This window comes from Taudactylus pleione, unplaced genomic scaffold (genome assembly GCF_031769625.1).
Source record: "Taudactylus pleione unplaced genomic scaffold, aTauple2 ptg000380l, whole genome shotgun sequence".
NCBI lineage: Eukaryota > Metazoa > Chordata > Amphibia > Anura > Myobatrachidae > Taudactylus > Taudactylus pleione.
This window is the reverse complement of record NW_028284781.1, coordinates 6,157,194-6,445,551: the sequence shown is the minus strand read 5'-3', so window position 1 is coordinate 6,445,551 and position 288,358 is coordinate 6,157,194. Positions and strand designations below refer to the sequence as shown.

General features: G+C 44.1%; 1 protein-coding gene, 1 long non-coding RNA gene and 2 pseudogenes across 3 annotated transcripts; 1 reads left to right on the top strand and 3 right to left on the bottom strand.

Annotated features, from left to right (window-relative positions):
* Positions 1–54,133: 54,133 nt before the first annotated feature.
* Positions 54,134–78,198, bottom strand: LOC148507909 (uncharacterized). The gene is made up of 4 exons (XR_015869658.1): positions 78,113–78,198; positions 56,495–56,554; positions 55,887–55,986; positions 54,134–54,347 (listed from the first exon to the last, which is right to left on the bottom strand). It is a non-coding gene; the product is annotated as an uncharacterized LOC148507909 (long non-coding RNA).
* A 7,322-nt stretch (positions 78,199–85,520) lies between these two features.
* Positions 85,521–268,805, top strand: CHN2 (chimerin 2). Of its 2 annotated transcripts, XM_088445461.1 has the most exons (8): positions 85,521–85,752; positions 191,248–191,325; positions 226,349–226,433; positions 242,751–242,924; positions 254,404–254,481; positions 262,957–263,094; positions 266,209–266,314; positions 267,991–268,805. In XM_088445461.1, exons 1-8 carry the CDS (start codon positions 85,615–85,617, stop codon positions 268,160–268,162), a joined length of 969 nt encoding a protein of 322 aa, XP_088301587.1. In that variant the 5' UTR covers positions 85,521–85,614; the 3' UTR covers positions 268,163–268,805. The 2 variants fall into 2 exon arrangements, with proteins under 2 accessions (XP_088301587.1, XP_088301586.1); XM_088445460.1 differs by lacking the exon at positions 85,521–85,752 and having other exon boundaries at positions 191,008–191,325.
* LOC148507908 (protein kinase C delta type-like) lies at positions 216,187–217,733 on the bottom strand (annotated as a pseudogene).
* On the bottom strand, positions 227,419–227,536 carry LOC148507907 (5S ribosomal RNA; annotated as a pseudogene).
* Positions 268,806–288,358: the final 19,553 nt, after the last annotated feature.

The window sequence follows — 288,358 nt, the reverse complement described above, 5'->3', positions numbered from 1 at the left end:
CAGAACAGAGATTTACAAGGAGTGGCCGCAATGTTATTATTTTATTTGATTTTTTTATGCGTTCTGGTTTTCCATGTGGGGATAGCAATGTTTATCTTGTAAAAATGTTTGTATTTCTAGAAGCAATTCCCATACGAAAACCATAATTTGGATAATCTGCTCTCTTCCCAGCACAGTCAAGTAATGGATTGATTCTTTTGTGTTCTAGATGCAGAGGAATACCAGCCTCCAGTTTGGAAATCATACTGTGAGTATTATCAGTATTTTCTATATTATCCCTTCTTTGTCTAGACACTTTGTACATCTAAGCAACAGTTAGAACAAATCAATCATTAGCGCTTTCAAATTAATATTTGCATTACAGGAAAGAAATGTTAGTATGAATTATTCCACAGTAATTCCATAGTGCTCTTAGCTAATTGTGTCACTACATAACCTTACATTTGCTATTTAACTGTATTAGCATGGCAGTAAAATTAAAAGTTTGTTCAAAGACTATGAAATATAATTAAGTGAATATCTAAACCAGAGACTAAATAATTACATTTTATTATCTATAAATTGCACATCTCTTCTGAGCTGAATGAGAGCAAATATATTCTAATTAAGCTTTTATCATGTGATTCTGAATATTCCCTAGACAATTAAAAATGCGTATTTGTATCTGAAATCTGAAAGTATGAAACCCATGGAACTACTGTATGTATTTACGTAACGTGGGATAAACCTATTGCCCATCATCATGCTCAACTTTTGGAAATAAAATTCATGTTTAAAATGGAAATAATTTTTTAAAAGAATAAATTAATTTCCCTTTGTTAAAATAAATATTTCATGCCTTTTCACTGTCAGAAATTATAAAAGAAATAGCTGTTTTCCATTCAGGAACTGGGTGAATCAAGCAAGTGTGTCTCTAAGGGCACCAGTGTCTCCTGATTTGGGTGTAAGGGCTCTGTGTGCCCTCTTAGAATGGACTGAAATGTAGCAAAATATATACTGTACTGTGTGTATATATATATATATATATATATACGCACAGCTCGCACAACCCCAGTTACTGCCCTGTGTGTGTATATGTATATATATATATATATACACACACACACACACACACACACACACGCACACACAGGGCCGTAACTGGGGTTGTGCGAGCTGTGCGGTCATATTGAGTGCAGAGCCCTATGGATAGCACCTCAGCTCACCCACGGCCCCTCACCTGTCTAGCAGTGCCGTCTGAGGTGTCGAGGATGCTTCAGGGGTGTACTCCACTGCCCATAAAGCCCCCCAGAGAATCCAGAGGATGCTCCAGGCATTGCTGTGATTACCGGCGATTGTGGCCCTGCCCCCTCTGTGTGAGGTCATGCAAGATTATAAATATATATATATAGATAGAGATATATATATATATATGATAAAGATACAGCAGTTCTCATTGATTTTAATTTTGTTACTCATCTGACAACACAGCTAACAAAATTCATTTTTCAGTGATACACCACTTATACATAAAACTTTAAATTACAGCTACTTTCTTAAATTACAGTTAAAACTTAGTTCACCTGTAAGGTTTCTTTCGTCAAGCACTACCGCTTGGCAGTGCTAATTGAGTATCTAATTCGCTGCGAGTAGCAACGGTGGATACTAAGCCCATAGGCAAACGCAGTGGGGGGTTTCCGTCTGCCTGGAAACCCCCCTCCCCAGCCCACACCATGACCACAATAGAAATAGTAATGTAATATAATTTTACTAGTGCTGCATTTTCTTCCCAGTATCATAAATCAAATAATTAGCACAACCTGTGCAACTTTTAACATGTATCAGTCAGTAATAAATACAACTGTGCACCAACTAGGAGATCTGGAAAACATTCACTGTTAGGGATGTGCTGCTATAGAGCCCAATATGTACATATATGTCCAGGGCAGTGCTAGGTTATTCTGCTGCTCCCCAGACTCCCGGACTTGCTCTAATACTCTGGAATGGTGCCGACATATAAAATAAAAACAGCCAGCTCAGGCAGGATGGCATTACTGCCGCATCTAATAGCTTACTGTGATCGCTAGTCCTCTATATGCTGGAATTATGACACACAATATACTTTGTATGACGCATATTAAAGCTGGTTAAGTGCTAAATGTACCCTCTTCATGGACTGGTCATGCTCACTCTAAAATCAAGCTTTTGGAAACCCCCCTCTAGAAATCCTGCGTTTGCCACTGAAGCCACCAGAGCAATTCAACATTACACGGGGGCGGGGATAGGACAGCTGATCCGAAAATCCGCGTTCCCTATCACCGCTACTTCCGTAGCAGTGAAACTAAACACTGTCGAGATGTCAATGTCTGATGGAGGGAGCCGAACAGAGATGGAGGGATCCGAATGAGAAGGAGCAGGGCATCGAGAATGGATGTCATCTATAGATTTCATGCAGTCATATCAGTTTGATGAATTGGGAAATAAGGACGTCCCCATTCTAGCGTATGTTCCGCTTCAGTGATATCAGTAAAATCTCCTGTGTTACCTGTTTAATGAATGGGGCCAACACTTAAGTTTTACAAAAGTAGGTGAAAATTATTATATTCACCTACTTTTAAGATTAATGAGTAGGCCCCATAATCCCAATGGTACATATTTATCATATTTCAAGTGTTTTCACCTTTAACTATAAAAATCTTGTGAAACATCCAGTTTGGTATCACCAATAATTCAGCAGTAATATCTTTATTTTCGTGATTTCACAATTTAGTCTATTTGGAAAAACAGTGGCATTATATATAATAATCAATATTTAAAGAATGAATATGGTGCATAAAAACATTTTTTAGTAATCTAATTTAGCAATTCTGCGTTATTCACACTTCATTATTCTTTTCATTATATACACATTCAATCAAGCCCTCATACACACACTTTCCAGTAATATACCATTATTGGAGCGATCACAATTAACGTCATATTGATGAACTTAGGTTTATGCCTTTTAGAAAACTTTTTCTGTACCATGTATCACATGTCTGCACCTTCTCCAATCAGCCTCGTAACTGCTTGTTCTGTTCTTATGTATGATTTGCCTTACAAAAGAAGAATGACGATTAATCATTTTTTCTACAGCATTAAGCTGAAATACAGAAAATGAGAATGTACAGCAATACATTTTACTTTGTACAGCAATATATTTAATAATAATAATAATAATAATAATAATTTCTTTTTTAAACTGTACACTGTATTTGGAATAAGGTGTTGCAAAAAATAGAGTAATTTGGAACAAATTAATTTGGTCAAACTCACAAACTAAGTTGTACTGCCTGAGGCATGTAATACATAGTACTAAAAAGCACGACCACATATTGCATATATTATATTATTGTTGTACAAAGTAGAGATAATAGGATGTTATTTCTTCAAGTGGTAGCTGTAAGTGACTGCCCACAAGAGGGAGCCATTGTGAGGACGGGGAGTACAATGTGTGATGTAGATACGGAAAGCTGCAAATAGTAATCACTCATAAACATCTTTAAAAAACAAAAACATGAGGAACTACTGGCAATAAGAACACATATATGATATGATAGTACTCTGACCAGGGACTTTATTATTTAAGGAAGGAATTTTGTCTTACTGTATATTAAGGTAAATTGGGCTATGTCTGATTGATGATTTTTGACGTTTGGATCAACTTTTTTATTTTTATTTTTTTTATTTTGAGAATTAAGCTGTGCACTCATACCTGCAGACTCTGTACTCCTCTTCGAAGGGAATGCACAAGTGGATAAATCTGGAGCAAGAGGAGTATACTTGTAAATCATGTCATCGCAGCCTGGTCCCCAGTAACAAAATGCCACAATGATGAGGTTCATCATAAATCGCACCATCAAGCCAAATTTCTGGGAATCTGGAAGGCGGGTCTACTGCCTACTGATATTGTCTTTAGAACACTGTGGCTTTCCAGATGGGATAAAGGGCTCTGAAGAGTAAAGCTACGTACACACAACTGACAGATATCAGAAATGATCCACAATCTATTTATTTTTCTGAGAGATGAAACAATCCTAAAACCACTAATCAATTATAATTCCTGTCTGAACAATAAATGTCTGTAAAGATCATGGTGGTGACGTTTTTAAATAAACTATGTCGGGCAGATGTCTGAACGCACTACTTTTGCGACAAATGAGCTGATCCTACTGCTCTCTACACGATAATGGTCCCTGGGCTCTGTGTAATAATCAGACTGGGCATCTGAGAATCTGCTATGATATGGAAGGGAGGCTTAGTGGACAGTATTGTTGCCCCAGCTACAGAAGTTTTGCCACACCCGATTTGTAAGGGGTTGAGTAAGTTTTCTTAAAACTGCAGTGCCACCTAAAAGTTACGTTTTACTGAGCTTATTAGACAACATTATATATAATATATAGGCCCAAATGTAATAGGGTGAGAGTTTGGAAAATGTGAGAGTTTAGCAGTAAACTGTCACACTTTTTAAACTCGGCCAATGTGATAGAGCCCAAGAACATGCAAACTCACATGTTTTAGACTAAAAAAACTCACGATTTAAACTCTCGTTCAGATGTTTTCAAGTTTGAAGATAAAACTCGACCAATGTGAGAGTTTACTGCTAAACGCTCACATTTTCTAAACTCTCACCCTATTACATTTGGCCCATAATCTGTATTAAAACAAATTTAAGGGAAGAAAGTTTATTTTCTCTTTCAGCAATTTTTCTTTTAGCTACTTTAATGGTTGCTTCAAAATCTTCCAATGCTGACCTATGTGATGTCTTATTCAACAACATCACATAGGTTTATACAATGACTTGAGCCAGGCAGTGAGCGTTTTGAAAACAGTGGTTCAAGTGGGAAAAACGATGTGGCGCTGGTGAGCTACGGTTGCAACTGTATAATTAACAAGTACATTTGCTTTTTCGAAATCAGTAGTAAGAATTCGAATAGTAACACATTCATATTTTTGTTCCCCAAGTATAAAAATTTTTTGTAAATGCATCTGATTTGGCAATATCAACTGAGGACGTTTTTATCAAAACCGCCTTGATGTTTGATAAATAGGCATATATGAGCCCATATGCAGAGCTGTAAACATGTTCCAATGTGTAGACCTGGTTTATTACCAGTTGTGAGAACAGGGCCGAAACTTGGATTTTCGTCGCCCAGGGCAAGGCAGTAATTTGGTGCCCCTCCCCCCCCTGCCCCCAGCAGCCTGTGTCTCTCCCCCCTATGTCTCTGCAGCAGCAACCTGTGTTTGTGTACCCTTCCCCTAACACCACTTACCTGGATCTTCTCCTCGCTCCTCCTTAAGGTAGCCGCGGCCGCAGGCTCCTCAAACTGGTCTTCAGCGCATGTGACGTCATCTTCCTCAGCCAGCCCCCTGGTCAAACAGCCCTGGAGCTGGCCCTGTGGCGCCCACTCAAGTCCAGGACCTGGGACACAGGCCCCCTTGCCCCCACCCCCAGTTGCAGCCCTGGGGAGAATCAGCGTGCACTTGCTCCTACCCTTTACTTGCTGGAAAAGGTAAGCCTTCAAACAGGCGTATGTATATACATCCAACTCTGCAGGACCTGCAGTTGCATTAACACGACTTCCCTACGTAAAAGCTATTTTCTACTTCAGGGTCCATAGGGTATCCACAGGATACCTTGGGGTATAGGTGTGATGTCAGTCGCTGGGCACCATAGAGTTAAGCTTTTCAGCCTCCCAGGATGCACTAGGGTCCCCCTCCTATACCCCGCCCCCGAGCCAAGGCACCTCAGTTTAGTTTGGTGCCCGGCCGGCGTCGGGTGCACCTGTCGGAGTGGGGGCTAGAAGAGCCCCTGAAGCTTTCTTCAGTGCAGCTGTGGCTGCACATCTGGATGTACAGCATGGACAGTCAGTCCTGACGTCCATGCTGTCTTCCCTACACCCCCGCCGGTACCAGAACGCCGGTACCGATCCGGGGATGCTGGTGAGCATCTGGGGTCACAGCTAGCGGTGACCCCAGATGTTCCGGACCATGGCCGGATCCAAGGGGGACAAAGGTAAGCAGCGGGGTCCCGCGGTGGGTCCCCGCTGGTCACATGGTCCTAAGTCCCCAGGCAGGGGGCTCCCTGGGGACTGGCTGCAGCGTGGAGCCAGGCGACCAACCTGCGCTTTCCACTACCCCCTGGGACAGCGGACCGCAGCAGAGCGGTAGCGCTGCGGCGTCCCAGGGGTTAAATGCATGCCAGGGGAGCGCGCCTTCCCTGTCTCACAGCCGGCGCCTCCCCCGCTGCACACAGTCCTCTCTGCATGCTGCCGACTGGTCCTGTGGCAGCGCTCCTCCCCCAGGCCAGCCTCCTCTCTGCTCCTCGGCGGCCATCTTCTCCAGAACGCATGGTGAACGCTGCTGGAAGCGCTGGACGGAAGCATCGTGGTCTGGGTCCCCCCGCATACCTCTCCTCCGCTGTGGCTCAGGTCTGTGTATGCAGCGCTGTGTCCTACCAGGCCCTGTGTCTGTGTAGTTGAGTGATCAGCGCTGTTAGTGCAGGAATTGTTATTTCTCTGCATTGTATGTGACTGTGCTAGCACTGCCTGTAACTTTTCTTTTCTAAACTGTCAGCTTTATTACTGTCCCTGTTCTTTCTGCTAAAGCCCTTGCGGTGCGGTGCTGCAGGGTGGTCTCTCGCCTATTTAATACTTAATTGGTGAGAGAGGTCACATACGTGGTGCCATCATGTCTGAAAGTGATTTTCCCCTCCGGCTACAGTGTACCACGTGCAAAGTACCGTTAGCGGAGGGGGAGGGTAGCGCGGAGGGCCTTTGCCGGCAGTGTTTGTCCATGGCGCAGCCTATTACGGTTACAGCACCGGTACAGGAGCCGCCCTGGGCTTGTTTCGCTCAGGCGTTAACAGCTTTAGTGGGCCAGTTAGCTCCGCAGCCCGCGTTTACTCCGATGGGTTTGTCCCAGCAGTCTGTGGTGTCGTCACCCATGCAGGGGTTCCCACGACAATTGGTGGTACCCCACAGTCTCCCTATTTCCCCGCTCCCGGGTTCTCAGGAGCCAGCGTGGGTTAACTCCCTGACGAGTTCTGTACAGCACTTGTCGGATGTGTTGCAAGGGGAGTCTGTGATGCGGCCTCATAAAAGGCCGGTGGCGTCTCTGTCCGCTCCTTATGAGGATGACGAAGGGACGTCTGATGATGGGGAGATTCTGGATCCTTACGATCAGGAACCTCTCCATACTAAGGACGCTGATGCTCAGTCCAAAGTATATATTCCTGGACTTATTCGGGCGGTCCGCACAGCCTTGGTGATTGAGGACGAAGTTCCCCCAGCGGCTAAATCTAAGTATGCCTTTTTCAAAGATGTGAAGGGCGATGCCACAGTCTTTCCTCTTTCGGGTCAGTTGGTGGACCATTTAGAGGAGGCGTGGAAACAACCTGGCAAAAGATACCAGCCGCAGAGACGCCTGGCGGTGGCTTATCCGTTCGCGGATAATTATTTTGCTAAGTGGGAATCCCCTCCACAGGTGGATTCTCACGTGACCCGTCTTGTCCGTAGTGCCACATTGCCGATGCCATCCATGTCCTCCCTTAAGGATGCTACGGACCGCAAGGTAGAAATCTGCCTGAAGTCCGCTTATTCCCTTGCAGGGGGGGCAGCACGGCCGGCTATGGCCATTTGCTGGGTTGCCAGAGCGATGGAGCGCTGGGCGGATTCATTAGAGGCTTCTTTTGAATCCGACTGTCCGGCCGAACAGGCGGAGTTGATTGGCAATCTCCGTGATTCGGCCACCTACATCAACGAGGCGGCTCTAGACATTAGTACTCTGGTGTCTAGAATTTCTTCAGCAGCGGTAGCTGCTCGTCGCACCTTGTGGCTGCGATCCTGGAAGGCGGACGCAGATTCCAAGAAAGGTCTGGAAGCGTTGCCGTTTACCGGAGAAGTTCTCTTCGGTCCGGATCTGGATAAGATTGTGGCCACGCTGGCGGCAGCCAATTCTGCTTGTCTCCCGTCGGCCGCTGCTCCTTCTGGTTCTGGACCATCGTCCTTTCGGTCATCTAGGGCCCAGGGCAGGCCCAAACCACAGTCGTTTCCTCGACAGGCTGGCCCTAAGAAATCGGTCAAGCCCCGGAAGCAGGCATGGAGTACCAGACGTCCGGCCCCCAAGCCAGATGACAAGCCTGCGGCCTGACGGTCCGGGCCTCCCTTTGGGGGATCCCAGGGTGGGAGGCCACCTGCTACAGTTCGCCCAGTGTTGGTCGACCACTGCGACAGACACTTGGGTTCTGGAGGTGGTTTCCCACGGATACGCCCTCTCCTTCCGGCACAGACCCCCGGCTCGATTTTTCACCACGGGTCTACCATCAGACCGGAACAAGGCTACGGAGCTGCGGAAGGTATTGCACACTATGCTCCAGGCTGCGGGTCCCGAAGTTTCGGATGGAGACCCTACGGTCCATCATTCTAGCGCTGGAACCTGGGGACTACATGGTGTCATTGGACATACAGGACGCTTACCTGCATGTCCCTATTCTTTTGCGCCATCAACAGTTCCTCAGGTTTGCAATCCGCAGCGACCACTTCCAGTTTCGGGCATTACCTTTTGGCCTGGCAACAGCACCACGTGTTTTCACCAAGGTGATGGCGGTCATGGCGGCTTCTCTGCGGCTGCAGGGAGTCCGCATGTTGCCGTATTTGGACGACCTGTTATTGGTGGCAGGATCTCCAGAGCTCCTGTTACGCCACTTGGACCTGACCATTGCACTGCTGCAACGGCACGGCTGGCTAATCAACTGGCAGAAGTCCACTCTAATCCCGTCTCGGAGGATTCTGCATCTTGGAGCCTTATTGGACTCGGGACAGCAAAGGATCTTCGTGACGGAGGACAAGATCTCTGCTTTACAGTCAAGGGTGCGCAGTTGTCTGCACAGCCGCCGGGTGTCCTTACACTCGGCGATGAGGTTACTGGGCTCCATGGTGTCGGTGTTCGACATGGTGGAATACGCCCAGTTTCACTCCAGACCTCTCCAGCACCTGATCCTGTCCAAGTGGAACAGGCTGCCTCAGTCTCTGAAGTCCCGGACGATTGTGCTCACCCCGGAGGTTCGCCTGTCCCTTGCGTGGTGGTTACAGACGACCCACCTCAACAAGGGACGTCCGTTCTGGGTTCCAAATTGGGTCCTGTTGACAACGGACGCCAGTCTTCGGGGCTGGGGAGCAGTTTCGGGTCCACACTTGTTCCAGGGCAGGTGGACGCCGACAGAAGCGGAGCTTCCAATAAATATCTCTGAACTCCGTGCGGTCTTCAATGCTCTCCAGCAGGCACAACGGTTTCTCCAGGGTCGCCCGGTGCAGGTCCAGTCGGACAACGCTACCACCGTGGCCTACATAAACAGGCAAGGAGGAACTCGCAGTCGGGCGGCTCTCGTAGAGGTCTCTCGGATCCTGGTTTGGGCGGAGCGCAATCTTCCGGCCATATCAGCGGTCTTCATCCCGGGAGTGCTAAATTGGGAGGTGGACTTTCTAAGTCGCCAGGACGTTCATCCGGGGGAATGGTCCCTGCACCCGGACGTTTTTCAACTACTGGTGGACAGGTGGGGTCTTCCAGAAATCGACCTCATGGCGTCCCGGCACAACAACAAGTTGCCGGTGTACGGGTCTCGCACAAGAGACGAAGGGGCGTCTCTGGTGGATGCTCTGTCCGTCCGGTGGACATTCCGGTTCGCATACCTGTTCCCTCCGGTCTCCCTTCTTCCACGGGTTATCCGGAAATTCAAACAGGAAGGAGGGACGCTCCTGTTGATAGCTCCTGCGTGGCCCAGACGGCACTGGTTCTCAGACCTTCAGGGTCTGTCCGTGGACAGTCCTCTGCGGTTGCCGCTACGACCGGACCTTCTGTCTCAGGGTCCTTGCCTTCACCCGGACCTGACTCGGCTGTCTTTGACGGCGTGGCTGTTGAGACGGCCATGCTGAGGTCCCGGGGGTTTTCCAGCTCTGTGGTGCGTACCATGTTACGAGCTCGGAAACCGTCTTCCGCGAGGATATACCATCGCGTGTGGCATACGTTCTTCCAGTGGTGTCGACCGAGAGGTTATGCACCGCGGGAGTTTAGTCTGTCTCGGATTCTCGCCTTCCTGCAAGCGGGACTAGATCATGGGCTTCGCCTTGCTTCTTTGAAGGTACAGGTTTCGGCCCTATCTGTCTGGTTTCACCGTAGGATTGCTACAATCCCGGATGTGCGCACCTTTATGCAGGGTGTTCTCCGCATTCAGCCGCCCCTTGTTCCACCTGTGGCGCCTTGGGATTTGGCTGTGGTCCTGAGGGCTCTCCAAGGACCGCCGTTTGAACCACTGGGCTCAGTGGATCTTAAATGGCTAACAGCTAAGACTGTTTTCCTTCTGGCCATTGCTTCGGCCAGACGTGTTTCTGAGTTAGGGGCTCTTTCTTGTAGACCCCCTTTCTTGGTTTTTCATGGGAACAGGGCAGTGCTCTGCACTCGGCCCGAATTTCTTCCCAAAGTTGTTTCCCAGTTTCATGTTAACGAGGAAATAGTTGTTCCGGCCTTTAACTCACCGGGTCTTTCCGTGGGTGAGGCCTCTTTGGATGTTGTGCGGGCCTTAAGGACTTATGTTGACCGCACTTCTTCGTTTAGGAAGTCGGACGCTTTGTTTGTCCTCTATGGCTTCCGTAAAAAGGGTTGGCCTGCTTCAAAGCAAACTTTGGCAGCCTGGATCCGTATGGCTATTTCTGAAGCTTATCTTCATGAAGGCCTACCGGTCCCTCCTTCTCGACGTGGTGCCTCGGCAGTTCAGATCTGCAAGGCTGCTACGTGGTCCTCTGTCCATACCTTCGTGAGGTATTACAGGTTTGACACCTTCGCCTCTCAGGATGCTTCCTTCGGGCGGCGGATTCTCCTTTCTGCACAGGAGCGTCCCCACCCTTAAAGGATACTGCTTTGGGACATCCCCAAGGTATCCTGTGGATACCCTATGGACCCTGAAGTAGAAAATATGAGATATGGTAAGAACTTACCCTTGTTATCTCTATTTCTACGAAGTCCATAGGGTTCCACAGGACTCCCGCCCTGTCGCACCTGTGCTGCAGATGGGCTTTGCTCTGGTCACCGGTTTTCCGTCTCCCTCTGGTGAGAATGTGATTCTTGTATGTGTCCAGATCTTTTTTCTCTCTCTTCCTTCTCCTCCTCCGGCCTATGGCTTGATAACTAACTGAGGTGCCTTGGCTCGGGGGCGGGGTATAGGAGGGGGACCCTAGTGCATCCTGGGAGGCTGAAAAGCTTAACTCTATGGTGCCCAGCGACTGACGTCACACCTATACCCCAAGGTATCCTGTGGAACCCTATGGACTTCGTAGAAATAGAGATAACAAGGGTAAGTTCTTACCATATCTCATATTATTGCATCTGAGTTATGCCTCTTTGGTAGTCAGTGTGGATGCAATTGAAATGCGTACAACTCGCATTATTTTAAATGCATTCGGTTCCAAAGCATGTGCAGTGTGAAAACGCACAAGAAACATTCCACAAACATCTCATTTCATAGATTATGTGCTTTTTATCTGGAATGCTAAGAAGAATCCCTCAAACAATTCCTTTCTTACATAAACTACAATGATAACAACCTAATTTTTACATCCAAATGCAGTAAGACTATAGTGGAATTTCTAGATTTGAATGTTTTTATTGAAGGTGGCCACATCCACACCAACACTTTTCACAAATCCGTAGATGTCAACAGCTTTATTCTAGCCTCAAGCGGACACCACCATACTGGTTACAAAATATACCTCTAGGACAATTCAAAAGGTTAAGGCGCAACTGCTCAAAAATCAGTGATTGTTATAAACAAGGTGACATCCTACAAACAAAATTGATATAAAAAAAATACAATAGCGAAATAGTTACAAATACCAAAGAATCTGTCAGACAACAGGAAAGAACACCTCTACTTCAATAGAAACAAAAAAAAACAAGCATAGACACCGATACTAATTTCAGTTTCATCACATAATACAGTCAACAAGCCAATCATATCAAACGCACCATCAACAAACACTGGCACATCTTGCTTCAAGACGAAACCTTATCTGATATTCTTCCACCCAAACCGAGAGTGATTTTCCGGAAAGCTCCAGATATAAGATGAAATTAGAACTATATCCTGCCAAACACCACAGTCCAAGCCACTGCAAGACACACCAAAAGTTGAATTTTATCACTGTGGAACATAAAAAGCTTGTAAGATTACGGGACAAAGGAACACCAGACCACTACTATCAATCATTTCTCAAAGCAACAGCAAGAAGTTCACAATTAAGAATAGAATTACATGCCACACTAAGGGTGTGGTATATACACTAGAATGTCCCTGCCCTAGATTATATGTGGGCAGAACAATCAGACCACGAAAGATATGTATATCAGAGCATATACGGAACATAGAAAAGGACACAGAAGATCACCCATTGTCAGCACATTATAGGAATCATCATAACTGTAACCCCAAATTACTAACATTTTATAGATTAAAAGAAATCAGACAGAGATGGAGAGGGGGTGACTACATACACCTCATCAATAAAAAGGAGCTGAGATGCATGGTTGAACTAGAAACCTTAGCCCCTAAAGGCCTCAACTTGGATGATAAAATACAATCTATTGTGTGTAAATAATAAATAGTGTAGCAATACCATCCAGCTCAAAATTCAACATTACCCAGATCTGAGACAGGCAGGTGTATTCATACAGATATAGAATACCCTGTTAATCCCTCTCTATAAGAAAATAAGTACAAAGCCTCACAAATTATATAAAAATTATACAATATGTGTCTTCATGTGATTTATGATATATGAAGTTAGAATGTGCCAAATGAAACTGCATTATCCATTTGACATTGCAAAAATGACGGATTAACCCCTTCTACGATGGACAAAATGTAACACTGGTACACTGCAACAAATCTCCAACAAAATGGCCTCTGACTCCCACCCGAGCTTGCAATAGGATGATTGACAGAGACTTTAACCAATTAAGTAAGGCCCAATAAGCATAAGACCCAATCAAAGAGGACATGGATACTTAACAAAGGATTTAAACAGCCATTTGACAGGACAAACAAGCACATGCCCCCTGAGGAAGATTGTGAGGTTGAAATGTGTCGGGAACACACTGCACTATACCCAGACCCTAACCAGCAGTAAGAGCGCAAAGCTTCAATTCCCCCAGCCGTGTCACTAAAGCGCGCACCAGCCCGAAGTGAGGGAAGACAGCGGCAATTCCAGCGGAGGCGAGTGTGGCAGTAACACAGTTGCAGGAGAGGAAGGAGTCCCAACCAGGGCAACGCCACACTGACCACAGTCTCCAAGCAGCGGTTGATGCCCAGCGGATCTCCATAATAAAGTGCGCAGATTGCTGCATCCGCTGTAAGGAAGACTGAACTCTTTACTCCAAACTCCAGCCACATCTACCGCCTACACAGGACTGGTTCCACATAGAAGGTACAGATCGGCAACATAAGACTGCTCCATGTCCTCATTTGACTGTGACTGGGGGGTCAGAGGAATGGAACGGAACAACGCTATCCACTACAGATCCATATTGCCACTGTCAGGGTTCAGCCTAGGATCGGCCGTTGCTCACCACTGCGCCGGCTTCCTCTGACTTCTCTTGCAGTCAGACGTCAGGTACGGCGGCGGGTGACGCGCTGAGGATTCTACCTTAGGCGCTGGTGGACTTACATGGGCGGCCCTGTGTCTTGGGTATTGTGGTTCCCGTCATGGGCGCCGCCATGACAGTCCTCACGTGTCAGTACCTCCAAAGCAATGGTAGTATGGTTTGGTCAGCTGACGCTGTCCTCCTATCAACTGCTACCCATGGGTATATAACCGGCCCCAGTACACCAGGAAGTTGCCTGAACAACGTTTGTCATTCTCAGTGTATGCTAGTTTGGTACTCGTTCCAGATTCCCCCGAGATTACCACTGTGTCTTCTCCAGTGCGTTTGACCATCTCTGCCAGAGTGCTAACCTGTGCTACCTCCAGTGCAACAGTGCGTCATTTCATCTCAGCCTGTGTGCCACTCTGTATTACCATCTCTGCCAGTGAGCCAACTCTGCGCTACCTTTAGCACAACAGTGCGTCATAACACCTCAGCCTGTGTACAACTTAGTGTCTCCTTCCGGAGCAACAGTGCGTCATACCACCTCTGTCTGTGTTCTATACCAAGGAGTCCTCCTTCAGCGCAATTGTGGCTCTACACACCTCTACCAGTGGGTACCTTAAGTACCCATTCCTTGTGAAACTATGCCTCCTGAAAGGCATATTCCTCGTGCCACCGTCTGTGTGATTCTCTATTCCCGCGGGGTTTGGATACCAGATCAAAGGACTGCGACCTGCCTGCTGGGTGCAGCTAAATACCCATATCCAGATTGGTAGGGATCACTGGTGAATACCTCCCAGCAGGTTAGACTCCGCACCATTGATAAGGTCTCATTATAGTCCAACCCCATTCAGGCCTCTAGCCTCCGATTTCTTCCCCAACCTCGGACCTCTGCTTTCAATCCCTCAGTGGCAATCGTGACAGCCACTTGGCACGGACATTGCTCTTTTATTGAGATACTTAGAGACTAATTTATACTTGGTACGAACAATATTCATGTATAGATCGCTTAGATTTCATTTGATTCCTACTGATGTGTGTCATTGTTAGATGTGTTCAACTGTGTCCTAAAAAGGAAAACCTATCAGCCAATATTTGATTAGCCAGACACAGCTATAGTTATATAAGAGATATTCCTTTCTTACATTTCCCACTCACCTACAATACATATAGGGGTGAGCGCAGTAACCCTATAAATTATTCTTGTACCTATGAGAAGCAACAGGCACTTCTTAACTACCTGCGGCACACCCCGCCCCAATATCTCTGGTGCGCAAGGATCTTACAAAGTTTATTTATCCAATTCCAAAAACAGGACTGTGCTCAACTCTTCATCAGCCCCTCATGCTTTTATCCTAATGCTGAGAGACAGCTGTCTGACTCAGGGGAGGGACCTGGAGGGGGCCTGTCTGCTATATTTCCAATGGACAAGTCCTTTAAAATAACTCCCAACACCAGATGCCTGACTTTGGCCAGCCACTGTATTCTGGCCAAGCACTCTCAGGCACCATATTGGAAGAACGAACTACATCATTTATTTACCAGATACTAAATTGAGAATCACAACTAGCTACATCACATACCCTGATGTCCTCCTGAAAAGAGTTAGCTTACCTCTTTGTTACCATGGAGATGAGACAGTAATGCTTTATCTTTCTTTTGTCCTTGAGTGTTAACGCTTTCACAGTGAATCCTGTCTTTTAGAACAGCAGATCGCTGCTGGGAATAACTTATATCTCAAACTTCACTGGAGAACATACAGACAATAAAGAGAAATGTTAAGCTGCACAATTCACCAAATGACTTCTTCTCATTATATTATTTGCTACGTGGTTGATTATGACTTCCATCTTTGTCATTTAAAGTGCCATGTTTTGTGTTTAAACCAGAGAAAGAAAAAACATTTAAATGTGCATTATTGCTATAACAGCAGAGGACATTTGCAGTTATATAGAGTCATTGTGCACTGAGCGTTTGTTTGTCATAGACTTTATAGGTTCTTCAATATTATGTTGCTCAAAAGAAGGATTTCAGTTTCTCGGGCTAAGTTTTTCACCCCCCCCCCAAAAAAAACCAGCTAAATTTTCATCCAAAAAAACGGCAAACAGGTGAAAAATGGGAAAAAAAAAACTGGAGAACAGTTTTCTCCATCCCAGATCAGAAGAAGAAAAATGCAAAATCCTTATTTTTTGGCTAAAAATGTGGGGATTTCTTTCAGAACCCTTTGGACACCCCCTACCCCCAATGATAAATTACCCCAACATTTTTTTGTAAGTTGCGTACTTTGGCGGAAAACGGCCACGCAATTTTTGGGTGAAAAAAATAAATAAATCGTTGAAAATGATAGAAAGCTATTTTTTTTCCAGGAAATTACTGTCCCACGTAAATTGTGGGTACGTTAAAATGGGAGCAAATATATTTTCGTGTCGTAAAAACGTAATTTTAAAAACATGTGCTGCGATCGTGTGCGATGTGTAAAACATTTGACGCAACCATTCTGCCCCCCAAAAAATCAGACCCAATACGTTAAAACCATTTTCACTTTTTTTTTTCCCAAAAAAAAAGTTTGCTTGCTCGTTTTTCGCCAAAGTACGCAACTTACAATTTTTTTTACTGAATTTATCATCTGGCTGCCGTGAGGTAGGGCTTGCCACAAGGATAATGATAACAAAGTCTCTCAGGATTGGGACCTGTCCAATGGAGGTACTAGTAAGCATATCCCCCTCATCCCACAATGTAGATAACACCCCTGCAATGTGGGTATTTTGGAAGTTAGCTTGGTTGAGATGTTAAACATTGAGATCCCATTTATCTGCATAATGCAACATTATCCCAACAACTGTGCTAACCGACACTTTCTGTATGTTTCGGTGGCACCAGTAGCCTGGGGACCCTAGTGAACGCAGGTGACAACAGCTCAGTTAGTTGACATACTGTAGTTCACATTAAAGCAGTACCTAATAAAACCCACATAGCAACATTTAAGAACAGTTGCAATGATATAAAGTAAAAACATTTATTAACGTCAGCAGTGCCTTATAATATACTGATGAGAGGGCATGACCTTTATTTACAGTTAGCAGACGATAAAGCCATTAGGTTTAAATTTTACTTTTAGTTAGCTTGGCATCATCTTCCTTCTTAAATCGGGGCAGAGTACTATTGTTCTGTTATCATGCAAATGGAATTGACCAGGCCGGGTGATGTCCATGGTGGAATTTCAATTTCATCCTGCCAGGATAGCATATCATATACATAACCTCTGCCCTTTTCTTCGGGATATAATAAAATTATAAGCTTGTTCACTGGAAAGTGGCTTAGGCATTTATTTATTGAAGAGCGTGACAATAAATTCAAATAGCCCAGATGGGGTGATAAAGTCTGACTTCTACTAAGTCTCTCTAGTAAGTGATATTTGCCAATAACTTTTAGCTAGTTTCTGTGTGTGAAACCTTAGGAGTTTTCTTCTACGGGGGAACACACTGAAAGAGGTATAGCTGCGATACTCCGTAAGGTGGTAGCCACGGAATACCCAGAGGAGTTTAACACAGCAGGCACAATTGGCAAAGGTACAGCTGAGAGCACAAAGTGTGGCATTTTGGTTGCATCCCACAAGCTACACTAATGCGTTGGCACTGCTTGTACAGTGCGTAGCATGCAATAGGGTATACAGAGAGGTTGGCACTGTTTGGACAGTGCATAGTGAGTAACTAGATAAACATATGTTCTGGTACTGTGGGAACAGCACATAGTGTGCAATGGGAGGCATGGATATGTTGCCACTGTGAGAACAAGGCATAACCTGCAATGAGATACATGGAGTATATTGCAATAACCCTGGAGCTCAAAACAAACAGCAAGTGTATCAGACTACACATTTCCACACAGATAATAAATGCAAACAGGTGGATTCGACACAACCAAATACCCTGGCGCGAAGTCTAAAGCTGGGTACACACTATGTCACCCGACCTGGCGGATTGGGCCGACATATCGTCCACATTGGCCAGTGTGTACCCACTATGCATGACCATGTGCTTCTGCCGGGTTGTTCATCACATCGACAGATCAAGCCTATATGCATCTCAATCTGTCAATTTGATGAACGACCCCATGCTTGTGGAGATGGCTGCTGAACGACACATCATGCAGTCGTTCACCAGGTCATGCGGTGTCAAACGACTGCACAATATGTCATTCATCGCATCGTGCATCGGCTGGGTAGACACCGTCTAGTGTGTACTCGACATAAGACCTCCACCGAACTTCACCAGGATTAACCACAAAAGGATATGGACTTTACTTCGTAAGGCCTCTAGCGCTTCCTATATAAAGACCTATACCGGTTCTATGTCAATCAACAACACAATTCAAGTAATTAATAATAGTATATTTAATAATGATATATATAGTATATATAATAGTATGCAATATAAAGTGCAAAAGAATCAGATAAAAAAGACTAATGCCGGTATACATAGACATACATAAAAACGACAGTGCTGGTTATCACTTACAATCTAGACATTTTAATGGGATTTACTGCTGTGTTGATAACTTTATTATTAGCTCTTTAGCATTGTAAATGTGGCATCTTTTGTTAAAGAGAGTAGTATAATTTAATTTGGACAAATATAGGTTTCTATTTATTATAGGGTGAAAACTCTTATTTCTAAAAACGGGTGTTTCACCCTATTCATTAAGGGGTCACTGCTAGTGATAGCAGTGTTGTCAGGGCAGTAATGCTGGGTACACACTGATAGATATATCGGCAGTTCCATTATCTATATATCGGCGGGTGTGTACATCCAATATGTATGTGAATTACGTAGTTCACAGAAATATCAGATCTTGCCTGCAAGCATAGCTGATGCCGATGTATCTCTGAAATATTTATCGGTCATCGGCTGGTGTCTACGGGCGACCTGCAATCACCCATACACTTGCTGTAGGGACCCAGCGGTGATTGACATGTCAACTGGGTGGGCAATTTCAGCGCTGACAGCCAAGACACACATCGGCAGAACGATTGGTACGTGTGTATGCACTTACCAATCGTCAAATAGGTCGACTGATTGGCAAAACGGACGACTCTTAAGGTGCCTACACACTAGACGACTCACAAACTATGCAACGTCATCAACGATTTCTCTTGCACCCCCGGAAAAACAATATTGTACATAAAACTGTGCAATCTGACGAACAACCTAACGATTTATCGTGCGTCGTTAACGATTTCCAAATCGTTAGATTGTTCACGATATATTGTTTGCTTAGAAAAACACCTGACGATTATCTTAAAGATTTCAGCAAAATTTAAATGATGGGCTGGACTAACAGAGGGTATATCAAGCGGCCCCCACTGCTCTGTGACTAGTGAAGCTTGGTGTATACCTGCTGAACGCTGTACATTGCTATTGTGCTTTTCTTTGTTTTGCCTGGCTTAACAAAGTGCTTCTATCCTGCATACTATCCTGCATCCTTATCGGTATAGAGTTCTGCTAGCCTATGCTGGGGCTAAGGTTGTAGCTGAGAAGAAGAGGGCCCAGCAAAGGAGGAGATCATGCTGGACGAAGGAGTGGCTGCTGCAGAGGGATACTCGCTCTCACATGTCGCTTCTTATGGAGATTAGGGAGAAAAATCCGGATGACTACCGCAACTTCCATGGATGACGCCACATTCCAGGAGTTGCTGCGTCTGGTGACTCTCTGCGTGACTCTCTGCATTGAGAGGCAGAATACCAAGATGCAGAGGGCCATCCCTGCTGAGGAGAGGCTGGTGGCTACCCTGAGGTTCCTGGTTTGAGTCCCTTATCTCCCCTCAAGCTTTGGGCATCATCATCCCTGAGACCTGCAAAGCTATTGTGAATGTGCTGTAGTATCAGTATTGCAAGGTAAGAAAACACACCACACTTATTTCTTGACAAAGAAAAAAGTTTTTTATTAAATTGTTTTTTTTAAGGTGTAAAAACACCTTAAAACACTATAAATTTTGCTGCCAACATGGCTGCATTTTTTTCATATATGAAATGTAAAATACTTTACAATATAAAGGCAAATACAATAGTAAAACTAAATTATCAACAAGTTTTATCAGTCCCAATAACTATGCTGCTCTATGAAATATGGTGGTTCAGGCACTGATTTGAATAGGTCAGTAAACACATTGCGTAAATGCAAATTGTGGTTCCGGACCGATCAATCTGCCCTTACATCGTGTGTTTATTGATAGAGTTCAATTTGCGACAGAAGCACCATATATCAGAGTAGCTATTGGGAGTGATAAAACTTGTTGATAATTGGGGTACAAAAATAAAACATTTTTTTTTACAAATGATAAAATTCTGGAGTCTCCTCCTCTGCCTCTAGAAAGGCACTATATATTGCCTCTGATGAGGTGCAAGGGTAGGTGGGTGGGGGAGTAGGGTGTGATTGTGTGGGAGCCATCACTGAAGTTGGATGGGCAGGTGCGTAGGACTGAGGGTCCACGATGTATGTTTCGGGAGTGAGGCGTTGCTTTTTCCCCACAGATCACAAGGTCGTTCCTAAGCGTCTCAAGTTCTATTTGTACATCAGGCTCTATCAGTGTGATGCTACTGATATGCGTGCCCAGGTGGTCAAAGTGGTCAGGGGGTCTCTTCAAAATTTCCACTGCCTTTTGCGGCTGTCTCTTGTCCTTGCTACGCTGTCTTATGGGGGGTGGTGGGCAAGGTGGCAGTGAGGATTCCCCCTCACTTTCACCTATCAGGCTGTGGTCTGGAGTTTCTGCCAACTCAATGGCCTGGGGAAGGTCATGTTTTAACCAATATTTTAATCCTTTCTAGTTGCCTACAACCATGGAGGAGTGAAAAACCATCTGCGGGGGAGCCATCAATGGGAAACATATCCGTATAACCCCACCTGCAAACACCGGATCTTACTACTATAAGAGGACAGTGAGTACAATGTGTGATGTAGATACGGAAAGCTCATAGCGGTGTTGAATGCCAATTATGAATTAATCTTTGTTGATGTTGGCAAGAATGGCTGTGCTTCAGATAGTGGGTCCTTCAAACATACAGCATTCTACGAGAGGCTCACCTTCAAGACCCTTAACTTGCCAACTGTGGAGGAAACAAGCACGGCCTAAATTAATGTTTGTGGCTGATGAGGCGTTCTCACTACACGAGCACATCATGAAGCCATATGCCCAAAGGGGCCTGACCAAGGAGAAGCAGCTATACAATTACAGGCTTTCAAGGGCAGGCTGTATTGTGGAGAACATCTCTGGAATCCCCAGCAACCACTTCCGGATCTTCTAAACTGCCATCAACCTGCTCGTGGACAAGATTGATTGGGTCGCCTTGGTGTGCCATGTCCTGCACAACTTTCTTCGGCGCAAAACCACCCAGCAAAGGACATCAGGCACAGCTATGCCAGAAGACCCAGACCAGCCAGAGGAGATACTTCTATTGTCGCCTGTGGCAGCACCTGGACTTCAATACACTGGGACTGCAAGGGCAAAACAGGTCATGAAGAAATACCTGGCCTATTTTTATGGAGTTGGGGCAGTGCCATGGCTGGAGGATTGTCTCAGATAAAGTGGAGTGGACAATTGGGGACTTTCTGACATGTATTTTCTCAAACACATTTAGCATGGTATGTATGCACTGTGTCTCTACTTACCAAAACTGCCTCAGACGCTTCACCGACATCTTCGGCCTTTTCTGCTGCCTCACGCTCTGCCATTAGCACAGGGATTGGCACTGTGGGTCCTGCTCCAGTACAAATGACAGGAGATGATAGTATCACAATGTTGGGTGGTACACGTCCTCTGCCCCCGCTCCAGACTTCTTTGAAGCTTTACTCTTATGTGTTCTTTGACAAACACTGTGTGGAGGTTTTGTATTTTTTTGCGGACCCAATCCACTGATGCTGCGCTGTGGAATTGCTTGCTGAACTCTGCCAATTCCTCCAGCGCCAATGACTTCTGCTTGTTGGAGTAGCCATGACTTTTGACTCTCCACAAGAATTCCTTCTCACGATATAACTCCAGAAAGCCAGTCACTAACTCACGGTCCTTGTCCAAAGCCCTATCTATGAGAGAAGACTAAAAAAAACTTTATTTAAAAAGGGGCATTTAACATAAAAAAAACACATTTATCTCAAAATAAACAGACTACAAATTGTTATCTGACTACCCCCAGTAATGGGGATGGCCAGTTTTTTTGGTCACATGTTGTGGCCCCCAATCAATGTTGGCCTTAATACTTAATTTTTATTAAATGTTACTTTTTTATGCAGTTTTTATATGATTTTAATTTTGTTGAAGTTTATTTTTTTATTTCATTTTTTTTAAAATTTGGAAATAATAATGTTTTAATGTTGAGTTAATAGTTACAGTATTTCTAATGTTGTTATATGTTTTAAATTTTTTGTTCTTAATAAAGTTTAAATTGGTTTACTAGTGTCTAAATTATTAATATGTATAGAATTGCCTTTTAATATTTAGGTAAAATAAAATATTAATTAGTGCCAAAACAAGATTCATTCACAGAAAGGTCATTGTTTTTGTTTTTGTTTTTAAATCACAATAAAAAAGTTAATTTTTTTTAAATAAAATAGTGACTTGTGTAAATGAAATACACATATGGGGGTCAGTAGCGTATACTACACATTTGGGGGTCAGTAGCCTATAATATGCAATTGGAGGTCAGTGGAATATACACATCAGTGTTCAGTGGAATATACACATTGGTGGGCAAACATTTGGGGTTCAGTGGAATATACACATTGGTGTTCAGTGGTATATACACATGGGTGGGCAAACATTGGGGGTCAGTGGAATATACACATTGGTGTTCAAGGGAATATACACATTGGTGGTCAGTGGAATATACACATTGGTGGCCAGCTGGGTGTCAGCAGCACTGTGTACACACATACCCAATAAACAGAAGAATCAGGGCCTGAGATGCCGGTGATCGGGTGCTCCTTGTCCTGCTGCTCACTGTCACTGTCACCATGCTGCACAAATTGGAGATGGGGAGTGTCCAGGGGAATGCCAGTTAAGTGATGCCGCATCGTTTGGGTTGGACAATATATAGTTCGATTGATCGGAAGCGCCAAAACACGATCTGCGCCAAATCGTTAACGAAATTGCCAGATCTTACTGCATGTAGAGAAGATGTGAGTATATGACCAACGATAGGCGGGACCACGTATCGTTCGTGGACACTACACGATTTGTGCTCAAATGCGTGGGAATCGGCCAAATCGTGCAAAAAAATTGTCTAGTGTGTAGGCACCTTAAGACCTAGTGTGTACCCAGGTTAAGATTAGCTTAGTGGTAATTGCATGTTACGCCAGAAAGAGGAGGTATTATACTGTGTACAGTAGACATTTTTCAAGGACAAATCTGTAAGACCTGGAAAGATCAAAAATGAATCCTGCATTGTCACTCTGCTGTCTTATTACACTGTTGTACCATAACTTTTTTATTCTCTTATATTAATTGTTACATGTTACCCGCAGTGTACCAGTTGCAACAGGAAGCACCACGGCCCAGAAGAATCGTATGCCCACAGGAGGTTAGTTTTTTATTTCCTTGACTGATGTCTGTAACACAATAATTAAGTTAAATAGACTAAGGAATAGGACCTAGAAATGTTTGGAGGTCACTTTTTTCATCATCTCATGTATTTATTTTGGCCTGTTAGAATTGCACAAAGTGAGACCCTTTATAGTCAGAAAAGTGTATTTAAAATTATTATCATAGAGAGTTACATTTAGTTTTGCTGTTTTCATTTCTAGAAAGACGTAATTGCACATTGTAGTAATAAAAGAGTTTATAATGTTAGTCTAGAATATCAGTATTTTACCTGTCGGTAAAATACATTGCCCCGTTTTCTTTTTTTGTTTGTTAACAATCTGCATCAGCATCAAATATAATGATGTATGCTTTAGTGCAGTATTTGCAATTAAAGGCAAATGTACAATAACCCAAAAAGGAAGAAAATATTTTGATTGATTAGGGAAGTGGTTCCCAAACTTTTTCGAACCACTGGATTATGGGAAAGATGGAGGAAACATAAGGGGGTGGTGGAAAGAGGTTATGGCAAATTTGGATATTATAGACAGTGGATGTCTTAATCAATATTTGGGGCCAAATGTAATGGAGTGAGAGTTTAGAACATGTGAGAGGTTAGCAGTAAATTCTCACACTTTTTAAACTCGGCCAATGTAATAGAGACCGGGAACAGGCAAACTCGCATGTTTTTAGACTAAAAAAACTCACGATTTAAACTCGCATCCAAATGTTTTCCCATTTTGAAGATACAACTAACTTATTGCTAAACTCTCACATTTTCTAAACTTTCACCCTATTACATTGGCCCGTGGTCTTGAGTTAAAAGAGTGGAGGTGGTACATTTTTAAACAGAGTCCATTCGGAGAATTATATACCCAATATTTCTTTAATGCTTATGGAGGTCATGGATAGTAAAGGGGGGTATCCACTTAGCAATTTAATGAAGCGATTGCACGATAACGACGTCGTTATCGAGGTGTCTGTGCTGTGAGAGCAGGAAGGTTCTGTGATGTGAGGGGAGAAGGCTGGGGAGAGGGATTTGTGCTGTGAGGGCAGGGGGGGTCTGTGCTGTGAGGGGAGAAGGCTGGGGAGAGGGGTACTGTGAGATAGAAAGTGAAGGAGGCAGTATGTGGTCCTGTGAGGTGGGCAATGAAGGGACCAGGCCTCCTTCAAGTTCTGAACAGAGGTTAGGGTGACTGATAAGGGAGCCTGGGCTTCACTGTATCTACAACAACCTGAACCTGTGTGCATACACACATATATTTATCAAAGGGACTCCATGGGTGGTAATAAAAAATCATGTACATTGTAAATACATAACCGACGTTTCAAGGCCGCGGTGGACCCTTCAATCAGGGGCATGAATCAGGAAAGAAAATATAGTGCTATAGATTGATCGAGGGAAGGGGGGCCCTAAACCGGTATCTTGCCTAGGACCCCATTACGTCTAAATCTGACTCTGTCACAGCCACAGATTGACAGGCTGTGATGTATGGGAGGTGCAGCAGGGATGTGTCTGGGTAGCGTTCCCAAAACAGACTCATCATAAATCTCCCAATATTTTGATCTTCCTGAGGCAACTGAGTGTCAGTGTCTGTGGATGCAGATATTCTGGCCTCGCAAGCTACCAGGACCCGGTCAGGCTGCGGTAGTCTTCAGCTACAGCAGCCTGACTAAAGGGGCAAGCAAGTTGCGATGGTGATTCAAGGCTGTTTCCTACAGACGCCCCCTGCTTAATTTGCATTTTAGATGGGCAGAATTGCACAGCCATTAGTGTGCGGCTCTGCAATTCTGTCCATCTCTGAATCAGGCCCTCAGTAATAGTCATTTATCCTGGAGGAAAAATGTCCCAAGGGGAGATGTGAGATGTTAATGTGTATTAGGATCACTGTACAACACAGAAATACTTTTAATTTGTTTCCTTTATAAAAATTGTTATGCTTTACTAATTTTAAGAAAAATGAATACAGTATGACTTCAAAATGTTTTTATTAGCTCTAGTTTTGAGCTACATTACTTGCACTATATGTACATCAGTAATGTAGTTGTAGTGAAAAGCAATTTTAAAATAACCTGATATTTTCTTGATACAACATAAATGACAGCTGTTTCAATTCCATCAATTGCAAATAAGAACAGAAAACTAAACAACATACAGCAACCGAGAGTACCATATATATGTATATATATATATATATATATATATATATATATATATATATATATATATATAGGCAGCACAGTGAGTGGCACTCTGGCGGACTTGGCAATAATACAACACCACACACAGGTCCAGTGGTCAACGTTCGGATTTTACTCCGTCTTCAGGACAATGTAAGAGCAAGTGAAATATGCAATACATGTATAAATACTAAAGTGAACACTCACCATAGCGAATCCCGCACGATCGGCGCCGCCGCCGGGCCCAGTTCTCCAACACTTCAGGATCCTCGTCACATCCGGGACACCTGATTGTAGTCCGTCTGCCGAAAACCGTAAGTGGAGTCATGGTAACCCTGCACCGCAGCGTCATATCGTTGCTATGGAAACACATACAAATAGACAGTGAAAAGACAAAGATCTCATTGGTACTAAGACATCCTCTAATGGTTAAATCAGCGGACATTGATAATAGAGCCAGCATAAGATAAAACACAGCGCCAAAGGCGACTATACAGACAACTAATTGGATCCCAAAGGGGGAAAACGAATCAGTGGATACGCAGGCTCATACAGGTAATCTGAAAATAGAACTCACAAAGACCTATATACACAAATATAAAGAGAATCTATGTATGAAATATAGCAATCTGAGGATTATATCAAAAAAACATACTAAACGACAATTGTTCATTCAAACCCCTTGGTCTGACCGTATCCAATCGCCAAATCCATTGTGTTTCAAGTTGCAATAGTTTTATCCCCCGGTCACCACCTCTGCAGTTTTCTTGAACTTGATCTATAATAATATATCTCAAAGATGCAAGACTGTGTTTGGCAGCTGCAAAATGTTTTGCGACAGGTTGGTCTATATCTTTATTATTCAAAGCTGCTCGAATAGCGGAACGGTGCTGTCCCATCCGCTCTTTGAAAGATCTAATAGTCTTCCCAATGTAGTATAAGCCGCATGGGCACTTAATGAGATACACTATAAAGGTACTTGTACATGTAGGCGGATAGTGTATAGAGTATTTGCGGCCCGAATGCGGGTGAGAGAAGTGCTTAGATTGGATCATAAAACTGCAAGTGGTGCAGCCTAAGCACTTATAACACCCTCCGGGCTTCGTCCGAGTATTGGAGGATCTCCGTTTTGAGATGTCAGTGCGTACTAGCCAGTCTCTGATGTTTCTTCCTCAGGTATAGCAAGACATGATGTTCATATGCTTTAGCTGTTTCAAATCCTTATCATGTTGAATGATAGGCCATAGTTGTTTAGTCGTATCCATGATGGTATTATCACCTGTATTGAACTTATGTGTACATCGGTAACATCGGAGAACATCGGTCCCTCATGCACACTTAGGGGGTCATTTAGACCCGGTCGTTAGCGCCGATGCGCTCGGACCGGGTCGATGGCCCCCCACAGAGCATGCGCACGATGGCGCCATCGCCGTCGTGCACATGCGTGAGACCCGCTACGACCGACAGCGCCGGTCGTAGCGGGTCTCGATCCAAAGGGGGCGAGCTGTTGATGTTGATTGACAGCTCGCCCCGTTTGGAAGGCGGGCCGGGGGTGGCAGCCCAAACGGGGGCGTTCCCATGGGAATGCCTACCGTTTGGGGGCGGCCCCACTGACATCACTAGTGATGTCAGTGGAGAGCTTCCGGCTCAGACAGAGCCAGAACCTCTCCGGGGCTTACGACAAGGGAGACCCTAGGGTCTTGAAAATTCAAGACGTCCTCCCCTCATTCAGACCGACCGCACGCTCTGTGCGACCGGCTCTGAATGAGGTCCTTACAGCAGCTCTGACCTGTCTCAGAATTTGCAAGTCTCGTAGCACGCAGTGAGTACTCAAGTTGCATAGGCAATCACAGTGGCTAATGTATGCACACCCATGCAACAGCATTCCAATGGACAGGCACGCCTGCATTTCTGCAACCACTCCCCCGTCACCACCCCCAAATGCTCACGGCCTGTTACTCACTCTGCGATGAATTCCACAGTGTGTCCGTGATCGCAGTGCGCTGCATACGCATGCTTAGTACACAACAATCGGTCGATCTGCATAAGCTGTTGCAATTGCGATCCATGCTGAATCAGGCTTTATATAGTTTGTTCGGGAGTTAAATAGAAATCGGGGCGACCATCGCATCATTGCACATCAGCTAATATGCACAACCAAGGTCATTTTTTCCCTCTGTCACAGTATCATTGTTTCACAATCAAATTATGACATTGCTCATCAATCATATCCTTTTTTGTTTATAAGTGAACCACAGGTAGGTGGTAGTAAATCAGATCTCACATACTATTTCAGGGCTAGTGTCTAACTTTCTACAGTTACAGTGACGTTCTATCATTACAGTGACTATCTGCCATCACAGTGACTTTCTATCTTTACAGTGACTATCTGCCATCACAGTGACGTTCTATCATTACAGTGACTATCTGCCATCACAGTGACGTTCTATCATTACAGTGACTATCTGCCATCACAGTGACGTTCTATCATTACAGTGACTTTCTACCATTCAGGGGAGTATCTATAATGGGTGCTTTCTGCCGTGACTTTCTGCCATTATAGTGACTTTCTGCCATTATCATGACTTTCTGCCATTCAGGGGCGTATCTATAATGGGTGCAGGGTGTACTGTACACACTGGCCTCTGGGTCCAGGAGGGCCCACACTACACACATATAGGGCCAAATGTAATAGGGTGAGAGTTTAGAAAATGTGAGAGTTTAGCAGTAAACTCTCACATTGGTTGAGTTTTATCTTCAAAATGGGAAAACATCTGATTGAGATTTTAAATCGTGAGAGTTTTTTAAGTCTAAAAAAACATGCAAGTTCGCTCTGTTACTTTGTTTTTGGACTCTATTACATTGGTAAAGTTTAAAAAGTGTCAGAAACTCTCACTTTTCTAAACTCTCACCCTATTACATTTGGCCCATAGTCTTTATATTTACCTATCCGTTGAATCCAGCAAAAATCACTGGGAAAATAATGGCGGCCATTTTCCCAGTGACTCGTGCATGCACAGTACTGCTGTCCCCGACCCACGCGTGAGTAGTAGATTCTGGCACTAAGCCAGAATCGACTGCACCGCGGCACTGCTCGTGAGAGGGTGGGGCCCGCACTGATCTGCATACGGGCAGTGACGATCTGCCATTACAGTGTATTTCTGCCATTATAGTGACTTTCTGCCATAATAGTGACTTTCTGCCATTTTAGTGTATTTCTATCATTACTGTGACTTTCTGCCATTACTGTGACTTTCTGCCATTATAGTGTATTTCTATCATTAGTTACTTTCTGCCATTACAGTGACGTTCTGCCATTATAGTGATTATCTGTCTTTAAAGTGACTTTCTGCTGTCATTATAGTTACTATCTACCATTACAGCCATTACAGTGATGTCACGCTTGTATTTATTTGTGGAACCAGGGTCGGGTAGATGTCTGTTTGAGAAGTGGGAGGCATGTAAGAAAAGCTGGCAGGCCTGAGGAGACCACTTGTGAATAGATGCTTCCTTGACCGGGAATCGAACCCGGGTCTCGGCAGAGAGATGCCGGATTGTACCCACTAGACGTCGGTGTTGATGATGGTATGATGTATGTAGCAGAGAAGAGTGTAGCAGTAGATTAACCAGGCTGAACTGGGTTGCTACTTGATAATAGTAAAAGCACTCTTCTTACTTGGTTCTGTAGTCCAGGACACTTGAGTGGCAAATCTTGGCAGAAGGATTTACCAGGCTTGGACTGGGTTTTCTCTGTAGTCTGGGAGCACTCTAATGGTAACAAGACCGGACACCGGGCCTGATTCAGACCCGCTCGCAAGCGGGTCGATGTTGCCCAAGTGCGCATGCGCACGACGGAGGCGGCTCCGTCGTGCGCATGCGCGAGACCCGAATAACGACGGCCAAGCCGTCGTTATGGGTCTCGCACCAAAGGGGGCGTGCTGTCAATGGGGATTGACAGCACGCCCCCTTTGGTGGGCGTGCCGGGGCTGCCCAGACGGAGGCGTTCCCATGGGAACGCCTACCGTCTGGGGCCGGCCCCACTGACATCACTAGTGATGTCAGTGGGAGTGCTTTTGGCTCTGAAATAGCCAAAAGCACTCCTGGGCTTGCGGCAGCGAGATCCTAACGTTAGGGTCTCGTCGCAAGCCCGATGGTCGCGATGGTCTTGACCATCGCGACCATCATTTTGGCCGCTCGCTATAGCTGTGGGTGGTCACCCACAGCTATGCGAGCGACCAGGAGGCCGCTCCAAAAAGTAGGAGGGACGGCCCTGATTCAGAGTGAGCGCTCTGTCAGAGCGTCCAGCTCTGAATCAGGGCCACAGACCGAACACTGGAATGGATGGTAGCTGTAGAATAATCAGGAACGGAAACAGGGAAGGACTGATATTACCTGAGTAGACAGGTGTATGCTTTGCACAGGTGTAGAACGAATACAGTTAACAGGAGCAGGCTGGAATTACCTGTACAACTTGAGATGCTGATTACACATGAGTAGAATGGCAAAGAAAATTAGTGCAGCATAAACAAACAGAACTGCACCAGCAGGATAACATTTGAATGTAAGCAGAGCACAGTTGAGCTTCATTCAGTTGGGACTGAAGTAGACATAGTACTAGCGAAGACTGAGAGCCAGAAGCTGAAATATATACCCCAGTGTTAGCCAGGATTGGATGAGCAGCGTCAAATGTACCTGGCTGACTCGGGCTGGCTAGTGATTGGCCGGATCGATCAGGTCAGTAGTACTCCAGGGCTGGCTGGATGTGAGTTGCGGCCTAGCAGGCCGGAAACAATGAAGCCTGGGTTGACAGTGGACGCACGAACTGAGCTCAGGGAGCGAGCCTGCTGGCTACAGGAGCAGTAAGTGACCCAGCGGCAGGGGTAACAAGCCCAGGTTGTGACAAGTCACTTTCTACCATTAGAGTGACTTGCTGTCATTTTAGTAACTTTCTGCCATTACAGTGACTTTTTGTCATTACAGTGACTATCTCCCATTACAGTGTCTTTCTGCCATTACAGTAACTATCTCCCATTACAGTGTCTTTCTGCCATTACAGTGACTATCTACCATTACAGTGTCTTTCTGCCATTACAGTGACTATCTACCATTACAGCAGGCTTGCCGACATTCTGGCAGCGGGGGACGTGGCCACAGAATCGTGTCATTTTTGCCCCGCCCTCGCTACACAATGCCGAGATTTTCAGCGCGAAATGCATCATCGACCACCCCACCCCCCGCTGCAAGGGTTTATCTGGGATTTGCGGGGGGGTGAGGGAGTCCGGAGGGTTCCGGGGTGTCGGCAGCCGTAGGGTTTACCTACTTTTCCGGGGGGCCGGGAGTGCCACTCAGCCAGATCTGGAGAGTAGGTAAGTGTGCGTTACAGTGACTTGTTGTCATTACAGTGACTTTATACCATTACACTGACTTTCTACCTTTACAGTGGCTTTCTACCTATACAGTGACTTGCTGTCATTACACTGACTCTCTGCCATTACAGTGACGATCTGCCATTACAGTGACTTTTTGACATTACAGTGACTTTCTGCCATTACAGCGACTATCTGCCTGTTATGATCCGTGGCAGCAGATCATTTTGATGGCAGGTCCCGGCCGTATTAGGCGACTGGGATACTGCATCATGCTTGATTCCAGTTCCGTCTCTTGCAGGTAGCTGAACTCTGTCTGTGTCTGTGTGCAGCTTCCTGCTGCATTTCTGCCTGTCAGTTTGTGTGCAGAGATCAGTTGCATACTATCCTGTGATTAATGAGGCTCTCTGCAGGGATTGCGCTGATTGGTTCCTGCTCCTGATAAATTTCAGCCAGCCTTACATTTCCTGCCGGTGATATTGTCTGACTTCCAGAGTGTGGGCCAAATGTAATAGGGTGAGAGTTTAGAAAATGTGAGAGTTTAGCAGGAATCTCTCACATTGGTTGAGTTTTATCTTCAAAATGGGAAAACATCTGAATGAGATTTTAAATCGTGAGAGTTCTTTAAGTCTAAAAAAACATGCAAGTTCGCTCTGTTACTTTGTTTTTGGACTCTATTGCATTGGCAAAGTTTAAAAAGTGTCAGAAACTCTCACTTTTCTAAACTCTCACCCTATTACATTTGGCCCTATGTGTTTGTCCCTGTGCTTAGAAGCATGAGTTTTATCCGGTCTCACCTTGCACTGCGTTCTGTTCCTGAACCTGTCCTGATTCAGAAGTCATCCTGGTTTATCCTTCTGTTGTTTCACCTGCTCACGTCCTTTCTATTGGTATCACCCTGAGCAGCGACTAATGCAGCCGCGGCCTATATCTCCGCAGCCCGTGGCATTTCCACAGCCTTGTCTAAGTCATGTCTGTGAACAGTTGCTTCAAGCCAGTTGTGTCATCCACCTCGCTGCCTCAAGCTTGTGTTCTGCAGCCCGCGAAATCTCCACATGACAGCCTAAGTTTAGACTTGTCAGTCTGTGTTCATCCACTACATGCCAGCAGTGTTCTCCACATCGCTGCCTCCAGCCTGTGTTTAAAGCCACACCTGTAATCTTCTTTCAGCCGTACCTCAGTTGGTAGCTTGTCGCACCTTAGCCCTTAAGGCTGCACCTTGTTGTTCCGCGCACCTTGGCCCTCAAGGCCGCTCCGTGTTGTTCCTGTCTCACCTTGGTTCTCAAGGCTGCACCGTGTTGTTCCTGTCGCACCTCAGCCCCCAAGGCTGCACCGTTTTCTTTCAGTTGCACCTCGGCTCACAAAGCTGCATCTCGTCCCTCATGGCCACACCGTGTTGTTCCTGTTGCACCTCGGCCCTCAAGGCCGCACCGGGTTGTTCCTGTTGCACCTCGGCCCTCAAGGCCGCACTGGGTTGTTCTTGCCACACCGGAAATCTTGTCTTTCTAGTCCTTGTCCATAAACCCTGCATTACAACTGTCCAGGTCACTCCTGCTGCACTGCTTGTACTGGTTGTCTACCCGTTTCACGGCTGGCAACCCAGCTGCACCATAGTCCCTAAATCCCTGAGATCATCACCATCTGCCGCTGCTAGTGTACCTTGTCCATTACTTCTGTACAAGTAACCATCCGCCTGAAGTCTCACTGCAGCTAGTTCTAGTAGTAGAAGTATTGCCACTTATCAGTTCTTCCTTGATTCTTGTAAGCAGTCCTGCGGTCTCTCGTCGGTTGTGTAAGCCTCTACTGCTGGAGGCTGAAATCCAGGCAGCAACCTGAGTACCGGTGTGAGTATAAATCACTAAGGGAACAACGGGTGGCTGTTACTGGTGGAAGATCCTCTCGTTGGCTCTAGGAGGTCTTAAACACATTACAGTGCCATTATAGAGACTTTCTACCTTTTCAGTGACTTTCTGCTGCCATTACAGTGACTATCTACCATTACAGCAGCTTTCTGCCATTACAGTGACTATCTACCATTACAGCAACTTTCTGCCATTACAGTGACTATTTGTCATTACAGTGACTTTCTATCATTACAGTGATTTTCTAACATTACAATAATTATCTACCATTACAGTGACTATCTGCCATTACTGTGAATTTCTACCATTACAGTGACTGTCTGTGATTACAGTGACTTTCTGCCATTACTGTGACTTTCTACCATTACAGTGACTTTCTACCATTACAGTGACTGTCTGTGATTACAGTGACTTTCTGCCATTACAGTGACTTACTACCATTATAGTGACTATCTGCCATTATAGTGACTTTCTACCATTAAAGTGACTTATTACCATTACAGTGACTATCTGCCATTAGTGTGACTTTCTGCCATTACAGTGACTATCTGCAATTACAGTGACTTATTACCATTGCAGTGACTCTCTGCCATTACTGTGACTTTCTGTCATTACAGTGACTTATTACCATTACTGTGACTTTCTGCCATTACAGTGACTTATTACCATTACAGTGACTATCTACCATTACTGTGACTTTCTGCAATTACTGTGACTTTCTGCCATTACTGTGACTTTCTGCCATTACAATAGAGGAATTCTTCTAGGCTTGGAGAAATAGTAAATTGAGGTGGAGGAGTGGTGCATCCTATTCCCAGCTTTTCAAGGACTAAAGCACCTTCTTCTGTATATTTGGCAACAAAGAGAGGTCTAGACTGAATGTTTGATTCCTGAAAAGGAAGCACCATTTGAAATTTTACCCTTGTCTTCATGACCTGGTTACTTCTACAGGAGCTTTTCTTTTTTTGAATAGTGACATGGGCTAATTTGTTAAATAATTTAAGCTCTTTGTTTTAATATTTAAATGAGAGCGAGGATCATGAATATCAACATTTGTCAAGAGAACCAATTTTGATCATCCCTACCTGCTGATTGTGCACTGTGGAGCCGGTGACAGTTATTATTATTATTATTATTATTATTATCCTTTATCTATATGGTGCCACAAGTGTTCCGCAGCACCTTACATAGTACATAAAACTAGTAAGTGAACAAGAAACAAGTAACTTACAGTACATTACAGTGCAGGACAAGGACATGACTTATATACATTGCTGCAACAGCGATTAAAGCACTCACAATAAGCAGCAGGCAGTTGGCAGTCAATTGTTAGCTGCCCTTATGGAGAGCAAGGAGTAGAAGAAACTGTAAAGAGAAGCACATGAGGGACGAGGTCCCTACTCGTGAGAGCTTACATTCTAAAGGGGAGGGGCAGATAGACAGGTGTGACACAGAAGGGGAAGATAGGGAGGATGGAGCATGAAGTGGGTTAGGATGAGAGCTGGAAGGCCTTGTTGAAGTAGTGGGTCTTGAAATCCCGTTTGAAGATTTGTAGCGAGGTGGAGAGTCTGATAGGGAGAGGGAGAGCATTCCAAAGGTAGGGAGCAGCACGGGCAAAGTCTTGGATGCGGGAGTGGGAGGAAGTAATCAGTTTGTAATAGAGGCAGCATGAATTTGTTGTGCGAAGTGGGCGGGCAGGAGTGTGAAGGGAGAGAAGGTCAAAATATATGTGGGAGAGGATTTGGTGAGGGTTTTGTAGGCGAGTGTAAGAACCTTGAATTGGCATCTGAAGGGGAAAGAGAGCCAGTGTAGGGCTTGAAGGAGAGGGGAAGCAGATGTAGAACATCTGGAGAGGAAGATGAATCGAGCAGCAGCATTGAGAACCGACTGTAGTGGAGAGAGGTGAGAGACTGGGAGGCCAGCTAGGAGAAGGTTACAGTAGTCCAATCTGGAGATGACCAGCGAGTGGATGAGGGTTTTAGTGGCGTCCTGGGTGAGGAAGTGTCTAGTCCTGGAGATATTTTTTAGGTGAAAATGGCAGGACTGCGAGAGGTGCTGAATGTGTGGTTTAAAGGAGAGGGAGAAGTCTAGGATAACTCCAAGACAGCGCACTTTGGGGCTAGAGGAGATAGTTGTGCCATCAATAGATAATGAAATTGTGGGAAGTGAGGTAGTGGAAGAGCATGGGGAGATGATCAGCTCAGTTTTAGATGTGTTAAGTTTAAGAAAGCGCTGGGACATCCATGAAGAGACAGCAGAGAGACAGCTGGAGATACGGGTGAGGAGTGAGGGGGAGAGCTCAGTGGTGGAAAGGTAAATTTGAGTATCATGAACATAGAGATGATATTGGAGGTCAAAGGAGTTTATGAGTTCACCTAAAGAGGACTTATAAAGGGAGAAAAGGAGAAGTCAAAGAACAGAGCCTTGGGGAATTCCTACTGTTAGTGGAAGTGGGGGGGAAGAGGAGTCATGAGAGGAGACAGAGAAGGAACGATCAGAGAGGTAGGAGGACAGCCAGGAGAGGACAGTGCCACGTAAACCAAGAGAATGAAGGATTTGCAGGAGGAGCGGGTGATCTACAGTATCAAATGCAGCAGAGAGGGCAAGGAGAATGAGCAGAGAGTAGTGGCCCTTGGATTTGGCAGCATGGAGGTCATTGCTAACTTTCGTGAGGGCAGATTCAGTGGAGTGGATAGAATGGAAGACAGATTGAAATGAGTCAAGGAGGGAGTGGGAGGAAAGAAAGGTGGTAAGACGGTTGTAAACAATACGCTCAAGGAGTTTGGAAGCAAAAGGGAGAATAGAGATGGGTCGGTAGTTGGAGAGTATGTTAGGATCAAGGGTAGGTTTTTTAAGAATGGGGGAGACAAGGGTATGTTTGAATGCAGAAGGGACAGTGCCTGATGATAGGGAGAGATTAAGGAGGTGAGCAAGATGGGAACAGGCAGAAGGAGACAGGAAGGGATTGGGTCAAGAGGGGAGGTGGAAAGAGGGGAGGACCGGATGAGGGCCATGACTTCCTCTCCAGAAACAGGGGAGAAGGATGTCAGAGTTGGAGAGGCAGAAGGGGAGGAGTGGTCAGGGAAAGGAGGGGCAGGAGTGCTGAGGGTCTGATGGGATATGATGTCCTTACGTAAGGAGTAAAATTTAGATGTAAAGTAGGTAGCAAAGTCAAGGGCAGAGAGCGAGGAGGGGAGGCGAGGAGGGGAAGGACAGAGGAGGGAGTTGAAAGTGGCAAATAGACGCTGGGAGTTTGAGGACTGGGAGGAGATGAGTTTCTTGAAATATGTTTGTTTGGAGAGGGACAGGGCAGCACTGTAGGATGAGAGAATAAATTTTAAATGGAGGAAGTCAGCCTTAGAGCGTGATTTCCTCCACTGACGCTCGGCAATTCTTGAACACTTTTCAGGTATCTGGTGCATTTGGAATTTGTAGTGTGGATCTGCGAGGGTGAGTAGTTATTGCCGGAGTCAAGAGCAAAAGTAAGGGAGCATTTGTACAGGGAAGTGGCTTGTTCAGGACAGGAGAGAGAAAGGATAGGGGAGAGAAGAGAGACCAGCAGGGAGTAAAAAGCAACAGAGTCAGTAGCCTCAATGTTACGCTTAGTAATGGTAGCCTTAGGAGGTAAAGGGGGGGAAGGAGAGAGGGATAGGTTAAAGGAAAGAAGGTGATGGTCAGAGAGGGGGAATGGGGACTTGGAGTAATCAGAAATATCACAACGGTGAGTAAAGACAAGGTCAAGTGAGTGCCCACTCACATGGGAGGGTGATGAGGTCCATTGGGTGAGACCAAATGAAGAGGTGAGGGTAAGGAGTTTAGCGGCAGAGGATTCTGTGGGAATGTCAATAGGAATATTAAAATCACCTAGGATAATGGAGGGAAGATCTGAGGAGAGAAAGTGAGGGAGCCAGGAAGCAAAGTTGTCAAGGAAATTGGAGGGAGAGCCAGGGGTACGGTAAATGACAGCTACTCTGATGTTTACTGGTTGGAAGAGGCGTATAGCATGAACCTCAAATGTGGGGAATGTAAGGGATGGTTCAGAGAGTATTAGCTGGTAGGAATAACTGGTGGATAAGAGGACTCCAACACCACCCCATGGCGACCCCCAGGCCGGGGGGTGTGGGAGAAGGTGAGGCCCCCAGAGGATAGAGCAGCAGGAGAAGTGGTGTCAGAGGGTGAGATCCAGGTTTCAGTAATGGCAAGGAGATTCAGGGAGTTGGAGATGAAAAGGTCATGGGTGGGGACCAGTTTATTACAGACTGACCTGGCATTCCAGAGGGCACAGGATAGAAACATAGCGTTTGTGGGGGAGATGTGAATAAGATTATCCGGGTTGCTGTAACGTGGAGGTAAGATTAATTTGGGGGACCAATATGAATAGAATTTAGTGATGGTGCGGGCACCTGAGCTAGAAAGGGAACCTGTAGGAGGTGGGCAGGGAGGGAGATGTGGATGGCAGTGGGGTGAAGTGACTAGGAGAGGAGTGTAGGAGGAGGGTTTGGTGGTGGGGTACAACAGGAAGAAAGTGGTGTAATGGGAGAGAAGGGAAGAATAGGCAGGCAGAGGAGGGGAGGAGGAGGTGGAAGAGATAAGGGGGAAAGGATAAAGGTAGAAGCAGGGGGCAGAACAGAGGATTAGGTAGAGACTGAGTGAAGGAGGGAGTAGAAGAAAACCTTGTCATGGTGTTTATAAGTAAACAAGAGGAATGAAATTTAGAAATGTAAATGAAATATGAATGCAAGAGATTTTTAGAAATGCAAGTGAACTAAGTGTTGGTAAATATGTATGCAGATTAATGGTTGCACCCACCCCCACTTTGAGCGCCATAGTTTTGCTACTATTGCAAATTGTGAACTGACATTTCCTCAAAGTTAGTCTGACATACTGTATATGCCACCCTTCATGTAACATGTTTATCAATTATTGGAGATGGTCAGGTGGGGACCCTTGGTACACTTGACATGGAATAACCCTATAGAGAATTTCCATTTGCTGCATAATACTTTGGCTGTAAGGAGTTATTGACTATCTACAAACTATGGCCCTCATTCAGAGCCGTACGCTCTGAGCAGAGCGCACGCTCTGAATGAGGGCCGGCCTCCATGAAAATGGAGCGTCCTCCTGGACGCTCGTATAGCTGTGGGTCACCACCCACAGGCTATACGAGCGTGCATTTTGATGGCCGCGATGGTCGTGACCATCGCGACCATCGAAACTGCGAGCCGGAGCCTGCGGTTGAGGATTTCAACCGCAAGCTCCGGAGTGATTTTGGCTCTATCAGAGCCAAAATCACTCCCACTGACATCACTAGTGATGTCAGTGGGCCGGCTTCTGACGGGAGGCGTTCCCGTGGGAACGCCCCCGTCAGGGTGGCACGCCCCCGGCACGCCTACCAAAGAGGGAGTGCTGTCAATCAACATCGACAGCACGCCCCCTTTGATCAGACACAACGAGCGAAGGACTTTCCTTCGCTCGTCGCGTCTGGCGCATGCGCACGACGGAGCTCCCTCCGTCGTGCGCATGCTCAGTCCAGAACATCGACCCACTTGCGAGCGGACAGCCACTCGCGAGTGGGTCTGAATCAGGCCCTATATTTTATATATAAAACTAAAGAGATTATTGTAACCTCATCATTTCTCTGGTACAGTGAGCATATGTATAACCTATTAATGTCATATGCTTGGTTAAGAGAACTGATATTTTGTTCTTTTATTTTTTTACTCCCCTTACTGCAGGGCTGGCCAAGACGTCGATCACGATCTACCGGATTGCGACCGACTTGCTAGAGGAACTGGGAATGCTGGTCTTTGAAGCGATCACAGACTAAAGAAGCCTCTGAAAGCTTCAGAGGCCAGCGTTCCCAGTTATGCAGTGTGCGGGTGACGTCACTCGCGATATGAGGAGCCTGCGCACCTGCTGGGTCTAGGGCCTGATTCAGCAAGGAACGCACGCTAGCAGACACACGCACCTGTCTGCTGCGAGAATATGCTAATCAATGCATACACATGGAGACCGCAGCACAAGATGTAGTTGCCCAGCCCCATATTAAGCCGCCCATCTCCCTTTACTCACAGCCTGATCAGTACGCAAGGTAGTGTAAACATCGGTAACATCGGACTCATACGCACAATAGTGGTTGACCTGACCTACCACAGGATTTTGGCCGTTTCCTGTGAACAGCTATTGTATGGCTGCATATGCCGCCGCACTTCCATAATTATGCACGCCCCTATAACGGCGTTATAATGCCTGCGTTCGCCTGACCAACCCCCCATCACCACCCACAAACGGCACTTCCTGTCAATCAAAATCAGAAGGCTCTACATACACACTGCGTGTAGTCTGCGTACTATAACCCGATCGCACTGGCTAGTTCACGCACGCGCAGTGCGATGCACGCGCAGAGCAAAAACATCGGCCAAGTGCGTGCGTTCTCTCTTTTGCATTTCTTGCTGAATCAGGCCCCTAGTTAGATCCAGCATCTATGGGAGTGAAAGCGGGAGCGCTGACGGCGTGGAGTGGTGCCTAGCGGAAAGAGAGGTAAGTACTGCACAGGGGATTGGGTCCCTTTCTACACTGGGAGGGAGCACCAGTACTGGGGGAACAGCATAAAGGGCATTACTGGGGAGACAGCATTAGGGGTATTCCTGGGGGCACGGTATAAGGGGCACAACAGGGGGCACTGCATAAGGGACACTACTACAGGGGGAACTGCATAATGAGCACAACTACAGGGGGAAATGAATTGCATAAGGGGCTCTACTACAAAGAGAACTGCATAATGGGCACAACTACAGGGGGCGTTGCATAAGGGGTACAACTACAGGGGGGCATTACATAATGGGCACAACTACAGGGGACATTGCATAAGGAGCTCTACTATAGGGAGAACTGCATAATGGCCACAACTACAGGGGGCATTGCATAAGGGGCACTACTACAGTGGTCAGTGTATAAGGGTTTATACTTTGGGCATTGTGTATAAGGGTCACTACTGTGTGTCTTAATGTGAATAAGGGACACTGCTATGTGGTGTAATGTGAATAAGATTGTGCTGCTGTGTAGTGTAACTTGAATTGGGGATACTATGTGTGATTTCGGCAGGACAGATACCACGCCCCTTGCTGCAAGGTCACACCCCCTTTTTGCATACCACGTCCCCTTTTTCTGGCTTGGTAGATCACGAAAGGTTTTTAGTTTTAAAAGTAGATCACCGAGTCCAAAAGTCTGGCCACCCCTGCCTTACAATATATACTATATTTCCAACAAGTTCCAAGCTTCACTTCACTTTCACTGAGCTATGTGTAGAAATACCAATATACTGTACATTGACAAATATACTAATCTGCATATAGAAATATGTTATTTACACATTATGGAGCATATTCAGTTAAGTACCAGGTCCCCCTGTGCACTTTTCTAGGTATTATGGCACAGGAAGCATTGCTTGTTTTAGCTCATACTTCTATGACTTGCCCAAATGCAAGTTATAGGCAGTCAAATGGAATTATAAACTGCATTTTACAGTACATTCAGTGAAGACTCATTGGATACATATGCCGTATATTTCTCTGTATGTTGTAGCCATCAGTTCAGTTTATGCAAATCGTTATCTTTACCTATAAACATGTAGAAGCTGATTACATTGATTTGGGAATGTACGTTGAGGCAATCTAGACTCATTCCTAGTCACAGTTCCAGCTGGTGTATAATTTTGAGGGTTAATGAATCAATCACTTTCACCAAGACTTTGAAAACCAGTTGGAAACAGCTGACGACCTTTTTGTAGCACTTTGATGAGTTCCTCTTTTATATCCTAAGGAACTGTATTTGCATTTCATAATTATAAAGTATTTTGTGGATTACACATCAAAGATGTAGAATTTCAGGCAACTTTTCATTTACTAGAAAAGTGCTTTGAGGTTGTCTAAATCCAGAACTTATTGAAAACAAAGTTGTCTTCTCCATTTTGAATATAGATAAACTGGGAAAACCATAGGCAATTATACAATGTGTTACATTGCTGTTTCCAAGCAATTTTTCTGTGAAGCTCTCCATAAGGGTCAATCTGTTGTTTCTGATATTTATTCAAAGCCTTGTCTAATATTGTTCTATATTTCCAAAGGAACAATAAATGCATTGCTTAGAAACACATTTCATGTTTGGAGGGATGCATAAAATACAGTATATCAGGATCCATCTCACTACCCACCCCCTCTTCTGGGGCATTGAACATGAAATCTTTCGCTGGCGGAATTACTTTATCTCCTGGATAGGTTGTATACATGCAATAAAAGTTAATGTCCTTCCTAAATTACTGTACCTATTCCAAACTCTTCCTGTTGCTGTCCCTTCCCAGGTTCTCACTTGTCTTCAATCCTTCTATTGTATACTATGTGATTGGACACCCCCTTTTTTAGCTGGTTTGGCATGGGTCCACTAGTCGTAATGCATGGCCACATTACCTCTGAGAAGTGTAGAGATGGACTATATAACTCTGTGCTCCCTACATTGTGGCAGTTCTATGGAAACAACAAATGCTTTTATCAGGACGTCAATGGTACCATGACAGGGCGACGCTGGACTGGTAGACAGAGAATTCAGTAACCCAGATGGACTGGCCAGGTCAGAGTCTACATCTTAACCCCATTGAGAACCTCTGGGGCTAATTGGAGCAATGGGTGGGTTCTAGGCCGAATCGACCTTCTAAGTAAAAAGGTTTTGAATCCAAAGCACTTCTAAGGGAGCAATCAGATCCTAAAATTAGTAACAGCAGATCTAATTAAACCTCCTGTGAAGGTTTAGAGTTAGCAAGACAAATATAATAGAAATGATCTGCGCTGTAAATCAAGTGGAAATTACCATAACAATTGTTTTAAACAAGACTAAATAATATAGACATGATAGATTTGATCAAATGGTATTTACAGTAATAAAATATTCTTATATATATATATATATATATATATATATATAAATAAAACAGGTTAAAATATGACACTAACAATTCTAAAACAAATATTCAAACTGAGGATCCTCATGTACACTGTAGCAATAATAACCAAACACAATGTGGTATAATGTTGAAAAATATAATAGCAGTTGACCTATAAAAAGATGGTCACTAAGGCAATGTGCAGCAACCGCTGCAAAAAAGTAAAATTACAAGGAATAAAAACAGGGCAATCCTGAAAACATGTATTGTGTTCAGTTTAGGACCTTATGAACATATTGAATGTGTCCTTTGGGCTCCCATAATCAGCTGATTGGTATAAAAAAGGTGGCTAGACAATCCAACATGTGTATTCAAGCATATATATATTGTCCCGTCCTGGGTTGAATAACCTGGTGTATGGGTACACTTCTTATTGACAACCGCAATGTAAAGCTCACAAGCCGTTCAGCGGAATCGGCGAATGCTGTATGTTTACTCACACTTTTGTAGCTTGGAATGGTAGGACCCTCCGTCCGAGCGTCCTCGGAAAACTGCGGGGAGCGGTCCTCCTGCGTTTGGCTGCGTATTGATCCCGGCCGGGTAATTGCAGAGTCCTTAAGGCGTTTCGTCACGCCCACGTGACTTTTTCAAAACATATGACTCTACAGTGTCTGAGGAGCCTATTTAAGCTCTAGCCAGGTTCATGCCACAGATGGAGTTAATGAATTGATCATGTTCAATAAGAAAGCCTTTTTCAGCCACAATCTTTTATATTTAAAATACTTCCACTAAGTTGTAAAAAAAAGGGGGGCATTGCTGAGAGAATATAAACTCAAAATGAGGTCATAAGTCAAGAAAAAAATAACTAATTACTGATATAAATGAACAATCTATATAAATTCGAAAATCTGTCCTTCTGTCATTCTGTCCTTCTGTCTTTCTATACAAATCCACAGTTTACATGCCAAGATTGTGAAATTTTACATACGAGCGTATTAAAACACGGCGGAGGCAACTAAAAAAATATTGAAATCATTACTGTTCATTTTTAATTAATTAAAAACCACAATTTTTGCATAGCATTCGCCCTCTACAGGTCAGGTACGGAATTAGAAAAGAATTTAGCTTATCTAATATTTTTTCTTTTCTATCTCTACTATCTACTATGAAAAAGCAAAAATTTTTCCTTCTGTCTTTCTATACAAATCCACATTTTACAAGCCACAGTTTAAAAGCCAAGATCTCTCATGGTTCTACACCTAAAACACCAAAGAAGAATAAAAGCATTTTCCTGTTTGGTTTATTGTTAGATGCAGATTTCAACAACATTTTTCTTGGGCCATCTGCAAGGTCAATAATTTGATTTTATAAAATGCATTTTGCTACGTACTAAGGAATTATGGAATTGTATTCTGTAGCATATAATCTAAGTTTCTGAACTTCATTTACTATGGCTCTCGAGTGGAGTTTACAGTACCTTTTAAATGCTGTATGAATTTATAACCACTATTGATTAGGGATGAGCGGGTTCGGTTTTCAGAGAACCGAACCCACCAGAATTTCGGGGATCCGGGGCGATCCGTGCCAAGCTCGGATCTCCCTGCCTGCCCCGGATCCCTCACCCGATGCAAAACCTCGCGACCCTGCTGTCGGATCGCCAGGTTTTGTATTGAGCGGGCTTAATGCTGATTGGCTGAGAGAGCCATCTGTCACGGCTCTCAGCCAATCAGCGTTAAGGCCATTTAATATGCACACACGAAGCAAAAGAAGTTGGCGCCTGCCATCCCCCACTGCCTGACACTGCCGGCGCCCCCCCGCTGCCGACACCGCCGGCACCCCCACTGGCAGCATCCCCCGCTGCTGACACCACTGCAGCCGACAGTGCCAGCACCCCTGCACTGCTGCTCCACGTACTGAGGACACCGTCAGTGACCCCCACACTGCCGACACTGCCGGCACTCCCACACTGAGGACACCACCAGCACCCCTGCACTGCCGACACTGTCAGCACACATGCACTGAGGACACCGCTGGCACCCCCACTCTGCTGACACCACCGGCACCCTGCATTGAGAACATCCCTGCACTGCCAACACAGTCAGCAAACCTGCACTGAGGACACCACTGGCACTCTCACACTGCCGACATTGCCAGTATCCTTCACTGAGCACACTGCCAGCACCGCAGCACTGCCATTCCACATACTGAGGAAACCGTCAGCAACCCCTGCATTGCCGACACAGCCAGCACACCTGCATTAAAGACACCGCTGGCACCCCCGCACTGCCGACATCGCTGGTTCCCTTCACTGAGGACACTGCCAGCACCACAGCACTGCCATTCCATGTACTGAGGACACCGCCAACAACCCCCGCACTGCCGACACTGCTGTCACAGTAAGTGCACTATTGGTGTATCCACACTGTATAATACACTGTATCTGTGTTGGAACTTGGAAGCTGAACTGCCACATCTTAGTGCCGCCGACTGTGTCGCTTAGCTTAGTCAGCCAGCTAGCTGGATGCAACCTTTTGGCCTTAACTAGATGAAAAAAATAATATTGTGAGGTGGTCAAAATTTATTGGAAATGACTGGAAATAAATGTTATTGAGGTTAATAATACTATAGTAACAAAAACAGGTCCATTTTATGTGATTTTAGCTGTTTTTATGATATTTTAAGAAAAAATACAGATCCAAAACCGAAAAACAAAACACCAAGGAAAAAAATCCAAAACCAGATTCAGATCGAAAACCAGGGGAGATCCAGATCCAAAACCAAAACACGAGGGTCGGCGCACATCTCTACTATTGATATTAAGCCAGGCTTATTATGAGTCTGAATATGGTAAAAATTGCAATCTGCATCCATGAGGAGAGATCCATCTGATTTAGAATCAGTCCCATAAAGATGGCAACTATACTGGAATGCAAAAACGCAGCTTTGCAGCACAAATTTTAATTTATACTTGCTCATGCATGAGCTTACACAACTAGATGGTGTCAACAGTGGCGACCAAACCTTTTTGTCTACCTCCTTGGTTGCTGGACTGCACTATGGAACACACAGAGGCTACTTCCGGCTCATTCCTTTGTCAGCCCCTGAAGGGTAAAACCGATTGGATGAATTTTATACACCGTGGAGACCCTGAATGCCGGAAACAGCTGCACAAGGAACTGGAAGTAGTTGCTGTGCATTTCATAGTGCGATCCAGCAACCAGGAAGAACACAGTCATCCTGGTATCAGAGCAACAGAAGCTCTTGGCCTTGTTTAAACTGTACATCCGACAAATTTTTAATGCGTCTATCTCTGAAGTTTGCTTTACACGGTTACAGGTCCTACGTCCTTCGAAGACCTTAGGACTGTGGATGGGGAAGTTTGTCACACTTTTCGTGAGGCCTGTCTAAGGAGAGGTTTGTTGGAGGATGATGTTTAAACAAACATTCTTAAAATCCCGGGCAACGCCGGGTACTCCAGCTAGTATTTAAATAAAGACAACTTCAAATCTCCCTTAATTAGCCCTTACTACCAAGGGCAGAATTCTGGAGAGAACAGTTCTATGACAAGAGGAGCTACAGTTATAAGAAAAAAGATTTAGGTAAATGCAACCTGCGCCCCACAGACCGCTGCTTAGTCCACTCTCAGGAGCACCACACCTCCAAATCAAGTACAATAAACAATACAGTGATCCAAAGAAGCGCAATCTCCTGGTAATGTACAGCAGATTATGCCTTAGATACAGGAACACCTCAAATTTTCTGGAGTCTTTCTTCTGAGACTCACCTCGTAATAATAAAATGCATTCACATAAAGGTATCTTTCTTTCACCGACATATGGTACGGAGATCTTTTTTCTCTCACATACCCCACTTGAAACCCCTTGAAGAGAACACTCACTTGGGATCATGTATAAACGTTCCCGTAAAGGTTTCTTTGTTAGTAGGGTGAATTTCCTTGCTCAGGTATATTTCTTATGAGACTGGTCAAAAAGTGCAATCCATCAGCAGGCAGCAAAAACAGTAGATTTAATGGCAAAAGATAAAAATACAGCAAACAGCTTAAATACAAACATCCATAAAAAATTTGACATTACCAAGGGATTGCGCTTCTTTGGATCACTCTTATTGTTTATTGTACAAGAGGAGCTACTGTGACTCGGGGTGGACAGGCTTTTGGTGACATCCTTAGTGAGAGTTGTCAGTTTCTGGCAATGTTTCAAAGGAGGAAGTGAAAAGACAGAAAAGGGAATGGTTGTGTGGAGTGAAACTGGGGGTGGAGTACAAGGTGAAATGGATGCAGCAGGCTCGGATTATAGGAGATTGTGTGATGTTATCAAACATGTGGAGACAAGAGTCTACAATTGGTAGTGACATTAGGAAGGGTGAAGATAAGCTCCACTTTGGACTTGTTGATCTTTAGGTAGCATTGGGATATTCAGGTGGAGATGGCATAGAGGCAGTTGGAGACCCAGGATAACACAGAAGGACAGAGATCAGAAGATGAGAGATTTGTGTGTTGTCTGCATAGAGATGTAATGGATGCCAAGGATATTAAAGCAGGTTGTTCCCTGTATTGAAGCAGCACAGATGTCAAGAAGGATGAATAGGGAGTTGTGACTTTTGACTTGGCTCTAAGTAAAGCAATGGTCACTTTAGTAAGAACAGCCTTGGTGGATGAACTTTGTGTGAGTAGGTGGGTGTAAGTGAATTTGAGTGTAGGGCTATTGACCTGTCACAAGGAGATTTCATGACGGATGTTGTAGGTTTTGGCTTTTAAGCAGGTGAGGAAGTAATGACCAATGAATACAATAGATGGTAGCAGAGGTCCAGGATTTGGAGGACTGGTGGATATTAGGCATCTAAATATGTTTATTTGGAAAGCGAAATAGGGGAGGAGGTATCAGAGGGAGATATTAGGGTGCAAACTGTCCCTGCCAATTCATGGTTAAAGCAGTGGCGTCCTCCCCGTGGTGACTCCCGGTGGGGGAGGTTGTAGTGAACACGGCTTAGCCGTGCACCGGCAAAATGGGGCGTGGCATCATGACAGGGGCATGGCCTCATGGGTAGGGTCATGGCTTTGCACCCCGAGTTTCTGTTTTAGTCACTCCAAGGGGCCTGGAGGTTCGGACCAGTCTGTGTACAGTGCCTGCTCCCTCACTGTGTCAGGAGCACTTAATACTACAGTGCAGAACCCGGCTCCTGTCACTGAGGAGTTGGCACTTTGGTGTCACCCCTTGGTGGATGACACCCGAGTGTGTCCTGCACCCCCCTTGTGATGCCACTGGGTTAAAGCAAAATAACTGGATTTTTCAGATAGGCTTATAAAGTTTATTGTAACATTAAACTAAACTGAAATTTAAAATAAAGTGCCATAAAGGTAATACCCTCTTATCTCTCCAATGTTTCATAACTATTAAATAAGTTTAGTTCATGTTAGAGGTACATTTAAATAAGCCTGAACCCACTCCCCTTTTGCCCCCACACCTTCTGCCCCCACACAGGGAGATGTGTCAGCATCTTCTATTCACAGGACTGTAGTGCTGCACTGTGACTTAATAGCCTATTGCCATACTCCTAGTGCATTTTAAGCAGTATAGGGGCATCCTGGTAACACTTAAGGCACTTGTCCAGTCTTTTAGTTACCTAGGCCCTGGCATCCTCCGAAACTGCTTAGGTTTGTCTAGTGGTTGCGCAAGCCCTGACAATTACAGATATAAAAAAATAGACATGGGTACTCCAGTTGCAGGTGTATCAAGAGTGCATGAAAGAAAGATACTGATGATTATGAAGATTAAACCTGTCTAGAAGAATACATAGTAGGAAACAGATTTCATGTAGTAAGAAAAAAAGTGGAAATTTTTGATTGGCCTTTTGATAATTTGGTTAAAAAATGGTCAGTTGCTAAATGGCAATTTCTGTCCAGGCCTTTTAAATTCTGTCACAATATTTAAAGGATTGTCATGGAAAGGGAGATTGGGATCCTGGAGAGTGTTCTTGATTTGGCCAACTGTTGTGAAGGGGTTTTTCTTCACCAGGGAAATAATACTTCTGTCATCCACCACAGTTGTTTTCCGTGGTCTTCCGGGTCTTTTGGTGTTGCTGAGCTCTCCGGTGCGTTCTTTCTTTTTAAGAATGTTCCAAACAGTTGATTTGGCCACACCTAATGTTTTTGCTATCTCTCTGATGGGTTTGTTTTGATTTTTCAGCCTAATGATTGGTTGCTTCACTGATAGTGACAGCTCTTTGGATCTCATATTTAGAATCGACAGCAACTGATTCCAAATGCAAATGTCACACCTAGAATCAACTCCAGATCTTTTACCTGCTTAATTGATAATGAAATAACGAGGGAATAGCCCACACCTGTCCATGAAATAGCTTTTGAGCTGATAGTCCCATTACTTTTGGCTCCTTAAAAAGTGGTAGGCACATATAGAAACCGTTGTAATTCCTACACCGTTCACCTGATTTGGATGTAATTACCCTCAAATTAAATCTGAAAGTCTGCAGTTAAAGCACATCTTGTTTGTTTCATTTCAAAGCCATTGTGTTGGTGAATAGAGGCCAAAATATGAAAATTCTATCAATGTCCCAATATTTATGCACCTGACTGTATATAATAGAAAATGAAGAAATCATCTTTCCTAGCCATCTAGTACTATGTAACTCTTATGATGCAAAAAAGATTACTGGAGTTACAAATTATCACGTAGTAACCTTATTGTAGCTAAAACTGCTCATACAAACATTAAACACAATCTATAACCTGGAGTGGGGAAGGGGTGGGAGAGAGTAAGTTGGGCAGTAATCAGGGACAAGAGGGATGGGATCGTAATGGTGGGACAACAAGATCCCAGGATCCAGTTCTGATGACAGGAAAATGATGGACAAAACCATCTTTGGGGTCCTGGACGCTGTCTCCATTGTGTGCAAATACTATACCATCTACCTCCGATTCCAAAGTCTGTCTGTCTTATAGTATTATATATTTAACCAAATCTTACCTTCCACCCATCTACTTCATGTCGCACAAAGGTCCCCTATCTTTATGCAGTAGATAATATTATGTCTTCCAGGATTGGATACGCAATTCAGGCGCTTATAATGCAGGTGGTCAGAATCCTGGCAGCATAATCCCAACAGTGGAAATCCCGACGCATGCAGGTAAATATTCTAACTCTTCCCCTAATGCTAACCCACCTTTCCCGCTGCCTTACCATAACACTCCCCTCCCGCAGCCTAATCCTAACCACCCCCTGTATCGCAGCCTATCCCTAACACTCCCCTCCCACAGCCTAATCCTAACCACCCCCCCATCCCGCAGCCTATCCCTAACCCTCCCCTCCCACAGCCTAACCCTCTCCCTAGTGGCTAATCCCAACTCTTAACCCTAACGCTAATACATTCGGGATCGCAGCTGTTGGGAATTTGGAGCCAGGATTCTGACTGCCTCTTTGTGTGCGCCAGGATGCCGACTACAACCCATCTTCCATACTCATTAAGTATTCAAGTCTGGTAAACCAATTTTTCAAGGTTGAGGGAGAGTAGGATCTCCAGGTGCTGGCAATTACTGCCCTTGCTAAGTTGTTAAAGTGTTTTGGGAGAGACTGTTTGTAAGGGGTGTGTGGAATGCTGGTCAGATTCAAATGCCAAAAGCCTTAATTATAAGGCACTACTTCCCTATGATCTCTCTGGTTGTGGAAATCACCCCTTTCCAAAATGGTATTCTTGGTAGAGATGTGCGCCGACCCCCGTGTTTTGGTTTTGGATCTGGCTCTCCCCTGGTTTTAGATCTGTATCTGGTTTTGGATCTTTTTCCTTGGTTTTTTGTTTTTAGTTTTGGATCTGTATTTTTTCCAAAAAATGATTTAAACAGCTAAAACCACATAATTTGGGCATATTTTTGTTCCTACAGTATTATTAACCTTAATAACAATAATTTTCAGGCATTTCTAGGCATTTTTAACCATCTCACAGCTCACAATATTGATTTCACTATTTTTCACCAATACAGGCCAAAGGCTGCAGCAGGCTGGCTGGCTAAAGTAAGCAACAGAGCAGCGGCACAAACGCACGGCAGTTTAAAAAAGATAGGACATCTATGAAACATTGCAGACAGGATGGCAGTTTAATAAACTATAATAATGTCAGTCGGCAATGTCCCAAATTGTGCAAAATGTAAAGAAAAGAGGTGCAAGATGGAATTGTCCCTCCCACCCACTCTTATGTGGGATATTAAAAAGGACATGCACAGTTTAATAAACCAAGCACTTTAGTGAATAGGACTGACACTTTCTTGGCTGAACTCCTTGGTTTGTTTGGGCCCCCACAAGAGGGAAAGGACTACATTCAATTTGCGGTGTAGATTGCAAGTGCTGGTCCAATCTGCTAGTACAGTAGCTGATACTGGACTGCTTGTTATTAATTTGCAAATTATTATAATTTAGTTAAACAATTTGCATGAATTCACTGCAAATGACGTAACAGGGAGGAGGTGCCTAGATGGTTAACGTCCCTTCCTCTGCTAACTTTGGCTTTACAAATGGAACAGATGCCTTCGCAACTGTTGTCAGAATTAAGATTAAAATAATTCCACACCCAAGAAGTGGCTTTTCTGGCTTTCTTTTTATCATGAGCAAAAACTGCTGCCACTGGTGACTGATTTACGCAAACCACATCCTCATCATCAACATCCACATCATCGTCAAATAGGACACAAATTTCCCCCTCATCCTCCTTTTGCTCTTCCTCCACACTATCATTCTAATTTTTTATTATTTCATCATCTAATACTAGCACAGCCGTCATGGCGTCAGTGATCCGCTGTGAAACTGGGTGACAGCTGTTATACTTACTTCCTCTATAAAAGGACTGTTTAATAGTCAATTGTTTTTTTAAATTACTAGTAGTAGTCTTCCTGGTCCCTTTCTGGGATGAAGATCCGCCCCCAGCAGCAGCAACAGGCGTAGCACTCAAGGATCCTTCTAAGGAATCATGGATAGGAGAGGAGTCAGTCATGCTTACTAAATTGGATACAGGACTACTTCTGATCACGAATGAGGATGTTGATGATGATGCAGGTGTTGGTGGTGGAGATTGCAGGCGCTTGGATCCAGATAGAAGGGAGCAGCTTGGTGACACTGGACTGATTGTTGTTCGTTTTTTTTGTCCCCACAGTTTTAGAATTTTAAATACCCTTTCCAATTTGATGAATGCGCTGCATGTGACATACTGTAACAGGGAGGAGGTTCCAGGATGGTTAAGGTCCTTACCTCTACTCACTGTTACTTGGCAATGGTTACAAATGGCTTGACAAAGGTCCGGATTTGGGTGGAAATAATTCCACACAATGGAAGTGGATTTTTTGGTCCTTTGCCCAGTCATGGCAACAGTGGGATTTTTCCCACCATGGGCAACAACTGTTGCCTGATTTACAGTTTTTTTACAAACATCCTCAGCATCAACATCATCATCAACATCCTCATCATCCTTGTTGTTATCGCCAGCTACATGAATATCTCGATTTCTAAGTCAGCATGTTGACTTGTGCTGCTCATCCCCACATTTGCAGAGTCCACACAAATGGTGGAAGGAGGATCCAAAAGGTCAGTCTCACACATGGCAACCGCGGACACACTTGGACTCTCCTCGCGGATATGTGATTTTTCGGAGCACACAGTTGGTTCCAGTGTCTCACTCGTCTTAACAATTTTAATTTTTTTGGTACCTCTCCTACAAGCAGAGGGGCTTAAAACATCACTAGAACCACCAGTCATAAATAATAAAGGCCAAGGCCGTATCCTTTCCTTGCCACTTCATGTAGTGAATGGTATATTGCCAATATTTTGTTTCTCTAAAGCTGATTTCTTTAGCCTGACTTTTTGGCCTGCTTAAGCTCTGGTACATCGTCCTTCATAGATGACGTTGACAGCCTTGCATCGTCATTATGACTGCTGCAGGCAGCTACAAGACTGTTATGTGGATCCTGCTTTCCAGTCATGTGACTGTCCTCCATACGCACTGCGGTCTTACAGCAGTGTCACCAAGCAATTATAACACAGCTAAGTTTGGGCTAACGCACACAACCACACACAGAAAAAATTGTTTTTTGTTTTTTTTCACACTGGGGGTGAAGAGCGCCCCTGAAAGAGGCAGCAGCCCCTTGACAGACAGCAGCACAGTACCCCTGCACTCATACATTGATGACAGGTGTGGCTTACACGCACAGAATTTTTTTTTTTTCCACACTGGGGGTGAAGATCACCCCTTATGGACAGGGCACCCCCTGGACAACACAGCAGAACAGCCAGCCCCTATGGACAACAGCTATCCAGCCCCTATGGACAGGACAACAGCCAGCCCCAAGATATGGACAACAGACAGCCAGTCCCTACAACATGGATGGACAGGACAACTTCAGTCACAACAACAGCCAGCCAGCCCCTACAACAGCCAGCCCCTATGGACATTAAGCAATACAACTGTAGCCAGCCCCTACGGACATTAAGCAACATAACTGTAGCCAGCCCCTATGCACAGCAGCACAGCACAGCTCCCAGCTCCCTCCCTCTTCACTCTCCACAGCCGGAATGAAAAATGGCGGTGATCTCGGGACCTTCAAAACCCACGAGAACCCGACAGGGATGATGACGTTTTGCCTCGTTTTCAGATCCGAGTCAGGTGGGAAAACCCTAGCCGACTCGGATCCTCTAAGTTCGGGTGGGTTCGGTTCTCAGGGAACTGATCCCGCTCATCCCTACTGAGAACTTAGACACATTCTGTCTTGACATACTGTATAACTGTTCTCTCATTACTAAGTCCATGTCTCTTTTTTAAAATTTGTTTTATTCTGTTTTTTAGTTTTTTTCCCCCTTGCCTGTCTGGCACTGCAGAACTTGATTTCTGATGATGATGCTTAGAATATATTGTAATGTTATGACAGCAGTGATTAGAGGCAAACTACGTAGGACCAGTGGCGTCCCTTCCTCTCTTTTCACCCATTGCGGGGAGCTTGTACTGCGCCATGTGGTGGGAAATAAGGGGACGTGGCCACATGGGTCGGGGCCTGGAGTGTGGGGGCATGACCTCGCAGCCTAAACCTCCGTTTTTTGTCACACCGGGGGAGCCGGAGGTGCAGGCTGCGCCCCGGGGACCAGCTTGTGTGAAGTGGCGGCTCCCTTACTGTTCTAGGAGACGAACACTTCACACACTGTCACTGAGGGGGAGCCAGCACTTTGGTGTCACCCCTTGGCTGGTGACACCCGGCTGCGGCCCGCACTCCCCTTGTGACGCCAGTGCGTGGGACGATAATAATTTGAAAGCTGTCATACTTTTGTGGATGGTTAACAAGAGAAATCATATAATATCAGTATGCCTCCAATAATAGTGGATATATTCCAAATATTCCGTCACAGGTGAGAGACCTATAAGCTTTAAATTCTAGAATGTGATGGAGCAGGAGTAGGACCCATTCCTTTTTGGATCGAAAATAATTAAAATCCCATGATCAGTAATAGAGTCCTAGAACCACTAGACACACCTGGTTAATGGAGACAGGGATAGGAGCCAGTCTCTAGTTTCTTCTCTGGCCAGATATGGGCCTCATGCATACCTTTTTGTTTTTTGTTAAAGAGCCAGATTATTGTCCAATGTTAACGCATACAATGAAACATCAGTACAGGTGGTATCACAAGATCTCTTCTCCAGTGATAAAACTCGCTGTGTATGTTAAATAGTGCTCCAGCCAATCACCTCCCAACTGTCATTTTTCAAACAGATGACAGTTGGGAGCTGATTGGCTCATACGCAACAAGTTTTATCACTAGTTGTGAATGATAAAACTCTTTGATACAGATCTGCCCAGCTACTTCGCCATGTGTGGCGCGAGACGGACTCCCGAGATTGTTGATGCGCATTCGCTTCTCCATAGGACCTAATGGGGATGCACTCCAGCGTTCTGGGATGTGCCATAGTGTACCGTGGTGCGACCTACGGGCACGTTTGTGCCGCGATCGGCCACAATGAGCTTGGGCACATCTGTAAATGAGGTTCTTAGACTGGAAACTCGCTGATTCCTACAAGTCACAGGCTATTATATTTACCCCTCGTGTTTCCACTAGTCTATGACTGTTATTTCTCATGTAGGTTGTATTCTATGGAGAGCCACAAAATTAATATAATTAAACTAGGAACTCCTAATGATTTTTCCCTTGCCTCTCTAGGATGGACAGATCCCAGTGGATTTGTTAGGTTGAGCCTGATGAATAGCACCTTCATGTATAAATGTGTCTCTGCTTAGGGAAATAGTAGCTGAGATACAAGGCTCGGCATGTACCCCTTTGTCCATCTTCCCCCCATCTCATAGTGTTTCTATGCAGTGAGAGGCACACGGTCAGCATGAGGCTGCACAAATACACTCAGCATGTGTTATACACAAATGATTGGTGTTTATTCTATCATAGTATATAGGGAATAATGGTGTTTTAAAATTAAAAAATAACATAAAAAGGATGAATTATAAACAATAAATGATGCCCAATTTGCAGAGTTGTTGCAAATTACCCCCCCAGTGGCCGTTGTTTTTTATCTCCTCATTTTTTTTAAGGAATTTGGGCCTTTTTAATTTCATTGCTTTCTTGGGCATTTTTGGCACAAGTTTTTTCACGTTCATTTTTTTTAACTGATTCTTCACGATCCTGGGCACTTTTGGCTTCTTCATCACTTTCCTCTGACTCCTGCTCTTCTGCGTCCGCTCCTCGGTACCGGCTCTGTGATGTTCATGCACTATTGACCATGAAAGAAATTGTGAGATAATGTAAGTGCGGAACAGCAAAACCATGGGATATTCCAGACTTAGATATAGAAACTCTGATAAAACAGGTCTGTTTTCATCATGTGTACTATAAGGCACTGCTCCAATATCTATTAATATAAAATTGCTAAATGTTTTCTCCGTGTTACTGATTTGGATTCTACTTGGAGTTGGACACAAGTCCATGTGCAGCAGCGTGTATGAGTATGCTGTCTTACAACGTGCATGTGCAGAAATATGTAACTGTATTAGATTGGGATATAAATTACACTTGTGGTCCCTTATGCCTGCAGGGGTGGGCAGGCTTAACCTCAGTACAGTAAGGTGTGCACATGTAATTGTAATACTCACCCTGGTGGTGCTAGGAGGTACTGCATGCTGTATGAGCTATCTTTCCTGACAGCTCTGTAAAAATTTAGATACAGTAATAAAGAATTGAAAAACAATTCCTCCACCACTTAGGGGCCTATTCATCATCACATGTTTTTCACAAAAGCATGTGAAAATTAAAATTTTCACATACTTTTGTAAAAAATAACTGTCAGGGCCATTCATCAAGTTCCGAAAAAGCATTTTTTTCGGAACTTGATGATGTTACTGCACACCACTCTGAGACGGCGTTCGGCCCCCGATAACCTTCACAGGCTGCTGTTTACACAGCACCCTGTAAAGATTTACAAGGCAGCCACACAGCACAGTGATCTAATCAGATCGCTACCTGCTGTGTCTGCACTGCAGGGCACTAGAGACATTTGGCCTGGCTCACCGAAAGAAAACAGGTGAGCCGGGCCAAGTAGATGCGGTGGCACGAAGGAGGCGGGTCAGACACCTGCAGGGGGGGGCAGAATATACACCCGCAGGGGAGGGGGGAGGGGCAGTGAAGTGTGCAGCCTGACTTCAAGCTGCGCAGCTTGAAGACATGCAGTGAAAAGTTTCTCGCTTACGAAAAACTGCTTCGTAGAAATAGCAGTTTTAATCAGAAGTGATAGTTTAGGACAGGAGGCATGATGAATGCCCCATACACACACCCCACAGTGGGAGGATCTAATGAGGCGATTCGCGATTAATTGCGTCATTGTGGTAAGAGACCTATAAGCCACAGAGGGGGCTGCCAGAATGTCGGCAAGCATGATCCATAGGTATCTATGCAAACACGTGTATCTGGCAAATATAGGAATAATATGTCACCCAGAAGCAGTCACAAGCTGTTACTTATCCATCTCCTGACCAGAGTGATAACATAAATCTTAGTCTAGCAGATGTGTCCTCCTGTACTAGACACAATTAAAGTGCAATTCATTGGGTATCAGTGAGGCACATCATAGCCAATATTCACAAGGCAACAGTTCCTGTTGAATTACTAGGCTGCATCCTTATGAATATTGGTTAAATCCGCAAAATGGTTTCCTGCATCGTGTGTATGGAGCAAGTGCACTTCAAGAACAGTAGATATTTGAGGTTTGAGCGCCTATAAAATGTAATATAATGTGTAGAGAATGTTTGTAACTTACCAGGCATGAATGAAAAGACACGCTCCCACCAGTATTGCAATGCACAGCATGCCTGTGCCAGCCATCACCACCTTAGCCACGATGCCCTGCCCTAGTATAACTGTTCAGGAAAGAAAGAAAGATAAGAGAAGCACATAGAGAGATTGTGATTTGTGCGAGGTGCCTACGTATGCTGTGATACTGCAGCTGATATCTGGCAAATGGGCTAGTACCGTAACATGTGGCACCTGCAAATAGCTGAGTTTGCCCGATAATGAGCCTATCAGGAAGATGGACACTGGGCACATAACTGCTGTCGGCCTATCACATGTGGTTATTTATGACCAGGCTAAGAATGAAGGAATCTTGTATAATTCCGAAACTGAATAATAATCCTGTCACAGCACCGTTTAAGAGACAGTGACCTGTACAGGCCTATGCGTGCCACCTGCAGAGAGGTTCTGTTTGCCTGAGGTGGCTTCTCTTACACACACTTCCATCCATATAGGAATTATGTACACTTTAGAGGGCTAATAATGTCATTTCCAGCCCACAAGGTAAATAACATTAATTTACACTTTTACATCAAAAGAATTGGGGCAGGGCATAAAATAAAATAATTACTGTACTTGAATCCCAATTAAAGCTCCTCTTCTCTATCAGATGGTACTTGTGAGCTTCTGACGATCCTTTAAAATAAAAAGAAATACATACATAAATATATATAAATCTGGGCACGTGTCTTTATTAAGAAAATATGGCCCACTATGGGGCATGCTTATGAAAATTTGCTGCCAGCCCCCCAACATTAAGACTCCTTATTGCCGCATTTAGCAGCAATAATGCAGTTATATAAGGCACAACGATCCATATGGCTACATACATTTCCAAATGAAATTACTCATGGCCACTTATATGGAACCACCTCTGAGTGACAAACAATACATGGACGAGCTCTGACAGTATCTCAGCGTACAGATGTGTCCTCTAGCATCATGTGAGATGTTTATATAGATGGTGTCTCATGGTCAGGTAATGGTTGTGGATGAGTTTTCCTGTGTCCCAGACACAGGGGCATATTAAGAGACGATAGGGGCTCGTGTGCATTCCCTGTCCGGAGACCCCTCCTCTCTCCCTGACTGGTGCTAGCGAGCTGAGCGCAGCAGTAGACTTTTGGCACTGTAGGCGATTTCCCTACTGCGCAAGCGCAAAACATCGGGAAAATGGCCAATTCTACAGCCGACACAGGTCTTCAGAGAAATAAGTATTAAAAATATGGGTGCAGGGTGTGGGGTGTGCAGTGCACACCCTGCACCCATTATAGAGACACCCCTGCCCAGGCAATATATTGTGTAAATTCAGCATACGATAACATGGAAATTGCTGTATAGGTGGATTATTACAGTATTGGCTATTATGGTGATGACCAGGGCCGGACTTGCAATACTCAGCCGCCTCAGGCATACTGGCACAGGGCAGTAGTAGTAACATAATGCTTAGTTGGGCTCATCTCAGTTGTTTTGTATATACGTTAGCAGCCTTGTGCAGCTGCAGTGGAACTGAATGCCCATATATGGTCATTGGTGTATTTCCTGAACCTCTGTATTGTGTTCATGATTTCTGTAACGTGCCTTGTGTCCCTCTGCAAAACAGCGCTATATAAATAAAATGATTATTATTGTTATTATTATTATTATCAGCGGTGGAATTTACCCATGGGCTGTAGGGATGCAGCCTCCTCAGCCAAATCCACCACTGCTGTGACCTCACAATGGCAGCGCTCCCTGCTAATCACATGCTGTACAGGCCGCCGTCCCCCTGCTATTACACCAGCCCTACCCAGCTTCTAGGGACTGCAGCCAAATACACCACTGCTGTGACCTCACAATGGCAGCGCTCCCTGCTAATCATATGCTGTACAGGCCGCCGTCCCCCTGCTATTACACCAGCCCTACCCGGCTTCTAGGGACTGCAGCCAAATACACAACTGCAGTGACATCACAATGGCAGCGCTCCCTGCTAATCACATGCTGTACAGGCCGTTGTCCCCCTGCTATTACACCAGCCCTACCCGGCTTCTAGGGACTGCAGCCAAATCCACCACTGCTGTGACATCACAATGGCAGCGCTCCCTGCTAATCACATGCTGTACAGGCCGCCGTCCCCCTGATATTACACCAGCCCTACCCGGCTTCTAGGGACTGCTGCCAAATACACCACTGCTGTGACCTCACAATGGCAGCGCTTCCTGCTAGTCACATGCTGTACAGGCCGTTGTCCCCCTGCTATTACACCAGCCCTACCCGGCTTCTAGGGACTGCAGCCAAATACACCACTGCTGTGACCTCGCAATGGCAGCGCTCCCTGCTAATCATATGCTGTACAGGCCGCCGTCCCCCTGCTATTACACCAGCCCTACCCGGCTTCTAGGGACTGCAGCCAAATACACAACTGCAGTGACATCACAATGGCAGCGCTCCCTGCTAATCACATGCTGTACAGGCCGTTGTCCCCCTGCTATTACACCAGCCCTGCCCGGCTTCTAGGGACTGCAGCCAAATCCACCACTGCTGTGACATCACAATGGCAGCGCTCCCTGCTAATCACATGCTGTACAGGCCGTTGTCCCCCTGCTATTACACCAGCCCTACCCGGCTTCTAGGGACTGCAGCCAAATCCACCACTGCTGTGACATCACAATGGCAGCGCTCCCTGCTAATCACATGCTGTACAGGCCGCCGTCCCCCTGATATTACACCAGCCCTACCCGGCTTCTAGGGACTGCTGCCAAATACACCACTGCTGTGACCTCACAATGGCAGCGCTTCCTGCTAGTCACATGCTGTACAGGCCGTTGTCCCCCTGCTATTACACCAGCCCTACCCGGCTTCTAGGGACTGCAGCCAAATACACCACTGCTGTGACCTCGCAATGGCAGCGCTCCCTGCTAATCATATGCTGTACAGGCCGCCGTCCCCCTGCTATTACACCAGCCCTACCCGGCTTCTAGGGACTGCAGCCAAATACACAACTGCAGTGACATCACAATGGCAGCGCTCCCTGCTAATCACATGCTGTACAGGCCGTTGTCCCCCTGCTATTACACCAGCCCTGCCCGGCTTCTAGGGACTGCAGCCAAATCCACCACTGCTGTGACATCACAATGGCAGCGCTCCCTGCTAATCACATGCTGTACAGGCCATTGTCCCCTGCTATTACACCAGCCCTACCCGGCTTCTAGGGACTGCAGCCAAATACACAACTGCTGTGACTTCACAATGGCAGCACTCCCTGCTAATCACATGCTGTACAGGCCGCCGTCCCCCTGCTATTACACCAGCCCTACCCGGCTTCTAGGGACTGCAGCCAAATCCACCACTGCTGTGACCTCACAATGGCAGCGCTCCCTGCTAGTCACATGCTGTACAGGCCGTTGTCCCACGCTATTACACCAGCCCTACCCGGCTTCTAGGGACTGCAGCCAAATCCACCACTGCTGTGACCTCACAATGGCAGCGCTCCCTGCTAATCACATGCTGTACAGGCCGTTGTCCCCCTGCTATTACACCAGCCCTACCCGGCTTCTAGGGACTGCAGCCAAATACACCACTGCTGTGACCTCGCAATGGCAGCGCTCCCTGCTAATCATATGCTGTACAGGCCGCCGTCCCCCTGCTATTACACCAGCCCTACCCGGCTTCTAGGGACTGCAGCCAAATACACAACTGCAGTGACATCACAATGGCAGCGCTCCCTGCTAATCACATGCTGTACAGGCCGTTGTCCCCCTGCTATTACACCAGCCCTGCCCGGCTTCTAGGGACTGCAGCCAAATCCACCACTGCTGTGACATCACAATGGCAGCGCTCCCTGCTAATCACATGCTGTACAGGCCATTGTCCCCTGCTATTACACCAGCCCTACCCGGCTTCTAGGGACTGCAGCCAAATACACAACTGCTGTGACTTCACAATGGCAGCACTCCCTGCTAATCACATGCTGTACAGGCCGCCGTCCCCCTGCTATTACACCAGCCCTACCCGGCTTCTAGGGACTGCAGCCAAATCCACCACTGCTGTGACCTCACAATGGCAGCGCTCCCTGCTAGTCACATGCTGTACAGGCCGTTGTCCCACGCTATTACACCAGCCCTACCCGGCTTCTAGGGACTGCAGCCAAATCCACCACTGCTGTGACCTCACAATGGCAGCGCTCCCTGCTAATCACATGCTGTACAGGCCGTTGTCCCACGCTATTACACCAGCCCTACCCGGCTTCTAGGGACTGCAGCCAATGCAGTCGCTTGAAGTCAACTTGTTGAGCTGTGCGCATACGCAGGATTGTGATCCCGCGCATGCGCATAATTACAGACCACCGCGGCAAATATTGGTAAGACACAGCCGATTATTATTTATTTGGATATTGTTAATAAAACATACAAAATAAATAAATTGAAGTTTTAAAAAATCGCAGCCATGCACCCACATAAACAAATATCATATATAATAATATATATCGTAAGTAACTGCTATATGTTGTATTCGTATTTTTCTCTATTTTAATAATTAAACATGATCTCAATGCTGCTACATTGAAAAAAATCCTACGACAGGAATAAAGCATTGTTGATGGTTTTACCCTGGCAGTGACATAATGGGATGGTGTTCTCAGAACAGGAATCGCATCGGTACTTGTATCACAGCGACATGCAATGTGGGTGGGTCAGTGTTCATTTTTGACTAATAGTAATTGTCGACTACATTTTTTTCTGGGACAAAATCGTAACAATAACAAAATATAAACATTTTAATAATGAAAATTGCAACAAAAATCTGTCTTCAATTTTTAATAAGTGACTAAGAGCCGGATTCAGTTTGAGCGGACCCGCAATACTTTTCCACCTCCCGGACTTTTCGCATACTTCGGCTGTTTTGCAGGCGGAAAAGTGTCGCTCGCGTGCCTGCGTATCATCGTATTCAATTTGAAAGTAGGCGAAAATGGGACCTGGTGAAACGTAAACAAGCGGAAAGTCATGTCAGATTTGGGGAAATCGGCCTGACACCCCCCAAAAGCTGCTAAATAGTGTTTTTGTATAAGTGGTGAAGAATAGAATTCAGGAGGTTTTTTTTACAGAAAATAACTTATCCCAGCAAATTTGGGGTACTTGAAAATGGGGATCAGCATATGTTAAAGTTGTTAAAGTTAAGTTTAAAAATTCGTGAAAAATCCACCTGCCGCAAGCACCTGCAATGAAAAAAACACCTGAGGAATACTTGGGGTCCCCCCTGTAGTCTAGTTCGCTAGTTTTTAACTTTGTACCCCAACTTTTTTTTTTTTCACCCCCAGTGATTTTTTGGGGTGTTCTTAAGTGTTTTTTTTTTTATTTTTTAACGCAGTTTACCTTTGGGGACTGTCTGAAGGCTGCACAGGGGTTCCCGCAATGTTGCACCCCAAAACCCCAATTCTGCATTTTTTTCTGCCTGCTTTTCATAGTCGAAAGTTTTTCGCCTATTACATTGCATTGACTTTCCACCTAGGCGGAAAGTCTTTCAAATTGAATACGGCGATACTTTGCCACCTGCCGAAATTACATCATTGGCGAAACTTTTTCGCCGATCTCGGCTTTTCGCTACAAATTGAATACGGGCCATAGACGAAAACTAATTTTGAAATACTTGTCAAAATTAACACTGGCTCTAAGAAACTTAGGGCATTAATCTGTAACTGAGCCTAGATTACTAAACACATACTGTAGTTACAGGCAGGGGCGCCGAGAGGGGGGGGGAGCAGGTACAGATTACTGGGGCCCGGGCTTCCTGAGGGGCCCGGCGGGGGCCCAGGTCCGGCGCCGCTCCCCCTCCCTCCCAGCAGCCCAGCACACAGCGTGTGTTGAGCTGCAGTGGAGACTGCTCGTGGCTGCCGAGCAGCAGCCACAGCAGTCTCCTATGCCTGTGGGGGGGAGCGATCACACTGATCGCGCCCCCCGTGGCTTCGAGCAGGGCTGAGGGGGCCCAGAGCGCCCCCTCCCCATCTTTTTTTCCGGGAAGGGGGCGTGGCCACGCCTCCCGCGATTAGGCCACGCCCCCTATTACCCGGGCCCGCCGCGGCTCTCAGCGGGCCTGGTTACAGGTATGTTGACTTCAAGTTCTCAAGCGAATTTTAGAGAAAAGTTCTTTAGTAAAATCTATTACAGTATCATTAAACTCATTTTAGACTAAACACTGACTAAAATTAGACTAGAATGAAAACTGAGGTCCACTAAATAAATCTGGACTAAAACAAAGCAAAAAGAGAGACCAAAATGTGCCTTTAAACCAACTACAATTTTAAATAAGTGACTCTAAGACTAAAACTAACTTTAAAATTCTTGTCAAAAATAACACTGGGGTAGGTAAACGCTTTGATAAATAGGGTTGTTTTCATTGGCAATAGGGCTCTCCTATGATAAATAAGCCCGTTAACCTATATGAATTAGTTTAGCAATCCTTATTAATAGAAAATCATCCAAATAATTCTCCATTACTTTCTGCTCTATATATAGGACGGCCTTCGGTCTCCGCGGTGATCAACATCACCAAAATTATAAACTTCATCAGCATACTCATCATTAATCCACTCTGTGACTCCTCCTCCCCAGATAACCACGCCTTCTTTTCCCGTTATCAGAGGCACACCACACAGCAGCAGCAATTTATTACCTCCTCCTAGTGTCTGTGATGTTATAATGACACCTATGACCTGCTGCAGGTGGCCAGCTAGCTGGGATTAGGCCCAATAGGTTTAAATGGTGTTTTAAATTGCTGACAAAACTGAAAATATATTTCACATCCATTGACTAAATTTTGTTTAGTACAAACAACACATGGTTTCATTTATTTTTTATTAAGGCTTTGTAAAAAAAATTTATCGAGATCTATCTTATTTATTCTAGATGACATCTCATCAAAGGGACAAGAGATAGGTTGTGTCTCCCACATCCAGATATTCCAAAATACGGAATATTCTGAAATACAGAATTTTTTTAACATGACTGAGATAGTGACACCTTTGCTTTCTGACGGTTCAGTGTACACAAACTTTGTTTAAGTAACAAAATGATTAATAATATTGTATATAATTATCTTCAGGCTGTGTGTGTAAGGTGTAAATGAACCATAAATGTTATTTCGTGTATGTACACAAACTTTGTTTGATGCACAAAATTTGTTAAAATATTGTATAAAATTAACATCAGGCTGTGTATATAAGGTGTATATAACACATAAATGCATTCTGTGTTTAGTTTTGTGTCCCATCCAAAAGATAACTCATTATGGTATGCAAATATTCCAAAATACGGAATTATACAATATCCATAATACTTCTGGTCCCAAGCATTTTGCATATGAGAAACTCAACCTGTATAGGCTACTTTAACATAATGACGGAATGTATTAATACAGAATTATCTATAAATAAATATAGCAGCACATGTTTGGGAAATCATTTGATATCCTCTAATAATTTATTTACCAAATCCAGTGACAAAAATGTTTTCCTTAGGACAGATACATTAGTTTTGCCCCTACACAGTTAATAAATTGTATGAATCACTTACATCAATAACTGATACTTAAAGGACAATTAATGCTCCTTAATAAATTACATCAGAAGGTTATTCTTGGATGTTCCTGCCATATATCCAACATGAGTTGGGAAACCCTGTGTAGATTCTAGCCAAAATACTTGGACAATTAGAAATATATATATATATATATATATATATATATATATATATATATAGTGTATATACAGTATAAACTTCATAGATTGTTCCAGCACAACCACCTAACAAAAGTTACCTGAACCCGGTGCCCTCACAAGGGTTACTCACGCTTATGCAAATATGTCCAAATGTAGTGCGTCACTCAGGATTAATAATAGCTCGCAACAGCACGATATTAATGTTTCAGTACTATTTATTTCAATACTTTCTTCAGTAGAAGACAGTACTGAAATAAATAGTACTGAAACGTTAATATCATGCTGTTGTGAGCTATTATTCCTGAGTGTCGCACTACATTTGGAGGGATATATATATATATATATATATATATATATATACATACACACACACATGCATACATGGAAACCCCACCCTACTAATTCTGAGTTTGCGGTTGGAGGAGTTAAGCTATAACTAAGACTATCATAAGAACGGCTGAGAACAGCAACCAAAGCGCCCCGTTACAACATAGTAATGCCTCTTCAGCTGCAAGTGGTGTTTTGCCTGAGTTGCGCATGTTCTGAATAACCCGTAGTTGCGTACGCTCAGCTTCGGAACATGTGTAGCGTGAAAACACGCAAGATGCGTCTACATAACTCACTTGTTTTCAATTCTGCAGCGGCCCCTAAAATTTGCTCTCATTGAGCATACATAATATAGAACTGGTTTTATATACAATATACAGCCCATACACTACTGTTTCTGTTCTTGTGTGCTTTGTTTCATTCATTGACTTCCATTATTAAATTTAAATGTTGTTTCTTATTTTTATTTTTTTTAATTGCAGGTGGAGAATAGACCAAAGCATTATGGAAGAGAGTAAGTAAGCAACAAAGACTGTTTATTTTTTTTCATAATAAGAATCTGTATTTATGATTTGGGTGTTTACAGTTTTTGCCTACATTTATTATGCAGCTGTTCTAGGACCTATATTTAAATGCACAGAACTGTATATATTGTTACCCCAATTTCTGCAGAACTACACGTCTCTTATTCTAGTACAAAGTGTACAAAATATTTGTGTAAAAGTCTCTCCCCCGTCCACACAGCAGCCCTGTCTCAACCTTTCATGGAAACTTTGAGTGATGTTTCCTTTATTTTTGTGTTGTTCCCCTCAATGTGTTTTATTATTTAGAGTACTACAATATAACATTAGTTCAAGTGCTCTTTGTAACATAACATTTTCTTTCGATAATACTGCACAAATCTCACTGCCAGCTGTCTGTTATTATACCTGCCTCACTAAACTTTCATAGAAACATTTAATATTTTTCCCAAAATGCTCAGTCCTTCATGTGATGATATCAGAATGTTATACAAGATAGTTTTGTCATTTATTTATTTTAGTAACTTCATTTGAGATTTCTGTCTGGTTAAAAGATACACACATCAAAACACATTACAGTGTTAAGGGGGTGGGGGCATTGGAAGAATGAATCACAAGTGTCTACACTTATTTTGTTCAACAACAACGCTATATATGTACAGTACTACCATTATAACATCTTTTACACTGGCATTATCAATTTTAAGACGTGAAGAAAAGGAAAGAAAAGCATACTTATCTCTTTGGGTGGTATCCAATTAGCCCCGAACATTGTTCTGGCGCTAATGAATCCCTGCAATTGGCGAAAAACAGGGATTATACCCATTTTTCGCCAATATTTTTCTCACCCTATCCTATTATTTCGAACGAAATAAGCCCCGAAGTGCCACCCGACACCGACACTTATCGTGGATAATTTTCAGGTCCTGATGTGTCCCGAAAAAGAATCCACTGTAAGTGGTGTTTTTTCACCCCAAAAAAGGCGAACACACATAGGTCTGTGAGCTTATCGCCGACCCTATGTGTTTTCGTGAGATATATCCTATTATTTAGTTCAAAATTATAGGATAGGGTGAAAAAAAAGCATCAGTGAAAAACGGATAATCTGCGAAAAATCCCTGTTTTTTGCTGATCGTAGGGATCCATTAGCGCCCGAACAATGTTCAGGGCTAATTGGATACCACTCCCATGGTTTGTCTGTTATTACCCAGTCTTGTTTTATTAGTGTTCTGTTACCGTTTTGTTCCAAATTATAAAGTGCAACTGAATATGCTGGTACTATATAAGTAACTATAAATAAATAAATACTGATTCAGACTCTTCGGGCGTTATCACTCTGTTTTATAATTAGTAACAATTATATTAAGTTTGAATCCCTTATTCATTTAATGAGATGCTATTATTTCTAAATAAAACAAGCAACCCAAAATATTACAATTGTTAAAGGTGAGATGTGTGAAATATAAAGTAGTGGAAAAATAAAATCTATATTAAAAAATAATCTCCCTCTCCTGAAAAATTTACATAGGAAAATTCCGTTGCAAATGTTGTTATAACGTGAAATCATATGGTGCTGAGGTCAGCATTCATCAGGGGATCTCTTTATAATAAGATATATCATCCATATATACAGTGCATGAGGAAAAAAGGAGTTTTCTCTGGGGACGATTCAGCTATACGCAAGCAGCTGCTGGAACATCAAGTGATATTTCTTACCTGTAATATAACACATAGGTGTCATCATGCGAGGCTCCTACTAGCCCTTGCACTGAATTGTATCTGCCTTTAATACTCTTACTGGTGACTAAATATAATAAAGATTGCTGAATGATCTCTGGCGCTGCTTATCACAGGGATAGAAAACCGCCATGACTTGGGTTTTCAGTTCTACTTCTTAAAAAAATCTAATTAGAAATATCTAAAAATAGATGTAAAAGATGTATGTATAATACATTTGGTTGGTGGCCTTTAGAATAGAAAAAAAATATTTTATTTGAATAGAGAGATAAACCTCTTACATTTTGCAGAAGGATCTTACTATGTTTTGTATCGGACATCTTCTATAGCCAAACTTTGTGCAATTGCACTCAAAATGTCGCAGAGAAAACAGTCATCGTTGATTGAAAAGACTACATCCACATCAATAATGTGTCCCTGCTGCAGTCTTTCTGGATTGACAAAGAAGTCCTAGTAGAACCGAAGTACTTGATGCGCGTTTCACCACAGGTGTACTGCACACTTCACCAGAAAACTAAAAGTGATGAGTTAGTTGTGCTGGAAACTTTACACGTATGGGCTGATTCTAAGCTGGGAGCAAATAACTGTGGACCTTGGTAAAGCCATGTTGCACTGCTGGTGGAGCAGATTTTAAATGTGCAGAGAATTATATTTGGGAGGGGGGTGTCCAAACTTAAATTACAGTGTAGAATAAAACTGTCCAAAATGTGTTGGTACATGCAAAAGCAGCCAGTATTTATCCTGCATGAAATAAAATAAAATAAATGTATTTGCACCCCTTGCATTGCAACATGGTTTGTTCCAGATACAAAGCTACTTACTATTTTTTATTTGCTTCCAACTCAGAGTAAGCCCCATAGTGTTAAAATGTCATTGACTGATTGTGGCATGGTTGTTCAGTCAAAGATCATTTTTATTTCCATAGTATTAAATACCATACTTAATATTTCCATAGAATTCAAACGTGCATTGTAAAAAAAATATAAAAAAATAGCATATTCAATATTGCCAAATAGTTCATACATATATTGTTTTTGGTGAGTAGAATTATTTTCGTGTTTGGGCATAATGAAACTAAGAGGTTTTTAATGAAGATAATAACTTAGAACTTACAGCCTTTCTTTAAGAATTTGAAAATTTGGTTCTGAACTAAAATGAACTAACCCAGAGTTTAATAATATTGCATATATTTAACATTTTTCTATTGCCAGGTGTTATGGAGAATAAATATAAACATATTTACACTAGACACTTAAGAGATTACGCCCCCTTTTTTAGATTTATTTTATTATGCATAATTAAGTAGTGGGCACATTTAAGCTAAATTATTTGGTTGCATTTAAAATAATATTTTGTAATACAGTATTTGATGAAAAGTTTGAATGCACAGTTTCAGACACACAATTTAAAATATAGACTTGGGTTACACTTTACTACTCTAACAAATGAAGGGTAGGTGCTATGGAGTAAGTGAGTAAGGGGCCAGTAGACTTGAATCGGACGGATCTCTGTGCGAGGACACTAACAGTGGGTTTTTGCATGCACAGCAGCGCAGTTGCGAATTTAGGTATTTTTGTGTATCTCTGTCCTGTTCTGAGTTGCCCGTAAGTTGCCTGGATTGGTCTTTCTGTGAAATTGGGCGTTTCGGGGTGGGAACTGGCTGATTATAATGCCTTGACTTGGAGTGTCATGGGTGTGTATAAAAAGCTCTGTGCCATTCTGTCTTACGTACGTACATATGTGCGGTGAAGGGACATTATTCTCTATAATCATTCTAAGCATCAATTGTCCTAATGAATAGTGGGATGACCTGAGTGTAGTTTATTAGCTGAGAAACTATTCTTTATATATTGGGTAGTATAAAACATTTTCCATACTAAGGACCAGAGGCTTCAATCAAACATATTATCATAAACCTGCTGATTTACCATCTGCAAACTGTATTCTAATATTCCCCCTCACATTTTAAGAGCTCCAAAACTAAAAGTATAGACTCTCAGCATATCAGAAAACCTTAGGCTGGGTACGCATTAGAACAACGCGCAATTGACACGATGGTCATTTCTGATTTCCCTTCATCCCAGAACAGACGATATATAGCATACACACTAAGCCTGTGGTTCCCAAACTTTTTTGCATCACGGCGCCCTAGAGTATCAGCATTTTTCCACGGGACCCCTGGGCCAAAAGTTTCTTATTGAGAAAGCCATTAGCACTGGTTTTGCCTATCACACTTACTAAAAATTATTTTATTTGGTACTTGACAACCAACCCCAGGGACCCCTGCAAGTGCCCTGCGGCACCGGTGCCACGGAACCCAGTTTGTGAACCACTGCACTATGCAATCCTCCGAACGATGGCACGATATATCATGTTGGGGGATTGTATCCAATTAATCTTTTCTCCTGTACACACTATGCAATCATCATGTAGGTCACTGGCGGCTCAGGTGATGTCTTCAGAGGAAAGATTGGACACCACATCGTTCATGACATATTCCCATCTGACATGCAGCACATCAAATTAGAAGATGGGATGGACAACGCGTACACATTAGATTATATGGACCATACTGTATGTCATTCCAATTCGCCTCAAAATGACAAATCTTCCAATATATCATCTAATGTGTACCCCACCTAAGTCTTTATGCAACCTTTGCAAGTGAAAAATGTCAGCCCACCTTTCTTTTTTTCTAATACCACAAGAGGGCCTCATTGAGCTAAAATCCTAATATTAGGAGCATATTTACAAAAACGGTGGATTTACAAAACGCTCAATTTTTACAGAATTTGCCAGATTTAAAAGGGCAATATCACTTAATGCAAAAGAAACCTTATTTGTTGCTTTTTTAAATATGACAGGCAAAATCTGTAAAAATCAAGAGTTTTGTAAATCCACTGCTTAGTAAATAGACCCCTAAGCCTCAATCTGATTAGTTTGCGGTTCACCAATATTGATCAAACTACACAAAGAGCTATAGATATTTAGAAGAGAGACTGTGTTTTTTTTATAAATTTAAGGGCAGTTCATGTTTTATTATTGATGTATTAAAAGTTGTTAATTACATTTTAACTATCTGACTCATTTTGATAACATGTGCAACTATATCTCCTTTAGAGCTGTCTTTTTCTTTTGTGGTTAAATATTGTGTAAATCATACAGAGCTTTAATTGAGACAGCTGCTTTGATACCTTGTTTATAGCACCACTAGGTTCAATTTGTGTTGTTTTTCGTTTTTAAGTAGGTGTTACAACAATGTAATTGTCACTGCACAATATTACACCTTCAGTCAGCGTACAAGCTTATAAATATTTGAAGCTTACCCTATCTCACATTCAAAAATTTGTATATTTTTTGATGGATTCTTTAATGTGAATTGATAGCATGATCCCATTATTTTTAAAAGATATAGGGGTCTATTCATTATGTTAATTATCAGGGGTCTGAACGAACCCTGATAATTAACATTGCTTCTCGCTGCGAGCGCCGGAGCAATTCATCATTGCTCCGGTGCGGAAACAGCTGATCCAAAAATCAGCTGTCTCCACCGAACTTTTCATTGCTTCTTTCAGAGCAGTGAATCTACAGGTCACACAAGAGCCCCGGCAGAAGGAGCCGGACAGGGGCGGCAGGGCCGGTCCTAGCCAATTTGGTGCCCTAGGCAAGATTTTGTCTGGTGCCCCCTAGCAGATAATCCCACCACTAATCTTAAAATGGGTACTCACCTGACAGATATATCTGCAGATCGACTGATCTTCAGATTATGGTTGTTCATACACTCTGAACAAACATCATCTGCGGTCCTGCTGACCGGGGGTCACACAGCAACCCCCTCCCTGCCAGCCTCTGCAGCAAGTGTAAGGGTGGTCGGCTGATCGCCCATACTCACAGTACGATGAGCAGATATATCTGCCAACGGCTGTGCTGCACAGCCGGTGCGATATGTCTGTGAATGACATTGTTCACGGACATATTGTGTGTACGGGATATGTTCGGCATGTTGGCAGTCGGGATACCGATACTTACAATGCTGGCTCCGGAATCCTGACGCCGGCATCCAAACCGCTAGGATACCAAAAAGATATATATATATATATATATATATATATTGTTACAGTGTGTATATTAAAATATCACCATATAATGTAGAATATATTAAAATCAATTTATAATATTAATTGCTTATCCCAGTGCCCAGAGAACTGGTTATTCCAGTCCACACCAGCATACAGATATACACACACACACACACATATAATATGCGCACAATGTATATACACACAACACACACACATATATGTGTGAAATATACACATATAAATATACAGTCAGGTGCATAAATATTGGGACATTGACAGAATTTTCATATTTTGGCCTCTATTCACCACCACAATGGCTTTGAAATGAAACAAACAAGATGTGCTTTAACTGCAGACTTTCAGATTTAATTTGAGGGTAATTACATCCAAATCAGGTGAACAGTGTAGGAATTACAACGGTTTCTATATGTGCCTCCCACTTTTTAAGGGCCCAAAAGTAATGGGACAAACTAAACAATCCTAAATCTAACTTTCACTTTTTAATACTTTGTTGCAAATCCTTTGCAGGCAATTACAGCCTGAAGTCTGGAACGCATAGACATCACCAGACGCTGGGTTTCATCCCTGGTGATACTCTGCCAGGCCCCTACTGCAAATGTCTTCAGTTCCTGCTTGTTCTTGGGGCATTTTCCCTTCAGTTTTGTCTTCATCAAGTGAAATGCATGCTCAATCAGATTCAGGTCAGGGGATTGACTTGGCCATTGCATAACATTCCACTTTTTAGCCTTAAAAAACTCTTTGGTTTGTTTTTGCAGTATGCTTCGGGTCATTGTCCATCTGCACTGTGAAGCGCCGTCCAATGAGTTCTGAAGCATTTGACTGAATATGAGCATATAATATTGCCCGAAACACTTCAGAATTCATTCTGCTGTTTTTGTCAGCAGTCACATCATTAGGAACCAGTTCCATTGGCAGCCATACATGCCCACGCCATGACACTACCACCACCATGCTTCACTGATGAGGTGGTATGTTTTGGATCATGAGCAGTTCCTTTCCTTCTCCATACTCTTCTCTTCCCATTACTCTGGTACAAGTTGATCTTTGTCTCATCTGTCCATAGGATGTTGTTCCAGAACTGTAATGGCTTTTTTAGATGTTATTTGGCAAACTCTAATCTGGTCTTCCTGTTTTTGTGGCTCACCAATGGTTTACATCTTGTGGTGAACCCTCTATATTCACTCTTGTGAAGTCTTATCTTGTTTGTTGACTTTGACACATATACACCTACCTCCTGGAGAGTGTTCTTGATTTGGCCAACTGTTGTGAAGGGGTTTTTCTTCACCAGGGAAATAATTCTTCTGTCATCCACCACAGTTGTTTTCCGTGGTCTTCCGGGTCTTTTGGTGTTGCTGAGCTCTCCGGTACGTTCTTTCTTTTTAAGAATGTTCCAAACAGTTGATTTGGCCACACCTAATGTTTTCGCTATCTCTCTGATGGGTTTGTTTTTTGATTTTTCAGCCTAATGATGGCTTGCTTCACTGATAGTGACAGCTCTTTGGATCTCATATTGAGAGTCGACAGCAACTGATTCCAAGTGCAAATGTCACACCTAGAATCAACTCCAGACCTTTTACCTGCTTAATTGATAATGAAATAACGAGGTAATAGCCCACACCTGTCCATGAAATAGCTTTTGAGTTGATAGTCCCATTACTTTTGGCCCCTTAAAAAGTGGGAGGCACATATAGAAACCGTTGTAATTCCTACATCGTTCACCTGATTTGGATGTAATTACCCTCAAATTAAATCTGAAAGTCTGCAGTTAAAGCACATCTTGTTTGTTTCATTTCAAATCCATTGTGGTGGTGAATAGAGGCCAAAATATGAAAATTCTGTCACCGTTCCAATATTTATGCACCTGACTGTATATATATTTATATACACATACATATATATATATATATATATGTATATATATATACATATATACACACACCCATATATATTGTAAAGATATAGGAAAGTGCACAAATGAGCATAGTATAAAAAGCACTTTACTATAATAAAAAAGCACACATGCATCCAAATTAGCAGCAATAAGTACATTTAATCAGCACCAACGTCCGCGTCTCCAGAACACACAGCTTTCGCACTTTCCGTAGCCGTGATCTATAAAAAGATGTCATAGTGGATGGCTTCATTCAACCCTCTGGGCCAAATGGTATCGAGTTTGTATATCCACATAGCTTCTTTATGTAAAAGTAGTTTAGCTCTATCGCCTCCCCTTTGTAGCGGTGGTATTCTATCTATAACCATACATCGCAAGGAGGAAAGTTGATGTTTACATTGAGCAAAATGTCCGGCAACTGGTTTATCTGATTCCCCTGAACTTAGGGTCTCATTCAGACCCGCTCACGAGCGCTGTACGCCCGCAAGCAGGTCGATGGTGCCCAAGTGTGCATGCGCACGACGGAGGGAGCTCCGCCGTGCGCATGCGCGAGACCCGGCGAGCGGCGGGGAAGCCGTCGCTCCAGGTCTCGCACCAAAGGGGGCGTGCTGTCGATGGAGAGTGACAGCACGCCCCCTTTGGTGGGCATGTCAGGGGCGTGGCTGCTCAGACGTAGGGGTTCCCATGGGAACACCTACCGTCTGGGTTCGGCCCCACTGACATCACTAGGAGTGATTTTGGCTCTGATAGAGCCAAAATCACTCCAGGGCTTGCGACCACGAGACCCTACCGCAAGGGCCTCGTCGCAAGCTACGATGGGTGGTAACCCACAGCTATGCGAGCGTCCAAGAGGCCGCACTAATAAAAAAAAAAACGCCCTGATTCAGAGCGGGCGCTCGTTCAGAGCGTCCGGCTCTGAATCAGGCCCTTAATGCTAACCTAATAGTAGAACGATGGTTTGCAGAGACCCCCTGGCCGACCTATTATTTCGGCCAGGGGGTCTCTGTTCCAACCGGTTGTACGATATTTGGACACATTCCTGCAGCCATGTGTGAAACACATACAAAGTTTTATCAAGGACACTGGGGATTTTGTTAAAGATCTTAGTTCCCTGGTGATAGATACTGATGCTCATCTACTTGTAACCATGGATGTGTCTTCACTGTACACTGTGATACCTCATGTTGAAGGTATACAATCGGTTAAGAAAGCTCTGAAATTATACCATCATGGCCTACCTCCGATTGATTTTTTGCTTGAATTGCTTGAGTTAACACTCACATGTAACCATTTTAGATTTGGTGATCGATGCTACCTCCAAACCTCTGGTACTGCGATGGGGAGTAACATCGCTCCTGCATATGTGAACATGTATATGTTATGAATGAGTATGAGAAGCGATATATCTACCCGAGGTTTGGGGGTACCATTGAGTACTATAAGCGCTACATCGATGATGTATTCATCGTGTGGTGGGGTGATGTAGTTTCTGCTCAGGAGATGCTTACATTTTTGAATAATTTAGAGACACCTATTCGTTTCACTATGCTGTATGATAAATGCCAGATTAACTATTTGGACGTGACTGTGTTCGCCACCAACTCGGGTTATGGGTACCGACTGTTTAGAAAAACCACTGGAATACACTTTTAGACTACAATAGTTATCACCCAAGGCCTCTTAAAGAAAGTTTGCCAATATCTCAATTTATTAGAGTTATGAGGAACAACTCAAATCCAGAAACAATGGAAGTGCAGTTATGTGAAATGCAAAAGAGATTTTTGGATAGAGGCTACCATCCTAATATTATTGATAGATGTCTTTCACAAGCTCACAACCTCTATAAAGATGGTAATCCACGTAAGAACACCAATGATGAGAAAAAATTTGTATTTCTGACAACTTTTGTTACTGGAAGTCATGCCACCAGGAAGCGATCCAGAAGAACTGGGAACTGGTTAAGACTGATCCATTTCTGAATAAAGTTTTACTGAAAAAAACCCTTATTGCATACAGGAGGGGTCCGAACTTGATGGATATGCTGATGCGCCCTAATATGCCGATGGTGAATACTAAGGAAAGTTGGTTAACCACCACTAGAACTGGGTGTTTTCGTTGTTTAAATTGTATTACGTGCAGGAGTATGAATGTTGGTACATACTTTGCACATCCACACAACGGACAAAAAATCATGATCAAACATCGATTGTCATGTACATCGGATTTCGTGGTGTATATATTGATATGCCCATGTTCCTTGGTCTACGTCGGTAAGACCATTTGCTCATTTCGAGAGCGATTTGCAAACCATCGCTCTATTATTAGGTTGGCATTAAGTTCAGGGGAATCAGATAAACCAGTTGCCCAACATTTTGCTCAATATAAACATCAACTTTCCTCCTTGCGATGTATGGTTATAGATAGAATACTACCGCTACAAAGGGGAGGCGATAGAGCTAAACTACTTTTACATAAAGAAGCTATGTGGATATACAAACTCGATACCATTTGGCCCAGAGGGTTGAATGAAGCCATCCAGTATAACAACTTTTTATAAGGGGTGCACTCTGAAAACCATCTTGTGATATACTATATGCCTCGAATATTTTTATATACCCTTAGATATTATGAGGGTTGGATTAACTGAACTCCAATTGTTTTAGGTATTATATGGAAGACCTGGAACTATTGTGGCTATTTTCGTGTTTTTTTGGATTTTTCTGTTTGGATTTTTTGTTTGTTTTTTGATTTTTTCAGTGGTCTCTGGACAGTTGGTGCCTAAAATAAATAATACTGATAGTGGGTGCGGATATACTGTATGTATGTATACATGATTTTGTATATATGCGCCCGCACTGGTTTGTATTTTATGTAATTTTCTGATATGATTATTTTTTATAAGGGAATATATGTGATTGACAGCTATACATACCCCGTATTTTATAATGAGTATTGTAAGACCTGCATGTCCCGGTTTTGAGAATGACTTTGTGACATGATTGGATTAAAATTGTTTTATTACTATGTTAGGTTGCTAGGCTACATAATGTTAACATTTAAGTCCGGCTGCTAAGGGGGCTGGCCCTTTGGTAATAGTGGTCACTAGGTTACGGGACGCCTTGTGTGCGATATGATGGTTGGTTAAGATGTCACGTGTCTTTGGTCACAGGGAGTGACGCAAGCCCTGTGCGCAAAGCATGTGTGCTATGGGGGACGCCATGGTGATGTACTCCGTGGATATGCAGGTCATGAATACATAGATGTTTGTTTGTTTAATGTTAAATGTGTCTATGCCTGGTTTTGTATGTTTTTTTCATACTGCTTAGGAGGAGGGTGTATGGGTATTTAATGGTGTTGTATGCAGTTGATTATTGCACCTTGACAAAGGTCCCAAGAGGACCGAAACGCCGGATTAATGTTCTATGGAATAAAGTTGTCATTTGATTGAAGTCTGGTGAGTGCACCCCTACAAATATTTTATATATATATACATACAGATATATACACATATTAATATACAGTAATATATATATATGTGTATATATATATATATATATACACATATACTGTACATATATATATATATATATATATATATATATATATAACTGCATCCCTCTCTGCCTAGTGAGAGCCCAGGCCCCTCCCCCATCCTAGTCTGAGCTAATTTACTGTAAGACTCTCTCTCGTTTGGTGGTCTCTCGTCAGCCTGGCTGGTGTAGGAGTTGCTGGGACCGTCCTGCCTTCTGGGCTGTGCTGCAGTGCCCCTGGTGACTGGTCCGATGGTCGTTTGGCGGTGGGTGGTAAATACGGACGCGGAGCCGTGAGGCTCCGCAAAGGATCATGGGAGGAGTGGCCGTAGCTGGGCATGCGCAGCATACCCTCCTGCGGCCGCGGACATCTTCCTCGTCCCCTGTAAGACAGAATGAGTGACCTGTCTGTGCTTCACCTGCGGCCGCGGCCATCTTCATCATCCCTTGTAGCCAGAATGAGCTTCTGTGCGGAAGCTCATTCTGACCTGTCTGCTTGAGCTCCGATCGCGGTAGCGGTGGGGGAGAGCGGCAGAGCCGTGGGATGCCCCTAGGCATTCCAGATGCCCTAGGCATTTGCTTAGAATGCCTATGCCTAGGGCCGGCTCTGAGGGGCGGAGGGATTTGAAAGGATCCCTCTTTGCAACGCGGGACTCCTTTTGATAGGGAAGGAGCAGGTTGCAAGCCCGGAGCAGGAGCACTCGCCTTCTGAAGATGAGAATGCTCCCGCACTCAAGCTCCGTAAGTATGGTATTTTTTGGAGCTTGATGAATTCTGTCACCATACTAGTGTATGGGGACAGCAGGCCAATTCCGCCAGAGGATATCTATGATATCTCCTGCTACACCTTCTTGATGAATGGCCCGATAGCTTAATTTTTACAACTGCATGTTCAAGTGATGATGAATAGGCCCCTTAATAATAAATGATTAGATTTTAATATTATTTTTCCTATAAATGAGATATAGTTATACAGTCTAAGCTTACAATTATTAATGGCATTAAAAACGCAGTCTCCTCTTGCCCAAAGTGCTGCCTAGCTTGGTTACTAGTAAAAGCATTTCTCTGTCTATGGCAATAGAATCCATTGGTTACAGTGACCCCATGCTCACTAAACATGCGCTAAGGGAGGGTAGCATCTTCTGAATGCTGCCTGCTCTTCTTACTTGTGTCCTCCATAAGCCACTGACTACCACTTGATGTCAACCACAATTGCATTTTACATTTGGAGTTGTATTTGCTAATGCTAGAGGGTTACCAGCTTTAACCACCAACGGCTCTGTTATCAATCTTTTATTTACTAAACTAACGTGAAAAAGGGCGTTGTCACACACGTTTCACATTATTTTAGTTTCAGAGAAATGTATTAAAGGGAAATTGTAGTAGTTTTCGTGAAAAACGACTCTAAGCTTTTTAATTCTCATTTCTTTAGCAAGCAGATCGCATTTCCCAAACTTGTAATGGGAAATGCGATCTGCTTTACATTTGCTAAGGGGCATTTGTAAAAAAAACAACCGGTGGGAGCCCTGCTATAACATCGCCATTCAGAGATAGCGTTAAGTAGGGTTCCCCAGCTCCTGCTCCGCTCTGACAGGCAGAGCGGATTCGGGAGCTGGCCCCCTGTGATCAGCTTTGTGGTCTAATTAGAACACAAGTTGATCATTGCAAAAAAAGAATAGTTAAAAAAAAAAAAAAAAAACACTTACCTGCAGCCGGGGGTCTGCCGATCGGTGAGCTCTTTCCTCCGGTCAGCTGGTTGCCAGGTCTACTACACTCTGACCCCGGTCAGCTGTGTTGTTAACCGTCATCTCTCATCTCAGTTTACAGGACAGCTGACCGTGGTGGCAAACCAGGAGCGGGGATCAGTCTCAGGGGTGGTTGGGAGGGCGTCCCAGGGGGGGCATTCCGGTAGCGCTATCCGGCCTTGGCGCATGAGTAGAAGCACTCTCACTGTATTTTTTGCAAAATACAGTGAGAATTGTGCGATGATGACAGTTTTCTCACAAGCTCTGTCCCTGCTTGAGAACGTTGTTACATTCTCGTGATAATTCCTAGACTCACTATGCTAATTTAGGTGAACTTATCACACTACAATCTGCATTTGAAATGTAGTAAATAGGGGCCCAATTGTCATTCCTAAATAGAATTGAATATAAACCTTATTCACTTATCACCTGTCTCTGGTTCTCTCAGTCATACACTGACATAAAGTTCATTATGTTCTGTTTCCTATCCTATGTAAACTCAATAAGAGAACTATTTATTACTGGTAGTTTATTCGTCAAACGTAGTAATTATACAGTCATTTATGTCACCTTGGCACCTAGCACACTGCTATTGTGCTACCTCCATAAAGATAGAAAACAGGAAGACAGCTAAAGAGGAAACGTTTTACCTTGTGTTCCCCATTCACTGCTCGGAAAGAAAAAATAGCTGAATGTTTGTTCCATATGTGCAAAACATCTCCCTGCTTTGTTCTCATTACTTCTCAGTATAGATGTATTAGAGCATTGCACTTCCTGGCCCATTCATGTAGAAGAATTGCAGTGGGTTGTACCACAATAGCAAAATGGTACAACCCCTGGGACATACTTGCCGACCTTTTGGCTGTGAGAATTCCAATTGCTCCGTTAACCACCTTGTTTATGTGCGATCAACATATAGTAGACTGTGAATAAGCTACTTTTGGCTATTTAGCTGTTGAACAACAAATTCCAGCATACTCCGCCAACATGGGGGTAAATTAATCAAACAATCCCAACTTCAGAGTCACAACAGCCATAGAACCTAAGCAGTTGTATCTTTTATAGAAAGATTCAAATGCACTATGGGCCTTTTTCAGAGTTGTAAGCTATTACTGCTGCAGCTGCGATTTTTTCAGCTGAGGATGTGTGACAACATGCTAATGCAAAAGCCGACCAGAGCCATCACAGATATACTCAACTGCGTACGCATATGCAGCATCGGACGCAAATCCTGCAAACATCGACTCCTTGAGTGAGTCTATAGTCACTCAGAATGGCCGACGTAACTGAGACGCCGGAGCCATGTTTCATGCGGATTTGTTCGCAGATGCAGGATGTGACACGCCCCTGAAATGGTCAAGACACACCTGCGTTTTTGTCCGACACTCCCTGTTGCCTCCCCCAAATGCTCCCTGCTTGTCAATCACACTGTGAATATAGACTCGCAGCGTGCGACTACGGTAGCGTAACTTGACGCATGCGCTGTGCAACTCAGATTCATGTGCAGTGGCACAAAATGGCTCATCATGCGAAAAAATCGGCATTGCGTACGACTTTAAATTAGGCCCCAGGTACGCTGATACCTGTATTGTGATTAGTTCATACGCATGTTCGCATTGCAGCAATTGCAGAAGGTGCAAGTTCTGAATGTAGCTATGCAATATATGTAATTCCTATGTCTCAAATGTCTAACCTGGTGATCCTAGTGACTTCAGATAGACATTTTCAGCATTCAGCACTTTGCCCTGTATTTCATACACAGTTGATGTTATTGGTGTTTGATTAGTGTCATTACATGTGTCATTCCTCAGGTTTCATGGCATCATTTCTCGGGAACAGGCAGATGCATTGCTGTGCTCTGCAGAAGGATCGTACATCATTAGGGAAAGTCAGAGACAACCTGGCTGCTACACACTGGCCTTAAGGTATTTGGTGCATGGCAGCTAACTGTAATTTATATTGTTACTAGGGGTGTGCACCGGCCACTTTTCGTGTTTTGTGTTTTGGTTTTGGATCTGGATCTTTCTTCGTGTTTTGGATCTGGATTGGTTTTGCCAAAACCACCCTTCCGTGTTTTGGGTTCTGGGTTTTGTGTTTTGGATCTGTATTTTTTTGAAAAAAAGCATAAAAACAGCTAAAATCACAGAATTTGTAGGTTTTTCTGCTCCTATGCTATTATTAACCTCAATAACCTTAATTTCCACTCATTTCCAGTCTATTCTGAATACCTCACACCTCACAATAGTGTTTTTATGTCCAAAAGGTTGCACCGAGGTAGCTGGATGACTATGCTAAGCGACACGAGTGGGCGGCACAAACACGTGACCCATCTAGGCGTGAAACTGCAGTGGCAGACAGGATGGCATTGAAAAACTAGGCCCCAAACTGTACATAATGCAAAGAAAAAAAAGAGGTGCAAGATGGAATTGTCCTTGGGCCCTCCCACCCACCCTTATGTTGTATAAACAGGACATGCACACTTTAACAAACCAATCATTTCAGCGCCAGGGTCTGCCACACAACTGTGGCTGAAATGATTGGTTCGTTTGGGCCCCCACAAAACAAGCTGGCAATTAATCTGTCCCTGCACAAACTGGCTCTACGGAGGCAAGAAGTCGTCCTCATCCTCCTCATCCACAGATTCCTCACCCTCTTCAGTGTTATGTACATCCTCATCCTCACAGAGTATTAATTCGTCCCTGCTGGAACCACAGGTCCCTCTGTACGTTCTGGAGGCTGGTCTCCCTGGAAGAGTTGATCATTCATTTTATGAACATCATCTTCTCCACATTTTGTGGAAGCAACCTCCTACGCCTTTCGCTAACAAGGTTCCCGGCTGCACTAAACACTCTTTCGGAGTACACACTGGAGGGGGGGCAACTCAGGTAAAGTAGAGCCAGTTTGTACAGGGACCTCCAAATTGCTTCTTTTTCCTGCCAGTACAGGTACGGACTGTCTGACATGCCTACTTGGATGCTGTCACCGATGTAATCCTTTAACAGACAGACGCACGCTTGTCCCTGCTGCTTTGAGGATTCAAGTGCGGCTACAGCCCACACAATTCACAAAGACAGAAAAAAAAAAAAGAATATTTTTATTGTTTGTGGAGCACACTTTGAGGGTTACACCACCCTCTAACAGACAGACGCACGCTTGTCGCTGCTGCTTTGAGGATGCAAGTGCGGCTACAGCCCACACAATTCACAAAGACAGAAAAAAGAAGAATATTTTTATTCTTTGTGTAGCACACTTTGAGGGTGTCACCACCCTTTAACAGACAGACGCACGCTTGTCGCTGCTGCTTTAAGGATGCAGGTGCGGCTACAGCCCACACATTTCACAAAGACCGAAAAAAAAAGAACAATATTTTAATTGTTTGTGTAGCACACTTTGAGGGTGTCACCACCCTTTAACAGACAGACGCACGCTTGTCGCTGCTGCTTTAAGGATGCAGGTGCGGCTACAGCCCACACAATTCACAAAGACAGAAAAAAGAAGAATATTTTTATTGTTTGTGTAGCACACTTTGAGGGTGTCACCACCCTTTAACAGACAGACGCACGCTTGTCGCTGCTGCTTTGAGGATGCAAGTGCGGCTACATCGCACACAAGTCACAAACACATTAAAAAAATAGTTTTTTATTTTTTGGAGCACTTCGTGAGTTACACCACCCTTTAACAGACAGACGCACGCTTGTCGCTGCTGCTTTAAGGATGCAGGTGCGGCTACAGCCCACACAATTCACAAAGACAGAAAAAAGAAGAAGAATATTTTTATTGTTTGTGTAGCACACTTTGAGGGTGTCACCACCCTTTAACAGACAGACGCACGCTTGTCGCTGCTGCTTTGAGGATGCAAGTGTGGCTACATCGCACACAAGTCACAAACACATTAAAAAAAAATTTTTGATTTTTTTGGAGCACTTTGAGAGTTACACCACCCTTTAACAGACAGACGCACGCTTGTCGCTGCTGCTTTGAGGATGCAAGTGCGGCTACAGCCCACACAATTCACAAAGACAGAAAAAAAAGAACAATATTTTAATTGTTTGTGTAGCACACTTTGAGGGTGTCACCACCCTTTAACAGACAGACGCACGCTTGTCGCTGCTGCTTTAAGGATGCAGGTGCGGCTACAGCCCACACATTTCACAAAGACAGAAAAAAAAAGAACAATATTTTAATTGTTTGTGTAGCACACTTTGAGGGTGTCACCACCCTTTAACAGACAGACGCACGCTTGTCGCTGCTGCTTTGAGGATGCAGGTGGAATCTAGACGGGATTTGGAACCGAGGACACACTACCTCCATCAATTGTCTAAATCCCACTGCACTAATGTCGGATACCGGACGCACGTCTAACACCAACATAGCAGTCAAGGCCTCAGTTATACGTTTTGCTTCAGGATGACTGCTGTCGTACTTCATCCTCATCGCTAGGGACTGTTGGAGGGTCAATTGTTTAGTAAAAGTAGTGATGTTCCTACTTCCTCTCTGGGATGATGAACAACTCCCAGCAGCAGCAACAGCACTAGTAGGAAGTGGTTCTTGATCTTTCCCTATTTTATTTTTATCAGAGAAAGTTTGGTCCTCCATTTATGTTATATTGATATATATACGTGCGGCTAAAGCGCACACAAACACAGAAAATATTTTTTTATTTTTGCTGGTGAGTAGTGCACTTTGTGGGTTACACCACCCTTTAAGAAATGAGCCAGCCGGCTCTTTACTTATGGGACACAGGCGCACGCTTGGCGCTGCTCCTTTGTTGATGCACGTGCAGCCACAGTGCACACAAGTCACAAACACAGAAAATATATATTTTTTTGGTTTGGAGTGTACTTTGGGGGTTACAGAACCCTTTAACGGTCAAGCCAGCCGGCCCTTTACTTATGACACAGGCGCACGCTTGGCACTACTTTGTTGATGCACGTGCGGCTACTGCGCACACAATTCACAAACACAGAAAATAATTTTTTTTTTGGTTTGGACTGGAGTGTACTTTCGGGGGTTACAGCACCCTTTAACGGTCAAGCCAGCCGGCCCTTTACTTATGACACAGGCGCACACTTGGCACTACTTTGTTGATGCACGTGCGGCTACTGCGCACACAATTCACAAACACAGAAAATAATTTTTTTTTTGGTTTGGACTGGAGTGTACTTTCGGGGGTTACAGCACCCTTAACGGTCAAGCCAGCCGGCCCTTTACTTATGACACAGGCGCACGCTTGGCACTACTTTGTTGATGCACGTGCGGCTACTGCGCACACAATTCACAAACACAGAAAATAATTTTTTTTTTGGTTTGGACTGGAGTGTACTTTCGGGGGTTACAGCACCCTTAACGGTCAAGCCAGCCGGCCCTTTACTTATGACACAGGCGCACGCTTGGCACTACTTTGTTGATGCACGTGCGGCTACTGCGCACACAATTCACAAACACAGAAAATAATTTTTTTTTGGTTTGGACTGGAGTGTACTTTCGGGGGTTACAGCACCCTTAACGGTCAAGCCAGCCGGCCCTTTACTTATGACACAGGCGCACGCTTGGCACTACTTTGTTGATGCACGTGCGGCTACTGCGCACACAATTCACAAACACAGAAAATAATTTTTTTTTTGGTTTGGACTGGAGTGTACTTTCGGGGGTTACAGCACCCTTAACGGTCAAGCCAGCCGGCCCTTTACTTATGACACAGGCGCACGCTTGGCACTACTTTGTTGATGCACGTGCGGCTACTGCGCACACAATTCACAAACACAGAAAATATATTATATTTTTAGCACTTGGGGGGAGCACCCCTGATGGACAGAGCACCCCCTGGACAACACTACAGCACCTCTTTAGGACTGGGACACTGCACAGGACTTTGGAGTGGACACAGCCCCTATGGAGAACTGACTGCACAACACAGTCCAGCCAGCCCCTATGGACTTTGAAGTAGTGGACACAGCCCCTATTAACAACAGCAGCACAGCACAACACAGCCAGCCCCTATGGACTTTGAAGTAGTGGACAACAGCAGCACTACACTACACTACACAGCCCTAACTCCCACCCTCCCTCTTCACTGTCCACAGCCGAGTGAGAAAATGGCGCCGACGTGGGTACCTTATATAGGTTCCAAAACCCGCGAGACTCGGAAGGCGGGAAGATGACGTTTTGCCTCGATTTCAGAATCCGAGTCAGGCGGGAAAAGTCGAGCCTGACTCGGATCGGACTCGGATCGGGGGGGCTCGGGGGGGTTCGGATTTCAGAAATCCGAACCCGCTCACCCCTAATTGTTACTATCGGATTGAGTATAAACATGGTCCTGTAGTCTGTAAAGTAGCTGAATATCATGTAGGTCTAGTGTTTGCGGATTTTACAGAAGCACAATACAGAATGCCATTACCTGGGCTGACGTCTAAGGGCAATGTCAAAGGGACATTTTAGACCACAGCTGTTTTCTGACTAGGAAATACAGGACTGTGAGTGCGGAAACATTATGGTGTAACAGTGGTCCTTATTCACTTTCATGGTATGCTGACTGATACTGCTTTTATACCTACATTCCGGGTCAGACCCGGAGCTTGGAACAGGGTTCCAAACCAGATCAGACCCGGAATTTACCCGGTCAGGATATTCCAGGAGTCGGCGCCGTTCACACCGGAGACGGGTCTGCAGTGATCCGGCTTTTCCGGCGTTGAAGTGGATGCTTGGAGATGATGTCATCTCCAAGCGCCACTGAGGCCGGCCAATCGGCAGGCATGCAGCACGATCCAGGTCATCATGACCCAGATCGCGCTGGTTACACTGCAGAGTTTCATGGGTCATTCCCGTGTAAAACCCTGCAAGTTACATCAGTTGGATTGCCGGGTCACTCCACCTGGGAATTCAACCCTGTCCCCTTTTACACCAAGGAGCTACCCGGGTTAACCCTGCAATAACCCGGGTTTTAGCTCTGGTGTAAAAGGGGTATGAGTGTATCCTCACTTTAAAACGCCAAAATTCATGGTCTGGAAATTGCAGTGTTCTACAATGTTCACCTGATATTAATCTGCATTTCTTTTTCATTTTAACATAATAGTCATAATGTAGCCTAGGTTCAATCAGCTGATATGATGGGAGCACAGCATTGTATCCTATTGTGCATGACTTGGACAATGTTGGAAGTGTTGGGGTACTGATCTGGGCATGTGTATTGTGTGGGCCAGCATTATACAGGGAAAAGTAATTTCTCTGGGCCTAATTCAGAGATGTACAAAAACCCAATGTTTACGCACAATCGCCGATTTTTTTAGATCTGCGCGTGCACAGAAGCCGCATTGATTGAAATGCTGCTGATGTTTGGGGGCGGCGAAAGGAAACGTTACGGAATGTTGGCCCCCTTTTTCTGGGTGTGCCGAAGTTGTGATTTTGCCGGACATCCCGAGTAACCTGAGAGTTACACAGATGTCCGATGGTCACATCCTGAGAGTCCGATGTCCGATGGTCACATCCTGAGAGTCCGATGGTCACATCCTGAGAGTCCGATGTCCGATGGTCATGCAGATGATCCAATGCTTCCTCTGCGGGTTTTGCATATTTTAGCGCTGCCACTTGGTACAAAGATACAGCAGCAGTGCTAAGTGCATCCATCTCTGAATCAGGCCCTCTGTGAGTGTGTCTGGTGTATAATGTATTGTACATAGGATATTTCCATACATTGTCATTTTCTCCAATAAAAAATAACCAAACATTTAACATCTGTTCCTAATTACTAGATATTCATATAGATCAGAACCTGGCCAACCTGTGGCTCTCCAACTGTTGTGAAACTACAAGTCCCAGCGTGCCCTGCCATAGTTTTAGCATTCCCTAATAGCGAAACTGTGGCAGGGCATGCTGGGACTTGTAGTTTCACAACAGCTGGGGAGCCACAGTTTGGCCAGGCCTGATATACAGTAGTTACTAACTTGCATTGTATATTGTGTATCAGAATCATGTACAGTTTTCCTGACATTTCTGCCGTCTGTCCAGGTTTGGTCACCAAACGTTGAACTACAGACTTTTCTATGATGGGAAGCACTTTGTGGGGGAGAAGAGATTTGAGTCAATACATGACTTGGTAACTGATGGCCTTATAACCTTGTACATAGAGACTAAAGCTGCGGAGTACATTGCAAAAATGACAACCAACCCCATTTATGAACATGTTGGATACACATCCTTACTAAAAGAGAAAGTTAACAGGAGGCTGAGCAGAACAAAGAGCGAATCAAAGAAAGCTCAGGTGCCTACTGAGGGAAATACCTCTGTGGAAAAGGTGAGCAGTGACATTTTTGTTTTCAGTAATGAGAAGTAACTGCAGGGGAATTCCTAGCTGTAAGTAGTTGTAGCCGGCATCCTTTGGGCCTGATTCTGAGTGACACACAAAAGCGAATGCAGCAGCATGTATTAGTGGTTGGTGTGTTTATGCAAAGTGCATACAATCGCCTTCCCTTGTGTACATCTGTGCGCCCGAATGTGCAAGGACTGAGACACCCACTTTTAGTTTCTATGCACGCTGCAATACCGATTGGTGTGTCCTGATACACCCCCATTGGTCGCACCATCGGAAATTGCACCAGCCCTGTGGCAGGAGCAGTTTCTCCGTCTGACCACAACCTCCTATGCCTGCGGCTGTGTGTCTGGGAACTCAGCTACTTGCATTGACACGCCAGTGACACTCCCATACCACGCCCACTGAAAAGCCCATTGGTGCATGCACTAGTAGCCAACTCCCAGTCACCGCCCAGGAACGCCCATCACTTTTCTGCCACCTCTCTGATACAGTGTGTCCTGGTCGCAGCAGCACCATCTATGTGCGTACGCTTTGTGTGATGCATGCATCAGAGGTTTTTGTGCATGTGCAGCTGCAAATAATCACTCAACTACATGAACCCTCGGCATTGCGAGTGACTCAGAATCAGGTCCTGTGTCATGAGGAGTATAGATAGGCAGGCAGTGATGCTTGTAGTTACTGAGAAGATGTTTGGGGTTCATTGTTTTTTTTTTTTTTTTATTAATTTTATTCATTCAAAGAGCCTAGTAAATGTTTTGTAACTCAGATAGTTCAAAAATAAGTGAATGAAAATATAAACACACACAAAACTTCCAATAAGAACTTGGTTTGTTTCACATCAGTTTCAATGTCCAAGAGTTCAGATGCATTAATGTTTGTCACAGTGTAATGGAGCTCTTTGGGACCTAGGAGGAGATGTACAGTATCAAACCTCGTAAAGAGAAAAAGGTAGTGAAGTTGCCCATAGCAACCAATCAAAATATAACTGTGATTTTATAAACTGTGCCAGACAAATGATAGGTAGAAGCTGATTGGGTGCTTCAGCTGTGAGCTAGGCTTTCTGTCACTCAGGGAAAAGACTAATCTCGGCGCCCCGCCCCAGTAGATAGAAGTCACCCTCAAAATATATGACTTTTATATGATGCAGACAGTATTAGTGACCGCCATATAATGCAGACAACATTAATGACCGCCATATAGTACAGACAGCATTTGTGACCTCCATATAATACTTGTTATGCTGGGCATACACAGCCAGATAAAATGTCTGTCAGACCGACAGACATTTTATGTGGCAGCCTGCCAGCCGCAGATGTCGCCGGCATACACTGTGAGAGAAATCTCACAGTGTATCAGCCCGACATCCGCGCTCCGCCCCCGGGGGAAGAGCATTACCCTGTTCCTTCCGTAGGAAGGAACACAGGAAATGTCTGTCTGTCGGCCGCGCTGGGCATACACTGCCCGATGCGGCCGACAGTTTACCGGGTAAATATCGCATCGGACGGGCATGCTGGACAATCCTGCATGCCCGACCGAGCAATACTTAATCCTCGGTCACCCGCACACACGCTACAATTATCGGGGCGATCCGCCGATATTAGGCGGATCGCCCCAATAATTGTAGCCTGTATGGCCAGCATTAGGCACAGGCCGGTCGGCCATCAGCTCATCCCCAATGCTCTCCAATCTTATCCCCCGTCTCTCCAGCCTCATAACACTCTGCATCTCTCAGCCTTATCCCACACTGTGGACCTCATTCAGAGTCGGTCGTTGCGGCCGCACGGTCATACGCCACCGATGTTCGCTGAACTGCGCATGCGTAAAAGTTCGCAATGCATGTGCGCAAACTTGCTGCTACGATCAGAAATTTCTCTCTCCTTTTACACAGCCAGGTCGGTAGTTTGAGTGACAGATTGAGGCGTTTGTGGGTGGTAACAGGGGAAGGTGCTTGAAAACGGAGGAGTGGAGATCCGAACGCAGGCGTGCCTAATTATGCGAACAGCGTTTTATGGGAGTGCGTAATTAACAAAGTAGCGTCATGGCACATGTGACATGGGAGGTTTTTACACTGACATGATCGTAGAGCTTAAGAGAGGGTATGGTCAACCTTAAGCTCTACGACCAGTTCCGATGGTTCCCGATGGTCTCGATTAATCCTTATATGCCCGGAAATGACGTGTAATGCGTATGAGAAGGGGGCGTATTTTTTGTCTTCCGGCCGCTTCCTCCCCTTGGTCGGCCAGCTACCGATCCGAACTTAGGGACACAACTTGCGAGGGAATCATTTGCATATCCGGCCCCTTTTCCCGTACGACCGTGCGGCCGCAACGACCAACTCTGAATGAGGTCCTGTGTGTCACAGCCAGTCTACCTGAACTTTGGCTTGGCTTTAATTCCCTGACCTTTGCTTATAGCCCACCTTGGATTACCCTGACCATTATCCTGTGTTTTGATTTGGTACTTTATCTGTCTGACCTTTTCCAAACCGGATTCCCTGACATTCCTTATTGGCATCTGTCTTACATGCCGGGCATGCAGGGAACTTGGGCAAGGGTTCTACAACCTGTGTGTCATTGGCAGCGAAGTCCATACTCCCTTGCAGCTGTCTTGGTTGAACTGAGCACCAATCGTATTTAACAGTGTAGAATCCTCACTTTCCTACTGTTAGAAAGTCTGATGTACAGATATGACTGATAAGCATAGAAAGAAATGCTAAATACAGAGAAATCTATTTGGTAAGAATTGCAGGAAAGCATATACAAGCCAGAACAGTAAATATATCTGAAAGTAGACCATATGTACATACTTTCATAAACTCTTCTCTGGGAGAAGCCAGACATTAGGTGACAACTGACGGGGACAGGGACAAATTATAGACTATTACTTATTAGCAGACTGCATAAAATGAGTGTAGAAATACAGACATTCTGTAAATCCATAAGCAGAGCATGCCCAGACAATTGCTGCATGTTCTTCAACTCAAATCAAGTAACCGTTATCTTTATTACAAGTGCCAGCAACCTTTTGTATGTTCTCCCTCAGTGCTTGGAGTGTTGATGTGATTTAGTTATACTTGACTTAAGGAAGTAACACGGGTCATGGATTTCACAGGCAATTTGAGTTCATGTTTCTCCGACCTTCTTTGGCAAACAAATTAGCGAGTACTTCAGTCACGGGAGATCTTCACCTCCCTTTGGGCAGGTTTATGTCACTGTGTCACTGAGGTAATATAATGAGTAAAAGCACATGAGATGATAATGTAAAGACGGTTAGGCCTGCAGGATGAGTTGTTGTAAAATATATCTACTGTAGGAATTCATGCATTAGATAGTACTGCATGAACGTCTGACTCCAGTAGCCGGGTCCCATTTCTGCTAAAGTTACCAGGCGATATAGATACTTATAAAGTAAATAGGGTTATGAACTATCTGGGCCTCCATATTAATATTGTAATAAGCCACCTATAAACTATAGCACTTCACAGACCGTATATATATATTACAACATAAAATCCATGGAACAGTCCTAAGTTTAAAGTGCTGAGAGATGCATTGCCTAGTGGAATGGAGCTGCAGTAAGGCAAAATTGATGATTGGTCGGACAGATTAAGCGGGAGATGTAGCAAGCCTTGGAGAGAGACTAACCAATCAGCTTCTATGTGTCATTTTACAAACTGTGCTAGAAAAATGACATAAGCTGATTAGTTGGTACTTTATCTCAATAATGGGAGAAGCTGTATAGCTCCCAAAGTGAAGTTGGTAGAATGTATTGGCCCTTCTCCACAGGGATTCTGCACCATTTATCAATCAGACCATTACTACTCACACATTACCAGTGTAAAGGTGCCTGCACACATTAAGCTCAGGAGTGTCATGTTTGGAGTTCAGGACACTATATAGCGACTCCAGGCATAAAAGCCTATGCTGCATGCACATCCTGGTGATTTCCTCTTTGCTAGTCATTTGTGCAGTCATCTGTCTTACTATAGGTATGTGGCCAACTCATGGGCCAAGTTGTTGCACTTATGTTTCCATCGAGTCTCTGACCTACTATTAGAATCTGCTATTATACGATAGCAGCTCTTCTCTGTCTCTTGCACTAAACTCCAGCAGCTGGTCACAGTCTAGTGCAGAAAATAAAACTGACCTTTATCAGGCAACCATAGAGGGGGAGGAGAGTTCAAGGTGATCCTATATATAGATAACACACCTGAGCTCTAATTAGGACCAGCGCTAGGAGACAAGCAAAGACAAAATCCCAAGACCCCAAGTCAAAAGAGGGTCCTCAAGCTTTTTTTTTTTTTTTTTGCTATAAGGAAACACTGTTATCAGCAGCTCTTGTTGCTGGGTGATCCTTTTCACCACTGATATTACTCCCACCCAACAGCGGAACAATTGTCATACAGTTCCAATGCTGGCTGGTAGTAGCTCAGGTTCCTGTTCTACAATGAATTCTGATTGGTTGTGAGTGGGACCCAGCATATTTGTAACCTGTCATAATGTGAGTACCTCGGCAGCTTGCCTAGCAAGCCTTTTACTGAACCAGAGCTGAACCAGGAAGCTGCTGTGCAGGCTAATAGTCAGCTTTGGCATACCTCCCAAATCTCCCAAGATTACAGGAAGCTGTCCCATGTTCCCGCAATCAGGATTTAGATACCGAATTTCGGTAAATTGGGAGGAATTTGCATTAAAGCACCATAAAAATTGTGTTTTTATGTGCAAAAGCAGGGACGTGGCCATAGCCACTATGACACGTTCACACCCCTAGTATGTTGTAGCCCTCCTCCCATCCCAAATTACCATTGGCTGATGTTGAGAGTCATAGAATGGCATTGGTTAATTGGACATAGAGTATATCACAGTATGTCTCCATTAGATACTGATGTCTTTGTAGGTATGATCTGCAGCAGTAGTCTAAAACTTTAACTTTCTAATGCAGCAATGTATCTTCTCTTCCACTGCATTTGAGAACAAAGGACGTGGTTAAAATATAACAAAAATGGGGCCTGTGCATTGTTTATTGTTACAAAAGGGGCTGGCAATGTGACTTAGAATTGGGTTGTGTAATATATATGGCAATAAGGCATGTAAAATGGCACTTGTTACTGTAGCCACTGTTTCAGCATTCACCGTGATTTGGACCCAATATGTTTTCTGCTAAGAATTACATAATATATTAAGAATGAATATATTAATGTTAAATCACTCTTTTTAACTATATACCGGATGTTAAACATTGGTGGCATTGGTAGTGAATATATAGGCAGGATGCACTTAATTAAGTAACAAACCTACATTTATATATTGTATTTCAATAATAAAGTCCAGAAAGTGCTCTTAACTATTTCCTTTACACTTCACTTTTCTTATTATAGCGGTGCCTTGGGGTGGCTTAGCTGGGCTAGTTTGGGGGTGTCCTGCGCTCTGAATTTGAACCCTAGTATGTTAGGGACCTACCCTAAAGAGGTTACCTGGATATGGTGGGTAGGCCCATAACCTTGGCCAAGATTATGCCACAAACCTCTACTTACTGCAAAAATGTATTTATTTATATATAATCAGTTAATTTGGAGTTGTGCATACAAATAAACTGCACATTGAGACTGCCTGTAGTGTACCCAAATGTACAAAATAATCACTGCAGTTATTCTCCATTTGCTTCAGGCATATCAATAGGTTTGTACCCTTGAGTCATGGCAGTGGCGGAAGTAGAGAGTGGTGGGCCCAGGTGCAAGAATATGCTTTGGGCCCCACTATGCAGTGCCCCATGTAGTGGTACCCCTATGCAGTGCCCCCAGTATTGCCCCTTATATAGTGCCCCCAATAGCAGTCCCCACTATGCAGTACCCTCAGTATGAGTACCCCCAGTAGTATTCCCCCTATGTGCAGCACCCCCAGTAGTAGTCCCCGCTATGTGCAGTGCCCCTAGTAGTAGTCCCCCCTATGTGCAGCACCCCCAGTAGTAGTCCACGCTATGTGCAGCACCCCCAGTAGTAGTTCCCCCTGTGTGCAGTGCCCCCAGTAGTAGTCCACGCTATGTGCAGCACCCCCAGTAGTAGTCCCCCCTGTGTGCACTGCCCCCAGTAGTAGCCCCCGCTATGTGCAGTGCCCCCAGTAGTAATCCCCGATATGTGCAGTGACCCCAGTAGTAGTCCCCGCTATATGCAGTGCCCCCAATAGTAGTCCCCCCTATGTGCAGCACCCCCAGTAGTAGTCCCACCTATGTGCAGTGCCCCCAGTAGTAGTCCCCCCTATGTGCAGTGCCCCCAGTGGTAGTTCTCCCTACGTGCAGTGCCTCCAGTAGTGACCACCCTAGGTGCACTGCCCCTAGTAGTAGTCCCCGCTATGCGCGCTTCCCCCAGTATTAGTTCCCCCTATGTGCGCTGCCCCCAGTAGTAGTACTCCCTATGTGCAATGCCCCAGTAGTAACCCCCCTAGGTGCACTGCCCCCAGTAGTAGTCCCCCCTAGGTGCACTGCCCCCAGTAGGAGTCCCCCCTATGTGCAGTGCCCCTAGTAGTAGTACTCCCTATGTGCAGTGCCCCAATAGTAGTCCCCGCTATGTGCAGTGCCCCCAATAGCAGTCCACCCTATGTGCAGTGCCCCCAGTAGTAGTCCCCGCTAGGTGCAGTGCCCCCAGTAGTAGTCCCCGCTATGTGCAGTGCCCCCAGTAGTAGTCCCCGCTATGTGCAGTGCCCCCAATAGCAGTCCACCCTATGTGCAGTGCCCCCAGTAGTAGTCCCCCCTATGTGCAGTGCCCCCAATAGTAGTCCCTGCTATGTGCAGTGCCCCCAGTAGTAGTCCCCGCTATGTGCAGTGCCCCCAATAGTAGTCCCCCCTATGTGAAGTGCCCCCAGTAGTAGTCCCCCCTAGGTGCACTGCCCCCAGTAGGAGTCCCCCCTATGTGCAGTGCCCCTAGTAGTAGTACTCCCTATGTGCAGTGCCCCAGTAGTAGTCCCCCCTATGTGCAGTGCCCCCAGTAGTAACCACCCTAAGTGCACTGCCCCCAGTAGTAGTCCCCCCTATGTTCTGTGCCCCCAGTAGTAGTCCCCGCTAGGTGCAGTGCCCCCAGTAGTAGTCCCCGCTATGTGCAGTGCCCCCAGTAGTAGTCCCCGCTATGTGCAGTGCCCCCAATAGCAGTCCACCCTATGTGCAGTGCCCCCAGTAGTAGTCCCCCCTATGTGCAGTGCCCCCAATAGTAGTCCCTGCTATGTGCAGTGCCCCTAGTAGTAGTCCCCGCTATGTGCAGTGCCCCCAATAGTAGTCCCCCCTATGTGAAGTGCCCCCAGTAGTAGTCCCCCCTATGTGCAGTGCCCCCAGTAGCAGTCCACGCTATGTGCTGCACCCCCAGTAGTAGTCCCCCCTATGTGCAGTGCCCCCAGTAGTAGTCCCCCCTATGTGCAGTGCCCCCAGTAGTAGTCCCCCTTATGTTCTGTGCCCCCAGTAGTAGTCCCCGCTAGGTGCAGTGCCCCCAGTAGTAGTCCCCGCTATGTGCAGTGCCCCCAGTAGTAGTCCCCGCTATGTGCAGTGCCCCCAATAGCAGTCCACCCTATGTGCAGTGCCCCCAGTAGTAGTTCCCCCTATGTGCAGTGCCCCCAATAGTAGTCCCTGCTATGTGCAGTGCCCCTAGTAGTAGTCCCCGCTATGTGCAGTGCCCCCAATAGTAGTCCCCCCTATGTGAAGTGCCCCCAGTAGTAGTCCCCCCTATGTGCAGTGCCCCCAGTAGCAGTCCACGCTATGTGCTGCACCCCCAGTAGTAGTCCCCCCTATGTGCAGTGCCCCCAGTAGTAGTCCCCCCTATGTGCAGTGCCCCCAGTAGTAGTCCGCCTATAGAACAAACACACAAAAAAAATACACTGACCTGAATCCCTGTTCTTGCGCCCGATGCTGTCTGCTCCGCCGTCCTCCCGACCCTCTCTCGCTCTGCACTATGGGAGAGATGTCATCACCCACTGTGGGAGCCGGAAGGCAGAGCTCATAAGTGAGCTCCAGCCCGGGTCCCTCCGTGGATGCAGCAGCCAATGAGAGTCTGTATGACTCTCATTGGCTGCCAAAACAAACACACCGCTGCCGGGTAGTACAAGTGTACTACCCGGGACCGGCGGCGGTGTTTTTTGTGTAGTGCAGACCGGACTCACTGCGGTTCTCACTACCTGTGGGGCCCTGGGGACCTGATGGTGGGATCAGCGGCGCTGTTGGCTGCAGGGGCTATGGGCCCCTGCACCACAGCGGGCCTCGGTGCAAGCCACCTACTGCAAAGCCACTAGTACCGCCACTGAGTCATGGACCTTTATGGCTTTCATGGTTTGTGCCTATTTTAATATTTTGTAATTTTGTACACATATCTTACACCCAAACATCCCTCTCCATCTGCTCCCTCCATGTCACTTCATTTGCCTCCTCCATGGCTCTTGGTAGCCTGTGACCCGATCACTGTGGCCACCAGGGCAGCCGACCCCTCCATGAAAGCATCAGCCGCATGTCCTGCTTCCAGCTGCTGCTGTGTCCCGTAGCCGGCAGCTATCCTTTCCTGTGTCTGGCCGGTGGCAATGCCAACCTCCTCCTCCTTCCAGTCGGCTTCTGGCCTCTGCCCCCATGTGTCCGATAACTGCTGGCCACAGTGATCAGGCAGTACAGGCTCAGCATGTGATATATATTACCAGTTATTTAAATAGCGCACATATATTCGCAGCGCTTTTTACAGTGTGTGTGTGTATATATATATATATATATGTATAAAGGTCAGATCTCCCATATGACTGTCGGTCGTGGGAGTGGCTTTGCAGCCATTCTTTCACTGACTAATTCTCCACAGCACCGAACGCCACTGGACCCCCTACGCATCCTGGTGCGGACGCTGCCGGAACCCCCCATATCCTGCCACCGGACCCCAGGGTCTTCTAAATACTGAAAAAAAAAGTGGCCCGGTATCTAAGGATCAGGGATTTGGCCTAATCAATTGCAGATGTAGTGGGACCTTTACTTGTTCTTTCTTACTTTATTCCCAAATCAGAATCAGACCCTAAATTCTGTATATTGCAATTCTGTAAGCAGAACTTCAGGCTAACAGCACAGCCCTGACCTCTAGTGGCCAAGTTATAGTATGTCAAGACAATTCATGGCAAATGTCCATTCTTTATTATGTTCTAGCAAGACTGTATGTGGAATTAATTGCATATGTTATCTTCACACTACACAGACAGCTGAGACAATTTCATGACTATATCTGTTGAATTCACTAGGAACCTTTCTTTCTGTCTCTCCTGTTGTAACCCCTATTAAATTAATGATTGTGTTAAAAAAATATTATATAATCAATGTGTAATACTGTACATATGGGAACAGGGCAATAATTTAATTTGCTTGAAATGCCAGAAATTATATTTGCACTGTTTCTCCCAAGTTTAGGCTTCCAATTTGTATCACACCTGTGCTCACCCATTACACTGGTGTTACTGATTGACAAGCTGCTCTGCCCACTTATTGTTACAGTATTTCCTGTCAATTATTTTATCATTGTGTGGGGCAGCAAACAGTAGCAATTCACTTAGTGATTTATGTCCAAACTCAATTATAAATGAGTCTAAAAATAAAGTTCCTCAGTATTTGTTCTCTACATGCAAAAACAGCCAGCATTTACCCTGCAAAACCATGGGGTCCCGCAGCCGGCTGCCGCAGTTGAGAGGAAGAGGCCGGGAAATTTCCATCGGCCGGCGGAGATCCTGGCTTCTTCCCTCCCCCACAACGTCATCGACACGCCTCTGTTTCAGGAAACAGAGGGCATTGCCGCCCCCTCCCCGCCCACAAACGGCAATCACTGACAGTCTGCCAGCGAGTTAGCAGGACCCATTCTGCACACTCGCAGAATGGGTCCTGCGCAGATTACCAAACATCGGGAATCTGCGTTCAGCAGTGCACTGCTGAGTAAGGTCCTAGGTTTCAAGTGCCGCCACACTTTTTACAGAGCATCCTGTGTGCAGGTGCAGTGAGAAGCTACCTAGGGTGATGAAAGAGGGTCAAGCAACTAGAGGTTCAGCAATGACTCCCCCCTAAATCGGGCCTTATTCTCAATGGTCAGCCCTGGCCTCCCCACCCAAGAATGTGCTTTGATCATGAAACCCCTGACAACTAGTATTATCGCATGTGTGGAATTCCAGACTCCCAAAAGATTAAGATTTTATCATATTGGTGATGCACCCTGGGCGATTATCCCATATGCTTGTTCATAGAAATGTCCATAGTTATGGTGTGGTGTGTTAGCATTACTTGTGAGCATTACCTTGCTTGTGAGAAACAGGACTGTCTGTGATCAAGAACAGGGCTTACCTACAGGCTGTCAATAAATAGCTGCCGTGTTACAATACTGTCTAACTCGGGAGCATGTCATTGTATTGTGTACAAAAACCATTTATCTTACTTTATTATATTTTATCACGCAATGGCAAGATTATATGAAATATCCACCAGACAATGATTACCGCCTGGGCATAATTTGGAGAAAAAGAAATTTTATACAAAAATAAGCATTAGCGCTGCAATTCTGTGAGGGATAATAATGTGTTTTTGTGCATTTCCCTTAGCCTATTACATATTAATACAATAGCTGGTAAGTAACATGAGCAGATAAACCTCTAAGCTCAATGTATAATATATGTATGCGTGTACAGAAACGTTGCCTGGCAACCACACAGTACTTATAGATTATTTCAGTCATTTCAGGGTTATTACACAGGGATCATGTGAGATGTGAATACTAACACTTTGCTGTGGAGAAATCACTGTCTAGACTGAATAGTAATCCCATTAGTATTATATAAGGGCCTGATTCAGAGTTGTACACTAATAGCATCGCTGCTGCATCTTTGGACGCAGCAGCGATGCTAAAATATGCTAATGCTGAAGGGGGAGTCTGCAGAAAAAAGACGCCTCCTGATAGCAGAGCAGATCCGAGTGCTGCTTCCAAAGACGCAGCATCAGATCACCATCGTGACCATTGCAGTCATCGCCTATCTCAGTAAACACGCACTTGGGGCCTGATATAGAGGCGGATGCAATGGTGATTAAGCACGCAATCGAGCGATTGTTTGCCATTGTGTATGCGTAAATGCCGCACTGCGTGTGCGCAGCGATCGCACTACGATTGCGGACGCACATAGGAGCCATTGCAGAGTGAGAGACAGGTTGTCTCTCACTCTGGGGGGTGGTAACAGGGCATTTGGGGGTGGTAACGGGGAGTGGTCAGAAAAACGCATGCATAAATTAGCCACTGCGATTGCATATGTAGCTCTGCATATCAGAAGAGCTCCAAGGGCTGCGGCAGGTCACACCTGCTGCAAGGTTAAGATGGCCGCTGATGTGCATCGATGTTACCGATATTTACGCAGGTATATAAAAATAAAAAAAGTGGCTCGGGAAACATATACTCCAGAATGTCATAAAGAGTGATCAGATGAATTGCAATTAATTGTAAGTCCCCCTTTGCCATGACAATGAACAATGAAAGGACCTCATTCAGAGCCGGACGCTATTTGCGCTCGCTCGTTCAGAAAAAGGGGCTGGATATTTAAATAGAGCGCTCGCTCTTTGTGGTCTGTTGACGCCTCTATGCCTGAGCGAGCGAACGAAATATGCGCTCGCTATTTTGTAAAGACGCCCCCTGCCCGTTCGCATCATACGTCATCTCCGCTATTTATTAGATTAATCGAGTACATCGAAAGGCGTCTGAACTGCTCGCAGTGCTTGTGGTTGGATTTTCCTACCGCAATCATGCGAACAGTTCAGGCTAAGAGACAACCAAGTGACATGGCCGATGACGCTGCTTTGTTAATTATGCACACCCTTAAAACGCCCGTTTTGACCGTTTGGCACGCCTGCATTCGGATTTCCACTGCCCGTTTTCAAGCACCTTCCCATGTTACCACCCACAAACGCCTCATCCTGTCACTCAAATTAGCAGGCACTCGCTATTTTGCGAACACACGATTTCCAACCGCACTGACTGGTTGGCGCATGTGCATTACGACCCATACGCATGCGCAGATGTGCGAACATCGCTCGGAGCGAGCGAGCGGCCGCTTACGAGCGGCTCTGAATCAGGCCCTCAATCCCAAAAACTAAATTTCCACTGTATTTCAGCCCTGCCACAAAAGGACCAGTGATTCTCTCGTTAACACAGGTGAGAGTGTTGATGAGGGCAAGGTTGGAGATCACTCTGTCATGCTGATTGAGTTAGAATAACAGACTGGAAGCTTTAAAAGGAAGATGAAGCTTGAAATCATTGTTCTTCCGCTGTTAACCATGGTTACTTGCAAGGAAACACGTGCAGTCATCATTGCTTTGCACAAAAAGGGCTTCACAGGCAAGGATATTGCTGCTTGTAAGATTGCACCTAAATCAACCATTTATCGGATCATCAAGAACTTCAAGGAGAGAGGTTCAATAGTTGTGAAGAAGTCTTCAGGGCACCCACGAACATCCAGCAAGTGCCAGGACCGTCTGCTAAAGTTGATTCAGCTGCAGGATCGGGGCACCACCAGTGCAGAGCTTGCTCAGGAATGGCAAAAGGCAGGTGTGAGTGCAACTTCATGCAGTGAGGCGAAGACTTTTGGAGGATGGCCTAGTGTCAAAAAGGGCAGCAAAGAAGCCACTTCTCTCCAGGAAAAACATCAGGGACAGACTGATATTTTGAAGAAGGTACAGGGATTGGACTGCTGAGAACTGGGGTAAAGTTATTTTCTCCAATGAATCCCCTTTCAGATTGCTTGGGGCATCTGGAAAAACGCTTGTCCGGAGAAGGCAAGGTGAGCGCTACCATTAGTCCTGTGTAATGCCAACAGTAAAGCATCCTGAGACGATTCATGTGTAGGGTTGCTTCTCAGGCAAGGGAGTGGCCTCACTTACAATTTTGCCTAAGAACATAGCCACGAATAAAGAATGGTGCCAAAACATTCTCCAAGAGCAACTTCTCCCAACCATCCAAGAACAGTTTGGTGACAAACAATGCCTTTTCCAGCATGATGGAGCACCTTGCCACAAGGCAAAAATAAAAAAAGTGGCTCGGGAAACAAAACATCGAAAGTTTTGGTCCATGGCCAGGAAACTCCCCAGACCTTAATCCCATTGAGGACTTGTAATGAATCCTCAAGAAGCGGATGGACAAACAAACATTGATTAGACAAGAATGGGTGGCCATCAGTCAGTATGTGGCCCAGAAGTTGATTGACAGCATGCCTGGGCAAATTGCAGAGGTCTTGAAAAAGAAGGGCCACCACTGCAAATCTTGACTCTTTGCATAAACTTAATTGTCAATAAAAGCCTTTGACCCTTATGAAATGCTTGTAATTTTACTTTAGTATACCATAGTAACATCTGACAAAAAGGTTTAAAAACACTGAAGCAGTAAACTTTGTGAATACCAATACTTGTGTCATTCTCAAAACTTTTGGCCATGGCTGATGCAGAGTGGGTAATACACCAGTTTGTGTGAATATCTCCTGTGAAATTTATTATCTCATGCCCAGAAAGCGGGTAAATGCTCCTGTGGAGATATCCGTGATTCTGGCACATACACCCATCCAGGCTTGGACTGGGGCCCCGGGGATTCGGGGATTTCCCTGGTGGGCCCCGATGTTTAATAGCCACGCCCTCTTTTGCGAGTGGGCGTGGTCTAGACCAGGTCGCATGCAGGGTTTATTTTATAGCAGGCTGTTTAGGTGACTGACCCGGCTGCTGATCGCTAACCCCCCTTCCCTGCATTTGGCTGTCTCACATCACCTGCAGCGGCATTCCGCGCTGTTCACTACTTTGTTTATAGTCTTGCCTGCAGAGTCCCGTCTGGTGTAAGCTGCTGCCCCTCCCCCAGGACCATCCACCAATGAGGTAGGTTTGTCTCTTCTAGACACGCCCGCCTCTCCTCTCTCTGCACGGACTCCTGTGGCTGTGGCTTCCTCCTCCCTGCACAGCACTCTGACATTACAGAGAGTGTGAGGCTGGCTGGAGGCTGCTTTATATAGTAGTGTGCAGCATGGATTGCTTCATGTCTCCTTGCACTTGCAGCAAATGTCTCTCTCCAGTCACCTGTCATGAGAATGGCTTCAGGTAACATAGGACAATAAAAAAAAAGTTAATAAGTGCAACACCCCAAACCCCCCCCAATCAACTACACATGTCCATTTTCTCTGCATCCCAATCCTTGGAATCCTCATCTCTGGAATGTAACAGACCCTCTTGTCTTGTAACCCTCTCCCTGCCAGCCTCCTATTCCAAGTACAGTATAGATTTTATTCCTGCTAAAAAATAGATTAAATATACTAGGTATGTATATAGAATATACACTATATATGTATGTATACTATGTATGTGTATACTATGTATATGTATGCATGTTTATGTGTATGTGTATACTAATTATATGTATGCATGTGTATACGATGTATGTATGTATATATGTATGTATATGTATGCTATGTGTTTGTATGTATGTGTATGCTATGTATAAGTACAGTATGTATGCATGTCTGTGTATACAATGTATATGTATGTATTATATATGTACAGTATGTGTGTGCATGCATGTTTCTATGTTATGTATGTATGTATGCATGTCTATGTATACGATGTATATGTATACTATATATGTATTCTATGTATAGTTAATTGTGTATGCATGCTATGCATATATACATGTGTTCTATGTACATGATTGTTTATGTAAAGAGGGTCTGATTCAGAGCCGGACGCTATTTGCGGACGGTCGTTCTGATAAAGGGGGTGGCTATTTAAATGAACCGTTCGCTCTTTGCGGTCTGACGCCTCTATGTCTGAACGAGCGAACAAAACATGCGGTCGTTATTTGGAAAAATACGCCCCCTGGCCGCTCGCATCCTACATCATGTCCGCTATTTAATAGATTAATCGAGTACATCGACCAGCGTATGAACTGCTCGCTATTCTTGTGGTTGGTTTTTCCTACCGCTATCTTACGAGCAGTTCTGACTATAAAATAACCAAGTGACGTGGTCAATGACGCTGCTGTATTAATTATGCACACCCTTAAAACGCCCGTTTTGACCTTTAAGCATGCCTGCATTCTGATCTCCACTCCCCGTTTTCAAGCACCTTCCCCTGTTACCACCCACATACGCCTCATTCTGTCACTCAAAATAGCAGGCATTCGCTATTTAGCGAACAAACTATTTTCGGCCGCACTGACTGGTTCTCGCATGCGTATAACGATCCGTACGCATGCGCAGTTGTGCAAACATCGCTCGGAACGAACGAGCGTCCGCTTACGAGCGGCTCTTAATGAAGCCCAGTTTGTGTACACTAATATATATATATACACTCAGCATATGTATGTGTGTGTGTGTGTGTGTTAACTATGTATATTATATATAAGCAATAATTGGTGCCCCTTTTATTAGACTACTATAATAAAAGGGTCACCGATTATTTATACTTTTAGAAAGGGGGCACGGATTATTACTCATTTAATAAAACAGCACAGATTACTATAATAAAAGTGGGCACGGATTATTGGTATTATATTAAAAGTGTCAGATTATTGGTATTATTTAATGGGGATGACCATACCTACAAAAGGCTGGTCATGGTCACGCCCCTTCAGTGGGCCTCTGTCATTGCATTCCCCTGTGGGCCCTTTATGCCCCAGTCCGACACTGCACCCGTCTGCACAGTGGAGAACAGTGGAGGGACGGGGCACTCTAATATAGGACAAGTACAGTGAGGTCATGTTTATGAGAGTGGGAACACATGCTAAATGGCAGCCTGGCGCATATAAGTATGATAAAGCCATATTATTTCGGGAGACTAGAGGCAGGTGCAAGTGATGCAAGGATGATGATAGCTGCCAGCACTGGTAAACCACTTGTGATTGGCTGATTGCGGTTGCACTGCTGATACTAATAGTACCCAGAAATATATGATGGTTTTGTGTGTATTTTAGTACAGTCTTTTCATACATGGGGCAGAAATTTAAAAAAAAATTTCACACCACCAGTTACACTTACTTGCCCAGAGAGAGGATATGGATGGACCTGGCTCTCCTCTTCTCTGTGTTTGTGTACTGCAGTGAGACCCTCCAGCAGCCTGGGCTCCTTCCCCCGCTGGCTGCACGTGACATCACAGGGAAAAATGGTTGAAACTATATTAGCCGGGACGTGGGCGGAGCTTCAACCGCCTGCGGGTGGGTGGAGCTTTATTGGTCATTGACGGGGCTTCGGATGGCCAACGGCTGAATGGGCAGGGGTCTGGAGCTTCACACACTCATTGTTAATCAGGCCCTGATGGCAGTGTATCTCCAAATTCGTGGCCCACCAAGCCCTGCGGGGCCACAATGCACTGTGGCCCACCGGGGAATTACCTGATTCCCTGGCAGCTCATTCTGAGCCTGCTGGCATATGTTAGAATCCAGAAGAAGTACAGTTCTGCAGCTCATGGTAAGCTTAGTTCTAGTGGCTTTAATCTGTCTCCTTGCAACCATTCAGGTGTGAAGACCAGGAGTCATTTTGCTGGGCTGTGTTCTGAATCTTGATTGCTGCAGCTAAGTTCAGTCTTGTTTGTTTCTGGACCTGAGATTGGTTGTTCAGCCTTTTTAGGGATTTCTTTCTGACACTATTATGTGGGTTTTAATCAGTCTGTTTCTATCAGTCCTGGCGTTTACTTGAATAAGTACTCTATGTGGCTTTGTGGGATTTGTTTATATTTGCTATTTGGAAGATCTATTAGCATGTCTCCACATTGCAATAAATTTGGGTTATTAAGAAGATTTGACAGAGAAACAAACAAACAAAATATATATCTCCTGGGTTCCACACAAAAGGAGGTGCAACTCAATAAATCATGTGATGGTCACCAATCACAGTAGATACAAATAAACAGTAATATCAAGTGCTCCTCCAATAAGGGTACAAAGGTTTGATATAATATGAGTTCCGAGTTCCTTGTATGAACTAATTCCTCTTCCTTACATAGATTACTCAAGAAATGTCTCTTATTTGTAGCTAAAATGGAAATGGAAAGAATATGAAGTACACTTACATCAGGAGTATCAACTCACTTGCTTCTCTGGGCATTAAGAAGTGGTATTTCACCATGACATGATCTGTTGGGAAAACTTGTGAATGTTGAGGTTGAGAACCTCTGTTCTAAAGTAAGGAGCTGAGCTGGTCAAGGGTGCAGATAGCTGAATCCAAACCACGAGCGTAAATGCATCTACAGTAGTTATGCATATAAAGCTAATGATGTAACCTATTTGGAAAACCCAAGGGGGAATACCACTTCATAATGCCCACAGAAGCAAGTGAATTGATACTCCTGGTGTAAGTGTAGCTAATATTTGTTCCATGTTAATTTTATCTACACGTAATACATATTACTTTTTATTTATGGAGTCTACGTGAGAAAGAGAATTCATTAATACAAGGAACTACGAAAAAACTTCTTCCACTTCATGGGAACTCTTATTATATCAAATCTGTAAATCTTTTGTGTACCCTTGTTGGAGGAGTGCTTGATAATATTGTTTATTTATTCAGAAGATATGCCAATCTCTGTTATTTGAAAGATCTGGCCAACATGTCTCTACAGTGCAAATAATCTGGACACAGGGCCTGATTCAGAGCCGGACGCTATTTGCGGACGCTCGTTCAGAAAAAGGGGCTGGCTATTTAAATTAAGCGCTCGCTCTTTGCGGTCTGTTGACGCCTCTATGTCTGAACGAGCGAACGAAACATGCGCTCACTATTTGGGAAAAAACACCTCCTGGCCGCTCGCATCATACGTCATCTCCGCTATTTATTTGATTAATCGAGTACATCGAAAGGCGTATGAACTGCTCGCAGTGCTTGTGGTAGCATTTTCCTACCGCAATCATGCGAGCAGTTCAGGCTAAAAGACAACCAAGTGACGTGGTCGATGACGCTGCTTTGTTAATTATGCACACCCTTAAAACACCCGTTTTGACCGTTTGGCACGCCTGCGTTCGGATCTCCACTCCCCGTTTTCAAGCACCTTCCCCTGTTACCACCCACAAACGCCTCATTCTGTCACTCAAAATAGCAGGCACTCGCTATTTTGCGAGCACACGATTTCCGACCGCACTGACTGGTTCGCGCATGCGTACTACAACCCATACGCATACGCAGATGTGCAAACATCGCTCGGAGGAACGAGCGGCCGCTTATGAGCGGCTCTGAATCAGGCCCACAATTAGAAGATCTTTACTGTGTAAATAATTTGTGCTATGTGGAAGATCTGGCCAACCTTTCTCTGCAGTGCAATTATTTATGCTGTGCAGAAAACCTGCTACCTGCCAGCATTTCCTGTGCAAATTGCTTGTGCTATGTGGAAGATTTGTGCAGCATTTCAATACTGTGCAATATTTGGAAGAGCTGATCAGCATTACAATTATCTGTGCTATTCAGAAAACCTGCTAGCATATTCTTCAGTGTAATTACCAGAGCTATTCTGAAGATTTGGTTAGTTGTTTTCTATATATAGTTTTAGTATTATCTAGTTATTCATATTTAGCTAGTGCATTAAGGGCCTGATTCAGAGCTGAACGCTCTGACCAGAGCGCTCGCTCTGAATCAGGGCCCTCCTACCTTTTTTTGGAGCGTCCTCATGGACGCTCGCATAGCTGTGGGTTACCACCCACAGCTATAGCGAGCGTCCATGATGATGGTCGCGATGGTCAAAGACCATCGCGACCATCGGGCTTGCGACGAGACCCTGCGGTAGGGTCTCGCTTCTGCAAGCCAAAGTCACTCCCACTGACATCATTACTGATGTCAGTGGGGCCGGCTTCAGACGGTAGGCGTTCCCATGGGAACGCCTCCATCTGGCAGCCACGCCCCTGGCACGCCCACCAAAGGGGGCGTGCTGTCAGTCACCATCGACAGCACGCCCCCTTTGGTGCGAGACCCAGAGCGACAGCTTGGCTGTCGCAGCCCGGGTCTCGCTCATGTGCACGACGGAGCTCCCTCCGTCGTGCGCATGCGCATTGGGGTAACATCGACCCGCTTGCGAGCGACCTTCGCTCGCGTGCGGGTCTGAATGACCCCCTATGGCCCTGATTCAGGCCCGCTCGCTGCCGCAGGCAGCTCGCAGGGTCTGTGGGCGTTTTTTTTTTGTGTCTCCAGACCACTCGCAAAGCTGTGGGTGTCCACCCAAAGCTAGTGTGAGCGGCCTGGAGACCGTCGGGATTATCGCGACCATCTGTCTTGCGACGAGACCCTGGGGTAGGATCTCGGCTGCTGCAAACCCGAGTGGACTCCCTGCTCTAATAAAGCTGGACGTCCACTACTGACTTCACTAATGATGTCAGTAGGCCCTCCCACAAATGCTAGGCATTCCTAAATGCCAAGTGTTCCGTTTGTGCAGCCACCCCCCCCCACCGCTGTCGCTCACTATCGACAGCCGCCCAGTCTTGTAGCGAGCCCCGTAGCGACTGAAGTTCAGTCGCTCGGCGGGGCTCGCGCATGCGCATGCCGGACGAGGCGCATGCACACTGGCCCAACATTGAGCCGCTTGTGAGCACTGTGCGCTCGCGAGCGGCTCTGAATCAGGCCCTAAGTTCCAGGTGCCTTCCAGTTAGTGCTTCTATTGCTTTTAGTAATTCTTGCAGTGCCCTGTTCCTCTTAAATATATGCAGGGTTGCATAAAAATCGGATTTTTAACAAAACATAAAACAAAAATCAGATTTATTTGATTGGAATCAGATTTTTTGGCTTTAAATAGGATTTAAGTAAACAGTTTAATTTTAGCGGGCGGCCGCTTGCATCCTGACCGCCCGCCTCTGTTTCGGTCTTTAGGCTGTGGGTTTACACCCACAGCTCTAACGACCGCTAGGGTGATGGTCGCGATGGTCATAGACCATCGCGACCATCGAGGCTTACGACGAGACCCTAGGGTAGGGTCTCACTTGTCATAAGCCCCGGAGAGCTTCTGGCTCTGTCAGAGCCGGAAGCTCTCCACTGACATCACTAGTGATGTCAGTGGGGCCTCCCCCAAACAGCAGCCGTTCCCATGGGGACGCCTCCGTTTGGGCTGCCACCCCCCCGGCCCGCCTTCCAAACGGGGCGAGCTGTCAATCAACATCGACAGCTCACCCCCTTTGGAAAGAGACCCGCTACGACCGGCGCTGTTGGTCGTAGCGGGTCTCACGCATGCGCACGAAGGAGCCGGCTCCCTCGTGCGCATGCGCACTGGACAAACATCGAGGCGGCCGTGCGGTCGTAGACCGTACGGCCGCGTCTGAATGAAGCCCTAAGTCCTGGCGGCAGCTGAGTACCATTGAACGATAGTAGTTTCGGAAAAGGGTATTGTTGTAGGTAAAATACTTGGCTAGTTGGTTCTGCAGACTCAGGATCATGGTAGGTACTCATAACAATATTTTACTAAAGAGACTCTTAAATGCACCCCAAAATACTTTAGACCAGGGGTCTTCAACCTTGGCCCTCCAGCTGCTGTGGAACTACACATCCCAGCATGCACCGCCACCTTTTTGATATAACAGCATGCTAAAACTATGGCAGTGCATGCTGGGACGTGTAGCTCCACAGCAGCTGGAGGGCCAAGGTTGAAGACCCCTGCTCTAGACACTTTAATTTGCTGAAATACGCTTGCTACTGTAGCTATCATTATACCATTATTTCTAAAAGTTGCAAATACTAACCATTTGACACAGGGGCATAACTAAACCTAGGGGGGCCCCATAGCAAAATTTTCATGGCCCCCTAGATCCTCGCCCCCCCTCCGCACCATCCTCACTCCCCTCTCAACTTACCTGCTCTGTAGTCACGCTGCATGGAGCAAGCACACCTCCTCACTGACTGATGGCGGGAGGAGGCGGCCACGCCTCCTCCCAGGATCAGCCAATGAGAAGAGGCAGAGCCGATCAGAAGGATGCGACCAAGGAGGGGGAGGACACGACCACTGAGAAGGTAAGTCAAGAAGACGGGAGTGAGGTGGGTGCGGGGGGGTTTGCAGAGTTAACTGCCTCCAATACGTTGCTTATGGTCACTAACAGCCTTCTTCCTGCTATTTTATTTGCCACTTTTAGCACCGTCCAGCTGTGTTTTTAAAGAGGAAATTTGTTCTACACATGTGCAGAACGGACTATCCTGGTTTTGCCAGAAAAATCGTCAGTTAAGTGGTTAAACAAATTGTTTCAATCAAAAATCTAACCAACTTGTCTGTATGACCATTTTCATCTGTATTCCGGCATTTGGGAGCAAATTGCTGATTATCATTTGCTCCCATACCTTACCAGATTTTCATTCCAACCAGCCAACTTGTTGGGTGATTGGACCCCAAACAGTGCATGTTTTCTATGTCTCCTCACAGAATCACAAGTGAAATAATTATATCTACCTGTGGATCTTAGAAAATGTTTCACTGACTAATGAATACACCTGTGCACCTGCTAAGTGACCTGGAAAATGTGAACTGTGTGGGTTCCTGAGTATCTAGTTTGAGAACCACTGGTCTAGTGCAGTGGTTCTCCAACTCGGTACTCAGGACCCCACACAGTTCACGTTTTCCAGGTCACCCACAAGGTGCACAGGTGTATTCATTACTCACTGACACATTTTAAAAGATCCACAGGTGGATATAATTAATTCACTTGTGATTCTGTGAGGATACTTGAAAAACATGCACTGTTTGGGGTCCTGAGGACCGAGTTTGAGAACCTTTGGTCTAGTGTATGGCCAGATTTAGCTGTATCCTTGAGAGCTGTCTTTCCCCCTTGGCTGAGAATCTGCCTTTTTTTGAGCAAACCGATAATTAGGACGGTCCTGCTATCTGTCAGGCATTTTCTGTAATTCTATATAACAGTACATATTAAATTGTTATGCAAAGTGTGCAGCTATATAAGATGCTGCATGAGAATTTGAGACCCGGCCACAATAGTGCCAGAAAATGTATAATAATATATGAACCATGGACATAGCACATTCCTGTTACCACCACTAGAGGGCCTTCTTTGCCGAGCAAACTGATTAAATCTGAACATACTTGCTGCTGAGCTAACATTGCTATGGGATTAAACTATAACTTATCTTTGAATTTTTTAAGTAACCTTTTTATATGTTTGAATAGTGACTCGAGAACATTGGGATATTACTAAATTCGATTACAGCAAAATGTCATATAAATATTATGCGGCATATCAAATTACAAATGTACATACAGGCTTCTCAGTGTGTTGGTCCGTGCTGTAAAAAATGGATTTTTGCCTTTGAAGTATTTTTCAGCAGTGGGGAAAAGTCTTCAAATAACAAAGAGGTTTTGTTCCTTTGTTTGCACTTCATATTTCTGTTTGCATGACATTAAGTAATCAGCCTGCTGCTGAGTATGAGGTAACACGACCTGGGAGAGAGCCATCTTGGTTGCGGTTACATGTATAAATGGAAAACATGAGAGTGCAACATTCAGCAAACAAGGTTTTTGCTCTGAAATCTATCTTGCATCCAGATAACCAACCAAATATCAAATCATAGAAAGCAAAATAATAGCTATCCATTAGCTAGATAGAAGGAAGATTTGTATAATATACCCTTTAATAGATAAGGATATTATAAGTAAAGCTGGCCATCCACTATACAATTATCTGTCCAATCTGGCTGGTTGGAATGAAAACCTGTTAATGTATGGGAGCAAATGACAATCGTCCATTTGCTCAAAAACACTGGAAAATAGCCAAAAATGGTTGTTCAGACAAATTGGTTAAAACACACAAATATAACCAATTTGAACAATTTTTTTTGTCCTTTTTTCAGTGTTTAAAACCAAATGATCGACTGTCATTTGCTCCCATACATTACCAGGTTTTCATTCCAACCAGCCAGATTGGACAGATATCTGTCAGAAAATTCTATAGTGGATGCCCAGCTTAACAGTGAAATTCTGGGATGACTTGAAGTTCACTGGCCTAGCACTGTAAGCAAGGGTGGTTCAATAGTAAGGTAACAAGACCTCTCACGTGTGTAATGTTCTCTATTTCATTCTAAGTTCCCGCCAGCCCACACCAGGTAGACCACTGCTTCCCCTCACGGCCATTAGATTGCGCCTCATATCATTCAAACGGTCCAACAACAGTTGTAAAATGGCAGGGCTGGCAGAAACATGGTCAAGCATTGAGGTGCGTAGTGTGATCAGATTTCTGCATCTAAAGGGCACATCAGCAGCTGAAATTCATCGCCAACTTGTCAAGATGAGCAGCGATTCTGCCAGCCAAGTATGTACACCACAGATGACAAATAGTGCCGCATTGAAGGTCTGATTCAGGAGGACAGATGGATTCGAGTTAGTGATATTGCTGACGAACTGAACATCTCAGTGGGTACTGTGTATCGTTCATGAGCAACTGAGGTACAGGAAAAAGTGTTCACACTGGGTACCAAAACAACTCAAACAGAAGTTCACAAAACCAATAGGATGGGATTGTCTTTCGTGCACTTGACGCGGTACCATGGGAAGGGAGTACAGTGCGGAGTATTGTTACTCGTGAAGAAACGTGGGTGCATCATGTGACACCAGAGATGAAACAAGCGACCATAACATGGAGACACGCATCGTCCCCACCTTCAAAGAAATTCAAAACAACTCCTTCAGCAAAGAAGGTCACGGCAACTGTGTTTTGGGACCATAAGGGCGTGCTTCTTGTTGATTTCCTCACCAAGGGAGATACTCTGAATTCTGTTCACTATTGTGACACATTAAGTCGGTTGCGGACAATTTGTTGAAAATGTCCTGGGTTGCTGCGAACAGGCGTCGTATTGCTGCATGATAACGCCAGGCCACATGTGAGTTGCAACGTTTGTTATTATGGCGCTATGATTGGGAGGTACTGGACCATCCTCCCTACAGACTAGAGTGCGCTGATATTAACTACAGAGAAGGTGAGTATCATATATCATAAAAATACTTCCCTTCATTGTCTAGTCTGGATAATTCACATATCACTGAGTCCTCCTTCATCCCTTATATGTCCAGTACCATAAAAGACATAATAAAAGGGAAAGGGACCATAGTGTAATATATTCTTGACAAAACAAATTTTTAATTAACATATATATAGACACAATTAGTAAAAAAATTCAAATTTCAAATGGAAAAAATATTCTTCTTAGAAAATGAACTCAAGTCCATAAACATCACATAAATTACTGTTTATAAGGTGGGTAAGTACCGGGTTTCACCTTGCATAAAGGTATATCAAATATCTCAATCTGGCAGCCTCCGGAAGCTCCAATTTGGTTCCTCTATGACCGGGGATGATCCCTGGAACGTCCACACTTAAAACCTTCAGTCTGTACCAACGAAGGGAAGTATTTTTATGATATATGATATTCACCTTCTCTGTAGTTAATATCAGCGCACTCTAGTCTCAAATATTTTTATGGCTCATGTTTGTGTTGTTGGAGTTATAATAGGGTATAACTTTATTTGTAGATAGGAGTGCAGCTTATGATATTTATATCAGTGCCTGGAAATACATTAGTTTTCATTTACACTACATCCTCCCTACAGCCCTGACCCTGCACCGACTAATTTTCCATCTCTTTAGACCATTGGATAAGCACCTGGGTGGAAGGTGATTCGCAGCCAATCGTGAAGTTCAGGAAGCCCTCATGTCCTGGCTGCAAGCGCTTGACACTCATTTCTTCTGTACCAGGATAGATGTCTTGGTGTACCATTGGAAGAAAAGCTTTGACAAGTAAGGGTAATATGTGAAAAAAGAATCTGTACCAAGGCCATACAGGTTGAGTCTCCCATATCCAAATACAGGTTGAGTCTCCCATATCTAAAATACTTGGGACCAGGGGTATTTTGGAAAACGGAATATTCCGTATTTTGGAATAATTGCATATTGTAATGAAATATCTCGGGAATGGGACCCAAATTTACACACAGAATGCATTTATGTGTTATATACACTTTATACACAGCCTTTAGGTCATCTTATACAATGTTTTCAATATTTTTGTGGCTCAAGCTAAGTTTATGTACATACATGAAATTCATTTATGTTTCATATACATCTTATTCACACAGCCTGAAGGTAATTTTATACAATATTTTTAATAATTCGTGTCTTAGACAAAGCTTGTATACATTGAACCATCAAAAATCAAAGGTTTCATTATCTCAGTCATGCCAAAATTATTCCGTATTTCTGAATATTCCGTATTTCTGAATATTTGGATATGGGAAACTCAACCTGTATTCCGAAATGCAGAACATTTTTGGCATGACTGAGATAGTGAAACCTTTGCTTTTTGATGGTTCAATGTGCACAAACTTTGTTTAAGGCACAAAAATATTACAAATATTGTATAAAATTACCTTCAGGCTCTGTGTATAAGGTGTATATGAAACATAAATGCATTTCATGTATGTACACAAACTTTGAGCCACAAAATTATTGAAAAAATTGTATAAAGTGACCTGCAGGCTGTGTGTATAAGGTGTATATGATACAAAAATAAATTCTGTGTTTAGAGATGGGTCTCATTCCCAAGATATTTCATTATGGTATGCAAATATTCCAAAATACGGAATATTCCGATATCCAAAATAACCCTGGCCCCAAGCATTTTGGATATGGAAGACTGAACCTGTACTATTAATTATACATATATGTACGAGTTGAATACATTTACGCAATGAGAGGTCTTGGTAGCATATTTTTTGAACCACCCTTGAATTATTGAGGTAAAGTACCCCTTGTTCTTTATAATAAGTTTGTATTGAAACAAGGCAAGTTGGTTTATATGAGGTGATCTTCATATACAGGTGTCTGCATCATGGAATCAATTGTAAATGAGTCATGTGACATCACTAGTCTACAAGTATAAGTTCGGATACATAGTGTAGACACTTGCCAATGCTCTCTGAATGTCAAGGAGACTACATGAAATAGAGGTGATCTCCCTGAAGAGTCTAGCATTTCCATGAAGCCGCAACACAGTGATGACATGATCACTCTCCAACCATCATGTAGGAGACACTGCAAAAAGGAATAAGAAGGACGTGTGCTACAAGAAAATGGTTGCCTCTCTCCTGCACACTGATGGTTACATCAGAGCTGTCTATATAAATGTTATGTGACACGAATTATGTAACTGCTTTAGGGATCATTTACACTTGGATGTAAGTTTTATGTCATGTCCCTCAGACGGAGCAGTACACAACCTCTTCCATGCTGCACGCATAGGTGTAGCCTTCACAATCTCTGAAATGCTTGTACAAAAGTAGGCAAGTATGATTATATATAAGAGCAATATAATATATAGGGTAGGAAAATCCAAAGGGTCTTCACTTGTTTCCATGTGTGCCACACACACATAATCTAATCTCACCATAATTCCATTGAAATACATAGTTCTACAATGGACATATTAGTTACTTCACAAATAGCCACCAACAATGGACTACTTAAAAAAACAAAACAATTAAATACTACATTGTGAACACTCCCCAACATAGCTGTAACTATTATCGCTCACACTGATCTACACAAAAACTCAGATCGCCGAGATTATTACTTTGATTGCGTAAATAATTTCACAGAAAAGAAACCATTGACTAGACATGAAACCTGCTGCAATAAAAACAATCTAGTTCCTGCAAAATACTATATCCTTAGTCACAGCACTCCAATACAAACATGAGAGCATAAGTTCAGATAACATCAAAAACAAACACTGTATGTATCTATTAAATGGCACACATATCACTACAATATAAAACAATGCAATGTTTGTGCAATGCAATCTTCCTTTACCAGGAGGGGATGTATACACAGTCTCCAAAACTAACTACTGTACTTTATTTTAGTAAAGGTTATTTTAATAAATACATGAACATTAGAATCAGGATATCCCATAGAAAGAGTGTAACTGTAATAACATATCATGTGCAGGGTCAAGTTTCAATTTGAATGTGAGACATGGGATGCCTCTGCTCTATAAAATTAGCTCTTATTGGAAATTCCATGTATTCACAATGATTCATGGACTCAAGTTTTGAGTTTCTATCATAAATTTCCCACAAGGACAGAGGCCCTGATTCAGAGCCGGACGCTCTGACACATCGCTCGCTCTGAATCAGGGCCATCCCTCTGTTTTTTTTTAGCGGCCTCCTGGCCGCTCGCATAGCTGTGGGGGACCACCCACAGCTATAGCGAGCGGTAAAAAAGATGGTCGCGATGGATCAAGACCATCACGACCATCGGGCTTGCGATGAGACCTTTGTGGTAGGGTCTCGTCTGCCGCAAGCCCTCTATCAGAGCCGAGAGCACTCCCACTGACATCACTTGTGATGTCAGTGGGGCCGGCCCCAGATGGTAGGCGATCCCATGGGTATGCCTCCGTCTGGCCAGCCACGCCCCCAGCACGCCCACCAATGGGGGCGTGCTGTCACTCACCATCGACAGCACGCCCCCTTTGTAGCGAGACCCGGAGCGACAGCTTGGCCGTCTCTATCCGGGTCTCGCGCATGCGCACGACGGAGCCGGCTCCCTTGTGCGCATGCGCACTGGGCCAACATCGACCCGCTTGTGAGCGCTCAGCCCTCGCGAGCGGGTCTGTCTCAGGCCCAGTATGCGGAATGTAGAGGCTGTTACAGTCCAACATCACCATTCTCAGTAACAATCTCCTAAAGAGAGAAAATCACCTATATCCAAAATAGAAAAATTGTATCTTAAAACTTAAGGTGCCACATAGCGATGTGCTCACGATCCAACGATGTGTACGATTTCCCCCTGAACTCTCCCCGGGAGCTCCCTGGCAGTCGTCGGCACGATTTGGCCTGAAAAGCTGGCATTTTGGCACAAGATCTATCGTGCGGTATACGTTCAGGAAGCCGGCTGCCGGCTGTCATTCCCAACTACTTAATCCCGGCGAGGGTTAAATGACAGGCATCTAAATCTAGACGCCTGTAATTTTACCAATGCCGGAAGACCGGCGCCTGGCATCCCGATCGAAGTGATGCCGGGCGCGGACAGCCGCGCGGGGGGGAGTGTTAGGTTAGGGGCTCCCAGGGGGGACTTAGGGTTAGGCACCCCCCCCCGGGAGGTTAGAGTTAGGCTAGTGGGAGGGAGGGTTAGGCACCCCCGGAGGGAGGTTAGGGTTAGGCACCCCCCCAGGGGACTTAGGTTTATGCAGCAGGGAAGGGGGGGTTAGGTTTAGTCACTTAGAGGGGGGATTAGGGTTAGGCACAGGGGGGGAGGTTAGGGTTAGGCACCCTAAAGGAGGGTTAGGGGGTAGAATTAGATTAGTTTATACTTACCTTTAGGATGATCAGGATTTCCTCCTCTGTCGGGTTGCCGTTGCCGGCCGTGCGGCAATGCGGCCAGCGGTAAATCATACCGAATGCCTATCGTGCCTCCTAAACTGTCCAGTGCATCGTAACTTAAATTTTCAGATCTGCCGTACAGTACGGAAGACCTGAAGATGCGATGTGTGACCTGCGGGGACGCGTATCGCATCGTGATCGTGAGTAGGGACTCACGATTTACTCACGATTTGGGCATATTTTACACGATCTGTCGTTCCGATGCGTCGGAATCGGCCAGATCGTGTAAAATGTCGCTATGTGTGTAGGCACCTTGAGACAGTGGATGTCATTATGGAGGAACCTCCTGGTGCATTCAGATCCTTACAGATGTGTCCTTACAGCTAAAAAGCCCCTCTCGGCGCACCAGGTTACTGAGACTCTGCTGGTGCTGGGGTGTCTTTTTTTGGGGGGGGGGGTTCGCCGAAAATGTGTTAAAGTCGCAATACGATGTGACTAGGAAACACCAGTAGACTGTGCTGATTAATTTGATGTACGACATTTTTATATCTGTGTGCAACTCATTATTACTATACAACACATTACTGTGTCTCATTTTTTGTTAGTTATGATAAATAATTAAAATAAGAATAAGATGAAAGAACAGATCCAAGAGATAGTGATATGTTTTGAGGGGCTACTCAAAAAAGCTCATCAATAATTGCTTTAATAATGCAAAGCAGAAAGTTACATCACAAAGAATAGTGACAAACCAAGAGGATCGTATAGTTTATCGATACCTCATAAAAAAAACCTCTGTACGATCCTTCCTATACCTTCTACACCTTTATACGATCCTGCCTATACCTTCTAAAATTATCGCTAATAGCGTAATGAGTCATACAGTATATAAATCCCTTCAAACTTTGAATGTGTTTCCAACGCACAAAAGGTTATTATTCAACATAAAAACAGTAGGTTACACGCTGTGATCTAAAGACAATTTAGCGCAAATAAATCATACAAACCCAAGGTACAGTTGTTACATACGCACGCGCTCTGGGACCAGATACCGGCATCAGCAAGAGACCTCTGTCAACAGCATCAGCAAGAAGACTCCCGATTGGGGTCAGAGATAGCACATTTATACTTTTACAGGGATAGGCAATACAATAGGCAAGTTTGGCATGATTCCATTGGTTCTCCGTCACGATGCTTCTGTTACAGGACAGTTAACAGGTCAATTCAAATGGACACAGCTCAGCCTCCAGCAGCCTTTTGTCTCCTTTTTCCCGCTGCATGCAAATCTAAGCTGCTAATATTACATAGTACATTTTAGTGTTTTAACTCTCTACAGTCCATAAGTTGTGGACGCATGTTACGATCTTCTCACCAATGACACCGGAAAGCTGTTGAGACAGAGTAGATCAGTACAACACCAAACTTGGTCCGCTTATCATGTACTAAACCTTAGACACCAAATAGTCTTTATTTCACAACATTAGTAATAAATTAATAAACCTTGAATATTACACTTTGAAACTATGGAACCTTTTATGTAAGTGTGCAGTGTGTAAGTGTTAGGGGTTTGGGAAAGGGAGCTAGTTAGAGTTCACCATGGTAAGTGACTATCTGTATTTATGTAGTGAGGACTTTTAACTTGGGGAAGATGCGTACGCATGAAACTAATAAACAGCGTTCGTACGCAGGGTATTATGCATTCGCTAATGGGCGTATGGTGTTAACAACGCAACTGTGCGTATTTAATGTTTATATGAGATATGCGATCGCACGATGCTAATAATAGCATCGCCGTGTGTACTTAAGTGTGAGTTTTGCTAAAATGGCGCTGGGCGGCCATTCACAAAATGGCGTTGTGCAGATCTCATTTTCAGAATGGAGTCTTGTCGCCATTCGCAAGATGGCATCGCTCCGATCCAATTTTTAACTGATCCTGTCTCAGCCAATTATCCGGCTTCGACAGTCCACCCTTTGATGGCAATCAACATGCTATCATACACTGGTCTTACATTTAATTTTTAGGCTTACATTATGACATATTATTTAATGTTATTCTGGGATGGCACAAGGTGGTTCTTAATCCATCAATAATGTGTCTCTAGGAGGGGACATAAAACTACCATTATACGCACACTGCAGATCCTGGAAGATTATGGGAAAGATGTGGGGATGCACCTATCCTATAACGGAAGTCTTGAGGGGGAGTAGGGACTTACATTATTTGAGGTGTTTTAAAATAACATTTTAATAATACATTTTGTGAATGTCTAAATATAATACATTATACGATGGTATTTCCTAGTTCAGGGTTGTAATGCAGTTCTACATTACCTCAGTGTTCATATTGTCACTACTGACCACCATCATCATTTCGTTCTTCCGGTTTACCTTATTTTTACATTTTCCACACTTCAACACAGTAGGAACACACCTGACACATATGCCAATTACTATGATGACAACCAGTATGAGGATCAGGAGTTTACCTATGCTTGCAATCATTTCCTGGACCCATTCTCCTAGACTTGAGAACCATTTCCCTGGGTTTAACCATGAAACCCATTCCTCTACCTTCTCCAGCCACTGAAGCATTATGGTTCTTTCGAAATTCCCATTTTAGCTGCAGAATTTCATCCATCTTCCAGTCTATCGCCTCCTTGGAGTCGATGGTATCATTTGTGACATAAGTGCAACACTTCACTCCAAATTGGGTGGCCAAAGTTACGCAGTACCCTCCAGTGACAGCTGTTAAATAATTTAACACTAGTCTCTGTTGCATCAATTCTTTCTTGTATGCTTGCAACTCCCTACCTGTATACCTCAATGTGTCATCATGCATCTCGGTGATATTATCTATCAATTTAGCAAGATCTTGGATATATCTAAAATTTAGTGTACCCCGAGCGATCCTGGTGGAATCCAGTGCTACTAAAACTTGAAAGCCAGTTGTCTCACTAATTAACTGTGTGGCTTTATGCACATCACCAGGTATCATATTTCTTTTGCCTCTGTGTTCATACTGCGTGTGAAGATATGGTGATGGTGTGTTTTTATGAATACCGAGCATTTCAACATGTGTATGGGTCATAACCTCTGGGACTACTCTTCCCAGGTAACACAAACCTTCGGAACTCGGAGAGAGCCACTTATACGCTTTCCTTCCACATATAAAATATACATCATCAGGGAGAACATAAGGAATAGTATGCATCATTATCATTAAACAGATTTCCCTCGCCAATTATCCTATCTCAGGTTCTCCCATCTGGCGAATACATGTTTCTGGTTGTATAACCTTAGCACAGTACCCTTCTGGTATTCAACCAACCATTTCTTTGGTGTTACTCAGTGTATATTTCTACCAGAAATGTCTTCCACCTGATCTAATTTTGCGTAATAGTTCATAATTCATAGGCTCACGGTCAGCTCTTTGTGAGAAGGTCATCGTCTGATTATTATGTGTCACACACGCTGATAGGTTGGAGTAAAGTCTCTCTCTATTGGTTAGTAGTTAGAGAGAGGGAAATGAGTCACCAGGAAGGGAGGTGTGTATTTAGATGAGGCTGAAGACTGTCTACGTCCTGATTAGACAGAACAGCTGCATGTTATGCAACCATGGTTACTGGGAAAACAAATGGAGAATCAATCACTAGAAATGCAGAATAAGGTTAAAAATAATTGGACTAAGAATTTCTGTAGTATATGAGGAACAAATAATATTGAAATAGTAAGGAAATAATAAAGAATAGGATAATAAGAATGTGTGAGTGATGTAAATGATAGGGTGATCAGAAAAAAAGTTTGAAAACAAATATATATAGAATGCAAAATAAAAATAAATATAAAAATAAATGATGAAAAATTATTTTATTTTGAATAATAAATAGTAATAAAGGTATTGATATATATATGTATATTCATACATATATATATATGTATACATACACATACATAAAGTGAGGAGTAAAGTGAATAAAGTGTTGAGTCATTAGAATGATAAACATATAGTGAGTTTTCTTGTGACATACCTTGCTTTCCCAGATGAGTCAGACCGTGTACTGCCTCAGCCAGGCTGGGGTAATATGTCTTGGAAGCTACTGGCTTACCTTGTCCGTCCCTCCAGAGTCCAGAGGACTCTTGCCGACATCCCTTGGACTTCCAGATTGACTTTTCCTGGGTAGAACACAAATTTTGCATCTCAATTAATTTCAGCATATCAATTGTTTGAAAAGACATAGGGCCTGATTCAGACCCACTCGCGAGCGGCTGTCCGCTCGCAAGTGGGTCGATGTTATGGACTGAGCATGCGCACGACGGAGGGAGCTCCGTCGTGCGCATGCGCCAGACGCGACGAGCGAAGGAAAGTCCTTCGCTCGTTGTGTCCGATCAAAGGGGGCGTGCTGTCAATGTTGATTGACAGCATGCCCCCTTTGGTAGGCGTGCCGGGGGCGTGCCTGCCAGACGGAGGCGTTCCCATGGGAATGCCTACCGTCTCAAGCCGGCCCCACTGACATCACTAGTGATGTCAGTGGGAGTGATTTTGGCTCTGATAGAGCCAAAATCACTCCGGAGCTTGCGGTTGAAAAGGAGACCGGCCCTCATTCAGAGCGTGCGCTCTGCTCAGAGCGTACGGCTCTGAATGAGGGCCATAATTTGTTCTGTTGGTACATTCATTTTTAATTCTGCTGCCCATTTTGCAGCTTCGTCTGCTCTATTGTTGCCCAGTGACATCGGATCATCCTCACATGTATGGGCTTACACATAATTACTGCCACTACCTTTGGCAATTGGATTGCTGTTAATAGTCCTTTTATATGTTTGGAATGTGCAATTGGTGTGCCTACTGCTGTCATAAATTTTCTCAGACACCATAAGGCACCGAAATCGTGTACTTCCCCGAAGGCGTATCTAGAGTCAGTATAGATATTTGCAGATTTACCTTCTGCTAACTCACACGCTCTCTTTAGTGGCACTAGTTTCGCCACTTGTGCCGAATGTGGTGGTCCTAAAGGTTCGGCTTCTATGATGTCTTCATTTACAACAGCATAACCTGTACACAACTCACCTGTGTCTGTTTGCCTATGACAACTCCCGTCCGTGTAAAATGTCACATCCACATTCTCTAAAGGTGTGTCACGTATGTCAGGTCTTGCAGTAAAGGTCTGGTTCAGATATTCCATAGAATCATGTGCATCGCTATGTCCGCTGACTCACTTCCCGCCAGCAACCCGTCTCCCTCCACCCTTTGTGCATCATGTTGCACATATGGTAAATACATTGCTGGGTTTAACGTACTGCATTGTTTAATATTGATGTTTGCAGGGGCTATTAGAGCTAGTTCCCACTTGGTAAATCTAGCCGAAGAGACGTGTCTGGTTTGGGCAGAGTTCAGCAGAGCAGATACAGCATTCTTATCATGGCCTAGTACCACATCCTCACTCTTACTGACCAATAGAGCAGTTGCTGCTACACTTCTTAAACACGTTGGGAGTGATCTTGTCACAGTGTCCAACTGCACTGTAGTATGCTACGGGCCTACTGGCATCACCATGTTTTTGTGTGAGGACACCTGCTGCACAACCATCGGCTTCCGTACAATACAAATCAAAAGGTTTTTCATAATCAGGTATTCCCAATGCAGGTGCTTTTGTCAGACTATCCTTAAGATTAAAGAAAGCCTGCTTTGATTCCTCAGTGTGTATAATACGGTCGAGCTTTGAGGAAGAGATTAAGTCCTGTAATGGCAAGGGCAAAATAGAAAAACCTGGGATCCACATTCTGCAGTATCCACACATTCCCAAGAAGGTACGAATTTGCTGTTGGTTCTGCGGCAGTGTCATGTTCTGTATGGCCTGGATTCTGTCATTTGTGAGATGTCGTAACCCCTGAGTTAGGCAGTGTCCCAAATATTTAACCGTGGACTGGCATGGCTGTAGTTTGTCCTTGGCAACGTTGTGTCCTGTTTGCGAGAGATGAAGCAACAAAAGTTTAGTATCATTTAAACATGACATAAACGAATCAGAACATAACAATAAATCGTCCACATATTGTATTAGAACAGATCCATTGGCAGGTTGAAAAGATTGTAAACAGTCGTGTAAGGCCTGGGAAAAGATACTGGGGCTGTCTATGAAACCCTGGGGAAATCGTGTCCATGTATATTGCACACCCCTGTATGTGAAAGCGAATAGGTACTGACAGTCAGGATGAAGAGGCACAGAGAAGAAAGCAGAACAGAGGTCAATGACAGTGAAATGAGTTGCATTTGGTGGGATCTGCATGACAATGACAGCTGGATTTGGCACTACGGGAAATTGGCTCTCTACCACCTTATTAACACCTCTAAGGTCTTGTACCAGCCTATAACCCCTCTCACCACACTTCTTTACCGGAAAGATGGGACTGTTGGCTACACTAGGCAGGTTTGGCATGATTCCATTGGTTCTCCGTCATGATGCTTCTGTTACAGGACAGTTAACAGGTCAATTCCAATGGACACAGGTCAGCCTCCAACAGCCTTTTGTCTCCTTTTTCCCGCTGCATGCAAATCTAAGCTGATAATATTACATAGTACATTTTAGTGTTTTAACTCTTTACAGTCCATAAGTTGTGGACGCATGTTGCGATCTTCTCACCAATGACACCGGAAAGCTGTTGAGACAGAGTAGATCAGTACAACACCAAACATGGTCCGCTTATCATGTACTAAACCTTAGATACCAAATAGTCTTTATTTCACAACATTAGTAATAAATTAATAAACCTTGAATATTACACTTTGAAGCTATGGAACTTTTTATGTAAGTGTGCAGTGTGTAAGTGTTAGGGGTTTGGGAAAGGGCGCTAGTTAGAATTCACCATGGTAAGTGACTACCTGTATTTATGTAGTAAGGACTTTTAACTTGGGGAAGATGCATACGCATGAAACTAATAAACAGCGTTCGTACGCAGGGTATTATGCATTTGCTAATGTGCGTATGGTGTTAAAAACGCAACTGTGCGTATTTAATGTGTATATGAGATATGCGATCGCACGATGCTAATAATAGCATCGCCGTATGTACTTAAGTGTGAGTTTCGCTAAAATGGCGCTGGGTGGCCATTCGCAAAATGGCGTTGTGCAGATCTCATTTTCAGAATGGAGTCTTGTCGTCATTCGCAAGATGGCGACGCTCCGATCCAATTTTTAACTGATCTTGTCTCAGCCAATTATCCGGCTTCGACAAGTTATTGGTGTCAGTTGCGATGCTAGATTACACAAGACCACCAAGGCCATTAGGAAAAATTGTCCAATCATCTCCAGTGACCCAATATTGGGTAAGGTGTGCCTGGATAAATCCCTATTAAATATTAAAAGGGGATAAAATTTGAGAGCCTTACTAATGAGACCTAATTGTTTTGATTCATCTAAAAGCAATAAAGCATTAAAATGGAGACTCACTTGCGATATGGATCATGTTATTTATAATTTTAAATATCCATGTGACTATCAAATGCCGTAAAAGTCTATTAGATTTTTTAAACAATGGATAACGCAGCACCGATGCTCGATTAGGTTGGCACTAATGAATAAGACAATGGACAAGCTGGTGGCCAACACTTTTTAGAGAAGAGTCATCAGGTATCATGCTTGCGATTTATGATCATAGATTGTTTGCCGCCACTAATAAGAGGAAGTGACCGAGGACTTGCTGTACATTGTTAAAGAAAGAAGCTAAATAGATTTTCGAATTGTACACTGTGGTAACAAGGGAATTGAATTAATGCATTCCTCTAAATATCCTGCTTTAAATATGATTTTTTTCCCCCAACTATTTGCATATAGAAGACATGGGTGGCAAGTTAGTTGTACAGGTATATATTTATATATATATTGATTGTTATATTTCTCATATTGTTTCTGTATTTTCATTCATTTCTTATCTTTTGCATTATTTTTTGAGTGAGTATTTATATTTCTCATTAGGTGCTCCTTTGGGACACTTCTGTAGGTGCACTAGAATGATGTGTACACAGATGCCTTTTGGATAGCATAGTTTCTGTGTTGGATAGCATAGTTTCTGTGTTGGATAGCATAGTTTCTATGTTATGTTAGATAGCATAGTTTCTGTGTTGGATAGCATAGTTTCTGTGTTGGATAGCATAGTTTCTGTGTTGGATAGCATAGTTTCTATGTTTTGTTAGATAGCATAGGGCCTGATTCAGACCCACTCGCGAGCGGCTGTCCGCTCGCAAGTGGGTCGATGTTATGGACTGAGCATGCGCACGACGGAGGGAGCTCCGTCGTGCGCATGCGCCAGACGCGACGAGCGAAGGAAAGTCCTTCGCTCGTTGTGTCCGATCAAAGGGGGCGTGCTGTCAATGTTGATTGTCACGACCATCGCGGCCATCAAAATGCACGCTCGTATAGCCTGTGGGTGGTGACCCACAGCTATACGAGCGTACGGCTCTGAATGAGGGCCATAGTTTCTGTGTTGGATAGCATAGTTTCTATGTTATGTTAGATAGCATAGTTTCTGTGTTGGATAGGATAGTTTCTGTGTTGGAAGCATAGTTTCTGTGTTGGAAGCATAGTTTCTGTGTTGGATAGCATAGTTTCTGTGTTGGATAGCATAGTTTCTATGTTAGATAGCATAGTTTCTGTGTTGGATAGCATAGTTTCTGTGTTGGATAGCATAGTTTCTGTGTTTGATAGCAAAGTTTCTATGTTAGATAGCATAGTTTCCAGTAGCGCATGCAGGGGGGGTTTCTGAGTACCCAGAAACCCCCCCCGACCAAACAAATTTTTTTTACAGAGAGAGCCTTGTCTCTGTCTCTGCATCAGTTGGCCACCCTTCGAGCTGCCCAGCCGCTGCCTGTTCAGCTGTCAGCGCTTCTGAATCAGGTGGCTTTCATACTACCTGATGCGGAAGCGCTCACAGCTGAACCAGCAGTTGCCGGGCAGCGCACAGCGATCACTAGGGCCTGGACGGAGGCCATCAGGGACTGACTGGAGGCCCGGACATAGAGGGGGCCCACTCGCTCCGGCGCTGCCGCTGCTGATCCCCACGCCCGCTATACTGCAATGCAAAGCACAAGCATCAGGTAAGTGTGGGGTTTGGGCTGGCTGTCTAGGGTAGGCTGGCTATCGGGCTTGGGCTGGCTGTGTTGGGCAGGGGATGGCTATCTGGGGATAGCTGTGTGAAGCTGAGGCATGCTGGCTGGGGTGGCTACTGTGTGGTGCAAGGGCGGCCTGGCTGAGGCAGGGGCTGTCTGGCTGGGCCTGGGACAGGCTGGCTGGTGTGGCTATCTGGTGCAGGGGCTGTCTGACTGGGGCAGGGTACTGTCTGGCTTGGGCAGGTTACTGTCTGGCTGGAACAGGGGCTGTCTGGGACTGGTTGTTTGGGGCTGGGGCTGACTGGGCTATATATATGGAGACCCCACCCTCCCTAAAAATCCTGCATTTGCCCCTGGTTTCTGTGTTGGATAGCATAGTTTCTATGTCGGATAGCATACTGTAGTTTCTATGTTACATAGGCATTCGGTATGAAATACTGGCTGACGCATGGCCGACAGTTCGATTTTTAACCCGACAGATGCAGAGATCCAGGCAGCGGCAGCCCGACAGCGCTGGAAATCCCGATCATCCCTAGGTAAGTACAAACTAACCTAACCCCCCTAACCCTAACCCTCCTTAGGGGTGCCTAACCTTATCCTCCCCCCCTGTGCCTAACCCTAATCCCCCCTCTAAGTGCCTAAACCTAACCCCCTCCTTCCCCGCTGCCTAAACCTAATTCCCCCAGGGGGGTACCTAACCCTAACCCCCCTTCCCGTAGCTTAACCCTCCCGGGGGAGTGCCCCCCGGGTGCCCTAAATCTAACCCTCCCCCCCGCAGCTGTCTGCTCGCGGAGCCCGGCATCCCTTCGATCGGAACGCCGGGCGCCGGTCTCCCGGCGTTGGAAAAAATTACAGGCGTCTACATTTAGACTCCTGACATTTAACCCTCGCTGGGATAAAGCAATCGAGAAGCCGGCTGTCGGGCTTACGTCAGCCGGTTTCCCGATTGAATCCCGTTAGATAGCATAGTTTCTATGTTAGATAGCATAGTTTCTGTGTTGGATAGCCTAGTTTCTATGTTGGATAGCATAGTTTCTATGTTAGATAGCATAGTTTCTGTGTTGGATAGCATAGTTTCTATTTTGGATAGCATACTGTAGTTTCTATGTTAGATAGCATAGTTTCTATATTGGATAGCATAGTTTCTATGTTAGATAGCATAGTTTCTGTGTTGGATGGCATAGTTTCTGTGTTGGGTGGCATAGTTTCTGTGTTGGAACTGGAAGGCATAGTTTCTGTGTTGGATAGCATAGTTTCTGTGTTGGATAGCATAGTTTCTATGTTGGATAGCATACTGTAGTTTCTGTGTTGGATAGTATAGTTTCTATGTTGGATAGCATAGTTTCTGTGTTGAATAGCATTGTTTCTGTGTTGGATAGCATAGTTTCTGTGTCCCGCTGTGAGCCTCTAATGAGATGATGCGTTCCAGCCTGAACCGCACGCTGGGTACAGCATACACAGCAATATATAGATAACTTTTGTTCTTATTCAACTACTTATATATGTATGTATGTATGTATGTGCATATATGTGTATTTATGTATCGCGCATGCACAGTTGCAGCAGATAACACTGTGCTACAGATATGCTAGTACTCCTAAGGGATTGATATCCTATATATGTACTATGTAACTTGCAACAGTGTATAATTAACAAGTGTTTGGAATTTTACTGATTACGTAGGGGTATATTAAGGACCCCATACATTAGGCGCCATTTCACTGATTTCTCAAGCCGAGCAGCCAGCTGGAAATGCTGATCGGCAGCCATCGATGAACGCCGATCCGTCGGGGAATCGGTGAAATTCCTCATGTTAAATATCCCTGATTTGTCAATCACGATCATATTCAGGGAAATCAAACATGTTGAATTCATTGGTGCCCCAACCTTGGCGTCTGGGGAACGGAGAATTGGCCAATCCATCGCTGATATATGGGGGCCTTTAGATACCTCTAGGAATCTGAAGAGTCGTTCTGTCTGTTGCTACTGACTGGATAGCTCTTGACAAAGGCACGTGGTGGGCAAAAAGGTCAACTTTTGACCGCTGTTTTGTCCTGATGCTATTTTGAATGTGGTGAATAAATACTATTTCACTTATGAAGTCTAGTGAGTGCCCTCTACGTGTTCTTTATATAATTAGGGATTGATGCCCTGGCTCCTTCCTTGCGGATCTGCACCCCCGTTGTTTATGTGTTTGCCAAACCTTTGGATATAATAAATCTAAGCTGACCAACTAACATCAGTCTTTCGTTACTGACCAGTCCTACAATACATATAACTCAGGATGTATGCACAATGGCCCTCATTCAGAGCCGTACGCTCTGAGCAGAGCGCACGCTCTGAATGAGGGCCGGCTCCATTTTCATGGAGCGTCCTCCTGGACGCTCGTATAGCTGTGGGTCACCACCCACAGGCTATACGAGCGTGCATTGTGATGGTCGCGATGGTCGAGACCATCGCGACCATCGAATTTGCGAGCCGGAGCCTGCGGTTGAGGTTTTCAACCGCAAGCTCCGGAGTGATTTTGGCTCTATCAGAGCCAAAATCACTCCCACTGACATCACTAGTGATGTCAGTGGGCCGGCTTCTGACGGGAGGCGTTCCCGTGGGAACGCCCCCGTCAGGGAGGCACGCCCCCGGCACGCCCACCAAAGGGGGCGTGCTGTCAATCAACATTGACAGCACGCCCCCTTTGATCGGACACAACGAGCGAAGGACTTTCCTTCGCTCGTCGCGTCTGGCGCATGCGCACGACGGAGCTCCCTCCGTCGTGCGCATGCTCAGTCCATAACATCGACCCACTTGCGAGCGGACAGCCGCCCGCGAGTGGGTCTGAATCAGGCCCAATGGTAGCTATGCTTTTTCTCTGTGTGCCTACCCCAGCCAATAGCAGCTATTAGACAGTTATGGTATCACCTGGCAGAAGCTAAATTTAATTAAATAAAAAAGTGTGGTGAAAGAGAGATACAACTACAAAAACTGAATAAACAAAAAGGCATTGACCACACATCAAATAAACCATATTGTATCTAGTGTAGGACTGGCCAGAAGGGTAAGACTTTGCAATGTGATGATATCGGGCATCTAGTGTAGGACTGGCCAGATGGGGAAGACTTTACAATGTGATGATATCGGCATCTAGTGTAGGACTGGCCAGATGGGGAAGACTTTACAATGTGATGATATCGGGCATCTAGTGTAGGACTGGCCAGATGGGGAGGACTTTACAATCTGATGATATCAGGCATCTAGTGTAGGACTGGGCAGATGGGGATGACTTTACAATGTGATGATATCGGGCATCTAGTGTAGGACTGGGCAGATGGGGATGACTTTACAATGTGATGATATCGGGCATCTAGTGTAGGACTGGGCAGATGGGGATGACTTTACAATGTGATGATATCGGGCATCTAGTGTAGGACTGGCCAGATGGGGATGACTTTACAATGTGATGATATTGGGCATCAACTGTAGAACTGGCCAGATGGGCGCTGACTTGATGACCTGTTCTTTCCTCTGTGTATCTTTCCTCTTTTCATGTTATGTTTTGTAGTGTACTATTATTACAATTTTTTCTTGTGTGTTTTGATGCAAAACAGGCTTTTCATTGTGTGCAGTCTCTATTGTTATTTATATATTGTTGCTATTAGATTACAAGATCAAGGATGGTTTTTAGTGTGTATTGTTGCTGTGATACTGGGTGTGGTGATGGACACACACCACACTGTACAGCTAGTGGCTGGTTCTGCTGTGGTACCAAATTTATTGTATTTTTGTGTTGATAAGTTGTCACAATCTTGTTTTTCTAACTTTCCTGTCTGAATTCTATTAAAATATGTGATACATTGCAGCAGTAGCTGCAGATTATGTGGTAAAAGAGACTACATCAGCATAATGACAGTGTTATCTTTTCATTACTGTTTAAGCCTTTGTTTGTGTGGCATTTGCCCTCATCAGAGGAACAAGCTAATTGCATTACCCGAGTGTGAACTTAAGAACTTTACCCTATTCTACACTGCAGCAGATCTACAACAGGCTATGACTTGTGGTGCTCTGTATTAATGCAAGAGTCATAGCGGTTATCTCTGAAATTATTATCATCATCATTTATTTATATGGCGCCACAAAGTTGTACTGAGCCAAATAAATAAATAGATAATAATAATAATAGGAAAGTAGTGCATAGTGCATAGTACATAAAACTTAGAGGGCCAACAACCAGAATACAGAACAAGTAAAGTCAAAATACAGAGATTAAAGGGTCTATTTATGAAGACCCCTCAGAAAAAGAAGATTTCTTATTGCTGCTCATCACAACAAAAGAGAATCTTTTATACAGCGATTTATCACAAAAGTCACATAAGTGATTCTCAGCTCCCAGCATTGAGAGTAGCACTACTGCTTTGCTGGCCAGTTTGGTGTCAAGCTCTGCGTCTGGTAAACGTCCTGTTTTCGCAGGATTTAGACCTTTGAGTCCTGATAAATACATTTTAAAAAGTAAGACGTAATTGCCAAGGCACCGAACATGTAAGAGGCATATACTTAGCAGGGTATATGAAATGTACAGTATCTTTTGTCTGTATAAATTCTCTCACCACTGCTAGGAGGTAACTAATCTCAAATCAACTATTCAGTAAGTTTCTTCAGGCATACATTATGGAATTATAGACCCAATTCGCTGATTATCGGCGGATCAGGCCTATAATAGCATAGCGTATGACTGCGACCAATAAGCAAATAAATTATTTTCAAGGCGATTTATCTGCCTGTGGTCTCAGTGATTGGACACTGCTGGATTAGGAAATGTTAAGGGAAGTATATAAAAAATCTGTGTTGAGCACTTAAACTGCTGTAATATTGCTGTAGCCTCTGGCACCAACTTTTATACTGCCGAAAAGCTGATCAGAGTAAGAGACTCCTCTTCAGAAGTTAAATATGTGGTTCAGCTGCTTACAAAGTGCCAATTTATAATAACAAATGAATAGGGTATTTTTCTGAGCGATTTAGGGGCCTGTTTATCAAAGGAAAACCCACTTGATGATGAAAACTAATGTTCTTACCGTCATTAGGGCTTTATCCTATATATAAAAAGGTTTTAGGGGCATATTTATAACTTATCGAGTTTTATACCCGATAATTATAATTTCATATTGCCGCTATTCGTGGCAGTAAGAATTTCTGTACCATTCAAATGTATTAAAATACACATACAGGGACAGAGGCTCCGATCACTTCAGTGCTCTCTCATTACCCTGCAGCAATACTACTACGCATGTGCCGTCTACTGTCCATGCATGTGTGGCAGCTATTGCCAAGAGCCCTCTCCCGGTAATTCTGCATTGTAGCCTAAGGCTAATGCGGCTATCGCCGTGTGAATACAGCCGTGCATTCTGGAGCTTGGTAAAACTGACAGCCTAGCAGCCCCCATAGAGCAATATGGGACCTGCCTCTGCTGTTGGAAAAAGAGGGGCCACAACAGATATTGGAGATATCTGCTGTGGTCCCTCCATGTTACGTTAGAAGAAGGATTCTTAATATTTGCTGGTACATGTGCTTTGGGGGATATTCCGCAAATATTTCATAAATAGGCCCCTTAATCTACTTTACAAAATGACTCCTGTCAGTACTGTACTAACCAACTCTACTGTCCCTTGCTGTATGAATATGCAGAGAGCTCAATTCTTCAGTATCTTGGAAACACTCAGTTATTGCATATGGTTCCCAAAATTTCAGTGGAATTGGAGAGAAGATCAAACAATTAGACTGATACAATAGTGGTCTTATTAGTATCCAAATACAATGACACAGATTTTTTTTTGGACCATCTTATTACATCTCAGACTCTCAGACATACACAATATTGTACAGGTCCTCTAAATACTGGTGCGGGTTTGTTCTAATGTAAATTGTCTGTACACAATACTGTAATTGGAAAGTGGGATTTTAATAAATGAAAAACTTTCATAGAAATACCCACTCAATTGTCCTTTTTAGTAACCGTCAGGTGATGTGCTGAACATCACATACAGTACATTGCATGTTTCTGATGTGCAGAGAAATGTTAGAGTCCTATCTGTTGTGCTGTTATGGCACCATAAGTGAAGACATGTGTCAGGGCTAGATTTTAGCTGTAACAAGAAGGAAGAAAACATACATTCTTTTCCTGGAAGAGCTGACAGACAGCTTAGTTGCTTTTTCCTGGTAGATGTTTACTTTTATCTCAATAATCTCTTGCAGTTACAAAGTGTAACTTGTTTAGATGTACTGACTAAATAGCATATACAAAACATGTGTATTTCATTACAGACTTGTAGTATAAATGTGCGATTGTGCCAGATGGCAAATGTAGGGTGTACAGTTTACTCCATCAGATGACATGAGGATGAGGCATGCCTTGCTGACTACGGGGTTGCTGCAGTATTTGCAGGTACTGCAACCACAATTAAAATAGATTTATTCACTATGTCTGTCCTCCTCCATAAAATGTGGTTTGCTTATGAAATAGCGAGCATGACCAGTATTCTAAGAGGTTCGTTTATTAAAGTGTGGACCCCTCGGGCTTCCCATGTAGGAGCCTCAACTCCCTCTCTTTAATGTGCATCTTCCTCCTCAGGTGCTCACTACCCATGTCTGTCCCATTTCTATCTTCCATGTATACCGCTGGTATTCCCTTCTCTTTTCCTCTTCTTCCCTTCTTTCCCATATCTTTTCTCTTACCTCTCTCTTTCTATTCTCCTTTTCTCACAATAAATTTTTTTTTCATCGAGTTGCGAAATTCTGATCTTCTTATTCTTCAATCACTGCGCATTTCTCAATTACATCCCGCCATTCCCTGCGTGGGCGGATCTGATTGGGGTGTTTTGTGTGCGTTCTGCTTGTCCTGTTCATGCTCAGTATTCTCAGAAATTCTATTAAAAAAATAATAATAGCTTTATTGTTGGGCTGTACATTGGATCTAGAGGGTAGGAAGGGATGGTCCCACTTTTGCAAACCGCTGTAGTGCACTTTAAGCTCTGCATAATTACATCATTACTTCATTTTTACATATTCTCTGCGGAGACTATGAGTGGATTGCATCCATTACTTTCAGAGAGATGCATTTTGTATCTTGCAAGAGCATACAGTATACAGTCATACCTGCCCATACTTGCCTACTTTCCCGGAAGTTGCGGGGCGCTCCCAATCGGGAGCCAGTTCTGAGCCTTCCACTGGATGGATTTGGATGAAAACCTCACAGAGGGATGGCAATTGGTCTGGGATGCCTAACTTAATAACTTGTAGATTTAAATCCGGGTAACGGCAGGTACTTCAGCTAGTATGCAATAAAAACAGCCAGAAACTTTGCTTTCCTCTCAGGGCCATTAAGGCAGAGAAGGCTTCAGTGAGTGTATGTTTGGGGATATTTGAGTTGTAATTAATTCAAGCAGTGTCCTAAACATTACAGTCCAGGTTTTAAGGATATCCATGCTTGAGCACAATTGACTTAATTAGTACCTCAGTCAATTTGATTTAACTGTCTGAACTCAAGCATGGATATCCTTAAAATCTGGACTGTAATTGTGGAGTTTGGGAAACTCTGAAATAACTCTGAAATAAAGGTAAGTGGCACTTTAATGTGACATTTTCTTCTAACCACACATTATACGTGCCTGCTTTTGGAGGCCCCATAGAGGAAGTCCAAGTGGCAATTGCATGGGCTTGCTAATGTCATTTGCTGCGATTCACATTCAATAGGCCAGTGGTGCCGGATCAGGGAGGGTGCACTGCCTCATGGGTTGTTTCTTTTCACACATACCAATATCCCTGGTCGATGCACCAGGGGCGTATCTATAATGGGTGCAGGGTGTGTGGGGAACATGGCCCCTGGGTCCAGGGTGGCACCGCACCACACACCCATAATATTACTTACCTCTCCGGAGTCCCAAGTTGGCGCGGGGTCCGGCGCTGTTGAACGACTGGAAAATGGCCGCGGTGGCCAGTTTCCCGTTGCTTGCGCATGCGCAGTACAGGGAAAATGGCCGCTGCGGACATTTTCCCGGTGACCTGTGCATTCATTATAGACTCTGGGAACACTCTAGTGCCCAGAGTCTATAACTCCGGCGCTGGCCGCGCACAGCTCAGTGCGCTGCCGGCCGCCGGGCAGAGAGGAGGGGGCCCCTGTGGAGACTGTTCGGGACCCCTCCTCTCTAGAAACGCCCCTGCGATGCACGTTCACGTGCAAAAACCCGGGATTTTCATGTATGTATGAAAGGGGTATTATGGAGGCTTTTCTTTTTTATGGGGTAGAGGGTGACATATACTGTACGTGTTTTTGCAACATTTTAAGCATAATGTATGAATTGTATATAAATACTGCTTCAGAATTGAAGACTCTAAACTACAGATTTTTTTATTTTATTTTGCTTTACAGAAAAATTGTGCACAAATATGTAAAATTGCTCTTAAGCTTGATTCTGCTGGTCTTTGGTCTTTTCCCATACAGTAGCTAGGGCAACCACGGACGTATAACCTACATTTATTCTGCAACTTCCTTCAGAGCCCAGATTAAAGATTTATACTCCTAAAACCATGTTATTGAGTTACTCATTCATTTCTAAAGTCATAAGCTCCAATAGTGTCCATATATGATTGTAACTTGCCATGGCAAGGTTAAAGACTGGCATTCTCTGCTAGAATTGGACAGTGATATCACAATAAATGGGTATAAAATATTGGGCAGGGCATGATTCGGGGCAAATCAGTTTATTACCTATTGTATCCTAATTTTCTAATCTGAAATCTTGGTAGATAAGTTGTAGTGAATATAAGCAGCATCCATCATTAATGTGTAAGAAGCCACCTCCCTATGGCGATATGCCTGCAGCGTCATTGTTGCTAGAAAAATAGTCGAGTTTTAAGCAAATGTCTGGAGGTAGCCCAGAGGCACCTGTATAGAGGCTGATCCTTATACACTTCAGTCACAGTTTGGTCAGGCTTGCCTACCCTCCCGAATTCAGCGGGAGTCTCCCGATTATTAATTAAGTCTCCCGCTGCCCTGCAAATCATACTACTTCTCCCGGTTTTACAGGCACTCTGTGAAAATCCGGACTGCGCATGCGCAAGTCTGGAAATGCAGGGGGCGGTGCCTAACAGGAGATGTCATGAATGAAGATATGCCAGCACCACCGCGGCGCATCTAGTCCTAGCCCCAGCAGTACCTGGCTGACTCACACTGCCTCTACCAGCTGCCCCGCTCCTCCTGTCCTTGGCCCCCCTCCACCGCAAATACCCAGTTCCCAGGGGCGGACTCTGCCGGGTTGCAGGGGGAATTGTGCTCACCTGGCTCGCACCATCTTGCACTGCTGTGGGCCACCTAGTATCCTAAACAGTAGGTGCATGCGATCTTGGACTGTGTGTGTGCAGCCCATGCGGCACTCCGTCCATTGTCTCAGCAACAGCGGGGAATTAGTATTGGCTCCACCACCTCCTGACCAAAGCCTACAGGAAGCGGGGATTCAGAGTGACAGACCGCTGTTCTTGTGCTCAGTCCCGGCAGCTGCCGCAGAACATGGGAGAGGATGTGGGTAGGCAAAGTTCTACTGGTGTGGAAGATCCTGAGAGGCTGAGAGAGGAGCACACTCACCCCCTGCAGCTGCCCCACACAGACTCATATAGCCTAATGTAGGACTGTGCATCCCTGCTTCCAGAAGAAGTGCAGGTACTGACTGACAACATTATACTCCACTGTCATTTGTGTGACACTAGTACTTGTATTAATCGGAGCTGACTTCTGTGTCCCTTCGACTACCCCCACCTAGTCCCTGCTACTACCACTACTACCACCCCACCACTTGATGTCTGTCAGTGCTGCTGCTACTACCTACACCCCCCAAAGATTAAATGTATCACTTCTACTACCCCCAACCAATCTCTGCTACTGCTATTATTAGTCCAAGCAGTCATCTGTGTCCCTACTACTACCCCATCTGTCACCTGTGTCCCTCTGTCACCTATACCCCTGCTACTACACCCATCTGTCACCTGTGTCCCTCTGTCACCTATACCACTGCTACTACACCCATCTGTCACCTGTGTCCCTCTGTCACCTATAACACTGCTACTACACCCATCTATCACCTGTGTCCCTCTGTCACCTATACCCCTGCTACTACCCCCATCTGTCACCTGTGCCGCTCTGTCACCTATACCCCTGCTACTACCCCATCTGTCACCTGTGTCCCTCTGTCACCTATACCCCTGCTACTACCCCATCTGTCACCTGTGTCCCAGCTACTACCGCCATCTGTCCCCTATACCCCTGCTACCACCCCATCTGTCACCTGTGTCCCAACTACTACCGCCATCTGTCCCCTATACCCCTGCTACCACCCCATCTGTCACCTGTGTCCCAGCTACTACCACCATCTGTCACCTATACCCCTGCTACTAACACAATCTGTCACCTATACCCCTGCTACTACTGCCATTTGTCATGTGCCCCTGCTACTACCGCCATCTGTCACCTGTGTTCCTGTTACTACCGCCATCTGTCACCTGTGCCCCAGCTACTACCCTCCATCTATCATCTGTATCCATGATGCTACCTCCTTGTGTCATTGTGTCCCTGTACTACTACTTTTGAAGCTTGTGGGCTAGTACTGTGTGTGTGCCCCCCAGGCTAAGATTTGCCAGCCAGCCCCTGGCAGTGTTGTGAGTAGCGGTGGCCGGCTAGCAGTGTTGGACAGTGTGCTTGGCGGCGACGGAGGATGCGGTGGCAGGCATGCAGTGGTGGCCCTTGTCTTCTCCCCACCATGGTGGCTAAAATATAAGGGAACTGCATGAAGGGGTCCATAGTGGCTGGGTGGGGAGTGTCACCCTGCACGCTGAAACGGCACTCACTGACAGCCATTCATTCCATGGCTGTCAATGAGTGTCCTTTCTGAGGGCAGGTAATGCCTGTGATATTCAGCACCCACATTCTTCCCTTTCTCCTGTTAGCATTTGGGTCTGACAATCTAGTATTGTAAAAAGGAGCCAATCTCTACTACACTGAGTGGCAAATGATAAGCCCATAGGTGATGGTAGACACGCCCTTTGGGCAGAGCTGGCCACACCCCCTCTACTTTTATAATCTCCCTGAAACTACTTTTCAAAAGTAGGCAAGTATGAGTTTGGTGAGCATATAAATCAGCAGAGCTCTGCTCATTTCTTGTATTGAACAGTCACATCACTCCCTTGCTGTGGGCCTGATTCAGAGATGTACGCAATGCCGATATTTATACAGTCGGGTAAATATTGTAAAACTGTGCATTTGTCATCGGAAGAACTGCGACCGATGCTTAGTCAGTGTAAGCAGTGGCGTGGATTTGTGATGTTGCCTGTCGGCCTCCCGGTGACTGCGACATTTGCATCTTTTCGCACAGCAGCTGTGTACAAAGAGCTGCAATGGCATTACCTTACATCTCTGATCCAGGCCCTATGCCATCTATTAATGTAACTAAAAGAGGAACACACACAGGCTGATGGGATTTACATTCCTACTGCTTTTCATTTACATGATGCAACAGAGAGTGTATTCCCCCTATATCGGCTGAGATTTTGTTGTGTATGTGGCCAGCTCTTTAGGGATTACAGATAGTGTATTATATATATATATATATATATATATATGTATACTGTATATATACTTAAAATAAAACTAACAGGGGTGCACTCACCAGTCTTCATAGAAATATAATTATTTATTCCATACAAAAGTGCAATTTACAGCAGCATTGACATTTCAGTCCTATGCCTGGACCTTTATCAAGATACAAGGTATTATATATATTTATGTGTGATTCCCTTCCCCCTGATGCCATAGAGAGTGTATTCCCCGATATCGGCTGAGATTTTGTTGTGTATATGGCCAGCTCTTTAGGGATTACAAATAGTGTATTTTTTATATGTATATATACTGTATATATGTGCGATTCCCCTGCGTTTAAAGCCACGTATCCACTTGCCGACAATGAAAGACTGAACGCTAACGATATCGTTCAATCATTCATTATACTGTGCAGTGCCCACACTGAACGATATGTCGTTCAGTGCAGGCACCCTCTCTCATCCCTGAACATGGTCAACCAGACGATATCGTCAGGTAGACCGTCATGTTCAGGCGATGAGTGATAACGACCAGCGGGAGCGCGAATCGCTGGTTGTTGCCGGCATATCCACTGCACGATTAATGTAAGCCTGAACGACAACGATGTTGTTATCGTTCAATCGTCCATTTATATCGGCAAGTGGATACGTGGCTTATCATTTTAATGTACAGTACTCCAAATAGAAAGACACTATTTTTTAATTTATGCAACAACATCAGCTTAGCTGACAATGTCGCTTTATGAGGTGAAGATACATTGTTATATTAATTCAATATTTAGTAATGAGTCAGTGTTTGTGCATGTAGGCATGCGGTGGACAGGCAGGTTAGTGCTTCGTGCCAGCTAGAGTCAGCAAAGGTGACGTATATATAAAACATTCTTCATTGCAGCTTTAACACAGTTGATTCACAAATCAGATAGATCACATACACAGTACAGGTTGAGTCTCCCATATCCAAATATTCCGAAATACTGATTTTTTTTTAGAATGACTGAGATAGTGAAACCTTTGCTTTTTGATGGTTCAATGCAGCAAACTTTGTTTAATGCTCAAAATTATTCAAAATATTGTATAAACTTACCTTCAGGCTTTGTGTATAAGGTGTATATGAAAGATAAATGAATTTATTGTATGTACACAAACTTTGTTTGATACACAAAATTATTAAAAATATTGTATAAAATGACCTACAGGCTGTGTGTATACTGTGTATATGAAACATACATTCATTCTGTGTTTAGATTTTGGTCCCATTCCCAAGATATATAATTATGGTATGCAAATATTCCAAAATACGGAATATTCCGATATCCAAAATAACCCTGGTCCCAAGCTATGGGTGACTCGACCTGTACCTGCGTAGACAGGGAGGTTCACCGTATACTGTAGTGTTCAGGGGAATAGTAAAAAGATTATATCATTCAATGAAAGCAATTACTCTATGGTATCTGCCACAGGGGAAATGGACTGGAAAATATGCTAATTAATGATAATCCTATTATACAAATCTGCAGAATTGTTGCTCTTCCTTGAACACCTTGCATGATATATAAAATAGGCGCTTCCTACCACACTTGTGTTGCACAGTGAAAGATTGTGAAATTGTCTGCATTGTACAATATATAACTTAATTGTAGTTTAATGATGTCTTTTGTTAATTGTGTTAAGCTGCAGAGTAATCGGCTTTGCAAAAGTTAAGTATTACCTCTGCATATTATTATAACAGCTGAACATCCTACCAGTCTTGGAATGGGTTATGATACAGCTGAAAAACCTTAGGGCAGAATTTACGAAGCATCGACTTCTGTAAACCGCTGCTTCCTGGCGGCTTGCAGGTGAATATTTTAAACGGCACTTGGAGTCAGTGTAAAGCACGCCAGGCTTTACACTGAATCCGGGTGCCGTTTTAAATATGTACCTGCAACCCGCCGGGAAGCAGCGATTTACAGAAGTCGCTGCTTCATAAATTCTGCTCTTGGGGGCATATGTATCAAAGCTTGATGTGAGATAAAATTGTGAGATATATATCACCAACCAATCAGCTTCTAACTTACATTTTGCAGGCTGTGTTTAAGAAATGATAGTTTGTAGCTGATTGGTTGGTGATATATATTCATACATGCCTACCATCCCGCTTTAAGGTGGGAGCTCCTGCTACCCCGGAAAGTAATGTTAATCCCCCGGTTTCCGCACTGCCACATCTAAAATCCAGACTGCGCATTAAAGAGCCAAGCACACCTCCTGGGCGCCAAATTCAGCCTTCTCCTATAAAAAGGAGACTCTGGGTGCACTCCTGTGTCAGAGTATAGGCTCCCATACCTTACACGGGCGTTCCTGTCTCTAGTGATCCCTATGACTCGTTACTGACCACTGGCGTGCCTGTGACTTGATTCCCTCTTATCCCTGGTACTTCACTTGGTATTCCGGTTCTGACCTTGGCCTCGTTCAAGACTCTGAAATTGTCTGATCCCTGGGGCCGTCTAGTCCTTCTGATTCTGACTCGGCTTGTCGACTACGTTTGTACGCATTGTACACTGTCCATTCCAGAGTATACCAGTACCTGTGCTAGGGAACCCAGAGAGGGCCACAACAAGGATACAAGATGCCCCCACAGGTCAAAGGCATCCTTTATGGATAGAATTCCTTTATAAGACCATGTTTAAGGGCCAAATTATCTAGGGTGGGAGTAAAAGCTGGATTTCTCCACAAGGGAATGCGAGGAGAGGAATAAGGATTGCCAATCAAGCATACTTGCCTACTCCCCCAGAAGTTGCGGGAGGTGCCCTATTTTTCGGGTGGTCCCAGGTAACTATGTCAAAGCTTTTTCTGCATCTAGTGACAGGTGGCACCTGGGATCTACTGTCAGGGAAGTGTCTGGGGATTAAATCACTGCAATACGTTTTCTGATATTAGTAACAGAGTTGCAACCCCTTACAAATCCCATTTGGTCTGGGTATATAACTGAAGGAAGGATCGTCTTCAACTGTTCAGCCAAAAGTTTTGTGAACAATTTGAAGTCCAAGAAGAAGAGGATCCCTGCCGGGCTTTGGCAAAACTTTAAGTATGGCAGAGTTAAAGTGTAAGAGGAGAGTGTCTGAGGTAACAATATGGTTGAAGAAATTGAGGGAGGGAGCCGCGGCAATGGCAATTCGCACCTTTCACAGACAATTGAATTCCCCCCATAGTGGGTAACTAGGTTTATTGGGCTCTATTTCATTCATAGATCTCAACCCAAAGTTCTTGCATAAAATAAAAATGGAAATAGAAGTACACTGTGAAAATATAACACTAGCAATAAAGATAAAAACACATAACCAATAGCAACATGGCAAATAAGCCAAGACAGTGGCATAAGTTCATCCCAGACGCCCGGAGGCAAGTTATAATTTGGTGCCATCCCCCTTAAAAAAAAAACAGGACAGGCTATATATAAACGGAAGCGGCATCTGGTCTGACATGGAGCTCTCCACTAGTGTATGGTTTTGGTAGCTTCTCAGGTTCCGGGAAGAGGTGCCACGTATTGGGCAATGGAGGAGGTGCCCATTCAGTGCTGGAGCCCGGTGGCAGGCGCCTCCATTGTCTCCCATAGTTCTACCCCTGAGCCAAGATAATTCCTAAGCGAAAATTACTAGGCTCAATTTTGAATAATCGCAACCTGTAAGAGGATTTCTATGTCATGTCAATCATAGTTATAATTAAAGTATTTAACGCTATGAAAGGCACACATAAGAGAATCCAGCATGTAAAGTGTCCAGACAATACTGAGTATTATGGTAAACAGTAGAAGCATATCAAGGATATAACACACAGACTTATAAAAATATGTGTATGAACATTAACAAAAGCCCTGAAATTAGGAATTTTGATCCATGGCAGACACAGGTAGAGCCTCTTCCATCTCCTGGAGATATGCCAGGGCATCAGCTGCGGTTACAAAGTCCCTAGATCCCTGTGGGGCATAGAGCCACAGCCTAGCAGGGTAGAGGAGCACAAAACGCTGGCTTGTCTGTATCAGTTAGGAGCAAATAGGTGCCGTTCTCTTCAAGACCTCGAGACCTCCATTGAGTAGTCCTAAAAATGAAGGATACGACTGCCATCCCAGTGGAGGGGACCCTTTTTGTGGGCAGTGGACTAGATGAGTTCTTTGTGAAGAAAATTCGGGCACTTAAAGATAACGGCATTTGGTCTGGTGTTCTGTACATCACTGTATGGTCCTAAGCAGTGCGCCCATTCCATTTCCATGTCATAGCCTTGTAATAGAAAACATAAGATTTGGCATTTGGACATAGCAAATAATTGAAATGGAAATTCAGAATTCCTTTTAAACAAATGGAGTTTGATAGCATTACAAATGAAGCAGTAGGAGAAGTGATGATGTGGCATATCACCGTATAAAGGGCCTGGTTCATTACCGATCACAACTGTGATTACGCACGCAGCTGGCCTATTGTTGCGTTCTGCGTACACATCGCAGTGCTCATGCACGAAAGTCTCACGGCGAGAGGACTGTGATCGCAGGAAGTGACCGTTTGGGAGTGGTCGACAAAACACAGGCGTGCCAGCGCATTTGAATGCTGTTACAGAGGCGTGCATAAATTAGCCACTGCAATGCTGTACGTAGCTTGGGCTTTCTTTGCGTGCAATGAGGTTAGCAGTTTCTGAGTAAGGTCTGGCCTTGTGCAAGTGTGCGTGAGGCTGCGATTGTACTGTGTTGCCGATGATATTGCAGACTTGCAAAGTATTACATATGTGAGTAAGGGGATGTGGGTGTCCTTATGTTAGGCTATAACGGCATTGCGATTGCAAACATTAGCATATTTTTGCAGTGAGACTGCATGCGTAATCGTAGCTGTGATCGCAATAGTGATCCGTAGTGAATCAGGCCCAAAGAAGCACTTCAGTATATCATACTCCTAATATATTTGAAACTTTGTAAATTAGCTAATGCTTACTTTATGAACTGTATTAAAGTAATCCGTTTTCAGCTGTAAAGTAATAAACTTCACAACTTTTTAGAGATGAAATTCCCTAGAATGTAAACTGTTTTATGCTCAGCATAGCAGGCCAATGCCCACCATATACTGACCATATATACTCACCCTATACAAGTCTCTACCCAGCATAGCAGCCCAATGCCCACCATATACTGACCAAATATACTAACCATATACAGCATAGCAGCCCAATGCCCACCATATACTGACCAAATATACTAACCATATACAGTATAGCAGCCCAATGCCCACCATATACTGACCAAATATACTCACCATATACAGTATAGCAGCCCAATGCCCACCATACTGAGCAAATATACTCACCATATTCAAGTCTATGCCCAGCACAGCAGTCCATTTCTCACTATATACTTACCAAATACCATTTACCGGTCCATGCTCAGGCATAACAGCCCAATTCCCACTATGTACTGAACAAATTCTTACCATATACAAGTCCATACTCAGCATAGCAGCCCGATTTCCACTTAATATTGACCAAATTCTATATACAAGTCCATGCCCAGCATAGCAGCCTACCACTGTGTGAAATAATCAGACGCCATGGCCTGGTCTAAGACTGCTATTTAGATGATACACAACTGTATCTGTCCTTTGCTCCAGGTGCTGAGAACCCAATAACAACCCTAAATGGCTGTCTAGCTGAGTTCCAGTCCCCTCATTCCTACAGCCTCTTCTCCCCTCATGCCAGCCTCCACACCCACTCCCCTATTCCAGTCTCAGCCTCCTCACCACTTTCCTTATTCCTGCAGCATCCCCCACACCCCTCATGTCAGCCTCCCCACACATTAATCTTACCCTTATGCCAGTCTCAGCATACTCATTTACTCCCCTGTTCCAGCAGCATCCCAGTTCTCCCCTAATCTGTCAGTAAGCCTCCTCACCCACTCCCCAGCTCATGGCAGCCTTTGCCACCTCACCCACTCCCCACAGCAGCCAGGCTCCTCTCCCCAGACTCCGGTCTCCAAGTCCTCTCCTCCCTCTGCTTGCTTCTCTCCCCATACTCCTTGCCTTGCTCCTCACCACAGTCAGTTATCTGGTCAGGTGATGGTGTCTATTTGTCTCTGGCCTGTCAGGTGCGGTGTCCTCCTGGTGATGTGGCTTTCTGGGCGTCTTTACCCATGGGAGCTGCATGGTTTGGTGACCGCGTCTACCTCCCTCCCTCCGGTCTGTCCCGGTGGCTGCATGCCAGTTGCTGTTGCTGGGCTCCTCTACACTGCACAATGTCATGTGCGTGCAGCGAGCCAACCAATGATCACCTGCTGTAGGCGGAGCTGGGCTAATCAATCATAGCCACATAGACTGACAGCCGGCAGCCTCCTCCTGTCGGCAGCGGCAATATATAGTAAACAATTATATATTCTCTGCTAGGGCTGATGAGGATCTGCTTCTTCCCATCCTGGATTATCTGGTCGCCAGGTGCAGAATCTGGTCACCATGGCGACCTGGCCCCCGGGACTTGTCGAGCCCTGAGTTACGGTATATGTATATGTTATAGCTAATGTTAATGATAATTTGCACTTCACTGGAAAAATAAAGGCCCAGATTTATCAATAATTGATATTCTAGCTAAATGGTGCTCCAACCAATCAGCTCCTGTTCTTTTTCAAACACATGACAGTTAGGAGCTGATTGGTTGGAGCACCATTTAATATCCTTAAAGCTGCCCATCCATTACACGATGCGGGGACGACGACACGATTACGACGCCGTCATCTCCCGCAGGGTGAAGTGCATACACTGAACGTTCAGATGTTCAGTGTATGCAGATCAATCATCCCCGAACATGGCAACCTGACGGCGGTCGTCAGGTTGACCGTCATGTTCGGGCGATGATTGATGTTAAAAATGACCAGAGGGTGTGCGCATCGATGGTCGTTTTTAACCTTTTACTGCCCTATTTGCGGATGATTACCAAGCGATGGAGCGATAACGACCGTCGTTATCGCTCCATCGCCAGGTATAATCGCATAGTGGATGGGCAGCATAAGGAGTAATAACAATATCACTTGTTGATAAATCTGGGCCAAAGTTTACATTTTGAAAGACAAAAGCAATCATTTGGGAGCTGAAAATGTAAACGTGTCTGTCATGACTGGGAGGTCACACAACAAACAAAATTATGTAATGCTCTGCAACCATATAGAGTTTCATGCCCAGGGCATCAGCTTCATTCCTGTCACATGCAGACTGTCCTACATGACAATTTTATGCCCAGCACAATCACATTTTGTGTCATTGATCATTTGTACCTTGGATCGAGTTATATAATTAATATGTAACAAACAGGAGATATGCAAAACAATTATTAGTCAGTTCTGGAAAACTGGTGTAATTTGATAATATCTCTCTAGAGAAGCCACGCACATTCCCCAGGCTGAATCTTCATAATCTACTTGCCATTGGTAATGTTGTTTTGGTATAGTAAGCACTGTAAATTGAGTAATAGTTCTTACATTATATAATTTATTAAGAAAGTTAACATCACAAAGATGGAGAGTTGCATCAGAATATTTGTATATTAGTTTCCCATTTGTTCCTGGTCCCGAATCCTGCTGCCTGAGACAACCGCCCCTGTCTGTCCTATCATAGCATCACCAATCACCTTACAAGGGCTGAGCAGAATGTGAGCATACTGTATAATGTTACTTACTAGTTTTTCTGAGAAAACAGTTACATTTTAAAAGCATGTCCCATACTTGGCTGTCTATTAAAGTAGTATTTCTACTTCAGGGTCCATAGGGTATCCACAGGATACCTTGGGGTATAGGTGTGACGTCAGTCGCAGGGCACCAAAGAGTTAAGCTTTCAGCCTCCCAGGATGCACTAGGTCCCCCTCCTATACCCCGCCCCCGGGCCAAGGCACCTCAGTTTAGTTTGGTGCCCGGCCGGAGTCGGGTGCACCTGTTGGAGTGGGGGCTAGAAGAGCCCCTGAAGCTTATTCTTCATGCAGCTGTGGCTGCACATCTGGATGAACAGCATGGACAGTCAGTCCTGACGTCCATGCTGTCTTCCCTACACCCCGCCGGTACCAGAACGCCGGTACTGATCCGGGGATGCTGGTGGGCGTCTGGGGTCACAGCTAGCGGTGACCCCAGATGCTCCGGACCATGGCCGGATTCAAGGGGGACAGAGGTAAGCAGCGGGGTCCCGCGGTGGGTCCCCGCTGATCACATGGTCCTAAGTCCCCAGGCAGGGGGCTCCCTGGGGACTGGCTGCAGCGTGGAGCCAGGCGACCAACCTGCGCTTCCACTACCCCCTGGGACAGCGGACCGCAGCAGAGCGGTAGCGCTGCGGCGTCCCAGGGGTTAAATGCATGCCAGGGGAGCGCGCCTTCCCTGTCTCACAGCCGGCGCCTCCCCCGCTGCACACAGCCCTCTCTGCATGCTGCCGACTGGTCCTGTGGCAGCGCTCCTCCCCCAGGCCAGCCTCCTCTCTGCTCCTCGGCGGCCATCTTCTCCAGAACGCATGGTGAACGCTGCTGGAAGCGCTGGACGGAAGCATCGTGGTCTGGGTCCCCCCGCATACCTCTCCTCCGCTGTGGTCAGGTCTGTGTATGCAGCGCTGTGTCCTACCAGGCCCTGTGTCTGTGTAGTTGAGTGATCAGCGCTGTTAGTGCAGGAATTGTTATTTTTCTGCATTGTATGTGACTGTGCTAGCGCTGCTGCCTGTAATCTTTTCTTCTCTAAACTGTCAGCTTTATTACTGTCCCTGTTCTTTCTGCTAAAGCCCTTGCGGTGCGGTGCTGCAGGGTGGTCTCTCGCCTATTTAATACTTAATTGGTGAGAGAGGTCACATACGTGGTGCCATCATGTCTGAAAGTGATTTTCCCCTCCGGCTACAGTGTACCACGTGCAAAGTACCGTTAGCGGAGGGGGAGGGTAGCGCGGAGGGCCTTTGCCGGCAGTGTTTGTCCATGGCGCGGCCTATTACGGTTACAGCACCGGTACAGGAGCCGCCCTGGGCTTGTTTCGCTCAGGCGTTAACAGCTTTAGTGGGCCAGTTAGCTCCGCAGCCCGCGTTTACTCCGATGGGTTTGTCCCAGCAGTCTGTGGTGTCGTCACCCATGCAGGGGTTCCCACGACAATTGGTGGTATCCCACAGTCTCCCTATTTCCCCGCTCCCGGGTTCTCAGGAGCCAGCGTGGGTTAACTCCCTGACAAGTTCTGTACAGCACTTGTCGGATGTGTTGCAAGGGGAGTCTGTGATGCGGTCTCATAAAAGGCCGGTGGCGTCTCTGTCCGCTCCTTATGAGGATGACGAAGGGACGTCTGATGATGGGGAGATTCTAGATCCTTACGATCAGGAACCTCTCCATACTAAGGACGCTGATGCTAAGTCCAAAGTATATATTCCTGGACTTATTCGGGCGGTCCGCACAGCCTTGGTGATTGAGGACGAAGTTCCCCCAGCGGCTAAATCTAAGTATGCCTTTTTCAAAGATGTGAAGGGCGATGCCACAGTCTTTCCTCTTTCGGGTCAGTTGGTGGACCATTTAGAGGAGGCGTGGAAACAACCTGGCAAAAGATACCAGCCGCAGAGACGCCTGGCGGTGGCTTATCCGTTCGCGGATAATTATTTTGCTAAGTGGGAATCCCCTCCACAGGTGGATTCTCACGTGACCCGTCTTGTCCGTAGTGCCACATTGCCGATGCCATCCATGTCCTCCCTTAAGGATGCTACGGACCGCAAGGTAGAAATCTGCCTGAAGTCCGCTTATTCCCTTGCAGGGGGGGCAGCACGGCCGGCTATGGCCATTTGCTGGGTTGCCAGAGCGATGGAGCGCTGGGCGGATTCATTAGAGGCTTCTTTTGAATCCGACTGTCCGGCCGATCAGGCGGAGTTGATTGGCAATCTCCGTGATTCGGCCACCTACATCAACGAGGCGGCTCTAGACATTAGTACTCTGGTGTCTAGAATTTCTTCAGCAGCGGTAGCTGCTCGTCGCACCTTGTGGCTGCGATCCTGGAAGGCGGACGCAGATTCCAAGAAAGGTCTGGAAGCGTTGCCGTTTACCGGAGAAGTTCTCTTCGGTCCGGATCTGGATAAGATTGTGGCCACGCTGGTGGCAGCCAAATCTGCCTGTCTCCCGTCGGCCGCTGCTCCTTCTGGTTCGGGACCATCGTCCTTTCGGTCATCTAGGGCCCAGGGCAGGCCCAAACCACAGTCGTTTCCTCGACAGGCTGGCCCTAAGAAATCGGTCAAGCCCCGGAAGCAGGCATGGAGTACCAGACGTCCGGCCCCCAAGCCAGATGACAAGCCTGCGGCCTGACGGTCCGGGCCTCCCTTTGGGGGATCCCAGGGTGGGAGGCCGCCTGCTACAGTTCGCCCAGTGTTGGTCGACCACTACGACAGACACTTGGGTTCTGGAGGTGGTTTCCCACGGATACGCCCTCTCCTTCCGGCACAGACCCCCGGCTCGCTTCTTCACCACGGGTCTCCCATCAGACCGGAACAAGGCTACGGAGCTGCGGAAGGTATTGCACACTATGCTCCAGGCTGGAGTTATAGTGGCGGTTCCATTCTCCCAGAGGGGCCAGGGTTTCTATTCAAATCTATTTTTGGTACAGAAACCCAATGGGTCATATCGTCCGATACTCAACCTCAAAGCACTCAACAAGTCTTTGCGGGTCCCGAAGTTTCGGATGGAGACCCTACGGTCCATCATTCTGGCGCTGGAACCTGGGGACTACTTGGTGTCATTGGACATACAGGACGCTTACCTGCATGTCCCTATTCTTTGGCGCCATCAACAGTTCCTCAGGTTTGCAATCAGCAGCGACCACTTCCAGTTTCGGGCGTTACCTTTTGGCCTGGCAACAGCACCACGTGTTTTCACCAAGGTGATGGCGGTCATGGCGGCTTCTCTGCGGCTGCAGGGAGTCCGCATGTTGCCGTATTTGGACGACCTGTTATTGGTGGCAGGATCTCCAGAGCTCCTGTTACGCCACTTGGACCTGACCATTGCACTGCTGCAACGGCACGGCTGGCTAATCAACTGGCAGAAGTCCACTCTAATCCCGTCTCGGAGGATTCTGCATCTTGGAGCCTTATTGGACTCGGGACAGCAAAGGATCTTCGTGACGGAGGACAAGATCTCTGCTTTACAGTCAAGGGTGCGCAGTTGTCTGCACAGCCGCCGGGTGTCCTTACACTCGGCGATGAGGTTACTGGGCTCCATGGTGTCGGTGTTCGACATGGTGGAATACGCCCAGTTTCACTCCAGACCTCTGCAGCACCTGATCCTGTCCAAGTGGAACGGGCTGACTCAGTCTCTGAAGTCCCAGACGATTGTGTTCACCCAGGAGGTTCGCCTGTCCCTTACGTGGTGGTTACAGACGACCCACCTCAACAAGGGACGTCCGTTCTGGGTTCCAAATTGGGTCCTGTTGACAACGGACGCCAGTCTTCGGGGCTGGGGAGCAGTTTCGGGTCCACACTTGTTCCAGGGCAGGTGGACGCCGACAGAAGCGGAGCTTCCAATAAATATCTTGGAACTCCGTGCGGTCTTCAATGCTCTCCAGCAGGCACAGCGGTTTCTCCAGGGTCGCCCGGTGCAGGTCCAGTCGGACAACGCTACCACCGTGGCCTACATAAACAGGCAAGGAGGAACTCGCAGTCGGGCGGCTCTCGTAGAGGTCTCTCGGATCCTGGTTTGGGCGGAGCGCAATCTTCCGGCCATATCAGCGGTCTTCATCCCGGGAGTGCTCAATTGGGAGGCGGACTTTCTAAGTCGCCAGGACGTTCATCCGGGGGAATGGTCCCTGCACCCGGACGTTTTTCAACTACTGGTGGACAGGTGGGGTCTTCCAGAAATCGACCTCATGGCGTCCCGGCACAACAACAAGTTGCCGGTGTACGGGTCTCGCACAAGAGACGAAGGGGCGTCTCTGGTGGATGCTCTGTCCGTCCGGTGGACGTTCCGGTTCGCATACCTGTTCCCTCCGGTCTCCCTTCTTCCACGGGTAATCCGGAAATTCAAACAGGAAGGAGGGACGCTCCTGTTGATAGCTCCCGCGTGGCCCAGACGGCACTGGTTCTCAGACCTTCAGGGTCTGTCCGTGGACATTCCTCTGCGGTTGCCGCTACGACCGGACCTTCTGTCTCAGGGTCCTTGCCTTCACCCGGACCTGACTCGGCTGTCTTTGACGGCGTGGCTGTTGAGACGGCCATGCTGAGGTCCCGGGGGTTTTCCAGCTCTGTGGTGCGTACCATGTTACGAGCTCGGAAACCGTCTTCCGCGAGGATATACCATCGCGTGTGGCATACGTTCTTCCAGTGGTGTCGACCGAGAGGTTATGCACCGCGGGAGTTTCGTCTGTCTCGGATTCTCGCCTTCCTGCAAGCGGGACTAGATCATGGGCTTCGCCTTGCTTCTTTGAAGGTACAGGTTTCGGCCCTATCTGTCTGGTTTCACCGTAGGATTGCTACAATCCCGGATGTGCGCACCTTTATGCAGGGTGTTCTCCGCATTCAGCCGCCCTTTGTTCCACCTGTGGCGCCTTGGGATTTGGCTGTGGTCCTGAGGGCTCTCCAAGGACCGCCGTTTGAACCACTGGGCTCAGTGGATCTTAAATGGCTAACAGCTAAGACTGTTTTCCTTCTGGCCATTGCTTCGGCCAGACGTGTTTCTGAGTTAGGGGCTCTTTCTTGTAGACCCCCTTTCTTGGTTTTTTTATGGGAACAGGGCAGTGCTCCGCACTCGGCCCGAGTTTCTTCCCAGAGTTATTTCCCAGTTTCATATTAACGAGGAAATAGTTGTTCCGGCCTTTAACTCACCGGGTCTTTCCGTGGGTGAGGCCTCTTTGGATGTTGTGCGGGCCTTAAGGACTTATGTTGACCGCACTTCTTCGTTTAGGAAGTCGGACGCTTTGTTTGTCCTCTTTGGCTTCCGTAAAAAGGGTTGGCCTGCTTCAAAGCAAACTTTGGCAGCCTGGATCCGTATGGCTATTTCTGAAGCTTATCTTCATGAAGGCCTACCGGTCCCTCCTTCTCTGAAGGCTCATTCCACTAGGTCTGTGGGTCCTTCGTGGGCAGCTCGACGTGGTGCCTCGGCAGTTCAGATCTGCAAGGCTGCTACGTGGTCTTCTGTCCATACCTTCGTGAGGTATTACAGGTTTGACACCTTCGCCTCTCAGGATGCTTCCTTCGGGCGGCGGGTTCTCCTTTCTGCACAGGAGCGTCCCCACCCTTAAAGGATACTGCTTTGGGACATCCCCAAGGTATCCTGTGGATACCCTATGGACCCTGAAGTAGAAAATATGAGATATGGTAAGAACTTACCCTTGTTATCTCTATTTCTACGAAGTCCATAGGGTTCCACAGGACTCCCGCCCTGTCGCACCTGTGCTGCAGATGGGCTTTGCTCTGGTCACCGGTTTTCCGTCTCCCTCTGGTGAGAATGTGATTCTTGTATGTGTCCAGATCTTTGTTCTCTCTCTTCCTTCTCCTCCTCCGGCCTATGGCTTGGTAACTAACTGAGGTGCCTTGGCCCGGGGGCGGGGTATAGGAGGGGGACCTAGTGCATCCTGGGAGGCTGAAAGCTTAACTCTTTGGTGCCCTGCGACTGACGTCACACCTATACCCCAAGGTATCCTGTGGAACCCTATGGACTTCGTAGAAATAGAGATAACAAGGGTAAGTTCTTACCATATCTCATATTATTGCATATGCTGGGCATATACTATACAATTATCTGGCTGATCCGCGCAATATCGTCAGATCAGCCAGATAATTGCATAGTGTATGCGGGCGACCAGTCTGAAAATATCGATTGATGGGGCATGCCGCATCTTCCAGCAGGTCCATATTTTCCAAGTGAAAGTCAGCCGCATTGGGGAGTGTATGCTCAGCCGTGGCCGACTGACAGACATTTCCCCATTTCACAGGGAAGGAATGGCGAAATGCCCCCTGGGGAAGGAGCACAGATATCTCACAGTGTATGCCCGTGATATCTGCTGGGTGTCAGGCTGCCAGATAAAATGTCTGTCGGTCTGACGGGCATTGTATCTGGCAGTGCATGCCCAGCATAAGACTTATTGTTCCACCCAGACTTTTGTAAGCATGTAAATGTCTGTTCCCAATTATCACATCAATCATTAGATTAATTGTACAAAGCACAGAGTAAAGATCTTTGATTGTTTCTTGGCTCTGTGACTGAAGAACTATGTTCTGCAACATAATCAATTCATCAGCCCTATTCCTGTGAAACAAATGAATAATAATTAACATCACCTAACCTTTGAAAATCTAAGAACATAGAGTCTGCATCTTCATACGCAGATTTCCTGGCGCCGGCAGAGTTATTAAAATGGCTGATGTTTTCGCAGATGATCTGATGCTGTGCCCTCAGACACAGCAGCAGATCACAGAGGCTTGCAGGAGACATCTATTTACACCAGACGCCTCCTGCAGCATTAGCATATTTACAGCTGCATCCAAATATGCAGCTGCTGTGTGTAATATGTAAAGCTCTGTATCATGCCCATAGTATGCTCATAAACACCGACATGTTAGATGAGTGATCGCCTTATTGACGTTTATAAAAAGCAGTTGATGAAAGAAGCCGTCTGGGTGGGGCAGTTTATAACAACCTTGTATTGTTCCTCCTGCTGAGACAACAACTACGTAGCTGTATACCAATTATGTTACCAGTCAGCGTGTCATGTCATTGTTGCACAGTACACTGCATGTATCACTGGTCGGTATGTCCTACCAGCTGCATACATCAAAGTAAAAAGACAGAAGACGTACATTGGTGGATCACTGAAGAACTCTCTTATAATAGTGACACAATTATACCATTTCAATCTATTGTACGTAGTGTCAGGGCCCAGGGTGAAGCTAGGCTTTCTGTCACCCGGGGGAGAGACTCGGCTTGGCTCCCCTTCCTTCTGTGGTCAGTAGTCACCGTTGGCTTACTCTAATACAGAGGCTAAAATGTTTCTAAGGTGAGGGCAAAACCCATTACCCATTCGAGTCACTGCGCTTCTTACTCCCCTTTTTCGTCATGGGGCATGCCCAGGGCTTCCCAAGCTAGTGGGCTGCCCCCAGTCCTTCGCTGTGCTGTATAGATGCCATGAACAGTTATTCGCCGTTGCTTTGCTAAGCAGACCTTCCGACCTTCCCCTCCCACACCCGCAGGACACTGCGACCCACTGGTGAATGGTGGGACAGTACCCAAAAAGCTGGATTGTCCCGCCAAATACGGGAAGGTTGGGGGCATGATGTGGTATTGTACTTATACCATTTAGTTCCACCAACATTAATAATAATTATTCAAAATAACAGTTATGCTGAACTCCGATAAGGGTGTTACTTTTTGGTGTACCTAGGATTTCCATTGTGCTATTTTGAGGGCAATAAAAAGTGCATCTTGATGTAGCAAATCTTTAGATTTATTGACCATGTGAAACGTTTGGGGGAATGTAGACATACAAAGACGAACAAGCTAGCAAAAATGTGCCGGTTGATGTTGTGGAATGAATCCATTGTCTTTATTGCTGTATAGAGCAGGTCCCCCGAGAGGGATATAAAAGCACATTAAACGCAGCCATCTGTCCTTCCCCAGACTAATAGAGCAGCAGCTGTCTGTGTATTGTAATCAATGACAAGAGTGCACACTTTAAACAAACATAGAGCATCAGGGATGCACAGCCAAGCGATCTGAGTCACATGACATCATTCACAGACAAGGAAATTAATGTTTCATATGGTCACTTCCTTTATCTCTTCCCTCAGATTTCTCACATACTGTACATGCGGGTGCTATGTCTAGTTTTGGTTCTGCATATAGAATGTAGATATCATTATATATTTGTATCTGTGTTTTTTAACCACTGTTTCATATTTTTTTCTACCCAAATAAAATGTATAATTTTTTAATTCCTTATTGGGCGTTTAAGTGAGGCTTCGCATTGTAGGGGGTGGTTGGCACAATTTTGAAAGTTTTGTCTGTATGACATTGCCGCACTAAATGCAGAATGCGCAAGTGTCATATACATTGGCTGATGAGGGTTTTTTTTGCGTTGGGAAAGCTTTTTTGAAGAACTTTTATTTATTTAAATTTTACATGTTTATTTCTTACTTTTCCTTATCTTCTCTGTACTACTATTATTATTATTATTATTATTATTATGCTTAGAGGGGTTTGATAGACCTCCCCTATACACTGCAGACCTAATAGCAATTTACCTTTAGCCTATGATGATATCAAGGTTACACTTTATCTAGTAGGGATATGGATGAGCTTATCTGGACCCCTTTTCTCTATGAAAGGACTCACGTCACCTAAAGGAATCCTTGTAATGGCATTATGACGTCACCAATATCCTAATAACCATCCAGCATTGCAATAAATTTGATGGATTTCAGTATATTAAAGCAAATACGGGGTTTCATAGTGGATTGATTGTCATTGCCATGCCAATATGGTTCCACCCCTGTTATAAGTACCAGGTCAAAGTCAGAGTGTAACTGTAAATGAAAATTAAATTCTTGGCAACTCTGGTGGAAATACCCTTTCTGTAAAGACGCATAAGTCTTTTCTAACAGTGACTGTCACTTAAGGACTTCTTTCCACAATTATATGCAGGCAAAATATATGACAATTGTTCATTTTTAGCAAAAGAAAAGTTTCAAAACCAGCTCCTGCTCCATTTATACTAATGTCTGAGGATACCAGCTAGTTGCTCATTTTCCAGCCTGTACAATTGCAGGATTTGTTCCTTCCTTTAGAATTTTGTTCTTTATTTTGATGTCTTCTGCTTGCACAGCTCATGCACACATGAATACTGACATAAATATTTATTTTCAAATTACAAAGAGTGGTATTATTGATGTTTAATAATCAGTAATAAGCAAACTTTGCCATTGTGCGCAATGAAATGTCTGAAAAAAAAAACTTTTGAAAATACACAACCACATTGTGGCTACAACAAGTAGAGCCGGGAGTCACAGGCGGAGGGTGGAGTGGTTATTCTGGTTGTGTTCTTTGTTCGGTAACTATAACAAATAAGACAAGATGCCTGCAGCTATAAAAGATTCCATCTCATGGCAGCAATGAAAACCTCTAGTTCTCAGTGATGACTTTGTTTAGTAAGCTGTAAAGACTTATCTACAGTATAATGCAGATGTTTTTAGCTGGGTTTGAGGACAATTCTGTTATACTACAGCCTGTGAAATCACTTCCTACATAATTTTATTACACTATACAGACTTTGACGTGATTAATGGCACCACATTCCCCCTCCCCTGCACCTGCCCTGTGGGTTTAGGTACCTTAGTAAAATATTGTTAATTATGACATACCCAAGACTGCAAACCATAATATGACTTTATTACACACAATACACACATAGTATCCTACAAATAGAAAAGATGACATTCGCATGGCATACCTACCAACTTTAGGAATCCCAGAATCGGGACATCATAGTGGGCATGACTAGAAATGCTGAAGTGCTAGATTGCCTTCATGACTACAAAAACCTCAATTCGGGGCTGTTCTATTGAACTCTGTAAGATTGAGAGGTAAGGGCAATTGTGTTATACAGTATACATACAAAGGCCCTACTCACTGCCGCAGCACCAGTTAAGGGCACACTAGCTGCCCCTCCTCAGGAGAGGTAATATCAGATGCAGGCGCAGACAGTGTTAAACAAAACGACATTGGGTCTGATTCATTACCGATCGCAACTGCGATTATGCTCGCAATCGGCCAAATTTTGCGTTCTGCGCATGTGTATGCATTGCAGTGCGCATGCGGGAACCAATCACTGCGATCGGGACTGCGATCGCAGTGACTATGCAGACCCATCGCAGAGTGATTGACCGATGGTTTCGCAGTCTTGCTAAGGATTACAGATGTGTATAAGGTAAAGTGAGTGTCCTTACGTTGTGCTGCAAGCCTGCGACGGCATAGGGATCGCAGTGGATTAGCATACTATCGCAGTGAGACTGCGTGCGTAATCGCTGTTACTATCGCAGTTGCGGTCGGTAGTGAATCAGGCCCATTATCAGGAACAGAAATTCCAGACTGTCTTATTGCCATTCATATCTCTCTGTAAAGTACTATTGCAATTATGGCCTATTTTGTGCCCTAGTCCTATACATTGATGTAATACCCTTGATTATTATTATTATTATTATTATTATTATTATTAACAGTTTCTTATATAGCGCAGCATATTCCGTTGCACTTTACAAATGGAAATAACATTAATAGAACCAAACTGGGTAGTAACAGACAGACATAAAGGGAAGAGGTAATCACCTGTGATTATACTGCATTTCTAGATACAGTATTCAGCAGTTCTAAAAAACTACTACACACTAATTATACTGCAATGCATGCTCTTGTATTAGGACAACAGATAATTGGGTTCAAGGAGCACGGCTACCAAGTCACACTAAGCTTTACCATAAGGGCCTTATGGCTTAGCAGTGCTTAACAGATTGCCCACAAATAACTTAAAAGAATATGTGTCAGTGCATCCTTAGTGTTGAAGACAGCACAGACCTCAATCAATGGATAAGGAAGTTACTGATGGTTTTAGTTTTTTTTTTCTTCAAAAAAGGACGCTAGGGAGTCACCAGCTACATAATTTGGTAATGTAATTTGTGACACAGGAAGTCCCAGTCAATAACCATCAATGTAATTTAATAGCATTTTGTACTCTGGTACTTTTATGCAGTGACAATGCAGAGAAATGTAATTTTGCTTGTAACAGATTAGAGAGGAGAGCATCACAGTGAATTAACCCATTGACACGCTGCTCTTGCTGAATGCTTCCTCTAGCTGACTGAAACATAGAAATCTTATTAAAATAATGATATGAATTGAATAATAATCCCATTAAAATATGACTTTATTCACAGTTTAGGGCTAGGCAAACTGTGCCTTTCCAGCTGTTATGGAGCTACAAATCTGCTCTGCCAGCCAGAGGAAAACATCTAGTGCAGAGGTTCCCAAACGCGGTCCTCAAGGCTCCCCAATAGTTCAGGTTTTAGAGATATTCATGGTTGAGCACAGGTGGCTAAATCAAATTGACTGAGGTACTAATTAAGTCACCTGTGGTTAAGCATGTATATCCTTAAAACCTAGACTGTTAAGGTGCATACACACGGGACGATTCACTCCCCAAACAAAATCGTCCTTTGTGTCCCTGACAGGGGTGTGCTCAGTGTTGTTAACAACACTGAGCACAAACACTGAACGAAATCAAGAACGACTTTGTTCAGTGGCGGCCTCCCTCCCTCATCCCCGAACATGTTCAACCTGACAATATCGTCAGGTTGGACAGGAGGTTCGGGCTATGAACGGCAACTACCAACTACAAACGGGAGCGCGGATTGGTAGTTAACGTTCATCATTTTGGGGCAGAAACTGAACGACAGCGATATCATTAACGAAAAATCATTTAAAAAATCATTCCATGTGTCCGCACCATTATGGTACCTTGAGGAATACGTTTGCGAACCTCTGATCTAGTGTATAGTATAGCTTGCAGAATACACTCATCCACAACACTTCAAAAGCTGGAACAGAGCCATGAGAAATAATTAGTAGTTATTGTCTGACAACCAGACAATAGCTAAAACAATACACACGTACGTGTGTGTGTGTGTGTGTGTGTGTGCTCCGTTCTTGCTAATATGCAAATGCAGTAGGAGGTATATGACACCCCCTGCTGCATTTGTGTTCCCAGCACTGCGACCGTGGTCGCAGGCTGGTCGCGATGTTGAACGGCGCCAGGGTGCTGTCCAGCTGAGCGAGACCAGGAAACTGCATCCGTATATGCCATCCCTGGCCTTGCCATTTCCAGAAAACAGGCCCCCGTTTCCGGAAATGCTGTCCGTCCTTGCCCCCACACCACCCCTTAAATGCCTCTGTCTGTCAACCAGGCAGAGGCATAGCAGGGGCTGCATGTGATCATGAAGGACCTGTTCTGCACATTCACAGAATGGGTCCTGCGCAAATGCATATTCACGATAATTGGGAATCTGCGTTTAGCAGGGATGTAGTAAGGAAGCAGACAGTCTAAATGCCGACCGCTGCCTTCCCGACTGTCTAATCCCGGCAAGGTACTAATGACAGATGTCGAAATCCTGACACCTGTCATTAGACCTACGCTGAAAAAACGACGCCCGGCATACCGAACGAAGGTAAGCCAGGTGTGGACAGCCACGGGGAGGAGGGGGGAGGGTTTGGTTTTAGGGCTCCCGGGGGGACTTAGGGTTAGGCACCACCCCCGAAAGGGTTAGGTTTAGGCTAGGGGAAGGGGGGGTTAGGGATAGGCACCACCCCTCGGGAGACTTGGCTTAGGTTTAGGCTGCGGGGAAGGGGGGGTTAGGTTTAGGCACTTGGGGGGAGGGTTAGGGTTAGGCACCCCTAAAGGAGGGTTAGGTTAGGGAATTAGGTTAGCAATACTTACCTAATAATTAGCTGTCGGGATCTTCACCTCTGCCGGGCTTCTGCTGTCGGGATTTGAACTGTCGGCCATGCAACCGGCGCTCATACCTACTGCATCAGTTCAACAATGCTGAATCAACCCCTTAATGCTTTAGCTTTTCATGTCAGGGCTACCATATTATTCCTACACATAGTATGCTTTTAAATTAAGACAAAGCAAATTAGCAAAAACAAAATGTAATTCCATTACAATTTTCAAGTGCAGATTTTGTTATGAAACAATATATAGAATCCTCCTTTTTCTATTTTGGAAAATTGAATTAATGTCAAAGCAAGAACCACATGTATTTCTTTGTGGTGTTAAAAAAAAAAATCTTGAAATTTCAATAATAATATTTTCTGAATATGCAGTATCTTCTGGAAAAACCCCAAGGTATAATATTTATGGTTACTGCATAAATATAAATTATGTCATTGATGTTCGATTGTGATGAATGCAAACTTTAAAAAATGGGCTCAGCACATGACTGAGAAAACTTTCAGCAGCAAAGGGGTTAATAAATAGTAGTTACTTATGTTGGCCATACACTATACAATTATCGGGGCGATCCTGCCGATATCCGCGGATCGCCCCGATAATTGTACTGTGTGTGGGGGCGACCAAGATCAAAATATCGATCGGTCTGGCATGCCGAATCGACCAGCATGTCGAACTGATGCAATATTTGCAAGTTTGTAGTCGGCCGCATCGGGCAGTGTATGCGGTCACTGCCCGAGCGACCAACTTTTCCCCCAGTTCTCTGCATGTGCATGCACTCACCTTTCTATCCCCAGCGACTGCAGAGCTGAGCCGACGAACTTCCGGGTAGCCGCTGTTCACTTCCGGCGTCATAGATTAGTTGAAGTCTAGGCAGTGAGTAGTTTGGTAAGATAGCGCTGTTCTGACATTGCAGTCCCGTGAGCCAATCAGCGGTCGTGCTGACTGTAGAGTGTCTGCTGATTGGCTCCGGCTACTGACAGTTCCCACGTGGTGTGACTCAGCCCACGTGGGAACTGTCAGTTGCCGGAGCAAATCAGCGGGCGCTCTACAGTGAGCGCTTCCGCTGATTGGCTCACGGGACTGCAATGCCCCGTGAAGAGCCGAGAGCTGCCATTCGGGAGCTATGTGTATGTGTGACAACACACATACACATAGCTGTGTTCCGTGGATCGGGTAAGGACGTTTTGTTTGTTTTTAAACACCCATGGATTACTGCGGAGACCAGCGCTGGATGTAGGTGAGTATGACATTTTTCTTTGCAGGCCCATTTTTTTGGGATATTCTACGTGGAGAAGGGGACAGAACATCTGGTATAGGTAAGTATGTGTGAATGGGTAGGTGTATATAATAAACTTATACTGGGCACGGTGTGTGTGTTTTGGATTTTTTTTGCCTATTTATTTTACAGTGAAATTACACGTGCCGCATGTCTGCTGGCACTTGTAGTTCCACAAGTGCACAATGGCAGGCATGCTGGCACTTGTAGTTCTGCTGTAAAGTACAATAGTGCTACATTATTTGGCCCCCCTATTACCCCCATACCCACCGCTCCAGGGGTATGGGGATGAGCCCCAGGCTTCAGCGTAAACCTGTGGTGCTCGGGAGAGGGGGGACCCTTTTTTGGGGGGTCCCCAACTCCCCGAGATCACCGGCTTGCGCTGACCGACTTGGGGTGTAATGCTTTGGACCTGGAGCCCCGGTGATTGGGTCTCCGGGCTGTGGCATTACACCCCGGTCGGTTGGGTCTGGTGCTGGTCTTAAATATAGGGGGTACCCCACGTCGTTTTTGCCCCCTATATTTAAAACCAGCACTAGTCCCTGCAGCCTGGTGTTGGTTTCTAAAATACGGTGGAACCCTACAATTTTGTTCCCCGTATTTTTAGAAACCACCACTGGCTGGCAATCCTGGGGCTGGTTTGCCTTTTGGGGGGGGACCTTATGTCATTTTTTTTGTACATTTTTGCTACTTTTTTTTACAGGTTCAACAAAAACGGGAATTTTCTGGAAATATTCTAGGGACCCCCCTAAAGATGTGCAGACATGGGGGATCACTATGGGTCCCCCATTTATAACTACTGAACGAAGTCGTGGTTTATAATTGCCGTGGCAAGTGCATAAATGCGCCTTTGAAGAAAGTGATGCAGAAGAGCATTTAGAATTTTTGGGGGGCGAAAATAACTATGCCCAGCAAATTTGGGGTACTTGAAAATGGGGGTCAGCATATTTTATAGTTGCTAAAGTGCAAATACTTTTGTCCCTCCCCTGTGAGGGAACAAAAATATGACAGAGCCTGGCAGATTTTTGTTTGAAAAAATCTGTTGGTTGTGTTAAAATATCTGTCAGTGTATGGGCAAGATATCTGTTGCTTTTAAATTGGTCTGTTGGTCAGACAGATATTTTTATCTGACAGTGTATGGCAGCATTAGAAATGCACTGATCATGCAGAAACTATTGTCGATTATCAGGTCATTCACTTTGATAAATAGGCCCCTTTATGAACTCCAGAACTTACAGTTTGTAAAAGTCCTATAGTAAACAATTTGGGTAACTAAAGGAAAAAAATGTAAATACTGTTTCAGTGATAAGTATTTGTATCTAAAGGCCCCCATACATCTGCAACAGATTGTCGCGATGTAGCGATCCTGCAACCCGGCATTGCAGGATCGCTGAAATCCAACATGTTGGATTTCACAGATATGCCGATCACGATCAAAAAATTATCGTGATTGGCAGATCGGTGAAATTTAACATGTAGAATTTCACTGATCCTGCGATGGATTGCGCAACATCGATGGCCGTCAGTCGGCATTTGCGACCGGCGGATCGGCGTTTCCGTTCCCATCGCTACATCGCGACAATCCGTCGCAGATGTATGGGGACTTTTATTCCAGTAGCCCTAGGTTAGTCCTATCCCTAGCTCCGACAATATTAACAGTCTGATTTGCATTTTTAATAGTTTGTTTCCCAAGGCTGAAGGTCCAGTGTGTGCCCATTGTTAAATACAGGCTATACAAAGGTTATAGCAAAAAAAAAAAAGTCCCATAACTCCCTGATTTGCTCAGGCTTGGGTGATGACCCTGCTAGCATGATAACCATCCCAGCCAAGATGCTAACCACAGCTGTCACCTGCTCCATGGCAGCGCACCAGTAGTGATTAGTAGTGTGGATGATGCTACAAATCACTGCTCTGAATACAATTAGGCTAGTGAGTGTGCTTTCTAGCTGTCACTCTTATGGACAAGCCGGTGGGTTTGAATAGACTGTCCTTAGCAAAAGAGATTATGTCATAGAGGTCCTGCATTAGTTATTAGCAGTAGCCACAGCACAATGATGTTATTGTAATTTCACTGGGTGTGGTAGGTTAGGTCAACATTTATCTTGCTGACATGCATCAGGTCAACATTAGCATGTCAACAGTTACAATGTCGACATTCATCATGTAGACATGATTGGATGTGGACATAACGTACCTGGTGGCCCAGTGGTCACTTACCTAGTAATGATGGCTGCAGCGACTCCAGTGCTGCTTCCGGGTCCTGGCAGTCATGTGACCATCTTTTCTGGCACAGACACCTGTTGAAGCAAGTGGCTTGGTGATTATTTTCTGCCTATCCCTAACCCTCCCCCTATTGTCTAATACTGACCTCCCCCAACTCTCTCCCCGAAGCCTAACCTTAGCCTCCCCCTAGTTCTTAAACTACCCGATGTCAACATTTCACATGCCAATATTTCAGAATTGTGAACATGTCGACATTCTGAGGATGTGGGCATGGATTCTGTTGACATTTTGAACTATGTCAACATTCTAGTGTTGACATTGTGGTGTTGTCATAATGAATGTCTACTTGGTACTGTAACTGTCGACAGTGTGACAGAATCGCAATGCGTCCCTGAATGGATGTTATTGGGAAAAGGATCTTTACCTTAACAGACATGAGCCGGTTGCCTGTAAATTCACTTCCCACTGTGGAGCCCGTCCTCTTTATTGTAGCATATATAATGTGTACTATAGAAATGTTATATTTTTATTACAGTGACACAACCAGCAGGTCAGTAATGTAATCTCTCTATATATAAATAAAGTCCCCGGTTTAGGGGTCTGTCTGTTCGTTCAGGCTAATCTTTTGAACCACTGGTTGGATTTTGATGGGGTTTTCACTATTCTATATAGCTTTGGTCGAGAAAGGTTTAGGTGTATGAACCATTCATCTGTGACAAAAGGGGGCTAAGCAGTGACAATTATACTGAAGCAAGTCACAGAAAAAGCTGTTGTGCTGTGTGTGTGTGTGTGTGTGTGTGTGTGTGTGTGTGTGTGTGTATGTGTGAGTGACTGACTGCTGCTACAGGAGTGAGGGCTGCACTCTGATTGGCTTCATGAGACAGAGCTAACCAGAGCTAGCAATGTGCCCTGTTGCTTTGCAGCAGCCTAGAGAAAGGAGGTAGTCAGGGACTGAGCAGGGTCACATCTGAGGCAGACAGAGAGTGAGAGACAGCCATGAAGATGCCCTGATGCAGACACAGTAGCCAGTTAGGAGCCAGGGGAGACATACCTCTCAGGAATTAAAAAAACAAACAACTATCACAACACCATCGAATGATTTCCATTTGATGGAGGCAAACATCGGACCGCCATCATCAAATGGTAAAAACATTTCCATCGGAACAAAAACATTGATTGTTAGTATCCTTCGGATACCAATGTCCATCTCTACACTGAACCTGAAGGCGAACTCCGGCCGCCACTCCTCCACCGTGAAGTGCTCTCTTTCCAGTATTATGTTCCCGCTCGGCCACATGCCCGCAGTGAACAGGAAGCACCTCCCATGGAAGTCAGCGATGTTCTCGGACAGGGACACCACGGCGAGGAAGCTCACAGGAAGACCAGGTAATACAGGGTACATTGTGCAAAGAGGACATTGGGCCTGATTCAGACCCACTCGCGAGCGGCTGTCCGCTCGCAAGTGGGTCGATGGTCTGCACTGAGCATGCGCACGACGGAGGGAGCTCCGTCGTGCGCATGCGCCAGACACGACGAGCGAAGGACTTTCCTTCGCTCGTTGTGTCCGATCAAAGGGGGCGTGCTGTCAATGTTGATTGACAGCACGCCCCCTTTGGTGGGCGTGCCGGGGGCGTGCCTCCCTGACGGGGGCGTTCCCACGGGAACGCCTCCCGTCAGAAGCCGGCCCACTGACATCACTAGTGATGTCAGTGGGAGTGATTTTGGCTCTGATAGAGCCAAAATCACTCCGGAGCTTGCGGTTGAAAACCTCAACCGCAGGCTCCGGCTCGCAATTTCGATGGTCGCGATGGTCACGACCATCGCGGCCATCAAAATGCACGCTCGTATAGCCTGTGGGTGGTGACCCACAGCTATACGAGCGTCCAGGAGGACGCGCCATGAAAATGGAGCCCGGCCCTCATGCAGAGCGTGCGCTCTGCTCAGAGCGTACGGCTCTGAATGAGGGCCCTTGCTCATAACCATGTTTGGCAGCCAGGGAGGGGTGCGTATGGAGGCTGTGGAAATATACACAGGTGCCCCAGCATCGAGGACATGCTGCTGATAATGCTTACGTTAGCTGCAATACAAATCTATCATCCATGATCCTCCTGCCCTTCCCAGCACATCTCAGTGGCCATGCCCCAGCCAGCTGCAGGGCAGCAGCAAGGTGGGTTGTGGTGATACTGGTGAGAAGCAGACGCCTGTGGTGAAGTGCAGGGGGCTGTGGTAAAAACCAGTGGTAGGACTGAGAAGCAGGGGCTTGTGGTGAAATGCAAGGGCTGTGGTGAAATATAGGATACTGTGATAAAATGCTGGGGACAGGAGTGAGAAGCAGCAGCCTGTTGTGAGATGCAGGGGGTAGGAGTGAGAAGCAGGAGGTTGTTGTGAGATGCAGAGGGCTGTGGTGACATGGCGTAGGTTATGAGATGCAGGGGGCTCTCGTGAGATGAAATTGCTCCTGTGCGAAGCCAGGGCGGCTCGCTAGCTTTAATATATATCATTGCCCCATTTCCGACTACATGTTACCATCACGTGCCTATCTTGCCACTACAGTGTGAGTGTTCGGGCATACAATCTGACATATTACCATATACTTGTTTCATTTGCATCTACATTCAACTTCAACAGCTGTTCATATATTTCTATATAATACCTGAATGGTGTAATACTTTTATAAACAACATACACTCAGTGACAACTGCTCATTAGTACAAATATAGGGCCTGATTCAGAGCCGCTCGTAAGCGGCCGCTCGTTCACTCCGAGCGATGTTCGCACATCTGCGCATGCGTATGGTTCGTAATGCGCATGCACCAACCAGTCAGTGCGGTCGGAAATCGTGTGTTCGCAAAATAGAGAGTGCCTGCTAATTTGAGTGACAGGATGAGGCGTTTGTGGGTGGTAACAGGGGAAGGTGCTTGAAAACGGGGAGTGGAGATCCGAACGCAGGCGTGCCAAACGGTCAAAACGGGCGTTATAAGGGTGTGCATAATTAACAAAGCAGCGTCATCGACCACGTCTCTTGGTTGTTTCTTAGCCTGAACTGTTCGCATGATTGCGGTAGGAAAATCCAACCACAAGCACTGCGAGACGCCTTTCGATGTACTCGATTAATCTAATAAGTAGCGGAGATGACGTAGGATGCGAGCGGCCAAGGGGCGTCTTTACAAAATAGCGAGCGCATGTTTCGTTCACTCGCTCAGACATAGAGGCGTCAACAGTCCGCAAAGAGCGAGAGTTCAATTTAAATAGCCGGCCCCTTTTTCTGAACGAGCGAGCGCAAATAGCATCCGGCTCTGAATCAGGCCCATAGTATCTAATATGTTAATCAGGTGGAATAAAAGCATGCAGACATGGCTAAGAGGCTCAGTTGTTGTTCAGACCAAACACCAGAAGAGAGAAGAATGAGCTAAGCGACTCTGACTGGTGAATGATTGTTTGTGCTAGACTGGGAGATTTGGGTATGTCAGAAACTGACGATCTCCTGGGATTTTCACACACCACTCTTTAGAAGATGCACAAAACAAAAAATATCACAGTACTAGAAAGGTGTAACTAATAAAGTGGCTATTGAGCTTATGGGGTCTATATACTAAGCAGTGTTAGGAGACAGAGTGAAAAGTGATAAGGTGCCAGCCAATCAGCTCCCAACTGTCATCTCACAGGTTGTGTTTGAAAAATGACAGTTGGGAACTGATTGGCTGGCACCTTATCACTTTTCACTCTGTCTCCTAACACTGCTTAGTAAATAGACCCTTATATCCTCATCTGTGACAGCCTCTGACATCAGTAGTTGTCAAACATAACATCTTTCACTACTATGGCCATTGTAGGAGATTCCTTATCCTTGCTAGAAAGTGACAAGTAATTCACACTATCTTTGAACAACACTGTAAAATTACCTTGTCTTTTTTCTCTGTTCCTTCTTTTAAATTAAATGAGAATGTTGGGACCACATCTACATACCGCTGTGATTTTAAAGCAATAAATATCAGCGGCTCAAATTCCGTTCTTTGGCCCTGATTCAGAGACGCACGCTAATATAATTGCTGCTGCGAAAATAAGCTAATAGTTACAAAGCTTATCTGAACATAAGGACGCCCACCGCTGCCTTCTCATGTGCGTATGGCGTCGCTGACCTGCGTAAATATCGATAACTTCGACGCGCATCGAGCGGCCATCTTACACTTGCAGCAGCTGACCAGCCGCAGACTCGGCAGCTCTCCTGACACGCAGAGGGCTCTCATTCTGCGTAGGAGATCGCAAGGGCTAATTTATGCGCGTCCATGTAACGGCATTTAACCGGTCAGACGTGCCTGCGTTTTATTGTTACCACCCCCAGACACTGACAACCTGTCAATCACTTAGCGATGGATTCCTCTGTGTGTCCATAATCGCAATATGAACGCTGCGCGTGCACAGTGCAGCTTATACGCATGTGCGATAGCAAACAATGGCTATTGCGTCCATCTCTGAATCTGACTCTTTGTACATTGCCAGAAGGTATAACTCTGTCTGCTATGTTCACAGCTCCACACTGTCAGCTTTACTTAATATGAATGTAAAACTGGGCATACACTACACCTGTGGGACTACATATCCCAGCATGCCCTGCCACAGTTTTAGCATTCCCTAATAGCAAAACTGTCAGTGCATGCTGGGATATGTAGTCCCACAGCAGCTGGAGTGCCAGGATTCGCCACCACTGCACTATACAATTATCTGGGCGATCCGCCTAATACTGACGGAACAACCAGATAATTTTACTGTGACAGATCCGAAAATATTAATCGGTCAGTCATGCCGAATTGTCCAGCATGTCTGTCTGATGCGATATTTTGACGTTACGGACATTTCCCCTGTTCCTTCACATGGGATGTCTCCTCCCCAGGGGAGGAAGCCAGGTGTAGTGGCCAATACGCTGCAAATATTGCACAGTGTATACAATCATTAATATAAAAACAAATCAGAATAATGAAAATGATAATAATAGGTAATACTATGGATCCACTGCGATAGTAAATAGAGGTCCAAAGTACAATCTCCTTAGACATGCATGATATCCTATAGGCACTATTTGCTGCAGCAATATAGACTGAATGGACACTGATTTAAAAGTCTTGCAAGAGGAACTTGGGATATAGTTGTAAATCCAACAATGGGAGAATGGTTTACCAGCTTGTGTTTAGATGAAACGAGGGTCCCAAAATTAGCGATGGTATCACACCGGCGAACATCCAACGCACGGAAAGACCTCTGGAAAATGGATGCTGGAACCAGAGATGGCGTCCCAAGTTGAATAAAACTCCAGTACAGTTCCTAAATGGTGTCCAATTGATGAGTGGTAGCTTTACCAGGTGGTAGTGAAACGCGTTGGTGGTTCTTCCTATATCAGGCACTCATCAATTGGACACCATTTAGGAACTGTACTGGAGTTTTATTCAACTTGGGACGCCATCTCTGGTTCCAGCATCCATTTTCCAGAGGTCTTTCCGTGCGTTGGATGTTCGCCGGTGTGATACCATCGCTAATTTTGGGACCCTTGTTTCATCTAAACACAAGCTGGTAAACCATTCTCCCATTGTTGGATTTACAACTATATCCCAAGTTCCTCTTGCAAGACTTTTAAATCAGTGTCCATTCAGTCTATATTGCTGCAGCAAATAGTGCCTATAGGATATCATGCATGTCTAAGGAGATTGTACTTTGGACCTCTATTTACTATCTCAGTGGATCCATAGTATTACCTATTATTATCATTTTCATTATTCTGATTTGTTTTTATATTCATGATTGTATTGTTTTTAATTCCATTTATATTAAATTGCATCTATTATCAGCGCTGCATATTTCCTTCTCTATATTGTCTTACAGGAGGCTGACTACCTCCCCTTTTTGCAGCTGCTGGGAAAACTTCTCACCGCAGCGCCCTATTTACTATTTTTATAGTTCTATCCTTGCATTGCACAGTGTATGCCCATGATATCTGCTGGATGTCATTCTGCAAGATAAAATGTCTGACGCACATTTTATCTGTCAGTGTATGCCCAGCATTAGCTATCATTTAAACGTGGCATTTATTTGTATGCATTTTGTAAGAGCTTTTTCTGGTACTGGTTTCCTGTCAAGTTCCAGTGACTGATAAATCAATATACCTGTAACCTATGCCCCAACTATGCAGCATAGAAATAAATATAGGTGTTACATAAAACATCACCTCTGTGGTTAGTTTAATCTTTCCCTAATTCCACATATCACAGGATCTCAGGTTAGGGACCATTGTGCCCCCCTCACTGTACCATGTGGCTGGGTATGATTAGAACATATCTTCCCTCCTTCCCTGAAGTTAGTGGCCCCAGACCTAGGCCAGTTATTTTTCTGGCAAAACAATATTCAGCGGGGTCCGAGCTGTGTAATTGGCCATGAGTCACCTTTTGCTAGTTCGTTATAAGACACACATACAGTAATGCATATATATACAGGTTGATTCTCCCATATCCAAAATGCTTGGGACCAGGGGTATTTTGGATATCGGAATATTCCATATTTTGGAATATTTGCATAAAATAATGAAATATCTTGGGAATGGGACCCTAATATACACACAGAATGCATTTATGTTTTATATACACCTTATACACATAGCCTGAAGGTCATTGTATACTATATTTTTTATAATTTTGTGCATCAAAAAAAGGTTGTGTACATACATGAAATTCATTTATGTTTCATATACACCTTGTACACACAGCCTGAAGGTTATTTATACTATATTTTTAATAATTTGTGCTTTAAACAAAGTTTGTGTACATTGAACCATTATAAAGCAAAGGTGTCACTATCTCAGTCATGCTAAAGATATTCCGTATTTCGGAATATTCTGTATGTCGGAATATTTGGATATGGGAGACTCAACCTGTATATAAATACTGAATCAAATATAGCAAAATGTAACAATTATATACCTTTTGCATAATATTCAAGTTTTTTTTAATCTCTTCATGCTTTTTGTTCTGATGATATAGTAAGTTAACATTTGAAAGCCATTAAGACATCAGAATGGTTTGAAAAGATATTCTCTGCAGAGTTCAGCGTAAGCTGTGCCCTCAGCCACCCTGTGATTCCATGCCTTTGCCTGAATCTAATATTCAATTTCTCTCAAATTCTAATCCTCTTTCATCACCAAAGTGCACTATGGGCATCACAATTAAATACTTTGCCTCAGGAATCATTGGTGTAGCTTATATTCTGCCTCTATCATTTCTTAACTTGTATGATAATGAATATAAATAATTAATGAATATGCTCCAAATGGAAGGTGATTAGTTGGTGCAGAGATCTCTTCTCTGTGGCAGAATGCGTGACCTAGATTCAGAAGAAGAGATTGACTTAAGTCATGTACTCACGGAAAGCAGTCAACATTTATTTACAGTATACAGTGTGTGTGTGTGTGTGTGTGTGTGTGTGTGTGTGTGTGTGTGTGTGTGTGTGTGTGTGTGTGTGTGTGTGTGTGTGTGTGTGTGTGTGTGTGTGTGTGTGAATGCTGGGAAACGGAAGAGGATTTTTTTATTTCTTCACCAATTATTTAGCAGAAAGAAATAATGAATTATGGCAAATTATTTTATATAAAAATATGCCTCCGAATGATTAGCTTTGTTTATAAAACTTTAAATGCTTTGAGTTTTTTTTTTTTTTGGAGTGGGAGTGGCATACTTATGTTAGTAGGTATGTTAAATGAGTTGCTATTTGCAAAAATATACCACATAACTTCTTATTATTGTCAAATCTGTCTCCCAAACTTGACTTCTTGTTTAAACATTGAACACATTCTCACCTTATACCTTGCTGCATTGGGAGACCAAAATAATGAGAATACCCAATGCTTGTATTCGCTGCTCACAACAGATTTTCAGTTGTAACATCCAATTAAAGTTCAGTTACCTGCGTTATGGGTGGCAGGGCTGCACTAACGTGTTTTTTGATCCGCTCCATCTCCCACAGTGGCCACCTACACTCCTCAGAGTTTATTTAGGGCAGAAGTTTGTACTGAAAATAATTAAACTAAGCAGGATGATTAAGTACCAGCATGTTTTACTTTTAAGCAATAAATATTCCACTAATTAAATACAGTTTGACGTATGCCGGAGGTCAGAAAATAAAGTACTCAGCTTGTACACTACAAATTGGTTTCACAAAACTGCCCACATAGTTCTGCCCTCCAACAATGCAAAATATGCTTTTCTTTTTAACAGAGATAAGGATATCCTGAATGTAAAAAAGTTCAAAGGTGAAATAGGACCAGAGGCTGTATGCTAACACCTAAAGGTCACAACAAGTTATCTACATTATTAGAATTTCATTTTTTCTCCATAGTATATGATAATGTATTACCTAATATGCAAAAAGACTTGGAAAATAAAAATTGGAGAAGTTGTGGTGGTATTTTGGCTAAACCGAATTTTGCAGCAGAATAGGCATTTTCGCCGATGTGCAAAGTTATGGTGATAGAGTCTTCGAACTCCGCTTTGGTGATATTATTCTGCACTGTAATTGTAAATTTGCATTTCACAGAATTTATAGTCTGTGAATGAAGGTGGAACACGGACGGTATCATTTTATGGTATTCTTTGGGGTTTAATGTTATTTCTTTTATTAATTATAATAATAATGGAGATTTTCATGTAAAACATATACAGTATGATAGGGGAATCTCATGCCAAAGTAAAACATTAAAGAGATTCAGCACAGAACACTAAAGGCCAAATAGCGCCTGGGAAACGTGTAGAATTCTGCAGCCAAATACCGAATGAGACCAATATTCCACACAACAGTTTTGAAATTGATGCTCATCTCTACAGAAAACCTATAATGCTTATTTGTCTTCTTTCTTCATAGACAGTGTGATGTTCTGGGCTGTAGTCCAGTCCTTACCCTGCTCACAGACATAACCCTCTAAGTGAGCTTGACGCCACAAATTTGCTAATCCTGTTTGTGTTGGAAGTGGGTAGCAGGGGTAAACCTCAGTTTGCTCTGAATCAAACTAAATGCAGGATACTTATGAAGAAAAATCATAAAGCAGGAGTTTAAGTGTACTAGTGACTGCTCACAGTGGAGGTAGCCATTATTCTCATGAGTATTGGTTTCACCAACAAGATGGCCGCTTCCTCTGTGTGTAAGTGACTGGTCCTAATTAATAGCAACCATTCACCTAATCAGGCTGCAAAAAATAACTTATTTGAACATACAGTGGAAGCTAGGATGGTCTTTTATTTAGATTCCACAGTATCTGAACCAAGGGTGCTGAGAGGACAAAGGTAAAATGTACACGGGGCTGACAAGATTGCGTAGACACACCTTCTTTAATGGTGCAGATAATCTCACTATATTTATAACAGACCATGCCCACACCCCCACACAGCTGGCCATTATCTCCCCCAAGCACTTTGGCCCAAAAGATATCATAGTGGCGCTGATAAGAACATATTATTGCATATATCTAATATACCCATACCTGCCAAAAAGTTTAGTTTGAGGGAAGGCCTCCCGCATACAGTACCTGAGAAAACACCAGTCAGCAAACACTGAATTGATGGAAGTGGTGCCATTTTGTATGTGTTACTTGTTCACACAAGAACAGTTTTCCACCCTCCATTTTTCAGAGATTGAATATGTTCTAGTTGCAAACACGTTTTCCAATATGGCTGATGCAATTGGTTTTCATAGGAATATTGTTGGTCATTGTGGTAGTTTTTTGTTCCACACACTTTTAGTTACATTTTTTTTAATTCGCTGCACTTAGAGCCACCTATAGTGAATGCTACTGTAAGCCTTACTATTTTCTTTGCTTAAATGGGTTTGCCATATAAAACCATATTGCATTAGGTACTGTCTGGTAGCCAGGGCCGAAACTAGGATATCTGTCACCCGGTGCAAGGCAGCAATTTTGCGCCCCCTCCCTTCCCGTACCTGGATTTTGTCCTTGCTCCTCCATAAGGCAGTGCACTAGTCAGACGGCCCTGGTATAGTGACTTACATTATTCCACACACCATAATGCCCATTACATATTACGCCACACACTGTAATGCCTATTACCAGTGCCACTTACATATTTGCCCGACACCATTTTATGCCCCACAGTAAGGTTTCTAATTACTTTAAAATTATCTGCTCGTTGTCAGGGATTTTATGTTCATTACCAGGGGTTCCATGCTCGTTGCTAGGGGTTACATGCTTGTTGCCAGGGGGTTACATGCTTGTTGCCAGGGGGTTTCATGCTCGTTGCCAGGGGGTTTCGTGCTTGTTGCTATGAGGTCCAATAGGACCTCTAGCATCTGTCTCCTCCTTGGAAGTGCCCATTTTTGGATGGCCGTTTTCATCAGAGTCCATGCGGGGGGCTAGTCCGCATGAAATTTGCTGAAAGCGGCCATCCAAAAATGGCGACCGCCAAAGAGAAGACAGACACTAGAGGTCCAATAAGGACCTCTAGCATCTGTCTCTTCCTTGGCAGCGGCCATTTTTAGATGGCAGTTTTCTGAATCTGCAGCCTCCAAGCCACCTCGAATCATCCCTTTTTCACCCCTTGAGTTCTGGCACCCAGTGCACGTGCACCTCTAGCCCCCCCCTAGTTGCGCCCCTGCTGGTAGCTATTTATTCACTACAGCTTGCTTTGTGGAAGCAGGCACTACAACCTGCAACTTGAGCTTCATTCCTACTCCTGCTTGGTGTACGGATGATGGAAGGCAGAGAAACAAGTGCTACTAGTACAGAAAGTGCTTCCACAGGCAATATACAGTTAATTGCCAGGGTTCATATAGCAGACATTGGGCCTCATTCAGCAAGGAATGCAGTTGCTTATACGCGTGCAATCGGCCGATTAACTGGTACTGCACATAGATCGTAGTGCACAAGCAAGATGCTGCGATTGGAACTGCGATCACAGAGGATACCCAGACCCAAGACAGAGTGATTGACAGGAAGTGCCGTTTGTGGGTGCTGACGGGGGGAGTGGTCGGGCGAACGAAGGCGTGCCAGTGCGTTTCAACTCCGTTGCAAGGTCATGCATAAATTAGTCACTGCAATCCCAGATGGCACCTGAGGTCTCATAGCGTGCGCTGAAGTAAGCAATTCCTGAGTAGGGTCTGGGCTTCCTTAACTGTGCGTATGGGTCCGATGTTACTCGATGTTACTGATTGTTTCGCTGTGCTGCTCTAGTATACGGATGTGGCTAAGGGGAAGTGGGCGTCTCTATGTCAGGCTGTGATCGCAATGCGAATGCACACATTTACATATCACCGCTGATATTAGAAACTACGTTGTATGCGTATAAGCAGAATAGTGATCCTTAGTGAATCAGGCCCACTGTTTTATATGATTGTTCTGTACAAGAGAAAATTTAAGGGTTTACAACTATCTCCACCTTAACACAAAAAAAATATGTCATAACTGTGGATGCAGACCAAGCAAACACTTTTTTTAGACATATAAATATATTCCTTAATTAACAGAAAAGGGCCACTTCTATGGTGTTACTTGGTAAATGTTGATGCACACGGGCCTATTCATAATGTTAATTATTGGGAACAATTAACTTTCTAACTCACTGCGAGCACTGGAGAAATTTATCATTGCTCCTGTGCAGACACAGCTGTTCCTTTTAGCGCTACTAAGGTGAACTTTAGCAATGCCGAGCCTGACTCGGCGATGCTACTGTACATGCATGAACTTGGCTTCCGACAGAAGGAGCCAGGCGGTGGTGGAGAAGGAGCAAGGGTGTGGGAACAACCACCATCTGAGGATGGCGAATGCCCCCACAGTCATGCTCCAAAACTTTTGTATTTTTGGAGCTTGATGAATTTAGGTCCCAATACTAGTGTATAGGGACAGCTATCCAGATCAAGAGTGAAAGGTAAGCATGAGATATTAGTGATATCTCTTGCCTTACCTTTATAATGAATGGCCCTGACACTTAATTTATACAAAAGTGGGTGAAAACAGGGCCGGACTGGCCATCTGGCACTTCTGGCAAATGCCAGAAGGGCAGATGGCCTCAGGGCCAGCTCGAGGAGTTCGGCTGCCACTGCAAAATGTGGAAGTCACCTCCCACACTTTGGCGGTGTCCCCGCCCTCTCGCCAGAGATTATGGTGTAAGGTCATGGGAAGGGAAGGGGTGGTGGCAGTGCAGCACCCGGCGCACATGATGGGCCGGTAATCCTTGCTGAGCAGCACCACTTTCTGATGCTCTTCTCGGCTGGGATATTAAAAGACTGTAACGTGCTGCGAGGCCAGGCCGCCGTGACTCATGGGACGACCTCGTGAAACTTAACTGCCTTTTTTGCAGTTAAGTTTCAGGTGGGGCTGCCAGGGCTGATCTACAGCCCCAGAAATACCGATGGCTAAATAGCCACCGGTTCTCATGCCGGCGCCGGAAGCCCGAAGGGAGGACATCCTGACAGTGGCTGGTAAGTACTCTAACCCTCCTCTCTCCCCCCTAACCCTCCCTTGGTGGTGCCTAACCCTAAAACTCCCAGGGTGGTGCCGAACCATAAGTCCCCCCCAGGGGTGCCTAAATCTAACTTCCCCTTCCCGCACCCGAAACCTAACCTCCCCCGGGGGTACCTAACCCTAACCCCCCACTTCTCATAGCCTAACGCTAACCCTCCCCATGGGGTGCCTAACCCTAAGTTCCCCAGGGGTGTCTAAAAATAACCCTCCCCCTCCTACAACCTAATTATCCACGGCTTACCTCGTTTGGTGTGGGGCTAAAGATTGGCGTCAGCATTTCGACGCCTATTTTTAGTCCCGGGCAGTGGTAATTTAACCGGATCCCTTTCCATCTGCTTTTGTAAAAATGAAGTGATGATGAATAGACTACATAGGGGGTAAATTTACTAAGATCCGCGTTTGGTCGAGATTGTGTTTTGGCATTTTTAACAAATCGCAAATTTACTAAAAGAAAAACTCGGAAGAGATTTCTCAGTTGAAACGGCAAATCTCGGGTGAGAATGCAAACACGAATCAATACAACATCGGCCAAACTCATAAGTACTTTTCATAGCAAGAAATACAACTCGGGAATTTAAGGAATCGTGATTAGAATCATGGGTGTAATTGTAGCAAACTCGGGCATAAATAGAAGTTTCAAATAGACTACCCGTTGAGCTGTGAGTTTGGCAGAAACATACACAGATCAGTGTGATCTGTGTGTTTCTGCCTGTAATGAGGATCTAAATGGTTAATGTTAAAAAAAAAATTGACGTAGAGTCCCCCACTAAAAAGCATAACCAACCCTGGGCTCATGAGCCAGTCCTGGTGCTTAAAATACAGGGAAAAAAACTAGTAGGGTTCCCCCCTGTATTTTATGATCCAGCACTGGGCTCCCAGAGCCAGTCCTGGTTTTAAAAATAGGAAGAAAACAAATGTGTGGGGTTCCCCCTGTGTTTAGGACCAGCACAGACTTAATTCTAGCCAGGGAGATATGCTACAACCAGTGGACCCTTTCACCGGCTCACCCCGGCCAAAGCATTATTACCCCAATCTAGTCAGCCCAAGCTGGGGATCTCAGAGGTGGTGGAGACCCCCCCGAATAAGGCGTATGAATACCCATAAATTGCTATAGATAAATAATCGCTGTCCAGATAATAATTGTGGTTCCAAAGCACAAAAATTCTTATTGCATTCAAAAAGAAAGGTACACGCTTTGATCTAGCACAATTAGCGCAAAGACAATTATATACAGAAAATAAGATACAGCCCAATACATACGCGTGCGGACTGGTCCCCAGCATACAGTAATCAGTCCAGAAGCCTGTGGTCATCCAAGGAGAATGGCTGTATGTTGGGATCAGCAAGCAGGCTATATACTTTACATATCACAGATAACAACAATGTAGGCAGACAAACATAATTCCATTGGTTCTTGGTCTTTGTAGTACACTGTAGTTCATAGGACAGTTCATATGTTTCACTAGGGGTATGTCCCAATTCTCCAACAATGTCTTGAGATTACATTGTCTTTCTTTAACTGGTTTAAGACACTACATTCTAACCAATAATTTCCTATGATCCATAACCATCGAACGCAAGATGCGACTCCCTCGCTGATAGACTCCAATATCTGGAAATAAACAAACAGGGTGTCAGTATAGTACCAAACGTCCCATGTCTACCATGTTGTATACCTTAAATATCAAATATACACACTTTATACCATAATGATTGTCTAACAAAACCTTTTCTTAATGCTAGGGAACCTTTTCTATATGTGCTTGCATAAGTAATAGTGAGATATTTACAGGAATTCAGCAGTGTGTGTTGTGCATCTGAACGCAGTGCAAAAGCGCTGCGTGCTTGTATCGTGTATCATGCAAACATGTGCTGTATGTATATTATTCGTTAATGTGTGTCTGAATATGTGTCATGGATATATATATATATATACACACACACACACACACATATATATATATAGCTTCATCCAGTAACTGTTTTTTTTTTATATTAAATCCATCTGAAGATAATTATAAAAAGGCCATATAAAATGAAGTTTGCCCTGCTCACAGGTGGAATAAGCCTTGGCAAGAAGTCTGATAATTTTAACAAAGGCTTTCCTACGCTTATTTAGAATACAATTGTTAGTTCTTCTTAAACACATCAGAATATCAAGGCAAACAATTGCTAATGATATTCAAACTTCTGACAATTGTTTCTAACTCTACATTCAGAACACTTCAATTGTGCATATCAGTGTCTATGTTATATTTCAATTGCCACAGACATACTGTATCTGTATGCAGAGCTTCTCAATTTATATGCAAAACACTCACAGTATCTTTGTGTATTTTTAATTACTTTTCTCAGACATACTCTTGCTTCTCACACACTTGGCTAAACCTTGAATGATATATACGCATTTGTGCGCATCGGCTTGCTTCAAACGCAGAGCAGCGACCGATTTTAGTCTTTATCAGCCCATAAACGACTAGATCGTCAGATAATAATTACAAATGATCATAACCAATTATTTGACTTCGACAGTGGGTTTCTCTCTCCTCAGCACATAAGGCTTACACTGAAGCCCGGGGCTCTTCCCTGCACTCCTGGCCAGTGGGTGCATGGGTAATAGTGTAAAGAATAGATTAAAACTATTGTTTTTTACAGTGGAACTACAGGTGCCAGTGTGCCTGCCCTTTGGTACTTGTGGAACTACAACGGCCAGCAGGCATCTGGCACCTGTACCCCCACTGTAAAAATAAATAGTAAAAAACAAGACAGTACACACACACCGTAGATTTTAAAAGTGCTTTACACACCTAACACACTCACACATACCTGCCTTCTGCCAGATGTTCGGTCCCCTTGTCCAAATAGAATTCCCACAGGTTTACCTGTGAAAAAAAACCAAATACTCACCTATCTCCTGGCGCAGGTTGGTCCCCTTGTCCAGTAGGGTCCAGGGGTTTTGGCAAGTCCCCCATTCATTTCAGACATGTATGTCATCACATACATCTATACAACGCAGAATGACAGAGTCCGGCAGCCATCTGTCATTCTCCGGGGCCGCCAGCCAATCAGAGGCCGCTCTACATTTAGCGGCCACTGATTGGCTGTGACCCACGTGGCTGACATCGGGGTCGTTCTATCGGCTGAGCATGCATGGCTGATGGAGCAACCCAGCTGCCGACACCAGGAAGGTGAACGGTGCAGGTGAACAATGTATTGGGAGGTTGGACATCGGGTGCAGTGTGTACCAACCGCCTGATATATTGGGAATCGGATAGGCAAGTTCGGTAATATGTACCCAGCTTTAAGTTCAGTGTTTAAATAGCAAGTCACACAAACTACGTTAAGTTCATGATCCGGCCATTGTCAATAATAAACAAGCACTAAAGTCCACATCAGATGATGTATAAATAGAGTTTAATAATAATATGCTAAACACAATAAATATGTATACTAGCTCCATCTGTGATATCAATCAAAGTGTAATATAATATTAGTCTGAAAATAATTATTTTACATCCATGGTTAGTACTATGTTATTTGATTTCAAATGGAATGACAGTAAGGAGCAGATGCCAAAAGATCAGAGAGAAATACTGAGTGCAATGAGATCATGTGCCTGGGTGCATCAGGTGATAAGTAAAACCCATCTATTTGCCATTTATTAGGGCTGTATGCTTCTGTCTATCATATTTTTAGACCCTGCTTTGCCACGACCCCAATGATATTAATCCAAGATCCCATGACGTAATCTCCCCCTATTCAAATAAAACCATGATGCTAATGTGAGAGTATTATCATACATTAATTATTAATAATTAGCAGAACTGGTGGGAGGGGCGGAAGGTGCTCAATGGGCTGTTGCTTACCTACTGTGACAGGGTTTGGTCCGACAAACCCTCCCCACCTCACATCTACTTCATAATGACGCCTGGCTTTAAAAAAAATTCTGGGGAGAACACTGAGATGAATATAATGGGGTATATTTACTAAAGAGAGTTTTATAAGTGGAAATGTTGCCAATAGCAACCAATCAGATTCTAGCTATTATCTTCTAGAAGGTGCTAGTTACATTTTAAGTAGCATCTGATTGGATGCTATGGGCAATATCTCCATTTCTAAAAACTCTCACTTTAGTAAATATACCCCAATGAATCAATACTTTCAGTGGTGTTTGTTTCTACATTTATTACTGCCTTTGTAGATGCTGGTCAGAGTGATGCAACAAATATATAATATAATAGTCTGATCTTAAATATTTACCTGGGAGTCATCTACTGACGTAGAGAGAATGCATGAAGAGATTAACATTTATTTAAAAAAGAAATTTGATTTCCAGGTTATAGTGATGAGAACCAAACCTGTTCTAGTAGCCACGCAACGTACTTCAGCCAATGACAGAACGATGCTACTCTTTTACAGGCTTATAACACTCCAAACATCTCCACACAGAAACAAGTCTGCAGCGGCTTTAGTGATTCTCTTTTGTTTGACCTACATTTGAAGTGGGCGTTCTCTGGCTGAGGTTAGATGGAAAAATACATCATGAGAAGTGGCATGCTGTACAGTTGTCTCCCTCAGGAAGGAAGGAATGCCAGAGTCATCATGTTGGGTGCATTTTTGCTGAATAGCTTATAAAACCACTTATTTCAGCTTAAAAGCACAGGCTTAATTAACTCAGACACAGATGCTGGGTGCTGTCTAATGAATAATCAATCACAGACATCTATTGACTGCAGACAGCAGACGTGCCCCTTGTACAATTCTTGTATCAATCAGTAAATCCGTTTCAAATGTAGCTAGTCTGCAACATAGTAATATTAAAGAAATGTTACTCATGTAATGTTATTATTTGCTCCTAAGCACTTCCTGATACATTACAGTATTTAAATGGACTTTGGGGCATATTTATTAAAGGAATTTTGTAGAAATTCTCCCATCGTTTTCATTCGCAAAAGCAGTCCCCATATGTTTCTATGAGGACTGCTAAATTGTCACATTGACCAAACTTTGCTCCTATAGCTAGTCATTGTAGTCTATGACACATTGCTATATTTTGCAGGAAAGAGGTCAGCGCATGTGCAGTAGCCCTGCCGGGGTCCGAACCTAGAAGTAAAGTGATAATTTTACTTCTTACACATTACAGATCACTTTACTTCTTATGCCGGTTACACACTAGACGATGTGTGTACCCAGCAATGACAGATGCAACTGGACGATATATTGCGCGGTCCGTACACACTGCACAATCTTGTGTACTACTGCCTAATATATCGTTCTCCCGCCACCTCAGACTCATGGTGTCGGACGTCAGATCTTCAGAGGGCCAGCACTGCAGACCGATGTAGAGATGCGTGGAACGGGAGCGCGCAGTAGTGCGTACACATTGGACGATGTGGTTGACTTGATATTCCGAATCGACCCAAAATGGCAAATTATCCAATATATTGTCTAGAGCAGAGGTTCTCAAACTTGGTCCTCAGGACCCCACACAGTTCACGTTTTCCAGGTCACCCAGCAGGTGCACAGGTGTGTTCATTACTCACTGACACATTTTAAAGATCCACAGGCGGAGCTAATTATTTCACTTGTGATTCTGTGAGGAGACCTACAAAACATGTACTGTTTGGGGACCTGAGGACCGAGTTTAAGAACCTGTGGTCTAGAGCAGAGGTTCTCAAACTTGGTCCTCAGGACCCCACACAGGTCACGTTTTGCAGGTCATCCAGCAGGTGCACAGGTGTATTCATTACTCACTGACACATTTTAAAAGATCCACAGATGGAGCTAATTATTTCACCTGTGATTCTGTGAGGAGACTTGGAAAACATGCACTGTTTGGGGTCCTGAGGACCGAGTTTGAGAACCTATGGTCTAGAGTATACCCAGCTTTACACATTGCAGGGAGCCTCAGTCCCTGCTTGTGAATTCTCCATGCATGGCAAAAGTGCTCCATTGTCACTTATTAAGTCTCTTGGGAAAGAAATGCACTAGTTCAGGGGTGGCCAACCAGTTGCAGGCAAAGAGCCAAAAAATATATGTAATCAATCGAAATAGCTGATAGCATGTGCGCGCCCTATGCTCACGGCAAAAAAAGGGCCGTGGCCTATCTGTCACAAGGCCACGCCCCATTTTTGTGCGCACGCCTTTGGTATGACATTTGCAGGAGCATGACCTTGTGTCACACCCCCATTTTTAGCCACGCTGGGGGCAAGCCCAGGACATTAAAAATAAACATTTTACATAATCTTCCCAATATACATTTTTCACTGTTGAAGTGAATGAAAAAGCCAGAGCAACATAGAAAACATTGAAATAGCTACGTTCACTTAAAATACATATTGAAATCCAGAACCACGTAAAATACATTGAGAATGTGCCCATTATGTTGTGCCCCATATGCAATGCCCCCAGTAGTTGTGGCCCTTATGCAATGACCCCTGTAGCTGTGCCCATTATGCAATGCTCTCTGTAGTTGTGCCCCTTCTGCAATGCCCCCTGTAGTTGTGCCCATTAATCAATGCCCCCAGTAGTTGTGGCCCTTATGTAAAGCCCCCTGTAGCTGTGCCCATTATGCAATGTCCCCAGTAGTTGTGCCCCTTCTGCAATGCCCCCTGTAGCTGTGCCCCTTCTGCAATGCCCCCTGTAGCTGTGCCCATTAGGCAATGCCCCCAGTAGTTGTGGCCCTTATGCAATGCCCCTTGTAGCTGTGCCAATTATGCAATTCCCTCTGCAGTTGTGCCCCTTCTGCAACCCCCCCTATAGCTGTGCTCATTAAGCAATGCCCCATTAGTTGTGGTCCTTATGCAATGCTCCCTGTACTGTGCCCATTATGCAATGTCCCCCCAGTAGTTGTGCCCCTTCTGCCCTGTCCCCTGTAGCTGTGCCCATTAAGCAATGCCCACTGTAGCAGTTCCCCTCCTGCAATGGTCCCTGTAGTCGTGCCCCCATCATTAGCCCCCCCTATGAAGAAACTTACCTTTGTGCTGGCACCGCTCCATGACGTCAGGGCTCCCGAGTCCCGCCGCGCCGTCGCTGCTTCTACCGCCGCGCTGTCGCTGCTGCTTCTTCTTCTGCCGCCTGCTGAATCTAACTGGGCGAGTCACACCACGTGGGAACTGTCAGTAGCCGGAGCCAATCAGCGGCCGCTCTACAGTCAGCGCGGACGCTGATTGGCTCTCGGGACTGCCAGCTCTGTGGATGTGCCGTCAGCTGGCATTTGGGAGCTATGAGTATGTGTGGCAACACACATACTCATAGCTAGTCAGTGGATCGTGTTGTCGTTTTTTTTTTTGCCAAGTACGTGGATTACTGCGGAGACCAGCGCCAGGATATAGGTGAGTATGATTTTTTATTTGCAGGGCCATGTTTTTGGGGATATTTTACGTGGAGAAGGGGACAGATTCATCTGGTATAGGTAAGTATGTGTGAATGGGTAGGTGTGTGTAATAAAGTTATACTGTCACGGTGTGTGTGTTTTGTCTTTTTTTAACTATTTATTTTACAGTGAAATTACAGGTGCCGCATGTCTGCTGGCACTTGTAGCTCCACAAGTGCAAAATGGCAGGCATGCTGGTTGTAAAGTACAATAGTGTTACATTATTTGGCCCCCCTATTACCCTCAAACCCACTGCACCAGGGGTATGGGGATGAGCCCCAGGCTTCAGCGTAAGCCTGTGGTGCTCGGGAGAGGGGGGACCCTTTTTTGGGGGGTCCCTGACTCACCCGAGATCACCGGCTTGCGCCTACCGACTTGGGGTGTAATGCTTTGGACCTGGAGACCCGGTGATTGGGTCTCCAGGCTGTGGCATTACACCCCAGTCGGTTGGGTCTGGTGCTGGTCTTAAATATAGGGGGAACCCCACTTCTTTTTTGCCCCCTATATTTAAAACCAGCACTAGTCCCTGCAGCCTGGTGTTGGTTTCTAAAATACGGTGGAACCCTACACATTTTGTTCCCCGTATTTTTAGAAATCACCACTGGATGGCAAGCCTGGGGCTGGTATGGCTTTTGGGGGAGGACCTTATGTCATTTTTTTTGTAAATTTTGACTACTTTTTTTTACATGTTAAAAAAACGGGAATTTTCATGAAATATTCTAGGGACCCCCCTAAAGATGTGTAGACATGGGGGATCACTATAGGTACCCCCATTTTTAACTACTGAAGAAAGTCGGGGTTTCTAATAGCCGCAGCAGGTGCATAAATGCGGCTTTGAATAAGGTGATGCAGAAGAGCATTTAGAAGTTTTTGGGGGGCAAAACAACTATGGGCATCAAATTTGGGGTACTTAAAAATGGGGTTCAGCATATTTTAAAGTTGCTAAAGTAATTTAAAAAAAACGTGAAAATCCCACCTGCCGCAAACACCTGCAATCAAAATATACTTGGGGCATACTTGGGGACCCCCCCAGAGTAAAGTTCGCTATTTTTAAGTTTGTACCCCAACTTTTTTTTTTGCCCCCTTTTTCAAAATCAATTTTTGGGGTGCCCTTAATTTATTTATTTTTTTGACACAGATTACCTTTGGGGGACTGTCTGGAGGCTGCACGGGGGTTCCTGAAATGTTGCACCCCAAAACCCCAATTCTGCACTTTTTAACGCCTGCCATTCATAGGCGATACTTTAACGCCTATTACATTGCATTGACTTAACGCCTAGGCGGAAAGGCTTTCAAATTGAATACGGAGGAAAACTAAAACAGGCGATAATGACGTAATCATTGGTAAATTACCGCAAATCCAGACTTAACGCCTCTAATTGAATACGGCCCATAGTGTGCTGGTGCAGCCTAGTCACATTACATTGTAACTTAGACGAATTTTAAGCAAAAAAAGACACCCGGCGCTTACAGAGTAGCTTGGGACCTGGCGACTCACTCAAGCCAGACAAGTTGCGCTGCATGGCATATTGAGGACACAATTTATTAACAAGAGTAGAATACTTTATATCTTAGGTCTTGTTAAGTTACTATGAACATTTTTCAATTTAGCCAACAATTCACAGTAAGTCTAAATTTACTAAAGCTGGGATTGGTGGCAGTGTGGCACTTTAGCAGGTGGGACACTCGGCATGGGGTACACCCAGCCATAGTGCCAAGTTCAACCAGCCCTAGGCCATTCAGCACAGGGCTGGAATACCTAGAAAAGTGCTAGGGCTATTTACCACACCTCTGGTGTGGTGGGTATAGGGTTATCAAATATTGTTTAATAATAGACTTAATATTCTTCACTGGCACACTACAGATTCTAGCTAGCCTTGCCAGCACATACTAGCTCTGGGAAAACTTCAAGTGCCAGCATGCCCTGGCAGACTGAGCTTGCTAGCACCTGTAGCATCTATAAATATTACAAGAAAATAGGGCTTACTCATCGAATGAGGTATTACTTTCAGGACCGCATTAAGGGGAGGGGCAATAGGAATGGTTGTCCCGGGGCCCCCACACACAGAGGGACCCCCACACTAAAGCACACAGGAGGGGGTTCTGTGTACCTAGAAACCCCCCCTGATGAACCAATACCCCATCTTCACCGCCTGTAATGGGGACAGAGGCAATACAGCTAGCCCCGCCCCCAAAGCAACCAAATTGTGTCATTATGGTGTGAGGGGGTGGGGCCTAATGTGAGGTTCCCGCCCCTAATAGCAAACTGCAGCTGCTGCATACAAATGTAAGTTTGTCTGTGTACTGTTTTATTGTGTATATATGTGTGTGTATATATGTGTATGTATGTATACAGTATGTTTGTGCTATTGTATATACAGTTAGTGTGTGTATACTGTGTATGTGTTAGTGTGTATATATGTTTATGTATGTGTTTATAGTGTATATATGTGTATGTATGTGTTAGAGTGTATATATGTGTATTTATGTGTTAGTGTATATATATATATATATATATATATGCAGAGGAGTAGCGTGGAACCATGGCGCCCGGAGAAAGTGCATGTCATAGCGCCTGCGGGGTAATACTGAAGTGAAGAGAAAAACAGCAAACAGTGCCAGTATCGCGTTGGGTGTAGAGGTCCAATTGGGGCAATAGAATGCTTTGGTGATCTGACATTAAGGGGTAGCTCTTTTGGCACTGCTTTATTTATGTATAGCACCTAGGATCTGACATTTATCTCCTTTGAATAATTGTTATTAGTCAATTGAGAAGATTGTATTATGTATTCTGATCATTTAACTTAAATTGACAGAGTACATGTGCTAGAGTGAGATTCCACAGGGTCCACAGCTTATTACTGCAATTACTGCCCCAAGCAGCTTTCACTGAAGTGGGAACACCTATGGGAAGCTCCTACTTCACAAATATACATTGCACTTATACTAATGTGAGTACTACTAATCATGTTCTGTCTACCACCATAATTATTATTTCAGGTCTCCTAATATTTTTTAAAAGACCTTTCAAATAACACTGTGTGGTCATGCCTGGGAACACTTCCATTACTTTAAATAGCAAAGCAGTAACTTTTTTTAATCTCATACCTTTTAATTGAAGTTTAGGATTTTACCTCAGATGTGTAACTATTAAGTCCATTGAAGCACAGTAAATGAATGAATGAGGAAAGAAGGTGGGAAGGGATCAAAGAGGAGAGGGGAGAGGAAAGAGCCGATCAGAGAGTGGAGATGACAGAAGCCAATATGAAAGGAGGGTAAGGGCAAAGCCAATCAGACAGGGGAGATGACAGAGGCCAATATGAAAGGAGATGGGAGGGGCAAAGCCAATCAGAGAGGGCCAGTGACAGAAGCCAACAATAAAAGGAGAGGAGAGGGAAGGTGACAGAAGCCAATAAGAAAGGTGAGGGGAGGGGTGGTGACAGAGGCCAATAAGAAAGGCGAGGGGAGGAGTGGTGACAGAAGCCAATAAGAAAGGAGAAGGGAAGGGGCAAAGAGCCGATCACAGGGTAGAGAAGTGATGGAATTAAAGAAGTGAGAATTGAATGTAATCTGTCAGAAAAGGGGAGGTGACAGAAGATGATCACAGAGGAGGGAGGGCTGGAGGGGAGACAAACTGGGCAGCTTGAGGGAGCATGAAATGTAGAAACCACATCTCAGATCCGTAACTTATTGAGGATATAGAGCAAACAAACTGAGATAAAACTAACAGGCGGCCGTCATACTGTGAAGCGCCCCATGATTTCCGGAACCCTGGATGGCGCCCTCTGTCCATTTTGGCACCCGGAGCACATGCTCCACTGGACCCACCCTCACTGCTCCACTGTATGTATGTGCTAATGTGTATATATGTGTTAGTGTGTGTATAATGTGTATGTATATGTGTGTGTTTGATGTACAGTATGTGTTTATGTGTGTGTATACTTAATATGTGTGTGTTTAGTATGTTATCAAATATTTACGTTTGCTACATATATGCTACATATATATATTATATATATATATGTGTGTGTGTGCGTGTTTAACACTCACGTGGGGGGTGGGGTGGTGGGAGTAGGTTCCGTGTGGCTTGGTGGGGGCCCCCACAACATAGTTGTCCCAGGGCCCCCACAAGCTTTAATCCTGCCCTGATTACTTTATTAAATGTCTACACATACAGCACCCTCGTTCGAAAGGTCCTATTTGGTCACTTTAGGCATCACAAATACTTAGCAAAAAAATTAAAACCCTGATAAACCTTGCAGAACTGCTACCATTGTAAGCCTGTTGACAGGTCTATTGGACACTGGCCCTGATTCAGAGTCAGACGCTCTGACAGAGCGCTCACTCTGAATCAGGGCCGTCCTTCTTGATTTTTAGAGCGGCCTCCTGGCCGCTCGTATAGCTGTGGGTGACCACCCACAGCTATAGCGAGCGGCCAGGAAGATGGTCGCGATGGTCAAGACCATCGCGACCATCGGGCTTGCGACGAGACCCTTGCGGTAGGGTCTCGTTGCCGCAAGCCCTAGAGTGCTTTCGGCTCAAATAGAGCCGAAAGCACTCCCACTGACATCACTTGTGATGTCAGTGGGGCCGGCCCCAGACGGTAGGCGTTCCCATGGGAACGCCTCCGTCTGGGCAGCCACGCCCCCAGCACGCCCACCAAAGGGGGCGTGCTGTCACTCAACATCGACAGCACGGCCCCTTTGGTACGAGACCCGGAGCGACGGAACAACCCCGATGTCGTGCGCACATAGTGCATACACACTGCGATCCGGACCATATGTCGATCTATTTCGGCATATCGTCCGAGAAATCGCCTACTGTGTACCCAGCTTAACCTTACTGCTGAAAGACAACTTTTAGTCTATGTATCCTTTACTACTGACTGAATGGGGCTTGTTACATGGGCAAATCAATCAGCAGATTATGCGGGGAATTCAGTCAGGTGACAGCTTGGTCCCGCAAGGTGAAATCACTGCAAATTCGCCTTGCGAATTACATTTGCAATTCAATTCCAAATTCGCATTCCCTCTTCAGATTAAATTCGCCTGTCTTTGTTCGCACCCCCCTGAGCAGGTGAAAAGGTAGGGAAAATCTGTTTTTTAAGGTAAAAATGTCGGGACTTACTTCAGAAGCCCTCTGACACCCCCCCTCCCCTCCCCAATGACTAATTAGGCATTTGGAATTTTTCAAGCAGCTTAATTGGCCCAATAATTACATGTCATTTTTGGGGTGGAAAAAAATGCTCTCAAATTACCCCAAAATAAGCTTTTTTTTAGCTAAATATTGCACCCAAATTTAATGAAAGTATTTATTTCAACAATAAATAATTGCTTTCTATAATTATTTAAATTTTTTCAAGTTGTCTCAAATTACCCCAAAAGCAGCATCTTTTTTTCTACTGTTTCTTGCATTTTCCGTTTAATTCCCTTGTAATTAAATGAAATTCTACAGCTTTTTACATTTATTTTACTTTTTTTTAAAATGCACAAATCAGCTATTTGACACCTTTTAAAAAAACATACTGTACTTTCCTTATGGCCACTAACAATGTTGTACATGATTTTGCTAACAAAGGCCCTGATTCAGACCCACTCGCAAGCGGCTGTCCGCTCGCAAGTGGGTCGATGGTCTGCACTGAGCATGCACACGACGGAGGGAGCTCCGTCTTGCGCATGCGCCAGACGCGACGAGCAAAGGAAAGTCCTTCGCTCGTTGTGTCTGATCAAAGGGGGGCGTGCTGTCGATGTTGATTGACAGCATGCCCCCTTTGGTGGGCGTGCCGGGGGCGTGCCTCCCTGACGGGGGCGTTCCCAAGGGAACGCCTACCGTCAGAGGCCGGCCCACTGACATCACTAGTGATGTCAGTGGGAGTGATTTTGGCTCTGATAGAGCCAAAATCACTCCGGGCCTTGCGGTTGAAAACCTCAACCGCAGGCTCCGGCTCGCAGTTTCGACGGTCGCGATGGTCACGACCATCGCGGCCATCAAACTGCACGCTCGTATAGGCTGTGGGTGGTGACCCACAGCTATACGAGCGTCCAGGAGGACGCTCCAGAATTATGGAGGGCGGCCCTCATTCAGAGCGTGCGCTCTGCTCAGAGCGTACGGCTCTGAATGAGGGACAAAGTTTTCACTTTCTTGGGATCCATGAAGGTCTCCCCACTTTTTCATGCTATTTTCCCTGTTCAGTTTTGGACAAAATTTGCACACTCTCACTGCGAGTAGTGCGAATTCACATTTCTAATTGAATTGTGTGTATCTCTGGCGCGCAATATGAAGGCGAAGTGTGCGAATTAAAAGGTCGAAGTGTGCACGTTTTTGCCTTTTGCAAACCCTCACCTAATTGAATTATGAATCAAACAATTTTACAGATTCCCCATCACAAATGAAATAACAAATCATTCCTGAGTTTTGCATTTTCATGATAAATAATGCCCATTGTAGAATGAGACAATTCATGATCAGGGAAGCCAAGGGAATTCCTGACTCCAGCAGCTCTCCAGGCCATGGGTGCAGCCTCTGCAAAGACATGTGCAGCACATAGGAGCTGACTGGCAAATTTTAGCCTGGGGTAGGCACAGAGGAGTGACCTGTCCTTAAAAAGGTTGTTTTACATACAGTATAGGGCTTATATATCAGAGGGAACAAAGCACTTTTTTTGGATAAAATGGGTTGTTTTTGCCAGCAAAAGGACATCTTCAGGTTTTGCTTTAATGAGGTTACTGCCACTCTTTGGGGGAGTCTATTTATCAATAGTACAGCCATTATTCCAAGTTCTGTTAATATTATCAGATATAGTTGACAGAACAGAGACCTTCAAAACATTCTATATCTGTGGAATTATTAATTTATTTTTCTAATGCAGTACTATTTATGTCATTTTTTTATTGATTTATAAAAAAGAAAGTTGCTTTTTAATTATACAGGCGTTACTTTAGTTCACAAGGACCGCACTGCTTCTTCCATTTGAATCGTTATGTCTGAATGTTCTGCTGCCTGGCTCAAGTCAAGATTCGCTGATGGGGAACCTTTGGATGAGCTACAGTGCCACCTGTATGATTAACAAATTGCAGAAGAATCACTACAACGTTATTCATTATTCAGGGCAAATGCAGGATTTCTAGAGAGGTTTGCACCCCAATCCCAACATTTTAGCTAGGCCTAGCATTATCTAAAATGTTAGCCACACCTCTGCATTTTAGGTAGTGCTAGGCCGCTATCTAAAGCTTTCATATCTCCTTCAAATATACAGGCAAAACTACATACACTAGTGTGACTGTGTGGGGCGGCCAATGACAATCTGGACTGCCCCACCAGAATCAGGACAGCCGGCAGATTGTCTCACTCTCTTATCAGCTTTAAATTACCTGATGGTGATCTTGTTTTTTAAGCTCATTTGCTGCATGTCTAAGTCCTGGGATGATGGGACCCTGTTTGGCCACATAGATCACGTGTAGGCGGCCTGCGGCTGCATGACAGGTCTACATGACCGGCACAGTACAGTCAAAGGAGTCTGGTCCAAGGACCATGTGCCCCCCTGCCACTTGGCCCAGCCCCTGGTAGCAAGTGCAGCCAAAGGGCATGGCCAATCTGACCCACTTCCCAGGCCTTTGTACACCCTTCTCGCCATTTCTGACCATAGTGCTTGGAATAAGCCAAGTATCAAGTATCAACCATGTCAAGTGGCTACAGCCTTATAAAAGGAACTTACAGTCCTCTGAAATGAATTGTTCTTGGATTGTCTTAGGCAGGGTAAAGTACCTGTATTAGCTGTACCTGCACACTCATGTCTGCACTGACTGTGCTGTTCAGTTGTGTATATAGTACTACAGTATTTAAGCTTTAAACTCTCACTACAACACAGTGACCACCTCCAAACACACTGTTTTAAAAAAAAAAAAAAGTACTGTACAATGATAGGTGTGACCTTACATTGATTTTGGATTAGAAGCACACGGACATTTGTTGGGCGCATGCTGGGAACAATATAGAACAAAACAGAGGGCCTGTTTCAGAGGCGCTCGCAAAATGCGAGCGGTTGCTCTGGATCAGGGCGGGTGCTTGGTTATTAAGTTTACCACCCACAGCTTATGCGAGCGGCCATGATGTAGGTGGGGATGGTCTTGCCATCGCGTCCATCGGTCTTGCGACGAGACCCTTGTGGTAGGGTCTCGTGGCCGCAAGCCCCAGAGAGATTTCGGCTCTAACAGAGCCGGAAGCTCTCTCACTGACATCACTGGTGATGTCAATGAGGCCGCCCACAAGCGGCAGGCGTTCGCTTGGGAACGCCTCCGTTTGTGAAGCCACCCCTCTTCCACACCTACAAAAGGGGTCGAGCTGTCGATCAACATCGATAGCCGCCCCTTTTGTAGTGAGTCGCGGAGCGAGCGCTTTTTGCGCTCGCTCCGGGGCTCGCGCGTGTGCACTGGCTCACCATCGACCCGGTTGCGAGCGCACAACGCTTGCAACCGGGCCTGAATCAGGCCCTCAGTGTGATACAGTATATAATGTTTTCATCCTTTTTTCACACACCGATAATCTGCATCGTTTCCATTGTTTTTACAGCATTTTCCTCAAATCAACACTACACTTCAAGATGATGTAAAGACAAGTTTTAGTACACCATAAATGTACTTTCTAGATAGGTTCATACATTAAAACATTGGATGCTAATATATGTAGAACATGTGGATAAAGCCATTGTAAAGTAACACTTAGGTCACATTTATACAGTACATACAGTAATAGTTTCACAACTGCACAAATTTGAAAACATTTTTTCATGGTGCCCCTAAAATACTATACATATAGCTCCCACCCCTTTACACATTGGTGATGCCTCTTACAGACATTACATTTGTTTTAATCCACATGAGAACCCTTCTCTATCCCATCTATCTAAGCCTCTTACATCTGACTCCTGTATCACCCCTCAAGTCCATCCTCTATACTACCCCACACTTCTCAGACCCATACACCCTGTTGCTCAGCATCATCTTTGCCCGCTCAGTCTCCCTTTCCATCCTATGCAATCATCCTCTTCTCATAACCCCCCTATCAATATGTCCCCATCAACATTATCGCTGTCATTATAGACACAGCAGGTTCTCTATCTCTCTCCTGCTCCATGGTTCTCTCACACCCCTCCCCTCTTCTCATGGTTCTCCACTCCCCATCTCTACACCTTTCTCACATTCCACCCCTCCATTATTATCTTCAACCCCTCCACAGTCCTTTCACCTTACTCACCCTTCCATTCTGCTCCATGATTCTTTCACTGCACTTCTCCACAGTTCTCCACTCTCCTTCACTCCACTTCCATCATGCTTGTCTCACCTCCCACCCTTCTAAAGTTTTCTTAATTCTCTCTTCACAGTGCTATCTCCCTATGTTCCCGGCTCTCTCACGTTCCCGCTCCAGTTTCTTGACTGCCCCCTCTACATTTTTCTCACTAACCCGTCCACTATTCTTTCACTTCTCCCTCCCTGATCTCTCGCTTCCTCTCCTCCATGATTCTCTCATTCCAACCCGCTACAGTTTCGTCACTCCGCCATCCACAATTCACTCACTTCTCCTCAGTAGTTTTATCATCACACTGCACTTTACTCCCTTCTACAGGCGTCTCACTACCCCAATCCAGAGTCTTCTCACTTCCTCCCGCTACAAGTCTCTCACTACCCCATCCAGAGTTCCATCAGTGCCCCATCCATAGTCCTCTCACTTCTCTCCTCTACAGGTCTCTCACTGCCCCATCCAGGGCTCTCACTTCCCGCCTCTCCAGATTGTTCACTTCCCCTTCTTACTGTCCTCCCTCCTCCTTCTACAGTTGCCTTACTTCAAAACTTCATGTTCTCTATCCCCATCATCCACAGTTTTCTCATCCCCAGCAGCAACTCATCTAAGGCAGTGTAAAGCATTTACACATCAACATAATAATGTCAAAGTGCTTTAAAAAAAAGGGAGAGTAGACACCACCATGCATATATTTTTTTATTTTTCAGCACAGTAGGCTACTATAGAGTGGCCGGAATCTTGGTGGATGGGTCCCCCACAGTCATTCATTGCAGGACCCTACTAAAAAGCACATCCCTGTGCTATGGCTCTGATTTTTTAAAGCTTGTCGGATCCATGTTCACCTACAAATTGTTTTGCTTCTTTTTTTTAACTGAGATTTCTTTGGTGGCAGTGACTCAAACCGGCAGTTAATGAAAAAGTGTCATGGAAGAACAGCCGTAAAAGGGATAAATTGAGCCTTAACTGTGTTGTTCAATCAACTCCAGTTTAATTTTCAGTGAGAAGTGACAAAGAAGTTTAACTTAGAATGAGCGTGATTGGCGCAGAAAACTTTTTTCCCTTTTGTGCTGTATCTCTTGTAACCTGATTGGGTAAATAAACGTTAAGATGAAGAGACAAAAAAAAGTCCCTCATATAATGAATTTTGTCTGGAATAAACACTTAAGGGGAATTTAATTGGCCACGGGACAATAATTGAATAGCTCCGGTCACTTTACCCAGGAGCTGAAGCCATATGGTAAAGTGAAGCCTGCGGCAAATAGAATTCTCCCCTTAGGGGTAAATTTATTAAAGGGAGTTAAAATATTTGTACTTGCTGAGGAAGGTATTCTAAATGTATATGATAATTTGAGCCTGTGCTCAATAGCCATGCAAAAGGGTGTAAAAACTGCTGGCCCAAAGCACAGATTGTTTTGTTACATCACGTTCCAATTTTTATGCGGAAGTGGTCCAAAAATGGTAGCATCAGGGGTGGTTCAAAAGTTAGCATCTTACGAATGGTGAAGCTAGGTGGATCCGTATATTCATTGCTTGATATGGGCTGCCATATAAATTTACATAGCTGAGCACCCTCATGCAAAAATGAGCCTTAGCATGAGGGTGGGCTGGACCCTGTTTCATCAGGTTAGGGTTGGGTATCACCAGGATCAGGGTTAGGGGAGTAAAAGCATTTTTCCCCATGCATTAAGACTTGTTTTATGTACATCCTCTGAGATGATGGAGGCTAGGCCTCAGTTTATAAATGCAGCGGGGAACCTTCTAAGCACAGAGTACTTTATACAAAAAAGCACTTTTCTAGATGCACTTAGATCACATGTATTAAACATCCTGCATCAATATTGATGTTATATAATAAAGACAGTCCCAATGTCTCTTTATAATTAATTTAAGAGGTAATTGAGGCTAAAGCCAGCAGTATTATAGGAGCAAAACTGAAGCTATAATGAATGCAGGGAGTGGTCCTAAAATGTACTAGGTTAGAGCTTGAAGTGATGTTATCATACTACATTTTCTATGGGGCAGTTCCAGAACAACACAAAAGTGTGTTAGTGCTCTTATGTGTGAAGCAGACAGTAAGGCGCATTTGCACAAATAGAAATGCATTACACTTACTGTATATTTTTCAGTTTGTATGTGACTTTTATTGTGTGCTGTTCTCAAGCAGCCAGGTTACTAAGCAATGAGTGTCCCTTTTCCCTTGCTGCATAGCACTTAACGTTGACTTTTCTGGTCGTGAATTAAATCACACCCATTACCAATACCCATTTCAGTGGCTTAAGTAAAGCTAAGCACTGCTCACTTTAATAAGGCCATTTGAGGTTATATAGGTAGTAAGTAGATAATTCTTGCTGTGGTGTTAGCACTACACCATGAATAGCACAGATGTGTACTTTGGATGCCATGGTGATAATATACTGTACCTGCTCTCTCAATGGGTTAAAAAGATTTCGTGGATCACTTATTTGGGAGCCCAGAAAGCTATTAAGAGAATCTGAGAGCAATAGATTAAAGATGACGTGCAAGAGAGCCCCCAGCTAATCCCCCTCCTCAGTCTCCCGCAGGATTTACACTCGCACAGGATAGAAAAAGGAAGAGATTTTATCAATTCAAGATTAATCCATCAGTGGGATTTAGCATGTTTAATCTATTGGTTTCCAGACCAGAATGAAACCCAAGTCTTTTTTTGGGCATGATCCAGCCCCTTGCTGGAGGGAGCATCAGAGAGATTTGTTCAGAGTGCAGAAGTGATGCTTCGATGTGGCACTGGCTTGTAAATCTTCTTCCCTCCTGTCCACTGTTAAGTTTTGGTTGGATGCTGTTGCTGAGGAGGGTTTTTTATTACTTGCTGTCAATTTCCAGACTGAGGGCTGCAGTTGTTTGAGGCACATGCCTGTCTTAAGACATAAAACAAAGCAGGTCCACTAGTTATTGAAATGCAGAAGCTCCTTCCATCCCACAAGACAGCCCATTCCAGTCACATGTCGGAGGTCCCTGTAGAATGGGCTGCAGCTGCTTCCAATCTGCTCTGTAGCATCAAAAGCAGCTGGACCAACCTAGTAGTGCCTGTAAGCCTACTAGGCTCAGAGGAGGAAACTGAAAGGATCTGGGATTCTGACACTATGCTGTCTGAGGAGCTATGGCTGGAGAATGAGAAGACCTATGCTACTGTCCATAAGTCTAAAAAGGGCAGGAAGCACCAGGAGCTCCTAGCGCTGGCACTGGGGGTGAAAGTGGGTGGCAGGAGTGCATTACTGTGGCAACCTCTGAAACTCTTTGCCTATTCACAGATCACCTCACTGGTCAGAAGAGCGGCCCTGACACAAAATGACAACCACTGCAACTATGAGAAAGCACATAACTTCAAGGTAAGTGCCCTTTTCTACCTTCTTTCATTGTCTTCTGCATATTATACTTTAGAAGTTATTAACCCTTCGGCTGCAGCATGACCAGCTGGTTAGTGTGCTGACTCTCACTGACATAGAGGCTATAAATGAACATTTCCTTGTAAGAACACAATTTTGCTGCTTTACACTTATTTACATAAGCTCAGGCATTAGGCAGTTCGTCCTCTTTGTCTGGGATTTGTTGTTTAACCACAGTGGCCAACTTTCTTCCTTGTTAATGCATCTCGCAGGAAGGAGCTATTGGCAGCCAGCGAGGCAACTGCATTAGCTATGATATTAACCCCTTAGCGGCTATGGCAACATGGAAAGCAAAGGAGTTACATGCTGGGAGCTGCATCATTGTGGATACAATAGTGACTAGTATATGACTATCTACGGTTATAAATAGGAAGTATTTGTATTGAGGCCCCCATACATCAGCAATCAGAAAACCACAATTGAACAATTGGAAGATTTGTTGCCCGATTTTAGGATTTCCCAATCTAGCAATCTGTGCCCATACATTACAGATCTTTTTCAGTGATTTGCAGATCATGTTCAGCAAACACAGATCTGGCAATCTTGAAAGGCACATCATTTTACTAGTAACGGTCTGCAAATCTGCTGATCTTCTCCATACACTAGCAGTCTACAGCCCCGATTGATCAGTTAAATCGAACATGTTTGACAACCTCATTTACCAATTTCAATCACTTTTTGGTTGAAATCTTTGAACCCCATACATTGCAGATTTTACTACACAATCATCTGCAAATTGCAGAATTACCATAATCGATTGCTGATGTATGGGAGCTTTTAGCCTTTGAACACTTCTGTGTTATGCACAATCAATATTTTAAGCACATGTTCACACCTATATACTGTTAATGGACTTTTTAGAAGCTAACTATAACACAACTGAAAACCACATTATAAATACGATGAATAGTTTCTTATAGTTTCTTATAGACTTATTCTCGCCATTGCTTATGCAAATTGTAGCGCTGCGTTTAGAATTTTAGATTGCATGCGTTAATCATGTATTAATGCACGCTGCCAGTACATTAAAACCTAGGTTTGCAACATATTAAAAGCACAAGTAACATTAATGTAAAACACATAATTACAATGCAATAAAAGATATATTGTATAGAAATTAACCCTTAAACATCGTGACCACTTTCACATATGTATATATATATATATATATATATATATATATATGTATATATGTGAAAAATATCACTCTGACTTATTCTCTCATAAGACAACTATGACCATATGTTCAATAGAGATAATGTATAACCTTTTCAGTGTACTTTTATCTATTGTCAGCGGTCACAAGTGTAACTTTGTAAGGAATCACTTCCCATGCAGACCAGTTTCACTTCTGCTATGGTTAAACACTTTCAGATCTTTACCATTAAACCTAACACTGAATCACTGCTATAAATGATTGATCTAATGTTGGCTGTGCATTTGTACATTTGAATAATTGTGGCCCAACTTGTACTGTATGACCTCTAACAGGACAAGATATAGATTGTTTGTTTTATTTGTTGATTGCTAGTTGAACAAGGCATTAGACAAGATTGGTACAAATGTGATTACAATGACACACGCTGTGTGATGTACAAAAGAGAACAGAAATCATGTTTATGAATCTTGTGTGTTTCTGATCTCATTTCTGGGAGAGTGAGTTATATGAATCCCTGCTGACTCTTGTAAACCTTTGTCTGAATCAAATGGGAAGACCATCCCCAAACATATGATATACTGTACTTGTCAATATAATCGTATGGATGCTGTAAACCTTGTGTATTTTCAGGTGAAATAATTAGTACAGCTTCAATATGTTTAAAGTACACTGTTTGTTATAATAGAAAAACAGTGGAAAGTGTTATTATCATGCCGTGACATATGTCCTGATTCAGAGATGTACGCAAAGTCTATGGTTTGTGTAAATCTCCGATGGCGGGGGGACTGCGCATGTGCAGAATTGGTCCTGCATCATTGCATGCAGTGCCCCCAAGCTGCAGCATGCTGTGGCCGTTTGGGAGCGGCACTGCCTGCATTTCCAGAAAATTAGGTCATGTCGCCCCCGTTATCTGGGAGTGCCGAGTCCAGTGTATGTGTTTTGTGATGCAGATTTATTGGCCTCACAAGCAGTCTAGGCTTACGTACAGGTGTAGCCACGCTCATCCATCCCACGATGCGAGTGCATGGTGGCATGGATTGCGAGACTAGTGTGCCCGCGTCTATGGCATGCACGTGCGTACGCAAGCGCCTGCCATAGACTGCAATGGGCGAACGCTGGCCGTGCTTAGTCACAGCTCGACGAGAGCCGCGCGATGCGCGTGGCCATGCGCGCGCATCACTGCAACGATGTAGCCGGCTACATCTGTAGATGGGCAATGCTGCAAATCGATGGTTGTGATGTGGATCCAGTTCTGTGTCTTCGGACGCAGGCATCAGATCTGAGATGCCGACAGGAGGTATGTTTTTCCTACAGACGCCTCCTGCAGGCATTATCATATGTTTGCACATAAGCTGCATCCAAAGATGTAGCTACTGTGCAAAAGCGTCCATCTCTGAATCGGGCCAATGGGCCAGTGAAAATAGCAGGTTTATTGACGTGTTATATTTTTCCTTTATACATATTATTAGGTGTAAAATATTTTGCATCAGGTACAGAGTACAAAGTTTTAATACTGAAAGAAAACCTGTTATGATAATAATTAGTAAACCATTTTCTATGTAAGACAAAGTCATGAGTTGGAGTTTAGCGCCAGATTTATACTAAAAGTTAAAAGGCCTCCGTGATGTTATGCACAATATCAAAATAATATCACCTATTGTGATCAATGGAGTGCAAAAATATTACACAAGTATTGGTCAGTTGGACAATTCAAGCATCTTTTTCTCTTTACACAGATAATTGAAACAAAATACTGTCTCTTTTTTTTGTTAATGTGATGATAAAGCTGGTTTAAAAAACAAAGAAATGCATTAAGACCAATTGTTCATGGGTAAGGGTTACTCTCAGGGGATTAGCACATATATGACCCGGATAAACGGTTCACGTATGTGCAGACTTGGTGAATGAGATGGAGATAACTGAGCAAATATTGTGGTGGTTTATTTACCACAGTGATGTTTCTTAAATTGGCTTTCCCATGATGTACTTCTGGATGTATAGGCAAAGCTCTATCACCTACTAAAACACTGAATGTTTCCAAACAGCTATTGATATTTATGTAAATTAGTCAGTAATTAACCAAGTTATGTGAGATTTAAAGATGTAATAAACCAATGTTTATGATCTACAAACACGCTACAATATAATTTGACACAGTAAAGAAAATAATGTTTACACATGATATTGTCCATATTTTAATGATTATATTGTTTAGTTACAGTTCATGATATTTGTGACCTGTAGAGGTATTGGTAATGTTTCAGTTACAGTGGACCTGTCATTTACCTGTAAAATTAAACTGTTGTCTATAATCCATCAAGTAAGTGTAGTTGTTATGCAGAGAGCTTCCCTGGTTTTATAAAAAATAAATGTTATCCTTAAGAATGTGTCTCCATAATACAACTTTCCTCTTTTATAATTAGATGCAATTTGAGTATCAGTTATCCTTTAACATTTAGTATTATTGCATTAGGATCATGTCCAGTGTGGTCATATTACTGTCATTTTTGTCTACATGGAATGTACCAGGCAGCACTGACAATCTTACATTTACACCTGTAAATCAATGATGCATTTACAGAAGATGTGACACGGTCATGGCAATTGCACTAGAGGTGTGAGTTTTAGAATGCATGTATGAGCCATCTGGTACACTGATGTACTGTATACAGTAGCGCACACCGGGGGGGTTCTGAGTACCCAGGACCCCCCCTCCTGACGGCCTCGAGAGCAGACACCATGTTATTAAGCCCCGCCCCCCTCGCAGCAAAATGCCATGATACGCGGGTTAATAAAGAGGAGGCGGAGCCAATATGACAATTCTATTAGAATTGTGTCATTTGGCTCCACCCCTTCTGGATTGACACGCGAATCGTAGCATTTTACAGCTAGGGGGAGAACCCTAATTACATGGTGCCAGCCTGCCAGGTTCAGTCCCCGCGACTGCTGTAAGTGTAGTGTGTGTGAACCCCCCTGGAAAAATCCTGGGTTTGCCCCTGAGTGTGAGGGAAGGTATTCCAAAAATTATAAGGAGTTTCTAATTAGACCAGCAGAGATTAGGGCAAAACTTTTTGTTACATTTGCAATATGATGTGTGCATAAATGATATGGTAAAGTAATCTTGAAAAATGATTTTAGGCTATATTATATTAAATTCCAGTGAAGTTAAACTTTGCCTGCATCTGGCAGCCAGTAACCCCGGAGCTACTAATACTAATTTGGGAAGTAACTGTCCAAGATTTCGGGGGATTAATGGTCTGACTCATTTTGTCCCAGTTCTGCATGTCTCATTGTTTGGAGCTAAGCGAATTTGCCTTGTTACAAATATATGAACAGCTAATGAATTTAGCAATAATTATTCCACAACTGCAGGAAATCCTGAAAACCTGGGCTGGAATTTGTTTTGCGTAGAAGTACATTAAAGATTTCAATTCTGCGCAAAGGATGACACATTGCGCATATCACTTTGAATTGAATATTTACATTGTTGTCCTACAGGTTCTCTGTAACAATCTACAGAACATTGCAGTGTTCCTTTATTCCCTTAGAAATATATAACAATATATATATGACTTCATCTGAGATTTTGGAGAACAGGCTTACATTTACAGCTGCAAAATTACACATGCAGACAGTGCTTTTATTTGAATAAATAAGAAACTTGTATTTAAAAAAAAATAAAAAAATGCTGGTACTCTTCTAATGTAACAAGTCAATACAACATTTATTGTAGTTTTCATACTCTGAACATGTGTTAAGATGCATATTCATCATCAGGAAAAATGCACTGCATTAAGCTAAGTCAATACAATATTTTCTAGTTAAATAGATGGCAAACGACATTTTTATGTATGAGATCACTGTACAGGCAAATAAATTCTTACATAAACTGTTTCTGTCCATTGGGAACAATGACTTACATATATTTCTGATTTATCTCTATAGTAGTAATGTTTGCTAACATTTTAACATATGCCCTTTTAATTAAAGATGTGCGGGTTCAGTTTTACTCGGATTTACTCGGTTCTTTTCGCCAAAATTATCGCAAGTTCGGATTAGATCGGATTTATTTTTTTGGCTATTCAAAACACGTGATAGCCGATAGCCAATAAAATGCCGTTTTTGAGATCCGAACATATCCGAGTAAAACCGAACCCGCACATCTCTACTTTTAATAACTCTCTAAAACAGGTCTGGTAACCTGTGGCTCTCCAGCGTTTGTGAAACTACAAGTTCCAGTACACCCTCCCACTGATCAACTGGTAAAGCATAGAGGGACTTCTAGTTTCACAACACCTGGAGAGCCACAAGTTGGCAAGACCTGTTTAGAGGGGTGTGTGTGCACGCGTGCATGTGTGTATGTGCGCACACTTTTAGAGGTCCACTTCACACCTGAAAATACAATTTACCATACTATGAGCCCTCTTAAAAAGGTTTTCACATTCTAATAGCCGGCCTATAGCACTCATTGTGGAAATTCAAGGCTACATTTACAAATGATACAGATGTAATGTAAAAAATACAAATAAATTGCTGGGCAGCTTTCTATTGGGTTAAACATTGTGGCAGGCATATTTTGTGCTGTTAACACCATTAACCAACAAAGGTATAATGTGATCCTGCACAGGAGAAAATCAATAGCGTATTTATAGACCAACTTAGTACATAATTGACACACCGTCCGCATAGAGTAGTTGGGGGTGCTCCCAGGAATTAAGTATGACTTCTTCTCAACAAAATAACCTTCAGCAGATGCCAAAGCAACAAGTAATTCCTTTTGTTGGGGCACTCTTTAAACATACATTTTGACAATTACAAACACGGTCACCAATACCTCTTTCATCCGGTGTCCTCTCCACAGGAAGACACCCGAAAGCAGAGGGGACATGGACATCTTAATGTTGTACTATCTGTTTTAGGCACACTAACACCGTGACACTTCTATTGGAGATTGATATATGCTGCAATGTGTACTATTAAGAGCATTTTTTCGATACTAAATATTGATGTGTATGTATGTGCTGTTTTTGGACCCTACTAAAAGAATTAAAGATTCATTTAGGGAACATGTACATCTTTTGTCTGTTTGGACCCATGTCGGGATATCATTGACTATGCTCCATTTATGTGTTGTCGTGTGATCAATACATAATGAATAACCTGGATAGGTTTTTTGTTGAACACAGGAGTAATACATTGGTTATTTATACAAGTCTCCTAGGCTGTATGCCACATTCAGGTGTTGATTAAAATGATAATTTTCTGCATAATATACTGTCGATTAATACTTCCATTTGTTTGTAATTGTCTCTAATCTAAATTCAGCAGGGCAGACTCACGATTTACATAGAGTCTGATTGTCCCATTATTTTAAAAAAGAGGTTAATAAAGATATGTTCTAATTTTTACAAATATCTTGTCTGATTTGACTACTCAAAATATATGTGTAATGAGTGCCCCTACAAAAGGAATTACTTGTTGTTTGGCATCTGCTAAAGGTTATTTTGTTGAGAAACACCAAATACACAGTGGATTGTCGCTACATAATGCTGCAGCCCCAGGGAAAATAAAGCTGCATACACACGGTACGATCTGTACCACTAACGACTGGAAAGATATTTTTCAAAGAGATCTTTCAATGAAGTCATCCTGCCACATCTCTGAACAGGCAAAGTTGACAATATCGTGCAAGCTGGCCTGCATGTACGGACGATCATAGATATCGTTATCGTCCATGAGGGAACGCGCATCGTTGGTCGTTCACTGCACAAAAAATAATTATATATTGTTGACCGATATCGTTCATAGATATTGTACCGTGTGTATGCACCTTAATGCTTTTGTGTGCAGTTCTCCCAGGGCCCACCATCCACGGGACCACAGGGACATATGCTAGTCCCCTGAAACGACAAGGTTGACTTATATTACAGGGTTAATTCTATTACAATAACCAGATAGATTATATAGACATCTGAAAAAAGTATCTTTATAAGATAGTCCATACAAAGATAAATCTGAAGAAAAGAAGGACATGTGTATTTAGGTCCAATGCAGTGGGTCCTCTAAAAGAATTATATAATGGAGTAACAGCGTAACGGGTTGCCAAAGCTTAATGTTGAAGTTGAAATGCATGAAGCCGTCTAGCAATGAGGCAGAAATGACACTGACCATACATAGACATAATACAAATGCATACAGTGCTTGTGCAATATAAATACTTAAGTTAGATATTGTGATGAATGTCCTGTGTTTTCAGTTCTCATTCTCTGTTGGAGCACACAGTGATGTCTCAGTGTGATTGTCTATTGTGCAAGCTTATAAATAAGGCTCTGAGATTTGCTTGCTGTTTCAGTAAGAGTTTGAAAAGCTACACACACAATTGTGAGCAAAGATGTATCCATAAGGCTCTTGTTACAGTTTTTCTGCAATTAAAAATAACATACAAGCTGCTAAATGCAGTGTTAAATTTAGCTCTTACATTCCAGACATTGCAGATGGTCAGAAGTTGAGACAGTCGACTGGACATTGATCCTACTTAAGAGATAGTACCAGCAGATACAGTTAGGGTGCCTGGTATGGAGTAATCCCACAATAGGGACTTCCATTTATGCTGTCTTAGTAGTTATTTATTATTTTAAGCCATAGAAGTTATCTTACATTTAAATGTGAAATTGAGTAAAGCTTACATTAAACAATTATTCGTAAAGTATTAAAATTTATTTATATAGTGGCAGCATACTATACATCACATTACTATTGGGAACAAATACAATAACTAAGAGGCTTATTTACCATAAGCATGGGTTTTTTTTTTGGACGTTTATTGCAGTGATAATATAAAATTGCTTATAACATGCCTCCTAGCTTCTGAGGTCTCCAAAGCAGCACTGGGGCCATGGCTGCAGCACACTGGGGGTCCAGATCGCAGGATGGCAGCAGCCATGATTAAATGGGGACATTTATCCCTCTTAGCAGCTGGCCTGGGTACCCTCCAGGCCCTCCCAATAGACCCAGGCGCTGGTAATTAGTACCCGTCCCCTTCTCACGTCCCTGCATGGGATAAAACTGCTGCCAGATTGGCTTTCTCTGCCCTAATCTTCCATCCCCCAATGTTTTAAATGGAAATCAGTATAGAGAAAATTTGGTATAAGAGCCCTGTCTGCTGTCTGCTTGGGCACTAGGAATGATTATTCAACCTGCTACTTTAACCTAAGGGAATATTGCAATTCCCTAAACTATAAAGTACTGGAGAAAACTCACCTACTGACCAAATGGTGTTAAACACAGAGAAACGTGTTAAGGACTATGTTACCTGGTTCTTTGACTGCTACACCCTCTATTACTGTACCACTATAGCAGACACAGATTACTACTATAGCTGAGCTGACAGACTTTTACGATCACCTCACTGATCTGTTTTTGCCTACTGCTCTCTACAGGCGGTGCTACGTCTGAAGCTTTAACAACTCAGCAGCTAAAGGAGACATCATGCTTCTAAATTTCCGTTCCCAGGATTATAGCATCATGAATCTATTGGCTACGTGTTGTCAGCTGACTGACTACTTAGCCTACAAAGGAGGGACCAAAAGTTCTGAATACAGTCTGTCTATTTCCATTACCCGGGCCATCCATGGCACTCTGAGTTGCGATTTATTATAATTAATTGACGGATAACTTATCTCCAAATGTGCTGTTTGAAACACTGACTATAGTCTCCAAGGTCAAAATTTACTAAGCGGTGGTTTGACGGCGGTTTCTATTCTATTCTAAACCCCAGCGGTTTGGTGGGGGTTTCTATTCCATTCTAAACCCCGGCGGTTTGACGCCGGTTTCTATTCTATTCTAAAGCCCGGCGGTTTGGTGGGGGTTTCTATTCTATTCTAAACCCCGACGGTTTGGTGGTGGTTTTGAAGTGGTCTCTAAATGACAGCCCTGTTCTATTCTATTCTAAAATGGGTTTTGACTGTGGTTTGGCGGTGGTTTTGCTATCTGCAGATTTACCAAGTCCAAAACTGCTGCAAAACTGCCATCAAAACTCATTTTAGAATAGAATAGAACAGGGCTGTCATTTAGGAACTGCTGCAAAACTGCCACCAAACCCCCCGGGTTTAGAATAGAATAGAATAGAAACCGCCACCAAACCGCCGGGGTTTAGAATAGAATAGAAACCGCAGTCAAACCGCCGCTTAGTAAATTTTGCCCCAAGTCTGTAAATTCTGCTCATTCTTGAACAATAGCGACTTTTTATTTTATATCTTAGAGACTTCTATTTTCTCACAATTTTCATTATATTCTCTGTCGATTAGAATTAGAGTTTCTTTAACTAACACCTTGTTATGTGATTGTATTATTGTTTGTATTTGACTGCAGTCATTAGAAATATTCTTGTTTTAATTAAATATTATTTATATTCCAGTTTCTGTTCTATCTGATTAATTAGAACTACACATTTTCATTTTCTTTCTGCACAAGGGCAGAACTGATTTCTTGTTGCTTGTCCATCCCCTCCCTATGATGTAGTGGTCAGAAACATTAAATGCAGATTTTGGCCCCCAGAATCCTGTGCCAGGTGCATTCTGGAGCGCATGTGCTGGTTGTAAAATTAAAATTAAGGGGTCTATTTACTAAGCAGTGTTAGGAGACAGAGTGAAAAGTGATAAGGTTCCAGCCAATCAGCTCCCAACTGTCATTTTTCAAACATAGCCTGGGAAATGGCAGTTGGGAGCGGATTGGCTGGCACCTTATCACTTTTCACTCTGTCTCCTAACACTGCTTAGTAAATAGACTCCTTAATGTGAAGAGGGAAACTGAGCTCTGTTTGTTGATATCTGCGCTCCAAATACATAGATCAGCTGAGGGATGTAGGGGATGTCACTGTGAAATGAGGTCTATAGCCACTGGGCATGTGGGGTGTTAATACACTGGGGGTGGGGGGATCTATTGACACAGAGAGTTTATTGTCACCTGAGGGGGGGAGGGATAATTCTTCAATGGGGACCAATGGCCACTGGGGAGGAAGGTAAGTAATGCTATTGGTGGGTAATGACACTGGGGGATCTATTGCCACTGTAGGGTAATGTTACAGTGGGGATATATGAACAGGTGGGGGGAGAGCTAGACAGAAATATAAAAGAAATCAATAATTTTTAATGTAATTTAAAAAAAAATCATTTAAGTGGTTAATAGATATTTACAATACAATGTTTTACTCCTAGTGATGCTTTATTTTTTGTTCAGTATTTAGGACAGTTTTCACCTAAACTTTTGAATAAATAATTTGCGGACAGTTTGTTGCGTGAGAAATTCTTTGAATCTTATCTAAAAATTCCTGCTCCACTTGTTGTCTACCTGAGGGCCCAACGTCATCCATAATACCTCCTCTGTCATTGTGTAGCTGATGATAATAATATAAGTACAGCTATTGTAGGAAAACAAAGCCTGAATATCGGTCAGCTCTAAGTAAAGCTGTTTATATAGGAAAAGTCAACATAAAGACCTTGGTGCTGAGTTATGAGTTCAAATGAGCCTCACATAAACAATGACATATTTACACCCATGTACTGAGAGATATACTGCAAAATGCATTTCTCTGTATCATTATCATCTGCTTCAGGTTTACATCAGATGTACCTACACCCAGATATAGGGGTGTATTAAGTGAGATGTACCCAAATACATATATATACACACATCCAAGACATAAGCAGAAGGAAAGTTGGTCAACATCTGTTTTACTACTGAAAAACCCTTTCGCTATTCGTTTCGATTTATATGAACCATCTATAATACAGCAGATATAATATTCCTTATTGCTTACAATCTAAAGCAAAACAATTACTTTTGAAATACACCCACAAAATTGATGTTTAGTTTGTAGTAGCATACAGTCATTTATGGCATATTGATACTTACCCTGCTAAAGAATTTATCTTACCACCACTTGTCTATACAAAGCCACATGCATCTACAGTTTATATTTTTACTCTACGCTGGCAGTTTTTGTTGAAGAACCAGTGGCGTCAGCAGGGGGGCGGGGAGTGCAGACCTCCAAGGGGGTGACACCAAAATGCTGGCTCCTCCTCAGTGACTGGGAGCTAAGCACTGCACGGTGATGTTATTGTGCATAGCCCGGCTCCTGGTCACTGAGAAGGAGCCAGCAGTGCAGGGAAAGTCTCCTGGAGCATCCCCCAGAGGGATGACACTGGGGACTTGCTACGAGGCCATGCCCACTTTTGGCACGCACATCGGATCTATTGTGCGCACAGGGTGTCACCGACCCCAGTGACGCTACTGTGAAAGAAACACGTTTTTTAAATCCATCCATGCAGAAATATTTTCATATACCAGTATATCCCAACTATGTTTAACCATTTCCACCTCAATACTTGAACTGATTATTGAAAGGACTGTATGAGTTCATTGGTATATCAGTCACATAGTATTGTTATAATTCCATGCTTTTTATTCATTCAACCACACCACTCTTTTATACATCTACTGCAGAGGTGTTGTTCTTCATTAAGAGGTACAATATAGTTATTGTATTTTTGCAATCATGAGGTTAAGCCAATGGAGTATATTTACTGTAGTGCGGGTATATAGAAGTGGAGATGTTGCCCATATCAACCAATCAGATTCTACTTAAAATTTATCTAGCACCTTCTAGAAGATAATAGCTAGAATCTGATTGGTTGCTATGGGAAACATCTCCACTTCTAAAAAAAACACACTTAGTAATTATACCCCTATGAGTGTTTCATGTGTGTAATTTTTAATTTGTGTTTGTGGTAATTAATATATTGATTCATGTATTTTTAACATGAGAGACTTTGAATTTTGAACTGCATAACAATCTAGATTGTGGGGCTCTCCTTATTAGACGACTATCCTATTTTCATTACTCACTCATAGGGCTTTATTTACGAAGCAGGGGCTTTTGTAGATGAAAATGTAAAACGGCACCCACAGTCATTATAAAGCTTTACACCGCGGTGCCGTTTTTAACTTTTCACCTGCAACCTGCGCTGGAAACAGCGGCTTACAAAAACGGCTGCTTTGTAAATAATGCCCATAGTCTGCTAATACTGTTACATTTTCTTTCTATTGGGATTTAGATACATTCTTATTAGCAACAATTAATTGACATGGTTGTTTGTTAAGAAATATTGTATCATTATTGCACCTAGAGTTTTTTTTCTATAATTCAATACAAGTGTACAGGGCTGGAGGTTGCTATAAATGCATTTATAGTTTTTTATTTATTTTAGACAAAGTTGCTGAGTAAACAAAGCTGCCTAATCAAAATGGGATCAATGTTTCTGTTATTTTAGTTCCCATGTGGACAGGTCTTGTGGTTTCATAGTACTGATCCCAATACATCTCAGTAATTACTGGTTGCACTTCACAAGTACTGTACAAAACAGAGGACAACCAGTGTTTAACTGAACTTGTGGTCTCCACATTTGTGTGTTTGGTAGCATTGTGAAAACACAGTAGAATCCAGTAACTAACTGGAAATACAGATTCAAATCTCTTTAATTCCTTCACAATATTGTGCATTTATTAGGCTGTCATATGTATAATATGATGTAACACATGTTCAGTACACAAAAGGGCCATTATTGTTATCCTCTTTCAGTGTTCAGCTCTCTTTTAAAAGGCCGTCAACACCACATCCTAATTATCTGATATAATACACTCATTGGCAGGTACAGTAATACAATAAAGGAGCATAGTGGCTTAAGAACAGACTTGCCTACCCTCCAGACGTTGCGGCGGTCCCGCCCCCATCTCTGCCCACCTGCTTCTCCTCCCCAGGCTTCTTCCAGGGAGGAGAAGTTATAAGTCGGCAAGTAAGAAAGTGATTTACTAAAGCAAATTACTCTTTACATTTTAAACAATCGGTTTTAGCTTCCATGGGTTAATTTACTAAGAATCGTATCTGGTCCAAGATTGCCCGATTTTAAACACGCACAGAATCGCTGAAACACAGGAGACTTTTGACAGCTGAAACATTTAAATTTACCAAGAATGGTATTTTACTGACTCGTGTTTTTCAATTGTGTATCTGATGTTTCTCCCCGTGTTCCATGCAGCCTTCACGTATCAGTGAGATTGGCTAACGGACATGCCAATCAGCGGCCTGGCTGTTGATTGACAGACAGGCCACTCACCAATCAGCAGCCGCTTACTCTATTAGTGGCCTCTGATTGGCTGCTGGCCCGGCAAGTGCAGGAAACTTCGTGGGTTCCATCACTTGCCGGGTAAGAGCTATATGGGGTAACACATACAGCTCTTCAGTCCAAAATGTATCGGGACGTGTAGTTTTTTTGTTTTAATGGGCGGGATGCTACTGGACAAGAAGACTGACCTGCGCCAAAGGGTAGGTGAGTATTCATTTTTTTCTTTTTGAGGCATAAACTGAGATGCTACTGGAGAAGGGGACTGGACACCAGGGACAAGGTGAGTATAGTGTGAATGTGATTGTATGTATTAAACTTTTACTGTCTATGGTGTGTGTACTGTGGCTATTTTAATATTTTTTTTACAGTGGGGGTACCGGTGTCAGCCGCCTGCAGGGACTTGTAGTTGTAGTTCTACAAGTGCCAAAGAGCAGGCACGCTGAGATTTGTAGTCCCACTGTAAAAAACAATGTTACTCTATTATTATTATTATTATTAGCACTATTACCCCTGCACCCACTGACCAGGGGCGCAGGGAAGAGCCCCGGGCTTCAGCACAGGCCTGGGGTGCTCAAGAGAAGTGGGACCCATATATTGTGGGATCCCTGGCCCGGGCTGACTAGTTTGGGGTGTTAATGCTTTGGTCGAGGGACCCGGTGAAAGGGTCCCCTGGCTGCGCAATTACTCCTCGGCTAGTGGAGTTCTGTGCTGGTTTTAAAAATATGGGGAACCCTACGCCATTGTTTCCCCATATTTTTAAAACCAGGACGGCTCACAGAGCCCAGTGCTGATTCATTAAATATGGGGGACCCCTACAAATTTGTCACCATATTTTTTGGAAGCAGGACAGATGCACAAATCCCGTGGCTGGTTATTGTTTTTGAGGGGGGGCCTCGTCATTATTTAAAATGAACCCTTTTTTGGCTTAATGACAGGCAGAAACGTGTATGAATCACACTGATCTGAGCATGATTCTGCTAAACACTCTGTTCAGGAGCATGCCCGCCAAGAGCCTGCACGGGCTCAGGTACTGATGGGGGTGTGGCCAAAATTTAAAAAACTTTTGCAGAGCTGCGCGGCAGGGAGAGGGGTGCTGTGAGCCCTCCAGCCTGGTGAAAATCCAGGTAGGGGGGCACGATCATTGTGATCGCTTACCACCTCCCACAGGTAGAGGAGATTGCTGCTGCTCAGTGGCAGCGAGCAGTCTCCCGGCTCCCACTGCAGCATAGCACACAGCAGCATGTGGGCCCCTCCAACAAGCCCTGGCATGGGTAATTAGTACTCGCTCCCCCCCCCCACCTCTCAATGCCCCAGCTCAGGAGGTACTTGAGTTTGCTTTTTATCATGTAAAACCTATTGGGGAAGATGTGGGAGCCCATAGCCGGTGGGGGGGGGGGATGTCAGGTGAGGACATGCAATTCCCTATTACATAGATAACCTGGGCCAATATGTTTTACTTAACTCTTATTCTTAACATTTTGTAAAAAAAAAAATACAAAGTACAAATAATTTTTTTGTACATCTGTGAATTTGAGGAGTTTGTACTGTAGGAGATGGCACTGACCATAAAACAGATGACATGCCCAGGACTCTTGCAGTTGGGACACCTGTCTCATGTTTTAATTAAACTGTAGTCAGGCTGAATAATCAGATTATTGTCTTTAACATGACAAATACAATTTGTAAATGTATGCTCTTGCTTACACAGGCATAGATTGAAGATGGGTGTAATGTGTGCTTGGCAACTTTCTGTCTGCCCCCTCCGGAAGGTCGACCAAGCTTTCCAGCACTGTAAAGCAGGGGGCGGGGCTACGATGACGCGATTCAACACGAATCGCGTCATTGGACCCCTCCAGACCGCCTACTGTGATAGGCAAATATGGGGGGAGGAGCGGCCAAACCAGGTGACTTGCTCTCTCCTGCGGGGGGTGGGGGTTGTGGGCAGGGATCACCAGCTGTTATTCGGGAGCCCCCCGGCCATGGCGGGAGAGTTTGCAAGTATGGTGTATCTAGGCCTAATGTCAATTTACCCCCACACGCACACAATAAATTCAGGACCAGATTAACAAAAGGACGGGTGGAGTTGCAGCTCCAGGCTCCCATTGAAAATAAGCCCACAGGAAACTGACAGCATTGACAGGAAAACCTTTTTCCTGTCACAGACTGCCAGCAGCCATCCTCCCAGGCCCCTGCCTCCTCTAGCCCCGACACTGCACTTGCACTCTCGCCTGTCAGTGAGCTCAGTACTTAAACTAGGGATGTGAAGGCTCGGATAGGTTAGAGTTTGCACGCCGAGTTCGGATTTTTCCCTAAAAAAAAACGGAACTCAGAAAGAGGCAAAACGTCATCTTGCATGGACAAACATCATCATTCCTGGACAAAGTCCTTAATGTGTACTTAATGAATTGGGGACACAGCAGCATGGTATATTTTAGTATTTAGGACACTGATGTGCAGTATATCATGTATTGGGGACACTAATGTGGGGCTTAATTAGGTATTGGGGCACTGTAATGGGGCATATCATTTATTGGGTACAAGGAAATCTCTGTTGGGCACTATTGTGCATAGTAGACACTCGAATATTTTTCTCAAAACTTGGTCAACAGCATGTGGGTTTTATGTATTTTATATGGCTGAGAAGAGTGTATTTGGGGAGAAGGAGGGGTAGGGCCTGTAGGGTGAAGTTTTGTCTAGGGCGTCTAGAAACCCTGCACTTGCCTTGTGTCTGGGCCCTCCTCCTCCCTGCACCCAGCTCACCTCATACTGCTGCCGCCAAACACTTATATAATTCGGTCAATTCAGTATATGATGCCCCGGTGCCTTCTAAGACCAAACGCTACATATGTATGTAGAGAGAGGTGGGACTCCAGGGACTGGCACAATGTAGAAAAATACTTGTCACCACATTGTGCCTGTCCCTGGAGTGCCAACTCTCTGCTGTTACATATATAATGTATGTGTATATGCATATACAGTCAGGTGCATAAATATTGGGACATTGACAGAATTTTCATATTTTGGCCTCTATTCACCACCACAAAGGCATTGAAATGAAACAAACAAGATGTGCTTTAACTGCAGACTTTCAGATTTAATTTGAGGGTAATTACATCCAAATCAGGTGAACGGTGTAGGAATTACAACGGCTTCTATATGTGCCTCCCACTTTTTAAGGGGCCAAAAGTAATGGGACTATCAACTCAAAAGCTATTTCATGGACAGGTGTGGGCTATTCCCTCGTTATTTCATTATCAATTAAGCAGGTAAAAGGTCTGGAGTTGATTCTAGGTGTGACATTTGCATTTGGAATCAGTTGCTGTCGACTCTCAATATGAGATCCAAAGAGCTGTCACTATCAGTGAAGCAAGCCATCATTAGGCTGAAAAATCAAAACAAACCCATCAGAGAGATAGCAAAAACATTAGGTGTGGCCAAATCAACTGTTTGGAACATTCTTAAAAAGAAAGAACGCACCGGAGAGCTCAGCAACACTAAAAGACCCGGAAGACCACGGAAAACAACTGTGGTGGATGACAGAAGAATTATTTCCCTGGTGAAGAAAAACCCCTTCACAACAGTTGGCCAAATCAAGAACATTCTCCAGGAGGTAGGTGTATATGTGTCAAAGTCAACAATCAAGAGAAGACTTCACAAGAGTGAATTCACCACAAGATGTAAACCATTGGTGAGCCGCAAAAACAGGAAGACCAGATTAGAGTTTGCCAAACAACATCTTAAAAAGCCATTGCAGTTCTGAAACAACATCCTATGGACAGATGAGACAAAGATCAACTTGTACCAGAGTGATGGGAAGAGAAGAGTATGGAGAAGGAAAGGAACTGCTCATGATCCAAAACATACCACCTCATCAGTGAAGCATGGTGGTGGTAGTGTCATGGCGTGGGCATGTATGGCTGCCAATGGAACTGGTTCCCTTGTATTTATTGATGATGTGACCGCTGACAAAAGCAGCAGAATGAATTCTGAAGTGTTTCGGGCAATATTATATGCTCACATTCAGTCAATTGCTTCAGAACTCATTGGACGGCGCTTCACAGTGCAGATGGACAATGACCCGAAGCATATTGCAAAAGCAACCAAAGAGTTTTTTAAGGCTAAAAAGTGGAATGTTATACAATGGCCAAATCAATCCCCTGACCTGAATCTGATTGAGCATGCATTTCACTTGATGAAGACAAAACTGAAGGGAAAATGCCCCAAGAACAAGCAGGAACTGAAGACATTTGCAGTAGAGGCCTGGCAGAGCATCACCAGGGATGAAACCCAGCGTCTGGTGATGTCTATGCGTTCCAGACTTCGGGCTGTAATTGCCTGCAAAGGATTTGCAACAAAGTATTAAAAAGTGAAATTTAGATTTAGGATTGTTTAGTTTGTCCCATTACTTTTGGCCCCTTAAAAAGTGGGAGGCACATATAGAAACCGTTGCAATTCCTACACCGTTCACCTGATTTGTATATGTATACATGTATAAGCTTCACTTAGTGACACTTTTTTTTTGTACTCACTATGGGGTATTGATCTAATATCTGCTTGGTAAAGCTATTAATAAGATTAGGTCCTTTTTATATATGGAGATGTCCCTTTCATGACATCACTAAGTGACCCACATGCACTATAGTAGGGAGGTTACAAATTCATGTGATCAGGTATTTTCTTTTTATTTGTAGACTTTCACATTACACTGATGATCTAAGCGGAGTGGGGAATACAATTGAGGTGATCGAATGAAGGCGTTAGCCACAGCCCATGATGCAGACCACACCCCCACAGCACTGGTCACGCCCCCTCAGTGCTGAACCTTTACCATTTAGGGGTAACATGCTGAGTGACTACTACTACAGACGCATATATTGATTTGGCAGTATCATGTTATTATATTTCAATGACTCTGCACTCGCAAACATTACACAATTAGGGCTCAACCAGAAATAGATACATATGATCATCATAGGTACAGATATGTCCTCTTGCACCTTTGCTGTGTACGCGGAAAATCATGCCATGCATGGCACGAGGCATGCACCCGCGAACGGATATACGCACTGCACCCACGACTCCATAGAATTGCATGGTGCGATCGCAGTGTGTGCCATAGCGTACCATAGCATACGCTGTTGTGGGTAATCGGATGTCGCGATGCGTGCGCACATTTGTAGCACGATCAGCAAGGATGTAAGAGGACACATCTGAATATAGGGAAATACATGTAGAGGTTGGGTCTCCCGTATCCAAATATTCTGAAATACATTTTTTTTAGCATGACTGAGATAGTGAAACCTTTGCTTTCTGAGGGTTCAATGTACACAAACTTTGTTTAAAACACAAAATTATTAAAAATAAAGTATAAAATTACCTTCAGGCTTTGTGTATAAGGTGTATATGAAACAAATTAATTTCATGTTTGTACACAAACTTTGCTTGAGCCACAAAATTATTGAAAATATTGTATAGAATTACCTGTGTATAAGGTGTATATAAAACATAAATGCAAATCCTCAACCTCTTGTGAAACTTCGGAAGTGTCTCAGGATTTGAAGTCAACCTCTCAAAATCAATAGATATTTATCTTGGGTCACTGTGACACAGACTGCACCGCGTGTGTAGCGCTGACCGGACGGAGTTCGGTCAGCGCTACACAAGTGACACACACAGCCGCCGGCTCCGGCAGCTGTGTGTTTGTTTTGATCAGCAGCCAATGAGAGTCTGTCAGACTCTCATTAACTGCTGCTGTGCCCACTGCGGGAGCTGCTCCATCTTCCGGCTCCCGCAGTGGGCAATGGGAGAGGCGTCATGATGTCATGACGTCTCTCCCATAATGCAGAGCGGCCTGGCCCGGGAAGGACAGACGGAGGAGCGGATGGCGACGGCGGGAGCGGGAATTGAGGTAAGTGTTTTTTTTATTTTTTTTATTACGTGTGTCTACTGGGGGAGGGGCGGGCACTACAAGGGGGGACTACTAATACTGGGGGCACTACAAGGGGGGGACTACTACTACTGGGGGCAATACAAGTGGGGGACTACTACTGGGGGCAATACAAGGGGAGGACTACTACTACTGGGGGCACTACAAGGGGGGGGGACTACTACTACTGGGGGCACTACAAGGGGGGAACCACTACTGGAGGCACTACAAGAGGGAGGGCTACTACTGGGGGCACTACAAGAGGGAGACCACTACTGGGGGCACTACAAGGGAGATATCACTACTGGGGGCACTACAAGGGAGGGGCGACTACAGGGGGGGGCACTACAAGGGCGGACCACTACTGGCAGCACTGTAAGGTGGAGACCACTACTGGGGATTGTTACTGGGGGCACTTCAAGTGGGGGACTACAACTGGGGGAACTACTACTGGGGGCACTAAAAGCGGGGGACTACTACTACAAGGGGGGGACTACTACTACTAGGGGCACTACAATGGGGGACTACTACTACTAGGGGCACTACAAGGGGAGGGGACAACTACTAGGGGCACTGCATAGGTGGGAGGGGACTACTACTAGGGGCACTACATGGGGGGAGGGGACTACTACTAGGGGCACTACATAGGGGGGAGGGGACTACCACTGGGGTCACTGCATCGAGGGACCACTGCTGGGGGCTCTATAAAAAGGGCAATACTGGAGGTACTGCATAGGGGGAGACTACAACTGGTGCCACTATTTAAGGGGCACTGCATAAAGGTTACCACTATTGGGGGCACTGCATGGGGGGTGGACTGCTACTGGGGGCACTATATAAGGGGCACTGCATAGGGGTACCACTACTGGGGGCACTATATAAGGGGCTTACTACTGGGGGCACAAGGGGCATTGCACAGGGGGGACCACTACTGGGGGCACTTTATAAGGGGCACTGCATAGGGGGGATCACTACTGGGGCACTACTTGAGGCCTGCATAAGGGGGTCCTCTCGCGCACGCACGTTCTTCGGGCACCCTGGCTACACGCTACTCCTCTGCCAGGGCCGCCTGCATGCATTTGCCCCCCAGGCTAAAAGTTGCCAGCCAGCCCCTGATTGAGGGGTTCTCGGAAAGAGATTGGTCAAATCCATTGGATGATTTGTTGGGTTCCCCACCTGCAAGAAAGGCCATATCTGCACACTACACATTCTTATGCTCTCCAATGGACCATTCCACTAGTCAATCAGGAATAAAACAATGGCTCGTGGTTTTTCCAAGTCTTAATTGCCCCGTATTAGTTAAAGACTTAACTTCCTCATGTCACTTAATCCCTTCAATGCAATATCAGGAATTATTTTATATTATATTTCATAGAGCTTACTACTCACCCCACAGACAATATTTGGCAGGTATGTCCTCCTCTCACGAGTGCCGCCACTGCCGGACACCTAGAGCTGATCTTTTTCAGGATTCAGGTAAAAAAAAATTTCTATGGATCATTTAGTGAATTATTTGCCATTTACAGCAGAATGGGCCATTTTTGGTATTATACCAGAGAGTCAGCGGATTACCAAAGGTTGCAGAAAGTTGCTACAAGAATGGCATCTGCCTCACCAACCTTCCTTGCAATTATTTAAACGGAAAATCCACCACATCTATCAGATGGACTGGATGGAAACAACCTTAAATAAAGACAGATTAGTTTCTAAATTTTTTGACTCCTGGGAGAGTTATGTCTCCATCCTTCTGATGGACTTCCAGAGTCGTATTAAACATTCGCTTCATAACACAGAATGGTATGAAACCAGGATTTTATTGGGTGACCCTCCCATATTACTAGAGGGTTAGGCCCTTTTTTTGGGGGGGGGGATGTCTGTTGATTTTGGGCTCTTCTTGGCTCTCCTCATCTCTAGGGTGGCTTTGGATGGAATAAATCTCCAAGTTATCAAATGGACTGTGATGTATGCGCCTGTGTCTTCAGGAATATCACCATTTTATTTATATGTACCATTGTATAATCTTATGTTTTACTATGTGGAGCTTCGGATACATACAGTCAGGTGCATAAATATTGGGACATTGACAGAATTTTCATATTTTGGCCTCTATTCACCACCACAATGGCTTTGAAATGAAACAAACAAGATGTGCTTTAACTGTAGACTTTCAGATTTAATTTGAGGGTAATTACATCCAAATCAGGTGAACGGTGTAGGAATTACAATGGTTTCTATATGTGCCTCCCACTTTTTAAGGTGCCAAAAGTAATGGGACAAACTAAACAATCCTAAATCTAAATTTCAGTTTTTAATACTTTGTTGCAAATCCTTTGCAGGCAATTACAGCCTGAAGTCTGGAACGCATAGACATCACCGGACGCTGGGTTTCATCCCTGGTGATGCTCTGCCAGGCCTCTACTGCAAATGTCTTCAGTTCCTGCTTGTTCTTGGGGCATTTTCCCTTCAGTTTTGTCTTCATCAAGTGAAATGCATGCTCAATCGGATTCAGGTCAGGGGATTGACTTGGCCATTGCATAACATTCCACTTTTTAGCCTTAAAAAACTCTTTGGTTGCTTATGCAGTATGCTTCGGGTCATTGTCCATCGGCACTGTGAAGCTCCATCCAATATTGCCCGAAACACTTCAGAATTCATTCTGCTGCTTTTGTCAGCAGTCACACCATCAATAAATACAAGGGAACCTGTTCCATTGGCAGCCATACATGTCCACGCCATGACACTACCACCACCATGCTTCACTGATGAGGTGGTATGTTTTGGATCATGAGCAGTTCCTTTCCTTCTCCATACTCTTCTCTTCCCATCACTCTGGTACAAGTTGATCTTTGTCTTATCTGTCCATAGGATGTTGTTCCAAAACTGTAATGGCTTTTTTAGATGTTGTCTGGCAAACTCTAATCTGGTCTTCCTGTTTTTGTGGCTCACCAATGGTTTACATATTGTGGTGAACCCTCTATATTCACTCTTGTGAAGTCTTCTCTTGATTGTTGACTTTGACACATATACACCTACCTCCTGGAGAGTGTTCTTGATTTGGCCAACTGTTGTGAAGGGGTTTTTCTTCACCAGGGAAATTATTCTTCTATCATCCACCACAGTTGTTTTCCGTGGTCTTCCGGGTCTTTTGGTGTTGCTGAGCTCTCCGGTGCGTTCTTTCTTTTTAAGAATGTTCCAAACAGTTGATTTGGCCACACCTAATGTTTTTGCTATCTCTCTGACGGGTTTGTTTTGATTTTTCAGCCTAATGATGGCTTCCTTCACTGATAGTGACAGCTCTTTGGATCTCATATTGAGAGTCGACAGCAATTGATTCCAAATGCAAACGTCACACCTAGAATCAACTCCAGACCTTTTACCTGCTTAATTGATAATGTAATAACGAGGGAATAGCCCACACCTGTCCATGAAATAGCTTTTGAGTTGATAGTCCCATTACTTTTGGCCCCTTAAAAAGTGGCAGGCACATATAGAAGCCGTTGTAATTCCTACACCATTCACCTGATTTGGATGTAATTACCCTCAAATTAAATCTGAAAGTCTGCAGTTAAAGCACATCTTGTTTGTTTCATTTCAATGCCTTTGTGGTGGTGAATAGAGGCCAAAATATGAAAATTCTGTCAATGTCCCAATATTTATGCACCTGACTGTATATGCATATACACATACATTATATATTTAACAGCAGAGAGTTGGCACTCCAGGGACAGGCACAATGTGGTGACAAGTATTTTTTTACATTGTGCCAGTCCCTGGAGTCCCACCTCTCTCTACATACATATGTAGCGTTTGGTCTTAGAAGGCACCGGGGCATCATATACTGAATTGACCGAATTATATAAGTGTTTGGCGGCAGCAGTATGAGGTGAGCTGGGTGCAGGGAGGAGGAGGGCCCAGACACAAGGCAAGTGCAGGGTTTCTAGACGCCCTAGACAAAACTTCACCCTACAGGCCCTACCCCTCCTTCTCCCCAAATACACTCTTCTCAGACATATAAAATACATAAAACCCACATGCTGTTGACCAAGTTTTGAGAAAAATATTCGAGTGTCTACTATGCACAATAGTGCCCAACAGAGATTTCCTTGTACCCAATAAATGATATGCCCCATTACAGTGCCCCAATACCTAATTAAGCCCCACATTAGTGTCCCCAATACATGATATACTGCACATCAGTGTCCTAAATACTAAAATATACCATGCTGCTGTGTCCCCAATTCATTAAGTACACATTAAGGACTTTGTCCAGGAATGATGATGTTTGTCCATGCAAGATGACGTTTTGCCTCTTTCTGAGTTCCGTTTTTTTTTAGGGAAAAATCCGAACTCGGCGTGCAAACTCTAACCTATCCGAGCCTTCACATCCCTAGTTTAAGTACTGAGCTCACTGACAGGCGAGAGTGCAAGTGCAGTGTCGGGGCTAGAGGAGGCAGGGGCCTGGGAGGATGGCTGCAGTTAAAGCACATCTTGTTTGTTTCATTTCAAAGCCATTGTGGTGTTGTATAGAGGCCAAAATATGAAAATTCTGTCAATATCCCTATATTTATGCACCTGACTGTATGTATCCACTGATATATCCTATTTTATATTGTATCATGTATATTTATTGTAATGTGATGTGATGCTTAATTAAAAGTATTAACAAAAAAAAAAAAACAAATGCATTCTTTATTTAGATTTGGGTCTCATTCCCAAGATATTTCATTATGGTATGCACATATTCCAAAATACAGAATATTCTGATATCCAAAATACCCCTGGTCCCAAGCATTTTGGATATGGGAGACTCAACCTGTAAATGCATAAATTTGGGCTGGGTGTGTTTTTTTTTTTTGCATCAAATATACATTTCTGTACTGTATATGTGACCCAAATATGTGTTTGTATTCATCTTTACATATATTTTTTTCACAATTTATGCTGGGCATACACTTTACAATCATCTTTCAGACATCTGTCCAATTTGGCTGGGAGCAAATGACAATTTGCTTACAAAAACTGAAAAACCCAACAAAAATGGTCATTCAGACAAATTGGTTAAACAAAACGAATGTAACCAATTTGATCAATAATTTTTGTCTATTTTGGAAGCTTTTCAGCAGGGCCTTCTCTGTTAATACCAAAGGTCGATTTTGGTTGAGTTTGAATTTTTGTTCTATTTGTTTTTGCAAATCAGAAATTTACAAAAGGCAAAACCGACTATAAAACTGACTATGAAACTGAATCCCAACCAAAACCAAATATCGACCAAGCATCTCCAGGGATGTAGCCGAGGTAGGGGCAGGTGGCAGACAGTTCACCTCCTGGGAAGTAGCCGAGGTCAGGGCAGGCAACAAACAGTGTATCTCCTGGGATGTAGCCAAGGTTTGGGCAGGCGGTAGACAGTGTATCTCCAGGGATGTAACTGAGGTCGGGGCATGCAGTAGTGCAGCTTCAGGTATGTAGCCAAAGTTTGGGCAGGCGACAGACACAGCAGGAACAAAATGTTTTTAGGACTGTAGATTTTTCTATTTTTTTTAGTCCAGGTCTTCATCTGATGGCATAGTGTCTCCTTCCATTGGCACATTGTGATAAGTTTTAGGGCACACAAATTGAATTTTATCAAAAAGCCTCTGGTTTGTGGTAGTAATTGGTTCTTTGAAACGTTCACTATGTAACATAGGAAGTTGCTGTTTTCATGTAGATCCATGCAGTCCTTGTGCAGAGTAAGTGGGGATGCAGTTTTTCCAGTCTCTATCGCTGCCCAGTTAATTAAGGAGAAGAAGGGGTGTTCTCGCACATTGCCATTTACCCCAAGACAGAGGGACTGTTCCTTACACAGGAGCTTTGCTAAAATGTCCTTTGTTACAGGATCACTAAGCCCTGAATATGTTGGTTCTTATGTAAGGATCATTGTGTTTACCACTGAAGCTGACTTTCCAATAAAAGGGTACTTTCGTAGGGTGAGTAGATATAATATAACACCAAATGCGAACCAGTCCACACCAGCACTGTAACGCTGGCAAGTTATAATTTCTGGAGAATTATAGCCATTGGTCCCACCAAGTACTTTAGCATTGGTTTCTCCATATGCATTCAATAGGGCCAGACCAAAGTCTGTGATCTTAACATGACCCTCTGTGGTTAGCAAAATGTTCTCCAATTTTAGGTCTCAGTGAATAATTCCTCTTGAATGCATGAACTGCAATCCACAAACCAGTTCAGCAGCTATAAATTTTATTGTGGTTGGGTCCACCAATGAGGTCTCTTTCACAAAATCAAACAGATCCCCTCCACGAGCCAGTTCCATTACACAGTATAGATAGATCTCTGTGTGGAAGGCTGCATAACCATGGATCAGAAAACGTGCCATTTCAAGGACCCGACACTCAAACAAACTATTGTGATGTTCTATTATTGCTCTCTTCTTTAAGATTTTAATTAATGCTCTCTTCTTCAAAATTTTCACTGCCACTCTTTCCCTACGAATACCATCTGTTGCCAGCATCACTTTGCCATAACCTCCCTTTAAAAGTAGCGAGTGGAAAGTAAATTGTCCCACTGTTAAAGGGACAGTCTCTGTGCTTTGGTGGCTGGTGGGCATAGTGCAGCTCTCTTCTGCATTTTGCTGAACCGGTGGGATGATTGGTTGGCCTCTGATAATTGCTGTTATGAATTGATTTTTCTAATTTTGTACAAATCCAGCAATCCTGTCCCAGCATCTCTGTATAGCTGCTTTGCGTGATTTCTTTTTGGTCATCTCTTGGTCTGTCTGGTCTGCCCAATGACTGCATCCTTCCCCTGGATCTTCAGCAATGTTAAAGTTTCTCCTGTGTCTCACTCGCCAAAATCTGGGACACCTGCTGCATGCTCTTATGAACTGATCGCTTTTCTTTTGTAGAAATCCAGCAAACCTGTCCCAGCCTCTCTGTACACCTGCTACAAATGCATTCACCTTTTTATTGGCTGCTTTTGTCTGGCCTGCCTGCTTTCTCTGCGTCTCTCTGCTTTTTTGTTCTGTTTTCCTTGGATTTTCCATCTTCCTGCTTTGTCTGGAGGTTTTTTTTCTCTTAATAGTTCCCATGTTTTATCAGAAGACAACAATAGGGCTCTTAGAGAATAAAACAAACTTGCAATATTACAATATGTGATGGTGCAGTTTGGAGTTTCTGAAAACAGAGTTTCACGGGTTTCTGCAGCTGTACAAGTAGCTGTGCGATGTCACCAGTAATTGTGTTGTCACAAGCAGGTACAGTGTGCAGTTGAGCTTAGTCCTAAAGTTCATATACATTATGGCAGTTGATGTATAGGAAAGTTTTATACTGTCCAAACTGCAGACAGTACAAGTGAAATAATCCTTATTTCCCTTATCTAGAATGTAATTGTGTCCATATTAAGAAATTAAATTGAATAATTTATAAGAAAAAGGACATTTTGGAGGTGGGATTAGACTGTATTGCTGTCAGTATATATCAGAATAGAGAAGCATTTAAAAGAGCATTTTCTCTCAATTTTAGACAGTGGGTTCCAGTCAGAAATACCTCAGACTGATCTTTGTGATACTTCCTGCTATGTATTACAGAAAAAAATTACCAGTAACCTACCAGGCTTCATTTTCACTTTGACAATTTGGGGCCTATTTATCATAAACAGCCTTTTTGTGGCGATATGTTAGACTTTTATATCAATAAGCATAATGTGCTAAAGGGTGCTGGAGAGGTGGATTGATAATGAATCGGGAAGAGATGGATTGATTGGTGCTCGTGGAGGGGATTGATTAAGGAGTTCTTGGACAGGAATAGGTTAACGGATACTGGGCCTGATTCAGAGCCGGTCGCTCTGACAGAGCGCTCGCTCTGAATGAGGCCCGGTCTTTTTTTTTTTTTTTGACCACCCACAGCTATAGCGAGCGGCCATGATGATGGTCACGATGGTCAAGACCATCACGACCATCGGGCTTGCGACGAGACCCTTGTGGTAGGGTCTCGTGGCCGCAAGCCCCAGAGAGCTTTCGGCTCAAACAGAGCCGAAAGCTCTCCCACTGACATTACTTGTGATGTCAGTGGGGCCACCCCCAGACGGTAGGCGTTCTCATGGGAACGTCTCCATCTTGCCAGCCACCCCCCCGTCCTGCCTACCACCAAAGGGGGCATGCTGTCACTCAACATCGACAGCACGCCCCCTTTGGTGCGAGACCCGAAGCGACAGATTGCCCGTCGCTATCCGGGTCTCGCGCATGCGCACGACGGAGCCGGCTCCGTCGTATGCATGCGCTCTGGGCCACCATCGACCCGGTTGCGAGCGCTCAGCACTTGCGACCGGGTCTGAATCAGGCCCACTGTGTCGGGGAAATTGGATAATGGGTTATATCATTGTGATGTAGACGCATTTACTGCACAAAAAAATACTCCTGTAGCGAGCAGAGGGCCCGATTCAGACCCGTTCGCTAGGCTGCGTTCGCACGTAACTTGCCGATGTGTGGAATGTGTGCATGTGTATGCATTGCAGTGTGTGTGCGCAAACCAGTCCATGCGATCGTGAAGCGATTGCCCCTTGTACACAGACTCCTCGCTAGATTGAGTGACAGGAAGAGGCGTTTGTGGGTGGTGACAGGGGTTGGTAGATGGAAAAGGGGGAGTGGTGGTGCGAACGCAGGCGTATCTGAGCGTCTTAACGCCGTTTCATAGGCGTGCATAATTAAGACGCAGCGTCATAGTACACGTCACATGGCTGAATTATACAGTGAAGCACTCGCAGTGCTTGCGGTAGGGTATGGTCTTCCACAAGTGCTGCATATGCATCCGATGATTCTTGATGTTACCGATTGTTGCATACACTTCCTGGAGGTGACATGTATTGCTAAGGGAAAGTGGGCGTCTTAAGACAGGCTGTTGGGCGTCTAAATACACACCGTGTTCGCACGCCATGACATAGTGGGCGTGCTAATGCCTTGCAGTGCGATCACGGGATTTGCATACTTTTGCAGTGTGGAAATGCATCTAGTGAGCGGGTCTGGATTGGGCCCAGAGGCCACAAGGGACTGTTTGACGTGATTGCAGCAAAGATGATTAAGGAAATATCTGTATAATATATACAGATGAAGCACAATTATATAAGATGAGCAAAATGATCAAGTGCCCGTCAATTAGCATATTGCTCTCTCCATCCAACTCTAATCCCAGCACACTGCCCTTTGTAATGGTCAGTGGTGTGGAACGGTCTGGCACATCCTCTGCCATTCAGTGGACACCAAGCTACCCTGTATATCCAATAAAAATATCCATCTGTAAAAACAGCAAGGAGAGAATGGAGCATATGATTAGCATTACACAGTATGACACGGTGTATATCTAAAGAGGGCAAGTTGTTTTGGGCCTGTCTGTGTAGCTTTTCAAGGCATCTTCTTAATTTAAATGGCTGAATCAAATATTTTCTTGTAGAGAATCTAGGCACGTGTCTAGGGACAGCATGCGTAATCTTATACTAGTATAGATAGAGTAAAGTATGTGGCGGTTACTGTAAGTTAAGAAATGTGAAGCAATCACTAGAGTGTTGAGGATAAAGGAATTTGACCTTTTCTGCACCTTCCTACCAAAAACTCCAGTTTAAGGTTGTGTATTGTGTTACATTATAGGATTGCATCTGACAAATGAAAGGGGGGTGTAATTATTACTGGCCAACATGTCTTTTGAAAATTAGTGTAAGAATCCACAATTTGCATCCTGGACAAATTTTGTTATAAATAAATTCAAAAACAATAATCCATATAGTCCACTGTTTCTAATCTATAATGCTCTGGATTCTGATTCAGTTTTATCTAGATTAAACTACTTGTGTGCTATGAAATTAATATCTTCTAGTAAATGCCAAACATAAATTAGCCATTCTGGGCACAAAATATAGTTTATCAATTAACGAGACCAGAGGTTCCCAAACTCAGGGCCCGATTCAGACCCGCTCGCTAGATGCGTACGCTCATTCACAGTGTATGCAAATTCAGAACACACCCAGCACTATGGGGTCTATGTACTAAACAGTGATAAGTGACAGAGTGAAAAGTGATAAGTCTATGATAAGTGCCAGCCAATCAGCTCCCAACTGTCATTTTTCAAACACAGCCTGTGAGATGACAGTTGGAAGCTGATTGGCTGGCACTTATCACAGACTTATCACTTTTCACTCTGTCACTTATCACTGCTTAGTACATAGACCCCTCTGTCTTGGCGTGCATTCACTTTCTGTATGTAGATGCCCACCAGCCTGTCTTAAGATGCCCACTTGCGCACGTCATCTCCAGGAAGTGTATGCAACCATCGGTACATCGGGTACCATCAGAAGCGAACGCAGCGCTTGCGGTAGATTATACCCTACCGCAGGCACTGCGAGCACTTCAGTGTAAAAACCAGCCAGGTGACCTGTACAATGATGCTGCCTGTTAATTATCTGAAACGGCATTAAGACGCTCAGGCACGCCTGCGTTCGCACCTCCACACCCCCATTTCTAGTGGCCTGCCCCTATTATCACCCACAAACGGCCTCTCCTGTCACTCACTCTACTGGGTTGTCTATCCTCTGAGCTAGACAATAGCCTGAAAGTGTAAAATGATCATATAGAGTTTGACTCCATCACACTGTAAATGGATTACGTGCCGACTTAACAACTCACAAATCTACATATTAATAGGCAGTTTTGCAAATCAAAGCAATAAATAGAGTAGCTCTTAAGTAACATCATGTCTTATAACTGCAGCTATTTACCATCCCAGTATGAAGATCCCTTGTGGCTACAAACTGTAACAGTAAAACATCCCATCTGTCCAAACGCTGAATAGATGTTATTGTATGCAGCCAAACTTGGTAAATCAGAATTTACAAAAATCTTTTGACTCATGTGGTTCTTCTGGGAAAAGAGGTCGGAAGTCTGTAAAAGTATGTGTGTGAGATCCTGGGAAAATATGCAGTTTTTAACTCTGTAGAATGCAAATTGGCTTTCTCAGCCAGAATGAAAACAGTTTTTTTCCTGGGCACTTGAAAGAATCTCACTGAAAGTCTGTGAACAAAGGTGCACTCGGCAGTACCCAGTCTCGGACCACTGGCATCCAATAACACATTTGTTCAAATGCTGCTGAGATTTAATAATGATAGTACTTTAACCCTGTGTGCTACAGGGGCTTCTTATACTGTACCGATCACTGTATGATACTGTACAAGTTTTTACTCCCAAAAACAGAGTTTTCATAATGAAACAAATGTTCAAGCATCAGCTTTCCGATATTTATATCCAGTTCTAGAATGCTGAAAAAAAGACTGTAGTCATACTAAGTGATATGTTCCCCATTTGGATATTTTATTCATACAGTATTTGTTGCTTTGATTGATTCCCCCCACAAATCAATGTGGCAGAGGTTTTTCCCCACTGATGCCATAATGAAACTGCTTACCCCATCTATAGTTTCCTACTCCCCAGGAATATTTATCTGAAGAATTTACAAAGGCAGCAGATCCACTGCTTGGGCAGCTTCCTTGTGAGTCTTCTAGTGTGTATCGGGGGTTTAAGCTCTGTAACATAATGCAGCCGCTATAATGCTGCACAGTAGGATTCAGAACATTGGGGTACACATATCCCCTTTAAGGAAATATCTTAATCGTCATAATTGTCATAATTTCTCCATTCTTCACCCACCCAACCCAGTTCTACAACCTAAATCCTACTTATCACCTCTTTCCACTTCTACTACTTCATACGTAAGATCTTCTCATTACCATTCAATACTTTGTTCTAGTTCCACCACCTAATACCACTTTCTAGTTCCACCAACTAATTTTCTCTTGCCCACATTTACTCAGACTCACTATACTCCTTACCACCCTTACTTAAAAACATTGCCTAAATCCTCCTCACTCATCACTTCACAACTTCACCGCTTATATTCTCCTTAACCATTCCCTTCCCAGTTTCAACACCTAAGTTCTCAGCCACCTCACTTCAGCATCACCATCTATTGTCTTCACTCATCCCTACCCAATTCCACAACCAAAAGTGCAAGATATGCCTCTACTATATTTCTTGGACCATGTAATTCTTGGACATAGCTGTGTCGCTCTCTCATTCCTATACCAACCAGTGGCGGGCTGGGCCGGGGGGCAGGGTGCCATGTGCCCCCCGGGCCGCAGCGTCATTCGCGCCGTGGGCAGTCTGTGTCACTGTGACACAGACTGCACTGCATGTGTAGCGCTGACCGGACGGAGTTCGGTCAGCGCTACACAAGTAACAAACACACAGCCACCGGCTTCGGCAGCTGTGTTTTTGTTTTGATCAGCAGCCAATGAGAGTCTGTCAGACTCTCATTAGCTGCTGCTGCGCCCACTGCAGGAGCCGCTCCATCTTCCGGCTCCCGCAGTGGGCAATGGGAGAGGCGTCATGATGTCATATGATGTCTCTCCCATAATGCAGAGCGGCCCGGCCCGGGAAGGACAGACGGAGGAGCGGATGGCGACGGCGGGAGCGGGGATTGAGGTAAGTGTTTTTTTTTTTTTTTTTATTACGTGTGTCTAATGGGGGAGGGGCAGGCACTACAAGGGGGGGCTACTAATACTGGGGGCACTACAATGGGGGGATTACTACTTCTGGGGGCAATACAAGTGGGGGACTACTACTACTGGGGGCAATACAAGGGGGGGGACTACTACTACTGGGGGCACTACAAGGGGGGAACCACTACTGGAGGCACTACAAGGGGGGGCTACTACTGGGGGCCCTACAAAGGGGGAACCAGTACTGGGGGCACTACAAGAGGGAGGGACTACTACTGGGGGCACTACAAGAGGGAGACTACTACTGTGGGCACTACAATGGGGATATCACATAGGGGGGAGGGGACTGCTACTAGGGGCACTACATAGGGGGGAGGGGACTACCACTGGGGGCACTGCATTGAGGGACCAAAGCTGGGGGCTCTATAAAAAGGGCAATACTGGGGGTAGTGCATAGGGGCAGACTACAACTGGTGCCACTATTTAAGGGGCACTGCATAAGGGTTACCACTATTGGGGGCACTGCATGGGGGGTGGACTGCTACTGGGGGCACTATATAAGGGGCACTGCATAGGGGTACCACTACTGGGGGCACTGTATAAGGGGCACTGCATAGGGGGGATCACTACTGGGGGCACTACTGGAGGCCTGCATAAGGGGGTCCTCTCGCGCACGCACATTCTTCGGGCACCCTGGCTACACGCTACTCCTCTGCCAGGGCCGCCTGCATGCATTTGCCCCCCAGGCTAAAAGTTGCCAGCCAGCCCCTGATACCAACCAACCTATGATATTCTTTCATATGTTAACCTACATAAGGCTCTGAAACCATACAGGAGATAAGGATGAAATATTTCCACTGAGGCCTAGAAAGGTTTAGGCTGGCCACAACCCAACCTTAGAGAAATGATTGTATCTCTGATTTTTTTTTTTAACTGACAATTGTAATTCTGTAATATTTGTTAAATATTTCAAATGCACTTGTGTCATCTAGGTAACTTGTCACGCCTGGTTGAAGGAATTCCCTCGGTCTTTGATGTAAACACATTATCACATGACTAGTTCTAGAACTTTCATCCACTCACACATCTATTCCTTAACTGCCTTCCCCAAGCAGAAATATTGATGCCGTCTGCTTCACTTATATTAAACAATTTTGTGGAACCAGATTTTGTACCACAGGAATAAACCCTATAATCATTTTCTGTAACATTTCAGCTGTAGAAGTCCAATTATCTTTGCTGCTGACCACATAAGTGTAAGTTTAGCATTTTCCAACTGGGATGCTGAGACGCTAAAGATACACAAATACACATTTAGTCATTTTATATTATTCATCTTTGTGCCGCGTTCAGTTTTTTAAAGTCATGATTATCTGGGCACTGTTTTTCAGATGATGCACAGATGTAACTAAAATATAACTTAGAAAATTATGTGTTTCCACAGCAGTGTTCAGCTTTTATGCATTCTGAAGCACATTTTTGGCCTCACTAAGCATTAGGAGCAAATCCAGTTAAAGAAAATAAATGTGCATACCCCCCCCCCTCACGCACTGAGGGACGTGGCCTTGCTGCACCCCCCCCCCTTCCCCCATTTTGTCACTCTGGGGGTATGCTGGGCCATTCCAGAGACTCTTCACACACTGTGAAGATGCCATGCGAATGGCATCTACTCCCCCGCTGCTCTGCTATGCAGCAGTGTGTGCTCCCCCCACACCGTAGGACACTGGCCCTCATTCAGAGGCACTCGCAAGAAGCGAGCGCTCGTTCTGGATGAGGGCGGCCCCTTGTTTTTTTAAGTGCGGCCTCCTGGTCGCTAGCTAAGCTGTGGGTTACCACCCACAGCTTTAGCGACCGACCAGGTTGATGGTCGCGATGGTCAAGACCATCGCGACTATCGGGGCTTGTGACGAGACCCTAAGGTTGGGTCTCGGCAACCGCAAGCCCCAGGGAGCAGGAAGCTCCCCACTGACATCACTGCTGATGTCAGTGCGGCCACCCACAAAACGGCAGGCATTCCTTAAGGAACGCCTCCGTTTGTGAAACCACCCCCCCGCCACGCCTACAAAACGGGCCGAACTATCGATCAACATCGACAGCCGGCCCTTTTGTAGTGTGCTCCGGAGCGAGAGAGTTTCACTCTCGCTCCGGGGCTTGCACACGCGCAGTGCGGCCGCTGCGTGTGCGCAGGGCCTAAACATCGACCCGGTTGCGATCGCTCAGCGCTTGTGACCGGGTCTGAATGAGGACCAATGTCCCAAAAAAGTGGTACAGTGGGGAGGCATAAATGTGTACCTCAACAAACCGTGTTGTGCTGCAAGGGGGTGGGAGCGTATGCCTTTTGTGCCAATAAAAATGCTGCAATTTGCGGTATTTAGGTCTAAAATGGTCTTTAGTGACCAATCAACATCCCAGCAAATAAATCTACATAATGAGTTAATGGAGGAAAAAATTCTGATAATATATTATTGTGATAAACATTTTCTCAAAAACAAACCACTATCAAAATGCTCACTTGACCCAACCCTAAGACACACAGACCAGCTCTCTGAGATCCCACCATACAGTGAGTTCTGGGATTGTTACTGTTTTATCTCTCTTCACTTTCCCTACACTAATAAATATAATAAGAGTATCTCATGCATTACTGGAATCACTAGTCACTAGGCTCCATTTTACATGAGCATTGGTTTACTCCACATCAGGCCAATATACTGTATCCTGTTGATTGCAAAGATAGATATTTTCCCCATTGATTCGAATGATTCATCCAATACAACAACGTTTTTGCCACAAGTAATAACCTGCTCTGAAGTCATTGGTTTTCCCTTTACTTCACAATGTAAAGCTTATTTAACAATATTAAGATACTGTAGAAATAATAGATCAAAACATAAAAAAGTTGTTTTTTTAACAGGATTTTTTCAAATGTAAAGGTTTTAAACTGGATTTACACTAAAATACTTGGACAAATAAACCTGTATGTATTCATATGTATTCATATGTTTTCCTGTAGAAATACCGTAGTAAATCACATGAGCATAGCCAATATACTAAACAGTATTTATGATGTAGGACCAATAATGAAAAATTGTTCATAAAATAAAATAATGACATAGACAGAACTTGTGGTGCATTCTTGTAACTATGTCTTGTCTCTCTCTCCAGGTACATACATTTCGGGGTCCACACTGGTGTGAATACTGTGCTAATTTCATGTGGGGTCTAATTGCTCAGGGAGTCAGGTGTTCAGGTAAAGTAACCATATGTCATGTACTTTATGAATGTATTTATTCTTCTTAATGGCTCTTGTTATATTGCCAAGATCAATATACCCTATATTATCATATCTCTTAGCGTATTACCTTTGGATAAATCGGCAGCAAGGCCGTTCCTACAGAAACTGATGACACAATCACTGCTTTTACAGACCTGTTCATTGGTCAAATGTTACAGATTATGAGATCAGCTTCTGTCATTTTACAGATTGTGGGGTCTTTTTACAGTGTTAGGAGACAGAGTGAAAAGTGATAAGGTGCCAGCCAATCAGCTCCCAACTGTCATTTTTCAAACACAGCCTGTGAGATGACAGTTGGGAGCTGATTGGCTGGCACCTTATCACTTTCTTATCACTTTTCACTCTGTCTCCTAACACTGCTTAGTAAATAGACCCCTAAGTTTGAAAAACAACAGTTAAAAGCTGATTGGTTGGTACCTTATCTCGCTCCACTTTATCTCTCTTCAAGGCTTGGAACATCTGCCCCTATGTGCTTGTTGTTTTTGTGTTTCTGGAAGTAGGGAACAATATGTAGTGCAAAAAAACAAAAGATTCTGCACAGAACAATTTCTTTTTCATGGATGTACCAACACATATATCATTACTGTATGAATTTACATCATTAAGGTTTGTTGGTGGTGCTCCCAAAGCTCAAAGATACATATATAAAGACAAAAAGAGAAAAAGTAGAGCTAGTCACTGGGGCACTCTTGTAAATAATTAGATGTTTAATAAAACATAACTTTTAATATTCATCAATAAAATAATGAGGCACCATACATTCTGTCCACAAAGTATAGATGATACAAAATTCATCATCTATTATTGTGTAAAGCGGCGAAATATTAATTAAATCTCTATATCGTGGGTACAAAGGTATTGATGATTAAACAAATCAATTTAAACATATAATAGGTTTTGCTGCTCTGCCTGTGCATAGAAATCCCAATCAACTTCTTTTAACCTACAGCACCTGGTATTCCCAGGAGGTCTCCCATCCAAGTACTAGCCAGGCCTATCACTGGTTAGCTGCCAAGATCAGACGAGATTGGGCAATCATGTGATGTAAGGCTGTAGGTGTAATAATAATGGGTTGTAACAGCACTGGGTCAGAACAGCAACCATGAATGTAGGGCTATCTCAGTGGATAGTCCATTTATTGTTTAAAATATAGTGTTCAAAGAAAGTGTTGCATAGGCACACATAATTTGTTACACATACATACATCAATTAAATTATCTGTATAGTTTATATAATGTGTAACGCAAGATAGAAACAATGAATAGTTATCAAAACAAAAATTATTCAGTTATATTCATAACATCTTAATAGTCAATATATTTGATGTAACAAATATTACTTTGATTGATAGAAGCTCACAATGAGATGTTTTAAAGTCGTTTCTATGATGTAATATGGTGATATAACGTCACATAAATATAGCATAAACAGGTAATGCTATAAGACAACACTTTTCCTCAATTCAAGTGTATCAGTCCTGCAAAGACTGATCTAAATAAGAGCATACACACTAGGGTCCCAGACCACACAAGAGTATTCATACAATACCAGTCCCAAAGTTGAGATTGTCAGGAGTCCATTCCGTACACAGATTGATTCTCCTGGTGAGATTATATAACACAGGACGCGCGTTTCGCCCGAATGAGGGCTTGTTCACCTCATGCATGAGGTGAACAAGCCCTCATTGTTTTGAATTTAATTGATGTATGTACTTGGATGGGAGACCTCCTGGGAATACCAGGTGCTGTAGGTTAAAAGAAGTTGATTGGGATTTCTATGCACAGGCAGAGCAGCAAAACCTATTATACGTTTAAATTGATTTGTTTAATCATCAATACCTTTGTACCCACGATATAGAGATTTAATTAATATTTTGCCGCTTTACACAATAATAGATGATGAACTTTGTATAATCTACACTTTGTGGATAGAATGTATGGTGCCTCATTATTTTATTGATGAATATTAAAAGTTATGTTTTATTAAACATCTAATTATTTACAAGAGTGCCCCAGTGACTAGCTCTACTTTTTCTCTTTTTGTCTTTATAACAATATGGAGTGGGTTGGTAGAGACATTAGTATAGCCAGTAAGAGACATGTAGATTTAATAACCTTCTAAAAAGGAAAAGTGTTGCCCATAGCAACCAATCAGATTGTAACTATCCATTATCCATGCTAGTACAATCTAGGCAAATTATAGAATCTAACTGGATACTGCGGACACACCTCCACTTTTACTTTTCAGTAGCTTTAGCAAATTGGTCCATTGTAGGCATGACCATCGGTGGGCTGCCCATCGGTGGTATGCCCATTGATGGTTTCATAGGTGATTACAATCTAGAGCACAAAACCATCTATGGTGAACCATCGATGATTTGCACTCCTTGATGGCCAGTACTGCTGTGGGGCACGTCTGGCTAATCAGCATTGGGGCGGGGCTTAGCAGGTCATCAGGGGCGGGACTAAGCCCAGTACCGTGGGAACAAGAAAAATTTACATTGGTGCCCAGTCTGTCACCGATGGCAAAACCATCAACCATTGGTAGTTAACTATTGAGGGTTCTTAACTATCGATGGTCGATGGCCATCCCTAGTCCATTGGAAGATGTGTGCAGCTGCAATACTATGGGGATATGGCAGGTCTGGACAACCTGTAGCTCTCGGGGTGTTGTGAAACTACAATCCACAGAATGCTTTTCCAGATAGCCAGATAACTGATAACTGGCAGGCAATACTGGGACTTATAATTTCACAGCTGGAGAGCTACAGGTTGTCCAGGCCAGGCTGTTGCATGTCACCGGATGTGAGTGTTGGACATCATAGGAGAGGGAATTAGGTGGAAGATGAATGCAGTTATTGCATTGGATATTTCCGAATATCTAATCGGAATATATAGGAGGGGGCAAAGTGCAACATGTTTGATGAAAGAATCTACCTAGTATTCTTGAGACTGCATTAGTTTAGGTTGGGTATGTTACGTCAACAGTCACTAGGTGCACAGTGACTATACCGACATGTAATATGCCGAAGCCGAGATCCCAACACTGATGTAATGATACAAAGAGCATTTGACCATGCATGTTTTATGCGTTTAAACATGCCTGTAAGCAGCATGTTTAAAGTTATAATACCCGCATAGTGAAAATGCAGTAAGTAGCAATACATCCGGCATCGGCATTGTCATGTCGACAGAGTCACTGTTGATCTAGTGACTGCTGAGATGCTGACCGCATACCCATTTGTTTTGCCCTTCGGTCCAAAACCCACTGTTTCCTATGAGTAGAAAATATATAAATGGAAATAAATTACTGCAAAAATATATTTAATATTTGAAAATGTTACCATTAAATTATCAGAGCAATTACACTAACAAATATCATTAATCAGTGATCATCGGTACCACCACAGGACCCCTGCTATCACAGGCTTGGCCTGTAACCAGCTTGTGTGTATAGATGTCGTCAGTATATACTTCCAGCCTACTATTATGTTGACAGGTCATTGACATAAGTTGTGTTGAAGACAGGGACACACTTGAGATGCAACTTAAATATTCAATAGATGTGTGCCCTCCGGTAACGGGACAGGACTCGCTTTCCCGAGGTCAACTTATGCTTCATTTAATATGGGCTATCCTGGCAAATAATTTGTTCCTAATTTAAAGATGCCCACAGGGTATTCATGTAATTCATTGATGTATAATATGATGAAAGGCTTACATTGGCATCATTATTTTATAGCCTGTGGTTAGCAGTTTCTGTGAAAAAAATGCTATCTTGTTTTTTCAGTTCTTGGCTTTGTGCTTCAAACAAAATATGTTAAGCTCTTTCCTTGCGAATTATTAGCACTCTGGAAAAGGTTTATTGCCTATATTTTTAGAATATTTCCCAATTAGTGTATTGGTGTGATTTTTCTTTGTATAAAATGTTTACTTTGATATGGCAGCAATGGTATTTGTTTAGTTATCGGTAGAGTCATTTTTCACAGTTAAATGTGCTTAATGATACAATATTCTTGCTGGGCCTTGTACATAGTACATAGTGGTCCTGATTGTGAGTCGGAAACATCCGTGTCTGTGTCTTTTGACGGCCGCATTTCTGCGACTTTATGCAAGTGCTCCTACAAAGCCCTTCCCTTGTGTACGAGCCTGATTCATGATGGTTGCAGTAGCACGTCCACATCTTAGTCAGGCCCTGCGCATACAAACACTTCAACGACACACCCATAAGATGGACCATCTCTCTACTTCCGAATAGCCACCTTCCAGTCATCGCCAATCAATCTCAAATATATTTGCAATGTACTTCTCCATGCCTGCGTCTGACTTCGTAACCACAACTCTGTACGAATGCAATCGGGGCGCAAGCATGATGCAACATACAGTCAGGTCTATAAATATTGGGACATTGACAGAAGTTTCATATTTTGGCCTCTATTCACCACCACAATGGCTTTGAAAAGAAACAAACAAGATGTGCTTTACTTGCAGACTTTCAGATTTAATTTGAGGGTAATTACATCCAAATCAGGTGAACGGTGTAGGAATTACAACAGTTTCTATATTTGCCTCCCACTTTTTAAGGGGCCAAAAGTAAAGGGACAAACTAAACAATCCTAAATCTAACTTTCACTTTTTAATACTTTGTTGCAAATCCTTTGCAGGCAATTACAGGCTGAAGTCTGGAACGCATAGACATCACCAGACGCTGGGTTTCATCCCTGGTGATGCTCTGCCAGGCCTCTACTGCAAATGTCTTCAGTTCCTGCTTGTTCTTGGGGCATTTTCCCTTCAGTTTTGTCTTCATCAAGTGAAATGCATGCTCAATCGGATTCAGGTCAGGGGATTGACTTGGCCATTGCATAACATTCCACTTTTTAGCCTTAAAAAACTCTTTGGTTGCTTTTGCAGTATGCTTCAGGTCATTGTCCATCTGTACTGTGAAGCGCCGTCCAATGAGTTCTGAAGCATTTGACTGAATATGAGCATATTATATTGCCTGAAACACTTCAGAATTCATTCTGCTGCTTTTGTCAGCAATGACATCATCAATAAATACAAGGGAACCAGTTCCATTGGCAGCCATACATGCCCATGCCATGACACTACCACCACCATGCTTCACTGATGAGGTGGTATGTTTTGGATCATGAGCAGTTCCTTTCCTTCTCCATACTCTTCTCTTCCCATCACTCTGATACAAGTTGATCTTTGTCTCATCTGTCCATAGGATGTTGTTCCAGAACTGTAATGGCTTTTTTAGATGTTGTTTGGCAAACTCTAATCTGATCTTCCTGTTTTTGTGGCTCACCAATGGTTTACATCTTGTGGTGAACCCTCTATATTCACTCTTGTGAAGTCTTCTCTTGATTGTTGACTTTGACACATATACACCTATCTCCTGGAGAGTGTTCTTGATTTGGCCAACTGTTGTCAAGGGAAATAATTCTTCTGTCAGCCACCACAGTTGTTTTCCGTGGTCTACCGGGTCTTTTGGTGTTGCTGAGCTCTCCGGTGCGTTCTTTCTTTTTAAGAATGTTCCAAACAGGTGATTTGGCCACACCTAATGTTTTTGCTATCTCTCTGATGGGTTTGTTTTGATTTTTCAGCCTAATGATGGCTTGCTTCACTGATAGTGACAGCTCTTTGGATCTCATATTGAGAGTCGACAGCAACTGATTCCAAATGCAAATGTCACACCTAGAATCAACTCCAGATCTTTTACCTGCTTAATTGATAATGAAATAACGAGGAAATAGCCCACACCTGTCCATGAAATAGCTTTTGAGTTGATAGTCCCATTACTTTTGGCCCCTTAAAAAGTGGGAGGCACATATAGAAACCATTGTAATTCCTACACCGTTCACCTGATTTGGATGTAATTACCCTCAAATAAAATCTGAAAGTCTACAGTTAAAGCACATCTTGTTTGTTTCATTTCAAAGCCATTGTGGTGGTGAATAGAGGCCAAAATATGAAAATTCTGTCAATGTCCCAATATTTATGCACCTGACTGTAGATGCATAAACTGTACAGTACAAAAAGCAATCACACAACTACATCCCACATAGCAAGGCAAACTGTCACTGCTCACCCCCCTTTTTATAATGATTAGTAAATCCAACTGCTAAATGGCTGAAATATTGCAGGCTATTACTGTACATTAGCCATTTGTCTCTATATAATATCTTATTGTTATGTATAATTTCCAGCTGTTCCATTTTTGTTATTGTGCAGACTGCAGACACGTGTATACCATGCTTGCCAACTCTCCCTCATTATCAGGGAGACTCCCTGAAATAGAAGCAATCTCCCTGTCTCCCTGAACAGTCTGCCAATCTCACTGACTGCACCGTACCCCCATTATGAAGCTGTTATATTTAAAAAAAAAGAAAGAGATATTTACATTCAAATGTGATCATTAGTATCATTTCCCTGCATTGGTTATATGGCACAATGATCCCTATGGCTACAGGCATTTTCTGTAATGTATCAGTGTGTTTTCATCAACAAGTAGATCTTACTAACTGCTTTGGGGCTCATTTACATTTGGATATAAATAAAATTTATGACACACCCCTCAGATGTAGCAGTACACGCCCACTTTACCGCCACACTCATAGGTGTTGCTTTCACAATCTTCTTGAAATGCTTTTTCAAAAGTAGGCAAGTATGGTGTATATTTGTACAAATCACTGGCCTGTGTGTGAGCGTCTGATGCCATGCATACTTTGGGAAATGTCACAGAAACTAGACCATAGCGGGCACCCCTCACTCCAAGTGTCACAAAGAAAATTGTCTTATTTATTATTAGCATTTAGATAGTGGATACAAATGAATATCAAGGGGAAACAATTTACTAAATAGGCCCCTTAGACTCGATTCTCTAGTCCCCGTATTCAAACTGTGTGAAGGTGCAAATTGCTTGTTGTTTATGAATGAGGGGTTTGGGAGACATTGGGACATGAAATTCCCTCTATACAAGTCTGTGGGGGTGATGGAATGATTTTCTGGGTAACTGCTTTGTTCCAACAACCACGAAAAGTGGGACACTCCATTTTACCATTTGTTATAATATATCAAATATTTTTATTTATTTACTTTTTATATTACTGATATTTTCTTGTTTTTTTGGTAGTGTGTTTTTGAAAAAAAAAAAAACATTTAACGTAGTGTTAGCTTTTTCTAAGTTACTGAATGATGGTGGTAACAGCACCAATGTTAGTTATAGTGTAGTATGTGAATAGTTTCAGAAACCTGTGAAGGCCTCTTGAAAGTTCTATGAAACTTGGCACAGATTACTATCTTATGTTTCTGTTTGCACAGACTGTGCAAGACAGAGTTTTGATGTTCTTTATTAGGTTTCAATGTTATTTTGTTAATATTTGTTCTTTTGTTCCTTTCTTCACAGACGTATGAGTTAAATAGCTGACACTGGAAGCTTTCAGAGTAAATTTTTTGTATGGATATAAAATGCGTACACTGGTTTAGTACTATAGGTCATTTTATAGAATATGCTTACTACTGTATATTGGAGGGAAATGGGCATTAGGCCTGATTCATCACGGATCGCAATTGCAACAGCGTACGCAGATCAGCCGATGGTGTGTACTGCTCATGCGTACGTATCGCAGTGCGCGTACATGAGCTAGCATTGTGATCGCACTGCGATCACCTACACAGATACAAAGCCATCGCAGAGTGAGTGACGGGAAGTCAGCGTTTGGGGATGGTGACGTGGGAGTGGTTGGAGTAACACAGACGTGCCTGTCTGTTTGAACGCCGTTACTTGGGCGTGTATAAATTAGCCACTGCGACGGCATTCGCAGCTTGAGTACTGACTGCATGCGATGAGGTTAGCAATCTCAGGGTAAGGTCAGACCAGTTGTAATTGTGCGTGAGGGGCCGATGTTACTCGATGTTCCCGAAGTACACGCAGGACTGCAAGGTATTATGGATGTGAGATAGTGGTAGTGGGCGTCTCTATGCTGGCTCTGCAATGGCTTTGCGATTGCATTCATTAGCATATTTTCACAGCAGACCTGCGTGCGTGATCGCAGCTGCGATCACAAAAGCGGTCCATAGTCAATCAGGCCCATAGTCCAGCTTAAAATGGGAATGTTCATGGAAACAGGCATTGTTATACTGTACTTCCTGGATCCAGACAGTTAGTGAACACAAGCCATATTGTACTTGTTGAAGTTTTTACCTCTCTTCAGATCATATATGAGAGGTCCAGTGCGCAAGTTAATGCAGCGTAACGGTGCAATTTGCATAGTCATGGCACATCTAGCATAGGCACTATGCTAGTTCCATGCTTTGGACAGATCATAATTATAGGCACTGGGTAAGTTCCAGACTCAGGGTAGTTGGTAATAATAGGCACTGTGCTAGTTCCTGGCTTTGGGTAGGTGATGATTACAGGCAATGTGCTGGTTCCTAGCTCTGTGCATTTGATGATTACAGGTACTGTGCTGGTTGCTGTCTTTGGGCATTTGGTAAATATAGGCACTGTGCTAGTTTATAGCTTTCTGTGGTTGATGATTATAGGCACTGTGTTAGTTCCTGGCTTTGGGTTGTGGGTTATTACAGGCACTGTGCTAGTTCCTGGCTCTGGCAGTTGGTAATTATAGGCTGTGTTTCTAGTTCATGGCTTTGGGAAATTGGTAATTCTAGGCACTGAGCTAGTTCCTGGCTCTGGCAGTTGGTAATTATAGGCTGTGTTCTAGTTCATGACTTTGGGTGGTTGGTAGTTATAGGCACTGTACTAGTTTCTGGCTCTGGCAGTTAGTAGGCTGTGTCATGTTCATGGCTTTGGGTGGTTGGTAATTATAGGCACTGTACTAGTTTCTGGCATTGGGTGGTTGGTAATGATAGGCACTGTGCTAGTTTCTGGCTCTGGTAGTTGGTAATTATAGGCTGTGTTATGCTCATGGCTTTGGGTGGTCGGTAATTTTAGGCACTGTACTAGTTTCTGGCAATGGGTGGTTGATGATTACAGGCACTGTGCTAGTTCCTGGCTCCAGGCAGCTGATAACCACAGGCACGGAGTTGATCCCTGGCACTGAGCTGTTGGTGATCACTAACACTGTGGCAGTGGCGTAACTAGGGTATTTGGAGCCCAGGGCAAATTTAAAAAAGAAGTCCCCCCCACCCCCTTCCCATATGTGCGCGTGCAGCGAAAAACCCCTTTATCGTCACTCTGAACATTCCATTCCATATGCACCTTATATGTATGCAATGTCCCCAGTTGTGGTCCCTCTTATGCAGGCCCATAGTAGTGCCCCTTATACAGTACCCCCAGTAGTGGTCCCCCTTATGCAGCCCCCATTAGTTCACCTTATTCCGTGCCCCCAGTAGTGGTCTCCCTTTGCAGTGCCCCATGTAGTGGTCCCCCCTATGAGGTGCCCCCAGTAGTGGTCCCCCTTATATAGTGCCCCCAGTAGCAGTCTCCCCAATGCAGTGCCCCCAGTAGTGGTACCCCCTTATGCAGTGCCCTTTATATAATGCCCCAAGTAGTAGTCCCCCCTATGCAGTGCCCCCAGTAGTGGTACCCCCTATGCAGTGCCCTTTATGTAGTGCCCCCAGCAGTAGTCCCCTCATGCAGTGCCCCCAGTAGTGGTCCCCCTTATGCAGGCCCCCAGCAGTGATCCCCCCTATCCAGTGCCCCTTATACAGTGCCCCCTGTAGTGGTCCTCCCTATTTAGTGCCCCCAGTAGTGGTCCCCCAGTGCAGTGCCCCTTGTGCCCCTAGTAGTAAGCCCCTTATATAGTGCCCCCAGCAGTAGTCTCCCCTATCCAGTGCCCTTATACAGTGCCCCCTGTAGTGGTCCTCCCTATTTAGTGCCCCAAGTAGTGGTCCCCTAGTAGTAAGCCCCTTTTGTAGTGTCCACAGTAGTAGTTTCCCTTGCGCCCCTAGTAGTAAGCTCCTTATATAGTGTCCCCAGTAGTAGTTCCCCCCCCCAGTAGTAGCCCCCAGTAGAGGTTCTCCCCTTCCGATGCAGTGCCCCCAGTAGTAGCCCCGCCCAGTTGTAGTCCCCAGTAGTGCCCCACCCCCAATAGAAGTCCCCCCAGTAATGGTGCCCCCCCCCCTGTAGTGCACGGCGGTGATGTATGTGCAGCAGCAGCCAATGAGAGTCTGTCTGACTCACATTGGCTGCTGGTTAACACACACAGCGCCGCCGTGCGCTGTGCGGTGATGTGTGTGCAGCAGCAGCCAATGAGAGTCTGTCTGACTCTCATTGGCTGCTGGTTAACACACACATCGCTGCCGCGCTTGCGGCGATGTGTGTGTTAAACTGCACAGCCTGAGCCCGCCTCCTGGCGCTATTGAGTAAGCGCTCAGGGGGACGGAAGGGGCTCGGCTGTGCAGTACAGGACCAGTGGTGAGCGCAGGGAAGTTTAGCGCCGGTCCTGTGTAAATGTGTAGCGCTGACCGCACACACTGCGGTCGGCGCTACACTGCGTAACTAGGGCGGGCCAGGGCACACACCCTGCTCGACCACCCACTGCACTGTGGGCTAGATGTATCAAGCATTGGAAAGAGATAAAGTGGTGAGAGATAAAATACCAACCAATCAACTTCTGTCATTTTACAGGCTGTGTTTGAAAAATGACAGTAAGGAGCTGATTGGTTGGTACTTCTCTCCACTTTATTTCTCTCCAAATTTTTGATACATCTCCCCCTGTGTTAGCTCCTGATTCCAGGCAGTTGGTGATCACTTGTCTTTTTGATATCACAGACCCATTTTTCCTGTTTTGCGGCACCCACAGATTGCAGCTTGTTTAGCATATTTTATCCTGTGTCCTGCAAAATTCAAAAAAAAGATTGCTGCATGTTTAAAGGCCTATGAAGTAATGTCAGCAACACTAGGTTGCTACCATGAGAGGTAATAACATTTTTTGATACATCTCCCCCTGTGTTAGCTCCTGATTCCAGGCAGTTGGTGATCACTTGTCTTTTTGATATCACAGACCCATTTTTCCTGTTTTGCGGCACCCACAGATTGCAGCTTGTTTAGCATATTTTATCCTGTGTCCTGCAAAATTTAAAAAAAAGATTGCTGCATGTTTAAAGGCCTATGAAGTAATGTCAGCAACACTAGGTTGCTACCATGAGAGGTAATAAGAATTTATTATTCCAGTCTATCCATTACACTTGGAAAGATTAATGGGAATTTTCACTTGGAGTGAAACTTTTTAGTTTCTCTTTGGTTTGTCTATAAAATCCTCTTACAACTTTACACAAATAGCATAGAAATTTCACAGCTTACATGATACCGCCAAATTCTGAATTAACTTGCAGATGCATTCGAAAAGTAAAAGGAAACACATTTTATTTGGCTGAAAAGCATCACATAAGACAGTTGAACAAGATGTAATCACTAATGCTGGGCATACACTCTACAATTAGCTGCCAGATATCTGGCCAATCTGGCTGGTTGGAATGAAAACCTGGTAATGTATGGGAGCAAATGACAATAGAAATTTGCTCCCAAACACTATAAAACGGACCAGATTTTCCTTTCCACCAGACAGATTTGACAGATATCTGACAGATAATTGTAGAGTGTATGCCCAGCATAAGTTATGGGATGTCAGCTCAGGTTAGCTCCATGCTCAGGAAATATGTATGCCAAAGTCAGTATTTCCAAGCTAATCAGTCATACCGAGCTGGGATAATAAAGGGGTGTACTTGCCTACTTTTCAAAGATAATTTCAGGGAGATTACTGTCAATTACCACTAAGTAGCTGTGTTTGTCCCAGAGGCGGATCTACTGTGAAACTAATGAAGCTTAAATTTCGGGGCCCCTAACCCTGGAGGGACCCTAAAGCACATTTTTTTAATGAAAAAACTTTATTGATTTTATTAAAAAGTTCACTAAGTGTGTGTAATTAAAATAAGGTTATTTTAGTGATATAATCATAAACCAATGGGTTGAAGTACTTAATATTGACCTTAGAATATGCTTAATAGTCGTGCATGTAGGGGTGGTTTCTGAGTACCCAGAACCCCCCTCCCTGATCAGTACTGGCCAGCAGACACTCTATCTACAGCTCTGACTGGAGAATAGCTCTTATGAGCAAGATAGAAAGCTGCTGTCAGTGTCACTGCTGAGTGCAGTACTGCCAGGTGCCACTAGATACTCCCATCTCCATTTGTGCTCTCCCATCTGCCAGAAGTTATCCCTGCAGTGCTGACCACAAACTGAAAGCTAAGCTGATTGAGGGATGGCATGCAGTTCAGAGGCAGGAACAAGTAGTGTGGGGGAGAGACCTTATTTAGGGGGATTCCAGAGATCCCACTCAGGAGGATCAATAGCTGGGATCCTACAGAGGAAGTGAGTAAGTTTTGTTTTTGTATGTGATCTATCTACAGTCTCTCTCTTTCTCCTGGAGGCTTCTACATCTATCAATCTAGCCACCTACAGTCTCTCACTCTCTGTGGGTGTCTACATTTATCTATCTACAGTCTCTCTCTCTCTCTCTCTCTCTCTCTCTCTCTCTCTGGGGGGTTTCTATATCTATCCATCTATCTACAGTGTCTCACTCTCTGGTGGGTTTCTATATTTATCTATCTACAGTCTCTCATTCTCTGGGGGTTTCTACATCTATCTATCTACAGTATCTCACTCTCTGGGGGGTTCTACAGTCTCTCACTCTCTGGGGGGTTTCTACATCTATCTATCTATCTATCTATCTATCTACCGTATCTATCTGCAGTCTCTCATTCTCTGGGGGGTGTCTACATCTATCTATATACAGTCTCTCATTCTCTGGGGGGTTTCTACATCTCTGTCATTTGGGCCTCAAGATCCTTGCAAGGGCACCAAGGCCCTTTTGACCTTGTTGGATGTTGCCCTATTGTTGCTGGTTGCAAAGGGGCCCCCATAATGGTTCAAGCTTCAGGGCTTCAAAAATATAGATCCACCACTGGTCTAGCCCCACTCATGGGGCATGTCTAGCCTCACCCATGAGGCTTATCTAGTGCCACCCTGGGTGTGTCCATCAAGTCATGTAAATGCAAATTAACAACAAACTGGGTAATTGAGTATTGAGGCTGGCAGAAAATTGTGGGCAAGTCCTGGGTCTGAGCTACACAATGGCCATCTTATATTGAGCTCTAGGACTGGGCACTAGAACCCAGTGTAACCAGCATTGTAATCCAGTAAACCTGCATGGTGCAAAAACCGAGCATCATCCACATTGGATACTAGAACCTGGTATAACCAGATTATGAAATGCGGGTGCATATTTTCTCTGTTTGAAGTTGGGGAATTGGCTCAACATACAGCTTGAAGGCAGCACAATCATTCATCACAGAGGCATGGTAACGCGTCTTGGGACAAGTCCATCATGTCTGCGGTTGAATTGTGGAACTTTGTCCACTTTCATGCAAATACTAATGACTAACTAAGGATTCACTCTGGCTTGTTTTGGCTATATACAACTCCATTTTGCTCTTTTGGTCCAATAACCACACTTGAATGTGTTGCATCACACTTTATACCTGAGGGCCCTGCAAACAAATATATAATAAACATTTTAAACACTTATTAGACTTAGATGTATCAGACTTACAGTAGATGGGTAATCACAGTACCTTAGAGTCTCAACGTTTTTTTCACGGTACCCCTAAGCCAAAAATGTCCTAATGGAATGATCAGCAAACATGATTAAATTAAGAAAATCCTGCTTACCGGCCACTGGGCCTAAATCTGAGTCTGATGCAGCGGTGATGTTGGACACAGTGGAGCAATTATTATTTAGTCTTTTGCACATGCTTCTAAGCACTGCGTATGCTTGCAGATAGCCCGCATACAGAGTCAGAGCTGCGATTAAGGCACACCTGGGTAACCAGGGGCATAACTACAGACTCGGAGGCCCTTGCTAAACTCTCATGGTGGGCCTCCTATTTGATTTCTATAAACCCTTAAGTCTGTATGTTCTATCATATCCGCTAATTTCTGCATCATGGATATTAGAAACATGTAACAATTTTAAATACAATCTACAGTGAAACTCCATTTCATTGAACAACACATACAACACAGTACATGTACGATGTGTCCTCAATATACCACACAACGTGACTTGCCTTGGCGTGAGTGAGCCAGCCGCCAGATCCTGTGCAACTCTGCTAGCGTCAGGCATCTTTCTTTTTTTTTTTTGCCGAAAATGCACCTAAGATGCAATGTGACGTGACTAGGTCTCACCAGCAGACTGTGCTGATTACTTTGATATGCGACACTTGTATATCTATGTGCACCTGAGTCTGTATATGCAGCACAACGGAACTTGGAATGAAAAAAGCTGCGGACGCTACATTGTAACACTTTGTATACAGATTCAGGGACTCAGTCGCACACAGACATACACGTGTCACATATCAAATTAATCAGCACAGTCGGCTGGCGCGTCCTAGTTGCATCGCATTGCGACTTGGCAAAAAAAATGCAAAAATAACGCCTGGCGCTAGCATGGTCTCACTGGACCTGGCGCCCAGAGAAGGGGTTTTTACCGCAACTGCAGCAAAGATATGTAAGGGCACATCTGTAAACCCATTCAGCCAATGACATTCTAAAAAAATGGAGTTTTACTGTATATGCAAAATAAATAAGAATGAGAATTGATTACAATTTTATTATTGTATGCTTTTTTCATATCTTAAAATTCCTTCTTCTTCACTATAACTTCTTTGAAATCCAGCTTCCTAGCCACGTACAGGCTCCGTGATTAGGTTGTCCTTTGAAATCTTCTATTCTAGTATTTTTGGTCTCCTTATAGGTTTCAAAGTTTCCTGTTTTATCACAAGTCGTAACCAACTTTTACGTTTCTCACTACCACTCGTATGTTTTTTGGAGGACAGTATCACGACACTTGAAAATTGTTTGCGCTATACTAAGCACCTACAAGAGGAGATGTTAATGTTGAAACTGGCAAGTTATTCGCAAGCATCAACAATAAAGGTCAAGACAGTCAATACTTAGGGTCAATGTGATCCCCAATCATTAACACGTCACTTCATAGTACCCAGCAGCACCTGCAGGTATAATAGCCTGCCCCTCCTCCTGAACTTTGCTGCTTGTTCATAATCTCCATCCACAACAGCAGCAGCGTCCTACATGCCCTGGCTCATCTCCTCCTCACTCAGCCCAGCATGCAGCGGCCGGCCAATCACCTCTCTCTAAGCTCACTGCGCGTCCGAGTGCGTTCCCAGAAGTGGCCCGCATTGTTGCAAACCGGCCACTCGCAGCAGGTATGTTGTGGGCATTGGGTGCAGGCTCCCAGGTGAGCCGACTCCGGAACACTACTGCACTGCTCCAAGCACCCTTAGGATGCTGGGACAGCCTGCAGGGTGCACGGTGGTGGGCCATCGTAACTTTGTAGGCCCCTGGACATTTGCCAGTCTAGCTTCCTAAGTTACGCCACTGTGTGTAACCCATGTAAATGGCTGTGTACTACCTCTCTAATGCAACATGAGCATGTGGCCTAGCATACCAAGATGGTAGCTTAAAATAATTTAACTTGTAGCTGTACCGCCCACCTGTGGCACCCCTGCAAGTGCTCTGTTTGGGATCCATGGTACTAAGGAATATCTCATTGCCCTTGTGGAAGAACATAGCTTTCCTAACTATACAGAAATCTCACTTTGTTGACTCTTGTTCCAGGTCATGTGGGTGGTGGCCCAGTGTTGGCAGGCAATGTCAGTGAGTCAGTAACAATCTACCATAGGTGCCAAAAGTTAATCTACAGTACATTCATCAAGGCTGTACGGAATAGATTATAACATTTGGCAACCATGGTTATACTGCTCCAATGCTATTAATACAGTAACTAGAACTAGGGTCATGATCTGTTGGCATTGACTACTATTGTTCCTCACATCTTGTTACTTCTAGCTGTCACTGACCCCTTACAGTGGCTTCTGTGGAAACATTAGCTGGCAGTTTTTGGACCCTTCTATAGCGGTGCAGGATAATTGTATAGTCATGGCATTAATACTAATGTTTTTGTGTTCTTTTTCTTTGTTTTTCCTATAGTGTTGTACTTTACATTATTATGTTTCCTGACTCTGAGCATGTATCCTGTTAGTTATGTCAGGAATGTACAAAGTGGACAATAAAAAGATTGAATAAAAAACTTAAGCTGGCAGAACTAGAGTCTTGCTTCACTTTAGATTTGAATACATTTATTATATTTGTGTTCTTTCTCAATTGTATTAGTATCCAGGCTTACTGTTTTGCTAATTGCTTTGTCCTGTTGATTTGCAGACTGTGGATTGAATGTACATAAACAGTGTTCCAAGTATGTGCCCAATGACTGCCAGCCAGATCTCAAGCGCATCAAGAAAGTTTACAGCTGTGACCTTACCACCCTGGTGAAGGCGCATAATACTCCAAGGCCGATGGTTGTGGACATGTGCATCAAAGAGATTGAAAGCAGAGGTTTGGAAAATGTATTTCCCTTTTCTTACTGTTATCCAAACTTTGTACTATAAAGCTGTACCTGCTTTTTATTTCTTATGTACACAAAAACTTATAGGGGGCAACACTGACTGAGCAAAACCAAACACAGTTACACTACTCTTCCCCTGGCGCCGATCTTAATTTAATTTGTCATTTCTTTTATTCCATCACTGTGACAGCAGTGAGAATGACTCACAGAACCCAATTGAATTGACCCCTAAAAATACACAAGGTGGATGTTATTATGAATTGAGTTTATCAATAAAAATGTGAACCAGATACAAAAGAGTTTGTAAAGTAATGTGGTGGACACACTTGAATGACAAATCGTTAGATTGGCTGATCGATCTAACGATTTGGCAAGATTATGCACAAACGACCTTGTGCATACACACTTACCAATCGGCCACCCAATATGTCTGGCCAGAAGAACCGGCTGGGATGTCATTATCGCTGGTTCCTGTGGCTAGCATAGGGGTTGGTTGGTAGTGTGTGCACACAAGCAGATGTGCAAAATATATCTTTCAGACATATTGCATCTGCCGTGCAGCACAGCCAATGCAGTATATCTGTGAAAGGTGTCTTTCACAGATATAATGCATGTACGCACTGCGAGATGGACTAAACATTATATTGTTCACTCATTAGGCATTGCTAAGCCTTATGCACCAGCTTTAACAGGATGTAGTGATGAGGCCGCCGGTCTCAATGCTGACAGTGGAATCCCAGCAAGGGATGTAACATAGGCGTCGAAATACTGACATCTATGTTAATCCCGACGCCGGAACGCAGTGGACGCCAGTCCGAACGACGGTAAGTCTAGGGCGCCCTTAGAATTAGCCGTGTGGGGTGGGGAGGGTTTTGCGTTAGGTTTAGGGGGGGAGATTAAGGTTAGGCACCCCTAGGAGGGAGGGTTAGGGTGCGGGGAGGGGTGTTAGGTTTAGGCATCCCTGGGGCAGAGGTTAGGGTTAGGCACTAAGAGGGGAGGTTAGGCTTAGGCACCACTAAGGGAGGGTTAGGGGGGGACAGGGGAGGGTTAGTATACCTACCCCAGTCGGGATCTCCTCATGTCGGGCATCTGCTGTCGGGATTTGAGCCGCCGGCATTTCAATCCCATTCCGCTCTAACAGTACACACTGCCAGATTGACTGAATGATATATTGTTTGTTGGCTGTACGAACAACATATCGCCTAGTTTGTACCCAGCATAAGAAAGAAAAAGTGATTACCCAGATTTGGATAACCTGTTTTTTTTCTTATCCACATGTGGGGGAGCTGCTGGGCTGTTGGTAATGAAAGGGGGGTGGTGTATGGGTGCTGCTGGGTTGCTGGTGGTGAAAACACACAGGGGCACCACCCTCTGTTTGGCCTTCGGGTGCTCGGTATGAGCTTGTGGTCCTGGGGAAACTCCCCCTGACCCATTCATAGTATGGGAGCAAGTAAGAAAGATACAATTTAACTTCCACATAAATTATCCTTTAATTAATTAACACAACACTTATAAACTGAAACCAACCTCTCTTGGTTCTCACAGATTTTACACTTACACAGTTTTTAATTCCACCAGTGATTTTCATATGACTTCAGCTTTGAGTCCTGAGAATCAGGCCATACTGTAAATCACAGTGACATTAATGAATATGTTCTACCTGTTATTTTCTAGGTAAAATTGTTAATCTCTGCAGCAAAGAGAAATCCATAATTGTAACTATACAGCATACGTCACAGTTTAACTTGTGACATTCAATGATGCTCTTATTTTTCTTGGCTACTCTTTTTTTCTCTTCAGTATAATACATTGCAGTTTTTTAGCAAAAATTATGTATAGTGTAATTATTTTGTTCTTAGATTGGTACTTCAAACACTTGTGGAATTGTACTGTATGTGATCTTATGTTATACAGTAGCTGTCTGCTTGCTGATATGCCACGTCTGATAGTCATGGGATACATTTTGCATGATTCTTTTTAAAGGGTTTGAAGATGCTCTTATAACTGAATGGCTAAAGCTGAGTTTTAAAAAAAAAAATATTCAGACAAACAATAATTCTAATAGACACTCCCACGAGTGCATTTATCATTTTTATTTGTTAAAAGGCAGCTGTATTTACTTAATGTAATTTTGTTTATCTACACTAAATAACATATTGATATATCTTTAATTTCAAAGTCACCGACTTTGTTTAGTTTTATGTACCTTTGACAGCTTTAGTATATGGTATATTAGATTTACTGTATCCATCTGTCCCGTTAATTATCTATTCAAGTAGAGTTTAAGGTGATTACACACAACGATTTTTTGAACGATTATCGATAACTTTATCGTTCAATCATTGAAAAAATCGTTCACTTTCGTTCATACGCATTCACATTTGTAGTTTGTAGTTCAGTCAGACTGACCAACTCAACGATTTCACTGTACAACAAATTAATACTTTTAATTTGTTTCCTTTCTAAAAATAGTCATACATTACTAATTTGAGGTAAAGAAAAACTAAAATGATTTCAGAATGTTTTTACTAGCTTTATTTTTTGAGCTACACTACTTGCACTATACTGTATGTACATTAGTAATATAGTCATAGTGAAAAGGTATTTTAAAATAATCTGATATTTTCTTGATAGAAAATAAATAACAGTTGTTTTAATTCAATCAGTCACAAATAAGAAAATAAAACGAAACAAACATACAGCATACGAACTTGTACTCCTCTTCTGGGGCATCTCTTGTAACTGTCCAACAGTAGTGATTCACCTACCCTGATATCTTTGTTCCATTGCTGAAATGTCTTGGTGGAATTGCTCACTATGCTTGTCACTCAGTGCACCACAGGTATCTTGTGTGGATAATCCCGTGAATCGCATATATTTGAATAGGGGAGGGGACAAATAACTGATTCATTTAATTGGGTCATTAGGCCCCGCCCCCTCTGAGCAGAACACAGATTGCTGGTAAGATTCTCTCCATTCTGCCCACTTAACTAGGAATACCCTTACATCGTCATAAATGGGCTATATCTCGGAACTCAGAGCTAACTGAGAGTTTTAAATGTCATATTCATTATTTGCATGCTGAAATCAAATAGAAGTAACTACAGTCAGGTCCATAAATATTGGGACATTGACAGAATTTTCAGATTTTGGCCTCTATTCAACACCACAATGGTTTTGAAATGAAACAAACAAGAAGTGCTTTAACTGCAGACTTTCAGATTTAATTTGAGGGTAATTACATCCAAATCGGGTGAACGGTGTAGGAATTACAACAGTTTCAATATGTGCCTCCCACTTTTTAAGGGGCCAAAAGTAATGGGACTTTCAACTCAAAAGCTATTTCATGGACAGGTGTGGGCTATTCCCTCGTTATTTCATTATCAATTAAGCAGGTAAAAGGTCTGGAGTTGATTCTAGGTGTGACATTTGCATTTGGAATCAGTGGCTGTCAACTCTCAATATGAGATCCAAAGAGCTGTCATTATCAGTGAAGCAAGCCATCATTAGGCTGAAAAATCAAAACAAACCCATCAGAGAGATAGCAAAAACATTAGGTGTGGCCAAATCAACTGTTTGGAACATTCTTAAAAAGAAAGAACGCACCGGAGAGCTCAGCAACACCAAAAGACCCGGAAGACCACGGAAAACAACTGTGGTGGATGACAAAAGAATTATTTCCCTGGTGAAGAAAAACCCCTTCACAACAGTTGGCCAAATCAAGAATACTCTCCAGGAGGTAGATGTATATGTGTCAAAGTCAACAATCAAGAGAAGACTTATAAGAGTGAATATAGAGGGTTCACCACAAGATGTAAACCATTGGTGAGCCACAAAAACAGGAAGACCAGATTAGAGTTTGCCAAACAACATCTAAAAAATCCATTACAGTTCTGGAACAACATCCTATTGACAGATGAGACAAAGATCAACTTGTACCAGAGTGATGGGAAGAGAAGAGAAGGAAAGGAACTGCTCATGATCCAAAACATACCACCTCATCAGTGAAGCATGGTGGTGGTAGTGTCATGGCATGAGCATGTATGGCTGCCAATGGAACTGGTTCCCTTGTATTTATTGATGATATGACTGCTGACAAAAGCAGCAGAATGAATTCTGAAGTGTTTCGGGCAATATTATATGCGCATATTCAATCAAATGCTTCAGAACTCATTGGACAGCGCTTCACAGTGCAGATGGACAATGACCTGAAGCATACTGCAAAAGCAACCAAAGAGTTTTTTAAGGCTAAAAAGTGGAATGTTATGCAATGGCCAAGTCAATCCCCTGACCTGAATCCGATTGAGCATGCATTTCACTTGATGAAGACAAAACTGAAGGGAAAATGCCCCAAGAACAAGCAGGAACTGAAGACATTTGCAGTAGAGGCCTGGCAGAGCATCACCAGGGATGAAACCCAACGTCTGGTGATGTCTATGCGCTCCAGACTTCAGGCTGTAATTGCCTGCAAAGGATTTGCAACAAAGTATTAAAACGTGACAGTTAGATTTAGGATTCTTTAGTTTGTCCCATTACTTTTGGCCCCTTAAAAAGTGGGAGGCACATATAGAAACCGTTGTAATTCCTACACCGTTCACCTGATTTGGATGTAATTACCCTCAAATTAAATCTGAAAGTCTGCAGTTAAATCACATCTTGTTTGTTTCATTTCAAAGCCATTGTGGTGGTGAATAGAGGACAAAATATGAAAATTCTGTCAATGCCCCAATATTTATGCACCTGACTGTATTTTCACATCGGAAACATTTTCATTGTTGTGCAGTGTTTTCAGTAAGGGAATATGCAAAAATCGTTTGTAGTGCAAAAAAAATCATTCATTACATTTAGTAAATGAACGATTTTAGTAAACTATTTTCATTCATTTTTCCCTTGAAAAAATTACCGAAAATCGTTTACTAAAATTGTTCATTTAACAAATCTTTGTGTGTATGCAGCTTTAATATTATATTTCTGTATTCCTAACATATTACTGTCAACATTAAACAAATCATAGTGGTATTTCCCCACCAGCAAAGACTAACTCTATAGCAGGACAGGGTAAACATGACAGTGATTATACAGAAAAATGGGATTATGGATTAAGGGCACGATTGTCCTTAATTTGCATGTTACAGTACAAAGGGCAAATTGATTTTTTTTTTTACTTTGTATGCAGAGACCACACTGTTGTATGTCCACACAAATTCTGAGCAGCTTTGTTTATACATTATGCTTTAGAGTTTAGCTGACACACACTCACTTTCCAACTCCATGGCCAGTATGCTATTAGCAGTGGCTAATTCCCGCCAATGGGGCTATCCTATTAGCCTCGAAAGCTGGCACTTATCGAGGATTGTGTTTCACCTGCCTCAGGCAAGCTGAACAAAATCCCTGCAATCAGCCCCGTTTTAGTGTCCGCGATCGCAAAAACACACAGGTTTCATGAGCCCTGTGTGTGGTTTCATGAGCCCTGTGTGTGGTTCCATGAGCCCTGTGTGTGGTTCCATGAGTCCTGTGTGTGGTTCCATGAGCCCTGTGTGTGGTTCCATGAGCCCTGTGTGTGGTTTCATGAGCCCTGTGTGTGGTTTCATGAGCCCTGTGTGTGGTTCCATGAGCCCTGTGTGTGGTTCCATGAGTCCTGTGTGTGGTTCCATGAGCCCTGTGTGTGGTTCCATGAGCCCTGTGTGTGGTTCCATGAGTCCTGTGTGTGGTTCCATGAGCCCTGTGTGTGGTTCCATGAGCCCTGTGTGTGGTTTCATGAGCCCTGTGTGTGGTTCCATGAGCCCTGTGTGTGGTTCCATGAGCCCTGTGTGTGGTTTCATGTGCCCTGTGTGTGGTTCCATGAGCCCTGTGTGTTGTTCCATGAGCCCTGTGTGTGGTTTCATGTGCCCTGTGTGTGGTTCCATGAGCCCTGTGTGTGGTTCCATGAGCCCTGTGTGTGGTTCCATGAGCCCTGTGTGTGGTTCCATGCGCCCTGTGTGTTTTCTCATGAAAACAGGACATTTTTCTCAGAAAAAAGGGCTGTAATTGGATAGCCTGATAATGACCATTTGGTTTTGTGATAAAATTATTCGTGACTAATAGGGTATCTGCCTAATCTGTTTAACTATTGTAAAATTGCTTTATGAGCTTATTTGTCACATATATATAAATATATATACAGAGAGAGAGAGAGAGAGAGACTGATGCTATCATTTATGTTTAATTATATTAGGTATTTTTAACTCTGTTCCCCTTCTTTGTACTCCTCTTCTGCATCCACACACAGCTGCATTCTTATTTACCATTGGTCAAAGCCGTGCTGTAGCTCATTATCTGTCAGCTGTCTCAACAGCTCCTTCTTTTCCTTCTTTACCTCAGTAACTGATGCAAAACGGGTTCCCTTGAGTAACAGATTTCACTTTAGGGAAAAGAAAGAAGTCACACGGTGCTAGGTCTGGCGAGTATGGAGGGTGTCCTAGTGCTGCAATCTGTTTCTCACACAAAAACTGCTTCACAGAGAGAGCTGTGTGGGTTGGTGCATTGTCCTGATGGAAGATGAAACCATTTTTCCACAACTCTGGCCACTTTCTTCTGATTCATTCCCGCAAAGTTGCTAGAACATTTTTGTAGTAATGTTGAGTCACTGTTGCGCCTTCTGGTACCCAGTCCTCCAAAATAACACCTTTGATACAGATGTGTCCTCTTGCATCTCTGCCGATCGCGCTACAAACGTGCGCACGCATCGCGCCATGCGATTAACCGTGTCTGCGAATGCTACGCCTTGCTGCATGCTGCATTTGCACCATGCAATCCTATGGAGTCGCGGATACGAACGCAGAGCACCATGCGCTGCACGACTGGCGCGAAAGCAGCAAAGATGCAAGAGGACATATCTGTATCAAAGAAAACAATTAACATGGCTTTGAATTTGTATTTGCGTTGACGTGCTTTCATCATTCTTGGTGATGATGGTGTTTTTCAGTGCATGGACTGGCATTTTATTTATTTAATATTTATTAACAGTTTATTATATAGCGCAGCTACTACACTGGGTAGTAACAGACAGACATAAAGGTAAGAGGGCCCTGCTCGCAAGTTTACAATCTATAGAGAATTAACATAAACCAAATGAGTAAATATATATATATATATATATATATATATATTTACGGCATGATAGTGAGTGTCCGACAGATGGGACATTCCATTTCCAAAGTTGTGACATACAACATTTATCGATCTACGGTGTCACGTGTGCCGGGAATACCTCATGGAAGGCATTAACACCCACCGTGGACAGCGCAGTGTTTGACCATAGGTGCTTACTGACTGTGACCAGTGTCGTCTGGCCAGAAATGTCTGTGGTATTAGACAAGAAGCACCTGCTCAAATCACATCCACATTCAATACAGGAGGTACCAGACGCATATCCAACAGGTCAGTAAAGCGTTCTTTAGCTTCCATGGGATAAGACCCACCAGAGTGCCCCTGTTAACACTACGACACTGGACACCGCGCCTCACCTGGGCTTATGACGTCGCTAATTGGACCCTGGATGACTGGCAACATTTGGCGTGGTCCAATGAGTCATGGTTGCAGTTGTTTCGGGCTGATGGTAGGGTTCGGGTGTGGGTCAGACCGTATGAGTACTGGTTGTGGTTCCATAATGGTGTGGGGTGTGTTCACGTGGCATGTCTTGGGTCCACTGGTCTGTCTAAACATGTCATTGACCAGTAACCACTACGTTGCATTGCTTGATGACCATTTGCAACCCTTCATGGACTGCATGTACTCCTACAACGATGGAATATTCCAGCAAGTAATGCACCGTGTCATTGGTCCCAAGTTGTCCAGAATTGGTTTGAGGAGCATTTAGGAAAATTCCGACAAATGGTGTGACCACCACGTGCGCCCAACATGAGCCCAATAAGAGCATTTATAGGATGCTATCCAGACAGCATGGGTCAACAACCAGAGGTCTTCTCTCCACTTGTGGAATCCCTGCCATGTTGAGTTGCTGCGCTTCACTGGGCTAGAGGGGGTCTTACATGATACTGGTCATGTATCTCATGACTTTTAGCACTTCAGTGTATATATACAGGGCCGTAACTATGGGTATGATAGCAGTGCAGCCGCACAGAGCAAAGGACCCCATTGGTGGCACCGTGCTGCTCCACGAAACCTGCATGTGGCTTTCAGGGTGCCTGCAATGGTACCCTGCAGCCACTAGCACTACTGCACCTAAAGACGCTCCGGACAGGCATCCTGCAGCCTGTAAAGCTGGCCGGAGCATCCATAGGTGCTGCAAAGGAGATGGGACAGACTTGAGAAAGAAGGATCAGCCACCAGAGTAAGTAGACAGGGACAGACTTAGGGGGGGGAGTGGTGAGCCAAAGTGAGCGGAGGGCGGCTAAAAAGATGCTGCAACGGAGCAAGTGGGGACAGTCTTCTGGGGTAAATGGTAGCACTTCTCTTGCAGCAGATGTTTTAATAGCACACCAGTCCAGTGCCTTGCTACAAGTAACCGCAACTAGTTTTATTGCGCAGCACAAGTAAACAAAAATAAGGATAAACCCTGGCCTGCCAGCACTAAATATATACCCTCTCTGTGGGTGGGAGAACCTAAAGTCCAACTCACAGAAAACAGCATTTAAATACAGAATTTACATAAAGCCATAACAGTCTGTCTCAACAGGTCTGTCAGCCTGCTCCCCAGGTAGTGAGAGACTGTTCAGAGAAACTGACACACCGTTTCAGACTCTCATAGGTGGTCTGGCATTCAAGGCTGGATAATTACCACACAGAGGTTTAAAACCTGGGACATAAATACCTCCCATCCCCAACTCTCTCAATGCTTTTGTAACATACCACATCCCCTTGAGTGTTGCTAATGCCTACTTAATTGCCAATGCTTTTTTTTTTCAACAGTAGTTTCATTTCTTATCATGTACACTCATTTTCTTACTTAAATAAATATGATGCTCTTCACCATCTTTGTTCTCAGACAGAACAGCAACTATCCCTACATCCGATGCTTCTATCTGTACAACAAATTGACATTAAAACTGGTTGAGTGCACATTGCTACCTTTAATGCCAGGAACAGGCCCGACGAGAGCCGCGCCGGGCTCCGGGAAAAGGGGGCGTGATCTAATCGTGGGAGGAGTGACCACGCCCCCTTAGGTTAAAAAAAAGTTTTGCAGCGCGCTGGCGAGGGGGGCGCAGTGAGCCCCCGCAGCCCGGCGCATAACTAGAGGGGGGTGTGATCAGCTTGATCGCTCCCCCCACAGGCATAGGAGACTGCTGTGGCTGCGTCTCAGCAGCCGCGAGCAGTCTCCCAGTGCAGCCCAGCACACAGCAGCGTGTGCTGGGCTGCTGTGATGTAAGAGGGGGGGAGCAGTGCCGGACCCAGGCCCCTCCAGCAAGCCCATCAAGCCCCAGTGATTTGTACCCGCCCCCACCCCCCCTCTCGGCGCCCCTGGCCGGGAAAGCCTTTTCTGCCTCAGGATTCCATTTAATCATAACTGACTGACTTTGGTAAGGTCAAACAAAGTTACAGCAATGGTGAAAAAATTGGGCATAAACCTTCTGTAATACCCATAATTCCCAAGAAAGCTCTCACCTGCTTCTTATTTATGGGTCCTGGACAATTTTATATTGTCTCAATTTTATTTAACTTCGGGCTATATCAAACCTCTGTCTATGGTGTACCCAAGGTACGTCATCTCTTCCTTCCAACCCTAATCAATGCTTTTTTGGGTTCGTTGTCAATTCTGTCTCACGGGTGGAATCCAACAATGCTTGTACCCTGGGTAAGTTAGATTGCCAATCAGGAATATAGATGACTACATCATTGAGATAAGCAGCAGCAAACTGTCTTTGTGGCCTTAGAATTTTTCCATCATTCCCTGAAAGAAAGCGGGTGACCCATGTAACCCAACTTGTATGTATGACTTTTCTTTTGCATTGTCTGTCAATAGTACCCTTTGGTTAAGTCTAGGGTGGTTAAATACCCCGCTATTTCCAGCCTTTTAATGAGTTCATTGGCTAGACATAAAACTTAGACACACTAATCAATTTACAGTAATCATTTCGGACTTAACCACTCACTATGGGACTATCCAATTATATCTATCTCCAACATTCTTTAATTTGTTTAGACACCAATTCCTGTTGGGCTTCTGGTATTCTAGAGGGCTTTAGGTTAACGTTAATGTCTGGTTCAGTGATTATATCATGTTTAATGACTGTTGTTTTACCAGATATGTCAGAAAACAAATCTCTATTTCTTACGAGAAATTCTTTAGCTTCATGCTGTTGAATAGTTGAGAGGGTTTAGGCTATTGTTACTTTGGGAACCAAAGGTTTGTGGCTACTGAAGGGACAGGGGTGGTCAACATAGCTACTATATCCTTCCAGGGTTTTATAAGATTTACGTAGATCTGTTATGGCTTCTTTTCCCTGGCTGGTACCCTTTATAATTATAATTAACATCACCCACTTTTTCTATTGTTTCAAATGGTCCTTACCACTTTTCTAAACATGTACTCTTGACTGTGAATACCAAAATAAGCACTCCCCAGGAGCAAAGGTGCGTCATTGGGCATTACTATTGTACACCCTCTGTTGGGCCTGTTCCAGGTGCTCTCTCACTGCTGACTCCTTCCAGTGTTTCCTGGCTCTTGAACATTAGAGAGCGCAGAGACCAGAGGAAGCAGTGTACAAAGGACATCAACAGCAGCATTAAGTGAACAGGGACAGAATAGGTGAGGAGGCACCCAGCCTATTTATCACCATTCCCCCAGTTTCTTGTCTTCACAGAAGCAAACACTTACAGTATACTGCAATAGATATCAAAACAGAATTGAGCATTTTTTTTTTTTAAACAAAACAATCTGGTTGCTGATTGCAACAATACTCTTTTGAGAATATGTTAAAATGTCATTACTACAGTTCATGTTACACTATACATAGCGTTCGTATCTTTTTACACAATATGGAATACATGTTTTAAGTCTTAAACTAGACAGGTGACAAAGGCAAAACTGCTGTGTATGGGAGGTGGCCAGTGAAAGTGGCACCTGATTGGACAAATACAATGCATTCTAAACACTAAGTAGAGCATTCTAAAACAAAAAGCATTATAAGGTAAATTCAATGAGAACTCTGCCCTGAACAATTAGATTTGCAGTGTGCGGGATTGTTCCTAGCAAGTTACATTTTGAATACCATCATTTAAAGATTGCACATCTGAGAGAGAACAGCACTGTAGTTGCCATCCAATGAGATGGTGCATTCACTTCACACCTACCTTCCACATGAGTTCTAGTAAGCGGTGCACTTTCTGTCCTTCACGTCTGCATCCTGGCAAACAATGTGGTCTAGTACCGGAATGGTCCAATAGTTTGTTTCAGGTAACTGAGAATCATCAGATAACTGACAACATTATAAACCAGTGAGGCAAATTATTTCCCTTTTCTTATTTTAGGTTTAAAGTCAGAAGGTTTGTACCGAGTCTCGGGTTTTACTGAGCACATTGAAGATGTGAAAATGGCCTTTGATCGAGGTGAGTTATCAGCTCAGTCGTCTTTTACTTTTAAAAAGTTATTCCCACAATGTTCTACTAGATCTGCTACCGTTCTCTTTTGACCTTTCTGTTATGACCACTGAAACCAATTTTAGCAATCACCCACATTGATAAAATACTCACATTGTGTTTCAAATAGTGTCTACATCATTGTCTCATTGATAGTTACATGCCACATATTTCATAGTCTGGACAGTGGAAGTTACCCATCATTATACTCACATGAGTATTCATGAGTAGTCTGCTCATTTGGATGAACCCTTAATGTAATATATAATGATGTACATATTTCTAATCACAGTTTTATTAATACTGTATTAACCCACTTAGGCCCGTATTCAATTAGCCGCAATAATTTCGCCGCCATCTGCAGAATCTTGTTTCCGCCGGCATTGCGTATTTTGCCCGCAGAAACTTATTGGACGCGCCCCCGCTATACGCCCTATTCAGGACGCAAAAACGGCAAGCTGCGATGTCGGAACAGGTGGAAGAAAGTGCTGTCAGAAATGGGGAAAGCAGCCTGAACCCCCCAAAAAAGTGTACTAACATTGAGGTTCCTTGTAGATGTCCCCGAATAGGCCTAATAAAGCTGTTTGGGGTACTTAAGTTGTTTTAATAGCTTCAAATTAGCATCTTTGCACAAGTGGTGAAGAATGACATAAAGCAGTATATTTTGGATGAAAATAAGTAGTCCTGTCACATTTGGGGTACTTCAAAATGGGTTCTAGCATATTTTAAAGTCTCTAGTGAAGTGAAAAATATTGTGAAAAACCCACCTGTTGCAAGCACCTGCAATCAAAAAAACACCTCACCCCTACTCGCAGACCCCCCAAATGTCTATTTCGCTACTCTTTATGTTTGTTCCCCAACTTTGTACTTTTTCGCCCCCTTTTTCAAAGTCATTTTTGGGTATGTTTCTCTTTTTTTTAAATGGATATTTAGACGCAGTTATCCTTTGGAGGGCTGTGCCAAGGGTGCTGAGTGGTTCCCCACCTTTGCACCCTAAATCCGCAATTCTGCACTTTTTTTCTGCCTACTTTCAAAAGTGAATCTTTTCCACCTATTACATTGCATTGACTTTGCGTGTACGCAAAAAGTCTTTGCAATTGAATACGGCGAAAAGTTTTTGCCTGGTGAAATGATGTCATCCGCGATACTTTTCCGCGGATTCCGACTTTTCGCGTCTAATTGAATACGGGCCTGAGTGTAATTGAAATGGTATTTGTAATAAGTATTATTCACATCTGCTTTTATGCAGCATCTTTATGAAAATCTTTTGTTTAAAATATTTAAAAATCCGTTTCTAGACTTTACCAAGTACACTATCTGCATGCCATGGATTTACAGCGCACCAACATGGACTGTTACACAACAGCAGCTTTCAGAGGCCAAGTGGAAAGTTTCCTAGGCCCTCTTTGTTTGCATGTATTATAGCACAGAGGAAAACAGCAGCAAATAGTTGTATTGTGTGTATATGCATTATGTGTGTACTATATATTTGTGTGTGTGTATATAATATATATATATATATATATATATATAGCATGTAGGTCAGGCGGCGCTCATTGCAAACATATCACAGGACACAGATGTTGCCAACGTTTCAATGTTTATGTAAACATTTTCCTCAGGGCTTAAATATACGAACCACACAACTCACCTATATACCCCCACCGTCTGCATGCGTGATCCCACGCGTAAATTTGACGTCACTGGGAGCGCCTGCATCAACGTCACGGAGGGGCCGTAACACTTGACACCTATACATCAATAGAGAACACAAACCATTAGGTTACCAAGCAACAGAACAGCAACACCATAAATTTTATCGCCGAAAGAAACCAGCACTTGATAATATACAAATAAATATAAAACAAACAGACATACATATATAAACAAACACATCTAAGAAATAGCGGCCGTAATACATGTTTAGAACGGACATGAAATATGTCACAAGAAATAGAACTATACATAATCAGCAAGTCATCCCTATCAAACAAATGTGTATATATATATTATTTATATATATATATATATATATATATATATATACATAAAACTTTTTTGCATTAAGCAATAATTTCCAATCCTAGTTTGGGGGATGGGAGGTCTGTATACTGTTTCGCCTCCACAGAGTGTATTACACTCTGTTCACTGGAGCTGAAAGCTTTGAATTGGCTCTTTGATATTGTAATCAATCCCAGTTGTAGTAGCAATAAGATGTCTTCTTGAAATATTTATGTAGATGCTTGTTTGGAAAATGGTTTTGAGTTTCACTAGGGCACCTTCATTTTTCGAAGTACATCCTAATCATGTTACCAACAGCCAGAAAAGTCTCTGGAGGCCATATACAACGCATTCATGATTATGAGACTGAGGGGACATCGAGACTGTATTTCTTTTTACATTGGGCAAAGTGCACCCAGATTTGTGCTTTTCTGCCCAATTGTCACTGGACAGAATGTCCTGTATTATAAGAATATTGCGAGATCACTTCTGCGCTAATTCTGAGCTGATGCTACATTCCTAAAGTCCTGTTGTAGAGTGAAAAGGGATGTGTGCAGAGCTGGACTGGCCATCTGGCACTTCTGGCAAATGAGTGAAAATGGGACGATAGGCCAGTCAGGGCTGTAAGCGAGGACAAGCAGCTCCACCTCCCGGGCACTGTGCTCAGTCAGAATGCAGAGAGACAGGGTTGTGCCGTGAGGCCACGCCCCCATGACTCGTGTTACGCCCCTGGGAGGTGTGAGCCTCGTGACCACGACCCTTTTACAAGTGCGTGTGCACTTCTGCCACCCAAAGAAACGCCCCTAACATTTTTTCTCACTCCACCCTTATATTTTATTTCAGTAATCTTGCTCCTCAAAATAAATTTTTGAGTGGTCACCCACAGCTTAGCGAGCAGCCAGAAGGCCGGACAAAAAAAAAAAAAACGCCTTTGAGACCTGCGAGCTGCCTCCGGTAGTGAGCTGGTCTGAATCAGGGCCTGATTCAGTCGATGTTGGCCAAGTGTGCATGCGCATGAGGGAGCCGGCTCCGTTGTGCGCATGCGTGAGACCCGCATAGCGACGGGCAAGCCATCGCTATGGGTCTCGCTACAAAGGGGGCGTGCTGTCCATGTTGAGTGACAGCACGCCCCCTTTGGTGGGTGTGCTGGGGGCGTTGCTGCCGAGACGGAGGCGTTCCCATGGGAACGCCTACCGTCTGGGGCCGGCCCCACTGACATCACAAATGATGTCAATGGGAGTGCTTTTGGCTCTGATAGAGCCAAAAGCACTCCAGGGCTTGCGGCAGACGAGATCCTACCACAAGGGTCTCGTCGCAAGCCCGATGGTCGCGATGGTCTTGACCATCGCGACCATCTTTTTGTCGGCTCGCTATAGCTGTGGGTGGTCACCCACAGCTATGCGAGCGACCAGGAGGCCGCTCTAAAAAAAGAGGAGGGCCCTGATTCAGAGCGAGCGCTCTGAAAGAGCGTCCGGCTCTGAATCAGGCCCTTAGTGCGCTGGCAGAGGAGAGGGCACAAATGGAGGCTGCACACGGGCCCCCTCCTCTCTTAAAACGCCCCTGAGTATGTACAATATGGGTCTGATTCAGAGCCGCACGCAGTGCTAATGTTAACATAGTTAAGGAATTTTCTGAAACTGCGTAAGTGCGAAATGACTAAAAACCCCTACGGCTCATGTGTAGCTCAAAGTGTATGCACAAATGCGCTGTTGCAGTAAAGACGCACAATATCAGAAATGTTGTGGAAGAGTGATGGTTGTTCCTGGATGGTGATTGGGAGGTGGCTACAAATACACGCAAAAATAGTGGGCGTATTATTGGAGTGTCACGGGCATGTCAATGAAAGCAGCTGTGTACACAGACGCACAGTCGCAGGCATAGGATTCCATAGTCAGATGGAGAAACTTCACCTGCCCTCCCCACACCACAAACTCTGTGCTCTGCTCAGCCTCAGGCAAGATGGGAAGTGTGTTTACTTTCACTGTCTGCCTGAGGGTGAGTTACCAGACAGAGCGCATGGAGCAACAGCAGGGCCCAGTGTGGGATACGGCAAAGAGGTAAGAGCTGGATGAGGTGAACACGGCCCTGTGAAACAGCCCTTTTCTCCAGTACCCAGCCCTGTGTAACAGCCCTTTTCTCCAGTACCCAGCCCTGTGTAACAGCCCTTTTCTCCAGTACCCAGCCCTGTGTAACAGCCCTTTTCTCCAGTACCCAGCCCTGTGTAACAGCCCTTTTCTCCAGTACCCAGCCCTGTGTAACAGCCCTTTTCTCCAGTACCCAGCCCTGTGTAACAGCCCTCCGTCGTGCGCATGCGCACTTCGGCACCATCGACCCGCTTGCGAGCGTCCTGCGCTCGTGAGCGGGTCCGAATCAGGCCCACAGTATGTGATACTGGTTCATTTCTATTATGGACAATTCTTCTAATAATCCACTAATTCTATTACCTTAGAGCCTTGTTGTATGTTGGTTGGATTTGTCTTTTCCATTTGGCAGTGACTGGGTTATGCCGTGAACCAGGAGCTAGGTTGTCACATGGCCAGCACAGGGGAAACAGGTGCAGCATGTTTTGGATCAGACCCTACTTGTGTGAATGGTTTTCACTGATCCCCTATTGACAGAGCCAATTCATTGAGAATTCACAGAACAAAAGCGCAGTTTAATGTCCTGATGGGTGCAGCTGCTGTTTTTTGTTTCTAAAATGATTTTAATTGTTTATTGAGAGTGTAAATGAAAGTGTTGCAAATAATCTGACACATGACTATTGTGGCTCTGGAGAAATAATACAGTACTGACAATGCAGCTCTAACACCCATCCCAAGCCACTAGGGTTGTAGCACAGAGCTGGAGCACAAACACCTTGTGGTCCTGTTAGTACTGTATAAATGCTCTCAGCAGGGTGACTAGAAAAAACTGTCACTTCAACAACACATTATTATATTTTAGAATTCTTATGCTGTAGTCCCATTTTCCTAGCTGCGCCATTTCTCTGTTCCCTGGAGTGTTTCCTAAAAATGCCTCAAAAGCTGTCTAATTTTGTTATTGGGACAAATTATTCTCCAATTACCCATAGTATTTCATGTGTGAGGAAGGAATGGTCACTGGCCTACATCTAATGCAAATGACTGTGAAATAACCCAAATTGTATGTACACCTACCAAATAATATAGTTGCATAAATGGTTTTTTTTTGTACATTATAGTGAATTTACTGTACCAGTTACTACTTTCAAGTGACAGGGTATATATGTATGTACTGCAAATCACCATAACTAGTGTCTGTGTCTAAATAAATTGAAAATTATTTAAAAAGTTTGCAAGTTTTTTTTTTTTTAAATAAGAATGGTGCTAAACTGTGGACATAAGGTTACCATGTTACAATACCTTGTACTTTCATTGTGTGGCCAGTTACATTACCCCTTTCCCACTGCCATCAAATAACCCGGGTTATTGCGCAGTGTGAAAGGGGCCAGTTTAAATAACCCAGGTCGAGCAACCCGGCATTTCAACTCGGGTAACGATCAGGGTTGAACACGAGTTCAACCCGGCTCGTGGTGCGGGGAGAACGGGTAACCTGGGTCAAGGCGACCCGGGTCCCGTTCACTGCATAGGGAGAGCTGGCGCTTGGAGATAAGATCATCTCCAAGCGTCGACCCTGTAGCGAAGGCGATGACATCATAAACTCGGCTTTATTGCCGGGTCGGGCCACCAGTCTGAAAGGGGTCTCAGGCGGGTCCCACCCGGGATCGTGTACAAATCCCGGGTGCAGCCCGCCAATAGCGATGTGAAAGGGGTAAGCATTCCCAGCCACTGACTTGTGGTTAGTGAGGCCTGCTCAGTTCTTCCTAGCACTGTACATGTTTCTACTGTCTGTAGTAATGGAGCGACAGCAGTGACAAGTTACAGCCTCTTTTTTATGAGCAGACGGCATAAAATCCAGCAACAGATTACTCAAAACACATATCCTAAAATGATTAAGCTGGGCATCCACTATACAATTTTCTGTCAGATATCTGCCCAATTTGGCTGGTTGGAATGAAACCCTGGTAATGTATGGGAGCAAATGACAGTCGATCATATGGTTTTAAACACTGAAAAAAGGACAAAAAAAATTGTTCAAATTGGTTACATTTGTGTGTTTTAGCCAATTTGTCTGAACAACCATTCTTGGCTATTTTCCAGTGTTTGTGAGCAAATAGACGATTGTCATTTGCTCCCATACATTGCCAGGTTTTCATTCCAACAAGCCAGATAATATCTGACAGAATATTGTATAGTGGATGCCCAGCTTTAGACTATAAAGTTATCAATTTTTTTGTTTTTTCATTTGTAAAATAGATTTTTTTTCAGGAGAGCAATAAAAAACATGCAAAATAGAGCATGGACAATTCCACTGCACCGTTACTAAGATGGTTCAGATATGTGGCACAGCTAGAATGAAACATCTTCCATTTACATTCTTTAATAAGAAAAAATGTATTAAGTTAAATAATTTAGCATGACTCAATATTTTAGGAAATGTATATGCCCATGATAAGTTCATTCCTGCTTAGTGCCTTTTTTAAGACTCTGGTACAGAAACACATGGAGACCATTAAGGAGACATAGAGCCTGATTCATAGATGGACGCAAATCCCATTGCGACTGCGATTCTGTATGCAGCAGACTTAGGAAAATATGCAAATGACTCTTGTACCCACCTCCGGGCGTCTGACATACGCCACTAATGCACAAAAGTGGAAACATCGGTCATACATTGGTCACACATTGAACTTCTGAGTGAGTCTGGGGTCTCAGACAGAGTGACTTACCTAAAACACCCGGGCTTCTGCTGCTGCGAACAAATTTGCAGAGCCTCACTAGAGCACGCCCAGAAAACGGTCCCAGCGAGCCAGCGTTTTTCTAACCACCACCCGTTACCTCACTCAGACGCTGACCACCTGTCACTCACCTTGCAAATAAATCCTCTCTGCGACCGCCGTCGCTAATCCATTGCTGCGCCTGCACAGTGCGGCTCTGACACATATGCAGTGGCAAAAAATTGCTCCACTGCATGTAACATCAACATTGCGTCCATCTCTGAATCAGGCCCATAGATAAGTGAGGAGACCAGATGAAACGTGCAACATAAACTAAACAGTGCATCCAACAAAAACTGCTTCATCTTATTAATATGCCACATACATCTTACCTCCGTGCGCTACAAGTCGCATTATACATAATGTGTGAGCGCTGTGCTACTTGATAATGTAAAGAGATATTTTCATGTGACGTTTTACCTTCAAATGTGTTTTATTCGCAAAGTGTTGTGAATAAGAAGCACAAGCAGCTTCTGCTGATTAAAATGATATGCGTCATGCCTATAATCTGTGTGCGACTGTGGGTGTATCAGCATGCAAAAGGCTATGTTACAGTGTCAGTGGCTGTGACATAGTAACTAGCATAGGCATAGTAACTAGCATAGGCATAGTAACTAGCATAGGCATTGTGCTTAATCAATCATCAGAAGCTGCTTGTGCGTCCTATTAGCATCGCTTTACGAATAAGACGCTTTTAAAAGTAAAAATTTGCACAAAAAGAGGATCGGCGCTACCGAGTCAGGGCATGGCACGACTAGAAGGGCTGTTTAACGCGCAAGATGTATGTGGACACATCTGTGTGTAACTTTATAACAATGTCATTTTTGACAAGTTGTTCATGCAAGATAGGTCAAGGCTTAATGCATTGGTAAAGCATTAATCACAACACAATGAAAACACTATTACTATAGTACTAATAAAATAATATAGTACAATCATTGGGCCTGATTCAGTAAGGATCGCAACTGCGATTACGCATGCAATCGTCCGATTGTTGCGTTCTGTGTATGCTGTGCGCGTGCGTGAAATAGTCACTGCTATAGGGACTGCGATAGCAGTGACCACGCAGACCCATCGCATTGCAAAGTGATTGACAAGAAGTACCGTTTGGGGGTGGTGGCAAGGGGGTGGTCGGCGAAATGCAGGCGTGCCAGTTGCAGGGGCATGCGTAAATTAGGCACTGCGATGCCATACGCAACTTGAGTACTCAGTGCGTGCGATGAGGTTGCCAATTTCTGAGTAAGGTCAGAGCTTGTGCAAGTGTGCATGAGGCTGCGATTGAGCTCAATGTTACCGATGGTTTCAGCAGTCTTGCTAAGTATTACGGATGTGTGTAAGGTAAGCTGGGCGTCCTTATGTAGTGCTACGACGGCATAGCGATCGCAGTGGATTAGCATATCTTCACAGTGAGACTGCGTGCATATTTGCTATTGCATTCACAGTTGCGATCCTTGCTGAATCAGGCCCATTGTCTGGTATTATTTAGCAACATCTGATAAATGACATGTTATTGTTACTCTCATACAGTGATGACAATTCTCTGATGATGGACAGTATTTCTGATTGTGACATAATTCTTGGTTTTATAGATGGTGACAAGGCTGACATCTCATGTACAACCTACCAAGATATAAATATCATTGCTGGGGCACTGAAGCTGTATTTCAGGGACTTACCAATTCCAGTCATCACTTATGATTCATATTCCAAATTTATTGAAGCAGCAAGTAAGTATATTTGTACTTGGTGTGATATATACATTCCATTTATTAAAGGTTAATTATTTCTACACATTGTCTGTGGCATCCTGGTGTACACTTTATGAAGTTTGGCCTTACATTATTCAATTGCCCTTTGTGTAGACAGATTTTGCACAGTGAACAACATTACAGAAAAACTACGTATAGATATGAGTCGGCAGCAGGTCGGCACTCAGCAGACTAAAACACAGATCAATAAAGACAGCAGAATGTTTACTGTAGTCCAACGTTTTGGGTCTTTCCAACATTGGAACACCGGAAGCCTCCTGTCTTTATTGATCTGTGTTTTATTCGAACAGTGGGCCTGATTCAGACCCGCTCGCGAGTGCAGGACGCTCGCAAGCGGGTCGATGGTGCCCTAATGCGCATGCGCACGACGGAGGGAGCTCCGTCGTGCGCATGCGCGAGACCCGCATAGCGACAGCCAAGCTGTCGTTATGGGTCTCGCACCAAAGGGGGCTTGCTGTCGATGGTGACTGACAGCATGCCCCCTTTGGTGGGCGTGCCGGGGGCGTGGCTGCCAGACGGAGGCGTTCCCATGGGAACGCCTACCGTCTGAGTCCGGCCCCACTGACATCAGTAGTGATGTCAGTGGGAGTGATTTTGGCTCTGATAGAGCCAAAATCACTCCAGGGCTTGCGGTCACCGAGACCCTACCGCAGGGTCTCGTCGCAAGCCCGATGGTCGCGATGGTCTTGACCATCGCGACCATCATCATGGGCGCTCGCTATAGTTGTGGGTGGTCACCAACAGCTATATGAGCGGCCAGGAGGCCGCTCCATTTTAAGGTAGGAGGGCACTGATTCAGAGCGAGCGCTCTGGTCAGAGCGTCCGGCTCTGAATCAGGCTCAGTGCACCATGATACTACTCTTTTCTATTTCTGTATGATCTGTGTTTTAGTCTGCTGAGTGCCATACCTGATGCACCTCATGCATGTTTTCATGGCAGGCCCCTCTGCCATTACAGATGTGTCCTCATACATCTAGCCTCAATACGCCCCGCAGCCCGACTTGGCTGGCGTGAGTGAACCACTAGGTCCTGTGCTTCATTGCTAGCGTCTGGTTTAAGTCACAATATGATGTGACTAGCACGCACCAGCAGATTGTGCTGCTTCATTTGATATGTGACACTTCTATATCTGTTTGCACCTGATTCTGTATATGAAACACAAAGGAACTTGGAATGAAGTAAGCTCCGGCTGCTACATTGAAGCACATTGTATACATTTATTCAGAGACTTAATCGCACAAAGACATACAAGTGTCACATATCAAATTAATCAGCACAGCAAAAAAGACGCCTAGCACTGGCAGAGTCTCATGGGACCTGGCGTGCCGAGAGGGGCTTTTTAGCACAACGGTGTGTATGGACACAGCTGTACATTATGTTTAACTGAGTGCCGGCCACCCTGCATTTTTAGATCTTTTTACATCTATTCACAGCCTTGTATTAATCTATTAATCTTGATGAAGTTTTTATACTCCTCTCATCTTCCTACTCTGCAATCTCACCTCTTGAATTCCACAGAAGCAGCTGCAACAAAAGATGCAGCTGCCACAGCAATAGCTTCTACCCCTACAGATGTGTCCAGATACATCTATCCTCCATGCGCTACAAGTCGCGCCACACATAACGCGGGAGTTCTGTGTGACTTGGTAGCGGCAAACGTATTTTGTGCAACTTTTTGCTTTGCAAACAGGTAGCACAAGCAGCTTCTGCTGATTAAAATGATATGCAGCGTGTCTATGTTCTCTGTGCGGCTGCGGCTGTATCTGCATGAGAAATGCTACGTTACAGTGTTCCAGACGCTGACACTGTAATGTAGCGTTTTGCATGCAGATACACCCGCAGTCACACACATAATATAGGCATGCTGCATATCATTTTAATCAGCAGAAGCTGCTGCTATCTATTCGCATCACTGTGCAAATAAGATGCATTTGAAGGTAAAAGGTCGCACAAAAGACGTTCAGCGCTACCGAGTCACACCACGGCATGGCGTGACTAGAAGGGCTGTTTAACACGCATGGAGGCTAGATGTATGAGGACACATCTATACCTCTCATTTACTGTCTTCACAAAAATCCATGGGATCTTATAGCAAATGTCAATGTGCACATGACTGTATAATGTTTTAGCACATGTAAAAGCACGCTACATTCAGAGAGCCCATTATTACAGTTTAATTGTGTTCCTCCATGCTATGTGTGAACTTGTCAAGTAATTGTCCTTTCAAACTTCAGTGCAAAGATAAGAGTAGAATTATTTTTCTGCCTGACAACTTTATTATACCATGAATTGCAGGAGACCTGATATTTCTGCCCTTAATCTGTTATATCAATGATATGCAAAGTTTAAACTCATAAGTTCATTTTGTGACATTTTACAGTTCTGCTGCTGCAGTGTTTACTGTACTTGCTGCATTTGATCATTTCACATGTCCTAGATAAACACTTCAGTCAGGGATAAGTGCTTCCTTGTTTTCTATGTATTCATCTGCATTGCTCCCTAAATAGAGGAGGGAGCCTGTGTGCGTCCTCTCTAGTAAGCGAGTAGACTCTGGCTCTGTGCCTTGCATGTACAAGTCTCTGGGAAAATGGCACTGCCAAGAGTAGTGATTATCTCCACATACTGCATTTTCATGGTTCTGTTACTTACAGTAGATATTATTTCTGTACTATAAAAATTACAAATGTCTACTTAGCTAATTTGGTACACACTATACGGTATTTGGTGCAATCTTGGTACTCTTGACCAATCTGCACGACCATCATATAGGGGTACCCCCAATCTGTCATTTTCACCCGTCGTTCATTGCGTTGTCCCAATGGATATTGTGCACGTCCAATGGGAGGATTCCACGGACAAAGTGGTGTTATATGAAGCCTGTAATGATATATTTCGTTGTATGATGGATCGTGCAGTGTGTACTGCGATGCAATATATCGTTACATCGCGTCGCTGGTCCGCAGAGGCGCTCAGCTGTGTACCCAACTTAAAATAAGATAAATAATATTTACTAAACTAATGTCTACTATTCTAATCAAATGTAAACATTCTATTTATTTTTATTTTTTTTAGAAATATCCAATGCAGATGAGAGATTAGAAGCTGTACATGAAGCACTGATGCTCCTGCCACCTGCACATTATGAGACACTTAGATTCCTAATGATCCACCTAAAAAAGTAAGCATGTTTCACAATTTACAGGAGCCGTTACGCATTGAGTAATACATAGACCTCTTGTTCAGTGAGAATGAAGGTCTGGGATACAGTTCATTATGGTTACTATGTTTGGCTGAGAAACACTGTTTTGATTGAAAAAAACATTCTTTATTAACATAAAGATAGCAAAAAACATACATAAACCATACATACAAGTGTACTGTGTACTGAGAAACACTGTTGCTTACCGGGAAATAGCCATGTGATTAATCACTGTGGTCAGTGGCCCTGATTCAGAGCCGGACGCTCTGACAGAGCGCTCGCTCTGAATCAGGGCGTCTTTTTTTTTTTTTACGGAGCGGCCTCCTGGCTGCTCGCATTGCTGTGGGTTGCCACCCACAGCTAATGTGAGCGGCCAGGATGATGGTAGGGTCTCGTGGCCGCAAGCCCCAGAGAGCTTTCGGCTCTAACAGAGTCGAAAGCTCTCCCACTGACATCACTTGTGATGTCAGTGGGGCCGCCCCCAGACGGTAGACGTTCTCATGGGAACGCCTCCATCTGGGCAGCCACCTCCCCAGCCCGCCCACCATAGGGGCGTGCTGTCACTCAACATCGACAGCACGCACCCTTTGGTGCGAGACCCGGAGCGACGGATTGCCCGTCGCTAGCCGGGTCTCGCGCATGCGCATGATGGAGCCGGCTCCGTCGTGCGCATGCGCTCTGGGCCACCATCGACCCGGTTGCGAGCATACAACGCTTGCAACCGGGTCTGACTCAGGCCCAGTGTTCCGTATCACTCTACATCGCAGTAATAATTCGCTTACACCGATTTGCCTTAGTTGAACGCCTTTATAAAAAGCAAATAGATTTACAGACAGCAACTTGCTGGTAAATCCCAGTACTGTAGCTGCAATTTTAGTTTTTGCTTCTAATTCAAGTGCCTGATATTTCCATAACTTCTGCAGTTGGTTTTAGGGAATCTAGAATGAACTATTATTAAAGTGGAGCTAAACTGAAATATAAACGTAACAGTAAAACATATAAGAATGTGTAAGAAGCTTTTTATGGTCACACCATGGAGGTAATCATCATGTAGACAACGTCGACAGCCAAAAGGTCAACACCATGTTGTCGACATTGTAACATGTCGACACCTGCAAAATGTTGACACATAGTGATACAGCCAATATGTCAACAATATAAATTTTTGTATTGTTGACAGGCCAGTACCTTTGGGGGCGGCAAAGGGAGGTGTTGACTCAACTTGGATTTAAGACATCAATACAAATCTAGGCGGCTGCAACATTTGCATATTTTCGCACAGCTGCTGCATAGAAATTCACAGCTACGCTGCCATTAGCGTCCATCTCTAATTCAGGCCCTATGTTCAATCTTATCAGCCTTTGCTGACATTGGGGCAGATGTATGAAGCTCTGGAAAGTGATAAAGTGGAGAGTGATAAATGACCAACCACTCAGCTCCCAACTGTCATGTTACAGGCTGTGTTTGAAAAATGACAGTTGGGAGCGGATTGGCTGGTGGTTTATCATCTCCCTCATTAACTGAAAAGTAAGATGGCACAGTTTAAAACTACATTTCAAAAAAAATTTAAATTATTTTTGTATAAAATATAATAATTATACATAAAATTTTTATGGTAAGATGTCCCTTCAAATTACTTTTGCGCTTAATTCCAGGGTTACAGAGAATGAGAAGGAGAATCTGATGAGCGCAGACAACCTTGGTATTGTGTTTGGGCCGACACTGATGCGACCTCCAGAGGAGAACGCTATGACTTCCTTAAATGATATGCGCCACCAGAAACAAATCGTGCAGATTCTAATACAAAATGAAGATGTCCTATTCTGATCAAATGAAGTCTTGTGGTTTACATCCAGCGCTTCTGATAGCCAATTAATAGCAACAGAAATCTGTGTAATAAGGTCACAAGCTGGACTTTAGTATCTGTTATGTTGCAGATACCGTACATGCCAAATTATTTTCTGTAGCGTATGTCTCATAGGCATATGAAATGATCTACTCTAGATAAGAAGAGAGATAATCCAGCCAAGTTGTTTCTTTGCCTTGTTTTGTCTTTAAAGATATATTTTAAAACACAAAAATCATATCTGTACAAAAGAAAAAACATATTTTGTAATCAAACTAAGGCTGAATACAATAGTGTTATACATACTTATCTATTTTGAAAGAATTTCCTATGCTGCACACTGTATACATTGCTCTTATATACTGTATATTAGTGGATATGAAATATTCTGTTTATTTACTAATTAAGTTAATTGATCTGTCCATCTTTGTCAAACACATCATTGTACAAACTCATGGAGATTTCGTAAAAATAATTGTTTTTTAAATATAGCTTCGGCAATTCGATTAGAGCTCGTTTGTTGTACCCGAAAAATTATCTGTTTTCGTGCAAATACACCCAACATCCTTGATAAGTTCGCGGACTTATCAGTTTTTGTAGGCTAATTATCGGGGGGGGGGGGGGGGGTTTAGAGCCTGCTGAGGTTCCATAAAAAATCCCCTATAGGTGCTGCAGGCGGCCGCACTTTGGGGCTAATTGGCTAGCCCAGTGGAGTCAATCAGCGCATGGTAGTTTACCGCGGCTATTTGAATTCCCCCCCTTAGTGGTTCACATCATTAGATTTCCATAAAATAGAATGAAAGCTAAAAAACAAAAACAACATGTAAATTGCACGAACATATAATGTTAAAAGCCTTAAAGTAACTTTTACCATAAATGTGAGGTAGTTATGCATAAGAACATAATATCTCATTTAGTTGATTTTTTAAAGCAAGTACCTATTGACCGCTTGCTGTAATTATAGACCTGATTCAGAGATCTAAGCAAACCTGATGTGTACAGATCGTATTGCACATGTGCAGGTCTTGTACTGTGAGTTCACTCTCAGTGCCCCCTAGGCCCGAGGGAGTAGATGGGGACCATATTACAGAAGGGGTCTGCGTCTTCCAATGTAGATTTCCTGGCCCTGGCAGTGGAGTCCTGGCAGCCATTCTCAGTAAGTTTAGGCTTACTTGGATGGCCGATGGCTGCCCGATGGTGATCCAATGCTGTGTTAATGCCAGCAGTGGGCGTCTTTTGCCTTCAAACGCCGCCTGCAGCATTTACACTTTTTGCATTGCTTTTGCGTCCAAAGACGCAGCAGTGATGCAAATAGCGTACGACTCTAAAACAAGCCCAATGTCTGTATCCATTTTCTTACTCTGGTTAAAAGAAATGAAAAAATAAAACTGGTGATTACATGTATGTTGTTTCCAGTTATTCTAACCTAATTGGCTGCATTTTGAGGGACTATGTGCTTGTATTTTGCCTTAAATTATTATCTTATACATTCTGCTGTGGAATTCTGTCAGCTCAATGCCACACTGCAGGTGATCAGCCTGCTTTCTAGATAGAGGTAAACAAATGGATCAGTCAGATTACTTTGAGACACGTACCTGCAGCAAAAACACACCTAATGGTCAGACTGCTCGACGGTCAGATAACGATAACGATCGAACATCCAGCACATGCAGCAACCCCCCAACTACTATAACAACTTATGTAAACAGGCAAACATGGTCTATATCGACCATGTTGGCCTGCATGCACGGGCGATGGTCAATATCTATATCAACCATCGTTTGGTTGTTGAAAGGGGTAATAGTCCAGTAGATATAAACGATTGACAGATAAACTATATCGTTATCATTTATATCGACCAGAATATCTGGCCATTTGTACGCAGCATAATACTTTGGAAATTCTTGATATTCAGAGCAATTTTATCCCAAGCATCTAACCCAGAAGAGTATGGATAATAATATGAAATTTCATAATGAGTTTGTTGCAATTTACAGTAGCATTTTTAAATACAGTGTGAAATATCCATTCCAGGGACTGTGTCCATTTCACATAAGTTTCTTTTTTACATATTTCAAATCAGCAGAATCCTGACGTTTCGACATCTGACATTTAGGTTGTAGATCCTTCATAATGTCTGCAATTATTTGTCTCTCTAAATACTAGGCTGCTCTCATTGTTCATTTCTTTTATCCTTAAATAATTATTAAAGTTACAACAATTGATTAGCATAATTGATTCCTTTATTAGTCCTGTTATATTTTTGTTAAGACAACATAAGCATGTGACAGTGGTGACATTTTTTATTTATTTTTTCTTAATTAAATATTAAGGTACTGAAGCCCTCTGAATATTTATGTTAAGAGAACTCTGTATGAGTTTGCATGTCTAATCGCTTGCTCTCAAAGACCCTAAGCGCTTTTGTTTTCCAGAGCCGTAACTAGACTTTTTGGTGCCCTGTGCCAGAAAGAGCATTGGCGCCCCCCTCATTTTTCAAAGGGACATAATGCACCCAAAAAAGGGCCATGGCTTCATGGGGAAGGGCCAGGGAAGAGATAGGAGAGGCCAGGAGATGCTGGGGATGAAATAAGAGGAAGCTACAAGCAAGAATGATAATAAACAGAAATTTGACAGGTCCAAATAGCGCCCCCTGACCTGCAGTGCCCTGTGCGGTGGCACCGGCCGCATTACCCTAGTTACGGCCCTGTTCCAGACCACCTGTGGAACTTTTAAAGTGTGTCATTTAGTAATGAATGTACATGTGCGCCAGCTAAAGAATCTGGAAAATATGAGCTATTAGGGATCCTTTAGCCCCTAGTGTGGCCACCGCTCTCTAGAGCTCTATGTCATGGACTACTCAAGAAATCACATGCAAGAATCCTGGCTGCAAATAGAGCCCTACAACATCCAGCCGGTGAAATCTATAAAAAGTCTTTACGATTGAGTGAAACAATAATTTTACATTGAAAAAAATAGACATCATTCAGTCATAGACCAACATAATTGGGGTTTGTTTGTTTTTTAGATTAATATTCTCTATATGTTACCACTTTTAGTATTAAGACAAACATAGCAAAAAATTACAGAATGCACCATAAAGGGGAAATTATAAAGGTCGTTTGGAGCTCGGGTTTTGGCATCACTGAAGCCTGTTATTGTGGTGTGAAGATGACCTCACATACACAGGCTGCTACCAGTAAGCTTTCAGCCATATTACCAAAATGCCTTGGTGCGGTAATTGACATATTTACACTTGGCATTTATAATTGTTCCAAAGATTATTCACTTGTTTACAAACAAAAATGATTTTCAAAAAGATATAGAGGAATTCTAAAATCTGTTGTTTTTTTTGTTATTCTTTTTTTTTTTTTCATTTCAAGGATTGAAGAATTAAATAATTGTTAGCTTGCTGAGTACAATGTAAAGAGACGCATTTTGCTGGATATATCTTCCCTGCTAAACAAATACTGAAACATAAGCACTTTTTCCTACAGTTTTGAAGAAAAAGCATTTTTCAAATGCATTTGATATTGTTTTTGTTGATGTGTGCAACGGTTTGTTTATATACACATTTATAAGCATGTGTTACTTGTTGCAGTTAACCATTTTCTTGCCATTTTCTTTGGGGGATAAGAATCTGTAAAATAATTGGGGTTTTGTGATTTTTTTTTCTCTGACCCTTATGGGATATTTGACACTGCCTTGTAATAATAACTTGTGTATATTGACTATTAATGGGGAAATCAAAATGAACTTAATATTTGCACAATTATCAACCTTGCCATTTGAGCCCCTACCCCCCAAAAAAAGTACTCCCAGACTTAAATCCAGAAGAAATGTGAAAGAAAAGGAATGACACAGAATAATTAACTGTGCTAATTGTACTGTTGCTTGTTCTCTCCATTAACAGCAATTCAGTACCCAGTGTTCACTTATTCTTCCCATGGTCAGTCTAGGAAAACTGTTTTAGCGGCATTGTAGTGTGAATATATTGAACTGCAGGAGCTGGGGGCATATGACCTCCACGGTTCCACAGACTAGAGGGATTATTATAATCATTTATTTATATAATGGGATTATTTTGTAAATATAAGATTTAAATGAAGGTCCCATTTAATCTACATCTGTCACTAGTAACTCCACTTCAATTCATTATAAAAAGCACATTTTTTGAGTACCAGTTGAAATACCATTTTAATGCATGTGAAAAAACATTGTATGACATTTTCTATTGTGCTGTGCGCAATTAGGTTTTTACATGTAGGTCCAGATACCTATCTTATTTAAAATGATTGATAGGATTATATATTACTGAGTATTTTTATTGCCCATGTACGCAGTGTGTGTTACAACATTTATATTATGATTTTAAAATATTGTGACTTATATTACATTGTTAATTAATTGTTGTTAAATTGTAGAACTTCAGATTACCTCCTCTTACTACAGGCAACAAAATGAATATTGCACTATAAATATCTTTGTTAAAGATATGTCTTCATATGTGTAGTATCTTATACTAAAGAGATGCAGCATTTTGATGTTATACAGTGATCAGTTTTTATATTGCTCCATGGGACTATCTTTTCCACATCAAAATTAGAGGGTGTTATACTACATTTTAGGACAAATAATCAACAGAAAGCCTGAAAATGCGGTTTATAAATGCCAACCATTTTCACATTTTTTATAACTATAGGGCTTGTCAATAACACAAAAAAAACAATCTGTAGCTAAAACTGATTTTGTTTGTTATTTTATTAATAGTTTTTAGCCAATACAACCATATTCATTTTACAGTCTACATCAGCCAGCCTCTACCCATTAATGGTGCTTAAAATCCTTGGAATGTTAAAAAAAAAAAAGGGACATGTAACAACTAAGAGTATATTTACTAAAGGTTTATTTTTATCTATTTGAACCGATTTCAAATCGATCTAATTCGATGTTGTGTTTCTGGAGACTAAGGGGTCTATTTACTAAGCAGTGTTACGAGACAGAGTGAAAAGTGATAAGAAAGTGATAAGGTGCCAGCCAATCAGCTCCCAACTGTCATTTTTCAAACAGCCTGTGAGATAACAGTTGGGAGCTGATTGGCTGGCACCTTATCACTTACTTATTACTTTTCACTCTGTCTCCTAATGCTGCTTAGTAAATAGACCACTCAATCACATATTTACTAACACTTAAAAAGCCAAATCAAAAATTGTCTGTTAGTAAATGCCCCAGACTCACAACTTCAATTTAGATCGATTTTTTTTTTATCGATTTAAAATCAATAAAGATTGATTGAAAATTACCTTTAGTAAATGTACCCCCTAGTGTGCTAAGGTTTAGCTGTAAAAGTACAATTGACTAATGGTCAGCAAGCTTTAAAGGAAAACTCTAAGGTCTCATCCACATACTTGTTTGACATTTGACTAAGTTTAATGCAACATATTTATAATGTCAGCCTCGTTTTCTTAGTGTCATGCAAAGTGGTCAGCATTGGTGACACAGCCTAGAGGTCAAAGTTTTTTATTTTTAAACTTGTATATTCTTTGGAGCACAACTCAAGAAACCATGGACATACACTAATAATCTTACTTTGGAGGAAGCTGACCTTACAAGTAATATTAGAAATTATAAAACAACACAAAAAAGTAACAGTTTATTTAAAATGTACAGAACAATGGTGCTCAAATGTACGTTTTTATAAGTGAGCACAAAATATGTAAAAGACGCAAATATAAGCCTACCATTTCCTTTCTCCATGATGTTGACCAATCCAAATTGTACTTTAGCATAGTGTTTTGTTACAAAATAAAAAAATTGTTTTAGATGTACCAAAAACATTTATATGGTTACAGGGGAACTCTATCATAGAAATATACTATATATTACAAAAAATATAACCTCCCCAAGTAATAGAAATGCAGCTGTCCAATCCACTCCACGAACAGTCGTCTAATAACCTATATTTACTATCAAACTTCTCCTGTATGTGTGCCTATCATAGGCATAAACGGATGTACCGTCTGAACCTTGCAGGTCCTGGGCATAATATCCCTGTGGATGCACAATTGGAGGGGGAATGGTAGTTATTGGTAAATGTGGATCAGGATTTTTTTTCTGCTGTGTTTTTTTTTTTTTTTCTAACCTGTATATACATCTTTATATTAATCAAGTCAACCCAACATCACAATTTACAATCTAATACTTTCAAAACATGGCATGTAGTTCCCTACATTCTTTGGCTTGCATAGCAGAGGTTGATTAGTTTGAATTTGCTTTTATTCTAACCTATTTTACTGCTAAATGTGCAGATTGTTTTCTTTTTTTATTATATTTTTTGTTTTAAATAATTTGTACGAATGCGCTTTTGAAGATGGTTTGTTTTGTGAAATGATTTCAAATACTTGTAATTTATGATGCGTAAAGCCATGGATGATTTAATAAATGTGCAGATATTTCAAGTCTCCATTTTGTATCAGTATGACTGATTGTGATATATAAATAGTATATAGTGCATTGTAAAGGAAGGTCTGGGTTCACCAGAACAGAACGACACAGTTGTACATTCACAAGAATGCAACATCAAATAAGCCTTATGATCACACTACTAGACAAGTGACTTTAGTGGACTCCTAATTCTTCTAAAAGTAGTGTCTATTGGATTGCAGTTTGTCAATTGTTTTCAAACTCTGGGCCTGATTCAGACCTGCTCACAAGCGCTATGCGCTCACGAGAGGGGCTGCGATGAGGGGTGCTGTGAGGGGGATGAGAAGTGCTGTGGTGAGGGGCGCTGAGGGGGCTGTAATGAGGGCTGCTGTGATGGAGGGGGATGAGAAGCGCTCTAAGGGACTGCACTGATGAGGGGTGCTGTGATGAGGGGTGCTGTGAGGGGTTGTGGTGAGGGGTGCTGAGAGGGGCTGTAATGAGGGATGCTGTGAGGGGCTGTGATGGAGGGGGATTAGAGGGGCTGTAATGAGGGGTGCTGTGAGGGGCTGTGATGGAGGGGGATGAGAGGGGCTGTAATGAGGGGTGCTGTGAGGGGCTGTGATGGAGGGGAGAGAGAGGTGCTCTAAGGGGCTGTGATGAGAGGGGCTGTAATGAGGAGTGCTGTGGGGCTGTGATGAAGGGGATGAGAAGTGCAGGGGTGAGGGGTTCTGAGAGGGGCTGTGATGGAGGGGAGTGAGTGCTCTAAGGGGCTGTGATGGAGGGGGATGAGAGGGGCTGTAATGAGGGGTGCTGTGAGGGGCTGTGATGGAGGGGGATGAGAGGGGCTGTAATGAGGGGTGCTGTGAGGGGCTGTGATGGAGGGGAGTGAGAGGTGCTCTAAGGGGCTGTGATGAGAGGGGCTGTAATGAGGGGTGCTGTGGGGCTGTGATGAAGGGGATGAGAAGTGCAGGGGTGAGGGGATCTGAGAGGGGCTGTGATGGAGGGGAGTGAGAGGTGCTCTAAGGGGCTGTGATGGAGGGGGATGAGAGGGGCTGTAATGAGGGGTGCTGTGAGGGGCTGTGATGGAGGGGAGTGAGAGGTGCTCTAAGGGGCTGTGATGAGAGGTGCACTGATGAGGGAGTTGAGAGGTGCTGTGAGGGGCTTTGATGAGGGGTGCTGTGAGGGGCTTTGATGAGGGGTGCTGTGAGTGGCTGTGATGAGGGGTGTTGTGGGGGGCTGTGGTGAGGAGTGCTGTGATAAGGGGTGATGGGGTGTGCTGTGAGGGGCTCAATGGGGGGGAATGAGTGAGCTGAGATGTATGTCCAATAGGAGCACCAAAATCTGTACCCGCTTACTAAAAAAAATTGGCTTGGGCTGGCCCTGAGGAGGAGGCATAGATTCTTAAGCACTTAATAGGGTAAGGCTAGGGGCTGCTCAAAAATCTATTCCAGACAAGCTCTGAGCATACATGTAGATTTATGATGGGGTAGAGCATTATTATAAAAGGTATAGAATGCACTCTAGCTTTGGAGTAGACTTTTGAAGCTTACATATGATGGATGCAGTTGTCTAATTTTTCAGATTATATTAAACAGTATACATCCATCGAGAAGAAGTACTTAATTAGTAAGATATTTTCAACTATAGGTCTTTTAAAGGACATATTTACCTTTTTATTTAAACCTATTTGTGCTGTTGGTTTGCAGCACATAGACGAGATATCCCTCATTTTCGATAACTGATACCTTGGGTTCTGACTGTATTTGATATTTGTTTGAGAAGGTTAGAATGTCTCATTCCAATCCTCCTGCACAGAAGAGTTTTCATGTTTTGAGTGCACTGACCGGTTAATTAGTGCATGGAAAAACCTTGATGAATAGGGAGCACTGGAATACAGAATATTCCAGTCCCAATCTTTGGACCCCTCACATGATGCATTTAAATGGAATTTATGCAGTAAGCCAGACCTGTCTATTTGATGGGTTACAACCTGGAGCCCTTCAGGCTAATTTGGTCCCCAGATCCCTTGAAAATCAGCAGTATCTATTGTATATGATTATATTTTTTTCATAAGGCCCAAAATGCTATAGTCCACTGCACTGGGGGCAAGATCAATGTCTGGTTTCAGCGTGCAATATTTAGCTGCATGGTGAAAGTGATACAAAAAGAGTAAGTGACCAGTTTTGTAGAAGCTCATAGCTGATCCTAACAGGGAAAGGAGGATTGGATTAGACAATGTAGGCAGGGACGCACTGGGTCTCTACATCAGCCCAGGCATTCCCCTCTGTGCGCACACCGTAAACATGCAAGCTCACGTAAAAGGCCTCGTCTAACAGCCCGTGGTTAAAACTCACGGTGTCGTCCCTCGAGTCACAGGGGCCTGGCCTCATGGCACACCCCCTGTATCTCAGTAATCCAGTCAAGAAGAGCGCTGGGAGGCGGATCTGCTCGACCAGACTTTCAAACCAGACAAGCCCATCAGGCCATCGGCCCTTCAGGCATTTGCCAGTAGTGCCACATGGCCGGTCCGGCCCTGAATGTAGGTGTAATACGCATTAGGTTGTGTATATTGGACAGTTCCTGAAATGTCCTTTAAGCTGACCCCCATAGATTGTCTATGTGAACATAAAGGAACTGGAGGAGATACAGCAGCAGTTTTATTAGTTCAACCTCAGACGTAGCAATTAAGAAAAGTCAAAAAGGAAACCCGAGGTTAAGTTACAGATTAAAAGTTAATTGTACTATAAAGATTTTTCTGTTTTTAGATAGCGACTGTATCTGGCAATAACAAACAACAAGAACAAAGACTATCAGTGTTCTCAGGGCCTGATTCAGCAAGGAACGCAAAGGAGAGAACGCACACACTTGGCCGATGTTTCTGTGCGGTGCGGACTGGTAAGCGTACGCAGACTACACACAGCGTTTTCCCCAACTCTTTCCGATATTGATTGACAGGAAGTGCCGTTTGAGGGTGGTGACGGGGATGGTCGTGTGAACGAAGGCGTGCCTGTGTATTCGGACACCGTTTTAGGGGCGTCCATAATTAATCCAGTGCGGCAACGGACGCAGTGATGAGACTCCGTGCACACAGGAAGTTGCCAAGATCCTGTGCGAGGTCTGGTCAACCACTATTATGCAGTCGATGGTTCTCGATGTTAACGATGTTTAATATGGGGCTGGGCGTCTGCATCTTGTGCTGCGGTCTCCGTGCGCATGCACTGATTAGCATATTCTCGCAGCGGACGGGTGCGTGCATCTGCTAGCGTGCGTTCCTTGCTGAATCAGGCCCTCAGGCTTGGAGCTAAGGGGAAAATATCAATCCTTGGACAGAGATAAAGTACCAACCAATCAGCTCCTGTCATGTTACGGGTTGTGTTTGAAAAATAACCATTGTTGAGCTGTTTGGTTGGTCCTTTATCTCTCTCCACTTTCTCTCTCCAAGGCTTGATACACCTCCCCCTGTGACAGTCTGTAAAATGACACTTAGGAGCTGATTGTTTTAGTACTTTCTCTCTCTCTCTACTTTATCTTTTTCCAAGGCTTGATACATCTCCCCGTATTTTTTCTGTCCATTGTTTGCATGTGCTCACCTAGATAATTTTACTTACTGTAGAAACCCTGTCCTGATGCTAATGCTAATAGAGTATGTAGACTGTCATCTTCTCAATAATTCTTGCAGTACAATTGTCCTTTCCATTGTAGCTGGTTATCCAGGCCTGAAATATAGAGGTTTTTAGAAGTGGAGATGGTGTCCATAACAACCAATCAGATTCTAGCTATTATCTTCTAGTAGGTGCTAGATAAATGATAATTAGAATCTGATTGATTGCCACTGGCACCATCTCCTCTTCTAAAATCCTGCACTTTAGTAAATATACCTTATCAGTTATACCAAACAGCTGAGGACAAGTTACAATGTAGGAAGCCCAGCAACAATTCCACTTTTATTGTGATGTGCTCAGGGATACTAGCAGGGGCGGATTGGGAATTTAAAGTGGCACTGGAAAAAACTGATGACGTGGCCCTATGTGCGCGCCAAAACCATGCGCCCAGAAAAGTGGGTGTGGTTTTGTGGCAAGGGGTGTGGTCTAATGTGAAATGCCATACCCACCAACCACTCCCCCCACAATTTTAGTCATGCTGGGGGCATACCCACCGCTCCAGGAGCTGTTGGGCATGCCCACAGTCCCTCTCTCCAGTGAATAAGCACAGCAAGCATGTGATTGAGTATTTTCTTACCTATATGATTTCTTTGCAATGGGAAACCTCTGAAGAAATTGATCCTCCCTGGACAGGCAGTGTATTGAGCCGATATTCACTATTCATGCAGGAGATCACATGGTCTGGAAGCCTCCACCTGTTTGTGTCGCAATAAAACCAATGTCATTATCATGCAAAATAGGTTCAACCAGAGATAGTAACAGAAGTTTTGGGGCAGGACAAAATGTGAGTTTCCCATATCAAACAACTTTATATTAATAAAATATATTTGCTCATTTGGTACCATTTGCATCAGTAATATGGTTTAATTAGAATTGTTGTCCTACTGATGATTACTGTCCCCCAGTCTTTTCTTCTAATAGTACCAGCAGTCCTACCATCCTCTGTGTGTATCCCCAGCGCCATCACCCTGGCATGGCTCTAGCCCATCCCCCCATGTGTCTTTCCAACGACATCCCCTGCTTCTCTCCAGCACTATCCTTGTGTCTCCCCAGTGACATCATCCTGCGTTTCCTCAGCACCAGCACAGAATAGCCCCGTCCCCCAGACAGATTATCATCGTCACCTTAGCACAAAATTACCCCACCCTACAGACAGATCATCTGCCCCTAGTACAGCAGACCCCCCTTTCCCTAAAACAGATTATCATCCCCCCCCCTAGTACAGTATAACCCCCACCAGACAGATCATCATCTCCCCTGACCCCCTAGTACAGCAGATCCCCTCCCCCTCAGACAGATCATCTCCCCTTAGCAAAAATTAGCTCCCTACAACCCTCTCCCACAGTCATTTCATCTCTCCTTAGTACAGAACAACCCCCCAGTGCCCCTCTCAGATCATCATTATGCTCATTATCCCCTCTCCTAGGCCACTTTTTCTAAACTCATAAAAAGAGGTCAATTAGAACTTCAAAACAAACAACTGGGTACAGCAGTTGGACTTTCTAGGGGCAGTTGCAGGCTCTGGTACAAAAATATGCTACGCCCCACACCAAGATTACAATGTGCCACAAAGGAGATGTAGAGGGTGACTGAGAGACAGAGAGGGTGACAGGGAGAAGGGGCAAGGGGTGACGGGGAGAGGGTGACAAGCCGAGGGTGATAGGGAGAAGCAGTGGGTGACAGTGGGAGGTAGAGTGTGACAGAGTGGGTGAAAGCAAGAAAGTGATGGTGAGTAGATGACGGGGAGAGGCAGAGGGTGACAGTGGATGTAAGGGAGAGGTAGAGGGCGATGGGCAGTGGGTGGCAGCTTGGTATACAGTTAGTTTGTAAAGTTTGCGTGCATTTTTATTCAGTATATAACTGTTTAAATAAATAAAAATGATTTTTTGAAAGAGCAAAACATTTTCTAATTCATAGATTGGGCTAGTGCATAGAAAAAAAAATCAAAACATAATAACACAAAAAATTTAAATGAGTAACAACTATTAAAGTATTACTAGCACTCATAGTACCTTTTGGTTAGATATAATAAGTTACCATAGCATTATTATTATAGAACCAACAAATACATCCCCCCCCTTATGTATATACAACTCTATGTGTACACAGCCTCTGCCGCGGAATCAGTATGATTTACCGCCGGCCGCAAATCCAATCCAATCCCGACAGCGGAAGCCTGGCAGGGGTGAAGATCCCGAACGTAAAAAGTAAATATTAACTAACCCTATTCTACACCCTAACCCTCCTTTAGGTGTGCCTAACCCTAACCTCCCCCCCAAGTGCCTAGCCCTAACCCCCCCTTCCCCGCAGTCTAACCCTAAGTCTCTGGGAGGGGGATTCCTAACCCTAACCTCCCTCCGGGGGTGCCTAACCCTAACCATCCCTTCCCCTAGCCTATCCTTTACCTACCAGGGGGGTGCCTAGCCCTAAGTGTCCCCCAGGGGCCCCTACACTCCCCCCCGCGGCTGTCTGCGCCCGGCTTACCTTTGATCGGTAAGCCGGGTGTCGGGCTCCTGGCATAGGTCTAATGACAGGCATCGAGATTTCATGATCCTTCCTCCTCCTCTCTCCCTAACCCCCCTCCGGCCTGAGGGTACACTCCTCACTACCGCTGGGCATACATAAACACTATATGTCCCTGCATATTCATAGCACACACACCATGCTACACCACACTCCGGGACAACAGCGCTACCATTCCAGGGCCAGTGCTAGGGTGTTCGGCGCCCCTCAGCAACTATAAATTTGCATCCTCCTACAAATGCGTCATGCAGTGGGTGACGCTGGGGAGAGGTAGAGGGTGACAGAGGAAGACAGGGAGAGGGAGTGGGTGATACTGGGACGAGGAAGTGGGTGACACTAGGGTGAGGCAGGGGGTGACAGTTAATAGGAGAAAGACAGTGGGTAATGCTGGGGAGAGGTAGAGGGTGACAGAGGAAGACAGGGAGAGGGAGTGGGTGACACTGGGACGAGGCAGTGGGTGACAGTCAATAGGTGAAAGGCAGTGGGTGATGCTGGGGAGAGGCAGTGGGTGACACTGTGGAGAGGTAGGGGGTGACAGGAAGATGGAGAGGGAGTGGGTGACACTGGGGAGAGGCAGTGGGTGACACTGGGAGAGGTAGAGGGTGACAGGAAGACAGAGAGGGAGTGGGTGACACTTTGGTAAGGCAGTGGGTGACAGTCAATAGGTGACAGGCAGTGGGTGATGCTGGGGAGAGGCAGTGGGTGACACTGTGGAGAGGCAGTGGGTGACACTGGGAGAGGTAGAGGGTGACAGGAAGATGGAGAGGGAGTGGGTGACACTTTGGTAAGGCAGTGGGTGACACTCAATAGGTGACAGGCAGTGGGTGATGCTGGGGAGAGGCAGTGGGTGACACTGTGGAGAGGGAGTGGGTGACACTTTGGTAAGGCAGTGGGTGACAGTCAATTGGTGACAGGCAGTGGGTGATGCTGGGGAGAGGCAGTGGGTGACACTGGGGAGAGGCTGTGGGTGACACTGGGGAGAGGTTAGAGGATGACAGAGGGAGACAGGGAGAGGGAGTGGGTGATGAGGAGAAGCAAAGGGTGAAGGAGAGAGGCAGAGGGTGATGGGAGAGGGTAACTGGGAGAGACAGAGGGTGATGGGGAGAGGCAGTGGGTGTCAAGCAGTGGGTGTCAAGCAGTGGGTGTCAGTGAGAGGCAGAGAGTGACAGGCTGTAGGTGACAGGAGAGAGAGGGTGATGGGGAGAGGCAGTGGGAAGAGAGCCCCATAGGTTGTGCATATCTCAGGGGACACAACATAACATTATCCCCAACCAAAGCAGGGGCCAGACAGAGGACATCTTTCTGCTCTATGGAGGTATTGAGTGTGAAATCAGAGCTGTTTAGTGTTCTGGGGCAGTACTTACTGTATGGCCAAGAGAGGAGGCAGGACACAAAGCAAGCCGGGAGGGAGGAAGGACATAGAGCACGAGGATCCGCAGCCAAGATGAGCAGCTTATTTGTGGGCTGGAGATCTGCTGAGGAGGAGTAGAGCCCTCATAAGCTGGAAACTTGTGGTGGGGAAGTTTAAAGAATAGAAGCATCGGAAAGGGGCAGAGCCAGCAAGACACAGCGGCAGAGCTGTTATTAAATCAGTCCTTTGGCTGTTCTGAGTCAGGACAGCTCAGCTCCGCCTCCACTCCTATCTGCTGAGCAGTGAGCAATGCTCCGGACCAGCCTTAGTATCTGCTCCCCTATCATGGAGGCCCCAGCATAGCTTCATCAAGTTCTATTGGGCTGGTTTAATGCTAGCCAAAAAACTTAAAGCAGATGCAGCCTGGGAAGCACATAGCACCCTGCCCGACAGCCCAGCCCGCCCTTGCATGGCAGTCCCCATCCTGGCCATTACAGGGTCAGACAGTACATAGTCACAGCACAGCCCCGTCCTCTCTCTGCCAATAGCAATCTTACCTGCTGAGTCCTGCACAGAAGAGGACTGTCAGCGGTAGTGAAAGATAGGCGGTGGCATCGTGGTTGCTTATCTGCTGCAACAGGCGGGCCAGCACTGGTTCTGCTGCTCTGTCTGCCACTGAGAGGAGGGGAAGAGAGGGGAGGAACCCAGCCAGCGGGCATAGAGGCAGGCGGCAACAGCAACAGTGAAAGGACTTAGCTCAGCTGCTGGCGCCTCCCTGCGAATGCTAGGCACTGCAGCCAGACCGATTGTCTCCTCTCCTCTCTGCCTCTTCCCCAGGCTCAGGCTGTGAATGAAACTTTAACTTCATAGCCTGGGGAGGGGACAGAGTGGAGAGCAGACAATCGGGCTGGCTGCCTGGGCGATCCCCAGCCCCGCAACTTGCCCCACCTGCCACTGCCTGACCAGTGCTGCAGTACACTGTTCCTCGCTGCATAGCAGCGTCTTACGCAGGTATTCTGGGTAGGATTTAATAGGAAAGCCTCTTTTCAGGCAGGCCTCGGGCAGCTGTCAGTGATAGGCAGCGGGGCTGTCTGTTATGCACATTCGGGGGGCGGGGCCACAATTGAAGAGCGGCCCCACAAGCCAAACGGCCCACCAGGATTTCTCCCGCTAAAGATAAGGGCCAATCCGCCCCTGGATACTAGACACCATGAAGTACCACTCTCAGGTGCACACAGGTCCCATTCCTTAGCATAGCAGCTTGAAGCAGGACAGCCGTATCAACAGCCTGATGGCACAGGACAGTCCGACAAAATCATGACTTTCCCACCAATATAAAAAGCATTTCAGAGATTGTGCTGCACTTTCCTACCCGTTCCTGCAGCTCTGACTACATGGGACTGCAGCTCATGTTTTAATTTTACAGCCAAAGAGACATAGCTATGCTTCCAATATTGTGTGATCACACCCCTCCAGCACCACGCTACTCCTTGCAGCGGCATAGCATCTCCTTGGCACCAATTATGTGGCCACGCCCCCACATGCATGGCAGGACTTTTTTCATGGCTGCCCTGGCAGGTGTTGCCCTAGGCTCTAGAGCAGGGGTCTTCAACCTTGACACAAAAGAAAACAGGCGCTAACCTGTTGGGCAATCAAATATTAGCACACTAATTTAGCTGACAGCTGCCACCACACAATTGAGGAAAACTGGATACCCCAATAACAGTTAAGAAAAATAGACATGGAAAATGGGGCGCTAGTCAGTTAAATATTTTTATTTATTTGAATAGTATTAAAAGAATGTATGAAAATACCCTACAATTGGGTTAAAATTGCAAGTGAAAAAACTTTCAAATAACGATCCAATATTAGATCACAAATACAATACACCAACATACAACATATAACATAAAAAAGGTGATATACCAATATATATGAGCTAGAGATGGTATACCATCAAAATTCTATTTAGGCAATATAAAAGATCTCTGTATTATTTTTACACCGTGTTGATTGGTATAGAATACTGAATCGATCATTGAGTGGATGATTAAATCCTATGACTCCACTGTAAAAAATCAATTATCCATAAGTCATTAATCGCACTTGTTTGTTGATATATTAGTGTGCTTTCCAATGTACCAAGCCTGGTACCTTTGTAGCATTTACTAGCAACAAATTCTTTCCAAAGAGATACAGTGGGGTATATACAATTACCCGCGGGACTTCTCCCGCGAGTAATTGGGGCTCGAAAGTCCCGCGGCGCGGGGTTAAGCTATTCAATAAAGTAGCTTTTTCCCCGCACCGGTAAATGTGCCCTCGCTCGCGGGAACACACTGTTTCCGCGAGAAGTGCGGAAACAGTGTGTTTTTCTGACGCGCGCGAGGCCGACAAGGGTGGCTTCGTGCAGCTGTTACCTCGCACCTACATGAGGTGCGATGTAAAGCATGACAGCGGGGGACTCGCGCGCGGGGTCTAGTGGACACCCGCGCTTGGAGTCCCCATTAATTGACTCACCACCAGCGCAACAATTAGTCACAGGGTAAACCCCGCGGCTAATTGTATATACCCCATAGTGGCAAAACAATTTAGACGGCTGCCAGAGAGAAAAATATAAATATTTCTGTGTGTACAGCCCTCTTTATCAACTCTGTCCCTTGGGGTTTATCCTACCCGACCTTTGGTGCGGCGTGCGGCTTCATGCGACTCATGCCGCTCTCTGTGTGAGCTCATGCACAGGCAATTCACCTGGAGCGGACAGAAGCTGGCTCCCGGACCGAGATGTATCAGGTCTCGAGGGTGGTATAATATCCGGCACCCGCAATAGTGTGTGCTCTGGCACATCAACCTCAGATCAATCAACGCGTTTCTCAGCCTATCTGACAGCTTCATCAGGAAATAGATTTCAACAGGTATGCTTGGAGATAGCAATTTCCGTTTATAACTGGTAGTGTTGCCATTAATTGGAACAGCTGCTGTCCCTATTAGATTCTTGTTGCATATGCAACAAGAACCTAATAGGGACAACAGCTGTTCCAATTAAGTTTTTTCACTTGCAATTTTAACCCAGTTATAGGGTATTTTCATACATTCTTTTAATACTATTCAAATAAATAAATAAAAATATTTAACTGACTAGCGCCCCATTTTCCATGTGTACTATGTCTTCAACCTTGGCCCTCCAGCTGCTGTGGAACTACACATCCCAGCATGCACTGCCACCTTTTTTATATAACAGCATGCTAAAACTATAGCAGTGCATGCTGGGATGAGTAGTTCCACAGCAGCTGGAGGGCCAAGGTTGAAGACCCCTGCTCTAGTGTATCAGCATTTTTTTTGTTTACTGCACCTGTAGCCCAAAAGTATTAAATTATGCTTATCTGTCATCCTTAGGTTCAGTAATGTGGTGGTGGACAGGGTTGTACTTCTGTTTGTCTACATATTATGTGGCACCTACCAGCTCCAGCACATTGACCATAAATAATTTATTTGATTTGGTCCAGGACCACCAACCCGTGGCACCCCTGCAAGTGCTCTGCAGCACCCAATTTGGGAACCGCTGGGTTAGGTGAATAATTTTATTCTGAAAGTGTCACACTTAGGAGATGCATTGGTAAACATGCCAGCCATGCAGAGCACCAGGAGGCGGAGATGCTCAGCTAGGCCTCCAGACCAGACCATCAGGCCATTGACCCTCCTGACATTTGCAACAATTTTCAGATGGCCAGTCCGGCTGTGGTTACTGCCACCTTTGATTATAAATATGAATAACAGGGTGAATTTAATCCAAAATGGAGTGAATGCTGGACCCTGTATTCCTGTTGTTTCCCAATTGTGGATAGGGCAATTATATCATATATGCAGATGGAAACCTTTTTTAACCACTTTAATTGATATTAGATGTCAGAATTTAAAAAGCTTATTAGCAGATTATTGGCCGATGGCTGTCCTTCTAGGGCTGATTCAGACAAACACATATGGCATTCCCTTGTAAAAGAAAAACAAACTTATTTAGTAAAGAAAATGAATGCCAAGGTCTGTGTGTGTGATCCGGTCACATTTAGTGGATTGAGATTAATCTGGTTTCATTTCATGATAAACTTAGTTTCACTGGCTTGTGTGCATTGTACACTGCAGTGACAAAAGAGGAATAAATCTTGACTAAATCTAATTCTCACATGGCTGAAAGGGCTAAGGAATCTCTGCAATGAACTCTGGGCAGGGAGCCTAGTTTCGTGGAGAGTGTTTTTTAATGTTAGATTTTCAATGGCTTACAAATGACACAAAACGTAATATAAATAGAAGGTATAGACAGTGTTTAAATACAAAATATGGCAGAAAATACTTAAAAAAAACACAAAGACGACAGCAGGGATGTGTCTGAAATCCCCACTTCACATCACACATATTAAAACATGAAAAACAATTTGTTCTGTCATTTGCAGGATTGCACAAACATTTGCTTTGATTTCTGCAATATTTGCATGTGATTTTCCTGAGAAGGGCATACTGTACATACTGTAGGAGGCATTATCTTCAGTTGGATCTATGTCTATTTGTGGAGCGTAAATATCTATACAGGAGCATATTATCAGCCAAGGGAGCCTTTCTGCAGCAGGCCCCTTCCTCCAGGGTCTCAGTCTGCCTGCTGGTCAGCCAAAAGCACAGACCATATTTCCTGTGAGCAAGCAGATATAAACCTAGTGCCCCATGCTGGCCTGTGACATGGATTAATGCATACTTGCCAACTTTCCCTGATTGTCAGGGAGAGTCCCTGAAATAGTAACAATCTCCCTGAAGAGTCTAGCAATACCCCCATTATGTAGCTGCTATATAATAAAAAAAAAACAGAGATATAGGCAGGTATTCTATTTTCTGCGGGGTTTACCCCAAGACTAATTGCCGGCCAAAATCCCTGCGGTGCAGGGAAAGTTATTCAATAAAATAGCCTTTTTCCCGCGCCAAGAAATCAGGACTCACGCGTGGAAACACTGATTCCGCGTAAACTGCGGAATCAATGGGCTTTTTCCCAGAGCGAGAGCCCATTTTGGTGGTTTTTACGTGGATTTTACCTCACACCTCCATGAGCTGCGAGGTAAAGTCTAACTGCGGGGACTCACGCGCGGGGGCTCACGGACTCACACGCGAGGAATCCCCAATGATTGAATAGGTCCGGCACGACAATTAGCCGCCCCATAGACATTCAAATGGCATCATTAGTATATTATAATTCCTCTACATTGGTTATAAGGCACAATGATCACAATTTTCTGAAAAGTATCAGTGTGTTTTCATCAACAAATAGATCTTACTAACTGCTTTGTGGCTTATTTACATTTGGATGTAAGTCAGGTTTATTACACGCCTCTCAGATGTAGCAGTACACGTCCACTATACCGCCTGCACATACTGTAGGTGTTGCTTTCACAATCTCCCTGAGAAGCTTTTTCAAAAGTAAGCACGTATGGATTCATGCTGGAAGTAGCCACAGACAGCTAGTAATATACTAGGTCATTGTGTAATCATAATGTCATTGGCCTTTCTGATGCTAGAAACCTGACAAAAAAAAAACAACTCAGCTCCTTTATTCCGGTTTTGACATGAACAATAATTGGTAGTGGAAACAAACAGTAATGCGTGAGAAGTGCGTGAGTGGAAGCAACACCTGACGGGAAGGTCATAGCATCTGCATGCTCCACTCACACATCGCCTATTCCCTAGCTGGAGCCCTCACATTAGAGACTTTATTAAGGCAGTGAAGACAATACCTACAAAGAAAAGCTCATCTATTGTAGAATAATGCCTATGGAGTTGTAAGAAAAGTGCACAATCTTTAATAAGGGTCTGATATGCACTAACACAACTTACTACAGTGATAAATAATCTGTTGACCTGACACAGCTTTAGGGAGAGGGTGTGAGGAAAAAGAATAACACATAAGAAATGTTATTATATACAATGAACCAGTGGCGTAACTAGGGCAGGGCGAGCGGGGTGCGTGCCCTGGGCACCGTTGGACCGGCGGCGCGGGGGGGCGCCGCCAGCCACAGTGCCGGCCCATCCACCCTAGATGAGTGCGGTCAGCGCTACACATTTACGCAGGACCGGTGCTAGGCTTCCAGCGCCGGTCCTGTGCTGCACGCCTGAGCCCGTTCCCTCCCCCTGAGCGCTTGCCCAATAGCGCCAGGAGGCGGGCTCAGGCTGTGCATAACACACGCATC

Bases quoted from the DNA above. Each gene is read 5' to 3' on its own strand.
- CHN2 (XM_088445460.1), top strand. From the start codon at position 191,080: ATGCTGTCTGAGGAGCTATGGCTGGAGAATGAGAAGACCTATGCTACT. The intron at 226,434-242,750 runs GTAAAGTAACCA...GTTGATTTGCAG, and splicing joins TCAGGGAGTCAGGTGTTCAG to ACTGTGGATTGAATGTACAT. The intron at 263,095-266,208 runs GTAAGTATATTT...TATTTTTTTTAG, and splicing joins CAAATTTATTGAAGCAGCAA to AAATATCCAATGCAGATGAG.